A 284,432-nucleotide genomic window follows, 5' to 3' on the forward strand; every position below is an offset into this window, starting at 1 on the left:
CTCCATAACAGCTGAAGAGCTGTCTTCCATCCTCTTTTCTTTTACCAAATCTAGTACTGAACTTTGTTTTTGTTATTCCCAAATACAATTGTCTGGTCTGTGCATACGTTGATGTGGTTTTGGATTTCAAAGATACTTCATTTTTAGCATCTGCAGAATATCTGTTAACACCAGGGTGACATCCCAAAATATTGGACACGTCTGAATTCTTGTGTGTATAAATTTTTAATTGCTTTCCTCCTCTTCTCCTCCCCCTTGCCATGTAACCAGGTATTGCAGTTTTCTCCTCATGCATTTACTGCTGAGGTGCCAGGGACTTGTGCTCTCATATTCTGAGGATGGTAAAAGGACAAAGACTGACATGTCTTCAGATATGCTGGAGTGTGTGTCCTAGTAACTAATACTAAATGACAGCTCAGCTTTTCATATTTTCAGCAAAACATCTTGGAATGAGATTGATGGAAGGGATTGGAGCTGACAGAGAGCTAGGATTGTTTGGTATCAGGAGGAGGCCTGGGGAGTACTTATCAATCTGCGTAAATACCTGGTGGGAGAGAGAAAAGAGACTGAGCCAGGCTTTCTCTGGTGCTATCCAGTGACAGGACAAAGGGCACAAACTGAAATAAGGAAATTCTGTGTAAATACTGAAAAATCAAACAAACTTGTTTACAGTAAGAGAAATGCGACACTGGAATATGTTGCCTAGATGTGGGCTGTGAGTCCCCATCTTTTGACACCAGAGTGAGACGTGGTTCAGGGCAAACATCATCTGAGAAAGAGGCTCTAGAATAAAATGAAATACCCAACACTGGACGTTAGGAGAAGGCCTAATATATCTTTGGACAGTGTTCTTGTAAGGGGTCAAGTGTGAAAATTCTGAAAGTAGCATGGGACACAATAGTGTGGTGGTGCTGGGTTTCGTCCCACCACCCCTGAGAAAGCGCTGGGCAGCAGTGCTGTCCTTGTGCTCATAGTAGCTCCACCTCCTTTCCACCAGGCACCTGTAGAGCCTTTTTGTTGCTCTCCCAGTGCCTTTCTGAATGATGCAAATAAAGGCTAGCAGAAGTGAGCTCCAGTCAGAAGAAATCAAGGTGTTGCAGTGAGATGCGCTTCAGTGGCTTTGCAAAGCGAAAGCATTGCCTTAGCATCCTCTAGTCATTGTAGTTATCTCCCTCTTCTGCTTCGCTGTCATGCATTCTGTCCTTGGGCTTCTAAGGCTGTTCCAGGCTTTTTACTTGTTTTTCTGGGGATCGTAATGAAGCAGCAGGCAGAAGTGAAGGCTGAAGCAAAGCCTGTGCCCTGCACTGCACCCTTTGTGCCAGGCTGAGGGGCTAGAAGTGAGCACAGCACTCAGGGCAGCTGCAGACTGCTGACTGTGAAGTTTTAGGGTTTTGTTTGAAATCAAGGCTATAGATCCCTTGACTGGACAGGGTGGGATCAGTGATTTAGTTTTTTCTTCTGCTTACACCTGTACGAATCCACAGCTTTCCCAACATTATTTTCAGCCAGCTTTAAGGAGTGAGGAGAATCTTAGCATTTCATGCATCAAAGGGAGCCACACAATAAAATTGCCATCTCTTATCTTCCAGCCACTGGACAAGCAGCAAGCTTTGGTACGGCGAGAATCTGTTGTTAACATGCAAAACTTCAAAAGGCAGTATGCCAGAAGGCGGTGGAAGGTATGGCAAGCAGCTTCTCATCCTGCTTGTGTTGGGCTGATGGGTATCTGCAGGCAAGGCAAAGGTTATACATGTAAAATTGTAAGATGCCTTAGACAAATAAAATGTATTTTGATGTGTCTGTATTGGTGTTTTCATATTCTCATTCTTCCTTCTATTTACTTACAGCTTTCTTACAGCATTGTCTCCTTGTGCAACCACTTATCTCGTTCGCTGGTGAAAAAGGCCCTAATTCAGGATGAATGTTTGGTAGGTACATTCTTCAAAGGGGAAGAAAATGCAATTTTACTGTGGATTGAAATTTGCAAGACGTCAGTGGTTTGGGGTGGGAAACCAGGCATCCTTTGTATGCTGTTAAGGCTACTGTAAGTTGTGTTATGCTGAGAAAGGAGAAACAGTGACTGCAAACCTTATAGGTGCTAGCCATGTTTATTTTACATAAAGGCAGCATAGGGGCTGCACGTTATTTGGATATGACAGCAGTGACTGTCCTGTCCAACTGAGAAATGAGCAGGTGTGGAGAAAAGTCTGCACAGCCCTCATCACCAGCTGAGTGATGGGGGACCCTTCAGTGAGGATAACCTGCAGTGAAACTCTGCTGGTTTTAGTACATCTGCTTTTCTCTATAAATGATACTGATTATATCAGACTACTTAGCAGCATGGTATCTCATTTATTGACTGGAATAACATGGCCTTTTTATTTCAGAGAAACGGTGAAAGTGAAAGTGACAGTGAGGATCTACTGCAAAGAGAAGCTGCTCATCAGAGGAAAAGCAGCATATCCTAGTGTAATGAGAATCCCACAGGCAAGAAACAGAGGGAACTTTCATCCGTGCTGAAAAAAGCAGCTCTGACAGCAGCCCTTGCCTTACTGTCTGGATCCTTGGAATGATGCTTCTTACTTCTGAAATGACAACAGCAGCTGGATAATGTTATTAATTCTTCTGAGCATTTTAGAAAATTGATGATCCAGATTTCCAGGGAAGTGGAAAGGCTCTACTGGAGTGCTTTTATATTTTGAGCTTTTTGTTGATATTTCAGTCTTTCTGATATCAACTTTACTCAGGATGCGGGCTTTCTACTTGATGTACTTTTACTGCAGAATCATTCACGTTCCACACAGTGATTGAACCTGTGTGTATTATTTCAGTCAGGGAAATTGTTATCGAGTCTTAAAGAATTTTCTTATGATTTTTGTATTTGTCAATAGCGTCAATATTTGATAGCAGGTATGGCAGGTATTGATTGCTGTGGGCAGTACTCGCTCTGCTGTTGCTGTCGTTGAAGAGAGAACCATAGTGCCACTGCACTCCATAACTTTGCCTTCGCAACCTGGCAGTCAGCAGTTCTCCATTCCAATAAGAATTGTTCTGTAGCCACCACCTGGCTGATTGAAAGAGAACTAACACAGCTGCCATGGATAATGAGCACAGCCAAAAAAAACCCAGAAACTATTGGCTGGAGGTTGTTGTGCACCAAGTAAAACATTTTTACGAAGCGATGGTGGGATGCTTCACCAAAACAGGGCACTGAGAAAAGCCCTAAGGAATGGCCAAAATAGTCTTTATTAGACTTTTTTATTATTTTAATTTGTTAGCAAATTGGAGATTCATTAACACCTAGTTACATAGGTGTCGTTTACACATAACCCAAACTGTGTATGTTTGGGTTTTATTCAAAGGGTTTGTATTGAAAATTGTGAAGAAGCACTTTAATTTAGCTCCTTTGTGCTAGTAAGTTGCATCATTTTATCTATGTTAGTTTATATCAAAAATGCTAGTATTATTCAGTTGGTACAAAAAAATGCACTGATGAGGCTATTTTTTTGTTGGAATATACTAGTTGTTAAAAATTATTTACTTTACCTTTAATGTGTAAACTAAAAATTGCAAAACAAGCTTTCTAGAAAAAGCCATAGATTGATAGGGAAACCAATTTTGTTTTGTTTTATGGTGGTCACATCCAGGTTCAAGTTTTAGAGCTGAAGGTGGAAGCCAGTGTTGAAAACATGCATTAGGTTAATTTTGCCTGTCTTCCAGTTTTTTTAGGGAGAAGGAAAATTATGCTACTTGTATTTATATTTTTGTATATTTGCTTAGGTAGAGGCTGAAATGCAGTTGACAAGAAAGTACTTCTGTGAAAGGACGGAAATGTGCAAGAAGCATTGCAGAAGAGAGGAGGAAGGTAGGATCTGAGGGAAGAATAGTAATGTAAATAGAAGGAAGTAGAGAAGGGGCAAAAGCAGTGGGAAGGAAATAGGTAAAGGAGGAAGTGTGCAGGGAGTTGGTGTGCAGGGAGGTGTGAAGTGGGATTGAGAAGGTTGAAGAAGGGAAAGAGAAAGTAGGTAGAGGAATTTTGGTATTTTTGTTTGATTGGTATTTGTTTGTTTTCCTCATCTCCAATGAAGATGAGGTCATTTTGGTGAAAAAAGGGAGTGTTAGGTGTGTGCAGCTCCAGAATGTTTGGCTGTCTTTTTTTCCTTTTTTCCCCAGTAGTTTTGGTTGTTCTAATGATCCGTACCTCACTGTAGGCAGCTGGATGCTAGAAGTTTCAGATGGATCATCAGCCAGCCTGACATTTTTATGAACTCTATTTTAAATTGAGTGCTGTGGCAATTTAACACCAGTTGAAGACCAGCTCTATTGCTGCTACCATGTTTTTTCTTCCCTTTCTCTTACCAAATCTGAGTGGCTCTTTGCACCTCAGCTAATACTGAGTCTACCCTTTCCTGTTCCCAGGCCTGGAGGTGTGATGGTTTTTAGTGACTGTATTATCACTTTGTCAAACTGGGGTTATCTCAGTAGTCCTCTCCACCAACCCATACCCTAGTTTAAGCATTAAAAAAAGCATTAAACAAACAAGGAGTATCATAGGACATCAAGCTGTTGTATGTCTGTTGTTTTCTGTTTGTTTTCTTTTCCTTCCAAATTAATTCTCTTTGATCAACTTAGCTTTGAGACATTTTTCAGTGAAGCCAACACATTGCAGCATGACCTGGTTTGTTGGCAGCCACTCCTGTCCTGTTTCAGCATCAGCATGGCTGTGCAGAGTGCTGGCTTTGGATTATGCAGCAAAATTAACCGTGGGACAGTGTTCCTACCATTTTTTGTATATGTTTTCTTGCTTTCAACACACTTCTACAATGCTAAATGATGTTTTAAGTAGGCTAATGATTTTTTTTTTAAATTTAGGTCACTCGTTTGTTTCAGTGTTTTGGAAATCTGGTCTTGTATTCATTTCTGTGAAGCACTTGGTGATATGTTCTTGAAATTACTCTGAGCTGCCTGTATTGTTCGCAGAGCTTTCAGAGTTCCAGAACTCTTTATGCCTTCTGAAATCCTGGCCTGAATCCCTTTTTCTGTTGAGGTAACTGGACACGGATTGCCAGACATAAAATTCTTTTGCACTATGAACCAATATCACAGGGACTGGTTGAAACATCTGTTAGGCTTCCATGTAGTATGTTGCATTTTAGCAGACTGAGAAGAACAAGCTTCTACATCAGTGGAGCAGTTCCAACATTTAAACCTTGGTTTTCATAAATTACATGTGGTCTAGTTAAATGTTTTACATGCTCTCCCTGACGTTGTGTGATTTTGGAATGAAACAAGCTCTATACTTGTTGTTATATTTATACTTCACTTTTTTTGTGTTGTTTTTTTGTAATTGTGACAATTGTACTTGTTGTAATTTGAGCTTAACTTGTTTATATCATTCATTGTCCTGTCAGAATTGCGAACAAATTTTCATTATATTATTCACTTAGCTTTTGGTATATGTATTTAAAAAATAGGAGCAGAAAAGAAAAAATGTTCTTCAATGCATGCAAAGCACTGCAGTAAGGTGTTGCGAGGGAGCAGCAATGGGAAAGGCTGTTCTGGTGTCGGGAGGGAATCTTTCCCAAACAAAATGACAACATATTCAGTGAGGGGCTGCCCAGTTCACCTGCTGGCTTCCCCTCGCTGCACCACTGCATTCCTTGGGTTATGGAAAGCCAAATAAACTCAGAGCCAGAGGTCTTTTTCAGAATTCCCCGTGTTTCACAGCATTTTCAGGTTACAAATGGGAGACCGTGGGTTGCACGGCCCTGAGGGGATTGACCTGGCCAGGCCATGCCCTCACACCTGTTCCCCTCAGATGGAAGGGGCTCTCACAGGGGGTCCTGCCTGATTCGCATCAACAGCTGTTTGCATAAACATACTGCTCCTGTCACGTCATGGGCACGTGGCAGCAAGTACATCTCTGACAGCATTCTGTGGAGAGCACTGCTAAATGCTTGAGAACGCAGAGGGTTTTTTGTTTTCTGTCTCTCAGCTTTCCATGTGATCGTTGTGACTTGGCTGATGTTCTCTGTGTTTTTCATTTCAACACTCCTCTTTGCGTAAACCTCAGAATCTGTGCAAGGCAGCATCATACCCTGCAGCGAGGAGCTGAGCCTGACGGGGCTGAGGAGGTGAGTAGAGCCAGCTGGGGGTGGCTGTGGGGCTGATGAGGTGAGTAGAGCCAGCTGAGGATGGCCGAACCAGTGCTCATGGGATGGCTGCAGCTGTGCCCCAGGAGCCAGCTAGGCTAGGAGGCAGAGGCTGTGTCCATAAGCAGAGTTGTGAGGAGCTGGAGGGCCAAAGAGCTATGGAGGCTTCAGAAGGGTAAGGGTTTGTGGCTCTTGTGAGAATGAGCAGCTTTGGTGGGAAAAGGGGGGTTGGAGGAAGGGCCTGGGGGAGGCTGGATGGGATGGAGAGCGAGCTCTGGCTCTGAGATGAGATGGAGAAGTGGGAGAGCTGCCTGACTGGGTTTTTTCTCAGTGTGAGTTCTGGATTAGTTTGCTGTTAGTGCTGGTGATGAGGCTATCGCTGAGTGTTGGTTTTATATAGCAGTTTGTCACAGTGTGTGACTATCAGTCTCAGAGGTGTAACATTTTCCTGTCATATGTGGAACTGTGCTCAGTCACAGGGTGGGAAGCATCTAGTCAGGAAAATTAGATAATACTGTGTCATGTCAATAGTTCCAAACATGCTTCCTCACTTCCCACCCAGCAATAAGCTGCATAAACTACATTGGATGTTTTGTTAAAAATGACTGATTGAGGTATTCTCTAATGGTGTACATGTAAATTGTGATAATATGATAAATAATTGGGGGTGGAGGGAGGCTTGTAAGTAATCCTGGTGCTTTAAAAAAAGTTCTTGCTCTCTGTCTGCCAAAAATGTGTTGTAATGTATTGGTATGGAATCTGAATTTCATTAGATTGCTTCCAAACATGGGAAGGTCTTTCTAAGGTCTTTCTAAAGTCTAAGATATTTAGCTTAAAGCCTCTCATTCAGTTGACAAAGGATGGAAGATACTAAACTTAATTTAGACCCAGTTACACAATTCAAATGGCAGACAGCAACGTAAGGATGCAGTTTGGGTCATAGCACTAAGCCTGAGTCTGTCCTCAGTTCCTGACAGACCTTGTAAAGCTGCAGCAGGGAAAAGTGAGTTCTCCAATGTTTGCAACAAGTCCAGTCTTATTTTGAAGTGGGATTGACTCTAAGCTCTTGAAAATGAAACACCTGGAAAGGCACAGCGCAGGCAGATGTGTGGTTGTAGTGGTCTTTATCTGACTGAATTAATGCAGCTTGTCTGTGTGTCGTGTGATGCTGAAAGAGAGGTATCACACAAAAGGACATCTGATTTTTCTGGAGTTTAATTACATTTTAAACGGGACCGTGGTGAATGAAATGATTGATCAGTGAGCTGGGCAGGCCGTATGAACTGCCTTAGGTCTTTAGTTTATGCCCTATTACAATATTTGAAAAAACAATTTTTTTGTCTAAAGTATTCTGGCATTATTTACATTGAGATAAGAATAATAATTCTTGTGGAGCTATGAGCACTTTGGCTTTTGCCGTAGTTGATAAATACAGCTTTATTCAGACCACGGTGTGAACAACCTGCCTGCTCCTCCAGGAGGGGATGGGAGCTCTGTGCTGCACAGAGGTGTCACAGCCACGTGCTGTGAGGTTGAGCCAGGCCTGCCCTCCAGCTGCTGCTCTCTGGAGCGCTGGGTGCTTCTCTCTCTGCAGTTTCTTTTCCTGCTTCAGCTGATACCTGCATCACAGAACTGGTTTCCTGAGTCTCGATGGTTTCAAGCAATTGTGACCTTTTGTTTCTTTAAAAGCGGAAGCCGTTTGGCCTGTCTTGACAGGCACTCTAAACACATAAGCATTTTAAACTATAACACATAAACTGTTCTTGTGTGGCAGCCAGAGTCCTCATCTTTTCCAGTAGAAAGCCCCAGTCGTGGGATAGGAGATCAACACATGCTCTCTTTGGTCCAGGGAACCTGTACGTCCTGTTCACACCATACAAACACTACGCAGCGGTATCTGGAGGTATCTGCCTCAGTTTCCTCATCCTAAAGTACCTTCCTGTGGAGCCAGCCATGGGGTTAGGGCTTTTTCTAATGAGTGCTTGTGCAAGTGTGGCCAAGACCAGGGCCATGCTGCTAAAGGGTCTGTTCTTAGCACAGAGCTCTGTGGTTAAAGAGGAGGGTTTGTCTTTGTGCTGGAGAAGAGGAGAGAATGTCTGGGAGAGAAGGGAGTTTCCTTTCCTTCTTGCTTGCTGATTTTTGGTATGAAGAGTTAATGTAAAAGTGATCAGAGAGATTCAATGGCCAGCTGCTGCTGTGGTCACTGCACTTCAGTCTGAAGGAAAACGTCAGCTGTAATCTTTTAATCTGTACTTTCCCTCTCTGTCCGGTAGCTGCGACCTTCTACAAGTCGCAGAGAATTCAAAGGATGGGGGTGGTGGTCATTTGTCATCCTTCTAAGAGTCATCCAGGAGCAATGAGGAATTATGTAAACCCTTCTGTATTGTGATAAGAACGGTCTGGACACCCTGGACAAGGTGCTCAAAAGCAAGTGAGAAGTTTTTCCTTTTTTCTTTCTTCCTTCTTTCTTTGTGTGTGCGTTGTATGGAATCAGAAAGCACCTTCCAAAACAGGTGGCTGGTACTTGTTGGTGTCTCCTGGTTTAATCTAAAATGAGCTTAGTGAAGCTTTCCTGGAAAGCTGAGGGTACACAGGGCCCTAAATGACTGTGTATCAGTCTGATTCTGTTTCACTCCACTGCTCACGAGTAACACAGATGGTACCAGCTTGAGTAAATATGCCTCATATGGCTACACTTGCCATGCTTTGTGTTATACCTGCACTAAGATGATGTGATAGTGGATTATAAGGGGTACACGGATGCTTTCCCTATTGGGCTTTAGCATCTTAATTTAATAATGATAAAGCGGAGCAGTAGGTAGCAATTTTCATTTTGTTTTTCGGAAGTGGGGAGAGGCATAGTGTTAAGAAATTGAATAATAAATATCACCGAGAGGTAGCTTAAAATGTTTAAGGGTTGGGCTTTCTTTTGGCTTCATATATCACTGTTTATCTCCATATACCTTTTAGGACCGTGGCGTCCCAAATGACAGCAAATCTGCTTTGGTCATTTTCTTTTTTTTTTTCCTTATACCAAGCCCAGTCAAACTACATTGCCTACAGAGTACTTCACAGCTCTACTGATGGTGAGTGCTAGTCGTAATGTGCTTGGTAACTTGTCCTGAAATCGGTGTCAGTGAATAAATGGACAGTGAAGGTGTACACCACAATCAGAAGTTGATTGCTGTCTTTGTGCAAAATGAGAATAAGTGCTCCCAGGCTGGTATTCCCTCTTTGTCCTGATGGAGTTTTATAATCACAGAGACTTCATGTTTTTAAAGGACTACATAAAAATGAAGGCAATGGGAAGCTGGTCTGTTACAGATCACCAAGCAGAATAAAGGCAGTAGCCTCATTCGGCTTTATTACAAGGTTTTGTTATTAGAGTCTTCATATTTGTCCAATGCCGTGTGCGCATTTGCATACATTTGAATAATCTTCTCCTGAAAGAAGACACAGCTTAATGCTCTTCTGGCTTGTTTGTGTGCTTGTGGGGATATGACCAACAAAAGTGGTTTTAGTCTTTGTGTAATGTGCAATATTAGGAAAAGCCCTTTCTATGAATTGCTTCTGAAGTTCAAAGCCAATATCGAGAGGTGAGTTCCAGTTTTCTTGGCCTATCTGATCAAGAAGATTTTGTTTAGAATGTTTTTGAATTCTCCAAATAATTTGTTTTGCAATGGTCCCTAAGATAAGAAGCTTCTAATGTTCCAAGCTGCTCTTCTGCTTGGGAATCAGTGTGTGTATGTTGCTCACTCTGAAGGAAGAAAATCAGATTAGCAGCAATTAGTCTCATGCTGTGTATGCACACATTTTTTCTTACAGTGAATGCTAAATTACCTGTTTCTCAAGTGTGACACTGCACTGAAGCTCTGCATGGTCTGTGGGTGCCACATCTTTCAAACATGCTCTAATTCTTCAGGACATAGAGTAAAACTTCTCTGAAGAAATAGAAACTGTTTTGAAATGGAACAAGACAGATTTTCAGCATTCCCATGGGAAGCTTAGAATGAGATGAAGAGCCATTTTCCCATTTTATATCAATGTCAATGCTCGTTTAGTATCAACTTAAAACGTTTTACTTGTTAACCAAGAATAATTAAGAATATCTTGAAATGTTCTTTCCAACTTATTTCCCTGGCCTTCAATGCACTTGGTGTTTGTAGGAATGTTGTTTCACAGACTCCTCAGGGAAGCAGAGAACAAGAAATTATGGTGAATTTGTCCACACACACACACACACACACACACAAAGCTTAAATTTGGAAGGAAAAAAAATGAAATGGCAGAAGGTTAGCAAATGCTGTGTGCTCTCCAAATAAAAATGTTATTCAGCTGTTTTTTTTAATCAAGCTTGTATAATGTTTGGGTGCAATGGACTTACCCTGTACTTAATAGCACCGTACAACTGCAGTCAGCCAAAGGAAAGCTTCTGTCACTGTCATCATGTAAGTACATGAAGAAGTGGTGCTCTCTCCTCAGCTCTGTTTCTTTCTGATAACTGGTGGAACTGCTATGTGCCAGATTGAATTGGTTCATTATTTAAACTCTTACAAACGTCGTGTGACACAACATTTGCTTTTGCGTTTTGGTCAATAAAAATGTAAACAGGACTGTGATCTTAAGGGCAGTTGTTTCAGAGCATGCAACAATGACAAAATGTTAATGCTGATCTGCCCAGGTGCTAAAGATCAGCCGAATGTGGGTAGAAGTTAACAAAAACTTGCCTGGTCTCCCAGTGCCTTAGCTAGCTGCAGTATGGAGGAGTGTGCAACTCTGTCACGGCGTGCTATTTACAGTCCCATCCTGTGCCTGTAACCATGGCATCTGAGCACCTTGTAGGCACGGGCACGTTTTGTAACAGCATGAAATGTCCTCTAAGGATTAGCAAGAAACCTCAACTTTTAGCACCTAAGTTCTCGCTCATAAAGAGGAAAAGATTGCATTCATGCTTTTTTTCAAGTACAGCCTTCTATTCTTGCTATTGACCTGTAACTTCAGGAGGAGTTAACTAAATGAGGAGATCTGGAGCTGTGGACTTGGTGCTCTTTGGCTGTTCTGTTGGCTGGGCAGGCTGGCTGTCTTCCCATCTCATTAATTGCTTCTGGCATGGCAGAGCTGTGTGCTGCTGCTGCAGTGGGGTGCAGTGTTTTTCTTTTGCTTCCTGCCTTATATTGTCATTCAGTTGTGCTCCCGTGTCACGTTTGTATGAGAAGCTATTGGGATTATTTATGCTGTAAAAAACAAAAAAAAAGAAAACAACAACAACAAAAAAAAAACCTGTATGCAGAGAGGTTCAGAATTGATTGAAAAGCCTGACCTTGAGATCTCTGAAGTATATGATCCTGCATCTATTTCAGATGTTATTCTGAAAGACCCCTGGCTTGCGCTGCTCTGTTTCTCCATTTGGAATCCCCAGACATCGGTGCAAAGCCAGAAGATCCCTCCCTGGGTCCTGTTCCAAGGGCTGAGCCCCTGTCTGTGCTCTCCATCGCTGAAGGCTGAAGTCTGCCTCAGCTCGGGCAGCTGATGTGGGCTATGTGACTATGCAATAATACTTGTAGGTTGAAGCATGCATTACAGGGTGCTTCCTCTTTTCCCAGGTTGCCGTAACATCTATAGCTCAACTTCTGCTTTTGGATGGGCTTGGTGTGGGTGGTCACTGCCTCCTCTCAGACTGGTCCATGTTACAGTTCTGAGTGCTACATGTCTCCTTTTAGCCCTGTCCTATGAAATCCTGGGGGCAGGGTCACTGACAGAAGTGCTTCTTCAGGCCGCGATCTCATTCCAAACTGCAGCCTCCCCCGGTTAATGCTCTGAAGTTGCAGGCAGGTATTTCTGTGAGGCAGTAATCCTGCAATTTGTTTCTGCAGTGGCAGTGCTCCTGACATTGAGCAGCAGTAGCAATGTGAGAAGCAGAATTGTTGGTGAGAGCATTTTCAATTCGTGTCTCCCAGATTGTCTTCCTGCAAAACTGCTGCAACAAATGTGATTCTGAAGCACCTTCCTGTAGGGCTGGTTCCTAATTTTCACAGTAGCATGTCAGCTTCCTTGCGAGGAGGACACCCTGCAGTGAAGCATGCAGATTGCTTCAGCTTAGTTGGTTCATGACCACTGTGTCCTTTCGAAGCTGCAACCAAGATAAGTGCTTTTTTTTTTTTTTCTTAAAGTCATGAGCATTTAAAGTTATCCTTCCAGTGCCACGTGAGCAATGTTATTACATTTATATTGTTTTATTTAACTGCTATGTGAAGGGTGATGACTTGAATTCCTTCAGTTCTCAGGGTGTGTTTCTTAAGACAACTGTTTTCTAGTAAATGGGTATCAGTGCATTTCATGCATTTCCTCCTCAGTGACAGCCTGCAGTGCCAGCAGTGAGATGCCTCCTGTCATTGCCATGTCACCCTGCTTATACTTAGAGCACTGGCACTTGCTGGTACACTTTATTCCATTCTTTGGACTTTGACCCTATCACCTCTATTATATGCTGCGCAACCTCACTCTGAAATATGAATATTTTCCATCATTTGTGTTTCATTCCAGGCTGCATTATTATGTGCTGTAAGACAGACATCCCATCTTGTAGAAATGATTTGCTTCTTCCTTGGAGTCCATGTTTAACTCTGTCAGTACTTTTCAGTAGTCACTAAGGTAGCATGTGTTTCATCATGATCTTCCTTCTTTTCCTATACTGTGGCCTAACAGAACGGTTTCTCAGTGCTGCTAAGCTGTGCCTATTGAACCCTTCTCAAATTTTACAGTACGTTATGTCCTTTTTTTACTTACCTGTGTTGCATATTCATGAAAAAAAAAATTATCAATGCATTTTCCTAATGTTGACCATTGCATCCACATCTGGTGCTGCTGTATTTCCTCTTGCTGTATTTTTCTCTTACAGTGCTGGCACATCTATCCTGTTGTGTCCTTGGTGGTGTATTTGTTTTACTGGGAATCTGTTTGTCTTTACTAGTGACTATGAATGTTTGTACTTATTTTTGGAGCACGTCCACTATCCCCTAAATCCTAGTGTTCCTTCCCCTAGATCAAAGCTTATTGGGTCAACTTCTGTCTTTTTACTTTTCTTTTCCTACCTGCTTGGAATCCGTCCTTCTGTAGGCATTTGTGGCGGTGGGAAAAAGAAAGAACAAACAAGGTTGTACGTTCAATTCCAGCCGAGCTACCTGTTTATCCACTGTTCTTATAGCAATGTGATATTTTATAGTTAGCTACAAGTACTGGTCTGGATATATTTTTCTACCTACACAAAGTGTTTGTCTAATCCTGCATTTTGAATAAATATGCATTTGAAAGCAAGCAGGTGTATATCTGTGGGCCTCAGGTCAGTGGCTATAACTGTCTAACACTTGTTTTTGTGGCACTTCTGATTTCCAGCTGCTGAGCAGACAGTTGTCACACACTGTGTATGAGAGCAATAGTTTTTGCTTCTGGTGGCTGTGAACAGCCAAATTGAAGTCAGTGGAATTGCAAATACAGAATAAGCTAAATAAGATTTTCACAAGCTGACTAATATTCTTTCATATATGCTTTGATCTCAGCATCCCACCTCAGATCGCAGAGCAGGACTAGAGAAGATGGCTGGTATGCCGCATGTCTGGTTGTACAGCTCTGTGACAGCAGACTACGAACTTAAGGGGTTCTTCAGCTGGAAGAGATAAATGACCAAGTGAATTCTGACTTTCACTCAAAAAAATGCTCCTTTTGAAATGTTTCTCTTGGTGCTTCTTTCACCCTTTCAGTATTTCCTTTTTTTGGCACTGGCTGGTTATTTAAATGGTGGAGGACAAATACCATCAATCAGTACTCCACTGTTGTGTTGTCTTTGATTTATCTGCTTTGCACTAGGCATTTCTCAGTGATAATTTCCGTGATGGCTTATTTGCAATATGAACAGGGCTCTACCTTAAAAATGAAGGTGTATCTTTAATAAAACGAAGCAATTTGGAAGCTTTTATAAGGAGCACAAGCAAAACTACTGACTTGCAACATATCCTGAACAAATTAAATTGCACTGTCAGCTACTTCATTTGGAAGGAATAAAGGAAAAGATAACTTTGAGTATTATCCACGTTATTGAGCAGGTTGGCTGTAGCTGGAAGCCATAGATTCTCCCATGCTCTTTGCCTGAGTTATTTTTCTTTTTCCTCTTCTGTTGTCTGTAGTTGACAACACGAGTTATGAGAGACGTATGAGAAGCTAGGTCAAAATCAGCCTCTCCTGCTGCTAAACTGGGAGAGTTTTCATAATAATAAGTACTGTGCTGATTAGTTCTAACAACAACAACAACAACAACAACAAAAAACCTGCCCTATCTAATTATAGCACCAAAAGTTCTAAATTTGGGGTAGCTCATTAGGACAGGAGACAACATGCTATGGTCACTGATTAACAGTGAAGGATGTTAGACAGTATTATTTATCTTTCTGAAGAGCTCATTTGTATCTTGGGCAGTTGGTCAGCAATGGATCTTCTTTAAAACTCCAGGAGTTAATATGTCTCTAATAACATTCCCTTACTGAAGCTGGGAGAGTGCTACATAGTACAAAGTGGATTCTCAGGTATTTTGGGAAATCTGGTACTTCAGTAATGTTAAACTAAGCCAGCCCATGGGAATTACAGACTGTTCTTTGCTTGGCATTGAATAATTGAGAATTCATGTGGTTTGCCTAATATTCGTTTAAGCTGTTTTAGGAAAAGGGATATGAAAAACGAGTTAAAAAAAGCAAGGTATCCAGAGAACTAAAAGAGGAGAAGCTTTGGATGACTGTCTTTTTGGACTGGGAGCAGTGTGGTGTTGTGTGTGTGCCTCAAAGTAATGGTATTCAGCGCTCTCCAGTAGGTGGCAGAGATCACAACTCTTGTTGAGTTTGGTGCCAACAATTGTCTTGTGGTACGATTTCAGATTTGTTCTCGTGTTGGGATTTGGGGAATGTTTTTGTTATTTGTAATAACTTCTCTTAAGTCACTGATCAAAACTGCAGTTCCAGCCTGCTCCTAGTCTGAATATAAATGGGACAACGTCTGGTACTGATGTCATACCAATTTCCTTGAGGGGGAGGGCTTGAAAATACTGAACCATTCCTATAGGTTATACAGCTGAAGGGGAACTTTAGAATACTATTTTGAACTGTTGGAACGTTGTAGGAGCTGCTGCTTGAAGACTGGCATTTATTTCCTAGGGAAATATCACCTTACAAAATAGTATACTGAAAGTTCCTTCAACCTGTTCTCCTAGAAGAGTTCTGTTTTTCACTGAGTTCCTTGTATTTTAATTTTATTTCAAGTAATTTTACAGCACCTGTTTTTTTTTCATCTTTTTCCTTGTGGAATCTGTACATTCCTTCATTTTTATTATATTTTATAGCAACATTTAAAACCAAACATTGTACAAAATTAAGATCCTCTCCTACCTGTGTTCAGTTTACGTTGAATCAGACATTCCAGCACAGCTGCATTCTTCAGATGGAAGCTGTTGACCATCTCTACGCTGTTGCAGCTGTTGGTGAGATCTGGTGGAAGGGAACTGGCTCTGGAAATGAAACTGCCGTTGTGATTTTAAGATGCTGAATCCCATCGGTGCTGTCTCTGAGATTTCTCTCTGAGATGAAGCAGGGAAACTTGAGAGTGCATTGAAGCCTCCAGAAATAAGCAGCTTGTTTCTGTGAATTGACAGAAAAAGTGACACAAGAAATAGTTCCTGCTGGACTTTACATACTGTTCAGAAATGTGACTCTGAAACCTGCCTGGGAGCGAGTGAAGTGGGTAAGGTTGGAGGCAAGTGAGCCAGTGTGCACCTTGTCCATAAAATGGCACACAGGCATGTATGGCCAGGCATTCATGTGGGCTGTGTGGGAAGGCTGGGCCCACTGCCTGCCCAGTACTGTACTGGCTGTACTGGTGCAGTGCCTGTGGGTGGGCACTGCGTTGTGCTGCGCCTTGCCCCATTCAGTGATGGGATGGCACCTTCAGGAGCTGTGTCCCAGCCAGCAGCATCCAGCAGCTATTTAAGACTTTTAAGGAGCTAAACAACTCCTACTGTTTGGTGAGGGAAAGAAATAGGCAGTTTGAAGGAATTAAAAATAACACCAAGAAAAACCTGTTTGGTAATCAGCTGAATGCTGGTGGCAGGGAGGTGAGGAGGAGGATCGCATGGAACACAGCCAGCCGCGTGCCCCTTAGTGCATTTGGGCATGGGGATTAGTTGTACCAAACCCTTTCTGGCGAAGAAGCTAGAAAAGCTGAGAAAACGTCTCAGCCATCAAATAGAGTGCCTACAGGAATTTGGCACTGCATTTGTTGCTTTTTCTCCTCTTCCTCATTGCTACTTTCTGCTCTCTCATGGACTGGCAGGCCACCTCTCCTTTCCAGTGCTATGTTTCAGGAAGTGCTGTTCATCATTGCACGTACTGCAGTTCAGCAGCCCTAGCTAAGTGGACAGAATACATCTTTCAGTGCACGTACTCTTTTTTTTTCAAGGCATATCCACAGAAAATTGGCTTTTTCTGTCCCAAACTTATTGATATGTGCCATCTAAGTGTGCATTTGTTGTTCAACTGTAGCACACAGAAGACCAGAAATCCTTTATCTCATTTTTGAGGAGCAATAGACAGGTTCCCAGCTCAGTTCCAAACCTTTCTCAGCTGGATGATTGTTCAGTTAATTCTTTAGTTCACATGATCAAGACAAATTAGAAAGAGCTGCAAGTAGGTATGTAATTGATTTCAGAAGACCAAAGGGAGAGGTGTGTTGTTTTTTGTTGTGTGTGTTTTTTTTTGTTTTTTTTTTTTCCCTTCCATGCTTAAATAATCTAAGTGAACTACTCAGGTGAGCTCAGATTGGACATTTGGAAAAATTTCTTCTCTGAAAGAGTGGTCAGACACTGTAATGGGCTGCCTGGGGCAGTGCTGAAGTCACTGTCCCTGGAGGTGTTCAAGAAGTATTTGGATGTGGTACTAAGGGACATGGTTTAGTGGGGAAATGCTGGTGGGAGGATGATTGGGGTTGGTCCGAAAAATCTTGGAGGTCTTTTCCAACCTTGGTGATTCTATGCTGCTACGCTGTCCTCAGGTTGTACGTGATAAGGTTTGTGTTGATTTCAGATTGTTGCTTCTCTGATTCTGGTGCTTGGGTTCTTGGTGTTTTTAATTTCTGAGGGGCAGGGGGTACAGGAGTGCTGTAAGGAAATGCGGTTATCAAGAGAGCAGTGTGATGATGGAAAGAAGTGCCTCTTCATTAATGTAAATTGCATCAATCCTAGTCATTTAACAGCATACTTAGGTTATGATAGGCAAGGTTACCCGCACACCCACATTGGTCTCTTCCTGAGTTGGTAATTGGCTATTTATTAGGATTTTACCATAAAACTGTTTTGGCTCATCTGTTTTCTGGATGACAGCCATGGCAAGGAAGAAAATGTCTGCACGTTGCTCAGTGATTGAAGGTAAAGCCCAGGGCTTCACAGCACATACAAATTCAGGCACATGGGAAGCACCTCTGAGCTCTTGGGTTAAATCTGATACTGATTTATGGAAACAGGAGTTAATGCAGGCTCAGGAGTAGCCTTGGAAAAGTTTTCATCTTTCTGGGTCTCACTTTTTCGTTCCCTGAACTGAAGATACTGGCAGTGTTCCATGTGAAAGATTTCTCCTTACTGCTCCTTTTCAAGGTGACCTTTAAGTTTCCGTATCAGTTTCTGTGAGCAGGAACTTTATTTGCCCAGCAGCAGTGTTGATCTGGCAGTGGTAGCAGCCCAGGAAGTGCTGTGGAACAGAAACAAAAACTGTGCTTGAACTTCTTTACTATGAGAGTGGTGAGGTGCTGGAACAGCTGCCCAGAGAGGCTGTGGATGCCCCGTCCATCCCTGGAGGTGTTCAAGGCCAGGTTGGATGGGGCCCTGGGCAGCCTGGGCTGCTATGAAATGGGGAGGTTGGCAGCCCTGCATGTGGCAGGGGGTTGGAGATTCGTGGTCCTTGAGGTCCCTTCCAACCTTGGCCATTCTCTGATTCTGTGATTCTTCACCTATCCTTCTGGACTGACCAGTATAAGCAAGAATTTTCTGGTAAGAGTACAGGAGTGAGTACCATGCTGCAACATGGCCTATGCTAAATATACTGCGATAAGATCAATCTCTTTGCACCTTGCATTTTCCCCATCAGTGGGAAAGATGCTTCCTGCTGGAAAACATTTTGACATCTCAAAGTGAAGGTGGGGAGGGTATTGTTGTGGTGCTTCCTGGGGAAAGAAAAAGGAAAGCAAGAACAATGGAATGGAAGGAAATACGAGAACAAAGGGAAGAGAAAAGCTGCTTTTAGCCTTACACAGTGGCCATTGATTCCTGAAAGCAGAAGGATAATAATTCCTCATTGTGCAGCTTCCAGACAACAGTTAGAACAGAATATTTACTTTCTCTTAGAGACTGGAAGAATACAAATGAATTGAGAAGACTGACAGAAGCCAAAGGAGGGTCAGGAAATAATTTATTCTTTTTTATTCTAATTCCATAGAGACTAGGGAAGTAGCTTAGGCAAAGTGGAAAACAAATGGAGCATAAGTGAGGAAGGGACTTGGCTGTTAGAGTTCTGAAAATTGATGTACACGTATATAAATGAATTGCTTTTGTAGTTTGAGTTCAAAAAGGGATTTCTGGATTGAAAGATATAAATAGAGTAATATTTTGGGGAAATGCTTTTTTGAGGAATGACCTCCTAGTGAAAAATGAGATGCCATAATTTTTAATGCTGCTAACCAGTGTATTGGAGTGTTACGGATGTGTTACAGTAACTTCTGGGCCTTCATGTTCCATGTGGTGTGGTTACCTGGGTCTTGGCAAAATGGTGATGTTTGAACATTGCTACTTGTAGGGGCAGCTTTACTGCTCTTACGATGAGTTTTCAGCAATGAATAACAGCAATCACAAGTATAGGGAAATGCTTATTTTCCTGGGCTTAATGATAATATTTATTAAAAACAATGTTCTGATAAAATGTTCTTATAAAACTAAATGACCTCTTGCTGAAAGAAATAATCGCAGCACTTTGCATGAAAGAATTACGATGAAACATAAAAATGTGCATTTGTTGTTGTTGTTTTCGATGTCGAGGCCAGTTTCATGTGATGCAATTCTCTGTAAATATTAGCTTTATGAAATGCTGTGGCTATTCCTTTTCTGAACAGCAGTGAGTTTACTGTGCATTAAGTTAATGTGTACAGGCACACATCTCTTGCGTACTACAGCTGGCAATCTTCCCGTTATCCCCCCCAGTGTCCTGCCAAGGCTAACGAGCCTGTTTGCTTCAGTTGCTCCAGGGCCATGGTAGCTGGATAACCTCTCTGGGCTTTGAATGCAAAGGGACAGCTAGGCTCAGTCTACATCCACGTGACACCAGACTTTGGTGGTGACTTAGAGCTCGGGTTTGCATCTTTCCTGATTTCTATCTGGAGATGTCCTTGCTTTGCTCACTGTGTAGGGGAGACTACAGGGGGGAAAAAGAAAAGCAATTTTAAGTAGTACTGTTATCTTTCGTAACAGTATTGCTAAAGGGATATGAAGCTGAGGCACAGCTACGGTGTTGTGCAACAGTGGCTCTTAACAGTGGAGAACCAAATCTCGCTCCTAAGGCCTCAAAGATGTGAACTGATAAGAGTGCAGCTGGGGAGAGACAATCCTACCAGTGGTACTTTGACTCCTTCTGGTGTCTTTGTGCACAGGATTACGAGCACAAAGCATTTAAGGTACATTCTGGCTGTGCGCTGAATGCTGTCATCTTGAGCTTATTATTAAAACTTCAAATTAGTAATTTAAATGCATACACTCAAAGTGCTATGTATCCATGCATACATTAGCTTGGAATTAGGGCTGTGTGTGAATTTTAATATTGCTCAGTTGTTCAGATATAGTTGTTTTATTTTCCCTTTTACATCCTCATTCTTCATCTTCCAGTGCAAACTCCTGTTTCCTGTGTGTTTTTCCCATTTGTTCTCTGACTTGATCATTTTGGCCCAAGGCACAGAACAGTGTCTTCACAGAAACTGACTTTTTACAATGTGAAAAAGTTACCAGCCAAATAAAAAAGGAAGAGATGGTGATGGACAGATCGTAAACGTGAGTTACTTCAGAGTGGCTCCTACTCTGAATTTCAGTGTGTTGAGATCCCTAGGGGAACAAGGGAAGTGAGGCAGCCAGCTGCGTTCTCAGGCTCTGAGTAGTGCTGACAGTGTGGCAGTGATGGGTTTGTAGTGCAGCAAGGGCCAGCTGGCCGTGTGGATGTGGCTGTAGATTACTTTCTGATAAATAGCAGTTAGCATGGCTCTGCTTGGTAGTGCCATGAGGAAGAACTGACACTCCAAAATGTGAGTCAGAAAATGAAATTACTGAGTGACACAGATGCATATATATCAGTGCCTCCGCTCCTGGCATGCCTGCACAGGCAAGATGTTCTCATAACAGCTTCCTTCATATACCTTGGATGCACAGTAAAAGAGCAAGTGTTGTGATGAGTAACGTACAGAAGACATGGGTGTCTGGTATTTTCAGTTTAGCAGTCAGATTTTCCGTACGCTTCAGAGAGGGATGTAGGCTGGCTTCAGGTGTGTTTCTTAATGGTTCAACTGCTTCTTGCACACCTGAACAGTGGCTGACACCCTCCTTCCTTTGTCTTCCATCAGTAAACTTGACCCTCTAAAATATGTTTCTCTTTCTCTTGCCTCGTGTGAATTGTGAATTCATTGGACAAGACATGTCTTGTCTGCGAATGAGCCCTTACAGAGAAGTGATTGTGTCATGACCTTTCTTTATTGAGACGAGTATATAATAAGACTCTTTTCATGTATTTCTGAACAATGAGAGCAGCATTTATTCCAACAAATCCGGGTCCTGGTTTGGTTATGTAATTGCATAAGCAAATCACTGTGATTTCAGTAATGCTTTCAGCTGACAAAATTCTACCCACACGGACCGAATTGCAAGATGGGGTCACAAGCAGCAGTCTGGTATCTTCTATCTAATCAAGGAGCATATGTTCAGCCTCTTACACAGTTCAGGCGCTCTCCTTCCTTTCCCCTTTAAACCAGTCGCTTCAGTGCTACTGCTGAACAATCCAGTATCTGTTCTTCTAATTGTTGGCCCATTTCTATATAAAATGATTTCTGAGTCACATCCAAAAACATATAGACTCCTTTCATTGCCATGACAACAGCAAGACATGACAACGTTAGCAATGTCTGCTAGAAAAAAGTCAGTAAAAGCAAAACACAGTTAACGGAGAGATTTCAGATACAAATCTATTTTTATGCAACAATCCATAGTTCACCTTGTATTGTGAAGAAGTGGTTAAGAGCAAGCCCTGTATAAATAGTTTGCTGTAATGAGTCCTAGACATTGCATTACAAAAAATAAACAAAAACAAAAACCAGATGACAGTGTTCATAGCCATGGTGTCATGTCTGCATTGGGAGAGAAAATAAGGAATTAAATATGGCTGCTAAACAAAGGACAATTAGTTTTAGAAAAAATAATAGATGTGATAGTGTACATAGTTCTCTCACGATCATACTGTTCTCATTATTGTCTGTGAAGAAATTACATTTGATGGGATTACGAAATGATGCATTTAAGATTTATTTTAAAATAAATAATGTAATAATAGGAAATCACAGGTAGAAAAAACAGGTCTTGTGGGCCTGAGCACAAGAAGACGACCAAGCAAAGCTGGGAAAGAAGAAAGCCAGGAGACTTAGACTTGAGAGGCCTCCACTTATCTGAAGAGAGCTTCCATTTTATCAACTGTGGTAGAACAGCTTGTAGGAGCACTATGTACAGTTTCCTGTCCCTAGAAACCTGCGTGATCTTAAGGGTTTTCTCACAGTCTCCTTCTATTCTTTGAAGCCAAGATCAAACTTGTCTTGGAAATGGAAATTGAGCATGAATATCCTGTATTCAGGAGAACTAAATGTTGAATCCTAGAAATCCAAAGGTTTCAAAGACGTAATCTGCTTAATCTTGCTGAAAGGGAGAGGACAAATGTTGTTTCCCAGTGAGGAGCTGTGATTCCATTCTTCTTGGTCTCTATCTCAAGTTCTCCCATAAGGGAATCTTACCAGCTTTTCCCTTATTTTTTCCCTTCACATCTGAAGCTGCAGATGACTGCAGGGCTAATCTTCCTTCTGATGTGTCCTAAAGAGTTTCGGGAACCTTTTCAATTTCCTAAGGATACAAATGCTATATAATCTCAGTTGAGGTAGCAGATATCTAGTGGCAACCATAGGCAAAGCCAAGGAGAACATAGAGCTTGTTACCCTTATTTTATATCCTTATTTTTAGACTATGGGTCCTGTTGGCTTCAGCTGGGTTCTCAGGAATTTTGAAAATGCCTGCCTGCTTACTGCAGGATGAGGAGGCCTAATCAACCTCCTTGTATCATTTGCCATCCTGGGATTTCTGTGGGTCAGAGAAATCTGAGTGCCAGCTGGCTGGAAGTGCAGGCAGTATCTCAGGCGGTGTTTCAGTGGGTGGGTGCTAAAAGAGCCCTCCTGAATTCCCAGAGACACTGTGTAAGTCACTTCTAGATGCTGTTTGAGCCTTTTAAAATATTTTAATCATTTCACAGTGTCACTGTGCTTACTGCTGTTGCTTTTAAATTGGGTATTAAAACTTTTTGGCAGGTGGGGAGTGGGCAGTGAGGAAGTTGTATGCAGCCCTCCTTAAAGGTGAGGCAATGCTTACAATCCTAAAGAACATAACTTAAATCCAAGGTGGTACTTGATCAGCCTGCCCATCTGTTTCTCTCTCTAGCCATAGACTATAACATATTTGTGATTTTGTATATTCACCAGCCTGAGTTGCACAGAAAAATAAAGCTTAGAAGTCTGCAGAGGTTTGTAGACTTTTCAGCACATAGTCTGCATCACAGAACACTTCAAATGATGGCAGGATTTACCTGAGTAGGGGAAATGCACTGAAATTTTAAGACATGCTCAACTTGTTGAATGAGTGAGTCATGTGGAAAAAGAGGGAGCGTTTTTACCAAAATAGACAGATTTTCCTAGATAATGCTTCTAGCAGAGGAACATCATGAATTGTTGTCAAGTGTTATTTCTGAGTTTGAGCCAGCCTAGGAGGCCCCAGATGTGAAACCTCTTCACAGGTACATCATGTCTACTGTAGGTATTTCCAAGCTCTATACTGATGTATTTGAACAGAGTTCTGCTAGCGCTCAGCTCTTGGGAAACACCTGGACATGTGGGGAGAAAATGCCATTAAAAAGTCCAGATGTCCTTGTCAGTGTGAAGTGAAATATCAAATACCATCACTGAAGAATTCGGAATAAGAAAATGTTGACTGGAAATAAACCACATCTTTTAAAGCAGTGAAACATGCTAGTTTATTTTAGTTTGAATGATGGCGTTGCTTTCAATGTTATTTTAATAGTTGCTATCTAGTAAAACTAGCTTTATATGAAATTGCAGTGGTCCTTGGGACATAGCGCTCCAGAGGATGAAACCTTTATCAATGTTAAACTGGAAATCCTTCATTTTTGTTGCTCCTCTTACTCCTCCCCTCTTTATTTGGCAGCGTGCTTTCTAAACAACAATGATCACAACACAGCAAATAGTTTTTCAAGGCATTTTAGAGAAGTAGATACTTAGAATACTTTCAGAGTATTCCTACACACTTGAATACATTCCGAAATGATAGGAAGATCAATTTGGAACACGTTGCTGTTAATTTGCTCCCTTGGTTCTCTTGTGTTCTCAGCACTTCAGGTCCCAACCTGGAGACTGGCTGCATCATGCCTCCACTGTAACTTTGTAGATTCCAACAAGGCTGAGCCTGTAGAAAAACAGACACATTTGCATATAGCCAAATTTCAAGACAACAGTCCTAGGCTCTCAATATTGTGAGATGGTTGAAGAGTTCTGTTAGAACATAACAAATGAACAAAAAACCAACAAAAAGCTCATGACATATGCACGATTTGAAAATGTTTTACACGTCTGCAAACCTAAGAAGCAACCTGAGTTCTGTACAGCACTTGGCTTATGATAGAGCCTGCAAGCCATAAAAACCTGCAGTTAATGATAAGGTTTGTGTCCATGCTGTGGTTCGTGTAAGCATGTGGGCGTGGGGCATGTTAGCATGTTGAAGAGCGCTGCTTAGTGTCTGCTTTCCTTCCACTTCTGTTGTGCAGAATGGCAGGTCTGCGTAGGGGTAGCTGAAGGACATTGCTGAGTGTAATGTATTTTGATGTATCTGATGAACTTATTTCTCACAAAGCATCCGTATTTTAAGTGTTTAAAGCGTGTTTTAAAATGTTCTGAGTTTACCCTGCTTCTGGTGATGTTTGCTCGCAAAAGTGGGCTTATCAGTTTGAAAATGCTGATTCATAGCAGAGACTGGCTATGGTTTTAACAGAAGATTAGCCTGTACGCTCACAGCTATAAAACTTAAGAAACTGCAGACTTCCTGAACAAAAATAGATTTTTCTCTACCAATTGGAGTGATACTGCACAGATAAGTTGCTAACAGAGGTGTTTTTTTTTTTTTTTAGCTTGGGTGGTTCAGACTGTATTTCCAAAGCAAGACATTTGCTTGCAGCTTTCTGCTGCAAATAATTATGAATCCTTAAGAAGCTTTTAAGGGGGAACAGAATAGGGGAACAACAGTCCACGAGTGTAATGTGTCAGCACATGCCTAGGGAAGAAAACTCAACAGCAAGCACGTAGCAGTGTTTCCTCTAATAATCTCTGGCATTCGTGAGACTGCATTTCTGGGTTTCTGGTAGTCTGTGGTGGACTTCTTACTTTTCTTTTGATCTCACGTGAACTTCTGCGCAGCAGCGTCTTGTAGCAGTGTTTGAAAGCTTAATTATGTGAGTGAAGAAATGATTGCTCTCGCTTGTTTGGAGTTTGACACCTACTGACTCCAGTTCCACTTGAGGACCTCTGACTCTCCGACTGGAAGAGCCGGCACACGATTGTCTCCTAACCCATCTCTGAGCTCTTGCAAGCTCCCACGCTCTGCCTGCCTTAGGCTCCTGTGCCCACACAGATGAACTGCTCCTCGTACAGAAGTTTCTCCATCGCTTCTCTTACCAGCTTTTCACCCCGCAGTGACACACGCTCGGCACCCCGGCCGCCCCTCGGCGCTGCCCGCCGCGCCCTCAGTTTTTCCCGCTCGGGGTCGCGCCGTCAGCAGGTGCCGAGCGGGCGGCGGGGAGCGGCCCCGCGCGCCGGGGCGGGGAGCGGCCGGCGTCTCGCGAGAGCCGCGCGCGGGCCCCGCGAGATCTCGGCGCCGCCTTCCCTCTCCCCGCCCGCGTCATGTTTTCTCTTTGACGAGCCGCTGCCGCAGAAAGGACGCGGCTCCCCGCGGGGGCTCGTCGCACTCCCCCGCCCCGCGGAAGACCCGGACCGCGCTCTGCCGCCTCCTCGCCGCTGTCCGGTGAGCGTTCGGCCGCGGGGCGCCGGGGGCGGGCGGCCCTGAGGGAGCGCGGCGCGGGGGGAGGGGGCTTCTCTCTTCAGCGCCGCTCCGCACCGGAACGCGCCGCCTCGCGGGGTGCGGCCGGGGGCGGCCGTCGCCTCACCGAGCCCCGGAGCCGTCGCGGGGAGCTCGGGGGGATGGAGGAGCTCGGGGTATTGAGGAGGCCGCGGCTCCGAGGGCTGGGCGGGGATGGGCGGCAGGTGGGGCCGGGCGGGTGGCACCGCACCGCGATGGGGAGCGCTGGGGACCTCCGTACATAGTGGGAAGGGGCCGGCAGGGCTCTCGCGCCCCTTCGGACCGCTCCGGACGGACAAACGCGCCTTCTGCTTTCACCGAGCTCCGTCCGGCCCCGCCGGCGCGGTTGCGGCGCGGGCTGCGCTCCTCCCCGCGGAGTTACGGCCATCCGCGGCTGCGGAGCTGCCGAAATTCCGGAGCGGCCTTCGGAGAGCCGCGCGTGGCCGCAGCTGTGCCGCATCTCCTGAGCGCACCGCCGGTCCGTCCTCGCCCTGTGCCGTACGTGCTGGCTCCTATTGGCAGCGCTGAAAAATCGCTCGTGTCCGAGGGCTGACATATTTTGCAGCCTAACGCGGTGTGCTGACGATTTTGTTTTTAAAACTGAATGCTTTGATTCGCTTGCAGTTGTTGAGCTGTTTTCTATGCGGCGGCTCTCCGTGTTTGTCAGGGGCAAAACCCCTTTGTTCATCTTTCCTTTGCAGGGTATGTGCATTCGTTGCCTCGGTGAACGCATCTTTGTGTTGCTTCAGAGCTGTGTGTCGCATCTCTGCTGCTTGGTTTTTCATAGGCTTCTTCCTTTGCAGTAGCTGGGATTATTTGATGTATGTACACACGGTGTACTGATGTTGATCAAGTTGGTAGCCTAGCTAAGTGTTCTGTTACTTTATAACAAAACCCAAAGCTCTAAGTTTACACGTTCTGAATTAACGCTGCTCTTTGGAGGTGCCATAGAAACCACGTCTTTTTCATTGCTTAGGAATGTGGGACTGCAGAGGATGTGGATCTCAGGATTGAGTCTCACATAATTATGGGAAAAATACAGTAGGCATTTACTCTGGAAAGGTAGGCTGTAAACCTGGTCAAACTCTTAGTGCTTCCCAGTATCTGAAGAGGAATCTGTTGATTTAGTGTGGAAGATTAAAAGCTGTACAATGTTAGAATGCCATGGGACAGATGAAGGGCATGGCCAGTCTGTATTGTTACACACAGTAGTTGTCTTTCCTTTAGAATGAAGCATCAAGGCTCCTTCTCTCCAACTATAAACAAACCTGTGCCTGGTTGAGACTTCCCTCTCTGCTCATACATGATACGTTTAAACAAGAACGTATATCTTGTTCATTGCCTTAATATTAAGGGTTCCCATGTTTCTTTGCAGTTACTGAGAGGCCTGTCTAGTTGTTAATGAAGAATAATGAGGATATAAAGTCTTTTGGCTTACTTTTGGTGGACAGTTGGTTTCTTTAAATTTCGTTTAGTCCTTGGCTGAACAATAGCTTACTGGTGAAAGCTTTTCCTTCTCTTATTCCATAACTGAAATAAATGGATATAAGTTAATTAGGAAGGGCTTTTAAGTGGCCTTAAAAAGTCATTTCAGATGGGTAATTGGTTTTAAAAAAAAAATCAACAGTGCAGTCATGGCTTGCATGGTTTAAAGTGTCAGTGATAGCTGGAGTGGTGTTACAGATGGGATGAACTCTATGTGAAATTAGTCGTGATACACGAGGTGCTAAAATTAAAGGAATATACATTTGAGTACTTTTTTTACGGTTCACTTTCAGTATCCTTCTTTTTCTTGCAGTTTCTCATGTAGCTTTTATGAGATTGTGGGGTAGAAGAATGCTTTTATCCCTCTTTACTTAAAAGGGGTGGAGGTGTAAGGATCGTATGGATTTCCAGAAGAACTTGGTAGAGCACATTTGAGTTGTGATCACAGGTTGTTATGAAGCCATTATCCGCTCAATAAAACAGAAACAGACCTCATTCAGATACTGTAGTGATGCTCAGTCTTCTGTTTATTTGACTCGATATCTTCACAAATATATTTTGGTTACATACAGGGTGTATTTGTATCTTGCTGGTTTAACTTCCTGTTGCCGGAGTAATCATACAAACACAAGCAACACAGTGCTCAGCATTTGCTTTCTGGTGATTATTTCTCAGAAGGGCTCAAACCCCGATATTGCTGGCAGGTTTTGTTCTCTTCTGTCTTCACAGTGGTGACATTCATCATAAAATATTCAAATGCAGGAGGTGTTTTCTCCTTCAAAACAGCTAAACCTCATAAAATGAGACTCCTTTCCAAGGGCAGCTGAAGAAGCTGCAGATGCTTATTTTGCGGCACAGTAACTTCACGGTCACCCATGTAATTTCCAAGGAGAAAAAAGAGCCTGGAACCCAGGCTGTGGAATTTGCCAGCTAACAGCAAGTATAATTGTGGCCTGGGAACTGGCCAGGTATATTCCCTGGCCTTGACTGCCTGTTGAGATTGACCTGATGACATCAAGCTGATTGGGACTGCATTCGGGTGGCTAAAGCAATTGTGTTCTCTGCTGGGAGCTGGAATTAATTTGCTGCGTAGAGAACAGCCTGCAGTTAGAGTCTTCATTACTGGTGATAACTTACAATATATGTATATATATACATTTTCTCTTGCTTTCAGTGAGGTTTAACGTGGAGATGTTATCCTCAAACATTTCCCTACAAATGCACAAATTTATATAGCACAACTTTATTTTTGAGTACTAGTTGTGCTCTGAGTCAAGAAATGGAAATACTAATGCAAAGAATAACTTACTTGTTTGCATTTAAGTTCCAGTCTTGCTTTTGAGTACATTTTCTTGCTCTTTAATATTGAAGTAAATGGGTTCCATTGTACTTAGGTTGCTCTGAAAGCTGTGCCTTTTATTTATTTTCAGGGAAATATGGGAACTACAACAGATTCAAAGAGCTCGATAACACTACTAGATGATTTCAATTTAAAGTATTGCAGACAGTGTAGAACTGAAATAAATGTGTTTATGCTGTTTTGGTTTTTAATCTAAGTGATTAGATTGAGACTATTGATGGAAGGGCCGGAGCACCTCTCCTATGAAGAAGGCCAGCTCACTCAGCCTTTGTTTAGCTTGGAGAAGAGAAAGCTCTGGGGGGACCTCGTGGCTTTCCAGTCCTTGAAGGAAGCTTATATGCAGAAGGGAACTGACTTTTTGCATGGTCTGGTATTGGTAGGACGAAGGCTTGGAACTAAAAGAGGGAAAGTTCAGGTTAGATGTTAGTTTCCAATTTATTACTCAGAGGGTGGTGAGGCAGTGGCACAGGCTGCCCCGTCCCTGGAGGCATTCAAGTCCAGGTTAGATGGGGCCCTGCTCTGGTGGGTGTCAGCCCTATCTGTGACAAGGAGTTGGAGCTCAGGATCCAACCTGGATTTTTAAGGTCCCTTCCAATCTAAGCCATTTTATGATCGTACTTTGGCTGGGCACTAGAACAGGCTCTGTGGGGCAGTGGTCATTGCTGGAGTATAAGGAGCTTTTGGATAACACTCTCAGACATAAGGTTTGAATTTTGGATGGGCCTGTGGGGAGCCAAGAGTTGGACTTCATCATCTTTATGGGTTCCTTCCAACTCAGGGTATTCTGTGATCAGCCGTGCAGTTTTGTCAGTGATGAACAAGAGCCTGCATGTCACACTTAAACATCCGCGTCAGCAGAGATGACCCACTGTCAGCAACCACTGCTGAAAGGCATCACCCACGGTGTCACTTGCTCACATCCACTGTTTGGTCTCTGTAAGTACTCAGCACGTGTGGATGAATGTCAATGGATGCCATTTTTTCCCCATGGAGGAATTCAATTCCACCCCTTTGTTTCACCTGCTCTTCCATGTCAGACAGCATTTTGTCACAGTTCCCCTCTCACATGGCAACAAAATGGAGTAGAATGCTGGGCAGAAGGGTCAACCTTTACTGCCATACCACCAGTGTAACAAAATAGGAGGCATCACTTTTTGAGCAGTCCTCATATTACAAAATAGAATAACAAGATATAGTTCACTGTTTTCCACCAATAAAAATTAATCACAAACTTGATAAGGAGTTGATCAAATAATTCAGGTCGTAAGTAACCTGTGGGGATCATACAGTCTGCCTCTGTGCCTTAGATCAGGGACAAGTTATAAGGGGTCTGTAGAGGGTTTTCTCTATTCCTTGAATGCTTCCAAGGATGGGGCGTCCGCAGCTTTTGTGGGCAGCCTGTTACAGTGCCTCACCACCTTCTCAGAAAGGAATGTGTTCCTTGTGTCTAATCTAAACCTCTCTCTTTTACTTTACTCCTTGTTTTATTGCATACAGGCAATGGTGTTTTGCTCACACCAAAATTACTGTAATCTGGTGTACGAAAGAATACTCCTAAAATGGTCTTCTTGGCCAGTATATTTAGTCTGATTTCACTGTTAATGACAGGTAGGAGGTGAATGGGAATCTACACAGTCATGGGAGCAAAAGGAGAAAATGGTAAGCTAGAAAATGCTGACACTGCAGACAAATTACTACATAGGAATAGAGAAGTGAAACTAAACACGCAATAAATGCCCCGAGGTAGGGAAAAAAAAAAAAGGGAGAGATGGTAGATAATAGGAGATGGACAGTAGAACAAGGCAAAAAAAAAAACAACAAGTGTCTTACAAATCTGGAGCAGCAATACAGCAAGGACCTAAAGACCTAAATGAGAAAGAGCAAGTATGGGTAGTCATTGAAGCAAATTGTTCTTCACAGCATCCGCTGTCTTTCCTCCTTTCTTATGGTCACTTCATGCTCGAAAGTTGGAAACCAAATTACTGATATTGTAATTCAGGTTACTTCTGCAACAAACCTGTCCTATTCAAACAGTAAAGCAAAGGTGGCTCCATGATGTGTAACAGCTAAGCTGTGCTGAGGTTTTGGTGGTATTTTTTCAGCTTTAGTCTTTCCTCCTAGGAGATTTTCAGTTGTTCTAAGGCTAATTATTCCTTTACCGTCAGACTGCTATTGAAACCAATATAATCCTGTGCTTCTAGCTGGTCAGTCCAAATAACGTGTGTGAGACAAATGGAAAGAGGACAAACTTAAAGATAAGTGTATGAGAAATTAAAGCTATGTGCTTTTTTTCCCCCTCTTTATAAATAAAATCTAATCAACGGGGTCCTTGAATGTCTTACTAAATCCCTGGATGCTGTAAATGCACTAATGCAAAAGGGAGAGAAAAAAATGTTGTTAATATTTGGCAGAGATGCTTATAGAAATCAGTTTATTTCTTCAGAGACATAGCAGTATATTAAAACAAAAGCTGAGAAAGTAACAGAGAATCCATAGAATCATCAAAAGTGGTTAGTAAAAAAGAAGAGCTGAGAAGCAGACATCTCCATTCATGTCTAGAATACAGTGCAATGGTTTGAGGAAGAGAGGACTGGGAAAGTGCTGAAGACCACGGTGAGATGTTACAGCTGCCACTCTTCCAATTGTGGCTCTTCCAAGCAAAAGGAAGTTTTCATGTGAGTCAGCCTGCCAGACTGCTCCCAAGAAACTTGAGGTGAATTGTTTTTCCAGCTTCTGCCTACATCTCCTTCATAAAGAAGAATTTTCTGGTAAAGTGTTCTTACAACCTCTTAACCTAAAGCAAAAAGCAAATAATAGTTATTTTATTTCTTTTGCAGACCCTGAAAAGAGATGACAGTTGTATCACAGCATAACTGATACTCCTTGAGGAGAAATTTCCTAGGTAGTTCATTTTGCTGAAGTCTGACTCCAAGTCTGTGTGCCTTGCATGCTCTCCCCAAAAAACTGACGACCCCAAAACAATAATAATAACAACAACAGTAACAACAACAACATTTCAAAGTTACAAATGAAGATTTGTTTCTCCATAGGAACTATGGCTGGGCTGGATGGGGCTTTAGGCAGCTGGTCCAAACAGAGGTGTCCCTGCCTGCAGCAAACACTGGAACTAGATAATCTTTAAGGAGCCTTCCAACCCAAACCGTTCTGTGGTTCTGAAATACTGAGCAAATGACTAGGCATCACTGTGTTCTGTTAGCGTTAGCTTTAAGTGTCGCTGTTTGCCCTGGCCATGAGCAATGTGGAGGATATTCTAAATGTTGTGTTGTTTGTAGGTTTTACATCGTTGGCCTATGGGAAGACTTGGGTGAACTCTGTCCTTATGGTGTTTGTGAGGGATCTGCAGGTTGTTCATGAAGTGTCTCTGGCTGTTGTCTGCTTAATGGTATGTAAGAAAGTGCTGGTCCTGGAGCTGTGTAATGCCACTGATTCATGCTTCTGACTGTTTCAGTGGTTTGAGAGAATCCAGGTGTGGTGGTCCATCAAGTGAAACAGCTCTGAAACGCTCCTAGAGGGTAACTCAGCATCCCTGGTAATAGTGATAGTTGTAGTTATGGCCTGATAAGCAGAAGTCTTCAGAAGTTCCTGCAGCTGTCTGCAAACACCACCAGATGAAATTGGCCTGTGTTAATGTCACTGCTGCCCCCTGAATTGATGGATTGGGAAATATCTAATAGCTGTAGTGGTTTAGAATTCCAAAAAGCACATTGCATTATTGATGGTTTTTTGTCTAGGTTGTTTCAGAACTGGAAAAACTGGGAGCTTCAAGGGAAGGTCAGCACTCATTAGGATTTGTAAGAGTTGCGTTGATTTAGTTAAATTCATGCTGCTTTTTGAATGCAAGTGCACACATGTCTGGGAGTGATTCCTGCTTGAAGTTGTACGTTTAGTTAATTTCTTAAGGTAGGATTTTAATTAATTTTGTGTATATGTTTCTAAATAAACCTTGTAAGAAAAGGTATGTAAGTGTTGTTTGGAGCACTGCTATCTGCTGCTAAGTCAGATGGGATTAAAGCAATAAAATACAAATAATACTGTACGTAAATCACTCTGAAAGTAATGCCTCCTTTGTATTTCCATGGGACCGACAGCAGACACGAAGAATTGTTCGATACAGCAAATTCTCAGCTGCAGTACATCATTATGTCCATATGAACAGTCATGTAGGAATAGAGGAAGTAGGAGGAGGGAAGTTGGTGGCAGTGGTTAGAGGTATGCACTGCTTCTGCTGACACTACAGGGGAGAAATAACCACATTGTTTGATGTCTCATAGTCTTGATGGAATATTGAACTGATAATTAAAAAGACTTAGATAACGACTTGGGTTTTGTGGTAAGAATGTTATGTTTATTTCAGTTAATGGAATGGTTTATAGGGATTCTAAGTGCTCGTGCTACAAACTAATCTGCTCCAAGTTTGAAGGGATTCCACTTCTGCAGTGGAGTTGTATTGTCATCACAGTGAGGCAGGAAATAGAAGCATGTTGTATATATTTTTTTTCAGTCATATTTAGAAGAATTGATATGTTCCAGACCTGTAATCAGGTGTGTACACAGAACTTCTGCCTTCTCGATGTTATTTCTACAATAACATTGGAGAAGAGGTGTTTTTTAACAACACGTAAATCTCTTACCATTGAATAGTCCGTGTGCCAGGGAATGACCTGAGTTACTCTCCTGATGAGCTGGTAGAATTACCTGATTATTTTGATTGTGAAATCCTTCCTGAGCTTTGTGTAGAGCACACAACAGCTTGATTTTTCCAGGCCATCCGCAGGAATTATTTCTCACTGTTACAAACACAGGTTGCACTTCTCTTACCAGCATGGAAAATGGTGGTACGCCCTGGCTGCCATCTGTTTAAGTACTGAATGTTCTAATCCTTCTCAGAAACCACCCAGGTGTCACAGTGCTCAAAGGACCTGTAGCACAGTTTCCTCTAGGAGCTCTCACATTGAAAACAGGGAATGAAATTGTGAACTGGAGAAAGATTGAGTCAGTGAACACGTGCTGCAGAGCGCCATCCTTCAGATAGATACAGCTCTGCCTACCTGTTAAAGCTCTGCTTTTTTTTGTGCTCCGTTTAGAAATAACTTTCCCTGTCCACTGGGAAAGGCACTGTGTTGTTACAGCAAGGCAGTGAAGAGCTCAGGCATGTGGGTGTCATGGCCACTTCTTTGCACGTCCTTTAGTTTTGATATTTGCTGCTTTTGATTCAACTGCGCAGACTTCCAGCTTCTTGTCTTACAAGCTTTTGTAATTAGGCTCCCATAAAATTAAGTTAAATGTTGTCAGCATCTTACAGAGATTGCTGAAATTGCTAATTGCAGAAAGGGGAGCGAGCACTTCTGAAACTTGTGATCTTCAGGAGGTTTGAAACCTTCCAGGTACAGGTGGGCTTTCAAGAGCTTTGCGGACAATCAAGGCTCTCAGCTGCTTCTGAGTTGTTGTGAGAGTCCGAGCACTTCGTTTCTGCCAGAGTAACTGTGCTTTGTTCCTACTGCAGTCAGCCTGAGTTCACAACAGATAGTTGGTAATATTTGAGTGCATCGAATTCAGGCCGTGCTGGTATCTCCTGTGTGCCTGCTGCTGTCAGCGGCTTCAGAAGATGTCTTTTCTTTGTACTGAACGAAGATGCTGCATCTTAATTTCTACATACTAATTCTCAGACTGTGGTTGGTCGGGTGGCATTTAGTCTTTCCAGAATGTAGAGGCTTGTGGTTTGTAGTTAAATTTTTTTTCATTAGCCTTCTAATGCATCTTTTCCCTTCTCCACTCTATTTGCTATGGGGTATTATGACTTGCTCCTTCATAAACACTAAAATAATTTCCTAGTTGAGCTTATCTTGCAGTTGCTGGGGGGTAGGCTGTTGAAACTGGTTTTGATTGCTTTATACGTAATGCATTATTTATGCAGAAAATGAATAATAATACATTCTGCTTAGTAGACACTGCAAAAAGAAACCTAATTAGCTGAAGTAGAATTTGGATAGAATGTTGAATTTCTTTCTCCTGTTCAAAAGGTGCTCAAGTCCTTTTATGAGTGCTAAAATCATTTTCTCTGCAGCAGCACTGCACTAAGTTACTGTTGAATCATTGCTTCCCAGAAGATAGGAGTCTTGTATTTCTCTGGCTAACATGCCATGATTTTCCTGAGCAGAAGAATATGGTGTTTTGCACATCTTCAAGCAAGAAGCTTTTCTTTTTTGCATGCATTCATAATACTAGGAGTTTGTGATGGCGACCAGATCTTTAAACCTGCCTTCAGTTATATGTCTTACTGTGAGGTACTTGTGGAAATGAGGTTGACCTTACAAGCTTTAATGTTTCTGGTATTTTTGATTGGCCAAGAAAAATTTGCAGAAGCTCTTAAAATCTGATTGGAATTTTGAAGGAACTACAACAAAAATGTTTGGGCTCTGATTTGTGTTTGAATGCAGGCTTGCAGAAGTGCAGTCAGGTGTGCTTACTGGGACGTCTTACTACTAGGAAATGATAAGAGAAAGGTAATGGAGGGATAGACTTTGAGCTGTAGAAACCGTTGAAGCTTGTGACTGTGTAAGCTGAAGAACCATTCTGCAGGTTTGGAAATCTCTATGGGCTGTGACAAGTGGTATGTAAAGACAGTGTCCAACTGTATGCCCATGGCTCACCGTGTGCATTTGACTACGCTTCATGTAAGGGTAGTATTGCTCTTTATCCCTGTCTTATGGTGCCTGTTTGTTTGGTCCTTGCACACAGGGAGAGGAAGGCACTGAGCTGTGCGGTGATAATTGAGCGTGAAGCATACGCAGACATCAGTCACTGTGTTTGAAGATGTGGTTCCATTTCTGAGTTGGCTGTGTATAATTTCAGTTTTCCTTTTAGTGGTCTGGGCGGCAGTTTATACCTTCTTTTGGATATCTGTAGGCTTCTGTTGTGATGAAAATTCATGATAGAGTACCAGTAGCTACTTGCATTTGGCAGTGAGGTTGAAGCACTGTGTTGGAGATCATAATTGAAGAAGAAAATCAAAACCCCTGTAATTAATTGCTCCATGCATGTGGGTGGTTCCTATCCATTGGTAAGCTGAACGTGCTTGCCACAGAGTGGAAAAGCTGATGGGCTCTTTGCTTCTTACACCAGTCAGATCTTGCCTGCCACTTATTTATGCTCGTTTGTAAAACTTTATTTGAAAATGAAAAACAAAACACAGCAAAAACCCACCACACTTCTTGCTTCAGCTCTCATCTCTTCTTGCAGGAAATTGGTCATCTCCTTGGAGATGCCTAGAGCTCCTTACCTTCCTTTTCCTCCCTGAAAAAGGAGCTAAGTGTAATCACTTTGTGTTGCTTCTGTCCCATCTCCGCCTTTCCTTAGTTTAACACATTAATCTTTCTCTTGGAAACACAACACTTTCTTAGTAATCTTTTTAAGGGAGCTTCCTGCTGACTTGTATTAGCTAGGATGAACTTGCTCAGCTGTGTGGAGGCTGTTCTTTGAAGACAAATTCAAGTGTCCCCTATAATTTCTGAGTTGAAATGGAAAACTGAGACTGCAGAAATTCCTTTGGAGAAGTTGTGTATGTGCTCTGTCCGAGGGCCTTTCAGCTTTGCCCTTCAGCCCCACAGTGAATTAGTGTCATCCTCCCCACCCCATTTCTGTATTGAAATGAAGGGATATTTACTGGGTTGTTTTTGCAGATTCCCAAGTCCTTTGACTGTGTTGAAGTTGAGATTGTCTATTATTAAAGAGTTTTAGGTTTTCTTTGCCTTTAGTACGTAGTTCTTTGTATTTGTGGTTGATCAAAGCTGTCCCACTTACCTCAGAGTGAGAAGACGTAAGACCTGCTTGGTTTCCAGAAGCTGTAATAAAAACCTGAAAAAGAGATTTTTAGAGATCTGACAGTCCTTACAGCCAGCCAAATACTTTTATGAAAGCTTTTAATTATTTGTGGGTTTTTTTTCTCTCATTCTGGTAATTCAGGAGGTAGTGGTACTTTTGCTACAAAATTTACTCTTTCGTCTCATTTTAACTTTTTTTTTTGGTATGGCACTTTATGCAGACAAGTATTCAAAATCAGATTTGACATCCTATCCCCTGTAGTGTATTTCATTTGGTTGTTGACTTGGCATTTTGAAACAGTTACACTTTGGAAACACTTTGGAAAGAAAGAGGTGTTATACAGCATTTCCTTATGCTTCAGAAGAATATACATGGGACGCTTATAGAGTGCACTATAAATTCTGGAAAACAATACCAACAAAACCAAACATGTTTTTATGTCTGTAGTGAAATGCCTGTTGTGTTTGATCTGCTGGTGAATGTTCCCTCTGGGTACTGTTCATACCTCGGGGCGGTTGGTGGCATAGGGGTGTATATCTAAAATAAGCTGGGATTCATTGCAAAGTCGAGTTTCGCTTTCCGAGTGTTTAAATTGCCGCAGTGATGAGGAGAAGAAACAAACTGTATTTATGGCTTATCACTTTGCAGTGCATTTCCGTTCAGTTTATGCACATGTCCACATCTGGTGCCTTTTTGTCATTTCTTATTGCAGATGGAAGGATGGTCCTTTTTTCTTTAGGAAATGCGGTCTGTGCTCTTAGTGATAGGAAATGTATTCTTTATAGAAAGCAAATTTGTTGAAACTTTTGTTGTTCTTAATGATTGCCTGCAACAAGCCTTTCGCATTTTAACCTATGTGAATTATTAGTTAATTAGGGATGCTTAGATGAATGAACGCATCAGAGATGGCTGATTGCAGGCTGAATTAATTCCTGTGTAAGGAAAAGAGACCCTTCAGTGACGCTGGTATTTCCATTTCAGCTCTCTAGGTGGCTAACATGTCATTTTCTTTTCTCCCCAGAAATGCGATGCCTTTCTTTTATATTTTAGCTCAGAAGGGAAGACCTTAAGTTTATTAATTATTATTAGCACTTATTCTGTCTTGCTGTCAAACACGTGCAGGCTCATGGCTTTGTGCTTGTTTTTTTCCTAGATGGAGCACTGTCTAAAAGAGAAACTCAATTACCATGTTAGTAAACAGATTAACAAAAATATGTGAGAAAAGGAGAAATTACATTAATTATAAACTTTCATTCTCTGAGTTCTTGGTGGTGTGGAAATGTATGCCAGCCATTTAATTATAATTTCATAATATTCAAAGTTCCTATTAACTTGATTTAATTGGGTTTGAAATGCTGCCTTTTATCTTGCTTTTATGCTTACTAATTATTGCAAGTGGTCAAAGCTTCATCCTAAGTGTAAAATTTGAGTGGTAGTAGCATGTGGCAGTTCCTATATTTGGTTTTAGTTAATGCCTAGTTTATATAGAATCAAAGAATGGCTTAAGTTTAAAGGGACCTTAGAGATCATCTTCCAGTCCTTCTGGCAATCCAGTCCATCAGGTTGCCCAAAGCCCATCCACCTTGAACACCTCCAGGGCTGGGGCATCCACAGCTTCCTTGGGAGCCTGTGCCAGTTCCTCACCACCCTCTGAGTTTTGCTTTCTGATGATGACTAATCTGATTTTCATTGCTGATGACTAATCTGAATCTACCCTCTTTTGGTTTGAAGCTGTTATCCCTTGTTCTATCACTACAACTTCCCAGCTCTCCCGTAGGCCTCTGCAGGCACTGGCAGGCCACTCAGGTCCCCCAGAGCTTTCTCTTCTCCAGGCTGAACAGCCCCAGCTCCCTCAGCCTCTCATCTCAGGAGAAGTTCTCCAGCCCTCTCACATCCTCATGGCCCCTTTGTGCACCGTCCAACAATTCCATGTCCTCCTTGTGCTGGGGGGCTCAGTGCTCCAGGTTGGGGGTTTTACGAGATGTGATGGGGCAAGCTGTTCGTGTGGAAGATGTGAACATCAATATGTTGGTCAGTGATTTGAGAGGAGGTTAACTTTTTTTTCAGCTTGCTGAAAGGGGTATTTTCTATTTGAAATCTCTCTCAAACACACACACACAAAAAGCAATGTACTGAAATGCAGATGAGATGTTCTTGAGAATTGCTTGTTGCAATTCCAGATGTATCTTTTGGTCTCACCTAGAAGAAACACCCAGGAAGTTTTGGCAACTGTGAATTAAGAGCATTTTATGTGTTCCAGTGTTTGAATACCCAAATGAAGCTCTATGATGTAGAACTGTTTTTGTTTGTACTGCTGCTGATGAAAGACAAGTACTTCCTTTCTCCACTTCTTGCCTCGTATCTCTGACTTCTTTTGTGGCCAGGCAGCCGCTTGTTTGAAAAGCTGTCATCATCTTATTTAGGAGGTTGGTAGTACTGCATGCTGCCCTGCACTGTGGCATTGATGCCTCCCACACCGTTAGCTGCTCATGTAGTCATCAGTAGTAGAGCATTTGTGTGCCTGTTCACATGGTCTTTCAAAGACAGAAGTTTTCTTTTTGCCTGCACTAAGAAGCAGATATAAACCTTACATGTGTAGTCCCCGGGTGTGAGCTGGAGAAAATAAACCCTACCAATAAGCTGTGCCAGCCCTTGTTACTAACTACAGTGATATGTAATTACTGCACTTCCATGTCAGCTGCAAGAGAGAGAGCTTACATTCATATTCAGAGAGCATTTTCAGAATGCATCAAGTCAGTTCTCTGCTGTCAGTACCTCTGGCTATCTGTCACCTGTTATTTCCAAGATGAACCAAATACTGTTTTCAAGATGGACCAGCGTCTTTTGGAAGTTGCAGTAGGACAGCAGGTTACTACTACCAATAGCTAAAATTCCAGCTTCAGCCTTCATTTTCAGAGAAAATTCAGTACTCAGGAAAAAGAGCAGTATTTGCGCTTTTGAGTTATGTGAACACGTTTTGGAATTTCAGAATGAAGACTGGCTGCTAAACGTGATGCAAAGCAAATGTCGGAGTTGATTCAGGGAACTCCTTGCATAGCTAAGTTGCTCTGTAACGCATTGCACTAGGAGCATTACAGCTGTAGTAGGCACATCCTCTCACTAGATGGCAGAGGGTTTTCCCCCATCCACCTAAAACCTAGTTATAAATAAGGTATCAAGTAGGGTTCAGGCTGCCAAAGAGCGCAAATCTCTCCTTAATTCAGAATATTATGTTATTTTTTGTTGAAATTTCAACATGTTAGAGCTTAGGTGTAGTAAGTGCTGCTGTGATGCAAACCTTGTGTGTTTTCCATAGGGCAGCACTTGCACACTGTGCAAACACTGGTCTCTGCAGCAGCTTGTGCTTGGTACCAGTGGCATTTGGGTGTGGGTTTGGTTAACATCATACTTAGTTCATTTGTGATTGTTTCAAACCCATTTGCCTGTGGTCTCCCTTTGTAATATACTTAGCCATTCCCCTTCCTTTCTTCCCTATGCCGTATTTATAGACCAGGTTTCTCCTTGTTTTTGTAGGTTTGTTTTTTTCTTTTTAATTAGCTATGCTAAGAAACCAGAATCCTGCTCTTCTCTTCAGTTAGGTTCTATGCAAAGGTGGGCTAGAGGAATAATCTTGGTGTGTTCCAGTGTCAGCCTTTATTGCATTCAAGATCTCAGTGAGAGAAATGATTTCCATGAATTTCAATTAATTAGCATTTTTAAAAGTTGTGTAACAATGTTTCCCTTACCCGAACCTTGTCTAATCATTCTAGAATTGCTCATTAATTCTGCTCAGATGTGTATTTGATCTCTATCATGACTCATAATCCCTTTGTGAGTCACTTCATTCTTCCAGTTTTTGGGTCTCCCAGTGGTAGGTTCTCTACTTGCATAAGAAATTTTTATTTTATAATTATATAAGCTTTCATGTCTTGCTATTAAATTCCAAGCTTGCAATCTTATTTCTTCTCATTGGCATGCTTTTCTCTCTCATGTGTGCAGTGATAGAAGAGCCTTTGCACTTCATATTGTCGTTATTTTAACAACTCACTGATTAAAATATTGAGCTGTAGGTTTCAAGATAATGATGTCTGCTAAACATGACTAGTTGCTAACTGGATGATTTTTTTCCACCAAATTTTGTCTTTTCCACATTATTTGTTCAACATCATACAGTTTCTCAATAAATTTACACAACCTTAATGTTTAGGAGTAGCTTATTACAGTGTTGTTTGTCTAATGAATGCTATATGCCTTTATGAGCAATGTGTTTTAAGGGCTTACACTTTCACTTTGGATACCAGGGCTGTTTACTGTGGCTGAGCACTGGGAGGCTACAAGGTGATGTGCACACTGAGCTGCCCTCCTGCCTGTGCCAACACCTATGGCATGCCTTCCCCAGAGAAGGGCTGTGTTCAGAATATAACCTGCTTTTCCAACACAATGTGATCAAAGGGAGTTTTTGCCAAGTTTAGTTTGAAGGTTGATAAACTCAGATGAAATTTCAGTAAAGTCTGAAGTTCTGTAATTTGCTGAAGTGTATTTTTTCTATTTGATCATTTATTTTAGGATATGAATTTTATAACAGCGAACAAAAAAATGCAGACCCTTCTAACTAATTGTTAAGCTTGTGAATGGGTGGATACCAAAGCATTTGAGTTTCACATATGGGTTTTGTAACAAAAGTTTGGCCATTAATGTAGAACTCAGTTCCTCCTGTGTCACTCAAGGGATCAGGCAACATGAAAGACAACAGAGGTTTAACGACTGCTGCTAGCTAAAAAAAGCTTTGTGGCATGAAGCAGAGGATTGCATTTTAACCACAGGGTTTCCAGAAATCTTGTAGAAATTTCATTCAAATTTTTAATTGAGTTTGGAGCCACATGAGTGTATTATTTGTTTTGCTTTCTTTCCCATAAAATTGCCAGTAAAAAAAAAATCTCTTATATTCATTGATATCTTTGATTTGAAAGAATGACAAAAGCTGTCAAGTTGGTTTGGCAACAAGCTTGAGCTGCCCTGGTGAGGCAGTGTGCACTTCTGAGTTTTCCTTTTATCTGCATACTGTTAGTGATTCCTTTGTTAAAATCTGTAGTAAAAGTTTTGAATACTGTTGAAGTCATAGATGATGAAATGCTTTAATGTAAGAGAATACGTAATATTCAATAGAGTAAATTCATTTGGAATAGTAATGTATATTTGGCTCTGAAGATCTTATTCATGGAATGAATAGGAGTTACTCAGTGGCCCACCCTGACGTAACTTACGTGCACCTGCCCTGGTTTCCATTCAATATTTTGACATTGATTTTAAGATACCTACCTTAAGAAAGGAGAGAGAATGACTTGTGGCTGCAGGAGTTAATAAGCTTTGTAAGGTTGAATGTTTTGTTAATGGCCTAAATTAGTAGCCTTATTTATTGTCACATGAAGCTTTTCAGCGGTACTCTGTTCACTCGTGTACAGTTTGAAGTGATCTTGTGCACTTTTTTGAAGTTGTTATCTTTAGTTTTGCCATCTGAAAAGAGAAGATTCATTTTTTTTCAAGTAGTATTAAAGTGTACTTTCACTGAATGTAGCAGAATTAAATTTACTTTGTGTGAACTTTTATGCATATCAATTCAGATTATGTACATACACTCTGCAGTTCTTACAGCATGCTAAGGCAGTTGCACGTCCATGTACTTGTTTAAAATGAAGGTCAGAATTAATCTGCAAAATGTCTTTTTATACTACCCTTATGCTACTGGGATTGGATCTGAATGCCAGATTCGTGTACACTTATATGGGTAAAATGGTGGAACTTTGATAAAATTGGGAATTAAAGTTTTGCTGCTTGCTTTGCTGAAGAACTGATAGAGTTTGGTCTACTGTGAATAGTAAATTCAGTAGATACTATTGCGCATCTGCTTACTTGTTTTTTTTTCATCTTTAGGACTAATGGCAAAAGAATAAACCAACATGGCAGCTATGGTCCCACCCGTGAAGCTGAAATGGCTTGAACATCTGAACAGCTCTTGGATCACAGAAGACAGTGAATCTATTGCAACGAGGGAGGGAGTTTCTATCTTATATGCTAAGTTAGTTAGCAATAAAGAAGTAGTGCCATTGCCTCAGCAGGTTCTGTGCCTCAAAGGACCTCAGCTACCAGATTTTGAGCGGGAATCTCTAAGTAGCGATGAACAGGACCACTATTTGGATGCCCTTCTTAGCAGCCAGCTGGCACTGGCTAAGATGGTATGCTCAGACTCTCCGTTTGCTGGAGCGCTTCGAAAACGTCTCCTTGTATTGCAGCGAGTCTTCTATGCACTTTCTAATAAGTATCATGATAAGGGTAAGGTGAAGCAACAGCAGCATTCGCCGGAAAGCAGTTCTGGATCAACTGACGTGCATTCTGTCAGTGAACGTCCCAGGTCGAGTACGGATGCGCTCATAGAAATGGGCGTTCGGACTGGGTTAAGCTTGTTGTTTGCACTGCTGAGACAAAGTTGGATGATGCCAGCATCGGGCCCTGGCCTCAGTCTTTGCAATGATGTTATCCATACTGCAATAGAAGTCGTGAGTTCTTTACCACCTTTATCTTTAGCAAACGAAAGCAAGATTCCACCAATGGGGCTGGACTGTTTATCGCAAGTGACGACATTTCTTAAGGGAGTAACAATTCCAAACTCTGGGGCAGACACTTTAGGTCGTAGATTAGCTTCTGAATTGCTTCTTGGCTTGGCTGCCCAGCGAGGTTCCCTGCGATACCTTCTTGAGTGGATAGAAATGGCATTAAATGCTTCAGCTGTAGTGAACACCATGGAGAAAACCAAGTTGCTACAAAGTCCGGAAGGAATGATCAGCTTTGATTGCTTTATGAGTATATTAATGCAGATGCGACGATCTTTGGTAGGTATACCAGCTTTGAGTTTTCTATGTAGCAAATGTAGATGCATTCTTCACTTTAAATACAGTTGCTCAGCACTGAATACTATGTATGGTAGTTGTTAGCTTTAATGTGCAAAAAAAAAAAGTAACAACGCCCTAAGAAAATGGACTGAGTTGTTTGTAAGTAAGGCACACTGATAGCTTTGTCTTTTGAATGATTACTTCTGATCCTGAGCGAATGTTCTTTTTAAAACTTTGACATTATTGCCTAACATGCAGTCAGAAGCTGTAGTATGCTTCTGCCTTGTGTGCTCAGACTGTAACAAGGAAGGACTTTTTCTCCAAAACAGTGATTTCCTTCTCTCCCCTCAGATTTGTAGTGCTTAGTAATGAACATTAATCTAAAACATTTAAGATTTTAAAGAAGTGGGAAATTCAACTTTTAGAGTGCTGATGATGGAGAATGCGTAAGTTGTTATAAAATCAGGTGCTTTGCACAGATTATTGAAATCCAATTGGAAAGCAATACAAAAAAATTCTGGGCACACAGTAATGCAAGTTAGAAATAATACTTTTTTGTTTCACTTTATGTTCAGATTTGTGAGAAGGAGTGGAGCTATTTGTAGTTTTACTACTGCTGAATATTTTAATGAAAGACTTCTGTGAAATTCTAGATTGGACCAATTCCTTAAAGTACTTACTCCCATTAAAATTAAATATAATCTATTTTCTTCTCACGTTAGCCAGTAGCAGATTATCTCCTTATCTCCTTCCACAAGGTCTGTTATCACTAACGTTCTAAAGAAAGTAGATTTTCTGCTGTGTTAGGTAGGTTTCATTCTTTTGACTGAAGTGACATTCTTTTGACTGAAGAAAGACATTTAGCATCTGTACAGCAGCAGCGAAGGAGTCTTGTGTGCAGATCACAAACTCATTGCATGCTGTGTGCCTATGCCTACGTATGGCCTGTGTGCCTTCTGTGTGATGGAAAGAAGGGAGCGAGCTGCCAGATCAAATTATTTATTCAGTTCAGTATTTTCCCAGCCTAATGGATGGTAGCAGGATCTACATTGGATTAAATGTCCCGATGAACAACTTCAGCTGTTGTTTTTGTGTGGTTCTTTTTTCACTGGATATAAAGTTATAGACCAAAATGTAAAAAGAAGAGTAGTAATGATTAGTAATTTATGATTTAACTAGACAAACACGAATGAAATGTGTTTTAGAACAAATTGGTATCAGGATAAATTAACTGTAAACCCAGATATTTTTGCAAAAACAGCAAAAATAAGAATGTTTAGCTAATGTTGGCATATTTTTGTTTCCCTGGAATGCATGCAGATAACATAGGTACTCTAAGAACAAATCACTGCTGTATTTTGTATAGTTGCACCGTTGCTCTATGGAAATATTTTTCTCACAGTAATGTTTAAAAATTGCAGGGATCATCTGCTGATCGAAGTCAATGGAGAGAGCCAACTAGAACATCTGATGGCTTATGTTCTCTTTACGAGGCAGCTCTATGTTTATTTGAAGAGGTATGTCATGAAATGAAGCTTGAATTTAAGGAAATTATACATTACATCTGGCTGTTGTGTGCATGTGTATGGCACAGAATCTGCTGAGTTATCCTGGAATGGAAAAGGTGGGCAAGGAAAGGGTGAAAAGCAAGAATGCAGAGAAACAAAGTTATTTGAACGCATTAACAACGTATGGTGATAACTTGTGTTTTAGGCAGTGCCATAGTGAGAGGGAATTTAACTTGCATCAGTCATTACTGCTGTAGGAAAATAAATGAAAATACTGCTGTGTAATAGATCTCTTTTGAATAGGTTTGTCGCATGGCATCAGACTATTCAAGAACATGTGCCAGCCCTGACAGCATTCAAACGGGTGATGCTCCCATTGTTTCTGAAACCTGTGAAGTTTACGTTTGGGGTAGCAACAGCAGCCATCAACTGGTGGAAGGAACTCAGGAGAAAATACTGCAACCCAAGCTTGCTCCAAGTTTTTCCGATGCACAGACGGTGGGTGATATCTATAGCATTATATAATGTATATAATGAAGCTCAGCAGCTTCATAGTTGTAGTACAAAACTGGAAAACACTGCTTTATTGCCAAGTGTGCTGATGGTTGGAATGAGGGAATGATTCTCAGAACGAATTACACATCTCACTTTACTGAAGGTATTTCACTACTTTTATTGTTGCCTGGAAAAAGGATTTTTTTTTTTAATGTTACAAATGGATTGATACCACGTAACAAGAGTGACTGAATTATCTAGCTTCCAATGAAATGCATTTGTAGAGAGGAATTTGCTTGCCTGTAGGTTTTTTTTTTTTTTCTCATTGTTTAAAAGATACCTTAAATACTCAATTGTCTTTTCAACTGGTGTTTTTCACATCAAGTGTGTCTAGTTTAAAAGTCCAAACAGGGCTAGCTGCTGGCACAGAAGCCTTAATTAGCTTTCTGAAAATCAATATGCAGTATGCTCTTTCTGCTCTCAGTAACAGATTCTGCAGTTGCAGCTTAGCACTTCTAGTGATGCGTGACACAGGATAGTTTGCTTTTCTGTTGCTTTGTTGACTTAGCAGTGTTGACTTAAGTAAAAGCATTTTGGGGGATCTCTAGACAATTTAGGTATGTTTTCTGAAATTGTTTTCATGGACTTTACTTGCACAGTTTTATGCCAGTTAAATGCAGGACCAGGCATCATAAAGCAAACTTGTGCATTTAAAAAAGCTGCTTAAACAGAACACTGATACACAGAAGGGAAATGACTTACTTTTGTCTTTTTAATCTTAAGAAAATATACCTTCAAAACTGTCAAATACCATTCATGACTTCGAAAGATCTGAAAGCAGCCTGAGTTCTATAGTCTGTAAAAGAGATGCAATTAAACAAGATGACTTAATGACTATTTTACATCCTTTACGTAAAGAAAAGGATTTCCTTATAAAATATTTTCAGTTATTTTGATTTTATTGCTTGCTGAACTCCACAAATTCTTCTTGTTTTTTTTACGTTGCTCTACAGGAAAGAGATATAGAAAGAAAAATGACATCCTGTTTGAGAATACATACTTTTTGACCTACAGATGAATGGTTTATTTTATCTGAATGCTGTTTTATCCTTTCTGTTTATAGATTGAAGCTGGACAGTATTGCACTTTTGTAATTTCTACGGATGGCTCTGTCAGAGCCTGTGGTAAAGGCAGCTATGGGAGACTAGGGCTGGGTGATTCCAATAACCAGTCCACTTTGAAAAAACTGACTTTTGAGCCTCATAGATCCATTAAAAAAGTGTCATCTTCAAAAGGATCTGATGGGCACACTCTAGCGTTCACAACGGAAGGGGAAGTCTTCAGCTGGGGTGATGGTGACTATGGAAAACTGGGACACGGAAACAGTTCAACTCAGAAATATCCCAAACTTATTCAAGGCCCACTGCAAGGAAAGGTATGACTTTGATAGAAGCACGCCTCTTTTTGGTCTGCTCGGTTAAGATATCGTGTAATATTTGAAATATGTAAGATCTTAGGATTCTGTGTTTTATTTAAGTTTTCTTTGAAGTCGTATCTGTTTCAGCAAAGCACTGAAATGTGTTGATTGCCTTTGTGCACGTGATTACCAACAGTGCCACTGTTGAAAACTTTCTCACATTCTTAAATCTTGTGTGCGTGTTTGTGCTGAACTGCAGCGACATTCCAGAAGAACAGTTTTTGGTAGCTGTAGCATCATGACAATCTCATATGCAAATTTTTAGTGGTTTCAGTTGTGTTGTCCTGCAAGGCCTTCATTTGCCTTTCTGTCCATGTTTTGGCCAATGTTTTTAACATCTGCTTTTGCTTCTCTCTGCTGCTGTTGTGGTTATGTTAAATTTGCTTGAAAAATAAGTCATGACTACTTTATAGACAATCTTGTCTGTATTGTTTTCTGCTTATAAAGTGCTAAGTGATAAAGCTAGTGAAGATAAATTTAAATGTGTACTTGCTCTACATAAGTGAAGAGGCAGAGGTACACTTATTCCTTCCTAGAATAGACTTGCTTAAGCTTTCAAAATTCTTATACAAATTGTATGAAAACATTTTTTTTTGTACATAACGTAGGTTGTTGTATGTGTGTCAGCTGGATACAGACATAGTGCTGCTGTTACAGAAGATGGAGAGCTGTATACATGGGGAGAAGGAGACTTTGGGAGATTAGGTAATTCTAAAATACCATGAAGTGCTTTTGGGAGAATTCCTGCATCTAGTAATGATACTATACGTGTGTTTCCCCTTTTTTCTTATTATCCCATCTAAATACACTTGTAAATAGACATGTGAGCGTGTGTGTACATAGGCAAAAATCAACGCAGATAATTTCATAAGTCTTCTGTTATTCTTTTTCCAGGAAAAGTTGCCTTTCATTTATAAGACTGTACATCACAGTTGTTGCCCCTTAAGTGTGTAGAGTAGACATGTAAAATAAACCAGAATTCTAGATGGACGTAGCCTAGTGATAGTAGAATGGTTTTTTGGACAGTGTTGAATAACTGGTAGAAGATATCAAGTCTTCAATTATAATGTGATGCCAATAAGGAAAACTGACATTCTGTTTAATGAAATGACTTTGTCATTTTATCTTAATACACTTAACTTTATCATTTCAGTTAAATTTAACTTCTTAATATCTCTAATTTATTTTTTTTCAAGTTCGCTTTTGTCTATTTCATTATCTTTGCTATGCAGCTTGCATGGCTGGTATGAAACCACCCTTCTCAAACAGGTTGTTTTAAACCAGATGATTTTGCTCAGAAAATTGCTTTCAAGGGGAGTTTTAGATCCTTTCTGTTCTCTTTGGTTTGAATGTCATGATCTCCTATTGGAGAGGTAAAAGCAAGTAGCTGTGTTGGGGACAAAAGATGGAGGGGATGTTGTTTTACAGTGTAGTCTGTCACAGATTTTCAGGGGAAACAGAAGAAGTTCTGAGCCTTTCCCTGCTTTTAGGAAAAGGACATTAGGTTAGAGGGGAAAAAGTCTCACTGAGTTTTAGCTTAATGTGCTTTTTTACATTCTTAATGTAGTTTGAATTATGCAGTGATGGGTTCCAGTGCACAGCTAAGAAGTACCATTCAGTAAAGTCATAGAAACCTGTTCACATTCTATCTCTTAGGGATACCATGCAGTATCTCTTAAAGTAGGTGGTGCTGTAGTATATTAGGCTTTTGCAGAAAAGATGATCTAAGGCTATCCACTGATTTCATTTGTGCAGTGTATATGCAGAAGAAAGAATCTGCCATCATTTTAGATTCCTTATTCTGTTCAGGCCACTTGCTGCCAGTGTTAGGAAGTATAACTACCCAATCACTAATGTTACACTAGTTATTCTAGTATAGAATATACTAGTATATTCTAGTATAACTAGGCAGTTATACTAGTAATTCTTTTTATTTTTTCAAAGTAGGTAGAAAGTAGTTCTGTTATTAGTGGTATTATAAAAGTGAAAAGGTATTATAAAAACGGTATTATAAAAGTGAAATGTTTGTTAACCTAACTGCAGATCTCTTTCCAAAAAGTGGGCAAAAATTGTCTTCTGTGATGACTACAGTTTACATGGCTTTTGCAAAACTTTGCTGGGATTACAGACCAGAATAGGAATTTTCACAAAAAGAAAGTGATTTTTTCTGCTTTCTTCAGGTCACGGTGACAGCAACAGCCGCAACATTCCGACTTTAGTGAAAGATATTAGCAATGTAGGAGAGGTTTCCTGTGGCAGTTCACACACGATAGCTCTGTCCAAAGATGGCAGAACAGTATGGTCATTTGGAGGAGGAGATAATGGTAGGTATAAGTACACCATAATAAATACTTATTTCCTAAAGTCTGCCATTATTGTATTTGAAAGAGAACACATTTTATGAAAACTGTTATATGTGTTAATTTTAAAAATGTACCCTGACGTTTTGGAAATCTGAAAGTAATTTTTTTTTGGTACTTCCAGTTGTCACCATTTATATATTGAAAATATTTTCCACCTGTAATTTTTCCTTTTTTTAGGCAAACTTGGTCACGGTGATACAAATAGAGTATATAAACCTAAAGTTATAGAAGCCTTGCAAGGAATGTTTATTCGAAAAGTTTGTGCTGGGAGCCAGTCTTCACTTGCCTTAACATCAACAGGACAGGTTGGTGCAAATAGATTTCACTCAAACAATGGCACTTGGTATTTCACAAGACAGATTGGGTTTATTTCAGCATTTGTTATTTTGGCTGTTTAGAAAACATACAGCTAGTTCACGAATGCTGGTGTACGGCTGTACAGCTCCTGATGTGAGTCTGGCTAAAAGTACTGAGATTCTAAGAGGCTAGAGTTATTCAGAATGTTCTGCAGAGTCAAGCAAAAGTACACATTCCAAGAGTCTTTGTTAGCCACAGCAAGTAATTATTTTAGATCAAGAAATGTAACTGGTACAAGACCAAGTGAGATTCAGGAAACAAAAAGCAGTGAAATGATTTTAATTTTTAATGCATTAACCACCTGAGGTAATGAAATAATGTAATAGTATCTTAAAATGTGTATTTAAAAATACACGTTAACTGTTTCATTTCTAATCCATAAAATTACAAGAGAGTCTGGAAATAAATGTTAGGTAGTAAATGGGGTCCTGCAGTGGTATAATGTATATGCATGTAATACAGTAAACCTTTCTACACTTCTAACCTAGCTGAACTCCCACTTCACCATGATTCAAAGAGAATGTGTTTTTGAAGTATGGATCAAGAATGCTCAAGTTTATTGTGGTAGTTTCTCCTCTTGCGACAGCCTTCCCAGCTGATCTGCTCTCTAGCCAGAAATCTGATTGGAGACAATAAATGTAGATTACATTAAATGTATGTAAGCGATGAAAGTACTCTGCATGGTTCTTTTGAAAACATGATTTCAGTCATTGTGGAAGTGGTTATCCAGTACATTGCTGATGATGGCCAATAATGCAGATTTGACACTGATATTTTGTGGTTTGTTTGCTCTAGGTTTATGCATGGGGCTGTGGTGCATGCCTTGGCTGTGGCTCTTCTGAGGCGACTGCTCTCAGACCCAAACTTATTGAGGAACTGGCTGCTACAAGAATAGTTGATATTTCAATTGGTGACAGTCACTGTTTGGCACTTTCTCATGGTAAAATAAATTAAGCATGAAGATATGTAATCTTCCCTTTTGATCAGAAGCAGTTGTATCTCAGATTCTGTTTTCTGCTCTATTTGCAATTGCAGATAATGAAGTTTATGCTTGGGGTAACAATTCAATGGGACAGTGTGGTCAGGGAAACTCTACTGGTCCCATTACCAAACCGAAGAAAGTCAGTGGGTTAGATGGAGTTTCAATTCAACAAATTTCAGCAGGAACCTCTCATAGTCTTGCCTGGACAGCTCTTCCAAGAGACAGGTAATGGTGATACTTGAGGACAGATATATATTTATTTAAAAATATAATACCCTTTGGGATGCATTTAATATTTTCCTGAGGGCACTAATGCATTTAAAGTGTTCTGCTTGTAATATTTTGGACTGAAGAATCTCTTCAAATTCTATCCTTCTCTTTCCTTTTGTTCTTTCCAAACTGTTGTAGTACAAAAGTAATAGCTTAGCAGCACCAATAATATGGATATTAGTACATTTAAATTTTGTTATCTGCTATTAGACAAAAATAAGACCTGTTTACTGAAAACCATCAAGTTAGGCAGTGAGGATTCAGTATTTCTTTGTTTTGTGCTTCTGACTGCATGTTCTGTGCTTTATGTAGTTTCTTTCAGCTAACAAGGCAACAAAGAGTAAGAGTTTGGGAAATACATAAATTCATATAAATCATTAGACATAAATTTAACCTTCATAGTAACTTCCTAAGTGGTTACATGTCAAGATGAACTGAAAAGAGGTGCCTGAATAAATGGTTTAGTAATTAATGTGCAGTACCTGAAATAATACTTTACTGCAAAGGCCTGATCAAGTGATTACAGTGAACTGATAAACCTCAGACTTATATACGGACTAACAGAGAGGAATAGAAAAACTCTTTTAGTATTTGGAAGATAATCCAGAGTTTCAAGATGTCCTGTTTTAATGGGAACTGTTGTTGAAAAGTCAGTTGAGGAAAATAGTGAGCCTCAAATAGTACCAAGTGGAGCTACTAACTTGTTTGAATTCTCTCTGTATTTCATTAAAACCTCTTCATAATCTAGAGTTCGTACTAAAGCAGTTTTGTGAGAATGTATCAGCTTTTGCACTAATTTGATGGTTTTATGCTCATGATGCTGTAAATGTTTATGTTTACAAATGAAAAATGTTTGATTTTTTTTAAATGTCTACAGAAAAAAAAGAACATATGTTACCTGCTAGAATCAAGAAGTTGCTCATGTTGGTTTATTTTAAGAAAAGAACCGAAGTCATTAAGATCAGGCACTCACTTCAATCTGCTTAAATTGGAATATTGGAAGATTTTTACTAATTATTTTGATGTTTGATTTCAGGCAAGTTGTGGCATGGCACAGACCCTACTGCGTAGACCTTGAAGAAAGTACCTTTTCACATCTTCGTTCTTTTCTTGAACACTATTGTGACAAAATTAACAGTGAAATTCCCCCTCTTCCTTTTCCTTCATCAAGGTATATATAACACTTGCACATTATAAGCTTTTGTAGCTTTTTAATCAGAAGTATTAGAATATTTTTCTGCAAGCATTTTTAGTATGTGAGGTTGGGCTGTTTCTTCCTACTTGGAGCTCGAGGTACCTCAAGAGACGTAGGAGTCATGCAGAATGTTTAAAAGACCTTTTTAAAGGTCACGTGTGGCTTCTTGGTAGTGTTATTTAGAGAAATGTTATTGTTTTCCATCTGAATGAACAAAATGCTGAAGGTTGGTTCCATTTTTTTTCAGGAACAAATTTGTCAGTTTCAGCAGTTTGCTTCAGTTATGCAGACAGCGGTTATTATTGGGCAGTTTGAGATGTTTCATCATCACCACAACATGGGTTTGATAGATATTCAGGTTTTGAAACTGGAAGCTGCTTGTCACAAACGTGATCTTAGTAGCAAGGCGGTGTCGCTTTGGAAGGTTTGAAACAAATACACAAGAAATGCGTTCTTGCTTTTGGATTTCCACAAATTCCTCTCTTCTGGAAAGTGAGACAAACTAGGTGTAACAAACTAAGCCCATCTTGGTAGTACCATGTTGACTAAAACAATCTCTTTACAAATCATCAGTAGTCATTGTTACAGCTTTCCCGATTTGAAGCTTTTACACAAGAAGTGATGTTTTAGTTGCAGTACTCTAAAATACAAAAGCATGAATGCTTCCTCACAGACACCTGCAAACAGCACTGCAAGTATCAAAGATTCATAAGAAATCTTTCTCCTTTCCACAAAATAAGAAAATTCAAAAGTTTTCAAGAAGGATGATTAGAAATTAATATCCTGACTTTCTGTTTTTAATCTGATTGTTTCATTTCTAAATGTAAAGAGAGATTACATTTATTAGTTCCTGAACAGTTTCTGTTCTTTCTTTATGTGAGGAATATATTTGTCTGTCTGTTGGTCTGTACATGTATTTTGGAAAGATTTTGCCTTTCAGTTCTAGTGATTCCTTTCTAAGTGGAATGCCCTTGGAACCATTGTGAGCCAAGACACTGTTGTATTCTGTTGTTGCCTTTTGTTGTTTGTTTGTTTGTTTGTTTGGCAGATAAGCAGTGGGCTTTCAGATGAATTTATGTGAAGTTCTAGTTATAATTTATTTACCTTTCTGATCTGCAAAATACAATCAGTGCAAATCTTAGTGCACAAGTCAGTGAGGATGAATAAGGCTAACAACAGAAAACATGAATACTGCTGTATTTCTTACAGGGAGCATCACAGTTTCCTTAAATTGTGCCTGAAGCTGCTGTCAAATCACCTTGCTCTTGCACTGGCTGGAGGTGTAGCTACCAGTATTCTTGGCCGGCAGGCGGGTCCTCTTCGGAATTTGTTGTTTAGACTGATGGATTCCTCTGTCCCTGATGAAATTCAAGAAGTAAGTATTACTTTGTTCACAGAAACAAAAAAAAATCTACTTTTTACTTTATATTTTTTTCTTTAAGTGTGTTATTAGAAATTTCTCTAACTGTGTAAACATGACACTCTGATGAATACAGTTCTATTCATTACAGTTGGGAAATGAATCACTATCACTGTATTATAATCTGAAAAGCAGTGGAGAATGTTTACTTAAGAATTTCTGCTCGCTGTTTTTTTTTTCCTGCTAACGTTTTAGTTATTATTGCTTGTAATAATAAGCCTTAAACTTTCAGATTATGGGATAATTAACATGAGGAACGAATATAGATAGTGGAAATTGATTGTAATTACAGATACTTGGTCATTACAGAATCAGACTCTAGTTTCTCTGTAAATTTTTGCCAGCTTTGAAGAAGTGATGCTGTGTAGTTTAGTAGTGTACAAAAGTAACTAACTGTTTTGGTGGCCCCAGTAAAGAAATAGCTTATATCCTTGGCTTGAATTTGTGGTTAAAAAATACTGTGTGAAACTGAATTGTTAGAACAGAGCACTTAACTCGTAGCAAGGTGGAAAACCACTGAATAGAGCTGTGAAAATTGTTTTACATACATGAGAACTGTGAATTTCAGATATGAAGCCAACTGTTCAATTTTCATAGAATCATGGAATCACCAAGGTTGGAAAAGACCTCCAGGATCATCCATTCCAACTGTTCACCTACCACCAATATTCCTCCACTAAACCATGTCCAGTTAAACTGTGCACAGCATCTAAATGCTTCTTGAGCACCTCCAGGAATGGTGACTCCACTGCCTCCCTGGGCAGCCTGTGCCAGCACCTGACCATTCTGTTGGAGAATAAATTTTTTCCTATTGTTTAAACTGAATCTCCCTGATGCAACTTGAAGCCATTCTGTCTAGTCCTGTCACTAGTTATTCAGGAGAAGAGGCCAACCCCCACCTACCACTACCTCCTTTCAGAGAGTTGTAGAGAGCAATAACATCTCCTCTGAGTCTCCTCCTGACTAAATAATTTCAGTTCCCTCAGCTGCTCCTTGTAAGGCTTGTGCTCCAGACCCCTCACGGCTTCATTGCACCAAAACTGAATGCAGCACTCGAGGTTTCATTGATACTGAAACTATTATCAATGAGAAAGATTTGCCTATTCATACTGCTTTTAAAAGGAGATGAACTTGTGTAGCAGTGGACTTTAATTTTATGTTCAGAGAAAGTTTACTATGGAGAACTGAAAATTGTTAATCTTTAGATTGATTAAACTAAATCATCTTCCCTTACAATGGCACTCTAAGAAAATGGCAAAGCATGAAGATCTTAAAATTTGACAATGTGTTGGACTAATTTAATACCTTCAGTGTATTGCGTACATCCTGGAATAAAAGATGAATTTGCTACTTTGTATTAGAAACCTCATGTCAAATAAAATTAAGTGTATGTTCTGGATGTATTATGTGTGTCATGTACTGTGTGAATTTTTTTAAAGCTGCAGTCACATTGATTGTTTTTTCCCTATCCAAGAAGTATTTTCTGCTGCTTGACTTTTAGGTCGTAATTGAGACTCTCTCAGTAGGAGCAACAATGCTGCTTCCTCCATTGCGTGAAAGAATGGAATTGCTACACTCTCTTCTACCCCAGGGTCCTGATAGATGGGAAAGCTTGTCAAAAGGACAGGTATGGTCAAGGGAATAATATGCTGCATTTTGAAAGCAGTACTGTATGTTCATTTGCTGAAACAGCAGGGGATTTTGAACAATAAAGCTAGCACATTATTGGTGGAATGCATTGAAAAGCCCAACTTTAACTCTGTAGCCTGGCCAAGTGAGATTCTAGATCGTGGAAACAGAAAATTAACTGTTTTTTAGGAAATATAATGGTTGTCCTACATGGATTTCATTCTACTTTGCAAAGATTAGTGGGTTGTAACTTTTTCCCTTTTTCTCTTTTGATGAATGTGAAGACAAGGAATTTTCACAGATCAGGAGACTTGCCAAGTACCTTCCAAGTGGAAGGAAAGAAGGAGCATCTGTTCTTGTTCTTTATGGCAGTAGGAGCTGAAGCTTCTGCAGTAGTTTCAAGTTAAAAAATAAGAGTACCTGTTATTCAGTTCTGTAGATAACATCTATTTTATTGTGGAATAGACTGATTAACACTGATACTGAAACTGTGAAGAGGAATCTTCTGATTCTAATTTTCTGAAGATTTCTGATTTGTACTGGTGCAAACTAAAAGCCCCAAAGAAGTAGAACAGGTTAGGTTTTTCAGGATGTTGTGAGGTTTTTTTCAGCGATAGTAGGGAACACTACTGAAATGAAAGGTCATTACTCTGTATCTGCCACCACTTTTGGTCTAATCTATACTTGTCATGCTTTTTGTCCCTAGAATTAGAATAATAGATAAAAAAGAGAAAAAAAAAAGACCGTATGACATGCATAATTCTAACTAAGTAAAGAATGTGTTGGTCTGGTGTATTATTTCACTCTGTCAGTCTCAGGTTTTTACTGGGTGTAGTTATCTAATTCAAAGTTTTGATCTATTCTCTAGTATTGAAGACATGCAGGAAAAAAATGCGTTTGGATTTTGTTGGTAAAATCTTCCAGATTAACAATTTTACCTTAAGACACAAAAATAGTGTTGTAACTCTAATGCCTTTTTATTATTTCATCATTTTGACGTCATGAACAGAAAGTTTACTGTTTCTGAACTCTTCTTTCTTTCTTTTTTTTTTCCCCAGAGAATGCAATTGGATATTATTTTGACAAGCTTGCAAGATCACACCCATGTAGCTTCTTTACTTGGCTACAGCTCGCCATCTGATACCACAGAAACTTCCTCATTATGCATCAGCTATGGAAATCTCTCTGATCAAACATACAGTGTCCAGAGCAGTCATCCAGATACTCATTTAGCTGAAATCTTAATGAAGACTCTTCTAAGAAATTTGGGGTTTTATACAGTATGTATAGGCTTTGTAGTTACTTTTTGTTACAGTGGCAATGAATTTTGAATATTTTGAATGTTTAGAAATTCCAGAAAATGGTATTCCTTTGCTTTATCTAAAGCAGCAGTGCCATATATCTCTCTCTGGAGGTGGACTAAAATCAATTCACTACTTCTAACATTATCAGTGTAATGATCTTGTAATGGTGTTTTTTCTTTAACTTGGCTTGCATAAGTATAGTTGATTTCCTATCAGAGTGAAGTACTTACTCCTATTCCTTTTGGCTGCAAATCTTTTTGGAAGATACGGTATAGCACATCAATATATAGGTAGATTGCTTTATGGAACCCTTTTATGTCTGTATAATACCAGCAGAGAAAGAAGCTAGGAATGTGAGTCTGTTTGCTTAATTTGACACTGAGCAATCTGCCTTCCAGTAGTTCATCAAGTAGAGGTCAGCCATCTTATTGTAGTATGTCAAATACATTATTGTTCTTAGCTGTGGAGTAGTGTTGGCTGATGAACAGTTAAGGGGAGCATAAGTGCAATTGATGACTCTTGCACCTTTTTATTCAACTAGCCAGTTAAATATAAAGGAGAAAAGAAATCAGAGCTCTTTACTTCTCCAGCATACTGTCCCTGTCTGCTGAGGGTTAGGGTTGGTAATTTTTAGTTCTGTTCTGTGGACATTCGACAGTAATCTATATCTAGGTGCTTTCAAATTTCTCCTTGAAACTGACTCCATTTTTACTGTAGAATTTGCAAGGAGGTCAAGCAGCTTTCTACCTTCTGCCATCCTAGGTGATGCTAGGAAGGTTTCTGATCTAAAACATTTAGGTATCTTAAGAAATATTACTTATTTCAACATGGTGTGATTTGGGGGTGAGGAGTGAGTTATTTTATCCAGTTTTCCTTGAGTTAAACTAATAATAGCGCTTGAGAATTGAAAGAAAAAAAAATCTGGAAGAGAGTGAGGTTTTTTTGTGTTGTTCTTTTTTTCTTTCTCTTTTGTCTAAATAGGATCAAGCCTTTGGAGAACTGGAGAAAAACAGTGATAAATTTTTGCTGGGTGCGTCATCATCAGAAAACAGCCAACCCGCTCATCTTCATGAGCTTTTATGTTCACTGCAGAAACAGTTGCTGGCTTTTTGCCACATCAACAGTGTTAGTGAAGTATGTATCCTTATTTGTATTTTAAATGGGGAAAAATTGCCTCAATATGCATGAGTATCAGAATGTTAAAAATCGCTATGCAATTTTTACTTTTTAATAAAAATTTTCTAAGTATTTGAAAAAGAACTGATAGAAATAATGAACTCTTTAAATATTTGTATATTATTATGATATTTTATGGTTATTTCCTTCTAGAATTCCAGCAGTGTGGCACTGCTTCATAAACACCTTCAGCTTCTGTTGCCTCATGCTACAGATATCTATTCCCGTTCTGCAACGCTGCTTAAGGAAAGTTCTTGGAATGGCAGTGTTGGGGAAAAACTGAGAGGTAAATATTCATGAAAAAAATGAGTAATGGCAGGATTGGCAGCTTAGGACAGTTCTTGTTATTTTAGAACAATAAAAATCCTTATTTTCCTCACACCTGCGCAGTATAAACATCCCAAGTCTCTTCAAAGAAAGAGGTTAGTTGTCTTACCCAAGCATAGCATCAAGTTCATGTTTTTGTCAGGACATTTTGCACATAGGAAAACTAAAAGAAAAAAATATATAAAAATTGTCTCTCTATAGTATTATTTCAGTAATATTTGGTTTAGATTACTGTTTTTTAGCATTCAGTTTTTTTATTGCTGAAAAGTGCAGGAGAAAATATGGAATATATTTATGGTTATTAAATAAACCCTCCAATTCAAAATGTAGTTTTAAAACATACTGAGACAGCTGAGATGTTTCTGTGCCATTCTTTGTGACTTGTTTTACTGTGCCTATAATACAATTCAATTCCAGATTCTAATTACTGGTTGTTTTTTTTTTTCTCTGTAGATGTGATTTATGTCTCTGCAGCTGGTAGTATGCTGTCTCAGATTGTCAACTCTTTATTGTTACTGCCTGTGTCAGTGGCTCGCCCTTTGTTGAGTTATCTGCTAGATCTGTTGCCACCTCTGGATCGTCTTAATAGACTCTTACCTGCTGCAGCACTTCTAGAAGATCAAGAGTTACAGTGGCCACTTCATGGTAAGAGTAATAACATGCTTTTAATATGAAAGATAAAGACTAGAGTATCCTGGGTTGGTGGGAAGGCATTTCTGTTCTTTGTTGACCAGCTGGAGACCTGTAAGGCAGATGAATGCCTCCTTAGCTTGTCCTCAGGGCTGCATTTGGCAGAGGCTGCCCTGTTTCTTCTGGCTCTGAGCTGTGAGTGGCAGCAGATGGGAAGCAGCATGGCCTTGTCCTGCTGCCTGTTGTCCCCATGATTCATCCTGCAGCCCAAGCAGATGTCAGGCCTGCTGGGAGCTGAGCAGTGCCACAGGGTGCTGTACTTCATCTTATCCAAGTAAAACTGTGGTGCAGAATTTATAATCCTGCCTCAAACCAGGTCACGTGCCTCTGGTAACCTGATGCCCACAGCCATACCAAGTGCTTTAAAATATGATCTTAGTGGTCTTTTCCAATCTTATTGATTCTATGAGATGTGGAAATACAACACCTAGAGATATGGCTTAGTGGGCATGGTGGGGATGGGTCTGTGGCTGGAGTCAGTGAACTTAGAGGTCTTTTCCAACCTTAATGATTCTATGGTAACTCTGTGATATCGCTTTTCATAGTGGAAGACTTAATTTCTATTAAAAACTGCTTTTTTAAGTGTAGTGTCTTATTGCATCTCATTTTTAAATTCTGAAGTTATTAACATCCCTTGCTGTGAAATATTTTGAGCTGTGGGCAGACCTCTTTGCTGTGCAGCCTGGAATGTAAGCTGATGACGTTGGGAACGCAAGAGCAATATAGGACATATATATATATATATATATATATATATATATATATAACTGAAAATACTAAATTTGTAATAATGAAAGTACTTTTCTTTACTTGTAAATGGAAAAATATTGTCAAGATCTATTTCCTCTCTAGTCCAAATTTTACTTTGCTTTCCATTGTGCAGTGTAAGTTAACTTAAAATTATTGATTTTGGGAGACCATCTTTTTATGCAGGCATATAGTGGTGGGATAAGGGAGAACAGTTTTAAACTAAAAGAGGGGATATTTAGAATAGGCATTGGGATTAATTTTTTTTATTAAGCAGGTGGTAATACAGTGGTATAGGCTGCCCAGAGAAGCTGTGGGTGCCCCATCCCTTGAGGCGTTTGAGGCCAGGTTGGGTGGAGCCTTGGGCAGCCTGATCTGGCAGGGGCTTGGAACTGGATAAGCTCTAAAGCCCCTTCCAACCCAAGCTATCCTATGATTCTATGAGTATAAAGATTCTGCTAACTGCCTGAAGGCGTGCTGCCAGATCCTTCTGATACAACTTCATTATAAATTAAGCATATTAACAGTCTCTACAAAGAGGTATTTACCTGTCCATTTTTCACTGTATACTCTTCCTTCATCCACAGTTTTTCTTTTACTGGGTTCTGTTATCTTTCGAGATTACATTAGGTTGAAATCTTACCAACAGTCACTGTGTTTTACTCGACAAGTGCATGTATAATGTGTAATAGAAGTGGATTTCAGCTTACTGAGTTATGTGGTGGGTGCAGGACATGGAGTTAGTACCTCTCTGTGCCCTTCCCTTGTCCTGGTTTCAGCTGAGACAGTGCTAGTAGCACACTGATGGTTTGGTTGTTGCTGAGTCGTGCATGTGTGCCTGGGGCTGCTTGGCAGGGAAGAGCCACCACCATGATGTGTTGTGAGGGCAGACTGCGTTATTAGCTGTCTCAGGCTGCATGTGGTCCATGTTGAACGTGCCTAATGAGCGTGGGCTACTGTGACATGGATGGTTATGGCTTTTGCTGCTGATCAATTTGAAATGTGAAGTGATCAATGTGTCCTAGCTGCTTTTTTTTTAGTTTACAATTGTTGACAAAAAGGGCAAATCAACTGTTATTAAGTGGGAAATGTTACGAGACCTGCAGTTAATTTTACTAATGTTGGAATTGGCTTTAACATCTGGGCAACAGTGACTGATTTGGTGATTCATTGCTTTTAGGTGGACCTGAATTAATTGATCCTGCTGGAGTGTCCTTACCACAGCCTGCTCAGTCTTGGGTATGGCTTGTAGATCTAGAGAGAACTGTAGCTTTACTTATTGGGCGGTGTCTTGGTGGCATGCTTCAAGGACCTCCAGTGTCCCCTGAGGAGCAAGACACAGCCTATTGGTTGAAAACTCCACTTTTCAGCAATGGAGTTGAAATGGATATTCCTCATCTAGGTAAGCTATTAAATACAGAAAACTAACTGTCACTGTGAATATTTGTGTTCTGTTTTGAAATTTCTTGGTCACATTTGTACAAGTCTCTGTACATAGAGTTTCTATTTCAGCTCTTTTGTCTGTTTAGCTTAATACCAGAAGTTGGAAAATGGCTATTTAAGTGTTTGCTACAAAGAGTATTGGAAATCCATAGAGAGAGAATTAGAATATTCATACAGTTTCTCAGTGAAAGAAGTAATGCAAACTTCACTAAGTTAATTTAAATTTGTTTTATTTTTAGATGTTCGGCATTTAACAGAGAAATCAGGGGCTCCATTGTTTCATATACAATTCATTCTTCACATTCTTCATTAAAAATATTATGTTAAATTGTATTCTACTTCGAAAGTGGAGTCTTTATTAGTTGAAAACATGATTAGAAACAAATTCTTCTCATTTACTAGAAGCATTGAAAGCATTCAGCACTATTGTTTCTAGTCATCCCTTCCAAGCGTGCATAGTCATCCCAACCAAGTGTGTTAGAGGTGGTTGTACATCAGAGAGAAGTAATGATGCAGGATTATGATATTGAAGCAGAGGATAATGCTTCTAAATTTTCATGAACTTGATATAAATTGTAACAAAATCACTCTATTCCTAATCTAGAGAGAATTTATAGCCAGACAGTGAGGTATGTTGGTTTATTTATTTATTGTGGAATAGAGTGGAGAGTGAAATATGTTTATCTGCCATTCAAGAGAGATGCATGTAATCCTCAAAATTTATGGAGTTTAATCTTTAAGTGTTTCCCTTCTGTTAGACAAATGCATGAGCTCCTTGTTAGAAGTGGCCTTATCTGGAAATGAGGAACAGAAGCCTTTTGATTATAAGCTGAGACCTGAGATTACTGTCTATGTTGATTTGGCCTTGGGTTGTACAAAAGAGCCAGCAAGGAGCCTGTGGATCAGTATGCAAGACTATGCTGTTAGTAAAGGTAAGATGTGGGAATGTGTATGTTAGTTAAATATATATTGCATGTTTCAGCTATGTTCCTACTGAAGTCTTGTGTTTTCTTTGGCAACAACTTTTAATTCGGCAACACAATTAGTATATTTTATTGTCCTGTTCCATTGTTTTCCTTAATTTTGACACTGATTCCAGTATTTGCAAGCATGTAGTTCAGTGTTCTTCTCCCCTCCAAAGTATGAGAAAAGGAGACTCTTGTTTCCTTATTGAGATGTTTGTATTTCTGTTTTCATAGTAGAGTGGGGTGAAATTTGCAGTTATTAAGAAAAACAGTAATAATGGGGAGGAGGGAGGTGGAGAAAGGCAAAGTAACTTGGAAAATATGCTAAGAGTGGGATGAAAAAATAAGTCTTTCAAGTCATAATAAGTTTTTCAAGTCCTTGAGAGGCTGGCATTACAGTGTCAGTGGTTCTTCATCCTTATTGCCTGTAGTCTTCGTCCCTGCTCGATCTTGCTAGGCCTCCTTTGAATAAAACCACAGAACACTGCTGTTGTACTGAAATTCTGAGAGACCCAGAGATTATTTTCTGTACCTCTGGCCAAAGTAGGGCCAGGTCAAGAAGGCAGCAAGTTGTATTATTTGTCTGTTGAGAGCAGTAGAGATCATTCTGTTTTGGACTCCATGGAATTAGGAATTCCAGTTTAAAAAAAAAAAGAATGCTGGTTGTCTAGTTGAAAAAATCTGAGCTGAATGGGCTGACTGATGTTATTTTGGTTATGGAGTAGAGTGTTCTGGAAGTTGGTGTGGTCCTGCTTGGTTTACAATGTAAGATGACTGAGAGTTGTGCGTTAACAGCATAGCATCAAATGCAATGTCATGGAACTCAGGGGAGCAGATATGTTAAAATTCATATTTTCACAGACAGATCTTTGTGATTTCTAAAGCAACTTTCAAGGATTCATAAATAATATTTAATAAGAAAAATACTATTATGAAAGTACATGTATGGAAGTGAGGGAAATAATTTTATTTCTGCCTCGAGTGTAGATGGAGCTTTGAGGATGTTATCTTGGGAGTTCATTTATTTTATAGTGGAATGGCATTATTTTCATAATGGTCCTTCTTAAAAGTGGAGGAAAATCATTTTGAAATGAAAATGTAAGTTTCTGGAATTATTCAGGGAACCTTAATTTTGAGACCTCAAAATATCTCTTGTTGATACTAGCAGTGAAGCATGTGCTTAACCTCTGTTAAACTGCTGGTTCTCATAATGGAGATACGGCTGTTTCATTGTAAGGGAGTCTGCAAAATAATTTTTGAATCTGGATTCAACAACATGAAAGAGTGCAGAAGGCCTCAAATATGACAGAAAAATTCCATGTAACTCAGTGGCTGGATAAAGGAAAGAGCTCCAGTTGTATATCCTTGCTGAAAGAGATTACAGCCTAACTCAGCTCTTTGAGTTTCTGTTTATCCTGTTTGTGTGCCCTCCTTGGCTCATTATTAGACACAAATATCCTGAGCAGGCCAAAACATATTTGTCTCTGAAGCAGCAGTGAATTATTGACTTATTTCTTTAATGTTGAATGTGCTTAAGAACTGGAAGATTTAAAAGGATGAAGATTTTTATATGATGTCATGAAGAATGATTTTTGTTGGAAACAGTAGCTGGTTTTGATGAGTCCTTTCTATTTTCAGATTGGGATACTGCAACTTTAACTAATGAATCACTCCTGGATACTGTGTCCAGATTTGTTCTTGCCGCTCTTCTGAAACATACAAGTCTACTCGGTCAAGCCTGTGGTGAGAGCAGGCAAGTAACTCAAAACTGTCTTTAAAAGCTCAATTCTAATTTCTAAAAGAAAATTTGTAAGATTTTTTTTTGGGGGGGGGGGAAATCTCTTCTACAGATATCAGCCTGGCAAAGCCTTGGCAGAAGTATACCGTTGTGTTTATAAAGTTCGGAGTCGCCTGCTAGCCTGCAAGAACATGGAACTTATTCAGACTAGATCATCATCAAGAGACAGATGGGTAAGACTGGAAATATTTTTGAGTTCTTAAAGTTTAATGGCATGCTAAGGGAATACTGTGTAATACCTTAGTAACAGATGAATTCAGTATATAGCAAGATATTCAAATGTTAGTTTCATTTGTTACACGTCTTTTTATTCTGCCTTGTTGAAAAAAGTTCAGGATTCAAATGCAAATGTGCAACACATAATTAGTATTAATCTGCAGCAGATTTGCTGTTAAGTCACTAGAAGAAAATGATTTGCATTATCTGAAGAGGGCACAGCTTGAAGCCTGGTTTTATCAGTGTATGTAGCAATAGTATGCTGTACCTCAGAGTTGTACAAGAGATGTAGATTTACAGAATTGTACTTGGATGTAGATTTAGATTGATTAGCTTTGTTAGCCACAATGGAGTTTGGTTGCCATTCCAGAACCAACGAATTCAACGACTTTTCGATCTCTGTCCCTTTCTTCCCCTTCCCTACTGAATTTTAGTAATTCAGTAACGTTCAGTTAATGAATGTGAATAGGTGCTATTTTTTCTGCATAGAGGAATCCAATTCAGCAGCTTTGCTTCATCTCTACTTCCATGTCAGATGTCATTTTGTCAGACTGCCCCTGTGCTGCCATTTGTTGCATGGGAACAAATATAACGGAATAATGGCAGGAAGGTTCAACCTCTGCTGCCTGTTATACCAGCACTATCTGCTCTGATGTTGTGGGCCAACATAAAAAGATAGGAGGCTACTTTTGGAGTAGCCTTTGTATATAGAATGGTTGTCGGGGTTTTAAAACTTTATTAATGTACTTCATATGCTGAAGTATCAAAGTGCGACAGTTGTGTCCAAGTAAGCCTTCTGAGGAGACATTTCTCTGAAAATAATTTGAGTAAAACTTAAGGAAATTTGAATTTCCCAACCTAGGTATTTAAAGCTTTGAATGCAAACAGCTGTCTGTGTTTTATCTCATATGGTATCACAAATATCTTTTAGATGGAAAAAAATTCTTAAATGCTTATGTCTTTTTACCTTCAGCTTTTATTTTGGAGAGAATTTTTTCATTGTAGATTTCTATTTTTTTATCAAGATGCTGGATAACCAAGAATCAGCTGATGTGGATACTCAAGAGCATTCTTTTACTCGTACAATTGATGAAGAAGCAGAAATGGAGGAGCAGGCAGAACGGGACAGAGAAGAAGGACACATAGAACAAGAAGATGAAGAAGAGGAAAGAGAACATGAAGTTATGACAGCTGGTAGTAAGTACTTGTGGGGGTCTGTAGTGTAAAGTGTAAACTAACTTTGGAAAGTTAGTTTGTTTTTCTCTCAAAAGTAGAGTGGGAGAAAGATTGAAAAGGTTGTGTTAGATTTTTCTGTATTAACATTGTTAGAATTTTTTATAAGACTTTATAAAGTGCTTTTGTTGGGTCAGAAAATTCTTTTAATACAAGGGACTGTGAATGCTGAGCAAACAGATGGCCCTTATTCATCTGACATCCGTGTTAACACTTGTATAAACTGCATACAACAGTAATAGACTTCATAATGTTTTCTCTGAATTTCTGTTCAACCAATCTCTGTGTTTGTATTAGTATGTATGGAATTTATTATATATAAAACTTGTATATAAAACTTAGAAAACAAAATTGACTTTGAATATTTTCCATAAATATGTACTTTATTTTCTTTTCCAACTACTGTTTCTCTCGTTACTGCTAGAAAGTTTTGGGGACATCTTCATTATACTAGAACAAAAAAGCTAATGAAAGGGTAGAACAGTTTTCAGTTTTGAATTGCAGATATGCTGTTCTCTGAAATACAGTTTTGCAGATGCATTACTTTATATATGTGCTAAAAGGCTAGCATGAAACAGTCTCTCTGATGCTGTCCTCTTAACAGTTGGGTTGCAGTAAGACAGTGAAATAGTGTTTAGTGTTCTGTCAAATTATGGTGTCCCTTCCTTTTAAACTTAGCGCTGTGTAAATACTTCATCTGTTTCTGTGATATCCTTTATGACTTTGTATTACTGTATTATTTTACCGCTGGGAAAAATATTTGTTGTTCTTTGTAATGTAACATTTTTTAGCTTGATCTGTTGGTAAATATTTTGTTCTATGTAACTTTGCATAGAAGTTAAGACCTTCTTTTTGTGTTGCATGTTACAGAAATATTTCAATGTTTCCTATCAGCCCGTGAAGTAGCTCGCAGTCGGGATCGAGATAGGATGAACACTGGGACAGGGACTAGGCTTGATGATCAACCTCCTCAGTCCCAGCAGGAAAGAAGAATCAGCACTGATCTGACAGAAGGCCAAGATGTGTATACTGCTGCATGCAACTCTGTAATCCACAGATCTGCCTTGTTGATCCTGGGAGTGAGCCCTGTTATTGAGGATTTCCAGAAGCGAAGGGAGGATGGGCAGTTACAGCACCCTCCCTCTTCTGCTCCTGAGGGGATTGGACTAATGACAAGGTGAGATCTGGTAACTGCTTACATAGTTAACTGTTCTGTCTTTACATGCAATGGAATAATACCAGTTTTCTTCTGTGGGTTCTTAGAAATTTTTTAAAAACATTTTTGTCCAGAGCAATGCTTACAGTGCTGGCTTGGAATTTTTTTTGAGGTCAATGATATTTTCTCAGTTTTGTTAGTCCACACTGATGAATCTCTAATGAGAGCCTTTTCTGCATGGACCATATTTCTTTTTCAAGGTTGAGCTTACCAATGAATAGTAACAGAGTCCAGGTCATCCACTGTACAGATAACTTGACGTAGTTGGAAAAGTTCATTATTTTTCCTAAAAATAATTGGTGTTTATATTTTTATTACCATACTTGTATTTTCATTATGTGTAAACAGTCACTTGTACTGTAGCATCCACGATCATTGTAGAATATGTTTAAAAGCAAAAAAGAATCAGTGTATCATGAAAAAATTGACATTTGTGCTTAATTTCAGACGTTTTGTAGCATCTTGGCACATGCAAGACTGTGTAGTTATGCATGGGAGTGTAACAAAGGCAGATAGCACATGAAATTGTAAAAATGTATGGTGCAATGAGCATAAACACTATGTGATTTTTGTAACCCAAGATAGTCTTGATAACACAAGTTTTTCTAAACATGATCCGTATAAATTTTTATTTCAATCTGTGTGTGTGTGTTAGAATGTAGCCCAGGAATTGATAAATTTGCATACAGTCCTTGGTAGCTGATGCTGGTACTGAGCCTCTGAGCCTGCTTAAACTTCTGATGGGCAGAAACTCTGTTGCTGTGACATTTTCCTCACTTAAATTTAAAATGAAGATAATGATGGGAAACTTAGAGGGAGATTATGTCTATTCAGTACTCTTTTATTCGCTCTGCCTCTGGAATTCTAGTCCTTAAAGCAAGAGTGTGTGACTCTATCATTGTCAAAGTTAATCCTCTTTAATTGTAGTCTTCTGATGTTGCGTGATAGTCTTCTCTGAAATAAAACCGTGGTACTTGCTGAATTTGCTTATCAACTCTTATTATTGGCTAGTAAAAGTGTTTACTTTGTGTTGTGTTTGTACATCTGATGCAGGAGTGAAAGTCTTACTGCAGAGAGTCGCTCAATCCATGCAAACTCAAACTATAGACTGATGAAGTCACGAAGCGAATCAGATTTATCTCAGCCAGAATCAGATGAGGAAGGCTATTCACTGGTAAGTAAGCTAGTATTATGTGCCTTGGACATCATCAGTTTATTTTCTATGTAGGTGGTATATCTTGTGCATTTGTCACTTGTTCAGGCTTGTGTTTCAGTATAGGGATCTTTGCTAATAACCACCACTGTTAAGAGAAAATAGTGGTGGTAAAACAGGAATTGAAATTGTTACAGTTCTGTTAATTTTTTAAATTTTTGTGAGGGAATGTTGTATTTTAAACACTTGAATATTATGCACCACTTATTTCCACTTAAAGAAATGAGCTTTTTATTAATTTTCTACTCTAGAGTGGAAGACGAAACGTTGATTTGGATTTAGCATCATCACACAGAAAAAGGGGTAAGTTTTATCAATGCTCATTTACATAACGAATATTGATCAGAATAAATATGTTAATGTGTCTTAAGTGAAAATGTGTAGTCGGAGTACATTAATGACAATCAGGAAGTTTAAAATTTTAAATGACATTGTAATTATCTTGTATTTGTTGTACTAACATTGATTAATCATGCATTGCAAGAATAGTGGACACGAGATACTTCTCAAATTACAATTAATGTAAAGTAAAACATGCAGTCTTTTTCTCACCTCTGTTTCTACAAAACAAATGTAAGCATTGTTACTTAAGGTTGAAGTTTTCACCACCAAGTTATTATGGGTTCCTACTGCATCCGGTTCCTAAGGGGAGTATCCCAAGTCCAAGTATGTCGTGTTGAGTAAGCAGGAAGAAGATCATAGAATTTCCAAGGACAAACCTCTTTCATTCTCAAGATTCATAATATATTCTGAGGCCCTTTATGTCTGAGAACTGGCTACCGATCACTTTTAACCCTGCAAACACTGCCAGGAGCTGTGGATACCCATGTTGTTAACAGCTTTTAAAGTCTAGTTCCGAAAGCGCTGTCCTGCCCTCTTGATGTTATTGACACCCATTTAATGTCAACCAACATACTATTTTCAGGAAAATTTCCTCTTCCTGTCTGTTGAAGTAGGTAAGCCATAAAAAGCAGTTGGAGGATGAAACAACTATTAGTTGAAATGCTGGAGAATTATTCAAATTGATGGGAATCACTGATTACTTTTGCAGATTCAGTTGTATCATGTCTCAAATGCTCAGTCCCTCCAGGTCAGTTTTCCTCCAGAAGCAAATCAATTGCGTACTCAACAGAGAATGCATAATTGCTATCTGTCAACTCTGATACCCTTGTGTTATTAGAATAAGTGGTGATTTTAGCCAGTTACTAATGATGGATTAGATTTTCACCTCTCAGAAAAGCAATGTGTGAATGCAGATCTTTTTCTGTCCTACCCCTCGTACTTTTCCCCAATTTAATCAGCAATACTCTGGGAGTATTCAGTCCATGCACCATGTGTAGAGTTTTTGTAAGTAGTTCTTGTTTTGCAATGGGCAAGAAAGTAACTTCCTCTGAGGTGGGTTGACTTATTTTAGGACTTCTCTTTATTGAAATCAGCAAATAACCAGCCAAAATTCAGATCACATCTCCTTAAAAATCGGATCTCACTATTGGTGATAGTTTTATTTTTATGGTATAAAAGCTGTTCCTAATCATAAATTGAAATATAGAATGCCAGTAGTAGGAAAAATTGCTCTTAAGTTATTCCTGTGGTCTTGCAGCTCAACCTTGGAGGAGAGCATTGTCTTTTAATTCGTCATCTTTGCCACTTTGTACACTCTTTAATCTAGTTGCTTTCTCCATTTATTGTGTCTGCTCAGAAGTAAGACAGTGGTATTCCTACTTTTTGGGTATCCTGCTCCTTGCTATTATTACTTGATTCTGAATTACTAAACTTTCCGTTCTTGTAGAACCAAAAAACATTGTTTTCAAAACTCTTTCCACATGGGATGATGAAATAACGAAGATTTTCCCCTGATATGTGTACCCACTGGGTTTTATTTTTGTCCTTGCTTTTTTCCTTCAACTTTTTCAGTTCTGCAGATCCAGAGAGTATGCCTCAAAATATTGTATTTTGTATTTGTATTTAATGCACTAAATAAAGATAGTTACTGCATTCAATACTTAGAAATAAAGAATGCATATTTATCAGTGCGATCACAGACATTTTTCATGTCCTCTGGTCTTCATGTAAATCTTAATTCAGTGAATGCCATTGTGCCTGTTTGTACTTCAGTATTTTATTAACACAATTGAGTAACTCTGGAAAAAAAAACAGCAACTTAAATTACACTCAAATTAACTTGATATAAAATAGTGCACTTGTATTGAGTTTTGAAATTCAGGGGTCTGTTTGAGTAGGAGGAGTAAATACTCTCATGTATGTATGTAACTGTACTAAAGGGAGTGGTGTTTTTCCCTGGAAAGGGAAAGATGGTTGAAAATTTAGAAAGTCTATTACTTAGATAATGCTAATTCAGAAGAAAAATAGATGTGTACTTTTTTTTTCCTTAAACTTTGCTGTGTGATGTATTGAGGTATTGGTTGAGATGAACGGGATCATTTAAGTCTAAAGTCAGTGTAATATGAGGAAGAGATATTATGAATATGTTGTCTTCTGTTTCAAATGTCTGCTTTTGTCTTCTGATTCTTGTGTGGTGTGTAGTGTATTTACTCCTTTTTGGCCAGTTGAGCCCCAGAAAAAAGAAGAGCTTCAAGCAAGTACCTGATGGCATGTTTATTTTTTTCCTCTATGGCTTCCCTACATGTTTTATGTTTTATGGAGTGTGTATTGCAGCTGTGCCACATTCATGTAGAAAACTCATTTTTATAAGCTGGCTTTCAAGGACAAGTAAACTTGTTTTGTTTTCTTTTTACTGTAACCTTTAAGATTTCTCTTACATGCAATTCTATTCCCGTGATTGTAGAGGCTTATACAAGTCCTAAGCTGCAGTCAGTTCTGTGTGATGGATGTTGCACAGAATCTAGCTGAGATACTATACAAACATACTTCAAATCTTCTGTTGATACTTAACATCTTCAAAAAAAAAAAAAAAAAAAAAAACAGTGTAAATTTTAGATTTCTTCTAATTGTTAAATATTTTGAGGTATAAGCATATACTTTGACTTCTGAATTGTAACTGAAATTACAAAGATTCAGGCAGTTTCAGTTGTTTTGCTTTTAGTCTCTGACTCATAATCCTTGGATATCTCTCCAATTTGAAGCAGTTTAGAATTGTTTTACATTTAAATGTTGTTACCTTTGATACTAAAATGATTTACTAAGACCTTTATTTTTTCAAATATGAGATAGTTTAATTGTCTATTAATATATAAGTGGTGATCTTATTTTAGAAATTCTTTTAATATCAAAGCTAAATTTTCTTCTGATGTTCAGCTGATATGTGAGACCATATCTCCCAGAGTTTGATTTAAGGCACTGGAATTGCTTTTTATTTTGTTACACATCCTTTGATTCTCTTCTGTGCTTCAAAGTGGCATGACACAGTGCAGGACAGGTAGAGGACAGAGGAGCTAATGTTATTCTGGAATGCTTTAACCTCTACTGCTGTGGAAAGACTGCAGAGCTTAAGGAGTCTTTTGAAGTAGTTGTTGATATATATGCAACATTTATATATGTGGTAGTAATCAGGCTTGTGCTTACTGTAGGAAATCTCAGGTTTCAGTTCAATCTCAGCCTCTTCCTGGGCCTTGTTCACATGTCATATGCTAGGAAACTCTTAGATGAAAACTGTACTTCAGTGCCCATTTATGCTGTCCTTTATATCTCGTGTTCTCTTTAGCATGTAAATTAGTATTTAATGGACAGCTTTAAAACAAGTACAGGAGTGAGTATTAAAATTAGGGTAAGATGATATTTGTCTTTACTTGTGTTTCTTAATGTAGTGACCAGGTATAAAATTGAGTAAGAGAGTTTTCTTAAAATTCTCTGATATTAAACATGACAAAACAGGCAGTTCTTTGGAGGCCAGGTAATATTACTGTGTTGCGTAAACCAGCAGAAACTAGGAGATTGAATTTCACTTTGAAAAGTAATGTTTAAAACAAACGTTTTATTATCTGTGTATTATTGTTTGTTTTATGTATTATCTATGTATTACTGTATGTTTTGCACATATTTTTGCAAAATACTCCATTAGGTCAAATTTTCTAAGTACTGTGTTGGTTCTTTCTGAGGCCATTGCAGTTTGCTTAGTAGCAGGTATGGAATGCTGTATAAATGCACATGGACGCTATTTCCAGAAAAGGTAATGGGATGTAGAAAGGTTTTTATAATTTCTAGACCTGGCAGTTAATTTTTTTTTGCCAACTAATAGGAGGTTAGCTCCCTGATTTACAAAGGGAAAGCAGACTTCCACACTATTTTGTATTTGTAATTTGTTGTGGGAAGGTGATGTTCAGGTGCAGAAAAATGGCCTTTTGCCTTGCCTCGTGAAAAATGATGGAGAGTGGTTGGTAACATTATCCTAAGTTCAGAAAGCTGTGTGTCTGTATTCATAGTTCCTGTGAGCAGCTGCTCTTAGAGCTACTGCAGGTAAAAATTGTTTAGTAGGAGGTCCTGACACGAGTATCCAGCTGTTAACATTGGAACTCATCCTAACTGAGGAAAGTGGGCTTTCAAAAGCTAAGTTTCGTGAATTTGTGTGACTTTTTCCTGAAAATGGAGGTTTAGGAATGTTCAAACCTTGTACCTCGCAGACAGATTTTTAAAAGTGTCTAATGTAGGTTTGTGTGAGTACTGTGAATGAATTGTCTTTCTCCAAGCAATATCTGAAATACACAGGAGTCATTAATATTGCAAAACCGTGTGTAGATCATTTAAGGTAAATTTCATACTGAATGTTCAAAGTCAGTTTAGATTCACTTTGGTTTACATATCGGTCTCAAGACATTCCTATCTGTGCAGAGGGAAAGTTTTTTTCATCAGAGACTGATCTCTTGTAATACACAGCTCCAACTCAGCTAACAGTGTTTACAGAAGTAATAAAATACCAATATATATGTTGATATAAGTAAGAAACATACATATATTATTTTTAAACTGATATGTACAGTTAATTACCAGTGAAAGTATTGGCATTGCATTCATTTGTGGCAGAGAAGCAGTCTAGCAAAATGCTTTTGGAGGTGAGATCATATATGTAATGATAAGTAAGTTCCAGTGCTGCAGGTAACCGATGGTCATTTAGAGGAGTATATTAATTAGTGAAGGTAAAGTTTTCGATAGTGTAATGACATGCTGATGTAATTCAAAAGCTTAAAACATTAATTTGTGAAATTGTCAGATGAATAAGATGGAGTTTTAATACATGCTGTAGACGGTAATTTGATGTACACACTTATCAAAGAACCAGAAAAAAAAATTAAATGTTCTCCATGAATTTTCCTTGGTTTACTTGCCCTTCTGCACTCAGGAATTCTGCAGATATTTCATTCAGTAAATAACATTTGTGCTTTTTCAAAACTATAGAACATATGACTTGATTAAAACAAAGAATAAAGATGTTTTTCTTTTACAGTTAGACCTTAAATATACAGACTGCACTATTTCTTTTGTAGCAGATCTTTTCTTTACTATTTTCTCATCTAGCTGCAAAGCGTTTTTTTTTTCCAGTGTTCGAGCTTTAACTTGAGCAGTTCAAGTGGCTTCTGTCTTTTTGTTCTCTCACTTGGCAATTTGTTGCAATACTGCTTGCCATAATTAAAAGAAATACAGCCTTTCCTCTTGGGCAGTTGCTGTAAATTTAAATCAAATGTTTTGCTCTAAGTTGCTTAATGCATGGTATGATTAATCATGGATATTCATTTTCCACCTGTATGAATAGCAGCAGTTCAGTCTTTAGCTACTGTCATAACGTGTTGGCTAGTAAATTGGAATTTATGAGGTTTTATTATGTGTATGTTTAGGAGCAATACACAGTCAAATGGAACCTTTAACTGACTCATGGGCTCGACTGAAGCACAGCAGAGATTGGTTGTACACATCCTCCTACTCATTCGTTGAGTCTGATTTTGATCTCTCAAGATCTCTTGGAGTTCATACTTTGATTGAAAATGTTGTCAGCTTTGTAAGTGGAGATGTAGGAAACTCTCCAGGATTTAAGGAACCAGAGGAAAGTATGTCCACCAGTCCGCAGGCATCAATAATTGCAATGGAGCAGCAGCAGTTGAGGGCTGAGGTAAGTTTCAATTTAAAATCTTCTCTTATTCATCATATATTTGAAATTTATGGATTTTTAAAAACATTTTCCAAATTCTGTCTTAGAGTTTTTTTCCTGTTTTTCTTCTAAAATGTCTTAACTGGATCTGGGAACTTTGTTTTAAGCTCTAAAATGGGAAGTAAAGGATCCACTTAAACATTTCTTTGCATATTGTTCTTTAAATTTCAGACTTGAATTTCAGAGGAGCAGGGAGGTTATCCTATATGTGCATGCAGCATTGATATGGTTAGAACTTATAGTGTAGCTTTGAAATTAAACTATGTAACTGCATGTAAACTGCTTCCCTTATACGAAGCTTTCTATGTAGCTTATTTGTGCTGACTAGATTAGGCCAATTGCTTGATTACTCAGAAATTAAAAGGGATGCTGACAAGGAGAATTTTTCTTGAAAATGTAAAAATGTACTTCTTTGTTGTGATTTGTCAGAAACATGGGTACTATCAGAAAGTGTCCATTGGAAAACAGCTGCATCATTCACTCTTACTCATGGCTGATGATGATCTGATTTCTAAGGGTGCTTACTGTTTAATTTCATCTTTTGATTGTGTTTACTTCTAGCTTCGTCTGGAAGCTCTTCATCAAATCTTAGTGCTTCTGTCAGGGATGGAGGAAAAAGGCAGTGTGGCATTAATGGGAAGTCATCAGGGGCCAGGATTTCAGTCGTCTTCATTGCTAACTTCTGTTAGATTACAGTTTCTTGCTGGATGCTTTGGTTTGGGCACTGTAGGACATGCAGGTGCCAAAGGAGAGAGTGTAAGACTGCATCACTACCAGGTATGTATTTTAATTGTTGTGTTTTTTTTGTTTCAGTAACTGGATGATAAAAGTGTTACCAGTACTTAAAGCATTTTTTGTTTGAGCCAGGATGGTATCAGAGCAGCTAAGAGAAGTATTCAGATTGAAATTCAGGTGGCCGTGCACAAAATTTACCAGCAATTGTCTGCTACCTTGGAAAGAGCTCTGCAAGCTAATAAGCATCACATAGGTAAGTGAAAGCAAGATTTGTAAAATGTGTCCTCTGATACGTGGTACAACGTATTCTAAGTGTAACAAAGCATACATTGATATTAGCAGCCAGAATTCACAGATAAAGAATCAGACTAATAACTTCTCTGAAGAGAGAGAGTATTTTTAACCTTTTTCTGTCTTAACTTTCTTCAAGTGTCAGCCCTTCTTGTTTTAAGGCTTTTAAGTACTGTAAGCCTTCCAATTCCTTTGAGCTACACATTAATGTTTCCATTTCTTTGTCATTTCAAGTGATTTTTTAGGCTTTCCAGACATCAGTTTTCAGAAGTGATTAAGAATCTCCAAACCTTTATTCTTCATTCAGTTGTGATTTTTTTTTTAAACTTACACTCAAAGAACAGGGTATAATGCATGATTTTGAAATCCCCCTCTCCTGTCCTTTACCAAGATATTCCCGTGTGCTTCTGTCCTCAAGGGATAACTGGAATTCTGCAACTCTTTGTGCCTTTGTGCTTGTATTGAATGAGATCTTCAGTACAGAAAAGAGTTGCATAGTTTGCTTTGTTGATAAAGCCTAATGGGCGTATGTACGTGAATTATTTCATTGGCATCACTTACAGTTAAATGCAACTGAAATAAATTCCTTGAGAATCAGCTTGAAGTACAAGCAGCAAATTGAGTATTTCACATGCTTATCCTTACCTTAGAGAGAAGAGGCTGATCTCTTTTGAGATTTTGTATCAGAAACTTTACATCACAAGCTAGATCTATAGGATGTTTTTCTTTGGACACCCTTGACATAGAGTGCACTGAATGAAAGAGGCTGTGCTGGTACACAGTGAAGTCTACCTCAAAGCGTGCGTTAACAGCAGCTCTTCACTCAGAAATTTAATTTGTTACATTTTCTTAAAACTAATCTACTATTGTTTGTCTTAGTATTCTTTCTGTAAACAGATTGCTAATTAAAAACTATATTTTAATCTTAGAAGCACAGCAGCGTCTTCTGTTGGTAACAGTCTTTGCTCTAAGCGTGCACTATCAGCCCGTTGATGTCTCCTTGGCTATTTCTACTGGCTTGCTAAACGTGCTATCACAGTTGTGTGGCACAGACACCATGTTAGGACAACCATTACAGTTGCTGCCCAAAACTGGTATTTCCCAGCTCAGCACAGCTTTGAAAGTAGCCAGCACAAGACTACTTCAGATCCTTGCTATCACCACGGGGTAAGTATTAATTGCTCCTTTACTCTCAGAAAATGTAATTTTCTGGCTTTTCACCACCTTTTAGGAATAACTGTTTTTATTTTTTTTCTTTAGAGCATTAAGTATTGTTCGAAAGCATGTAAGTGAAGGAAAAAAAGTATAGTTACATTATTCATATGAAAGATGCACATAAGACTGATAAATATTTTTGAATTGTGGGTGAGACGTTTGAATCAAAATGCTTGGAACTTTATGGTCTCTAAGTATTGCCTTGCAGTATTCCCCCTTTTTGAAGTTTGATTTTATGTCTGGGGCTGTTAAGTTAATATGAAGAAGCTTTACGTAATATTCATTTGTGTAAAAGCAATGCCAATAATAATGTGGTAGGAGTTCTTCAGAGCTGTACATAATGCTTCTACTCAGAGCACAAGGCAGTTTTCTGGTGAGTACTGGTCTCTGCTAGACAAGGGAACAACATCCAAAAATCTGCCAACACTTAAATATTTGCAGTTTAACTCTGTAAAGGAAAAAAAAAACCGCAGGTGAGAAAGTATTGCCTGTTTAGATTAGGAGTATTATTTAGTACAGGATATATGCACCTTCAGTGTTCATACAAAGCAGCACACTTTTCTGCTAATTCTGTTATGTAAGAAAAGAGACAAAATGCCTTCATGTTTGGAAATTTCAGGGGACTACACTTAATGAACTGTTGCTTTTTTTCCCCTGGAAATACTGGAAAAATACTCTTTGACTATAAAGAATGGACAATTTTTAAGTGTCTTAAAAGTGAGGCTAAAAATGTGAGAGTAATCTGTCGAACTTGTGGAGGATGAAGCAAAGTAACCTGCTGCAATGAAATGGATTAGAATTAGCTCTGTGTTAGCCCCTGTGTTCACTTGTGCTGAGTTTATAGTTGTCTTTGTTATAGTTCTTTTCATCAGCTCTCAAATATTCTTTGTTTCTACTTTATTGTGTGTTTATAGAACCTATGCTGACAAACTGAGCCCAAAGGTGGTCCAGTCATTGCTGGATTTATTATGCAGTCAGCTAAAAAACTTGTTATCACAAGCTGGGGTGATGCTTATGGCTTCATTTGGAGAAGAGGAAGTTGAGGAGCATGAAACAGATTCAAAAAAGGCAGATTCAAATGGGGAGAATGAAAAGAGAGACTTCAGAGGTAATTATCTTGCATAATTTCTGTTACAGTTTCGAAGCACTAAGTGCTGAAGCCCTCACTCTGCTGTACTGTACTGTACTATTGTTGGGCCATTCTTAACTCTGTAGATTAGGTTAAAATATAATCAAGTAATTTTATGCTCACATTAGATTTATCAATCCATTTAAAGGTAGGATTAAGTAGAGAATAAGAATTACTCCATTCAGTCTGTAATTAGAAGAGGAACACTTTTTCTCTGAAAATGAGTTGATTGCTGGTATTATTTTTCAAAGTGTGGTCAAAGAAATTCCCTTCTCTGAGTTTTGAACTGCAAATAAACGTAGTGTAATTCACACAGTTGTTGCATCTGCTCTGTACTGTGCAGAGCGTTGTATTCAAAGGCCTGCTAGAAGAGATGTTCTGAAACCTAAAAGTCCTCACATGGTTTACAATCCCTTAAAAAACATTTTTCATTTCTGTGGAAATACTGTGATATACTCGAAGAAATTTTTAGGTGTATCTTTGCTGCTGGTTGTGGTTACAGCCTTCTTTCCTTCTCAGTAATTGGATGGCTGGTGAATTCCTAAGATAATTAATCGTCATAATTAGTTCATTAACAAGTTATCTTATAAGGCCTTCTGTTTTGAAGACATGTGAAGATAGCAGCTCCTTTAAAATGAATTGAGGCATGAGGGAGTGTAGTGTTTTGCATCAGAATCTCAGAAAATGAAAAACATTTCATTATTGCATTTTGTTAGCAATAGCTGCTTTATGTACTGCTATGCTCATAAATAAAAATGCAATAACTGATCATTATATTTTTACTTCTGGATCTGTTTGTTGCCAATAACAAGCACTGCTAATATTTTAGCAGCTCAAGTTTCTGATAGATGTCAGATGATTACTTTTATGTTAAAATTGCATGGCTTTATATTAAATACATAGAGCTTGCAAATACTGAGGTGTTGTTCTATAACCCCACACTTTTGGTAAGATATATAACAATTTATTGTACAATTGTTTATAAATCTTAGTTTTCCAAAGCACTCATTTTCCATTGCTACACAAATATCACATGGTGCACTGTTTTTTTTCCCAAATGCCTGTTATTCCATATAGTGTAGCCTAGCAATATTAGCTGTCTAAACTGTCCAATCCTTTCTGGATGCCTTACTCTCAAAAACTGATAACATCACAAAACTCAGCTACAGATGTCTGTTTTAATATTTTTTTCAACTTTGGTTTTAGTAGTATGTTATTTGCAGATACTGTTTAAGAATGGATGTAAATGAAAATTTTTATTTAACTTTATAGCTGCCCTCCGAAAGCAGCATGCAGCAGAGCTGCACTTGGGAGACTTCCTTGTTTTCTTGCGTAGAGTCGTCTCTTCAAAAGCAATTCAGTCAAAAATGGCATCTCCAAAGTGGACTGAAGTACTTCTTAACATTGCTTCTCAGAAGTGTTGCTCAGGTAAGAGTTTTTCAAAATGTGATAATGGTTATACTTGCAGTTCCTGAAATCAAGTCCTATTTGATCATATATTACACACTGATTTTAGCTCTTCAACCTCAGTAGATGTACGCATGTCATACTTAGGAAAATTGTGCATTTAATCATGGTATAGAATGATAGAATGACCTGGATTGAAAAGGACCATAATGATCATCTAATTTCAACCCCCCTGCTATGTGCAGGGTTGCCATTGGAGGCATGTAAGTCAAATGGTAGGTGCGTGTCTGATGCAGAAGTCACTTGTAGATTATTAACATACTCTTCCATCTTCAGGAGTTCCCTTGGTTGGAAATTTGAGGACTAGACTTCTTGCACTTCATGTACTAGAAGCTGTATTACCTGCTTGTGAATCTGGCGTTGAAGATGATCAGATGGCTCAGGTCTTTTTTTTTTTTTGCTATAACTTTTTTCACTTGTTTCTTCAGAAAGTCTCATTAGAGTTGTAAATGCTTCATAGATTTGCTCAGAATCCAAATCAGATGAGGCTCATTTTAGATACTCGCTTATCTAGGAGCTCTACCTATTTTTTACATTTATACTTAGGAAGCAAAATAAAATGCTATTTGTTGACCTCATCTTGGATTTAGGATGATCTGAATTATTTTCTGATATGCCAGGTTGTTGAACGATTATTCTCGCTTCTGTCTGACTGCATGTGGGAGGCTCCTATAGCTCAAGCTAAGCATGCAATTCAAATAAAGGAGAAAGAACAAGAAATGAAGCTGCAGGTAATTATGGTTTGCTTCCTCTTCTGTTTGAGTGCAGCTAAGTTGCATTTATTACAGACGTTTTGTCCTGTTTCTGATAGAAGCAAGGGGAGTCTGAAGATGAAGATGAAAATCTTCCCATACAGGAAGTGTCCTTCGACCCTGAGAAAGCGCAGTGCTGCATAGTGGAGAACGGGCAGATTCTAACTCATGGAAGTGGGGGTAAAGGATATGGATTGGCATCAACTGGAGTCACTTCAGGATGTTACCAGTGGAAGGTACGTTGAATGAAAGTGTATTTCTTTTCTTACCTTGTTATAGAAATATACTGTAATTCAGAAATAGTAGCTAACTATGACTTTTAGGTTATGATAGCATCTTTGCATAAATTACATTTTCAATCCAAAGGGAAGAATTTGTGGCTGGTCTTGAGCACTCTACTGTTCAAAGTAAATTTTCAGCTGATGTTTCAGTACACAGGTTGGAGGCATTGATTACATGCTGAGTGTTTGTAGAAGTGCTGGTACATGTTCCTGAGATCCGTAGTTAAAAATGGATGTGGTAGTCTTGAAATAGTTACTTTCTGAACTATGTAGATTTTGATTTTTTTCCTTTGGAGAAATATTTGAGAAAATGTTTTTTCTATTTCAGAAAGCCTTTAATTACATCATCTGAATGGTTTATTCAGAAATACAAATAAATATGCAGTTGTAGTCAGTATTGTCTTTAAACATAAGGCTTCTAATTCTTTCTTACTTGAATCTACATAAATCTCTTGTTGTGAACGTGAAGAGTAAAGCTTGTTTATTTCAGTAATATGTTTATTGCTTACGTGCCAGCTTCTGTGTTTCCTGAGTCAGAAAAAAAATCTTGTATTTGTTTTTCAGATAGTTCTTTCCATTACTATCAGGTCAAATTTAAATGACTTATTAATGACTACTCCTATACACCAAGACATCCTTTTAGAAATAGAATGTGATTTTAGCTGATTAATTTTATTTATTTTTTATTAAATGCTTGTCAGTAACATGGTTATAAGTACTAATGAATATGTATAAGGCAAGTTCTCATTGCTTTGTTCTGTTACAGTGTGTATTCTGACTTTTTTTTATCTGCCTTTTAGTTCTACATTGTGAAGGAGAATCGAGGCAATGAAGGCACATGTGTTGGTGTTTCTCGCTGGCCAGTACACGATTTCAACCATCGCACTACCTCAGATATGTGGCTGTATAGAGCCTACAGTGGTAACCTTTATCACAATGGAGAGCAGACTTTGACTCTGTCCAGCTTTACCCAAGGAGATTTCATCACATGCGTGTTAGATATGGAAGCAAGAACTATTTCCTTTGGTAAAAATGGAGAGGTATTTGTTTCTTTCTGATTGTATTTGGTTTGGTTTTTGACTGTTGCTTTTTTTTAATAGTAATTTGGCATAAATATATAGAGCTATTTTATATAAAGCTAAGTATAATGGTTAAGATAAGAATATAACTTTGTCATGTTTTCGCTGGTTAAGGTGTTCTAAGTTTCTGGTTTTTATTTTGTTAATTTGTTATACCTAGGAGCCAAAACTAGCTTTTGAAGATGTGGATGCAGCAGAGTTATATCCTTGTGTTATGTTCTATAGCAGTAATCCAGGAGAAAAGGTAACATAAATGTTCATCTGCATTGGTCCCAACTCTGTGCTTTCCCTAGTCTGTGTCAATGGATGTAGAATGGATTTTTTGGGGAATGGGGATTGATGGCAGTGGACAAGTACTGAGAATGTCAGTGTTGATTCATTGTGTTTTAAGACACGAACAACATTACATTATTTCCACACTATCTAGACTTTTCCTACATGTGCAATCTACCATAAAAATAGATCTACACATAAAATCACAATCCATAGAAACTACAGATAATACAGTGTTAGGAATTCCAGATATTCTGAGATGTGTGTTCTGTATGGGAAAGCTCTAACTGTTGGAATTTTGGTATCTTTGAATTTATAGGAATGCAGTGATAAGATTGGAATTCCTAGAATACCTCACCAAAAAAAAAAAAGATAATGCTATTCGTTTTTTCTATTCATCAGGAGTCTCTTGTTTTAAAATAAGCTCCTGTGTAGATTAAAAAGATAACTGCTCTCTTTAAACACTTAGGTGAAAATCTGTGATATGCAGATGCGTGGTACACCGAGAGACTTGCTACCTGGTGACCCCATCTGTAGTCCTGTTGCTGCAGTGCTGGCAGAAGCCACCATCCAACTCATTCGTATCCTTCATCGCACTGACCGTTGGACACACTGCATCAATAAAAAAATGATGGAAAGGCTGAATAAAATCAAAACATGTCTTAAAGAAGCAGGTCAAAAGCTGAAGAAAAGTCGCTCAATTCAAAGTCGAGAAGAGAATGAGGTGAGAGAGGAGAAAGAAAATAAGGAGGAGGAGAAGGGCAAGCATAACAGACATGGTCTGACAGACCTTTCAGAATTGCAGCTGAAGATGCTGTGTGTGGAAGTGTGGCCTGTTTTGGCAGTAATTGGTGGAGTTGATGCTGGACTTAGAGTTGGAGGTCGATGTGTACACAAGCAAACTGGACGTCATGCCACTTTACTTGGAGTAGTGAAGGAAGGCAGTACATCTGCTAAGGTCCAATGGGATGAAGCAGAGATTACTATCAGGTACAGTATGCTCATTTCTTACACTTTTCAAAATCTAATGGTGTTCTGTGTTTAATAATCTTCAAAAGTAACGTACATCTTACATTGGAGTCATGTTGACCAGTTGTTTTAAGCTTAAACTTTAAAATAATGCAGCCAAAATTGCATTTTCAGAATAAACAAATATGGGTTACATTTCAACATTATCTAGTAATAAAATGCTTGGTATGTCAAATGTATTTTAATAGCTTACAATTGATTGGCATCACTAGAATTTAGACAAACTTAGACAAAACTAAGAGTTTTGGGCTCAAGTTTTCGGAGTTGGAATGGGACCAGCCTGCCAGTTTTCCCAAATTCGTAATTAACATTGCTTCTTTTTAAATGTGGATTGCTCTCTTAATTTCCTGTAGCCTCTGGCATAAGGTTTTTACTTGGGGAAATTGCTCACTTTTGTTGTAAATGGTGAATCTGATTCTGAATAGAATCGTGGTTTGATTTATCGGAGTTAAGAACAGATCTCTTCATTGCGTTGGTGTTTTGTCCTTCGGGGAGCACAAGTTGCTCTGTGGGGCTTATGGATGAGGCAAAGTCATGAAATGGGAAGGTTCTCTTCTTTTAATGGTGGGTGGATGGGGCTACTCAAATCAGTGCTGCCTTGAAGCAGCATTTATTCATTTTTGACCTGTCTTAGAAAGCTAAAGGAATGCCCTGTATTTGATGTTGACTCACTGGAGCTGTTGTGCACAGGATCTTCAGATCTTGGAGAGAAAGCTGGAAGGAGATGATTCTTTTTCCACCTTTCTTGCAGTTTCACGTTCAAAGGGAGGGCACTTGGAAGGAAGCTGTGAAATGAAGCTAGAGCCTTCTGTAGGCTCAGTGGTGTTCTTGTAGGAATTGTTTGTGGCTTTCGAGTAGAAAGATTTGCTTCACTAAAATCCTAGTATTCTTCAGGCTGCAGTTAAACTTTTATCTTGTGGAGAAATTGAGTAGTAATAATTTATTTTGCTATCAGTTAAAATTACATTTTGAAACAGCTGAGGTCAGATCACCTCTTGAAACTTTTGTAACATTATGCCTATTTTGTTGTTATGCAAAAGCTGTTGTTGCTTTAATTAAATATGCCGAAGTGCAGTCAATTACTGAATTAAATTCCTGATATAAATTCTTTTAAGTATGCCCTTTTGGCGTATGACCTTAAAGTAGTGTGATCTTAAAGTGATTTCAAATCCTATTTAAGTGAAGTGGTGCAGTTCTTGACGGTAGACAATGGTAATTTGTAGAATTAAGTTCAGAATGTACTTCTGTAATTAGAATCCGAATAAAACTCATTTTCAATCTTAGAGTAGAATTTTACCTTATGAAAGGGGGAGACATTTTGGAGGGGTAATGAAAGGAAGATTTAAAAATCCTCTGTCTACTGGATGCATAGGAAAATGTAATGGAAAATAGAAGACGTAGGGAAAATACAGGCTAATGAATTTTTATCCTGCTTATGGTGAAAAGTAGTCAAGTGTAATTCCTAAATGTAACAAAGGTATCACTGAATATGGCTTATCTAAGTAGTCATCCATTATCTGTCTGTTGGGCTTCCTGACCTATGTTTAGAAAGTCCCTGTTCTCTCTAGGGGGTCTGTCTTGACATAAACAGCGACAGAATTGTCACAAGCTATCAGCTGTGTGCTCCTTCCAATAATTTGTACAGCAACGTGCAATCAGTGTGCAATCAGTCAAAACTTCTACTTAATGCTTAAGAAAAAAATCAGTTTTTTATATCCAACCTTTTATTCCTGTTCACAAGTTCAGCTTATATGTGAGAATAAAACTTGACGTAGGGTAAATTATCTTAGAAGTCTGTTTTATATTTTGAAATAATACAGAAGGATGCTCTGTCAGCACTAATTGATAGCTTCTGTGATGCTTCTGGATTTTAATGGTTGTTGTTGAAAACCTGTGCATTTTGTTGCCTTTGCTCTGATATCATATCTCCCCATTTTCTGATCATAACCTCATTTTCCCCCGTTTACATTTAATTTTTAGAATTGGTTCATTTATTTCATTAAACGTATTTTACATCTTACTTTGCCGACATTATTTCCTGTACTTTCCTCCTGTCTCTCCCTCACTTGCTTTTTCCTGTGTCATTCTGATCTTTATTAAAGCTTCCCAACTTTTTGGTCGCCTAGTGATACTCCACTGTATAATCTGGAGCCCTGTGAGCCACTGCCTTTTGATGTTGCAAGATTTCGTGGGCTGACAGCTACTGTGTTGCTGGACCTTACCTATCTGACTGGCATCCATGAAGACATGGGAAAACAAAGCACCAAGAGACATGAGAAAAAACACAGACATGAATCTGAAGACAAAGGTGAAATGGAGCAGAAAATGGAGGGTGATGCTGGAGCAGATACACGATCAGCACTGAGTGCCGATGATAACAAAGGACATAGCACTGCAAGCTCTAAATCAGAAAATGAAATCGCTTCCTTTTCCCTAGAACCATCAACATTAGGGATGGAATCCCAACACCAGCCTGCTGAAGGAAGAAAAAAGAATCATGAACATTCACCAAGAAATCATGATATAGTTCAGTCAGAAATCAGAGCCGTACAGCTGTCTTATCTTTATCTTGGTGCTATGAAGTCACTTAGTGTTCTTCTTAGTTGTAGTAAATATGCTGAACTACTGTTAATACCAAAAGTCCTGGCAGAAAATGGTCACAACTCAGACTGTGCCAGTTCTCCAGTTGTTCACGAAGATGTGGAGATGCGTGCTGCCCTGCAGTTCCTGATGCGACACATGGTGAAGCGAGCAGTCATGCGCTCACCTATTAAAAGAGCCTTAGGACTGGCGGATTTGGAGCGAGCACAAGCCATGATCTACAAGTTAGTGGTTCATGGATTGCTGGAGGATCAGTTTGGTGGCAGACTTAAACCAGGTACCTTTTCAAAATTATTCAAGTATAGTGCTAACCTATTGTGTACTTGTATTTCAGTGGTTAGAAACAGTAATGATACAAATGACATAGTCTTGTAATTTTATAGGGGCTATGCTTTGGAGAAATTTTACAGAGTCTTTTTAATTGCTTTTTAGATACAGCACTGATTGAGGTTTTTTTGCCTTTCTCCAGTCCCTTATTTTAATAAAAAGTAAATACAAATCAATAAATCAGCAATGTAGCCTCTTCCTAATTTTTCTTTATGCTTTTGAAAAATGAGCAGCTCTGTATGTATTTGTTGGAAGAATTCGTTTATCACACAAGGACTGCAAAGGTCACTGTTGTAAAAGAATGATTGTATACAGTCACGTTAACAGATGATGTTGAGAGTTCTTTCACTTTGTTTCTCTTCATGAGAATTTGTGAATCAGTTTTGGGTTTTGGTTGTTTATTTTCCTGAGATATTTGGCACTGAACTAGCAGAACTTGAAGAGAGAACACGTATCATTCCTGTTTGTCTTAAAAAAAGATCTATATTACAGGTTAAGTCTTTGGGGAAATGATTTAAATCAGTTTAAAAAGAAAATATCTGCAGTGTTTTTTAATACCTAACTGTCTAAAGTATTTTTTTTTAATTCTCTAAGATATTAAAGATAATCCCTGTGCTGTTTGCTTCTTTACTATCTTAGGTATTTCTTAAACATAAACTAAAAAACCCTTCAAAAATCTATTACTTAAGCCAGTAAGTTAAAAACAGCTTTGTAATTGATCAGCCCTTTTGCCTAACATAATAATCCTAAATGTTACAACAGTAATTATCATAAGGTCTAACCAAGTAAATGGTTTCTCTGAAGATTATAAAGTTTTACTTACTCTTCACCTTGTTATCAGTATGACAACCAGAGACCAGTCTGTTAACTTAAGTCCATGAGTAATTGGCAAAGGTATCTGTGTTGTTAGAGTTTCTGCATACCTCTTTATTAGGGGAGAGATTCTTTATTATTTTTTTTTAAAGTTTAACCACAAGTACTGTTTTACTGTGTTAAGTTTCATTAATGTTCCTGCACTGTCTGTTTTCTGCTGCAGAAGTAGACCAGCAAGTGGAAGAAGGTGATCAGTCTCAGCAAGCCCAAACACCAGTTACAACCAGCCCTTCTGCTTCCAGCACAACCTCCTTCATGAGCAGCTCTCTGGAGGATACTACTACTGCTACTACTCCAGTAACAGATACTGAAACTGTTCCTGCTTCTGAATCTCCTGGTGTTATGCCTCTCAGTCTTCTTAGGTAAAACATTTTCTTACTTACATATCATGTACATCTTTGGCTCTGTGAGGTTTTGGAAACATTAACGGCTGTTAGGAGCTGCCTCCACAAAATACAAAGTTAAATTTGTTACTTTGAGGACATGCATTTCTAAAACTAGAAAGCTGCTAAGCTTTTTATATAAACTATATATATGTATGTATAGCATCTAAGTTCTTTTGAGCAGGAGGAAATACGTTTCTTCAGTTCTCATTTTTATTTGATACAGTTTAAAATACAAGTCAGTGACATTTCTGCATTTTAATTAATAGGTAAATAGTTGATGTTCAGACTAGAATAGATCTTAGTTTGCAAGCAACTCTACAGACCTGTTTGTTTCATCCTACCCTCGCATACTGAAGTGAAGCTAAATTAATTTGCGGAGGTTATTTGAGATGTGGAGGAAAATCTGCTTAATGCTGACTATAGTCCTCCGTTTATTGCTTTTGTCGACATGTCTGACCTCTGTTCTGAGAGGTTTTGCAGATGCAGTTTGACGAAAGCCAGAACAAAGTCTTATCACCAGGATAGCAAAAGTAAAATACCTTACAAGGAATGATTAGTCAGGCTGTGTTCAGTATGTAATGTAGAAATGGGGAAGTGAGTTTACTTCTCCTCAGACTGCCCTTGGTCTGTGAGGTATTTTTAGGTGCATGTCTAGGAATTTAACTGTCCAGGCAAAAAAAAATTGGAATGAGTTATTCCTACAGAGTTCTTCTCCTACTCCCCTAAATATATGTAGTATTACTCCTTACCCTTGCAAAATTCAGGTACTGTAAGGTGCACTTGGCAAGTTGTGGTCTAATTTGATGTATTTCTTACGTCAGATCTTTTTCAGGGTTGCTCTTTTTCATATAAATATATACTTTTTTTTAAAGGCAAATGTTCTCCAGTTATCCTACTACAACTGTGCTTCCAGCACGACGTGCTCAGACTCCTCCGATATCTTCGTTACCAACTTCTCCTTCAGATGAAGTTGGGAGGAGACAAAGCTTGACTTCTCCTGATTCCCAGTCTGCAAGGCCTACGAATCGTACAGGTATACTTGTCAATACACACAGAAATATGGACAGCTGTAATCTCACACAAGTTCTGTATAGCTTTTTAAGACCTTTTTGAGACTCCCTGGAATTGTAAAGGTAATGGGAGGCATCTCTTCACAGGTAGGACTGTGCTACTGCTTGCACTTTGCTTCTTAAAACAGCAATCTGTTCCATTCCAGTGTGCATACAGAATGGGGTAACAAGGGAATTGAGCAAATTGTTGAGTGAGAATCCCAGACTGCTGAAGATCTGTCATGTGATCCAAAGCATATGTGTATGTTTTATGAGGGCTGCTCTGAAAGTAATGCCTTCTATTTTATTATGTTTGTCCATGACATCAGAGGTGGAAGTTGGTGCTATGGCAGTAGAGGTTAAACCTTTCCACCAGTATTCCACTTCATTTTGTTGTGATGCAGTCTGACATACTAGAGACTGACTTGGAAGTGGGTATGAAGCAAAGGTGTGGAATTGAATTTCTCCAGGCAGAAAAAAATTGTCCCCTGATGACAGTTCATCAACACTTGCTAAACCTTTATGGAGACTGAACAGTGGGTGTGAGCACAGTGAGGCAGTGCGTGGTGCATTTCAGCAGTGGTGACAGTGGCATGAAAGAAAACCGTGTTCCAGATAGCCATGCAAATTTTATTGTGCTCTTTGTCTTAAGTTTCCGTGGAAATAAATAGGAATAATTACTTTCAGAGTAACCTACATATATTTAAATGAATACAGTAGACTAAGTTAAAGTATATTCTTCAAATTTCTTACTTGGTGCTGAGAAACAGTCTATCCTCTTATTCTTGCTCTTACATCCATGCTTTAGTTTGTCTCTTTCTGCTGTTTCACTTGTAGCAACTTGTCTGCTCCATCTTCCTCTCTCATTTTTTGATGAGGTGACTTGCTTCTGGATCATTATGCAGTGTTTACAGCAGAGTTTGTCAGTATATTTAGTGTCTTTGTTGATCAGAGGAGATTATGTTTTCAGTGAAACTTTTTGAGTAGTAATTAGTATTTTTAGAGACTCTCGAGTCACTTTGGGCAGAAGTAATACCCATAGCCTGCAGAGAGATTTTTTGATATAATAGCTGTATATATATAATCTGCAGAGATTTTTGGATATATGCCAGCATCTTAGACCCAGAGAGAGATCTTTACTTAAGAGGAATCGGTATTAATGTGACCACAAAATATTTTGGAATCTTGATGGCAAGGGTAACTTTCATCTTGACTACCTATATATAAATCAAATAGATAATTTGATAGAATTTGAAACAGAAACAAACTCCTTAGGAATACTTCAAAAGAAATTGTTGCTTAAATATTATGAGTGTCCTATTTGAACAGACATAATATAAATGGGACTAAATAGAATAAATGCTGTCTGAGTTCATTGTATCTTGCCTTCTGTTGAAAAGTAACAGCAAGGGAAGTTGTTAAGGCAATTGCTCCCTTATCTGAAGCTAACAAATCTTTGCCAAATCAGAATGAGATTTGCTGAAGTGGAAAAACTAAAGAAAGATCTTTTTTTTTCTGTCTTCTAAGCTTTGTCTGATCCAAGCAGCCGACTTTCAACATCTCCTCCTCCTCCTGCCATTGCTGTTCCATTGTTAGAAATGGGATTCTCCCTCAGGCAGATTGCAAAAGCCATGGAAGCCACAGGTAATCAATAGCAATATCAATTTAAACTGAAAAAATAGATCAGTGTTACATGGGAAAAAATTGTGTTTCATACTTTAGTTTTGCGGTTCTGTAAGTATTTGGGAGAAAAAATGGATTTTTTTTTACCATCACTGGTGTAATATAATTAATATATATATGCTGTATATATTATATGTGCAGTATAATACAGTTTTAAATAGTGACTTCAATGCTTTCAGGTGCCAGAGGAGAAGCAAATGCGCAAAACATCACAGTGCTTGCTATGTGGATGATAGAGCACCCTGGAAATGAAGATGATGAAGAACCCCAGCCAGATGTGACTGCAGATGCACGACATGGGGCGATAGTCTCTGGCAGTGGTGGAAAATCTGGTGATCATTGTTATTTGCAGTCACCAGGTGATATCCCTTCAGCTGATGCCGCTGAAATGGAAGAAGGCTTTAGTGAAAGGTAAAAGTGCAGTTTTCCTCTAATACCTTATAATCTCTTGCTGGAATGGAAAGTTACTGATGAGAAACACTGTAATGCATTTCTGCAAAGATACAATTAAATTACTCTGCACTCTGTGTTTACTTTGCTGTACTGTATATGCACACAACTGGAGAAGAATGTAATTGAGTGTCCTTCCTTCAAAAAAAGAGCGAACAAAAAAAATGAAAACGGAGAGACTGCATTTTTACCAGTGAGATAAGTAGTAATAAAGCAGAAATTCGTTGGAGAGTGTTTTTTTGTTTGATAGTTTGTGTTTTTTATTTCAGTATGTTCATGAACACCTACCTTCCTACATTTTTTCTTTTAAAGAAATTTTTGTCTTGTCCAGAGAATTGAACTGAGATTTACATTCTCAGCCATATTCGTAACTTTAGATCTAAACAACGTATTAATCTAGTAAGAAAGATTTTACTTTATATTTTAATCCTAAAAGTAGTTATGTTAAGTGATAATTGCTGCAGATCATACCAGCTTTTTGCTAACCAGGGGGGTGAGAACTGCAGTGTGTATTTTGAGAATGCTTCTGTTCGGCTTCCTTGATCCTAATGAGGAATTCATTTGTAGGTTTTCTTAATTAATTGTCTTGGGTAAAATGCAATTTCACAGAGAACTTACAGATTTCAAGTGGCAAAAATAGATGATTAAGTGTTACTTGTTGAGGGAATTATTGATGCAGGGACAGAAGTGTTGATTTTATTTCTTTAACAAAGAAAGTTTAAATCTGTTTTTTATTTACCTGTTGATTACAAAATCCTTGTAGCCCTGATAATATGGATCATGTGGATAATGCTGCTTCTGCAAGTGGACCTCCTTCTAGAAGTCGGTCATCTGTAACAAGAAGACACAAATTTGATTTAGCTGCCCGAACACTGCTAGCACGTGCTGGTAGGTGTTCTGAAAGACTTCCAGATTTTTGTTTGTCCAGTAGATGAAGAGGATGGGTGTTGGTACCTAGCATGAAAGTTACACAAGTCTCCTTTGCAGATGTATATCATTGTGTCTTTAGATTAAGTGTTTTACGTGGTGAGAGAAAATTGTGATTATCTGAATTTAAAAACAAGGAAAAATGTAGCTGAAAGTGGATTTATGCCTATTACATGCAAAATAAAAGTACTGTTTTCTTTTTCACTCGAGCGGGATTATACCGCTCTGTACAGGCCCACAGAAATCAGAGTCGAAGAGAAGGGATATCTTTGCAGCAAGATCCAGGGGCTCTTTATGACTTCAACTTGGATGAGGAGTTGGAAATTGACCTTGACGATGAAGCAATGGAAGCTATGTTTGGTCAAGACCTGGCTAGTGATAATGATATTCTGGGAATGTGGATCCCGGAGGTATTGGATTGGCCTACCTGGGTGTGTGTGACTGCAGCGGGGGCTGCTTTAACTTACTGCTCTTTGCATGTTTGCATTTCTTAATTTAAAGTAACGTGCGTAAGTTTATATCTCAATTTGAAATAACTTACTAAAAGCCAGCAATGCTAAAATCTTGTGTTCTGTAGCTTCACTTTTAGCTTAAGAATAATGCTTTCTTGTGTTTCTTACTCTATGCTTCCTGTACATAGTTTTCCTACCCTCTTCCCTGAAAGGTGACAACAGAACTAGTGTGTTTGTTTTGATGATTGTACTTAAAAAGCAAGTTAGGCCACATTGTCTGGCAGTGAAATTGTTTTACTTAATAATAATAAAATTAGCAATAATAAATCTCATTTGTAGCAACATAATTTGCACCTAAATCAGTTTTGTCCTCTTGATTTCATCATGTCATGTATATGTCAGCATCTGAAAAGGATTTATACACTGTCCTCATTCAGTTGTTGTATAGCTTAGTCAAAGTACTTTTGGGATGGAAGAGAAATATATTAACAATAGGTTGTTAATCTTTGGATTATCCATCTCAAGATGATGACCAGCCTACAAGACTAAACTTTCATCTCCTAATTGTAACAGTACTTGATTCTGATATGGAAGCAAGATGCAGTATGCATGTGTAATCTTCAGAGACTTTGCTTCACTGGAGCATCTTGATGAAAGCACTTAGGACACAGGAGTAGTTCTAGAAGAACAAACTATAAATTCAGATAGAATCGTGGAATGTATTGACACAGCTTATTGTTTTGCACAGTAAATGTAAGGGCTGATTGTCTGCAAACAATGGATTCTTTTTTCCTTAATAATCTAGTCTCGTGCATGTTCTGAGAAGAACAGGATAATTTAAACACAGTGTTAAATGTAAACCAGCAACGTTGTGTGTGAGAAATGCTAGTCAGGATTTTTTTTAGTCAAATCTGAAATGAAATAGGAAAATTTTAAATTTATGTCCCAGTGTTTTTCCTCTTCTGAGATGATCTGGTTGTCTGTTTCTGCCTTGTCCTGTGCAAGGTTACCACACACATTCTACTTTGTGTAGTAGAAATGGGCAGAAACATCCATTTAACAATATTGGCATATTTTTAATATCGAGTATGAAGATGTTTTTCCCTGTAAGTAACGTGAGAATCTTATTACGCAGCATGTTTGTGAATCTGAAGACAGAGAAGAAGTAGTGGTTTGTGAACTGTGTGAATCAAGTGTTGTCAGCTTCAATCAACACATGAAAAGAAACCATCCAGGCTGCGGGCGCAGTGCCAACCGTCAGGGCTATCGCAGCAATGGCTCCTATGTGGATGGATGGTTTGGTGGTGAATGTGGAAGTGGAAATCCTTACTATTTATTGTGTGGTGTCTGCAGAGAGAAGTACTTAGCCCTGAAGAGTAAATCCAAAACATCAACTTCAGAAAGGTACAGAAATAAAAGAGTGGAACACTGTATTGAAGGAAAAAAAGAACTTGGAAGTATCAACTAGTCCATGAATTCTAAGAAATTGAATGAAGAAATACAAATTTGTGGTAGAACTAATGTCTTTATTTAACTGAGGCTTGAAATCTTTGTTTGTCTTCATTAATCTTTTTAATGGAAAAAGGAATTATTTCTTGGAATCTTGCTTCCTGTTGCAGATCTTGAAATACTTTTTTTCTGAATATGCCATTACTTTTATGTACCTTTTCCACATTCATACTGCAAAATACATTATTAATTTCTCTTGCTATTTCCAGAACTCATGTATGTATTTACACAGCAGTAAAGTAACCTTAGAGTAATCCAGGTTTAAAATTGGTATGCGTGTATATAAATGATAGAAGCCACTTAATTGGGGTTTTTTTCATTCTTTTTTTTTCTTATAGGTACAAAGGCCAGGCTCCTGATTTAATAGGTAAACAAGACAGTGTCTATGAAGGTAGGTTTTCAAGTTTTTGAAGATACTGAATACTTCTGAAGTGCTTTTCTTTCTCCATAAATGCAAATAAACGTGTAATGAAACTCTACTTGAAGATACCTTCAGACTGGATTTCGTGCTTTCATTGTTGCTTTTAAGTTCAGATGGAAATAAATCAGTGACGTTTTTTCCCTTGTATTTCATTTGCTGTCCTCTAATTAATTTTGGTGAATGAGCTGTTGTAGTTTAAACTACATTCAGTCTACATGAAGTCTAATATTCAAATACATTTCTTCAGCTGCCTTTTTAGGAGAGGTTAATTAGCATAAGTTACCCTCTGGAAATTTTGGCCTTAGGCTTACACTTCTATCTTCTTATTAGCTGAGAGTGTCTCAATAATGTCCTTCACACCTGAACAAATTATTTCTAATGACTGGAGAAAATCTTTCTCAGGTGATCCTTTGAATCTGGGCCTTTTTGTAGCTTATACAATCACAGTCATATGAGTTGCCACACGTGTAGATTTAAATGTGAGTGTTCCCAAATTTAAGGGCACGTTTTTGGTTTTTTTCCAGCAGATAAAAGCTATTGAGATTGTACACTATGGAGAGTGAGTTAGAGAGGGAAAAAGAAGTAAATCTAAATTGATGTCTGTGTAAATGTCTGGGAAGTGAATGGAGTAATGGAGTACATAATTTAATTACAATTATGGGATGGGGGGTGCAAACTGAGGTATGGGAAGGAAAAACAAAGGCCTGGATAGTACAATAATGACCTAAGAACTTGCACATACTTTTTGATAAATGTGAACATGAGAAGCCTCCAGTATCTATCTTTACTGTTCAGTCCTTTAGAATATGTATCTGCTGTTGTGATTTAAAGCGTTACTGTATGTTCACACTTCCTAATGTATTTCAGGTTGTAGAGTTGTCTTTCTGTTAGATACAGGGACCTCTTGTTTCTGTGTTTTAAAAAACAGCTAAATTGATGCCTCAGAGAATCTTCTATAAAATTTGTGTGACAGAAAAAAAAGACCAGATTTAATGAAGAGGGGCAAAAGGGGGTTTTGTTTTTGTAGTTCACTTAATGTTGCTATTGGCACAACATGAAGATGGGAGTCAAGGCTACTAAGCTGCAGACTTCAATTCATATTTTATTCCTCATATTGATATTTTAAAAAATTAATTAACATTATTTACTACTTTCAGATTATAAAGTTACATTTAATTGTATTTTTCCAATTCTAGAAGACTGGGATATGTTAGATGTAGATGAGGATGAAAAGCTGACAGGAGAAGAGGAGTTTGAATTACTGGCTGGACCTCTTGGGTTAAATGATCGACGTATTGTACCTGAACCTGTGCAGTTTCCTGACAGTGACCCTCTAGGTGCATCAGTTGCAATGGTGACAGCCACCAACAGTATGGAAGAAACACTGATGCAAATAGGTAAATTTGATACGAATTTAATTCACAGAGCACGTACATCCCCTCTGGTGTGATTTTATAGGATTGTTGCAGAAATATTTTTATGATCTTTCCTGCTTTCCTGTCTCATAAGGAAACTAATACAGATTCTTAATTTTCCTTCTTTTTTAAAAGTCAGTGAGTTATGCATGGCATTTTTGTTAGCAGATGTGAAGCTTTGGTTTACTAACGAAACTGTGACCAAAGTTTTACAGTGAATGGTAGTAGCATGTTTGTTTCACAACTCATTCATTGATTCATTGATTTAATTGGTGATTTACTGATCATCATACTGAAATGCAGGATATGTATTTAACTTTGTAGATCCCTTTAAATGGGCAAGGGAAGCAGAGGAATTAGCATTAACATCAGTACTGTCAAATTGCTACCTATCAAGTTTTGAAAAAAAGAAATAATAAAACTATGTAGAGTTTTAGGAGTGTATTTTCTGCTCAGTCATCACCAATTTGTATATTTTTGTCATGCTGAAAACTGAAACCTTTTTTAAAAAACCTATGCCAGATTTGCTTCTGTGCTTATTACCGAATGATGTTTTTTTGCTCCTTAAACACTAACACAAATTGTTATTTCCAAGGTTGTCATGGCTCTATAGAAAAAAGCTCTTCTGGCAGGATAACGTTAGGAGAACAAGCAGCTGCCCTAGTAAATCCACACGACCGTGTTATGGCCTTAAGAAGAGTGACAGCTGCTGCACAAGTCCTTCTTGCAAGAACTATGGTTATGAGAGCACTCTCACTTTTGTCTGTCAGGTTTGTGGCATTCTTAGCAAAACTATTTTTCATTTGAATCTAGTTATGTAGTAATGTTTGGCGTAGATGCACTTTTGTGATTAATTTGGGAAAGTGATGCTCCTTTTATGTACTGAATTCATGTTATTAAGAGAGAAACTTTCATTGATTTTGTTCCTTCAAACCCTATCTTCAAACTTTTTGAAAGATACTTCTATGTCTCACATTGAGAGCAGACTCCAGTAACATCGGCCACTCAAAACATAATGATTCTGTATCTGCCAGTTGGCTTTTGTTCAAGACAAGTACTAGAAATAAAAGGTAAACATTGTAGGAAAGAAGACATAGTGCAGGATTTGATGCTATATGAGGATGTGAAGTCACAGAAATCTGATGTCTGTTACCATAGCGTAATTCTAAACATGAATTATCCATATAACATTGTTTATGAGCTAAACTTAAGTTTTTTTCTTACGACAAGACTATAAAAGACATATATTTTTTTTAATCTTCACCCTTAACTTAAAAGGAGTGAAAGGGCGCTACAGCTTTGTTTCTGCCTCTTCCCTTTTCCCCTGGATGATAATACTGTCCAGCTAACCAAGCAGGCAGTGTTCACTAGTGTTTTGGGAATAGTTTGGTCCAAATACAATTTTACTTATAATTACGCTAAAAAAACCAAGAGCATTTCTGTTCATTTTTGACAGTGGTTCCAGTTGTAGCCTGGCAGCTGGTCTTGAATCCTTGGGATTAACAGACATAAGAACTTTGGTTCGTTTAATGTGTCTCGCTGCAGCAGGGAGAGCAGGGCTCTCCACGAGTCCATGCACTGTGTCAAGTTCAACAGAGCGATCTAGAGGAATCCACAGCAAAACAAGCAAGCCTATATCATGTCTTGCCTACCTGAGCACAGCAGTGGGCTGTTTGGCATCAAACACTCCTAGTGCTGCTAAACTTCTGGTGCAATTGTGTACGCAGGTATGGTATGTATATTGAACTACTTCTACATGAGATTAAGCATTCCCTTTTGTTCTTATTTATAAGTTGTGCTTTTTTGTTCTAAACTGTGAGATTGCCCTCTCCGACTCTAACTGAGTCAGTTGTGGAATAGAGATTCTTTGTGATGATACACAGCTGTGGAAATGCTGTGGTGTTTCATGCACATGAAGGCACTTACATGTAATCAGAATAATTACTTATTTTGTTATTTGGAGTTTGAAATATAATCATGCATTAATACAAGTTTTTGGATGGAATAATGAACTTGATTACACGTTACTGCATCCTACACTCAGGTGCAAAAAATTCATAAAAAGTTCTCCTAGAAGCTCCTTAGTTTTTGCTGGTATTTGTGGTTACTTGAGACTGTCTGTCTGTTGATTGATTGATCCCTGGATCTGAATGTCTGGTTCCACTAAGACCAGGCATTCAATCCCCAGGTCAGAAGAATTAAATTCCATGTTGCACATGGAACTGGGGGCTGAGAATTTCTACCAAAATGTTTTCAAACTTTATACTATGATTTCTTTCCAAATATAATCATTTTTAAAGATTTTTTTTTTAGTTATTTATTTTATTTTACTGTTTATTTTCAGAATTTGATTTCTGCAGCAACCGGTGTAAACTTGACAACAGTTGATGATCCAATTCAACGGAAATTTTTGCCAAGCTTTTTAAGAGGAATCGCTGAAGAAAACAAACTTGTAACTTCTCCAAACTTTGTGGTTACTCAGGCGCTTGTAGCTCTGCTGGCAGACAAAGGGGCCAAACTGAGGCCAAATTATGATAAGGCAGAATTTGAAAAGAAAGGTATGATAAGGCTTTTATTTATACTAATCCCTTAATTGTTAAATCTTCGATCTCTCATTTCTGTTTAAGGAAAGATGCTAGAATAATCTATACATAGATTTGCTCACAAAAATAGTTTATGTTGTGTTATAGTTTAGGGCACAAATTACTTAGAAAGATTGATTTATTACGTAACTAAATTCTCTATCACTTTAAAAGAAATCTAAACATTTGTGTGTATTGAAAGCTGTACAGGTGTGGTGTTCAGCCCCAGTTGTGCCACATACTGACATTAAGGGGAATAATTAATAATTAAGGGGAATAGTTGATTCCTGATACCTGAATACTTTTCTGTCTCTGGTGCACAAAATGTTGTTACCTCTGCTGTTGAGAGGTCAGGGAACCAAAAAGCAAGTTCTGAAAAGCCTGAAACACCAGGCTGTTTCTTTGTTCAGGGGAGGGAAGGACATCCTTAGAGCAGCTTACCTCAGAGGATCCATTTTGCAGTTTAGACAGTGCTTGCTCTTAGAATGACCATTTTCCATGTGGTGAGAATAAGAATATTCATAATTCTCTTGTTATGGTGTTCTGGGTATTTTTGTGAAATTTTAAAGGGGGCTGTATTTTCTTGGTATCAGAACAGGTTTTCCTAATAGTTAATATAATTGCAACATTCTTATAAAATGCTTGTTAATCTTTTTCTTCTTTTTTTTCTGGAAATTATGGCTAATGCTGTGTTCATTTATGTACTTCTGTTTGGTACTCATCTAGGCATCATCTCATTGTTTTGTTTAAGCAGGTTTAATTGCCCATTTGTATGCCCATCCTTCCTATGATCCTTCTGCTGTAGGCCCTCTGGAGCTGGCTAACGCACTAGCAGCCTGCTGCCTTTCTTCAAGGTTATCTTCACAACATAGGCAGTGGGCTGCTCAGCAGTTGGTGCGAACTCTTGCAGCTCATGATCGTGATAATCAAACTATTCCTCAGACCCTCGCTGATATGGGGGGAGACTTACGAAAATGTTCCTTCATAAAACTGGAAGCTCATCAGAAACAGGTGATTTCCCCCAAAATTACGTGAATTTTAATGCTCTTCTTTCTTTTGTTTTGAATTGAGAAGAAAAAAAATTAAAATGATTGTTTTATAAATATACTGACTGAGATATTTCCCACAAAATGTAATGTTTTCGTGATGAACTACATTATTGCTTGAAGGTATCTCCAATATAGAATAGTGCATACTTTCTTTGAAGCTTCTATTACAAGAGGCAAGAAACTGTCCTCACAGTGCACTACATCAGTAGAATCAGCTTTTCTTGGGCTAGATAGTAGAATCATAGAATCATAGAATTGCTCAGGTTGGAAAAGGCCTCAAAGATCATGAAGTCCAACCACAACCGAACCATGCTGCCCTGACTCTAACAACCCTCCACTCGATCGTGTCCCTGAGCACCACTCCACGTGGTTCTTAAACACATCCAGGGATGGTGACTTAACCACCTCCCCTGCCTGGGGAAGCCTATTCCAATACTTAACAATCTTTTCTGTAAAGAAGTTTTCCTGATATCCAATCTAAACATCCCCTGGCGCAACTTGAGTCCATCTTAATTTAGATCTTAACTTGCAGTAGTTTTTCTGCTATAGTAGTTAACATCTTATTCTGGTACTCTGTGCAATAGCAGCCCCATGGAGCATGGGTCAAGTGCAACGTCCTCATAAAATATACTTACACTTTACGATATTGTAGATGTGGAAGGGTGTATTGTGTTTTTCATCAACGCAGGATGCTCTGTTCTGGTGGCTTAAGTTTGCATTGTTATTAGTGAACAAAGTTACCAAAGCTTTAGGTTTAAACTCCGTTTTTGCCATGATCTCTTTAACATTTGTAGGTCATGACATGTGTTTGGTGCAATAAAAAGGGACTTTTGGCGACTAGCGGAAATGATGGCACCATAAGGGTGTGGAACGTTACCAAGAAGCAGTACTCACTGCAACAGACATGTGTGCTCAACAAATTGTAAGTCAATTCTTTATAACTGTGAGGTATTTAATTTACGTTGTAATTGTGCAAGGTAATGAGAAGAGCCAATCCTGCAGTATCTTCTGCACAGGCATTCTTTCATCTTTCTTTTTTCCTAGGATTGTTTCTGTGTTTATGGCAGGCAATTTAAGATAAAACTGAAAGCAGAACTTGAATATCATGCTGATCAGAGTCATCTCAGAGATAAGGAGATCATGTTAAAACTGTTTAAAATATTCTTAATCATTCATTATGAGGGGAAATTATTAAAATATTACTCTAAGGGACTATGATATACGAGAGGAATAAAAAGATGAAATATTCCTTCGGAGGGTTCCTGTGAACAGTTTAAATCTATAACATGATAATTGTTAATGTAGTGGTTCCAATGAAGTGTGGGGAGAAAAAAAAAAGAATTTGTGACTTCTGGGCTTCAGGAGCTTAGAGTTCCTGCTGCTCTTTCATGAAATTGTCTGGGAAGGACTTTTCTATCATTTGGATGTGTCCAAAAAAGAAGGAAGAAAAAGATTAAAATCTGATTCCTCAGTACAGATTATGTGAGTTAACTCAGAAGAGTAAAGAAGCAATAATGAACCAGAAGGCAGATAGATGGTGATTTCTTAGCAGTTCTTAAGTTTTGTTTGATGCTACTCATTTTATAATTTGTAGTTGTTTTAAATAGAATGTAGGACTGTGAGCAGGGAAGAATACATTTATTGTGTAAATCTGAAATGATGGCAGAAAGACTTTGGATTTTAGTTTAAATATTTCATGAATTCTCTCTTTCCCTGTCTGCCTAAAGAAAGTGCCCTTTTTAATTGTATTACTCTGTACTGTTGCAGAGAGGGCGATTCTGAAGAAAGTCTGGGGTCACCCAGTGACCTTAGTTTGTCTCTTATCTGTTGGAGCATCAGTGGCAAGTATCTGGCTGGAGCTACAGAAAAGATGGTGAACATATGGCAAGTCAATGGTATGCACTGACTACCTGTGAACATTTTACAGTAGAATGTATTTGTAAATAAAACTGCTAAGTTACTGAATATTTGTTAACCTAAGTGTTTGTGTGTGCTCTCCAGTTTAGTATCTGCCATTTTCCATAATACCTTGTCAATCTATTTAATTAATTAAGGCATTAACCACAAATCGATGCATGTCTTAAAGTTAAATGGATAAACTGAGTACCATGTACAAATTCTTGATGTCACTGATGTGTTTAGGTTTGAGACTTGATCACTTCTGGTGATTTTTGTTTGCAAATATGGTATTCTCCCATAGTCCACAAGACTTACCTTCTTCAAAAGGCATGGAGAGTGCCAAAACTACTGAAACAATGCAGGGATGGCTGATGACAGTGTTCAATGAGAAGGAAAACCTTTTGAGAGTAGAATGTGTGAGGTTGGTTTGTTTAGTTGAACAAAAGATCTGGGAGGAGTTAAGATTGTAAATTGAAGATTATAAATTGTTACATTAGGAAAGTAAACACTAGGAGAAACCTGTGGAGCAAAAGCAGCTATGCGAGCAAGTGGATATTATTGATACAGGAAGAAATGGAAATAAATAGGCCATAAATAACTGCAAGAAAGATTCTGGTATTAAAATGCTTGTGATATCAAATGATTTCTAAGGAAGAATGACAACTGGGAAGGAAATACTTTTAAGATGTGTTAGAGAAACTGCATTGTGATAAGGAGGACTGATCTTGATCCAGAAGGGCCTTCATTCATTGATTCAGTTTGCAAGAGTCTGTAAATGTATTCTCTAACATCCTTCCTGTCATTTGTGCTGTTTTTAACTAATCCACCATAATTTTAAAACTCTGGGAAAATTGTTAGTCACTTGGTCACTTGTAATCTGTGAAACATCTTTCTGTTGTTTTGTACTTACGAAAATCAGTGGTTAAACTGTCCGTGTTAACAGACAATTCACAAGAAAAATGTAAGTGATCTGAGTACTGAGGAATTTAGCTTTCTCCTTTAATAAAACTGTTTATCTTGGATGAACACTGAGATTTATTGTCTATGTTTTGTGTAGGTTAGTGGTCCATTGCTTCACTGTCTCATCACTTAAGCGAATTTGTCATATATTCTAGCTCTAGACTATAGACTCTTCTCATGTTTTCTCATGGAAGGTATTTCTGTTGTATTATTTTCTTTATGAAGATGAAAAAATTTTAAATACTTAAATTCAATGCTTTAAATAATTAAAAATAATTTTGAAATATTTTTGGGCTTTCCCAGGAGGAAAAGGATTATTAGATCTTCAGCCTCACTGGGTATCTGCACTTGCTTGGCCAGAAGAAGGGCCAGCTGCAGCATGGAAAGGAGAATTATTGTTAATTGGTCGTATGGATGGGTCTCTTGGACTTATTGAAGTTGTGGATATTTCAACCATGCACCGGATAGAACTGGAACACTGCTACAGAAAGGATGGTAGGTGACTGCATCAGTATTTAAGTAGAGATTAAAATTAGTGGTGCCTTAGTTAAATTTTGAGATTCCTGCATAAAAAAGACAAAACGATATATGTAGGTTACTCTGAAAGTAATGCCTTCTATTTATTTCCATGGAAACTACAATAGATATAGAAAATACTGTAAGGCTATTTAAAGGAGCAAATTTTCAGCATCAAAACATTCTTTTTCAACATATTTTTAACCTGGTCACCACCATTAGCTGTGCATTTTCACCAGCAGTGGAAAAGAGGTTATAATATTTGCATTAATTTTGCTTTAAATTGCCACGTTGGCTGTATGACTTAAAAGAATTAAAGACACAGATTTTTTGCAGTGTCTCCTTTGTCTATAGATGGTTTGTAGGCAATATCATCTGAATTCCATAATTACAGCCATTTTTATTTATAGTTCTGGTCACAGAGGACATCAAATAGCACATCTTGGGTAGCATTTTGTGGTTTTCCACAAAGAATGTGGCTTCTTCTAGAAATGTGCCATTTTTTGGGCAGAATCAATGGAGGCAATACGTACTAACAAAGGCTGACGTTGCTTTCAGTGGTTTTCTTGGAAGCAGCCCAGCGCAGTTCTTTTCCCCGTGTCAAGAATGTATATATCCAAGTATTTTAATGAAGGAGAATGATAAAAAAAAATTACAAAATGATCTCAACTTCTGTGATCGCATTCTCTTTTGTCTTTATATACAAATTGAAGAAAATATTCAGACAAAAAAAAGTCAAGTAACTTGAGGGGGAAGTTATGCATTTAATGTTTTATGCAGTCGCACTGTCAAAAACTTCTGTCAGGACTGATGCTCAGTTTGGGTTAATTAAGCTTTGTGTTGTCTGTCACAGTTTCTGTCACATGCCTGGCCTGGTTCAGCGAAGATAAACCATTTGCAGTTGGCTATTCAGATGGGAAATTGCTAATAGGAACAAAGGAACCACTTGAAAAAGGAGAAATCATTCTAGTTGATGCACACAAGGTAGAGTTAGTCGTTTAAAAATGTATCTGTAATTTCGGCTGGAAAGGATCTGCTTAAGCTATTTTGTGTATTCGAAAGCTATTTATAAAGTCAAGAGCAGATTATTTATTTCTGGTACATTGAACACAATTGAGTTCAGAGGAACAATCTACCAAATTTAAATTAAAAAAAGGAGTAAGAATTATAATCCTTTTGCTATTAGAGATTGCAAAATGTTTTTAGATTCAGCATTGTATTAAAGGTGTATTTGGTTTTAAAAAGGCTTGATTTGTAACAGCACTCATAACACTTCAGTTTTGTCTTTCACATGTTTTTGTAGAGCTTAAAGTATCATGCAAAGCAAAAACTTTTTTCTGACAATGCAGCCACAAAGGTTTTGATCCTTTGCTTCAGTGTCTGTAATGAAAAGTCACTACTGATTGGACTAATAAGTTGTTAGGCTAAGAAGAGAATTCCCAAAGTAGAAGTTAAATAAAAGCATCTTGAGTGCTTCCATGAATTGGTCTTGGTATTTGAAGCATGGCAGTCACAGAAGTGGGTCTGCTGTGGTAATAAAACTATACTTCAGAATTCCTCTGTGGCCTGTTCTTTCTGATGTCAGTTAGCCTCATCTGGCACTTTTCCTAATATGCCTGTGAAGCCAGTACCATTAAGTTAATTCTGCAATTACTCAATATAAAAAAAAAAAAAATAGGATGTACTGAATTCGTGTTTGCAAGTCATTCTCTCTAGTTGTTAAAATTTATTTGAGAATAAAATGCTCTGCTTTACCAATAGTTAAACATTGCAGTAGCTCTGGTTTTCTCTGTTCCTACTGTGTTACTTCATACCAACTCTTATCTTTTTTTTAATTAATAGGATACAATCGTTAGTATGAAGTGGGATCCAACTGGTAAAATTCTCCTGACATGTGCCAAAGAAGAAATTGTGAAACTCTGGGCATACATGGGAGGGTCTTGGAGACGTCTGCATTCACTGCCCCATCCAGCTTTTGTGAATGGCATTGCTTGGTGTGGTCTTCCAGGGAAAGGTCCCAAGTTACAGCTATTGCTAGCTACGTATGTCATGTTTTTGTTTGTTTTGGCTTTATTGTATTTTTTTTTCTTGGTCATTAATGTCAAGAGTAAAGTTTTGTGTTTTTTCAAATAACATTTGCTCAGTAAACCAGTTTTCATGAGAACTCTGAGGCACCAGAGTGAAAATGAAAAGCATGGCTCTTGTCATGTTGCCAGCTGTTCTCTCTGTGCTGTAAGACTTGTGCATGATAGACCTGTGCTTGAACTTTTTCTGCATATACTTTTTGTAGTATGAGACTGTGATGTTAGGGAAAGTTGAAAAGGTGTGGGGTGAGGAGTGGGAGGATAGAGAGTGGAACAGAAGGAATGCTTTTAACCATTGATTACATGCCTTTGCACTTTAGATGTATAGATAGATATAGTTTCATAGGAAGGTAGTGATATCTGATCATTCTAGGACATTCTGTTTATATTTTGTATTTAGCTTTACTTTGTTTTTCTGATTTACCCTGACTTCTTTTAGAGGGTGCCACAATGGTTTGGTGTGTGTCTGGGCTGTTCCTCAGGACATAGCAGTCACGCTGCAGACCAGCTCAGCATACTCAGAAGGATGGTGGGACCAAGAAACAAGTGCCCAGGTAGGAGTAGATGTCGTGTTTAAGAAATTCTCTTTGCTTGTTCTGAAGTTAGGGAGGAGGTAATGTAAACAAGTTACTCAAATCTCAGATTTCCTGACAGAAGATATTTGCTAAAAAGAAGTGTTTATGTTGCATTTGTATGTGTGTAGATATTTTCAGAACAGAAGCTGAAAAGTCACTGGTTGAAATGAATTTTACTTCACTAAATATTATATACTGAACTGCTTCTATTTTTCCTAAGTTGATAAATTTATAATAAAATTCAGTAAGAGTTTAAAATTGTTTCTATATAAAATTAACTCAACATTAGTTTTCCATGTGTTACATCAGCTTGCAGTGTAGTTTTTAGTGTTGGTGGCATTTTGTATGTGGAGAAACAGTGATAATGTGACAAGAATAATTTTGGAGTTTTTAAATTATCATATTGAAATTACTGTATCTCTACAAATATTCAGTATTTCTTACAGAATATAGAAGCTAATTTTTTTTCTGTATCAAGTTCAGTGTTCCATAATTACAACATAATTTTCAGGATGGATACAGAAAAACAGTTGAAGCCAAGTGTGTATTTCAACTGCGAGGACATATTACCCCTGTTCGGACTGTTGCCTTCAGTCCTGATGGGCTGGCATTAGTGTCTGGTGGACTTGGTGGTCTCATGAATATTTGGTCTTTACGGGTAAGGTCATCATAGAGGTAACATACTTTTTTAGTATAACTGTCTCCAGTGGTTGAGGCATCAGACTTTTCGTTTTTTTTTTCTGGGGTGTTACAAATATGAAAGAAATGTTATGTAAAATAATGATGAAATCTGATACACAATAAACATAAATTTAAATTAAACTTAACTGTTAAGTATTTTGTAGGTTATGGTTCTATTATTTATTCATTTTTAGTCTTATTATTAGGCTTTGCAGAAGTAGCCATTCTTGCTTTAGAGATGGGAACAACATTGCTTTACTACAAGAACTTTCTCCAGGAGCCATACGTTGTCTCTTATTTAATAATTCTGAATCATTTCTTATATTATCTCTTTAGTATGGTGGAAATGCTAGATAGATTTTGGCTTTTAGCATTGGCATTTCAGTTTTTAAGACATTATTGAACAGCTTGGAGAATATCATCCCTTAGGAATGTGCTTTGTATGTATTTAAATAGAAAAGTAGCTGTGTTTGCACAGTGACGCAGATCTCTTCTTTCCTTAGGATGGTTCAGTGCTGCAGAGTGTTGTGATAGGTTCTGGAGCTATTCAGACTGCTGTGTGGATACCCGAAGTCGGTGTGGCTGCGTGCTGTAACAGATCAAAGGTGACGCTGTGTGTTAAAGTAATTCTACAATTGTTCGTGTAATTAAGAATTATCTTATTAAAAGAAAGTTCCCTTTGTCTTTTTTTGGGGGGAATGGGAAGAACTATGCAGACAGGGCCTCTCTATTTATTGGCTTTGTTATGTAAGCGTACTTGTTTACAAAGCAGCTTGAATAACCGAACCTCCTCAACTGTTATATTTTCAAGATACGTTATTTTGACTTTCAACTACCGCTTGAGCCTAAACAGATTTTTTTTAATTTTTATTTTTTAAATGTCTCACGTTGAATTTTGGGTGGTCGAGGGGAGAATCCTTCTGAATTTGTGGTTGCAAAGGACTCTACACACTGGTTACATCAGCATTTCTGTTTACTGGCAGCAACTGTAAATGGCCACAAAAACAGGATAAAGACTTCTTATTTACACAGCACGAGGAATTTCTTTTCTCCCAACAAATAAGATACCACAGTAACATAATTTAATCTAGACCAGCCTCAACATCAGAATTTTTTTAAGGAGTAGCAAAATTTATTTCAGTGTTTACTTTAAGTACTGCTCGTATCTGAACAGAAGTTTCAAAGGTGGCAATATAGCTATATATGCAAGCCTGCATGAGTCCCTGACTTCCTCAAGTGATTAAGAAACAACAGCTGGTTGTTCCAGAAGACAACTTCTTTTGTGAATAATGATGAACTTGGCACAAGTTATGGCTCCTGTTAGTAGAGCTGTTCTAGATTTGGTTCTAAGTATTTGAAATTCTTTGAAAGTCTTCCCTGAATTCCACCGTGGTGTTGGAGATGATATTACAAGACAAACATTTAACTATGTTTATGCTGTTCACAAAAATTAACTCTGCTTGTTAATATCTGTTTTCATTCTTCCTTGGAATGATAATCATTATGCTGCCTTGCGAAGGTGAAAGTAACGTATGAAGAAGTAACAATGTGGAGTGAGCTACTCCATAGTGTTCTTCAGCAGACTGTTAATCAACAGAGACAATACAAATATTTTCTGTCCACTTTGGAAACTAAGATAATTGATAGTAAATCAGTGGAGCTGAATGACCTTATTTTATGAATTTTTGATTTTTAACATGTCTTGTGTCTGCTGTTAAACAGGATGTGTTGGTAGTGAACTGTACATCAGAATGGATATCTTCCAATCACATCCTTGCAACGTGTAGAACTGCACTGAAACAGCAAGGAGTTTTAGGATTAAATATGGCTCCTTGCATGCGAGCTTTCTTGGAACGTTTGCCAATAATGCTTCAGGAGCAGTATGCGTATGAAAAGGTAAGAGCTTGTGAGAGCACTTAAAATTCCTGTCTCTTGGGATCACTGTTGTGGTGATCTGGTTTCAGTCTTTCAGAACTGAGATTCCCCCCTCAAAATTTCCTACATCTTATCTGTATATATCTTTCAATATTTTCCAAACTAGCAATCTCTTAGTTTGAAAATATTCAAAATTTTAGAAAAGCTTTAAGTATGGAAGAAAGTATTTGTCTGTAGGAATAGCTTTATAGAAATCCTACTTCCAGATTGCTGAATTCATGTTCCTAACTGTGCATGTGTGATTTCTCTTTCCCCTTCCCCTCACCTTTAGCCCCATGTTGTTTGTGGAGACCAGCTTGTTCACAGTCCTTACATGCAATGCTTGGCATCACTTGCTGTGGGCCTCCACCTAGATCAGCTGTTGTGCAATCCCCCAGTACCACCTCATCACCAGAACTGCCTCCCTGATCCTTCAACCTGGAGTCCCACGGAATGGGCCTGGCTAGAATGTTTCTCAACCACCATAAAAGCCGCTGAAGCCTTGGCAAAGGGAGCACAGTTCCCAGAATCCTTTACTGTTCCAGACCTGGAGCCTGTTCCAGAGGATGAACTTACTCTCCTAATGGTGAAATATGCTATATTCATAATGTTATAGAGTGGCTTGGGTTGGGAGGGTCCATAAAGATCATCTGGTTCCAACCCCCTGCCATGGGCTGGGTTGCCACAAACTAAATCAAGCTGTCAGGCTGAAGTAACTTTTTGGCATGTTCCTACATCAAATTATTTAGTAATGTTAATGGTCTTCATGACTTTTTATTTTGGCTGACATATCATAATATTGGATTGGTAAATTATTATCAGCAATCTTACATCTTCAGAGAACATGTGGTTCAAAAAGCTTTAAAAAAGATTATTTCATCATGAATTTTATTTAATTTTATTTACATTTTGACTGTGAACCATGAGTAACAGTGTCATTTGTAGGCATAGTAAAGAACTAGGCTTTGTCTGTTCACTCTTATCTTTGTATTTTTGTAGAGTGCTTTGAATGTCCATGTTGTTCATAGTTAATAAGGGAACGAGTATGACATAGCAGCAAAATAATGTGCATCTCTTGAACTGAATGTGGTAACTGTGCTTTTTGTTACATAGGATAACAGTAAATGGATCAATGGTATGGATGAACAGATAATGTCCTGGGCAACGTCAAGGCCAGAGGTTAGTAAAACGCAAATTTATTTATTTTATTTATTTTGCTTTTGCAAGTACTCTTTCTCTAAAGCATTCTTTTCCTGCTGCACCATAGGATTGGCACTTAGGAGGTAAATGTGATGTGTATCTGTGGGGAGCAGGAAGACATGGACAATTAGCAGAAGCTGGTAGAAATGTCATGGTACCAGTGGCAGCACCTTCGTTCTCTCAGGCTCAACAGGTGATCACCTAAAGAGAGTCACGTGTTTGTATTGTTATTGATTTATCCCATGCATTGTTTGTCAGAATCTCTCTCTGAAAATGTCTTCTGTTTATTGTTTGAATTTACTATTAAGTGTGCTCAAAACATGCATTTTCTACCATAATTAATAATTCATTTTGTTTTCTGAGATAAAATTGACATTCAGGATAGAAACATCAAGACTGAGTAAATCTCAGGTAGGAGTGTGTTATATTTTCTCTCACTAGAAGAAGGTTTGCTGAAACCAGTAGCAAGTTTCAGTGAAGAAATGTGTGTTATGATATAATTAGGTAATAAAAGTCCATTAAACATATTGTAAGTGATGTTTTATGTTAATAGGGCTGTCATGAAGGTATTTGCAGTGACTAAAGATGTAGAATCGAGCTAGAATCACAAAAGGAAAGCAATGGTTGAAAAAATAAGATGATACATTGTAATTGTAATGCAGATTGCTGCATCTAAAACAACAAACAAACAAACAAAAAACCATAAAAACTCCTCTGTATTTTTCTTGACCAGGTTGTTTGTGGTCAGAATTGTACTTTTGTCATTCAAGCTAATGGCACAGTTTTGGCTTGTGGAGAAGGAAGCTATGGACGGCTGGGACAAGGAAATTCAGATGATCTTCATGTGTTAACAGTCATTTCAGCATTGCAAGGTGAATCTGTTTTGAAAAGATTAAATTGATTGATAGTGAACATCATTTTGATAGTTAATGTAACTATTTGTGTTGATGCTATTTTCACAGGTTGACATTAAAATATTGTAATTGTTAATTGAAAATTGAACAAACAAACTAGATGTTTATGTCTCCTTATTATGTAATTAGTAACATCTTAATATTCCATAATTTCAAGAGTGCTGTGGGGAAAAAAATTTGCTTAAGATAGGGATATTGCATTTCAAAACTAATGGCGGGTCAGAAGCATAGGTTGTGTGTGAGAAGGTGCAGAGTTTCTTCAAAGTAATAATACAAGGGAATTGCTACAATAAGATAAGTATATTCCTGGTTGATGCCTTTCCCCAGACTTAATTTGCTACCCCTTGGGGCACTTGGATATATAAGCATGATAAGAGTTCATTTTTATTTACTGCAAACATTGCTTTCTCTATTCTTTTTAACAGGCTTTGTTGTAACTCAGCTGGTGACCTCTTGTGGATCTGATGGACATTCCATGGCTTTGACTGAAAGTGGGGAAGTCTTCAGCTGGGGAGATGGAGATTATGGCAAACTTGGACATGGGAACAGCGACAGACAGCGCAGGCCTAGACAGATAGAGGCTCTGCAAGGAGAAGAAGTGGTGCAGGTTCCATAGCATATTTTCTCCTTTTACAAACTGTAAATACAGTAACTTAGTTCTTAGGAATACTGGCTTTAGGTAAATGGTACAGTTAGTGATAGAGATGTTCCAGAACTACTGTCAGTCTTGCCAATTTGAATTCGTGTACTGAATGAAAACGAAAAAATTTTGACTTCTTGCTGAGCATTATGAAGCAAGTTGGTAATTCCCAGTTGAAAATAGTTAATATCACAAGGTTCATTGGTGCTGTGATATACTCACCACATATTGCTTGAGAAGTCTGAAAATTTGAAAGAGCCTGTGAAAAAAGGATGATCTAAAGACTGTCAAAATGTAGACACAATTCAGAACTTTATACCTTGATCTTTGTCAGATAACAGTGTTCTTTAAAATGAGTTGCCCTGTTTTCCTTCTCTTTACTAAGTGTGCTTAGCAGCACAAAAAAAGAGATACCAGGCTTTGGCTAAATGTTTCAGCATTCTTTCATGCCATTTATTAGAATTTGTGCTTAGCAAGCAACCTGCTTCCAGAAGACAGTATTTGGTTTTAACAGAAAAGAAAAAATAATCAAAAATGCCTGAAGGCCTGTATCCACACAAGTGTGCACCTGTCCTTCTCTTAACATTACTGTGAGGATAAAGCAAAAGTAGGTTGTTAAAATAATTTGTGCTGTAGTACCTGTGCTTTATGACTTTATAATGTGAATAAGTTTTGTAAGATGAAGAAGTTACTGCATAGTTCAGTGTGTAATAGTTTACTCCTCAAAAAACAAGACGCCTGTAAAAATCATATTTGTTTTACTTCCAGATGTCATGTGGCTTCAAACACTCAGCTGTGGTGACAGCAGATGGCAAACTTTTTACATTTGGAAATGGTGATTATGGTCGATTAGGGCTTGGAAATACTTCCAATAAGAAACTTCCGGAAAGAGTGACAGCGCTGGAGGGTTACCAGATTGGACAGGCATGGTTTATCTAAAACTGTCAATGTATCTTCATTTAAAGCTAATATTGTCAATGTATTTCAGCGTTCTGTTTTTATGTTTGGGATTGAGTTTTGATTGTGATAGCAGAATTTGAAAAAATGTTGGGTTTTTTAATATCTTTCCAGACTTTTGAGCCTCTCTGCAAAACTGCTTTTTTTCTTTAACATTGTAACATGTTTGTATTTAATTATGAAGTATGAATTCATGATGCATTTTATTTTCCTAGGCAGTGAGGATGCTTAGCATGAAGCTATTCTTTGGTTCTAGGAGAGGGAGCGGAAGCAAATTTCTAAAAACAACAAGCAAGCAAAAAAACCAGCCTGTTGTCTTCCAAATGCTGTAATAGAATTTTGAATGTCCTTAAAGGGATCTTTTTTTTTTTTTTAAAACGCTGTTTTTCTTTTCTTGAAGGTATTTGGGTTGTTCAAGTCAGTACTGGCAAAAACTGTGATAATAACATATTTCTTTGAACCAGGTGGCCTGTGGACTCAATCATACTGTAGCTGTGTCAATGGATGGTTCAATGGTTTGGGCTTTTGGAGATGGAGATTATGGTAAACTTGGTTTGGGAAATTCCACTGCAAAATCCTCACCACAGGTTAGAATTCAAAGGGAAAAATATTCTCTGCATAAATTTTCACTGTTGCTAAACATATTACACCGCATTCAGCGTGCAGTTTTCAGAATTAAAATTATTAATTCTATATGCTATACTGTTCTAATAAAATCTACCATAAAGAATTCTGATAGTATGTTATACTAAGCATGACATTTTAAAGAATTTCAAGTACATAATACTTAACCCTACGTCAGAGATAATACAAATAGGGAAAACTGTAGGGTTAGCTCAAAGGAGAGAGGTTCTTAATTTTGCTGTTTGTGGGTAAGCTTGTTTACATACTCGTCCACTTCCTCTCGTGCCACCTCTCACCAATCCCCAATAAATAAAAGGTATTTTGAATCCTTGTGCATAGAATAAGAAAACAGCGTCTCAGGTTTTTTTATTCATTCACAGGCCTTAATTAGAGTAATGCTACAAAATATGTATTACGTTGAGGTAATTATAAAAATTCTTTTTGGAAACAGAAGTTACAGATGAAATCCATGTTTATTTTCTGCTTATATCTTCATAATGCCATAGCTCTTTGTCTTCTCATTTACCCTTCTAGAAAGTGGATATTCTCTGTGGAATTGGCATAAAAAAAGTTGCCTGTGGAACACAATTTTCTGTTGCACTGACAAAAGATGGTCATGTATATACTTTTGGACAAGGTAGGATAATCTAACATTTGGACCTTTGTACCTTATACGTTTTTGTACACTGAAAATGAAAAATGAAAGTGAAGGACATTAACACATTTATAAGAGTAATCTTGGAATTTCAACAGTGCTGTGTTAATGTAGACACAGATCTAATTTCAGGCCTGTATGTAGTTTGATCTCACTATAGCCTCACAATTTAGTTTTTGAAGGGTGTTTCATTTAATTTTTGACAGGTGTTTCCATAAAATTTCATTGAATTTCATATGTCTAGAACCATTGGGTTCTTTGAACGCTTGCTTTTCCTAATAGAGTCTATATCTGCCCAATTTGTTAAGAGTCTGGGCAGGCAAATTGCCAGCATCGCTGAGTTAAACACATTTTCTCTTTTTGAGTCAATTAATTCAAGTGTGTTATAAAATTACGTGATGACTCATTTTAATAAATTTTGATTTTGTTTCACTTTTAAAGTGCAAATAACTTCAGCAGTATCCATAAGCACAGGCAGTGCTTTGTAGGAAATGTACACTAGATTTCTGCATAATAAATTGCACTGATGTCCCAGTTCTAAGAGTATTCAGAGTTGCTTTTTGTCCCTGCCCAACTTCTGCCTGCAAGTAAAATTAACTTTTGATGATCTTTACATATTCCTTGCAATTTCAGATCGCCTTATTGGTTTGCCAGAAGGTCGAGCTCGAAATCACAACAGACCCCAACAAGTCCCAGTACTGTCAGGAGTCTTCATAGAAGACATAGCTGTAGGAGCAGAGCATACACTAGCTTTATCATCCACAGGCGATGTATACGCTTGGGGTAGCAACTCTGAAGGGCAGGTATGTCCCTGTTTGTTTCTAACCATGTTATTACTGTATAGATGTGGTTGGAATATGTATCTGGTGGAAAGTCAAGCTTTCATTTTTGTTCTTTTCCTTCCTCTCAGCTACAATAACATTTCAGGTTTTCTCCACAATTTTCTTCTTCATTTCCCGTGCACCTGCATGGCAGCAGGTGGGGAAAGCACTGACATCATTCTATCTGAATGCTTGCTTGTCGAAATGGTTTTTGAAAGAAACTTCACTGATTCATGACCTACCATAACTGGTTTTGAATACTAAAAAAAAAATAAAATTATGATGGTTGGCAATCAGATTCTTTTCATAAAGAAAAGATTTAATTTTATATGAAATCATTTTTACAAGTCAAAAGAAAATAGTAAATATTAAATACTCTCTTTGCTTTGGGACACTGATTTTTATCACTGCCCTTAAACGTCCATTCTCTTCCCACACCCAGTGTATAACTCACATTTTTTGGAAGGATTTCAGATGTTAAGTTTTGTATGCTGCAAGTATAAGACCGAGCCTCTTGATGTTTTGACTCTCGGTGTTTCAAGAATGTTGGGCAAAGTTAGTGCTGTGGCATTTCAGGGATGAGTTTTTGAATGGTTTTTGAGCAAGTTATTTAGAATAATTTCTAAAAGGAATGTTTGTCTGTTTTTACAATCATGCTTTTGTTCTGTTTTGGAAGAGAAAAACTTAGTGTAAAAAAGAAAAGTAGAGGAACTTGATTCTGAAAGCCTATTTTGTATACTTTCCATTGCAGTGTAAAAAATTTGGTGTTGTTGTAGAAACAATTTTGTATGCTCTTGAAGTACAAAGTTACCACTTTTACAGTACAAAATTCAAAACTACTGGGAAAAAATCAGAAGAGTTTCAGTAAAATTTCATGCTGATCGTTTTTTCCAACACTTGCAGGAATGTACTTGCTAGAGCAAAAGTGGTATTCAAATTGCACGGGAGAGGTATGAGCTGTGTTGACTGCATGAGAAGGATTGTGCAATAGATGACTTAGCAGCATAGCTTTATTTCTCAGTGTACAAAAGATTGTGTAAAAAATCTCTAGCTATTCTCAGGCCTCTTTGCCACCTAGATTTGCTACTGCCATTGAGCGTGGCTGTAATATTCTATCCAAAATAAAAGGTAATTGCAAGCATAACTAAAGATCTATGAGGCGAATGTTTTTAAGCCAGTATATGGTGTAGACATTTTTGCCATTTGTTCTGAATCTTTCCTTGAGAGTTTTCTAGAAGCTTTATCACACTTGTTGATTCTTATTTGTGTCTTACAACTGTTACAATTTGTCAGCTTGGACTTGGCCATACTAACCATGTCAGAGAACCAACCCTAATAACAGTCCTGCAAGGAAAGAATATTCGGCAAATTTCAGCAGGACGTTGCCACAGTGCTGCCTGGACAGCACCCCCGGTTCCACCCAGAGCTCCAGGTAAATAGCTGGGATGGTTTGTATGGTCATTTGAGTTAGTCTTTGTGTTTCATGAGGGATGAGTGTAACAGGAGCTGTGGAATGTTGGGCACAAATTGGTTTTGGTTTATATCCACCCACCCAGGTTTTCAAACTACCTTAGTCTCTCAGTTTTACAGTCCTTTATGAAATGATGTTTTCTCTCTCGTGTGGCAGGTGTATCAGTGCCTTTACAGCTTGGCTTGCCTGATGCCATTCCACCACAGTATGGGGCACTGAAAGAAGTGAGCATTCATACAGTAAGAGCAAGGCTCAGACTGCTGTACCATTTCTCTGACCTCATGTACTCTTCATGGAGATTACTTAACCTCAGTCCCAATAATCAGGTAAAACTCCATTTAAAATATATATATTAGTCCTGTTGTGTTGTACCATACCACTAGCAAGTTTTTCACCAGGCCTCAGTAGTAGAGTCTGTAAGTTTTTTGGTTTTTTTTGTTATAAAAAATAAATTAAATATACAATTTTGGATTAAGCCAGGCTTTGTCAAAGTACCATTATATATTTTCAGTTATGTTAATATTAACATGCCAGTAGTTTTCAAAAAGTTGCTGTCCTCAAAGCTGTAAAAAAGAAGTGCCTACCTTCTTTGTGAAATATTGAAGTGCTAGTGAGTAATCACGAAGGTTTTATTCTACATAAGTGAACTAATGACCTTTATTAATATGCTTATTTTCATACTGCTTTATTGCAGAACAGTACATCTCATTATAATGCTGGAACATGGGGAATAGTTCAAGGACAGCTAAGACCCTTGCTAGCACCACGAGTGTACACGCTCCCTATGGTACGCTCTATAGGGAAGACCATGGTTCAGGGAAAAAACTATGGTCCTCAGATTACTGTAAAAAGAATATCAACCAGGTCAGTATTGTTTTCACAGGCAATGTTTTTGATACCAAGCAAATACTGATCTTCATACGTTTTCCATAACCTGTTGCATATCAAACTCTGTATGTCTTCATTATGAACAAATGACTTCAGTAACGTATTCACTTTTTTGAGTTACATTGTATGGCTGTGTCTTCTTTTCTTCAAAAGGGGTCGGAAATGCAAACCCATTTTTGTACAGATTGCAAGGCAAGTGGTAAAGCTGAACGCATCAGACCTTCGCCTGCCTTCTCGTGCCTGGAAAGTGAAACTGGTTGGAGAAGGAGCTGATGATGCAGGGGGAGTGTTTGATGACACTATTACAGAAATGTGTCAGGTAGGCAAAATCTATCAGTTTGAAATGCCTGGTAGAGTTGTTTGTTTTGTCTGATTTTGTTTGTCAGTTTTCCTTTATGCAACATAGCAATTTCTTCTTGTTCTTCAGTCCTGAGCCACAGTACTAGAACTGGCTCCGAGGGGAATGCCTCTGAGGGGGGAAAAAAAACCCTTCAGATTGTAGCAAGGAGATGGAAAAAAACCACAGTACAACTTAGTGTTAAGTAAATCCCCTTGAAGTTCTGCAATAGCCCCTACATGTTACAGGAGCATTTTGCAGGCACCCTTTTTTCCCCGGCCAATATTTTCACTAAGATTCCATCCATTCAGTTCTGTCCTCTGACAGATGTTTCATAAGATCGTGTATGTTTTCACATACGTGAAAATAAATGTCACTTCTCAGGTTCAGTTCAGAATTTATGCACTTTTACCTTCACTTGAGCCCAGATATTTCTGCTGTTGACAGCTTGCTGTTGTCTTTTCGAATTCATGATTTATGTTTCTTTCCTAAGCAGTTTGCATTAAATATGAGAAAGGGCTAATGAAAGTTCAGAACATAACTAATGAAAACATTTGTTTCATCTCTAGTTCTTGCAAAAAAGTACCAACAGGGTGTAGAGTTTAGGGCTTCTGATCATTTCCAGAACAAGCATCAGCAATGCATCACAGCGTAGTCACAGTAAAACAGCCATTATAGTCTGATGTAAAGGCAGGTCTTTAAATAAACATGATTTTATGAATAAAAATCACCCCGTTTTGTTTCTTTCCCTTAAGCATTACACAGGAATATTTAAGTAGTTATCATCACTGTAGTACAATATTCTGTCTTGTAATGTATTATATAATGTCACAATATTCCAGTTGTTCCCATGTAAGAATGTTTTTTTGTTGTTGTTACTGTTTTTTAAGGAACTTGAAACTGGAGTAGTAGACCTGCTTATTCCTTCCCCAAATGCCACAGCTGAAGTAGGCTACAATAGGGATAGGTAAGTTATCTAGAACTTCTTTTTACTTCATGTGTCAGTAGGTGAAAATTAACTTCTGTTTACTATTTTATTTATTTATTTTACCAAATGATGAGACTTCATGATTGCCCCTAGTATATTCTTTCCTCCAAGTTGCGATGCTGCTTCGACATGAAGGGGAGGGCATGTTTGTAACACAAACTTTCTGGCTTGCAGAATTGAGCATAGCATCAGGAATGTTGCAGTGTGTCGTAGCGATCACCCGTTGCTGATAATTGTGTTGGCAGTTACTGTGCAGTGCTTAGAAATACTTGATCTTTTGCTTCTAATGGAGCAGCATAGAAATTATACTGTAGCCTTCAATGTCTTTTCTTTCAGGTTTCTCTTTAACCCCTCAGCATGTTTAGATGAGCATCTGATGCAGTTTAAATTTTTGGGCATTCTCATGGGTGTAGCTATTCGTACAAAAAAGCCATTAGATCTTCATTTGGCTCCAATGGTCTGGAAGCAACTTTGTTGTATCCCACTCATCTTGGAGGATTTGGAGGAGGTAGATCTGCTCTATGTGCAGACCCTCAACAGCATTCTTCACATTGAAGACAGTGGGATTACTGAAGAAAATTTCCATGAGGTAAGTTATGAAAGTGATCGCTTTTAGCAGATTGACCTTAACACTTCTGTTTGTTTTATTGGGCTAACAGGGACTTAATGTGCATTTGGAATTGTTTGTGATCTGAGCATAATCTGGGTGACTGATAGTAAAATACTAAACACAGATCACTCCAGTGACTTAAGCTGAACAAAGCTTTTCTGTTTTGTGTGACAGATGATTCCTTTAGATTCTTTTGTTGGCCAGAGTGCTGATGGCAAAATGGTTCCCATAATCCCTGGAGGGAACAGCATCCCACTTACCTTTTCAAACAGGAAAGAATATGTGGAGAGGGCAATTGAGTACAGACTTCATGAAATGGACCGTCAGGTAAGAATCATGTCGTGACCCTCTCCACTGTTAATGTGAACAGCATTTTTTATTTATTTATTTTTTTATTTATGTAAGTTTGTTTTTATGTAAGCTTGGTTTTCTGCATCTCGGATGGGTCCCCGAGGATTGTTTTTCCCCTGCAAACTTTTCTATTTTGTTTGCTTGTTTTAGGCCAGGCCTACTTTCCTTAGCAAATGCATGTTTGACAAAAGAAATAAGTGCTATTCTTTCACTAGGTTAGTGCCATTGCAACTGTCATGCCCTCTTGGGAAACTCCACACAACTATACTTACTGTGCAGTATTATTAGGTGTCACAGCAACATAGTCCAGCTGAAGTAAACAGGATGAACAAACATTGGTTTTTAAAACTGTTTCTATTTTCATAGTTCTGTGTATTTTGTCAGTTGTGTAGTGAAGCCCATAAAAGCACGAAATATGCTAATTACTTGTGAGGAAAATTATTTTCCTTTTACTCCATGTATAGATATATGCAGGGTATTGCTACCTGCATTAGGAAGATAACTCTCTAAACAAGGTTAACCAAATCATGTCTTCTAGAAAAAAAAAACCAACTTTGTTCCAGCTCAGATGTATGATATCTGCACCACTTTTTGGTTTCACTGTTATTTGTGCTGGTAACTTGCACTTTAAGTTCTTCTATATTGTGTCATTTGCAGTTACTATTAAAAATAATTTCAGTTTTGTACCTTTAATATTCTCCAGAATTTTGAGAGAGGATGTAGTAGACCTTACAGGGGATGCATATGTATTTGGCAGATGTTCTCTCCTTTTACCCTGTTCCTCAGCAGATAAGTTGCCACTGCATTTGTTTGGAAGTTACAGTATGTGACAGAGGTAAGACAATTGCATTCCCAGTGTTTCTTCTGTTTTGGGCAATAGGTGGCTGCTGTAAGAGAAGGCATGTCTTGGATTGTTCCCGTTCCCTTGTTGTCTCTTCTGACTGCTAAGCAGTTGGAGCAAATGGTCTGTGGAATGCCAGAAATATCAGTTGAAGTTCTGAAGAAAGTTGTGCGATACAGAGAAGTTGATGAGCAGCATCAGCTCGTGCAGTGGTTCTGGCATACCCTGGAAGAATTTTCCAATGAGGAGAGAGTCCTTTTCATGAGGTTTGTGTCAGGAAGATCTCGATTACCAGCCAACACAGCTGATATCTCTCAGCGATTCCAAATAATGAAGGTTGATAGGGTAAGATGCTGTTCTTTTTATTCTTTTTTTTTTAACATTATCTGTATTTATTATTCCTATTTAGCTTAATCTGTCCATTGGCAATAGGAGCCAGGTTTCCATAATTGTACATTTACAGAGAAAACGTGGAGTAGGGTATTCTCTGAGGTATTAAAACCAAGGATCTTAATAGTGGAGGAGCTGGAACACTGCATGAATTGGGTATGAATTCATATGGTGCATTTACTGTAATTCTGTGATTGGAGGTCAAGACAAGCTCTTGCATGAGGAAACCAAACCTCTTCTGTTGTAACTCGTACACGGTCATTTTCTGTTGCATTTCCTTTTTTCATTTGATAATTTTTACACCCATAAGTTTGTCATATGACCGTTAACAAACTCTGAAGCCTGAGTTTTATAGTATGTATCCTTGAAGTGCATCGTGTACAGGATGCCTACGTTTTGCATTGTGTCATTGTTTTGGGCAGTGAAAGCACGTTCTCTAACTGTAAGAATCAAATATTTGGGCAAAGATAACAGTGGTTGGACTGTCATCTTTGGTTAGGTGTCTTTCACGTCACCTCATGTTAAGGCATGGTACAGTACATAAATTTGAATGTTGTTTGTTATCTTCCAGTGGGTTGCTAAATATTGCGATCAAGAGTTCCAATAGTTGTGTTTCCTTACCGAGCTGAGTAAGTCAGAGCAGTTGATATAACAGTAGTTTGTCACAGCATTCAGGAGACAGGAGATGTAAACGAGATGCTAGTCTGCTTCTTAAGAGAAATATTGAGGTAAACTGAGAAAATGCTGGACGATAGAGGCAGGGAAGATGGAAGCAATGAAATATGGATATGCTGCATTTTCTACTTATTCACAAACTTACCGGTGTCCCACCTTTTATCCATTTCCACAGCCTTACGACAGCTTGCCTACCTCACAGACTTGTTTCTTTCAACTGAGGCTCCCACCTTACTCCAGTCAACTAATCATGGCAGAGCGTTTGCGCTATGCAATCAATAATTGCAGGTCTATAGATATGGACAATTATATGCTCTCACGGAATGTGGACAATGCAGAGGGCTCAGACACAGATTATTAACATTCTGTGAACAAAATCATCTTCCTTTTACTGAAAATAGTGCCCTAAGTCCAATTTGTTGTTGACATAATTTTATGGTAACCATAGATGTTTTAGGAGCATAAAAGCAGATGTTAATAAACAGTGGCCACATTTTAGTTACTCTAAATGTAACAAAAAATTAGATGTTTTTATTTTTTTGTGATTGTAAAAAAGAAAAAAAAGAAAAAAAAAGTATGATCAATAATTTTTTTTCTCCTTTTTTTGGTCACTTTTGATAAGTTTGCATGGAGACATTTGGGTGCATTTTTGTTGGGAATAGTACATTTGTAAGCCCTCCCAGTGGACATGAAGGGTTGTACATTGTGTATAATTGTTCATTAGCAAGGGCAGTTTTACATGAATATTCACATATTTATTTTGTTCTAATTTGAATTGCCTGTGCAGGGTTCCTTATGCAGAGAAAAATAAAGCAAATTCGAGAATTGGTTGCTTGGATGCATTTGTGAATTGTGTATTGGTTTATTTAGTCTTCGTACTTCGTTTTGTCTCAGGAAATGATAGTATTACCATGTTTAGTCAGGCTGTGATGTTTGGAACACCCTGAAATGTTTATCTTCTACTGTCTGATGGGTAGGACTGTGCCCTGCGTTCTTCATGTCTTTGAGGTTCAGGTGTATCACTGTTTATGCCATGTACTTCAATACAAGTTAAAGTTGTACGTGATTCCTTCTTGACTTTCATTTGGACACTTTTCCAGAGTATTCCTTGTTGACAGTAATAATACACAGCCGCTGTGACTCAGAAACAGAGTGCCAATAAATGAAGGTGGCAGGATAGTGGTTGAAGCTGTGGATTTTATATACATTCCAAGTATCTGCCTTTGATGTTAGTAAACCACATGTGTTTGGTATCTCCTGCAGCTGTAATTGTGTTATAATCAGCAGTATTCAGTAACATTCGTACTTGGCTAGGGAAGTAATGTACTATTACAAAGAAACTTTTATTTGCATCTTAGGGAAGTGCTGTGGAAGATGATCCTCTTTGGTCTCCATACCACAACCACAATTTGTGCCCAGCTGCAAATGCTGTTTGTGCTCAGGAACACGTCGTCACCGGGCTGAAGAGAAGGGTGTGCTTCTCTGCTGCCCTGGCCTGATTTCCCCTCCTTCTCACTGGAATCCCTTGATAAGGGTGTTGTGGGGCCTCATGGTGGGGGAGGAAATTCATTAACCTCAACTCCCCTGGTACACGACTGGTCTGAGTCTGGAGAAGACAACAGACATTCCTATTGCTTGCGATTGCTGTAGGTTAGCAGGGATTATCAGGGAAACTTCCCAGTTGTCCAAGACTAACTGGTGTGTTGGTGCCAGCTGATGGTGCTCAAAGGGCTGAGTAAAGAATTGTAAAGAATTTCAGCTCCAGGTTGTATCTGGTGAAGTTGTTTCTTGCTGTTGGCTCGTGAAGAAGGCAAAAGGTTCTTCAGCAACAAGCAAGAACCAGGCTGTAGCGTGAAACAGCCAGACAGGCCCTTTAACAGTGCTGGGAGACGGAGGGCCAGGGCTCTGAGGTCAGGCAGGTGTAGTTTCCTGCTGCTTCATGTTTCAAATCAGGCAGATTTCTGCATCTCATCACTGTGTTGTGGAGGGATATATTCACATCTTGGATTAAATTCCAGGTGTTGTACATGTATATTTACATGTATATGCACTACAGAAAGGACTGTATTACTGTGTACTGAACCTCCTTTATGCCATTAATCCTTCATCATTTTGCCCGTGTGTTCAGTCAGATACAGAAGGTAATAGAACTGTACCTGAGAATTCAGTTTTGCACAGACTGTGTGTTTTGGCTCTTGAATAATGAGAGTATTTTTGGAGACAATTTGCAATTAAGTAAAAGGGGATGCTGATGTTTGTAAATACAGATGTTCATTAAACAGTTGAGTGCAATTCCTTTTTAAACTACTCTTGTCCTTTGCATATTCTATCTTAGCATGATTCAAACTAACTGCTTATTTTTATTTTATCCAACTGTTTGTTTTCACTGTCATGGCATTGTGCACACATTCCTTTCAATCTGCTGTTTGGCTTTTTTTCAGTTGCTTAGACATCAAAGTCAGACTGGAATTGTGTTCACTCTTATTGCATTGTGCTTCTCAGACGTAATTGCATTTGAAGGTAAAGAATGCTCTGGCTCAGTTCTGCTGTCCACTGGAGACAATCTGAGAAAATCATGTCAGTTTGAGAGTATTTTACATATGCAAACACGTTTGTATAGAAAAAGTAAATATTACCAGTGTGTATCTGCATTCTTGTAGTTTAAGTCATCTATAACTATATATAGGCATACACACATACACATACAATAAAAAATGCATGCAGCTCAGTCTTGTAACTTGCTAATGACAGAGTTGCTGCAGCAGGGTAGGCTGTGAGCTGTCTCAAAGCATCATCATTTCCCTTCTGCTTTTTTGCACTGGATGAAATGCGTTTGTAGCAGTGATAAGAAACGCATATCGCAGGTAGGAACAGGTGTGTGACAGTGTGTTTGTTCAGTTCCTTTGCAGATCAGCGCAGTATGGAACACAATATGCTTAAAGCATTAAATGCTAAATGTAAATAGAGGTGGCTCAGCCACCTGCCCTGCAGTGCAGCAGTACAGGTGTCTGTCGTGCTTAGAGGGGACTGATAAGAGCAGAATGTGATACTGAGCAGTAACGTTCTTCAGAGAAAAGGTGAACAAATGATTGGTTCAGGTCTGCAAATTTGATTTATATCTGTGATGTAACCCTTTTTTTTGACTTGGTGATGAAGTTCATGATTGCTGGTAAGTGAAGTTTTACTGTGTTTGACGACTTAGTTTAATTTCTTTTTGTACCTTACTGCCAAAATAATCTGTGTTGTCATAATGAAAATTTGAAGGGTCTTCCAGTTGTTGCTTTTCTCCAATTCACATTTTTAGACTTGACTGATTAAGTGCTGCATTATGTGACACAAACACGATTTTTCCACTTTCAAGGAACAGCAAAAGCAGAGGCGTTCTTCCTTTAAAAGGTGTGAAAACTCATGCCTTTTTCCAGTGAAGCTTTTACAAAACATTCAGCCATTTATTTGGACTTAAACCAGAGCGCAGATTACCTACAGGTAGTTGAAGTAGCGCCACACTGGAGGTAAGTGGAAATCAACCATCCTTATGACTTAAAGCAGAGCCATTTTTCTGGCCAATTTTTCAACCACCAACTTTTTTTCCGGCTTACTGTCTGGAATCATGTTAGCACTTCTCTCTGCTCTCAGTGTTACTGAGGGACGTTTTTCCTGAACTCTCTGCAGCCCGCTCTGTGTTATGTTCCGGCAGAAATCCACGTGCAGCGTTTGCAGTGATCCCCCATAGAGGATTGCTGCTTCCAGCGTCCGGTCAGTGATCCGCGCGCAGTTTTCCAGTTTGAGTGTCCTGAGACTTGGGCAGTTCTTGAGGAGAAGCAAAAGGCAATCATCTGTAACATGGCCGCATCCTGAGAGGGTCAGAGATAGCAGGTTGGGACATCTGAAACATAATTGTGAAGGTGAGGGGAGAATAAATGACATACAGAACTTGGAGAAGCCACTGTCTTGAAAAATAAATATTGAAGTTGAAAAAATATTTCCTCTTCCACCAGGGAGGGTAAGAAAGCATGATTAGGGAGGGACACAAATAGGCCTGAAAGCTCAGCTTTTCCTATCACGGCACTCTTATTTACCTTCCTTTGCTTTTTCTGTTGCTGTCAGCATCTGTAGCTCAGTTGGCAGAATGGAGAAGGGTAAGTGGATGTGTACATAAGCTGATGAAGACCCCGTAGAGATCATGGGTTCGGGTCAGAATTGATTTGTGGGCAAGTCAGTGAAGCTTTGTAGACATTCTGAGCGTAGGCAAGTAAGACACTTCCACTCTCATGATTTTATAGGGCTTTGCATGTGCTCTGCAACTCTTTGGTTTTACTGAGTGGGTGCCAGCATCTCCCTTAGTGGGGTTTGTTGATGTTTGGTACCCACACAATTCATTCAAATAATTGAAACTGGTAATAACTCTGTTAAATGTCGCAGAAAATTGAAAAAAGCTTTAAAAAAAAAAATAAAATTGTGTATGCTGTTTGTGTAGACCTGAGAAAGTGCTGGGAAGTCCTATTTCAAGTCAGTATGTTTATGATGTATGCTGCCTGTGCAGGCGGGTTCCTCGCTGCTACACTAACCAGGCATGTTTGCAAGAGCCTTATGCATCAACCCCCCCCAGTCTTTCTGTACATTGTTTGCTTTCTTGCTTACAGCTTTCTCTGAGCAGCACCAGGACTTCTTTAGGCTCTGTTGTTGGGGGAGAAGGTGATTACAGTAACATTAATGTTGATCTTGAGAGACATCAGTGCAAGACTGCCAGCCTACCTGTGCCTGCAGCAACAGGGAGCACTTCTGTCTGAAAATTTGTGCTCAAAGGTTGTACTGGGTTTAAGGTGTGGTGTACAGCAGTGGGGACAAACAAGGGACTCTCTGTTCTTTACCACAGCTGGACAGCCATAACTGCAGCATATTCTTTTTTACCTTAAAAAAGCAGTACACCCTTTTCCACTCAGATGCTGCTTTTACCCCCCAGATGCTGCTTGATTTCTCCTTTAGAGCAGAGGTAATAGTGAGATCATGCCAGCCACATTCTCTTCTTTTTGTGTATGCTTGTGAACAGTTAGAAAAATGTGTGCAAAAGTTAAGGAAGGATCTGACAAACCCATCTTGCACAGTTTCATCAACAGAACTGAAGTACTCGTACTTCAGAGAGCAACGTTAAATATTAATTTAATATTTCTTCTCTTGGTGCAGAGTGCTAGGAATTCTGTTGCAATGCTTTAGGAGGGTTGCTTCACAGACTTGGGGAGGCTAACATGGATGAGGTGCATCACTTAATATAACTGTCATTTTTAGGAGTGGAGATTTAACTTAAGGACATTAATGTGTTTAGAGGTGGCTGCTGAACTTGGATGGAATCCTTGCTTTGCATTTTGTACAGCAAATAATCTTTATACATTCTGTAGAGAAGGAAGACACTTCAGTGTTAAACTGTCTGCAGAGCAGTGGTCTGCTGCCCTTCCTGAATTCTTATTTGTGATGGTAAAAAATGGAAAAAAAGGTTAAGTGTGGCATCTTGGTGGATATGCCAGTGCCCAGAACGAGGGAATGGTTATTCCCATGCCCATCCTTCCTAGGGACAGATGTCTTTCCTAATGGTCTGTGGCTCATTGATCAGAAGTGTTTATCATCTGTTGTCATAGTTACTTAGGAATTTTTCTACTGAAAATTTGCATTCTATCCTGATCCCATATTTTAATCTTTTTTGCCCTGTTGCTGGTTCTCACTGGCACCCTGCATTCTGTCACTGTCCCAGTTTGTTGGTGGTTTTAAAGTGTTACTTCCAAACAGAGCTTTCTGTTTGGCACGTTTCGGCACTAAGCTGGGGGCTGGCTGCAGCACAGAGGTGTGCTGTTCCAGCTCTGATCTGGCCAGTGCCAGCCTTGCTGTTACTGAAATGCACTGGGATTGGTTCCGACTTACATTTGCTCCTCCTAATGCAGGTTAGCACTTTTTTTCTTAGAGCTGCTCTGTGGCACTGAAGCTGTTAGAAGAAGCAATGTGGTCTGAGAGTTATTTTTCCATAGTGGCACTTTTCTTCTACTGCAGCTTATAAAACCCACAGACACACAGACGTGGTTAAACTCCAGTAGTAAAGAAATACTGTTTAGTAATGCGCTTGTTTTTATACTTTCACAATGTGAAACCATGCCTTTCCCTCAGGAGTTCCCCCTGGTCAATCCTCTACATTGACCAAATAGTTGAGTTAAGCAGCTGTTTACTAAACAGTATTGCACTTTCCTGTATTAATTAAGCATTCTTCCAATAAAAGGGAAAAAATATAGGCTTAAGGAAAGTCGATGAGAAAATGCACTATTCCCAGTATAAAATCAACAGTAAAACTGCACAATCCACGCACTCACTCTCTGCCCCATTTCAGTCAGGTAGGTGGTATGGAGTTGAGTCAACCCTTCTAAATGTTGTAGTTTCAAAGCAGCTAACTTTTACAGTAATGCAGAATAAATTCCACACCCAAAGCACATACCTGTTGCCAACTTCTAGTAAAAAATCAGTGACAGTGTTCTCATGCCTGCTACAGAAGTCTTTCTGGAAATTGTTTTTCATCCAGTCCTCAATGTTACACACCTTGACTCTCTCTGAATACCAGCAGATGGACAAGTATTTTAAAGCAGGTCCCAGGAGAAAGTTACGCTTCTGTAGTTCCACTGGAGAATTAAAGTTCAGTAAAGACCAAAGCACAGGATCTTGAAACACTTCTAGCAATTTATGACATGTTTTTGCTAAACTTTTCCTGCTGTTTTTGTCCAGAAAGGAAAAGAGATGCAGGAGGCATTCCCGATTCAGCTGGGTTATGTGCATAGCCCTTGCAGCGTGCTCAGGAGCTGACAGTCTGCTGGCATTGGAATGATGGCAGTGCTGGAAGGCGTTGGGAACACCAGAATGCTGTTGCTCATATATGGTTGTGGAATGGTGTTTATTTTTGGCCAACAACTGGTGCAGAAGTTAAGAATGGAGAAAGGATAAGGGCAATGCGTGTTGAAACTGTTGTTCCTTCAAGGGAATGGAATGGGCATGTAGAAAACAGCAGGGGTTGACTTTCACAGAATGCTTCCTTATAAGGGATCTTTTTATTTTATTTATTTTTAGGCAAGGCTGTTACTTAGCAAAGAGCTGGCGCTGTGTTAATGAATGGGAAGGGGCAGACGGTAGTCCTGATGTGAGGGGTTGCTCTGCTGGCCTCTCGTGTTCCAAACTTAGCTTTTACAGCATATGGTAACTTTATTCCTTTTCATTCATTACTCTAAGGCTGCACTTTTGCCTCCTGTTCAATGACTAGCACACCAGAATTCAAGAGGCTCATTCAAAAAATTCCAGTAACAGCTGGGGGGGGGTTGGGGGGTTAGAATTAAAAGCAGTAATGACCAGCCCTGTGCCTTTCTGTGTTTGTGAAGAAAAAAGTGTGATGGATTATATCCATCTGTCCAGTGATATTGTTAACTCCTTTGTAAGTGTGCAGAGCAAAACAGCCCCTGAAGGATTTTTTTTTGTTCATGCATCTTTTTTGTACCTGGGAAATTTTATGTACGTATACATTTTAATTGCATTTGTCTCAGTATGAGAGGGTTAAATGGAACTGAAGTTCAACTTCTACTTTTTGGTCCGAAATGTCAGTTTGTAACTAAACTCTGACAAAAGAAGAGAAAAATCTATTTGCAGTCTGCAGCAGTTCTGTTACTTCTGATCATGGCATGAGTAATGCATACTCCTTGGCCACAGGGGCTCGAAGAAAACAACTAGTGGGCTCAGTGCAGTTCTTTCAAGTTAGTAATTTTCTTCTGTAAATGCTAAGTTGTGCTTACTGACTGCCTTTTTGGTTTCATATCCTTTGTCATTAAGCATTTTCCTTCAAGTTAGAAGGGTAGTCCTGCTTCCTTCCCATGCCCAGAAACTGGCTATGGCCAGTAGCATCAGGACTTTATCAAGCTATAGACAAGAGTAGATGATGTCACGTACCAGGTAAGTCAGTCACTGGAGAATTGCAGCTTACATGACACGATGCTGGGAATTGGTCTGTGTTCTCATACTAGCTTTTCAAACTCAGTCTCTTCCTACCTTGTTTTTAGAACTTACTTTCACTTTTGAAAAGGATAAAACAGTTGAGGCTACTCCAGAGTTGTAATTAACAAAAGAATATTATTTTAAGGAAAAACACAAGCAAACAAGCAAACTCTAATTATGAAGTTACCATTGCTGGGGGTGGTCTTCTGAAGCACACAGAGGACACACTGTGGTCTGACCAATTATGACAGCTGTTGTGTGACAAGACCTGGTACAGCTGGGTCCTCTTTGGGTTTAAAGGTTCTGGTTCTGATAGAGGTATTAAACAGTGAGAGCACTGAAATGTTCTTAACTGTTTTTCTCTGAAGTTAAAATACTTTGAGCAAGGGTGGCAAACTGATGAACACTAATGAGACTCTGAAAGCCTGCAGAAGGACAAGAGAAGTTTCACTGCCTAAGGAAAAAGAGACACTTTAATGGCACGTTTTCCATAAACACTGTGTGAGTAAGATGTAATTCACATTCATCCTGGAAATGCTCCAATAACACACAAGATGAGCACAGTCAGCGATCCCCACTGAAAATTACACACAATTTTAATGGTAAACAATTACAACTATGGCACTACAGTACTTGAGGATATCCTAAAGCACATCGGAATCAGTTTTCAAGGTGCCGATTACCTCATCAGTAAGACACAGACACATCAGCAATGAAACACGGGGGAGGCTGTTGAACACCAACTGTTATGCTTTCCACTGCTTTAGCAAAATCCTTGTAAATGGTCTTCAGCTTCTGAAACACATCCATTGCTCCCCACAAGCTTCAAACTCTCATCTCACACAGCTGTTCACACCTGGAAAAATCCCTTCTGCCTACGCAACGAGAAAGAGCTTCGTCAATGCTGTAGCATTTTGCATAATGCCACACTCACTTAAATGCTCAATATGCAACACACCGGAGCAGAAGTGTTCTGAGAGCTGGGCATTCTGCAGTTCTGTTTGACATAAATCACATCTCCAGTTGTGTACATGGCTAAACAGTGACTAACAAAAAAGGGTAACCCTCAATCAGACAAATTTTGATGAAAAATATGGAAGTCTCTGAACTGCAGAGAGCAGTTGCTGCTTGCAGAGCAGTCACAAGCAAGACAAATTCTTGCCTGTTAGCATGTACTATGATCAGCAGTTAAGTAGAAACATTTGGCTTGAATGAAATGAGATATCCCTCCCCTCCCACAAGCTAGTAGATAAATATAGGCTATACAAGTAAGGTTAAAAATGTAATACTAGGCCAGGTGCAGTATAGGTTACTGGTTCAGTGCTTACTTTTTTTTTTTTTTTTTTTCTTCTGACACCACACTGAATAGAATACAGTGGATAAGCAAAGTTCTCCACCAGGAAGAGAAATACTTGTGTTGCCACAACAAACTGTTCATGCTGTCCATCTGGTTTTGCAGTGGGAGAAAGTTAAATTAGGAAAGGGTTTATATGTATTTGTTCCAGGAAAGCATATGGCTAAGTCCGTACACCACGTGCTGCAAGAAACAAGGCTGATGTGATTGCACTGCGTTCCCATGGCCACATCTGACACGGACCATGCTGGATACCGTCGCCCAAGACCTTAACGTTACAGAGAAAGTGTTACTGAAAGTAAATGCTTAAGTGAGAAATTGGTCTGACCCCAAAAATTAACAGAAATAAGAAGCTGCTTAAAACAAGTACGTGAATGGCGATGAAGATTACAAGTTCTTACAATTACAGAAAGGCACATTTACATCACTAGTTTGCATACACCTGACTCCTGCCCATTAAACTGTTTCTGGCCCACAGCTAGTTGTGCAGTTTAAGGTTTGTATTCCCTGCACTGAAACTCCAGAAAACAATGCAAGCCAAGCAGCAAGCAGACATGGATGGAACTGACTTAATGCCCCAGCTGGGAGCAGCAGGGCTGCCCTCTGGGGTTTAAATGCTGTAAAAAATATTTCACATCCCACACAACAGTGAAGTCTGTCACGTCTTCTGTGTGAAACTGAGAAAGGGGAGCTAACAAACTATCTGCAGTTTAAACAATTAAGAGTTCTATTTACTGCTCAACTTGAGGATATATAGAATCTATTGTGAATATCTGTATGTATATATAGACTCCCATAATGTAATATATATAGATATGGGAGTCTGTATATATAGACTATTAATGGCAGTCTATATATACCATATATATATATATATATATATATATATATACACTTCCATTAATGTACCAGATAATCACGATAGATTTCAAAGAACGTTCAGTTCACATATTCACACCATGAGCAAAATGGAACATTTTCCACAGCTTTTATATTAAGTCAGTCAATCTCTCCTGGTTTAAGAAGAAAAAACCATAAGACTGACATTTTAAAAGGAACTCACCTGACCGTAATTTCTGTTCGTATTTCTACCAGGTAACCCACAGCAAGGAAGCAGGAGCTTACCCATCTGCACTAGGTTGAGCTACATAGTACAATTTGCAGGGATTTGGTCTTTTTGGAAGCATTAAATGAAAAGAGTACTCACATGTTAAACTTCAGTTCTTGGGTGTTTTCAGGCTAGTATATTCTACTGATAGCATGCTCTACGTGAAGTAAAAAGCTATTCTTACCACCAAGCTTTTCAGACTGCAGGAACGTCCGGTTAGTGGCTGGGCAGTAGGTAGATAGCTGGAAAGGGTGGGGCGCAAGGAAAGCACTGAAATGAAGCATTTGTCAGATTTTGGGTGTTTTCAGAATTCCTGGGTTTTGCAACATTTTCTCCTGACCACCTTTTTAAAATCTCACTAACAGCAATTATCTGACTTCCACTATGTGGAGGAGGAGTAGAGCTGAAAACTCTGAACAGCTGTCTTTCTCCACTGCATAGTCAGGTCTTACAAATTGCATCAATCCCACCATCTGTGTAAACCTTCAGACTGAAAATGGAAAGATCCCACACCAGGCTAACAGATAAATACTGCAGCTTACCGGAATCTGCTCCAGTCAACAAGCAGTTCTGCATTACCCTTCAGGCTGTTTTCCCTTTAGTTCGTATTTGAAGTGATAAATTTCACATCAAGCATCTCAAACTCCATCCGCTTCCTTTTCAAGTGAACTACAGGCACTGAAGCAGACAGAATATGCTCAGGCCTAAGGCTGTTCTCACAACCCCACACTTAGGGGCTGTGCTCCCAGCTCCCAGATGGAAAGAGAGCTGGGGTCCCACTGCCAGGAATTCTCTGAGTTTTAAAGCAAAGAAGTGTTCATGATCAAACTTTAGGATTACAGTCTAGGAAAGAGGCAACTTTTAACAATTCAAGTCTGATTAGAAAAAAATAATAAAATTAACCAAGACAATTTAGATGCATATATTTTAAGGTAATTTTTAAAGACGTTTTGGGGGTGGGAAAAGCATATGTGAAGAATACTTGAATTATTCTGCAGTATAGATACAATTAAACCAACTGTTTATTTACAACAATTCATGAAATTCAGCAGCCTGAATACACACCAATATAGCAGCTATAGCAGCAATTACCTGGTCTATAATGATGCTGCATTCACCTCTTCTGCAGACAAAGAATGATTGGTCAGAGGTCACGGCTTACTTTCTTGCACAAGGTAAAACATTATGTGCAAGCAATTCCTTGATCTATATAACAGCTGTGAGAGCAACATAGTTATACTGCTCTGTGTGATTAGCACATTTGTCTTGCTTGTGAGGAGAACAGAAAGCTTCTCTGATGTAAATGTGCCTTTAGAAAGTGAGAACTGGAAACATTAATATAAAAAAAGTCAAATAACTAGGTATTTCATGAAACTATATATATATATAAAAATTGAGTTATCACAACTAAAGCAGCAAATCAAAATCTGCTGAGGTTTTCTGGTATAACTAAAAAAAAGTTAGTTTGTGTCCAAGTTCAGTAAGTCAAATGCTACCACTGACATGACAAAACTAAAACCCACAAGAGGAAATTGAAAAGTGCACAATGAAATTAATAGTCTTGGATCAAGTATTTATGGAAAAATGGAAATGTTTTGTCCCGTGGACTTGATAAGTGAGAATTAAAAGGAGGTATTAAAGTTTATCTGATCCAGATTTGGCTTGCCGTTCCACATAGAAGAGGATGTAGGCCTTGGCCTTTACCACAGTCTCCTCGTCGGTCAGAGTTACAGTACTGTCGTTGAAATGGAACCAACGACCTTCGTGAGCTGCGTACGCAGTGTAATGTCCAGATCCAACGCTGTCAGCATGGCAGGGAGAAGACAGAAAGGACAATCAGAAAGAGACTGACCATTTGCTGCTAGGCAGTAACGGACTAAGAGACTTCCAGGAACTGACAGCTCTCTACAGCAGACGGTATGACTCTTCCCTTCTTCACTGTGGAGCTCTAAGTTCTCTGATTAAGGTTTCACGCTGAGTTAAATTTGGGTTTTTAAATATCAACTTCCTAGCATGCCACTGTTTTCGTGCAAGCAAGGCTTCTTGCAACACAGAACTTCCACATTTGCCTATAGGGAAGTCAAGCATTAGCTATGAAGATTGTACTGTGCTTTGTTTTTACAGAACATTTGCCCATTGAGGTCTAAAGAAACACCTAAATTTAATCAAGAGCACCCGCAGCAAAACAAATACTAGGCTACTAAAAAAAGTCCTTCAAGAGCAGTTTAAACAGACCCAAGCTTTGGAGCCACGTCTTGGATCTAAGAGAGCTACACCCTCTCAATTTCCATCCCCTGCCACTCAAGACAAGGCCTGCTCTCACTTCTGTGCTGCTGCAACACATTAATGGTTCCAACCACCTCATTCTGTCCTAGCCATGGCTGGCTCTCCCTTAATGCCTGTAGTTTTCCCTTGACCTCAAAGCACCAGTCAGATGCACCGTGGTGCTACGAAGGCTGCCTTTAGGAGTCTTGTCTCTTAGATAGTAAACCCTCTGTTTCAAGCAGAAAGAGTGGTTCTGCAGACAAAATTTTGTTTAGTATCTTTGAATTAAATTTGGATATCAACAAGGATTTGATTAATATGACAGTTTCCTTAGAAAGGACTTTAGAAGGGGTTTTTTTAAACCTCTTCACGGCCTGAAGTGATTTCTTAGAACTACAGCTTCTTCCCTGGACAGACAGCTGTTTTGTCACTACTGCAGTTATTCTCAACAGTTCCATCCAGGGTTGGGAAACAGGAAAAAAAAACAAAAACCAAAAAACCCCCACCAAACTTAAACAACCCATACCCAGCAATTTCACTTCAAAATACAAATAGTACTCAGCTTTGTGACACGTCTATTAGCATTCACTTTGAGGTTTCACTCCTGTAGGAGAAACGACTGTGCCACTACTACATGTGTTTCAAACACACACACTGTGGCATAAACACATATGTGCATTGCAAACTGAAGAGAAAAACATCTTTGCCTTATACTAAGAATGTTAAAATGAAGCACAAACGGCTGGAAGGACCCTTTATTCAGCGTTAGTTTTCATGCTTTTCATTCTTTCACTTTAGTGATTACCCCTAGAGACTGCCAAGGGGAATTCACGGGAATAACTACATCATAAACGTATCCATCTGATGTTATTTCAGCCCAGTTCCACAGAAGCTTGTAAATTACTGCATGTTTCCACCAGTGACATATACAGACATTCACCAGGAGAAGAAAAGCCTTAAATAAGCTGGCATGTAATTCAGTGAGGAGATCTCTGCCCTGAAGCAGGCTTACTCCATGTACTCACCCTGAGCCATGATGCACAACAACAGCTGCAAGGTCATAGAGACAGCTTTCTGGGCCACTGTTTTCAGGCTGCAGTTAAAAAGACAAAACTCTTCAGATCTCAGCGATACCTGCTGTAATTTGTAACAAAGACATATGTGATGTAAAGAATTTCTCTAGGAGGTTGCCATGGGAGTCTCCATACCTCTAACAGGTAACATTTCATGTCTAGGCCTCGTAAGGGAAACTCAACGTATGTATCAACTTTGTTTCTTAGATATGCTGTCCAGTGAAATCGTTTCAAGTGTAAGCATAGCACCTAAGGGATTAATAAAATAAAACAAGCATTAGAGGAACTGGCTGAATTTGCTTCTGCCTATCTGGAAGGCTCAGGTGTTGGTCCAGGAACAGCTGAGCAGCCGTTTCTTTGACAAACTGCCATGCTCTTACTTTTCGTGTTTATACAAACCTTTGGTAGTTTCTGAATCCAGAATTTTTTGGTGGACTTCTGTTTCTTTTTGCATTTATGACACATATACAGCTCTGTCTCATCAAGTTCTTCCAGGTCTGTAAAACTGCGAAGACAATCTGGAAACAAAAACAACACACGCAAATCTAAATCAAGATTATAGCAAATGATCTTTGTAACATAAAATGCAGCAAACTCAGCAGCATAAAGGTGCTCCTGCATTGCAGTCTTGTTAATCTACAGGTTGTGCTCCAAAAATCTGCAGCTGGCACACACCAGTGAGTTCTGACATGCAATGTTCCTTGCTCCTTTCAACAAAGACAGCTATAAGCAGTTCCAGAGGAAAAAAACGACTCCTTCAAACGAGATTCCTTCCACCGCTCAGCACAATGGTTTATTTCATTGTAATTCCATTACGTTCCAGTAACAAATGTTCAACTTATAGAAGTGATCTGGTTTTAAGTAAAGGATGAGCAGAGGAAAAAAAAGAAAAAAAAAATGTTTTTTTCACGTAGTGTTTTGCAATTTCCATCAGGTAGATTTATGAATGCATCAAAATTAACATCCTTTAAAACAAGATCAATCGCAGCAACTCTGCCAAGCTTTACAGGACTGTGTTCACGCTGTTTAAAAAGCAGAGACTCACAAGAGTCAATCTCACTCTGCATGAGGGGCACGCTCACAGAACGTGCTGTAAGCACAGTGCCTCAGCAGTACAGCTGTTACAGATTGGCGTACACAAATGTGGGCTGGAAAAACTGGACGAGATAGAAAGCACTGACCATGAAGAAAGCAGTGCCGTATTTTCCTGGGTATTTAGCTGACCTGCACATCTCAAACCAAAGCACATCTCCGCCCCAGTTTATTAAAGCAGCACTTCAATACGTAGTGATGGGTGAGGCATACGTGGAAAATTGTTTCTGCACCTTTTTCTACTGCAGCATCTGATAAAATCAGACGGCACATGCCACCAAGTCATAACCAGGTGAGTGTACACTCCAGTTCTTGTTAATGAGCTCGTTATCCAGGCACCCTTACCTCGTAGTGTGCACATTGGTCCATTTTCTTGATTTTTAGTACGTTTATTTCTGAACTGACTTGGAATATCTAGCGAAAGATCTGGGAAAACAAGCATAAAGAAAAAGCTTTAGGGTGGAATAAAACAGTGCTTAATCATTCCACACTAAACCTGTGGTCCAGGCATATGACACCTAAATGAATCAAATTTCAGATTTGCTTTCCTACCTTGTAGCACCCACTCTATGTATTTATTTATTTATTTTTAAGACAAGAGGCATCTTACCTAGGAATGGGTCAAATTTTCTAGATTCTGTTCCACATATTAAGCAGTTGACTTCATTTTGAAGAATGCCTCCAAAAATGGCTGTGACAACAGTGGAGGCTCCATTTCTAGGCAAATCAGAACATAGAAGAAAAGTTAGAAATCTGGTCTGGTCTTCATTTGTAACACCTCATACAACTAGTTTATCACTCGTTGCTGCTACACAGAGAAGTTTAGTCCACAAAGAGATACTGTTCATTCACAGGGCTTTCACCCATCCCAGAAGTGCCTACTGCAGGTATTTAGCTGTTGCAGTCCTTCACCACGCGCCAACAGAAAATACGAACTGAACTGCATATTCTTTACATAGATGCTGGGTATTTTAGTGCTGAAGTACTGGCTGAGTCCCTTTTTATCACACAGAGGTGCAGAGTTGGCAGTGCAGAGTCTGGCTGGAGACCTGTAACCAGTGGTGCCCCCCAGGGGTCTGTGCTGGGTCCGGTCTTGTTCAACATCTTCATCAATGACCTTGATGAGGGGATGGTGGCCACCCTCAGCAAGTTTGCTGATGATACGAAGTTGGGAGGATTGGCTGACACGCCTGAAGGCTGTGTTGCCATTCAGCAAGACCTGGATAGGCTGGAGAGCTGGGCAAAGAAAAACGGATGAGGTTTAACAAAAGCAAGTGTAGAGTCTTGCATCTGGGGAGGAATAATTCCATGCACCGGTACAGGTTGGGGGATGAGCTGCTGGAGGGGAGCTCTGCAGAGAGGGACCTGGGTGTCCTGGTGGACGACAGGTTGGCCATGAGCCAGCAGTGTGCCCTTGTGGCCAAGAGGACCAATGGCATCCTGGGGTGCATTAGAAAGAGCATGGCCAGCAGGTCAAAGGAGGTGATCCTCGCTCTCTACTCTGCCCTGGTGAGGCCTCATCTGGAGTACTGCGTCCAGTTCTGGGCTCCCCAGTACAAAAAAGACAGGGATCTCTTGGAAAGAGTCCAGCGGAGGGCCACGAAGATGGTGAAGGGCCTGGAGCATCTCCCCTATGAGGAAAGGCTGAGTGAACTGGGTCTGTTATCTAAGGTATCTAAGGTGTGGGGGGCAGAATGGTGAGGCCGGGCTCTTTTCAGTGGTGAGTGGAGACAGGACAAGGGGAAACAGCTGGAAACTGCAGCATAGGAAGTTCCGCACCAATGTGCGCAAGAACTTCTTTACAGTGAGGTGACGGAGCACTGGAACAGGCTGCCCAGGGAGGTGGTGGAGTCTCCTTCTCTGGAGATGTTCAAGACCTGCCTGGATGCCTACCTGTGCGACCTACTGTAGGGAACCTGCTTTGGCAGGGGGTTGGACTCGATGAGCTCTGGAGGTCCCTTCCAACCCCTACAGTTCTGTGATTCTCACAAGGTGCCCTGTGACTAAGGCTGTTTCCAAACAAAAATTCTTCCCTCACAGGTAGGTCAACCATTTTGTTTTGAAACTTCACCCTTCTTTGCTGCAAGTAATTTGGACTCCTTTAAATCAAGTTCTACATTTCTCCCATTTTGCTACCAAAGACAGCTTACATTGCATTAAGATATGCTAAGCAATATCTACCAGCATCATCATCCTCTACACTTCCATTAGGCTAAGTCTCTTACTGAATCTTTTCTGCAGATTAGGTAATGACTTCGTAGCCCAATGAGAACAAACCATTTTATTACACAGCTCTGCAATAACTTGCTAGTTTGTGCTTGTAGTTCTGACACTGCAAGCTTGCAAAAACCCATGTTCTGTATCAGTGCTCCACCTATAACTTAACAAGCAGAGCTGATATTAACTGTAAAGCAGAAGGAAATGGCTGCCCAAATAAAGGGACACTCAAAAAGAGAGTATTCACAGCATCCTCACACTGAAACCATTTAAGCACATATGACCTCAGTGTGCCTTTGACAAAAGGCAGTTCACTGCTACTGTATTCCACCTCTCCATGCTCACAGCAGAATTACTGTACACATCTCAAAGTTAAGTTCTCTCCCAAGGTCAGATACATTTATGCACACTGAAAACAAAACTGGTTTATTTTCCAAGCATTCTTTAATTCTAAGAGCAATTTTAGACACTTGTTTTTTGGGGAAACAGTAGAGCTGTCTACTATGTACTATATACTACCCAGTGTAGTCATCACTACAGAAAGGGAAAATTCACTCAACTTCTGATCAGAGAATCCAAGGACCAAACTGACCTGACCTTACTTCCTGAAGCAAATTAAAATGCTTTCTCCCCGTGATAGCTTTAATCTGAGAAAAAGCACACCCAGCAAAATTCAGGAAGAGCAGTATTTTAAGAGAGGTGTGTGGCCCTGCACAAAGCAAGAGGGTTGAAGCTAGATGATCACTGTGCTCCTTTTCAACCCAGGCCATTCTGTGATTCTATGAATAAGCAGATGAGTGCCTGTTTCAGGATGCACAACAACAACACAAAAATCAACAGTGGCAGGAAAACAACAACAAAAAAAACCCAGCAGCTTTAAGTGTGCGTCAGGTGAATAAACAAAATACAGAGACCATCTGCAGGGAAACTGCCTCAAGTCCAATAGAAGCTGCTCTACTTTCTCCCTAATCTACAAGGTCCACTGACAATTTAAGCATTCAGCTACTTGGCAGCCTTTTTGCCTGTGTATTTTTCAAGCCATCTATCACTCCAAAAGAAGATAATTCCATATGCATACAGAATAGGAACTACACAGATTTTTTTTCTTCTGAAGTGTGTTTACAACTTACTCTGTATGCTCACAGCCAGGAAAAGAGTGCTCATCTGAGGGCCATACTTCCTTTTGAAAGGAAGAAGATCCTGTAGGACCATAGTCCATGTCCCTGCAGCTTTGTAACTGCGACGTTACACATTTGCTAAGGACAGCTCGAACAAGGAAACGTGCACTTAAACTTTCAGATCCGCCACCCAGACCTACACAAAGGCACTAAGGTATTGAAGAAATAATTAGAAAACATTTCTTACATGCAACATTTGCTGCTCGCAGACAGGCTAGAATTTTCTTGCAAAATTACTGAACGTGAAACACCATTAAAGCCACCCTGGAGTTCCAGGTGTAGATGGTCCAAAAGGTAACGCATGAACTCGTGGGCATCCTGTTGCTGGTAACCCCTTGAGCAAAAACAAAAACAACATCATCACCAAAGGTTTGGGCTGTATTACTTTGAGACAGAGCACATCACTCAGAACAACATACATTTGTTTAGCAATACTGAGCAGGATTTAAAGAGCCGTGTGTATTTTGAACCGAAGCCCTCAGAAAGATACACTGATGTGCAAACAAACCACAACCTCTGTTCCCTCACAGCCCCATCACTGTGCAGCTATCTCCATGAGGAACTTCTATGGTAAGTTTTATAATGGAAGAGCTGCTGCAGAACTGTTACAACTCAGATATCTGGATTCAGCCAGCACTCTGCTCATCTCAACTCTGGACCCAGTTATGGTCAGCATTCTGAAGTCTCAAAACCGGTGCTGTTCAAGGACATCACCAAACGTATGGGTGCCATGTCAGAATGACCACATGCTCTTCATTTGGTACAAAGCCATGTGATGCTTTGGCAGATCCAGTTGCTTGCTTGCCTGCTTGTTCCCCTCCCCACTGATACAAGGAATTTATTCTCAGCGTTTGGTTTCCCACATGCATCTCTCACTGACAATGCAAACTTTGAAATCGTTAAGAAAAAAGCATATTTAATACAGGTATCTCCTGCTTACTGAACAGCTGTTTATGATGATTTTTCATCTGAAGATTACATGTATGGGATCTACTTTGCTTCAGATACCTTCCCAACAGCAACTTCCTCCTCAAAGAACTCCTAACACAGTGCATTTGATCTCCAACAGGTATGACTAAATAACCTTTGGAATCATTCCATGCTGTTGGCTGTGATCCTGATGCACGGGTTTTACGCTGGCACACAAATAAGTTATTTATAGATGAAAGATTCTCTGCATTTGATAAAAAGCTCAAATCTAAATGCGGATCTTGAAAAGACTGTGAGGATATGGATGAACGCTCTTCAGCTGAAATGCAGAGTTTCTCTGACAGCTTGTGTAACATCCCTGATCAGACTGTAATATCCCTGATCTGACTGTAATATCAGAAGCCCACTGCTGACATCCCTTTTCCTACTGATAGCAAGATATGAAGAGAGACATTTACTAGGAGAACAGAGCACTCTATTTATACAGCAGTAAGACTACAAAACACACATCTTGCAACTCAGCATGAAGCTGCAGGCTATTTTGGCACGCAGCAGAATCAAAGCAGCACAACGTCAAGGAGCAGGACTTTGGCAGCAGAGCTGGAGCTTAGAGACACTCTGGCTGTGCTTGTCATATACAAGTCTTAAAAACCATAAGCAATATTCTCTACACAGATTACATGTGAGATGAGACAGAGAACCATCACGAGCCCAAGCAACCCTTTTTTTGTTCAACTTCCTGTAACAAAGTCAGTAACCTTCTGAAAGAAAAGCAGCACTTGCAGTCCTGGAAGCAGGCACACGCCTTCAACAACTGACATATCTTTAAGCTTAAAAAAAATTAAACCAAGTTTCCAAGTATGTTTTCTCTCCCTGCCCCCATCACTTCATAAGCACAGCCAGAGCAGCCATTCTGCTGTTGGTAAGCTATTGGTTCCAGCCACCTTTCCTGAGCATCTGTCCAGCTCCTCCGCTCTATCTGGTGAGCAGCACACAATGCACACCAGGAACACCATCACCTTTTACAAGGTACGGTCAAGCACTGAACAAGCTTTCTCACTGGACCACGTGGGAGCAGGGATTTGCTGACCAGCTGACACTGCTCTCCAAGTGATTCCTCACCAGTTAATCATGCACATGTTCCCAGTTAAGCGGGAATAAGGGGAAAATAATTTTAAAACCCTAAAACAATATAAAAGCACTTTTAAAAACTCTGATAGAATCCACAGTGCTGAAAATTTGCTTGAGGAACTCCAATTGTTTCTTGCTTAGCCTATCGGGAATTACAGTGAAGACTGTAGTTGGAAAAAATGATCAAAGACATCACAGATGGAGGTTTTGGTCACTGCATGAAACCACTGGTATTAAACTTCCTTGATTCTCTTAAGCCAACTGAAACAGACTCGGCAGTGTGAAGAACAGAATAAGACAGCTTTCGTTATTTGGGTTACTCGTGTATGCTCACAGCATCTTTTCAGCACTGCTAGAGGCGTAACAGATAACAGCATCTTTACTACCTGAGAACATGGAGCAACTTACCTTCATCACAATATATCCTAACAGGTTTCAGTGCTCCTTTGAAAGAGGTTCAGGGGCCAGGACAGGGAGACCTTGGAGAGGAATGATACTTCAATTTACTGGAGTAACCATTGTCTTTCTTTTTTTGTCAGTATGGGCACAAAATGGCTGGTTTTATTACAGTCCTCATTTCACGTCCAACTAATGATGATAACTGTGCTTTCAGAGAATCAAGGAAGTTTTACCCAGTACATTTGCATGTAGACCTGCACATTTTTAATCTGACTTCATCAGTTTATTATTGGAGCAAGCTTGGAATATGACTGTGACCTAAAGGCACTTTTGCTTCTTTGCCACGAGGCACAAAGTATCTTTACAAGCACTTTACAAAGTGTTTCAGCATTTGAGATCTCTGCCATCTCCATCAGTGTCACATGCAGCACATGATCAAAGCGTGGGGAAAAAAAGATCTACTGACAAACACAAAAGCAAACCTAAGTAAAGATTTTTTTCCAGGAGTATTAATGGGCACACAGGAAGTCTGCATTCTCCATCTCCCACATTCAGCAGGTTTGAGATCAGGACACCAGCAATACAAGATTACAATAAAAAATAATAAGTTACAAAACTTACCTAAAATTTGGCATAATTTTCCAAACAACATAAAATAAGGACTCTGGACTAAATGCAGTTTGGCTTCCTTGCCATAGAGCACAAAGTGTCTTTCTGAATTCTTCCACCAATGAACTGGAAAGAAAGTAAAAGCTGGTGATGAATATGGGCTTGCACTGTAACTCCTGAAGGTTTACTAGCTCAGTGGTACAAGTATCAGATGTTATCTTGGTTAAAACTGTAATGACTGAGTACATTCCAGTACTTGAAAGAGTTTGCCCAAAATCCTACCCATAACATCAGAGGTGGACAGGTTAGGAAAATTATATTTCAGATACTGGAAATCTATGTACCCTTCACCATTGTGTTGTAAAGTCTACTAACATGGTCACTTCAATGCTTGCTGAAACAAGTTACAGGCTCTGAATGGCACAACCAAGTGGCAGTATTTAACTAGCACTTCCTCACCTTACCTTAGCACTTCCTGATGTATTTGACTGCCTCTCCCTGCAGGACAAGGCTGACACGTGCCCACTGCAAGCAGCAGTTCCTTTTTCTTGTGCAGCCAACTATTTGTCTACGACACTGATCCTATAGGGATCATTTTCTGTGATTCTCTAACACTGAAAGTGTATAGCAGCTCTACAAGTTCAGCATTTGCCATTTTCATTAAAGTTCAGTGACAACAAAGATGACTTTGCTTACACATTGTTATCTCCCTGGCTCCTGGTATGGTAAGTTCTCCTGCCTGCTGTCTTCCCATTCCTCAGCTCCACAGCAGGCAATTCTTTGAAGTAACAGCAAAACTGCTGAATATTACTGGGGAAGAAAAAAAAAAAAAGGAAAAATGAATGAAATCCTTAAAGGACAGAGAGTAAAGGGAAGATGTAATCCTGGAGTCTGTTATTTGAAATCCATGAACGGAACTTCACCTAGAGATGATAAATGATGGCAACAGGAACAGGTTGTTTTTTTAAACATTTTCTTCCACAATACTAGAAATACTGTAACAAATACTTATCTTCTGTAAATGAGTGACTGAATCCGTAAATACCACCATCATCCCAACTACCTGAAACAACTACATTTTGGCTCTGCTTTGACAAACAGGTACTGTGATAGAGTTATCAAAAGCACTCCCTAACAAAAACAAGCTGCAGCTGCTAAGGAAGTTAACAGTGTCATCTTCTACCTACTGATTCTATGCTCTGCTACAGAAGTCCCAGTAATGGACCTGTGCTTTGTCTCTGGCAAGCTCAGCCCTGACTGACAGCGAGGAAGTACCTGAGCGACTGCAGGATGGCATTCATGAAACACGTGTTCCCCAGGTTCCGAAGGCCTGTGGCACAGAGGGCAGTGGTGCTTCCCTGGAAGTGAGGATGCTTAGGTTAAAGATGCATACATCCCTGCTCACCCACTTTCTCCCAACAGAGCTGTTACTGTGACACCAACACAAATTTTAACAATCATTAATCTACTCGATTTGAAAAACATGGTTTCAAAGCCGAAGCAACCCTGGCAGTACATTTTCAATGTCACTAAACCCAAAGACTCTGCAAAGCAGCAACTGACTGCTTTGCTTCTGCCATCCCTCCCCTCTTATTTCCATTCATAATCAGAGCTTCTTCGCTTCCCACTCAGACAATTATTTCTCGTAGCTGAAGACAGCCATTACTTCAGCTGCACTGGAATTCACTGCTGTGCTGCAGGCCCAAGGGCTCAGGAGGCAGCATTCTGCTCTACGCTCCCTCTGGTGAAAACAAGGCAGTCACATAGAGCCGAGTCACTCTCTCTTCTTTCCCCCTCCCTGAAATCTGTGAGAAATTATGTGGATTAGAAGATCCCTCAACTCTAACCACCACAAACAGGCATTTGGTTTGGAGCGTTCTTTGACTGGAAAATACTGTGCAGCTTTTCAGACAGAGCTGGACTGTGTTCTCCTGGGTACTGCTCAACAGACATGAAGTCAAACCATCAGGAAGGTGGAACGTGAGAGGGAGCACAGTCTTCAGCATATTTCACAGCTGCTTTGGAAAGCAAATTTCATCAGTTGTTTCTTAGAAGTTTTAAAAGCTCTCTACTTTTTCTTAAAAACTACTCTCTCATCCCCCTTTAGACAAAGGCTTGCCTCTCTGTCTTCTTTCTGCGCTCTAAAAGGAACAAAATTAAATGCCCTGTCTGCTCAAAATAAAGTGAAATGAAAATAAAACCTTCCTTGTAGCTGTTTTAATCTCTTGAGTACTACCTGTTTTCCACCTCGCTGATCTTAAGGAACAAAGAGAAGCTCAAAGTGTAGGCCAGCAGAAGCACAGCAGAGTATCAAATGTTATTTACTGAGAAGAGGCTCTTTCCTCAGTGTGGTCAGGAGATGAGGAAGACAGAATAAACCAGGGAGGAGCTGGTAGCTGGCTAAGTACTTTAAATCTAGCCCAACTATAAACCTCAAAAGGTTTAGCAAAACTGTGTATTAGCTCCGTTATACCTACATTTACTTTTAGTAACTTGCTGTTCAGAGATGAGTTTTCCAATAGTTTTCTTTTCCTGTGTCTGTCTGATGTAAAGGCTGAACTGTTGGGAAGCAAATAAAACATGTTAGTATAAAACAAAATCTTGCAGGAAACGGACAACAGATAATCATCCCAATGTCTTAACAGTTACCACATCTGCCATCAGTTGTCATTAAGACAGCAAAGAGCTTCCTGATCACCACATGTGCATTTCATAGTCTGAAAACAGAATGCATAGAGTACAGATGCACATCCTATTTTCAACACCCAGGTCTGAGTTAACTGTGTTAGGCTATGCATAGTGCAGTGCATGCCCTGAGACATCCCTTGTTACGTGCCACCTCTGATCTGAAATAGCCTTCATCTTCTCCCACGACCAACGGAGTGCTTAATAGAGAGTTTTCCATAAAATACTTCTGCAAGAGTCATCCTGAACTCTGAGAAAGCCAGGACGAAGTGAAGTACCAAAGACCAGAAGCACCTGAAGTGCAGTCAGTAATGTATTGTGCTTCTCTGATGTGTAAATACACCAGGGTGCAACACCTGGGTAAGACTCATACAATGCCACAACAAGAACAACAGGTTTCTCTTTTCCACAGCACCAGAAATCAGGGACCCTGGATTCTTCCACTCAGGACTTCTCTCTAACAGAACGTTCCAGCTTTTAGGCTTTGCTCTATTTCCATTTTGTTTTTGAATTGAAAAGCCCTCCAAACATCCAGAAGCTGTCATTAGACATGATGGAATCCTCCACCACAACATCTGCCTGCCTCTGGACGAGCAGCATCTCCCAGGTGTGCTCTCACTGTGCCCACACAGCCCTACATCTCACCACATTAACGCTACTTATGAAGTCCCCAACACGCTGAGGAAGGACACAGACACTCTCTGGATCGCAGCGACTTCTCAGAGGAGTGCTGTTGGAACTCTGGGGCATTTCAATACATTGGGAAGCACTGTATGCACATGCGTTTCCACTTAGGATTAGGGAAGATTTGCAAGCAAACTAAGAAAAAAAATATTTGCTATCTAGCATAGGCCACAGCATCTGCATCACAGAGATTATAGTATTTACTTTTCTATGGCAGAGAGCCAGAAAAAGTCACAGGAAATGCATGTTTCTTCTGTACGGTTTAAGTTCATAAACTTTTCTTTGTCTTTCTGCTTGGAAACCAAACTATGCAAATAACACGAAAACTACTTCCACCAACATTTCAGTTTCAGTTTCTTTGCTTCAGAAACTTTTTTTTCTGCTTTTGATGAAACTGTGATTCTGTTCTGGAAATCCTGTCCTATTTCTAAGGAACAACATAGGGATTATTGACATGGGAGAAAGAAAACTAATGAATTTCTAAATTCCTGCACATGCAGCCTCTAAAGGCACAGCATATAAGAAACAAGATGTACATGATCAGCCAAACCTCTTCCATTCTGCTCCTCAGTGATGAAAAGGCATTTTTAGATACACACAGTATCACTCATATCGCAACCAAAACACATGTACTAAATATGCATAGAGAACAGAAATCCCATTTAAATTCTGTCAGCCTACCCAAACCATAGGTAGTAAACACACCACTTACTTTTCCAAGTTCTGTAGGTGCTCTCTGACCTTCTGCACCAGCCCCAGCTTGGTATCATTCACTACAAAGTCATCACAGCGATAACTGCAAGAAGATTTATCAGAAGAAGGAACATATTTATACATACAAGCTTCAAGTAAAAATACCAAATCAATGTTAATCCAATTTCAGTGAAGTACTCCAGAGCAGTCAAGCTGGAAGCACTGCAGCAATTCAGTGAAAATTACGAGGAGAGGGGAACACAACAGCAACAAACTGAGCCTGGTTCCCTCTGACCAGTGCCTTACAGCAAGAGATGGTCCAGGCAACATTTCATTACTTGTTATTTATTTCTAGCTACTTCTTTATCAGAAAGCAGAAGCATTACCTATCACTCAACTTAGTACACTGTTTGAGTTAAGCAAAAACTCAAACTTGCCACGTCACTGAAAGCAGCAGTAGGCAACCCATGGAAGATTTATGGAAAGAGGAACTGATGTCAGTAAATAGAATATGAAGTTTCTAAATCAACGTGTAGCAGAAATCCATTTATTTGAAGACTGTAAAACTACCATTAAAACCTCGTGGGTTTGCCATCAAGAGCTGCTGAACCGATGCGCAGTGCTGGAGATTCTGCCACGGAAAAAAGAGCAGGGAAGATGAATGAAGAGACATCGTGATCCTTCCAGCTCACACCAGAGGGCCGTGGCAACTCACACCTTGTGTACAGCCACAAACACCACTCCTTTTCTCACCGTTTTTGTGCGTGCAGAAGCACAAACACAAAGAGAGCTGTGAGACGCTTCCAAGGCAGGAGTGCAAAAATAACTGAGCTACAACAACAAACAAGCAAAAGCTGATCCCCACTGCCTCCAGGTGAGCGCAAGGAGGAAAAGCAAAATGGTCTCTCAGCAGAAACAAGGTTGAAAAGAACCAAGCCACAGATATTTACAACAAATGCCTTTCTGTCGCTTACTGAGGATCCCAAATCATGCATAAAGAAATAAAACTTAAAAAACAAACAAACAAAAAAAAAAAACAACCAAACCACCAAAACAAAAAGCCAACTGCTTCCCTCTGGTGGAGATGCTCCTAGTAATATGGGCTGTTTACGCTGCTTACTTGAGAGCTCACAGCCCAGCATTACAACACCTAGCTCTGCAACAACAGGGTGTCAGCAGCTCCAGACCTGCTGTCTGTACCACACACCACCATCACAAAAATTAAACACAAAAGCTTTAAGGAAAAATACCACAGCAGTGTTAAAAGTAGTAACAGTTCCTATGTAAACTATGGTTCAGTAAAGGATGACAGCAATCAGCAAGTTCTGTGATCTTCTACAAAGATTTCACATTTCCATGGAATGCCATGGACTCTCTTATCCATAGCTAGCTCTTCTAACCATTTTTTGAAGGCAAGAAGATGAATGTATACAGGGGCTGTACAAAAAGGCTGTACAAAAAAGGTGGGGAAGGGAAGACAAGACTCCTTAAAACTAAGGAACAAAAGCTGAAGCAGCATGGAACAGCCCAGGAAGTGGAGACAGCATTTAAGAGCATCTCACAGGGCCAGCCAACAAGCAGCTCACCAACAAGACAACCCATATTGAGGCATGAGAAACAGGAAGGCAAGAAAAGACTTCACACCACATGCACCGGCTCACATGAGAGCAACCTGCATAAAAGAAAGAGCAGAGAGATCCAGTGTGCTCCTCAGCCTTGCACAAAGGCTGCTCAGCTCTGGGGCCCTGGTAGCCCTGTGGCATCCAATGCAGCTCTCACTGGGCATCCTTAATAGCACAGCTCTCACTGCTCCCCTCCTTGTTTGGCACCGACTCCACTGTGAAACACATTCCCATCATCAGCTGGAGCAGATCCACGCTTTGTAAACTAATGAAGCTATCTCGACTATCAGGCACAACTGGAATTTACAACATTCTTTGCTGTGCAAACCTGTGATGTAGTACAAAGGCAACAGTACTGCCAATGTTAATTCAAACACTGAACTCATCAAGGGATTGCAGAGTTGGGAAAGTAATGCCCTTCCCATGGCAAGGAGCCTGCAAAGCAGCACCCAGGATGTCTGGTTTCTTCAAGGGCTCTTTCATCCGCAAACAGAAACTTCATACAACTCTCAGAACTTCCAAACAGCGAACAGAGCAGCCGTAACTCTTAGATCTTAAGTAAGGAATCCACAGAAGAGCTATTGCTAGAGATGGGTTTTTGAAAGCTCGACACAGTTTTGGAGGGAAAGAAGTTTGTGAATGTATTCATTTCCCAGGCACATTTTAATTAGTCCTGTTCACTTCTGTCAACCATTTATGTTCGTGCACAGGGACTGAAAGCAGAAAAGTTCACTGCAAGTCTAAGCTACCTTATTGCTGCAACTAGAAGAGCTGATTTCACATCTGCACACCTGGACTTCCACTCTGAAATGCAATTACAGGGGACTGTCCTGGTTTTGGTGAGAATCAGATACAAAATTCAATAAACCACATTAGCTCCAGCAGTCACAGTATTTCATCTCCTTGGACTGAAAGGGATGGCTGCAACAAACCCTGCACTGCGCTCTCGTGACTGCTAAAGAGAAGGATGGGATGAAATTAAATGCCTTCTCATTCTAAGAGCCTCCACAGACATACCGCCACCACCCAGCTAAGGAACACAGCTACTGAGAATCCACAGGATGAAAGCAGAACAAGAGTTTTCCACACAGCTCAACAAAACTCCACAACTGAGAAGTAGAAGCGCTGCAGAAGAGCCTCTCAGTCATCTTTATAGAAGGAAAATTTAATTAAGTCTTAGGATTGCATTTTCCTGACTTTCAAATTACTGAGGTTGCCCACACTGCTTTGCATAGAATATTGATTTTAAATAAAAGTTCCCTTGGAAGCAACATAATTGCATAAACATCCCAATATCTCACAGCTTCACATCTACACTGAAGAAGCTGGAAACAACATTTTAAAATTCCATCTCCAATAGCTGGTTATGGCTGGAGCTCACCCAACCATTTCCTTCAGTGGCAAGCACTGGTTGACAGCAAGTCTTACAGAACTGCCCAAAACACAGGGGCAGGCGTCGGTCCAAATGTTCTGTGCTGCATCTTCTTACATCTAAGCTCATTTCCATGGGGGTGGGGGGAGGAATACACACACACACATACGTGTTCGTGTATGTATAAGCATACATAGGTATACACACACACATGTATATATACACAAGAGTGCAATACCAAATCCAGGTATTTGTTTTCTGACAACCAAAAACCCCAAAATATTCTAACGAAAGCAAAGATATGCTGCTTCTGAAACTCGCTCAGCTTCACGTTGGCACAGCAGACTTGTAATCTGTCAGGGAATTATATGCAAGAGGAAGTCCCCACGGCAAAGCTCTCTGCAATTAGTTCCAGTTCAGCCACTGATGACTCAGCCTTCTGCTTTGATTACAGCAGAAGACAAATCACATGCTGAACTGCTCCTTCTGCCTTCTATTACAAATATGCTGTGAAACACCAGTGAGCTTCCAAACAGAGTGCCCACCCTTCCTCACAAACACATTCTGTTCCAATAACACGCCACTGTCCTCAGTTTGAGCGCCATTCTTTGCAGTGCAAAATACCTAGGTTTGAGATGAGGTCAGCAGGGAGCTGTGCTGTGTACACACACAAAGCCTCTGCGAGTTCTGGCAGAGCAGGCATACACTGTTTGTCAGTGGAGATATGATCAAGATCTCCAATATCCCACCAGAATTCCTACATACGTTATTACTTTTGACGTGGTTTAAAAAAAAAAAAATCACAGCTCAGAATTCAGTTGTTAACAACGTTAATTGGGAAACTGGGATTAGCTTCCCACAGCTGTTCCAATGCTGGTAATACATGTGCGTGTTACTACTTGGAAATACATGTTTTCACACAGGAATGGGCAAAACTGGTGGTCACTGATGTAAAATGCAGGAAAAAGCAAAGTCCCCATACATCATAAAGCCACCCCCATTTTACTTCCCTCTGAGTTTAACAACTCTACAGCTCCTGTCACTGCTACACGCACTGCCCAAGTCATTTCTGAATTGCTCCAAGCAGAATTTCCTCAGGCAGAACACTTTAACTGTGGTTTTACTTGCAAGCAATAAAAACATTTGTTATAGAATTGTTCTTCATAAAATGGACACGCAAACTTCAGCTGATAGATTTTTCCCCCATAAAGTACACAAAGATTTTCTGAACAAAACAGTACCCACCCGTGGAGCTCTGCATGCAAGTAATTTTACAGCACAGTGCCACTGATCTCCCTAAGGTCTGCACTATTTATGTCCTGCACACAGCAGCCTAGGCCATGCTTCTGTCAACAGAACCACTTCCATGACTCTGCTATTTAATCTTGTCAGAGAACTTGATGCTGCCTCCAAGCAGGATCCATCCCTCTCCCAAACTCACACACAGCTCATACCAACTCACCATCCGAAAGAGGCCTTTTTTTTTCCCCAAAGTGAAGGAAAAAAAGCATATTGGAAACAAACAAACGTGCATTTACACATCTCACATTCACATCTCTTAGGCAGAATGTATGGCATGTTACTGAACTTCCTGGCATTACAAATAAAGGATCCACGAACGGCTCATCCATTAGGTGAAAGGAGTAAAGTTACTGAACAGCAGCAATAAAAAGGCAGGTTCTAAACAAACCCAAACCACACATGTATGTGTATGTAACACACACATAATCCGCATGGTTATATTTACATCCAAAAGTTTGAACTAAGCCACTGAAGCACAGGAGTGCAGCCACAGCCAGTGCTACACAAGACATGCAAAAGCAGACGGTTATCTCATAACTGCTTTAAAGCAGTCAGGTCTGGAAATCAAGAGATGAAGTACATAATGATGTATATAACGCTCCACAAGAGTTTAAAGTTTACAGCTTCCCGTATGTAAAAGGTTGTCAAATTACTGCGTTGAAACTCTTACCAGTATGTACTGTAGCTACTGCAATCCATACACACAGTATGCTGAACTTTTTCTTGTTTTTCTGTTTTCTTATGATTGGTCATAGGAATCTGTGCATCTTCATAATGCTTTTTGGCGTGGCCATTCACATATCTAAAATACAGGGAGAAAAAAAAAAGCGAGGCTTTGTAAACAATTATTTCACCAACATTTGGTGAACAAAGCAGAACAAAAATAACAAAATCCACCAGAACACATCACAACCTAACACACACGCAGTATCATAAAGCATTAAAACAGGCAATTCACCTACACAAAAACATCAGTCAACTTGATTTTTTTTAACCTGTTTACTCTCCCACTTTGTCCAAATCAGTTTTTCCACTCTCTTAGCAGCCACACACAGGCATCTCTGTACCTCTGCACCCAGGGCCAGCACGTGGGCCCTCACCAGGCCCATGCACCTCCACAACCAAGGAGAGCACTGTTCCTGTTTTCCACACTCATAATGTGGTTAGCTCTACATATTATTTTCCCATCTATTTTTCTTGGAGGTCTCCTTTGTTTTCCCACCCAGCACTCATTTCTTTTGCGATTACTTTAGCAGCATGGGTCACACAGTGAGAAAAGAATCTGAAGTCCTACAGCTCTTTTGATGGCACAGCGAGCATTCTCAAATCCAACTTGTGAGATACCTCCCCAGAAAGTCAAGCATCTTCAATTAATAAAAGTCATTACAAATGCAAGAGTCCTAAACATCAGCTGACAAGTAATTAACTCTTAGAAGTGCATGGCCAGACCAGAGGTGACTTCCACACCCCACACACTTCTTGCTTAATGCCAACTGCCAGGAGTTCTGCCCATCCCCACATGAAGGTTTTTCTGGTCTGGATTTGTACTCTCATGCAGGTACAAACAGTCCTGCTAATGCACTGTGCTAGTGGAGCCATGTGGCCAGGGACACTGCTGTGCTGGCAGAAACCAGAGCAGACAGCCGTGCTTGCAGGAGGTGGCTTTTTGGCTGACAGTGCAAATGACAGGTCTATGAAGCCACACTTCCACCAGAAATGTTCTGGTGTTGTAATTGGTTGGTAACGTTCCCAGTGGGACCTGGAGGATGTGTTTCAACCTCACCAAGTTTATTGACAGCATCCCAGAACAAAAGCTCACACATCAGACACTAAATGGTAACATTGCCTACAGACTCAATATTTTATTCATCAGGAACATTTTTAGAGAAGCAGTTTTTTGACAGTTACCCTGACATACAAACAATAGCACTGACTGTCTCGTTCCCACAGAAATTCTTTCTGTGCTCCAGCGGATGCAAAATCAGTAGGTATGCCCTGAAGGAACCTGCAGAAGCCCGTACATGGCAGGATAACTGCTCTGTTCCAGAATTATACTGCTACATTTATGGTACTTTCTGCCTAAGCTGTGCCCAACTTGGATTTGAGGGTTTCCATCTTGAATGGAACCTGACGACTGCCCACAGCATTAGCTGCTCTCCAGACACCTTCGTGGAATAATAGCTTGACATGGCAGGACCTCCAAGAGCACAAGTCCCAGTGCCCAGCTGCAGGCAGGTTGCTAACCACGCACCCAGGGACTGAGCTGACCGATCACATCCAGCACTCAGGTCCCTTTTGGGCAGTAATTGCACTGGGTACATTCTCCAGACTCTTAGAAGGTAGCAAAGAAGCATGTTGTTGTAAGTACACAGCATCCAACAAAGCCATGCAAGGCTTCCTTCAGGGAACAAAGGCATTTGGGAACCTCTTGAACGAACTGCCTCGGCCAAGCAAGCAAGCAGAGGTCTGGCTGAATAACTTCCACACCAACACTTGATACCCACCTTCCACAATGGACACTGGAGCACGTCAGACAGACCCACGGGCTTTTATTTGACCGGCACACTACAAAAGACAGAAAAAGAAAAGTGTCAAGGTTCTGCTGTTACACTTACATAATCCACCTGGAGAGTAGTTACACAGAGCAGCAATCTGCTCATCAGCCCACACCGCAACAGCAGCACTGCTGCTAAGGCCCTCAGCCTTCTCTTTGGCCTGTTACAGCCCAATGAAGTTCTACATTTGTTGTTTGCATTCCATCTGTGTGAGGTCTACTTCATTTCTGTGTTGCATTTCAAAATATCAGAAGCCCAAGTTGTAAAAACACTGGGAATACTTAAAGCATTTATTTTCATTTGTAATAAGGCAGCTCACTCAGCACAGAAAAAGCATAAAAGCAGAGTTCTTCACTTCTGTTTCACAAAGCCTGTTACACAAGAAGCCGTTTCCACACATGAGAAAGCCTGGCCATGTGCTCAGCAGCACACAGATGAAGTACCGTGTCACACATGAAGATACATGCCATTCCTGCAATAATTATGCCCGTGCTGCATGCTGGTAAAGGCCTTATCCAGAAGGATTTTGGCCTCTCAGTCATGCACACATTGCTGAATGCTTCAAAAGCAGCGCAGGGCTGTGCTCTGCAAATAAGACATGAGAAAACCACCTTACTGATAACCTGAGTTTTTAGCTATGTCTTCTAAGTCTAGAAAAGTGAAATTAACTTTGAAATGTTTAAGCAAAAGGTCTGGGTAAGAAGCGGGAGATACTAAAAACTGATGGAACACCATCCCAGGGTGGAGACACACAAACTGCACACCCCAACTCACCCCAACCCAGAACAGATGTCTCTAGTGTTCATGTTAACAGCAAAACAACCACAGAAACTCATCTGTGCAGGCAGAACGCAGAGAAACAACAAGGGAGATCAGCAGCCCACCAGACAGGTACAAACATCTGTGTAGGCCATTAACACAGTGTTTACAGACATATCACTGCACTTTTAAATACCCAGGTAATGTGATGGAGAAGGAAAAACAAGAGGTGCACTTGTGTAAGGACAAAAAGCAGCAATAAAAAGATAGCTTTGATTTTCCCAAAAATACAAGAGCATAAAATACCACCTAATTTTTCTACACATGAAAAGTAACTGCCAGTCAAGGGCAGTGGAGGGAGAGAAGAACAGGGTCAGTTTTGAATCAGAAGAGCAGTCAGTCACTACCTTAGGTATTTAAATGAGCTGGTATACTTTTCCATCATTCAATTTTGCCTTTTTTAGTTAAAACCAGATATTTAAAAAAAAAGAACAAAAAAAACACGCTAACACTGCTTCCTGGAGAATTACTTTCTAGTCTGTACTTATTATGACAAATACTTGTATTTTAATTCGTGGGCCCAATCCATGGAATAAAGATTGTATTATGAGGAAAAAAGCACAATCATTTCTGCATGCTGTGAAACAGCTGTGCTTCCCCATCAGTGCCCCTTGCGCAGTGCTTTCAGCCCTTCTGTGAAGGCTGGAAGTTCCTTCAATTGCTGCAATTACTGTACTTGGGAAATCCATTTGCTCACACTGTCTCTGCTGTTGCTGGATTTTCAACAGTGAATTCTCCCATTTCTCAAGCTGATGGCTCCCAAACTGTGATGGCAGTCTTGCTGTGGATGGCACAGCGCCAGGCAGAGCAGTTCTGCCCTATTCTTCAGGTGTAAGAGGAAGAAGTTTGTCAAAATAGAAAAAGTTGATTAAGAAAATCCAAATTTTACTCTGACAAACAAGAGAAAACAAAGGGGAAATCGTGGCCATTGTAAGAACAAAACATGCAAAATGGACCACTGGTCTGACTTGATACTACTTCATTTCCCCGAATTACAGAAACTGAAAGGTAAAACATTAACCAGAAGGAAACAAAGACAAAAGCATTCCCGTACTTAAACAAAGATATGGTATCAAATAGTTGCTTAAGTGCTGCATGAAAAAACAACCAATTACAAATCCACTTCCATCACCCTACATTTGCTCTGCCAGAAGCATGAAGCACTCGTCCCTGGATGAAAATTCTGGCAGAGATCTCCCACCTGTTCACTAGCATCCCTGCTGTCCCTATGTCGTCACCTGTAGTTGGGATGGGCTCTCAATCTGGAAGCCCAGGAACCAGGATGCAAACTATTCATTTCCTCTACATACCAGACTACTGCAGTGTCACATTCAGGTGCTGTAAGCACTGTGTGCCTAGGGAGTGCTGAGCTACACTGAGAGGGCTCCTCTTGCAGCACTCACACAGAGTGCATGCTCCACACTAGGCCTGCAAACAAACCCACAAACTGCACGCTGCCAAATAATATTGTTTTCTACTCTTTACATCAGAAAGCAGGGGAAAAAATGGCTCACTTGTTTGCTTCAGCTTTCAGGAGGAACTTTGCTCCAATTGCATCACATTAGAAGTGCGTAGTTTATCTTCTGTGCAAACATCTCCTCCCACAAAGAGCTCAAATAACATGGAAGTGACTCCCACGAAGATGAAACACAGCAGTATTGCATCTCTGACCTACAGCTGCTCTGTTCCATGGGGATTTTTGTTCCGAGTTGTGTAACTCCTTTTTGAAGGTTTCTGAGACCGCATTCTGCATTTCTGATGCTGGCTCAGACACCTGCCCTCCCAGCCTGACTTTCTAGGTACTCTTCAGACTCTGAAGCCGTTACTGTCCATTACTTGCTGTTAAGAAAGTAAGTTAGGCAGAAATTAGCCTTAATCATTAGCTAGGGCTCCAAAAAGGCAGGTACAACAGAACACACAGCAAGAAGACAAGAACTGCTCTGAGCTGCTTATAACCTGAATTAGGTTTTATCTGTAAAGAAAGCATGGGTTATTCCTTTCAAACATAGTGCTAACATGAAGGCACGTGGCTTCAGTGTGCAAACTCCTTCTCCATTCAGAGCACACTGCACCGCCCTGGAACATCACCCTTCAAACAGACCTCTAGTGCTAATTACAACAAGGAGGAGGGGTGCACTTCACTAGCAGCCTCCAATTTGGAAGAGTTTTGTCCAACACAAACCTTAACAACACAAAAACTCATCTGTGCTTGTTACCTTTATTTAGTACCATACGAGGGGCACACCAGCGGCTTTCTAAAGTGGAACCACCGTGACCACGTGCAATGGTTCTCAGCTGCCCCACTGAGCTGTGCTTTAAGAACAGCCCGAGCTGTAAGGCAAAGAAGGCTCTGACACGCCAAGAGAGAAAGGAGAACAAACCTGCAATGCCACCGGGTTGTTCAAAACAGGGCACTGTTTGCCACTGCACTTTAATACTGGGTCATTCAGAAGGGCAAAAACTCTTCCTCGTGTAACAAGAAATGCAAATATCATCTTTTACAGAATGATCCAAACAAAACATGAATGCCTCTCTGCCATACAGCCCACAGAGCCCTGTGCAGATGAAGAGCATCGATCCATCCCGAGAGAGGGCACAATCAATCACCACTACATACAGACACGTGTCTCACACAGCTGCTCCTCCCTGTCCCTTCAGCTTTCACTTCCCGTGAAGCACCCTGACAAACAACGTTCACCAAGTTGCATCAAGCAGAACGGCTGTGACACAGCCAACACAGCTGGCACTCACACAGGCCCCCACCCATCTTACCCTCACATGACCCAAATGTTACTCCCGAGCCCTGGCCGCTTTTCTTCCTTGCAGAAAACAGACTCCGAGCACAGCCCTATGATGCAAGAAGGCTCCTGGCAAACCCTCTACTCCTGCAGAACAGAGCTGCAGTTTTCTGATGTGGGAAAGCTGCAAGTACGCAGAAATGTACAAACAACCTAGGAAGAGCTAACAGTGCTGTTTAATAGCATGCTGCACCATTTAGAAGCTGGCAAAAGGAGGAACAGGATGAGCAGGAGGCAGGCACGAAGCAGTTTTGAAGCAGTTTCTGCAGGGCAATGTCCCTGCGGCAGAGCTGATCTGCCATAGCCAGAGCAAAACTGACCCAACGCAACCGCTGAAGCACACCTGTACCCCAGCTTTAATACAGTCCTTATTATATCGCTATGGAAAAGGTCACTTTTAAAACATCAGCACCATCAAAGCAGTATTCTGGTCCTCAAGAGCACAAATGGAAATGAGAGTAGAGTCATTAAGCTATTTCCAACACTGCATCCTTTACAAAAATGGCCTGGACTTTGCACTCCAAAGGAGTGGTACCGACACGAACATCTTCCTGCTATAACCAGGCGGTTAAATTACACTGGCATAATGGCCTGCACAGAGACAGCTTCAGCCTCAATGGCCTTCCTCCAGTTCTGCATTTGTTGACATAATAGCTCAGCTATACTGATAAAAGCTGGACTGGAAAAGGGCACTGTTCCCGCAGCCAGTATCTGCACCAGCAGCAATATTTACATAGCTGTGGTTGCCCTGGCATACTGGTATCACGCTATGCAAACTGTCCCAGAAACAAGCACTTGGTCACACACACACACGCCTGCTATACATACGCAGCGTGTTGCTGTGTGTCTGTGCAGACATACATGTGCATCAGCTCCCAAAGATTTATGTGACAGTGCTTTTCAGCATTCTGGAGAATTCAGACTTACTCTTCCTTTCCCATACTTATAAACCGTTCTTCCTAACAACCCCTCCCTGCCCCAATTACCATTTTGCACCAAGGCATCATTATTCAGTCTTGCTCCAAAAAGATGCTGACCGATACTGCAAAAAGAGCTGGGCGGTTCCTATGAACACACCTAGCAGCCCAGGCACGCGTGTCACCTCACCTGCAGACAAGGGTAAGATATCCTAAAACTCAGCCCTCCACACACAGCTTTCAGGGAGACTTGCCAAAGCAGCTCTGAATTAACTGCCTAGAATTTCCCCAATGCAATATATAATATAGAGTATCAGGTATCTGAGAGAGGGAACTGTGAGAACCGGTATTCTAAGAACAACTGCTCCAGTCATCAGCCCATGAGAAACACCAAGGAGACAGCGTGCCAGCTGATGCTCTCACTTGGGCTGGCACCGCAAAAAGGCTCTGCCCACCCCTTGGTCTGCAGCTCTGCAATGCCCTCTGGATGCAGACAGAGTGGGTAAAACATATGAGGAGCGTGATTTGCTGTGCACAATCTCCCTTCGTGCACAAGATGTGAATGCTTCAGGTTTAACAAGCTCACCTCCTACCCGTAAGCACTGCAGCAACCCTGCCACTTCCTCCTGCTGCACACAGCGCTCCGTATGAGTGAGCAGTAAGCAGTTACTTCACAGCTCTAATCCTGCTGCAGCCTCTGTGGCAAGGAGCGCACGTGTTCTACGCTCCAGATGGAACATCCAAACACTATGACTGAGACTGGAATTGAGGGTGTTCCACTTAAAATGCACATTAGAGCCATGTGCACTCTTGCTCTGCGACCTGTGAGCTCTGTAAGCCACAGCTCATGCAACAGAACAGCTTCTAGGGGCACAAAGCAGAAGCCCTGCTCATCACAGCACATCAGTCAAGACCGCAGCTGACCTGGGTATGAGCACCACCAGGCTCTTTGGCACTGACACAAGCCATGTATCAGCTGAAGCAAAGAAGCCTTCAAAACTACCCAAACACCAAGTTAAGCAACCATGGTGGCTGTTTTTGTGGGGGGCTGGGGAGGGCCAAACTGTACAGATCTGAAGGTACCTGTTCCACATACAAGGAACTGTAAGCTAGCCACTTCCAGATGAGCAACTGAGTAATGAAATCCAAGTGACTGAAACAGGAAAACGCTACAGGAGTATTTTTCAACCTCTGAGTAGATTAATGTTGCCTTCTAGACAGAAAAAGCAGGAAAAAAAAGAACATGCCAGGCTTTGAATACAAGTGATGTGTACTACTCCTCAGTTACAGGCCAGACATTTTACTGCTTAGGTTTTAAAGAGTATTCCTACTTGTTTTCAAACCTAACTTCACATGAAGCTCTTCTTTCTATCCTACCTCTAGCACCATTACGAGAAGTTCAGAAATAGACTGAATTCATTCAAAACTACTGATATTAGAAAAATACATTTCCTGCTTAAAAATCTTTCAGATGAAGTTCACTTGACGTGACACTATTGGCTGTTTTAAGAAAAACCGCATTCTATTGAAAATGAAATCAAACAGAAGGGAGATCATTTTTAATTAGATTATTTAAATGCTGCTTCTAAGTCAGCCAGCACCCAGAAGCCACAGGAAAATTTAAGAAAATATTAAATGTAATTACATTAAATCAAACTAAGAGAATTTAGAAGGAAGCAAGGTTCCTGGCAGGCACTGCTGACAATCCAGGAATGCTAACCATTCTTTCAGCACTGCATACCCTTGTAAAGAGACATGCAAGGAAGTCCTGATCGTGTCAAGTCTTAGCCTACCTGAAATCACATCCAAAAGTACCAGAATTCAAGAGACTCTAAAGATGATAAAAAGATGCTGCCCTTACCTTCAAGCTATGGAAAAATAAGCAAATGTTTCTTCTGTTGCAATCTTTCAGCCAAAACCAGAAAGACTGAGTATTTAGTGAGAAAACAAATAAGTCATCTTGTGATAGCCTGAACTCATGGAATCAACTGCTGTTTGTGCTCATGCATAACAATAAATGCAGCATTTCTTCCCCTCCTCAGTGAACAAAAGCGTTGCTCAGTCCCAAGTAAGACATTTCACAGATGGTTACAGTGGACCACTCTGCTACAGTGGTAAAACACTTCTCATTGGAACATACTAAACAAGCAGTGGATTAGAACATAACAACGTGGGTAGGTAAAGCATTTTTCATAGAACAAGCAGGACAAGCAGGTCACTGAAGAGTTCACCACGCTTCTAACACCGAGCAATGTCTGTTAGAGTGCAACATGATTAGCTCCAGCTGCATTTCATTCACCTCCCACATCCATTACCCTCAACCATGAGGGCTACAGTTCAGCATTTTCACTGCGCTATTAGAATTCCACACTGAAAATCTTGCACTTTGGTAACCGCGTGCTTTTTGTTTGCCTGTAAACTCAGTGCTGGAGAAGCAGATGGGTGGGAAAGGCAAACTTTCTGCATTCAATCCGTGCAAACAGACACACCAGTTCCGAGGAAGTGGTTAAACAAGCTCAAGGAGAAAGGCTTCAGATCACAAACAGAATCGAGACACAGAGCGTGCTGTGCTTCCTCTGCTAGGGCGAAGGAAAGGTCACTTAACACTACTGATCAGACCCAATTATTCAGTCTGTAAAGCAAAAGTACATGTCTAGCAGCTTTTAATGCACAGACTACTTTGTTAATTAGTATTCACATTGAAATACACACACACATACACACTTACATGTATGAAAATTGAACACTAGCCTTCACAGGAAAACAGATATTGTTCTGTATTACAGCAGTAACATGCAAAAAAAAAGTGATCCAATCTTTATGTTAGAGCAAGACAGAAATGAATTACACTAACAGTCACTCACAGACAGCTGCCAGTAAAAGCACAGCAAAGCCAGAAGTATAATGTAATTTTCAAACCCTTAAGGAAAAGAATCTTCTTGAATCAGTCAGCAATCAATCTCGGGCCAAACGAGTCAAGCTGGGAGCAGGAGGGAACAAGGGGAAACAGCAAGAAGGCCTCTTGCTTTCCTTAGCTAATCCAGTTATGAATTTACTCATTTGTAGCACTTGCATTCAATTCCTATTTCCCTCATACTATGCAAAAGGCTCATTTCTAACTCATATCTTAGGGGGGCAAAATGCCCAGTGGGCAGAATATTATGGAAACTTTACAAACCAAACACAGGCAAACAAGTCCAAAAGGGCCATGGCAGTTGTGAGAGTACGCACTCGTATTCTGACATGGACTCACTGCACTCAGACTGCATTCTAAGAGGTACATACAACTCGCCTTAAAAGACAACTAAATCAATACCTGCCCATTTGGTTCTGATGAGGACCCACTCCCAAGCCCAGCACCTTTCTGCTCCCAAGCAAAACAGCTGTCTGGTGCAACACTGCGAGGGGGAAAAAGCCCAATGTTGGGAAGAATTATCTTATTTGGGCAGGCTGCCTGCGGTTAGTGGGACTGGATTCAAGTGGGTAATCAGATCTGTCAAAGGAATTTCAGAGCTACATTTTCAAGATCCAAAACCAAACAAATATTCCAAAGGAGGAAAAAAAAGAAAAAAAAAAAAAAAGCATTGCATTGGCATACCAGTAGAGGTTGCTGAATGTGAAGCACATTTACCATGCCAGCTACGCTTCAAGAAGCCCTCTTAGTATCAAGGAAATGGAGGGCAGAAGTTTACACGGTCCCAATAACAAGGATACCATAAAGCAGTATTTGACCTGATATTATTCAGATTCACTCCACAAAAACAACTGTTTGCTCTGATAATCCCAAAACACCTATCAGAAAAGCCTCAGCTATTTCTCTGAATTTCTGAAGCAGCTGCGCTTTCTAACCTCCATGGACTGCTATCATTCTGCATGGCCTTCAAACACTCTTCAGCTACCTGAAAGACATTTATAACCAACAAAACAGAAAGCGATGCAGGAACAGCTTACTAAGAGCAGCACAGACCAAGTGAGAAATGGCTCAAAGCTTTATTTCCCTCCAAACGTTGTCTGAAACTTTCACTACAAACCTCAGGCACAGATGCAACAACAAAAAATTCACTATTCTATTGGCCTCAGCACCCTGCAGCCCTATGCCTGACTATCAGAAAAATGGAGCAACAATAAAGCTCTGGGTCAGTTCTTGTTTTGTTTTGTTTTCTATTTGCTTTTTGCATTTCTAATTTTCTTTTTTTTTTTTTTTAAACCATTTGCACATCTTGAAGGGATTAGGAGAGGCAGGTGAACGTTACTGTCCTGATTACACTTAAAGCAGCTGTGGTGAGATCTGAACTAATCTGTAGCTAAGGCAAGAGCATGCCAGGCTCAATGCAGTCTATCTTGCCTCTCTATCCCACTTCCAGAGCGTCCTGTCTCCTTACCGTGATGGTGCACTTGGAAGAGTTAATTTGGAATCCTCATGAGTAAAATCTGTCCCTCAAAATTTAGCATCAAGATCCTCATGAAGATTAGAATGAGTTTCTAAACAAAGGCAATGGATTAGATGTTTGCATACTGCCTTCCTCTGGAGCAGTTTCTTTCATCAGCTAACATTCAAGTTTTGATTGGGTTTTTATTGAGTAGAATAAAAGAAACTTTACAAAAGAAAGCCTAGAAAACGAGAAGCGTCATCAATTCACATTGTTGGGGTTTGTTTTCTTTTACTCAAATGTTCTTTTAAAAATGCCAAGTATCTGAAATCAAACACTCCTCTTTTCATACTGCAGAGGAAAACAAGGTCCAGCCTATGAGACTGAAACCAAGACTCTGACCTCACCTCAACAAACAGAAATCTTCCTAAAAAACCTGTCCCAAAGCACTGCGTTCTGTCATACAGATTATGATAGCTATTGTCCCATACATAAGCAACAGATTCAAATGGGAAAAAAAAATGTTCACAGTTTTAATGAAAACAAGACTGAGTCTAAAACAATACAAGCCAAAGCTAATAAGCTTTACTTGAAAACAGCCAGGGAATGAGCTTAAGGAGATACAACAGCCTATGAAGTCTGAAAAATAACTGAGAAGCATTCCTGCACTGCATTAATCCAAAGAAATGGATGAACAACTATTCAACCTCAGAACATGACTGAATAAAAGAGGTTAAAAAAAAAATACTAATCAAATGTGGTCTTTATCAGGTCAAACTCATTTTCCAGACATAGGAAAGACGAGAGATCACCTTCATACATGGACCATTACGTCCACAAGCTTACCCTGAGTCTGCATGCTGCTGACTGGTCATAGGAACAAAGTTCTCCCTACCCCTTCCTCGTTCAGCAAGCTCTCTTTCTTCCCATCTTCTGCTAAGAATGGAAGAAGAAACAAAGATCTCGAGTAACAAAAAGGAAAAAGACAAAAAACTCACAGAGATGGTGAAGAAGCACTAACAAGAACTGGGATGGAAAGAGAACCAGTGATGGCTAAAGTCTGCACACCTGGGCTTTTGTGGTGCTTTTCTTTATGGCCCTGATAACAACAGCCCCACAGCCTGGCAGAACACTCCAGCAACCCCCAACACAGTGTAACTCATTTAGCTGAAGACATCCTCCAAAGACCACAACAGCGGTGGGCTCTCCTACTCAGTCCAAAACATTTGCATTCACACAAATCAAGTGACATCTGGGGTAATTCTGATCTTTTTTAAAAAAAAAAAAAAAGAAAAAAACAAAAAAAAACACATTTTGAAAATTACCTTAAAAAAAGAAAAATGTTACAATTCAGCATGCAGAACTCTATGACAATCAATCTGCTCCCTTGTATGTGCTCTTTTCCATAGTTTTTCTAGTCCCAGCGTCATTTGAAATGCCACAACATATGTTTCTGACCTACTGCAAAATTACAGCTCTCATTCAACAGAAATTAGAATGCAAGAAACAGATGTCAGGCAAGGACCTATTGCTGTAGCAGGAAATACCACTCTGCAGCCAGAACTGCTCTTCGATAGCTAACAAAATTACACTACTGAAAAGAAAAAAAAAAAAAATTCTGAAACACAAGTCTTAAATGCGCTCCATAAGTGCAATTCTCCTGTAAAACTCATTCACTGGATCTCAGTCTCAGCAGACACAATTCTATCCATCTATCACAGTTCTTCTAAAGAAATAACTCCACATCAACCAACCGATGCGTTCAACTCAGCCATGCAGAAAGAATCATAGAATCATAGAATCATAGAATGGCCTGGGTTGGAAGGGACCTCAAGGATCATGAATCTCCAACCCCCCTCCATATTTATTACTAGACCAGGCTGCCGAGGGCTCCATCCAACCTGGCCTTGAACACCTCTAGGGACAACTTCTCAGGGCAGCCTGTTCCAGCACCTCACCACTCTCACCACTTCCCTCTGACAGTTAAATCTTCCCTCCCTCAACTTAAAACCATTTCCCCTTGTCCTGCTGTTATCTACCCTTTCAAAGAGTTGATTCCCCTCCTGTTTGTAGGCTCCCTTTAGGTACTCAAAGGCCGCAATGAGATCACCCTGCAGCCTCCTTTCCTCCAGGCTGAACAAGCCCAGCTCCCTCAGCCTATCTCCGTAGGGGAGGTGCTCCAGTCCCCTGATCATCTTTGCAGCCCTCCTCTGGACCCTCTTTAAGCTTCAGAAAGGTTCCCCAACACCCGCAGCGATACCACCCCATACCCCACAGCACCCACTGACAGAAGTTGACAAAATCCTTCAGACTTGCACAAATGCACTTAAAAGACTGCAGTCTTGCTGAGGTGAGGCACAGCTCCCCGCGGTTTCACGAGCCTATCAGAAGTTGTTGGGCAACACCACATCCGAGCTGTTCCACAGTGTTTCTCATAGCTGCATGATCTGCACAGCAGCACCGAAGGTGTGGCACATCACACCAACGGTGATGCTCCACAGCATTCTTGCCAATGCCTCCAGCTACTCTGCTTCCAACTTCAGTGTTAGTCTCAGAAATGGAGGTGCGTGGAATCAGCAGGCATCTGCACGCAGTATGTCACTGCACTAATTTAAAGCAATTTTCAGTTTCTTTAGTCCACACATGAATTTTGTCTCCTCTTAAATGCTCAATTACAGCAGCTGCAACAGCAGCCTTACCTCTGGATCTTCAAAAATGTGTCCTGTGCTCTTTTGACAGCCCTAAAGCTCCCAGAGCAAATGCACACTGCTTTTCTGTATTGCTGTGCAGAGCACCCATGACAGGACTGAATACTGAGGAAAACAGGCTTTCCTTCACAGAAGTGCTTAAAACTCCAACTACACACTGGTAACAGCAGCTCTTCAAAAGAGCACAGACCATTGCTCTTTAACCTGGAACAGAAAGATTCATAGTTGACCAGCACACCTGCCATCAGTGCCTGCCATTGCTGCTTCCTCAGAGCCTCCTTAACAATGCTGCAGGTAGCTTCTCGGGGAACTGACTTAGGCCAAACGAGTAATTCAGGCTGGTGTACATGCTTCTCAATTCCCTAACCTTGGTAAAGCTGGCTTCCAAATACCAGCCTCCAATGCAGCACCATTCCACAGCACAGTCAGAAGCCTCCACAAGATTCAGAAGTGCATTCCTAATTACCCTGTGCAGTACTGCTGCCATCGAGAGCATTCACAGAATAGAGGAAGAGGTGAATCACAAACGTCTGTCACTCACTCTGTGTGACAATTCCAGGCCCTCAAATCGCAGTCAAGATAGTGACAAAAATAGCCACTGTTGGTCTGAAGTGTGAACGCACTCTCCCACCCATGGGCACTGCCTTGCTATCAGTGACCAGCCAGCCATGCTTCCTGCATCGCTATCTTCACCCGCACTCCTTTTCTGGAAAGGTCAGCAGTACTCAGCAGAGGACGGGCCGCGAGGTCTGAGTCATTCTGAGACAACGCGCAAGGTGTCGGATGCTGTATAATTACACTTTGCACAAAATTACCTTTAAACGCTTTTCTGCAGCTGAAGCAACAACATCAACAAAGAGAATCGAGTCCACAGGACCTTGGAAAACAGCTTCAAAGGCAATGGGAAATGCATTACATTTTTACAAGATGTTTATGTCACTTTATTTAATTGTACATTACCAAGCTGCAGTGAGTAAGAAGTTGCATTTACTGTGGACAGACAGAAACCAGTATCACGTATCTCTCAAAACTAATCTCCCTGAAACAAGCACAGACAAGAAACAGAGAGCTTAACTCTATACTTTTAGGAAGCAAACCTAACAACATACACCAGCAGCTGTAGCTCAGAAGGAATGCACTGCATTTTACCAGATGAATAAGAACACAAAAGTCATTTCTGAAAATAATTATTTTTGATTAAGCTGACACGAGCCTGCTGTTTGCCCATTACAGTGTTTGAGATTCAGCATACCGACATTCTTTCTTACCTAGTAGTTCTCTATACAAGCTCTGTGCGACTCCTCAATGTGATGGACTTTATTAAAAGCACAGTGACGGGAGGCACTCCTTGAGGCACAGCATCATTACAGATCTGCTTGTTCCCCATGAGCCCAGCTCCCTCCTCCTGCCCCCAGACACTGGCAAATCGCCGCATGCTCAGCAACCCCCTTCTGGGCAAACACCTCCGACTGACAGAGAAAACGCTGTTCTGACTGCTGACCTTTTTCCACTTGGGAACATGCCCAGCAGGACCCTGTACCTGCAAACTGGCCTATTTTTAAAGCTGAGAAGCTCTATGAATAGCCGAGGATATGTTTTTAGTTAATCTACTTGAAGCTCTCCGCAGGGTGGTTCCCTACTGCCACGTGCTTCTGGATGACACCTTTGCTCACCCAACAGCCTGCAGACAACAGTTACTGAGTTAGGTGTCTCGCAAAGAACTTTTTAATAAAGAAACACAACAACAACAACAACAAAAACAAGTTTTCCTGCACTCCTTCTTTTCTTCAAACCACTCACGGGGATTATTCCCCTACAAAGCATCCTCCCCCGTAACCACAGCACTGCAGTGACGGCGCTGGTTCTGCCACAGGAAGCAGCAGCACCACACCTCGGCTCCAGGAAGCTGCCACCGCGGGAGAGAACTCGGGCAGCACACTTCCCACACTACAGCACAGATTCTGCTAGACAAAGGACAGCCACCTTTCCTTAAAAACGGGAACAACCTTAAAACACAGCCAACACGTCCCTCCATCTGTCATTTCCACCCGCAAGGCTCTGCGTGCTGCCACGCACACAGCAGTGCGGTGCTGCTGCTGGGAGCAGACCCAGCCGCGACCACGCATGCCGGGCTGCTCGCGCTTTAGCGCCGAGAAGAACTGCCCCCGCTGCGGCTGGGACGGACAGAAACGCACCAAAATCAGAGCCACCACCGCAGGCTGTCAGTGCAGCCGTCCGTCCAAAGGCTGCATTTCTAACACCGGGACGCGGAAACTTCGCAGGCAAAGCCCTCCAACAACAGCACCGCGCGACCGGTGCGAGGGCGGTTTTGCGCGTTATGGAAGCGGCGAACAAAGAGCCCCGCGGGGAGCTCCGCACGGCTCGCAGCGAGCCCCGCTTCGGCCGCTCCTCGGCTGTCGGGGGGACCCGCGCCCCAGCACCTCGGCATGCCGCTTTCAGTTGCGCTCCGTAAAGCGCTTCCAAACGCATCTACTTAAAAAAAAAAAAAACAAGAAGTAATCTGGGGTAGCCGAAAGCCGCACCGGCAGCACGCACCGCGCCGAGGCACGCAGCTCCCGGGGCGAACAAAAGCTCTGCGATCCCGCATTCCTCCGCGCCCGCGGGAGCGGGGGGGCGCGGGCCGAAGGGGCCGCGGGCACGGCGCGCACACAAAGTCCGCCGAGGGCCGAGGCTGCGCTCCGCCCCGCACAAAGCCGGGCCCGGCCCGGGAGCGCAGCCGCCGAGCCCTCGCCCTCCGCCCGCCGGGACACGCGGCAGCCGCTCGGCCGCGTGGACGGGATCTCCCCCGGCCCGCCGCCTCCTTCCCACCTCCCGCGGGGAGGGCCCTGAGCCGCACCTCCCGCCGAGGGTCCCGCGCTTCGGGGGGGTCGGGGTGTGCGCGGGGCGGCGGCCGCGGGGAACAAAGGAGCGGCGGTGCCCGGGAGAGGCTCTCGGCCGCCGCCCCCCGCCGCGCTCGGGCCGGGCCGCCTCGGGCCGGGAGCGGCGTTAGGCCGCGCGGAGCACTCACCGCTGCAGCACCAGGAGGAGGGCGAGCCCTGCGGGAACTTGGCCGAGTCGGGCGCGATGCAGACGCTGGAGCCGAGGTGCGGGCACTCCATGGCGGCGGGGCGCGGCGGGCGGCTCCTCGCGGCTTTACGACGGCGGCGGCGCCCCGCGCACAACAGCCATCTTAAGGCCGGGCCCGCGATCCGCGCGCCGGGCTTTGCGGGCAGCCGCCTCCCGTCCGCTCCCTCGGACCGGACCGCCCCCCGCCGGGCTTTGCGAGCAGCCGCCCCACGTGCCGGCTGGGCGGTGCTGACGCGCGGCACTGGGGCCGGCCGGGCCGCTCCGCCCCGCGCCTGTGCTGCGTTGGGCTGTGCGGGAGCGGTGCGTGGGGAGCACCGGCACTCGGCGCCCCGTGTCAGATGCAGCACAGATCCACCGCCGCAACGCCCCAGGAACAGGGGAGCTTTTTAATCCCTTAATCTGCTTCATTACCGTGACTCCTGCGCGGTGATATCGCACCTTTTCTCTGCCCCAACCAATGTGAAATACATAGGATCGGTCTCACAACCCCGCTGCAATACGACTGTTGCTGCACGTACTGGTTTGTTGGCTACGATATTTTACGTGTTTTATACCGCACGTGCAAATGTGGACTTCATGGGAGCTCGTTCTCAGGGGGCTTCGCCACCAGCAGGAAGCACCTCCGGCTGTAACAGTCTGCCAGCGAACATCACCCTGTTAGCACAGAACACGAGCCTCGTAGGAACCTTTCAGACAAAGGTGAAAATGCACGATCCGTGGCAGCAAAGCTAATGAGCACAGGGGACCATGAAGAAAAATACCCTGTAAAATGCCAAGAGTTACATGGGCAATGTACCGCTTTCTACGAGACTTCCTCTTTTCATTCCGGAAGGCAGCAAACTTCTCACAGAAAAAAACAAACGTGGCTTTGCTTTAAGAGGTTCTGACTATTAGCTGTACTGCGTGACTGTTCAGCCTGCAGTACTATGCAGGAAGAAAAGCGTCCCTTCTCCCCTGCTGTGGAATTATTAAGATCTCCACAACAAAGGAACAAAAGGAGCCCGGAGTTGCAGGAAGGTCAGTAAGGGCCACTTAAGGGCCCTGAGCAGCGCTTCCTGCAGCGGCAGACACTTACGCTTTGACTTCCCTAAATACGGAGGTGTCAACTCACCAACACAGCCCCTCCTCTTCCACTCTTAGGAGCCATAGCCATAGGGACTGTGGCACTTTGCTCCTCTGCGTGGTAATGGCAGAGTTTATTCTTCCTTTCATTTGCTGTCTGACAGTGTGATCTTGCCCAAATATTTGCCCGTTTCTTGATTTTAATTGCCACGTTTGTTCCAAATGTGGTAGCCCACATCCATCCCATGTAGGGGGAAAACTGGAATAGAAGCCCCAGGTATTATTTTCAGTTTGTTCATTCAGTAAGGTTCATTGAGGAAAAAGAAAACACATTTAATTTGGAACTGGAGCCCCATCTCTTTCTCCCATCCTTCCTCAGCTCAGTCCAGTTTAGATGATAGCTAAGATAACTCCTGAAGTGCCTTCAGTTATTGCACTCATAACGGGTGCAAATCACTGCATAACAGGGACCTCTGAGTCAGCATTTTAAGTTAGAAGTTTCCATTTAATATAGTACGTCATCAGCTCTACTGCAAGAGAGAGATTCCATACGGTGTCCTCATGTCAGATATATGTAATCATCCATCTGTGCTATAGGCTCCATCTAGGTTTAGAATTTGGCCCTAAAATGGTATCCTGCATACACACCTACAATTTACTGTGGGTAGTTTTGCCTGGGGGGTTCTTTAATTCTGCTGTATTTCTCAGGGATAAAACTTTGGTCTTAAATATTTGAAAATATTAACCTGTGTGTGTACTATGATTTGAACTGAAGATACAAAAGCAGAAGTTAATGCGTGATCTTGGCTTCCTTCAAAATCACTGGGTGGACATCATTCAGGGGACCAAGTGAAGCAGTTGTTGCCTCGAATGACTTCCTTGTTTGCTGTAGGAATTGGAGTGAGTGGATGGAATGGAGAAGGAAGACACTGGAGGAGTGGAATGGATGCTATCCTGAGGAACTAGAATCTGTCTTCACCAGAAAATTCTTGAGTGATGCAGGGGAAGGTATTTAAACCAAAATTTTAATTGTCTGCTTAAGTTAAAGGTCGAATCTCCTTCCTGACTGCAGCTGAGGAAAAGAGGCCAGCTTTGTCCAGAACACAAATGTTGGAGTCCTCCTATCTCTCCCAGCTAAAATTTCTGAATTAAATACATAAAGATAGAGATAATATCCTCTCCCACAGCATGCTTCTTCTTTTCTAAGTGGTGAACTCAGCACATGTAGAAAGACATTGGCACACGTACCAAGTTTAAAAGGTTGTTAGCAGACCTTCTGTTCTGAGCACATAAAGCAATAAACACTCTGAGAACACCAAATGCCTCTCCAGACCTAGCAAAGGCATGTGAGATTGCACTTCCACCTCTGTGTATCGCACCCAAAGAGCAGACAGTTCTCTGCGTTCCCAGCAGTGTACAGGTGCAACGCTCAGTTACAGTGGTGATAGCAATGTGGACAGTACAGAAACCTGCAAGGAAGTGAATTATTTATTCTGTGGATGCAACTCCGAGGCAGACAGCTGGCCTGAAAAAATCAATAGAAACCATCAGGATGTGGCTAAGTAATAACACCGGGTCTCGGCTTAATAAAACCCTTACCAGAGGCTGGTCTGGCACTCAGAGAGATACATACCATCTGTGCAATGAGCAGCAGCTCAGCTGCATCATCTGTAAGCTGCAGCACATTGAACACCACAAACACCTTTCTGGCTGCAGGCTGTGTCATTAGCAAATCTATTTCCATTTCCTGCACGTGTTCTGAAAACAAAGGTCACACACTTTTCCAGCACACCACAAGTTTCTCCCTCTGCACAGTCAGTAAGGATTTCTCCCCACAAGGCGAGGCGCCCCAGGTAAGGCAGACCGCCAAGGCCACGCAAAGCCCCGAGCGAGCGCGGAGCGGAAACGAGAACTCGAGGCGGGATGGGGCGCGTCCGCCGCCAGGGGGCGCCGTAGCACAGAGCACTGCGGCGCGCTGCGGAGGGAGCGTCCCCTCCTGCACTGCGCCCCGCCTCAGTGCTGAGGAGCTCGCTCTTGCGCGGGGCCGCGTCCGCTATAGAGCTGCTCCAAAATTGTCTCCAGTTTACAACGCAGCGTTAAAAATGCTGAGTGTCAATGCAGAAAGTGAGAAGACTGTGGCAACTTCATCCCCCACATGAGAAGGGAATCCTAATGGCTCTAGTTCGTTTATTCTGAGCGCTGTAGCTGTAGAAAAGAGTGGTAGTGGAAGGCAAAGAGAGCAGTGCAATAAACGTGCAAGGAGCTGTAGTACCTTTACCAGAATTCCTTTTTCTTTTTTTTCCCTCGCTAACTTTACATTTTTCCACATAACTCTGGGGGCATCCTATTAGCAAAGGAATGCTTTAACTGTGAGCCAATCTTTGCCCGTACTGTCATGGCTTGGTCACACTGCAAGGTATGAATACAGGTGAATGTGATTATCCTCTGTGGTATGATTATTCTCCACGAAAGACGTAAAAAATAAAGAATATAAATGAACTGAACGGCTTGAAAATTCTCCACATTGCTCCTTAACATGTTATTTGTACAGAAGGGGGCTTATTTTTACTCATGCTTTAAACAAATTGCTGAAAGTTCTCTTCTGTCTGGCAGCTTTCAATGCTGGCTTCATCAATTGCCTTCCAGAGTCTGTTCAATAATGCAAGTGCACTCAGCAGTATTTCATGTCACTGGCCTTTAGGCTCCCCAGCTTTAACTGTAATCATTAGGTAAATTTTATATTGTTTCCAAATGCATTCTTGAGAATATTGCCCCAACTCTGTACTCATCTTAAGCTGCTTTTAAGATCATCAGGCTTTATTTCATTGTATCTTAAACAACAGTGAACACTTTCTTGTGAGTTACCTTTCAGATTTTAAAAAATACGACTCAGTTTACACAGTGCATCAGAGCACAGCTAAGTCAGAGTTCTCCCACGTGCCTTTTGGAAAGACAGCCCAGCCTTACCTATCTGACAGGAAAATGTGACAGCTTGGACCAGCCCATCCATCTGATTAAAGAGGGAATACTGTCTAAAAGCACTCAATTCCAGAACCTCCACGTCATTGGTACTGTTTATCATGTTACATGAGGCAAAGCCATAGAAGTTCCTATGCAACAAGCACCAAGTATGTAGATGAGATGCACGTTTTGTATTTCACCACTAAAATTAGTTTGTTAACAAATACAAAGAGAATAGATGATAATCCAGCCACAGAAATTTGAAGAATTTATCTGATGATCATGGCAGGATTGGAGAGGGAATTTGGAGATGGTATAAAATTATACTACTTTAGATAAGTCTTGGGAAGTGTAAAGTCCCATTGTCCATGAAAACAACTTTTATAGAAAGTATTGTAATGGTAGTGTTTGCCTTAATATCTGAAGTCCCGTTCCAAACACTTACAAAAGCTCTGATGAGAGTCTCAGGATGAACTAGTCGAACTGATGACTTTTTTTCACCACTCTCATTGGCTATTTCCATGTAGAGTATTCCTACAGTGAAAATATTGTGTCTGTGAACTGTAACTGAGCACACACCGTATTACCTATCCTTTTACATTAAACAAGCTTGCTGACAGTCAAATTATTCCACAGGCTCTTTTTGCTTCTTTGCTTGTTGTAAGCTACAGGAGCATTGCATCTCTTCTCTGTTGCACTTCATTCTAGTTTTGTTTGAAGACTTTTGCTGCCCACTATTCCTTGTACTGTACTGCTCATTTACTGGATTTTAGTTCTACTCTATTGGCCACAAAGCAATGTAAATATTAACAAAAAAGGTTATGCTCCAATAACTTGGAGCACTTAGATTCTAAAGCATTTTGCCTGCAAAGCCAAGTGTTTGTGGGAAAAACTTGCCATCGTACACAGAGAGTACACACACATCACCAACAGCTGGGCTGAATGAGACTTGTGTTACTCCAAATGACAGCATTTTATTCTCTTTGGGATGAAGTTAGACCAGAGAAGTGGAAATTTAATTCCATGTCACTAGGAAAGTATAATTTTGTCATCATGCTATTCTTCGGGCTCGATTGTTCACAATGTTGAGCAGCAATCTGAATTGAAAAAGGAGATCATTGTTTAGATTTCCTTTCCTCACTACCTTCACGTGATGCCTCCTAATTCAAGGACTGAACAAGGCGTTCTGACACTTTTCTGTTCCAGGTGGAGTTTGAAACTAGGATGGTAATATATGGTGGGAGGGAGATATCCAGCTTGTTCTGAAATAAGAAACACAGAGATCTCCTATCATCAGTATTAGATCACAGAATCACAGAATCAGCCTGATTTACTCACTGTAGCAAAATGTGAATGTGCCAATGGCTCTTCAGTTCTGCAGCCAGAGAGCATCCATGAACTGCTGACACAGGTAGCTCTGAACTTTGAAGAAGAGAAATGCAGCTGAGTTATAGAGCAGATCTGGAGACAAAACTATCACAGATCTTTTTACCTATTAGACTTCCTTTTCTGGGATCTTGACTTGCTTCATACTAAACAAGCTTAAGACCCAAATATATTTTGAATTATTTGAATTCATGGCATTTTGCAGGAGGATTGGGAACTTAGTTTGGGGTTTGACACAAATCACATTCAAGAAAACTGTGAGAACTTTTATATAATTTTAAATTTGCAGTGTCTATTATTTCTTTCACTCACAGCCCTGTATAATTAGATTCAATATAGTTAAGGCAGTTATTTAAGAATAGCTCCTATGCTATGTTACTTAACCTCTACCTGCCAGAACCTAGAATATTCCAAGACTGATTTCTGCAATGCCTATGTGGTCAAGAATTTACAATGCACCATGAAAAAAAGGTTTCCTGGCACTTCCTCAGGAAGTGCTTAGTAACTCACTCATGCTCACATAATGCAGCCGTCCTCAATTCACTATGACTGTACCGTGTTCATGTGCATCTGTGTCTGAAAGAAACTAAGGTGACACATAACTGCAGTAAAACCTTTCATTACTATGATTTCCTTTTGTTAAAAGTCTGCTTTCATAGCAGTGACCAGAATAGATGTTCCATGCAATAGAACGACCTGCTGCTTCTTGTAGTCCCTTGTTTCCCCACCTCTAGTCACAAGAAGATAGTTAAGCAGTATCTGCGTAACTACATTTTGATGTATTGACAGGCATGTCTATCCCTAACAACATCAATCCATATTCTTTTAAACAAATTCCCATGTTTCAAATACACAAGCAATATAATCAGGACAAAAGTAGGTGTCCGTCTATCACTACTGCACGTTAGCACAGTTCTGTAAAGCAGCAAAGAGCTGGAAAAAGTGAGGCAGGGATCTCATCATAGTGATCCTTGTAGTAAATTGTTACTTTTTCAGTAGAAAATCATTTTTAATTTTTCATCATTTCCTAAAAATTATGAAGTCTCAGCAGTTCAAGACTTCACTGCTGTACTGTCCCTATCCTTAGCATGGTACTTGAGGTAGGTAAAGGCCTGCATTTGGAGCAGAATGCCAGGCCTGCTTTTAGACCATGATGAGACTTTACTTTCGTAAACATGACTGAGTATCCATGTTCAAGAAATGTTTAAATGTGTGTGGTATGTAGTGTAGTTTTTAAAATAAGTCCTTAGTCAGGACAACCAGTTCTCCTCTGTCATACTTCATGCCACTTCAAGCCATCCCAAGGGAGAACGGCTGGTTCCACATCTTCAGGTACTTAAAATCAGAGCTCTGAAGTACAGTATAACTAAGACATGTTGCCAAATGGCTAAATGTAGCAGCTGTAGTAAATCAAAAGGCTGATGTAAATAACCACAGCATTTAGGTTCTCTTAAGCATGGCAGGTAATCATCAATTTTGCGCACAGATTCAGCGCTTAAGCTTTACATCACTGCTAATCAGTACTTCACAGTAGGTACTGCACAAAGGTAAAGCTTCTCATTACATTGTTCCCTAAGGTAACACAGGTCAACAAGCCCAGCTTCTCATTACAGCTTCTCATCTGCACAAGCTGCACTCCTAGGATATCCATTTTCCTAGGATAAAAGGCTGGGATGGAGCCACTCCAGCCATGAAGACAGAAAGGGAAGAAAAAAGACCCAAACCAGCAGCTTCAGTTGCTGCGCTGCTGATCAGACTCCAAACTGACTCCAAATCCATGTGATGTACCATCATCTAGAAAGACTTGAGCAGATGATGTGCTCCTCATGCATTGCCTGTCAGTCATTTTCATTCCCAGCAGTACCTCTGTAAGTAAATAGCATGCAGCAGTCTGTAAGTAAATAGCATGCAGCAGTCTGCAGTTCTGTAATGTGTGTAATGTGGCTGGAATGCTCACAGCTTGCAGCACTGGGTTATGCTAATCCTCCCACAGCAGGTAAGGTACTATTTGCTATGATAATGTGTTTGCTGCTATGTATGAAATAGTGCATTGCAGCTTTGGACACAAGAGTGCTGCAGCAAACAAGCCAGTGGGAGAACCCCAACAGCTCCGTGTGTGAGGGGGTGCATGAAAAATCTGCTTGTGGAGAGGCTTCAAATCTGCAGCTGCACCACTGGTGCATGGGATTCGATGACCCTCCCCAAGGGACTAAGGACCCAAAGATGTGGATTCCTCACGTTGCTGGAGGGCAGTTTATATGGTTAACAATTCTGGAACACATTATTAAAATATAAGCAGAGTAAGCTTCATTTAAATACAGCCACACCCTCATGCAAAGAACTGGCCCTCATTCCATTCTCCCACCACCTGGCATGCCCTGGCCTCTGCAGCCATTATTAAGAGATTTGCATTTCTGGGAAACTGCAACACTGACTTCTTTCACATCACTCTGTCTTTTAAAGTCCACATATGACTGGCAAAGTGTTTACCAGCAAGAAAACCAAGAAAGCTTTTTAAGTCTCCAAAGTTAATAAAGTACAGCTTGGAGCTTTGAGTTTCTGCACCAGTAAAGATGATTCCACAAGCCCAATGGGAGGAGATGGCTATTTTAATCATCCTGTAGTTGCTTAAGGATAGGTTCCCTTCTTGATTTAGAATGCTCTCAACTCAAAACACTAAGCCATAAATACATTTGGAGCTGAGGCTGAAGAAGAGTTAATATTCATCTTGTTTTATTTTAAAATACACCTTTAGACCTCTTGATGTGTAGCAGGCATCAGTGAGTCACTCGAGACAGTTTAAAGATATTTTGGAAAAAGCTGCAAAGTAATTTTTGGGGTTTGTTTTTCTTTTTTTCTTTTTTTTTTTTTTTTCCAGTCACAAGCAGACTTGGCATAGTCACTTGTTTTTGTTTGTAACAGGACAGCTAGAGAGCTGCATAGACATTAATGAGCATATCACACCCCTCAGCTACACAGACACCCCAGGAGAAATTAAAGGACCTGTAGTCTGACTCCACCAGCCATCTGGTGATGGCCAATCTAGAGAAGTGGTGACAAAGGGCCGTAGCACTCATCCTCTGTGCACAGAGGATGTGCACAGCAGCACATCAGCTACATGTTTAGACCAAAGAGCACAACTGTACCGCTGGAAGAAGGAAACAGCAGCAAGGCCATTTTTCCAACTCTCTTCCAGTTCATCCTGCCTTATGAATCTGACTGGTGCAAGGTGCAAAGCATCTACAGATGATTATTGAGATATTGAGGCACAAATAAAGCAAAGAGAAGTCAGTCATTCAGTCAGAAACTGAAATCCAGCATGCAGACTCCTGTCCCCTGGTCCAGCTCCCTCCCTTCTTCCTCTCTGCTGGCAGAGTAACCAGGCAAGGCCAGAGCTGATTCTGTACATCCAAATGCCTCTGTCTTCCCTACAGCAGGACATCTGTCTGGCTACTCCTTCAGTGTCTCACATTTAATTTGATCTTGAGCCAACACCACAACCGTGTCTGGTGAATGGAGTAAACAGAGCACAAGCACTGCTGGTGAGGCCAACAACAAAATGATTCTGCTGTTATGAGGGGTATTTCTGGCAGAATCCCGGAGCGAGGAGAATGCTATGTTCCATCTTTAGCAGAATGCCTCACTTTGCTGTGCTCTGCTTCTTGCCTTGTTTGTGTGAGTCTTTTTTTAACCAGAACCCTGGGCTTCCAGTGTGTGCAGACAGGACAAATATAGTGACTCTCAAGTACATACCTATTATTTAGCTGTTATATAAAGCCCACCTGAGAGTGCCATAAATTCACATTCTAGGTCTGCTGGAAACTTCTGCTGGAAATTTGTTCTGATCTGTTGCCACCTTGTGGGGATCATTTCTTATTCCCCCCACACAAGCAAATCCTCAGCGTGTTTTTAAATGAGTACAGAGAACCCCTGTTAGTCACAACAGTGACCACAACTTTACTAGGTAACCTTTCATAATGTAGGATACCATTTGTGCTTTTCATGTGGTGGCAGAGGTCCTTCTCCTGACAGGTGACAAGGAACTTTGTCAGAGCCTATTTTAGACACCCATTTGTGTTGCATGTCATTCACGAAGTCACACTTCTCCTCTGTTCCCCCATTCAGTGACTTAGGTCCTCACAGCTCCACTTGAGTGATGGGGAAAAATCTGAGTCCTTGTAAATGGAACCTGGGGCAGCCTGACAAATCAAAGACTGTCATGAGAAACTGGGAAGGATTTTTCTCCAGGGAATCGATGTCATTACTCAGATAAATTGAACAGACGAAGACAGTTAACATTTAATGCATCACCTCTATCAACTTTACAAGCCCATTTTTTAAGCTTCAGAACAAAAATCACAAAGAAATATTCTCAGTGTTATATCTAATCATTACTGCTTAGTCAGCACCACAGTACAGCATCTCAGATGCAGTGTTTTGCCCCTAATCCCAAAACACTGGCATTGCAGATGCCTCTGCTTTACAGGGGGCTCTGCAAATTCATGCATCTTCACTCATCGGGCTGGAAAAGGAGAAGAAAGGTACAGTGGGGTGAGCTCCACTGCTTTCTGCCCCTAGCCACAAGGTAAAGATGAGCTTTTTTTTTCCAAAAGGTAAACTAAAGGGTAATGCCCAGCCTCTCACCCCCCTCAGAATTTTCATCTTATTTTCTGGAAATTCTGCAATTTGGTATTCCATTACAGCATTCTGCAGAGGGAGAAAGTGAGAGCATGGAGAATGCATGGCTGCAGGAAATGGGAAGAAGGAAGGTGGGCACATGGCACCCCAGTCCTTCAGTTTCTGTGATTCAGTAAGTGGCACTGTAACAACTAGCACAAGCTCATTAAAGGAGTTTCTCCCGGGATTACTGGCTGAGAAGCAGGGAAGGCTGCTGTGCATCTCACTGATTCTACAGCCATGTCTTGAAAGCCCAGGATATTCACCAGGGTGGCTGCCTTGTCAGGGCTGGCTGCAGTTGGTTTAAGCCGACTAAAGAAAAGGACCACGGAAAGAGATCTGCTGGTTCTGGTTGACAGTGTGCCCTGGCAGCCAGAAGGGCCAGCTGTACCCTGGGGTGCATCAGGCACAGCACTGCTAGCCACCAGCAGAAGTATGGTTTGAAATTTTTTGGGTAGTCCTGCATGGAGCCAGCAGTCAGACTCAGTGATCCTTGCAGGTCCCTTCCAGCTCAGGATATTCTGTGATTCTATGATTAATTATAAGACATCTCTTGTAGATACTTAATAGGTCTTTTTCTCAGAAACTGAATTTAAGGCCTTGAAATTAACTGACAGTATATTTGGACTTTTGACTCACATACATGCCAAGATTAGACAGCTTTCTAGCTGGTTATAGCTATGGCACTGTAAATACAACATTCAGTCTGTTTCTTTTAAGGGTGCTGCTTTAACTGTTCTAAGCATCACAGTTTAGTCTACTGTTTAAATACAAACTGAGTGTTCCCAACAGCTGGGACCTGAGACCAAGCTATTTAACAGTGACGTTTTACTGTAATAATTCAACTGAATTCAACCCAGCAATTCATGAGAAATGAAAATGTTCTCTGAACAAACCAATATATGCACTCAGAGAGAGTTTTAGTATGGGGGCTGACATGATCTTAACTGAAACCTGACTTAATGGAAGACAGGCTCTAAATCTGAACCCCTAAAAGTGCATTCCTGAGTGATGGCATTCCTGTTCTGTTTCATGGTGAGGAAATGAAAAGTCTTAGAATGTGGATGAAGATTTCAAGCTATGAGGAAACAATCTTTAATAAAATGTAGCCAGGCAATAAAAAAGGGCAAAAAAAAAAAAAAAAAAAAAGGCCAACGTATAGTGAAACTTTGCCACTTGAGAGAGAGCAGTTTTCTAAAGCTGTGACATGAATCTGGACAGTAAAGAACTCTGCTGTGACTCACCAGAAGGTTAAATTTCTATGGTCTTTCCTCTCTACTGAACTGTTCTTTTTTGCCAGTTAGGAGCTTTCAGACTGGTCTACTGTCTGAACTTCAAATTGCTGCCAACTCAAGAGCCCTACTCTGTCTTGCTAGATCTGTTTCAACCAATTGCTATATATAACAGAGTGTGTTTCCAGAGTGGATACCACAAGGAATAGCAGCATTTGCTGTGCTGAAGTGGAAGACTAACGAAGACTGAAAAATAGGCAGACAGGACAAGTGGTAAATTGCTCCTGTGACAGCTGTGACTGCATCTGAGGAGAAATGGACATAACACAGCGTAAAGAATCACATGCAAAGCAGTAAAATGTGGCCTGCTGTTAAACCTGGTAACCTAAACCTTATTCTCTCAGTTGTGCAAACTCCAGAACGCCACTATACATGCAAGAAAAAGCTTGGGATAGAGAGTTAAAATATATTTTCTGTGACATCTTTTCTCTCAACATGAGCCAGCAGTGTGCCCAGATGGCCAAGAAGGCCAATGGCATCCTGGCTTGTATCAGGAATGGTGCAACCAACAGGATGGGTCTGTCCCTCTGTACATTGGTGAGGCTGCCCTTCACCAGTGTCCAGTGTTCGTCCCTGCTGTGTTCAGTTTTGGGTCCCTCACTTTAAGAAAGACATTGAGGCCTTGAAGAGTGTTGAGAGAAGGGCAACAAAGTAGGTGAAGGGTATGGAACACATCTTATGAGGTGCAGCTGAGGGGCCTGGGATTGTTTAGCCTGTAGAAGAGGAAGCTCAGGGGGGACCTTACAGCTCTCTACAACTCCCTGAAAGGAGGTTGTGACGAGGTGGGGGATGGCCTCTTCTCCTGGGTAACAGTGATAGGATCAGAGAGAACAGCCTTAAGTTGTGCCAGGGCAGGTTCAGATTGGATATTAGGAAGGATTTGTTCTCAGAAAGAGTGGTGAAGTATTGGAATACGGTGTCCAGGGAGGTGGTGGAGTCATCATTCCTGGAGGTGCTTAAGGAAAGAGTAGATGTGGTACTCAGGGACGCGGTTTAGTGGGGATGGTTGAACTAGATGATCTTAGAGGTCTTTTCCAACCCTAATGATTCTATGATCTGGCTTCTGTTGCAATGCAAGTCAATAGTAATAGTCTTGTTCTGAGCACTGAAAACAGCTTGTGAGAATGGAAATCACCATTTGTGATAAATACAGCATGATATAAACCACCAGTAGGTGCTACTCCAGGTCATAAGCTGAAGAAGTGACTAGCCTACATTTTTATGTATTACACCAACACAGCTATATAGGGCTTGATCCAGTAATACCCTCTTCTCAGCCTTTATTCCTGGTTTGCAACTTTTTTTTACACCAGAACAATCCCTCTTTGGCCAGTTTCACCAGCCCTTAGCACAGCCCTAAGATACTGTAGCCCAGTGAGTCATCCCAAATCCCCACTTTGGGTCTGTGTATCTATTCCATCTGGTCTCTGAGTAGAGGAATGCAAAAGGAAGCACTCTAACCCTATAGTTAGCCAGTAATTCATTCTTTTCATGCAGCATAACGAAAGAATAATCAGATGAGACAGTGGATGGTACAAATGAACCACTGAAAAGCGCAACTTTTCATTCCCTGTGCAGTGAATTCAAGAAGTAAATTGAACTAAGATTTAGTACTTTCCAGCAGGGTTCACTTTATGAAATATGTCCTTTGAAACGCAAAGTCATCAATTGCTACTGACACAGACAGTCTCAGTAGTTCATCTTTATTCCTCCACAAGTTTGTGTTTGCATGCCTCATCAAAATCACCATTATGTTTAGTTAACATAATGAAAACTAAGTGAGTGGCTAACACCCAGGAAAAATGTCAGACTGCCCTGGAAACTGGAATAAAGAGAGCGCAACCTAGTAGGCAGCGCTGGTGATTGTGCTGTCTGAACACCTCTGGAGTGGGAAAGATCTTTCTGAGAGGAGTCTGGGAGAGAAACTGATCACAAAAGGGAGATGAACCTTGCTTGCAGCAATTTTAGGAGTTCATCAGAGCAATGTATCTATTGCATATACTTGTGATATTTTCCTTTATTTGGCTTTTGGTTCATCCTACTATCCCGCTCCCACCACTCCCTGTTTCTTTTCTGCTTTGTCCTTTTAACTATGTTGTCAGCTTTTCTATAGCAGGTCCTGGACCTTTACTGTCAGCTGCACTCCAGGAGGAAAACTAAGGCAATCATGAACATTCTGGTTTGCAGGATTATCCTCTGAGACTGTTCAAGTGTTTGCACAAGTCAGTTCTACAGTGTATCAGAGCCCCGGGAAGGAACACAGTGCCTGCTTAGCTTTTTTCCTTCTGAATGAGGTGATTAAAGATACTGTTTAATGTTGGTTGCTGCTTTGCTGATATAAACTCTTGTCCACTCCAAACTTGTAGAAGCCACCCTGCATTCTGCAGAGGAAGGCTGGTCATCAGAGCAGTAACAGGTTGATTGCTCATGTCCACATTCACATTAAATCTAGCAGCTTAGTGGGGAAAGATTTCATTGATAACTGTGTCAGTCTATGCCCTAATGCAATCTAGGAGGTCAAGTTTAGCAAAGGGAATAAATCAGAGTATCAGAACAGAAAAAAGGTTGGGAAAAATCGATTTGAATCTCTGCAAGCAGCCATGCAGTAGCTCTTGATGTTCTCATATTAAATCATGAAGTGCTGCTCTGCCCAGTTCGACAGTTCCCAGCACATTTAGCAAATACTTCAACACATGCAAAACCCCTTGAATTCGACTTCACAGGGCTAGTCTGCCATAGCAGATATTTATCCCATGAGTATATTCTGGGGAGAGCAGATGGAAAATAAATAATACATAGGGAATTTCAGAGAGGTAGAATATAGAGGGTTTTGTAGGCTAGTGGTTTGTCACCGGAGGACAAATGCAGGACTCAAAATGAATTCCTGGGCCTTCCACTGAAATTCCTTTTTGCTCCCACTGGAATGCTTCTGGGCTTCATTTTTAAGTATGAGTGATGCTGAACTGCACGTATATCCAAGTATACGCCTTCTCATGAGCCCCACCAATCCATGACAGCCCTGTCCTGTCACCACCTCGGATCGATGCTGAGATGAAAGCCAACTGCCAGAGACCTAACATTTCATTAAGATAGAATCAAACGGCAAACCCTGTCTGACTGCTGGAGAAAACAGTGTCAGCTGTTTCGGAGAAGTGTTGGAGTTTGTTTGTCGGGGCTCTGGGGGGAGGGTTGTATTTTGCAAGCAAAGCACTTTCTATCCACCAGCTCTGCCCAGAATTCCTCCGGAGGATGTAAAGCCAAATGACAGCAGCACCTGGGCCAGGAGAGGTGTGAAATGGGAAGATGTAAAAAAGTACTTCAGCACAGTAAATTTTTTAAGAATACGAGCAGAAAAGAGAAAGGAGGAGATAGTTTGGAGGCATATTTTGGCAGATAGCTCAGTTCAAACCCTCCTACACAAAAGGTCATTTTGTAGACGAGGTCATCTTCAACTGTTACTGATAACAGCCTTAGTGGTTCATCCATTATGGGAAGGATTGTGACAAAATAATTTCTTGTACAGCAACCCCAGCAGACTCATTGTGCCCCTCTATACAAACATGGTAGACAGAATGCATTCCTCTCTTTTGGGCAACGGCAATTAATTAAAGATACGTGTTAAAAACATTTTTACTCACACCCTCTCTCTCTAAACTGTATCTAACTGAACTAAATCAAACAGAATAAGATATTACAATTAAGTTTTACAAAATATTATGAAATATGAGCGAGGAACTGTATTCAAAGGCAGATACTTTCTAAAAGCCATTCATTACTTGCTGCTGCTCTCTGCAGCCTGGATAGGATCGGATGATAGATAAATAGCACCAATATGCCAGAACTGTGCTTTACAGCACATCCCTACCTAGGATCTAGATAGAAGTGAGCTATGCTGCAGTCAACTTTCATTTACCTTTATCAGCTTCATGCATTATGTTAGGAAAAATATAAGACTAATAACACGAAAAAATTAAACAGCATTTGATAAATAAAGATGCTCAAAAGTAATATGTGCTACAAGGTTGTTACTAAGACATAGTAAGTAGTTAATAACAGTTATCAATAATAATGTACATAACTGGAACAACTGATAGTCTTTCCAATCCCACCTCCCTCTCCTCAGCTATCCATGAAGTATTCAGTTTAAGAGTTTACTCCTCAATCACCTTCAGAAGAGGACATCATCTACACTCTGTGCTCCTCTCTACCCCTTCCCACACGTCCTGAACATAGCCTCTGCATCTGGGGCAGTTGCTTCCTGAATGTTCATTCCTCTCTGCTTCTTGTATTCTCTCAGTTCCAAGAGCTTTCAGCTTAAAGAAAAATTCTTCCAGACAAGATGGGCATTTTTTTCTGGGCAGTGTCCATGGTCCCTCAGAAGTATGAACAGTGCCCCACACAGCCTCACTTCTCTCCCCTCCCCTGGCTTCCCCTCCCTCCAGTTCTCACAGTGGCCCTTTATGCTAAAATCACACTAATCCAAAAATGGGAGTTTAGGGAGCCGCTCTGAAATAGGCTAGAAAAACTCTGCTGTGGTCTGGTTCACAAAAGCAAAGGACACATTCTATAAGCTCTCTCTGCTACATAATTTCTTAAGTTCCACACCTTAATTTGCTTTATAAGTACTCCAGTCGATCCCCTCAGAAGTTCTGTAAAATTGTGGTGATCAAGGAAAGGATCAGCTTTCTGAGGGTGCTGTGACCTGGAGGCAGGTCTGATTACATCACTTGTTTTGGGATGAGTCCGAGGAACTTTATAAAAAGCAGACCTGAAAGGAGGGAGAGAGACAAGGAAACAGAAGAGCAATAATTCATTAGCAGAAGGTCTGCACGCGTGCCATTTGCAGTTTGCCAGACACCTACAAGGGAGTTTCTTCAGAGTACAGAGAAACGTGTGAACTGCTGGTATATTGCAAGTCTTTCCTTGAGATGTCAGTCAAGAGCTGCAATAGAGCCACGGTCACTACTGTGCTCGTGTTCTTCCTAAAGATACAACTCTCAGTACCAGCGTCACTGAATGGTAAAGTCTTTTGGCTATTTTATTGTTGCTCTTATTGCTGGGTAGCTCATGTATAGAGAAAACTAACACTGCTCTTAGTTGTTTTGTCTGTTTGTTTTAACTAATATTTCAGTAGCATGCTCAACACTGTGTATTGTTGCAATCTGCGATTGTTTGGAATCAGTGTCCTTATTTCAAGTTCTCAAAATAGACATTCTGATTTAGAAAGAAAACAGAAATCTGTGCTCTGGTGTAGTTCACATTACAGAGCACTTGTGTGCTCAGCATGCCTTGCTTTGTGAGACTGGCCTTCTTCGGTGTTAGTAACACCTTTCTTTGGAACCATAACATCTTTCCCTCTGCTCTTTTTATTTTTAAACCAAACAAAAAGAATGTAAGCCCTGTGAAGCGCCCCATTTCCCCTGTAATAAACCTCACTGCCTTATATTTACATGGGACCTGTTTCAGGAGATCAGCACTCCTCACTTTCTTTTTAGGAGTTAATTTTCATCCATTCAAGCTTATTATAATCCACATAGCATGATTATAGGATACGGGGGAGAATCATAGTATAGAGTAATGTGAGAGCATGAATATTCATGGAAGGAAAAACCCGAAGGTTTGCACGTAATCCAGAGCAGTCTGCTTCTTGTGCAGCCCCACCAGGATGAGTATTTTGCCAGGTTTTCAGCATGAGCTCCACAGGGTGGAATTCCAAACTTTTCAGCTCAGCCTGTTATTTCAGGCATATTTCCTCTGAAAAAATTGCTAAATGGCAGAATGTCCCACCTGAAAAGCATAGGCTTTTAGAGCTCAGTGCTCTGCAGAACGACAACATTGAAGGCCTGGAAGTGAAAAGATGTATTGAAAAGGTATGTCTGACAATGCATCCTGCAGGGAAATCTGGAGAACTCCTAGCTTGGAAAGAGACAGCTGATGCCAACAAATGGTATGAGCTACAGCACCTGCCTGTTTTTGACATCTTCCCAAGTCAGAGACCCAAATAAGATGCAGATTGTCACAACTTTCCCCTCCCAATTTACCAGTTCAGAAGTGTTACTGGAAACATGCTTATTCCCTGGATATTGACAAAAAACCTAGATACACTTTAGGCTCTAGGAAACTCCTCTGGCATATGCAGGCATGAAGCTGTGTTATTCATCAGCACTCACTGCAGGACAAGCACAGAGGCAGGAAAGCCCTCACTGGGGCTACTGGTAGTACCCTTCTAGGTGTGAATCAGACTTCTGTCCAAATTCAGGAGACTGTGTAACAGTCTGCTTCATTCTAATTTCATTATCAAGCAGAGTAAACGTAACACCAATCTTGCTCGCAATATCAGGATGACAGTAAATCAGTTCTGTAGCTCTGACGTTCTTTCAGACAAAATCAAGAAGATTCTGCCATCTGTTGTCTGCTCATCTCCCTCGTAACCCTAGCTATAATTGTGCTTATCAGTAAAGGCACAAGGGTAGTGAATCACAGAGCATCAAAGATGCTCACAGGCTAAGGAAAATTTCACTTGGTAAAAGACTTAAAGTTTTTATTTATTTTTATTTGAAATAAAAGCCCAAATTGCTGAAAATCTTTGAAATTTCTTGTCTTAAGGTTGTTCTATATTATAAATATACATGCATGTATTTACGGTTTTGATACCTCATGCATATATTAACATGAAGTAGGAGCAGGTGTGGAGATCAGCTATTTCAGTTAAGCCAATGCTTCTTCAAACACTGCTCAAATGAGGATGTGGGGATTTCTAAAGCACGTTGACAGTTGGTGACTATCTGTATGCAAGTGGTACCTACAGAGCGTGCTGACCACAGGACACAAGCAGCCCCAAAAACCTCAGTGAGGGACAATCCCAGCAAACAGGAGGGGAGGAGAGTATCAGGTTTCTCATGTAGCAATTGAAGACAGTGCACGTACTCTCCTGCAGAAGGAACCTGGGGAATCCAGCCAGGGTGATTACACACATCTCGTTTTGAAAACTCCACTATAACAGAGCAAGGCTCACTGGTCCTGATGTGCTGGAACCACAGAGCTTAGTGTTTCCAGCATGTATCAATATGTAAAAGCAAAGAGCAGCTGTTTTGCACATCCCCACAAATTAATCCCAAACATTTCACACAACAGTTTTTGGCTAAGAGCTGTGAGTACACTGCAGAGTACAAAAAACAAAGACGTGAATCAGGTTCTGAGCAAATGCGTGCACCTAAGGATAAATACCTGCTGCACACATGCATACACAAGCACATGGAGTGTTTGCAGGACTCGTCACCCAGAACTGCCTCCTAAGCCTGATAACCACAATTGCACAGGTCTGCCAGGACAAGTGCCAGTAATTACACAGCAAGTTGAATGACTCTAAGTAGACTGGGGAAAAAAAAAAAGAAAAAAAAAAAAGAGTATTTAAATAAAGGCATTTCAAAAGGCATGCAAAGGCACTGTTCCACATTCTGTTCCTTAAGCAACAGATGAACATTGATTATTTTAGCACCCACTCAACCCCCTGGGATTTTCTGAGTTATGTTGGTTCCTTTATCACATCCTCTTTTTCCAAAGCCTGTGTATTTTCTGTATGGTTCAGCTGGCAAATCCCAGAGAGCCTATGCAGAAAGGACTGCCTCTCATTTCTCATGGCAGCAATAGGCAGTCCCCTGATGCATTTCAAAGAGCTCAGTTAGGCATGGGGATTTTGATGACAAATTCATCCTGCCTACACTCCTTATTTGTCTCACCAGAAGAAATCGGGGATGCCTACATACAGTCTGTGGCTATTAAAAAAAAAAAGGGAGAGAGAGAGAAGAAAAAAGTTTGGCCCCAGAATTTAAGCAACCACAAGAAAGTCCTAGGCAAAATCTCTGAATAACCCTAGTCGTAATGTGGTTGGGAAGGGCTCATAGCCTTTGAAAACTTCTTTGTTTTGCTCAACATCTGGACCTAGAAAGTCAGATGAAAGTGAGTTTCAGTACATGGATTCAAGGGGCGATTTCTTTCTTTAATTCACAGTGTAAGCTCAATTTCAAAGATTCACACTAATATTTTGTTTGTTTTTAAACAGGGTCAAAATGGTCCTATATTGGTAAGTACTAATTTGTGCATTAATTAACTAGAGACTAGAATTAACTAGAAATCTTATTTTAAGTGAACAAATCCTCTGGCCAGAATTTCCCCATTCAGAGCTGTGTTTCACACACCACATGCTCACAGAGAAGCAGCCTGTACTGAGAATTTCAGCAAAAAATGCTTCTTCATAAACCCATGGAGCAGCCAATAACTCCTGGAATCTCTGTGATTTAACTTGCTGCTGACAACTGCTCGCTTTGCCTGCGCTCCAGATCACCACAATGTGTGAGAGAAAATTGCCAGCTGACATGTCTTTAGGTATTACCGTAACCATCAGCATATGTATACAGATCTCATATTCTCCTTTAGCAAAAATTGCTCAACATACTTTGAATAAAAGAAGCTTGGGTTTTCACCTTGCCAGCAGGAAGCAGATGAGCCTAACTGTGCTGGTTAGTAAGGAAAACAACGCTTCTTTTACTACCAGCAAAGGAGAAGTTCTGCCCTTCTTCCCAGGGCATGTTCAAATTAGTTACTTCTGCAGGAATTTGGGGGAATTTTGGTACCAGTGTATTATTCAGACTGTGTTCCTGATACAGTACACAGCCTCATGCCTTCCAGCTAAGTGCTTTGACACTGCAATCCTGTTTCTAACGTAGCTATTTTTTCCTTAAACTGCTGTTTTTTTTTAATCTATTTAGAAAACGTATACCAGCAACTTCAAAAAAATCAAAATAGCAATTGAAATGCACAGAAAGTTTCTTTTCCAGAAAAAAGGAATGTTGATCTGCACAGAGAAGAATGGCAATTGGAAGGACTGCAGTCAAAGCCAGAAATTATCCACCGTAATCTCCTACTGAGTCGTTATGGCAGCCTTCACCTTCCTTAAAGTTTTTAACTTTACCCCTGTAAAAGCTTGCAATGCTCCCCAGTAAAATCAAGTCAGCAGTAAAACAAAGGAAGTCAGGCCACTGTAGTCAGTGCAGGCTGATCTCAAGATTGAGGGTCAAGGTACAAGGTTGAGGGTGGAGGAGAAATTCAGGTGCCAATGGATAGAACTGGAGATCTGTGCTTCACTTTGGATTCTGCAATTCCTCTAACTTCCCACTGCACACACACACAAAAGATCTACACGTACAGGCTGTGTGAAGGTAGACTGAGTTCAGACTGCGCTCTGAGCAAAATGGAAACCATGTGGTCATGTTGCTGTGGCACGTAGCCTGGACTCTCAGCCTTCACTATTGACTCAGCCCTGGGCCAACTGCAGCTGTACAGCTTCCAGCTGGCTGAAAACAGGGGCAGAGTGCTCTGCGTGACTGCAAAATACCACAGACATTCCCTGTGCTACTGACCCAGTGCATTTTACTACTTAATTGACTACAGATTAAGAGAACTTGGACCTTCTGTGAGAACCTCGAGCAACATGAATATACACTGATCATCAGAGCAAAAGACTGTTGGTAACACGGGCGCCTCGTAGACCCACTTTCTTCTTCTGTTGGTCAGCCAATGTGCAAGTCCCACAAGCACTGTCATCCTTTAAGGGCCATCTGCTGTAACATCCTAGTGAGATGATAAAGTCACAAGTGCTATTTTGGGCTTGGAAAAGAAAAAAAAATCAAGGAACTAAATCTATTTACTTTAAGAGAAGCAAGAAACAGCATCCTCTGTGAGTACTTCCAGATGAACACAAGCATGCTCACAGCAGGCTCTTCAGTTTCCAAGCAAAAGACTTAAAGCAGCTGCTATCTAAATGAAGTCAAATCTAGACAAATTCATTGTGACAAGCAAGCTTCCACGGAGAGCAACTATCCATTGGGCAAGAATGAAGTATCTCTTATCTGCAACAGTTAAAGAAATACTTTTTTCTTTTTTTTCCCCTCAAAATATAGCCTCTTTAAAGTTATAATTGATCCAAGGAGGTCCAATGGCCTGGGTTACCAGATCAGTCTGTGTGACCCCAAGAGATCTTCCTGCTTTAGAAAGAATCAATGAATCTTCAAGTATTAGAGAGAAACGAAAGTTACAAGCACTTCTTCTGGTATTTAAACCCAAAAAGTCCCAGCTTAGAGCTTGTGAACAGCTGCTTGCTATTAATACGTAATTAAATAGACCAACAATGTCTTGATGTTATCTATTCTTTGTAGAGACTGCCTAGGGCAAAAGGCTGTGAGGAAAAAATTCTGCAAGAGTCTGATCAAGTTATTACAGGTCAAATTACCATAACACCTCTGCAAATTAGCTTTTTACTGTGATGTAGGTAACATTGCGAGATGGAGCGCAATGGTTTGTATGATAAGGAGAGGTTTACAGGGATCTGGCTTTCTGTTTGATGGAAAATATGGAAGCTTTCCTCTGTCAACATGAAGTCACTTCCGTCAGAAATTCTCTTCAGAATGCAGGAATAGCCACATTAACATGCACACGCCTGTAAGTTTTATAGGGAAAAGTAATTCACATCAGTAAATATTGCTGGCATAGATACAGTTTCACTGGTGCGTGAGGACTTCAAGGAGACACAACACCACCATTAGAGGATCAGAAGCACTGCGTTTGGCTGCGGTGCTGTTACCATAGGCCTAATCCACTGAGCTGCCCCCAGCAGGGTGAGATAAAACGGCCGCCAAGGCTGTCCAAAATCAAGGGATGGTGAACAGTCTCTAGGTGAGATCTCTGCTGGCACTGCCTCCGCCAGCAAATGCATCTTACTATGATAATAAGGCCCTTTTCAATTAAGTGGCATCCTGGAAACAAGAATTGAGAAAAGCTGAATTAAAAAAAAGTCTTCAAAATTCAGCAAAGGGTGAAACTTCTGAACATTCCAACTTCTGAATGATAGTTGAATCAGTCTGGGGGAGGGAAAGGCATGTGCTACCTGGACAGAGTTAAGGCTGACCAATGTCAATTTTGTCACTTTATGTAGGTCCTGATGGAGAGAACACCTGGCCGAAGAAATATCCATTTTGTGGAGGAGTATTTCAATCACCAATAGATTTTCACAAAGATATTCTCCAATATGATTCTAATCTCTCACCTTTAGAATTCATAGGCTATAATGTGTCTTCCACTGACCAGTTCACACTGACTAATAATGGGCACTCAGGTAAGGGAGCTCAATGACAGCAAACAATTATGTAGGAAAGTTGCTGGAGTTTGTAATCTTGTATTTTATGGGCAAATTACTTTGATTATCATTTGAAGTTAAGCTATGATGCCTCTTCATCAGCATATGCATATCTAGAGAACACAGTAGGGAAACTTGGGATTGTACAAAGCACAGATGGATTTGCTGCAAGCAGAACTGAAAAACTGTGGTTTTCTTCAATAAATAATAGGCATGTCAAAAACAATTTCTTGCCTTTGAAAGCTTTTCTTCCTACTTTGGCTGAAGTGCTCTGAAACAGACTTGGTGATTATATTAGAAAGAGAGAAATTGATAAAATATGAGTGCAGTTATCTCTGATATTCTAATCAAAGCAGCTCAGTTGAGTTACATGGAGGGAAAAGAACAAAGGAGCACTATTCTGTTCCTTTGACTTAAGGTAGAAACCTCCTGTAGCGCAGGATAAGACAAATAGATAAAAGAACAGAAAAATAATTAGAAACAGCTTACAAACATGCTCTGCCTGGCTGTATTAAAAGCATCAGCACACAAAGTAAAAAGCAGACAGGATGCAGTCACATAAAGATCTGCAATATCTACCGTATCAACACTACGTGCAGTGACAGTTAAGTTTGTCCCATCATTTTTTCCCTTCATGAGACACTTGAGGACATGTAAATATAAGGACACGTATAAGGCACTTCTTGTATCCTACAAGCATCAAAAGAACCTCTGCAGCCTTTGCCTCTGCTCTTCTCTGGCATGCTCTGTTAAAATGTGCTCGCAATGCACTTCTCATTTTTTCCTCATGCTTTCAGTGAGGTAAAGCTGCTGTGTACAGCATCACAAACACATTCTTCAGGTAAAGACCAATCGTTGGTTCAATGGAAAATCAACTCTTTGTTAGAGTGATCATTACAGCATCTGCTGTTATCTTCTCTCATGGCTAGAGAAGAAATCAGTAGGGTACTTAGAAGTGACTGATGTGACAGTCCTACACACAGCTAAGGCACTTCACTGCCAGTTAAGCCAGATGCAATTACCTACTTCAGCTAGACAGAACAGCAGACCTCAAGAAATGCTTTTTAGCTAACAGAAAATGTTTGCAGCTGCTCCTTCATGAGTTTTGAGCCTTGCTTTCCCAGCAAATCTGGGACAAGTCAGAAACAAATTATATTCTCACTAGAAGCCAGTTCAAAGCAGATGATATTTTCTTTATACAAATCATTGTTCAATGAAGTACCCAATTTCTCAGTAATCAGTGACAATAGAGAACATCTCAATTCCCTTTCTACTGTAATTTATACACAAAATATAAACTAGCCTGTTCTCCATGCTGAGCAGCATTAGCAAATATACAAAAAAACTCATTCCATCATGCTGAAAGAGGAAATACTAACACTTTAGGTCAAGAGGTATCTTGCTGCTTGACAGCAGCACTCTGGGTTTGACTGAGGAAGGGGGAGGGAGGGAGAGATCAGTAGTTTACTTGGTGCTGTCACAGGCTGCTTAGAGAGGATTAACAGACAGAGGAGTTCAATATAACAAGATTTCAAAAATACCATGAAATATTAATTTATTAAGACATTTTAAGCATTACAAGGGGAACTGGAGAAGGCACATGAGCCTAAGTTTTCCTTCAATACTTTGATAACTTTCTCTTTAATAAAGCTGAGATAATTTTGCATTCTTCAAGGAGGACAGAGCAATAATTAGCAACAATTCCCACATTCAGTTCATTTAGTTAAAGAAAGCAGAAAAAGGAATATTCTAAATTCTTCTGAATTGCTTAGGAAGAGTTAATGACAAACAAGTGTTTAGCTCCTATCGACAGACTGGGATGGATTCCAAGTTAAAAATGTAGCTATTCTGCCTTGTTCTTTCCCTGTGTATTATGTTTAGCTGTCGTAGTTTTATTTGCCCCCTCCTTGAAAGCTGTGGTATCATTTGCCCCCACCTGCCTTCGGTCTGCTTACAGTGAAAATGCATCTGTCACCCACCATGCACATCAGAAACCTCCCTTTTGAATACACTGCATCTCAACTTCACCTGCACTGGGGAAACAGAAACAAGTCGGAAGGCTCAGAGCACACAGTCAGCGGGAAGCACTTTGCAGCAGAGGTAAGACATGCTCAAATCAATGAGCGAGATAAAGGAGGCCGGACACAGTCTCAAATGGGATCTTTACTTTGGTGTATGACTGAAAAGGCTGCAAGGTTCTAATCCGAGTATTTATGATCTGAGTGTATAATTAAAATATGCTTTTGAACCACAAACAGGGTGGGCTCCAAAGTACTACAAGTCAGGGAGTTATATTCTAAACTCAGGGCTGGCACTGGGCCTCTTAAGTAACTCCAAGCAGATTGCTTGGTTTCTCTGTAACCTTTTAGCTGCACAAGACTGCTTGGCTGGGTTTGAACAATGTCTTCAAATGCTCTTCTTCTATCTTTATTCACACTTTTTGCTCCATTGAAGAACTACTTATTATCTTTCCCAATCCTGAATTATGGATTTGGGAATAGATTTTGGAATGCAGTACCAATTGGATATTTGCTGCAAAACAATCAAATGAAATACTGTTTTTTTCAGAATCATTTACCAATGCTAGTATTACAAACAAGATGCCTTGAAGAGGAAACAATCATTCTTCTTGCTCCCCAGGCACGTAGACAGGAGGGATACCAGCCAGAGAGAAGCTGGGAAGGGGTATTTCAAACCTTTTGCTTTTCTCCAGAAAGGATCTCACCACTATGCCCAAAAAGCACTGAAGAATGCTGTTCTACTGCTGTTAGCCTGAGATGGCTGCACTCATCTTTTTCAGTTGCTAAATAAAAACATTACCATGCCCACAGCATTATCATGAAAACATATCTCCTTCTCTGTAGGTGCATATTGTACATTATAACTCTGAGAAATATCCAGATATAACAGCAGCAATGGACAAAGCAAATGGACTGGCAGTTTTGGCTATTCTTCTTGAGGTAGGACACAAGACTGGGGGTGCAGTTTGTTTTCTTGTTTTTGTTTTTAACATTCTTTCAATAATTAAGTCATTAGTGAGCTTTAAAGTAACATTTACGTAAACAGGTACCAAGTAAATTCAGTGCTTTTTTTAGATGACAGGACAAGTTTCCTTATTCCCCTCTGAGGCCACACATATAGGCAATTAAAGGTAATCATGATGCTACAAAACAATTCTGACAAGCTTGTATATATATATATATAAATCTATATTTTCTTGAGAATTAAAAGTCTTAATTAATAGAATAAGCTTAACTATCAAGACAATTTTTAATTTTCTGCAGCATAAAAAACCCTTCACTCAAAGTCTACTTCTACACTTCACTGAAAAAGTGACGATGTCCACAGACCAACCTCTAGTTCATCCCACCTCACTTCCTAGTTCTGAGAATTTGTCAATAACTGTGTTACATTTCAGTTCATTTGGAAGCTGCAGCTGTGAAAAACTTCAGAGTACTGTATATTATGCAGAGGATTATGATTTTTTTCCCCCAGATAATGATGTATAAAATCCAATAAGGGAATGTTGTTAAGTCTGGTGATTAGGTCTTTGAAAACCTTTCAGGAAACCGGTGGCTTTTACAGTTCAGCTAAGGACAAGAGTTTAACATGTCTGCTGTCAGAGGAGTTGCTAAGCACCCAAGAATTCATAAGACACTGATTATTAAACCAAAAAGCTGTTGGTAGCAGTTAAAACACATGGTCTTGCTAGTTGAGTTACTGCTCCTGCCAGTGGCCCTGCATTACCCAACAGCTCATTCTTCATCTTCGTGGTCTATGAGGAGCAGTAGACTGAGGAACATCTGTGGGTGGAAAGATGTGGCTTGGACCAGAAAGCAGCAGATGAGCTGGGCAGCATGTCAGTTGAGAACTTCTGTCTATTGATGTTCTCAGAGGAAATGGCTGCTCCTCCTTTGTGCTGCAGGCCGAACAGGCAGAGCAACTCAGTCTTTCAAGTGTGTGCAAAAGGACTAAGCTGCAGTTAAGACCTGAGTGTAACAAAGCACCTTTAACAGCCACAGACAGACTAAGAGTTTTATTGGGACTGGTATGTAATATTTCAGTTGCAAAGAGTAATTCTATTTAAATCTGGACAGCATACTCAGTTTCCTTAGGGCAGAGTTCATCAAATACTGCTTGCTGCTGTGTGCAAAAGCACAAGGACCTACACAGTTGTTAACAGTCTGTTCATTACAGATTGGACCCTTCAACCCATCGTATGAAAAGATCTTCAGGCACTTCCGGAATGTGAAATATAAGGGTGAGTGACTGTTCTGAAGTATCAGACAGGTACCAGATAGGTACCCTGTGACAGGCTGAACCAGCTGCAGAAACAGTCCTGCAATCCCAGGCAAAGCAGTCATAAAATGAGACACTTTGAATATTCAGTGCATTACTCTGGAGAGTGTATAGCAAGATACACACAGCCATGGGAGCCTTATTTCCTGCACCAGCTGTTGTTTGGTTAATATGGCTACAGGTTATTGTACAAAATTCTGATTTGGTATCTATGACAAGATCTGTATATAGGAAATGCAGACTTTGGGGTTTCCTATGTCAAACCGGGATCATCTCCACTTAAAAATATTTTTCTTTTCCTAGAGATCAGACGAAGCACCCTGCTTACTGCAGAGCAGAATCACAGCACTAGTATACCATGCACACGGTAATGATGCAGCATTTAACACTGTTAAATCCTCTGTTTTAGATCAGATGGTCCATGTCCCTGGTTTCAACGTTCAGGAATTGCTTCCTGACAGACCAGCTGAGTATTATCGCTATGAAGGATCCCTGACAACTCCTCCTTGCTACCCCAGCGTTCTCTGGACAGTCTTCCGGCACCCCGTTAAAATTTCACAAGAGCAGGCAAGTTTAAATACAACACGAGTTGTCCTGATTGATGTTTGTTAAGGAGCAGTAAATGGATTCTGGATTTGTTCTCCTGGATTTATCTTACTTTCTTATTGAACTGGAAAGTGACTGTTGCTAAAATCTTTCAGGTGGGATGCACGTCACAGAACTGACTTCAATCAATACCCTATTCACTGTAGAGTTAACCCATCTGCAGTTGACCAAACTGATGGGCAGCCAATTGAATAGCAATTGGTATAGCAACAGCTTGAAGAATCACATTGAAGTGAGATTCATTTCTTTTTACCATGTGCTTGCTCCCTGCTGAGAGTCTTTCCACAAGTCACTGCCAGATCGTTTTTGCCAAGGCTTCATGTCTGAACTCCAAACTCTAAGTTCCCCTGTGCTCTGATCATGACTATCTTAGACATGATAGATTGAGTAGATGTCACTGTTTCTAAAAAGCTTGTGATGTATAATTCGTCAAGCCTGAATCCCCAGACTTTTCTCTAACTTAAGGCTTTTGCTCTCATCTAAGCTTTGTTCTCACCTAGCTTTTGTTTTCAAGTGGACACTGACAAATTACATAAGCTTGTAATCACTATCTACCAATTCATCTAATTATAAACACAAGGAAAAAATGTTACTAAAAATGTTATTACCACCTTTAATATGAGATTTAATTCCCATGTTCTCCCTGTGGTGAGAGTCAATTATTAATTTCATCCACTGTACCAGATTGTTTTACCAAAGCACGAGTTCTTTGGTGAGCTCCTTCATGAAATAGCACTGCTTAGGAGTTAGTCTGTGCTGCAAAGGACCACCACATTTCCTCCCATCCAATTTTCCTGTCAGTTAATTACTAACCAGCCTTTATTTTTTTGGTATATAAAACACACATACAGGTAGGGGTTCCAGAGATGTCACCACTGTTTACACATTACTCTCTATTTGGGCTCACAGGCCATGTAAGACTTCCAAGCATTATTTCATGTACCCCTTTCTGTTTGACTATGCCTGTACGTTCCAACAGACACCGTCAGTGATACACCAGCATCGTCTTTTCTGCTTCTGGAAGCTGAACAGTGTGCTTTCCTTTATAGCTGCTGGCACTGGAAACAGCCATGTACTGCACAGAGAGTGATGACCCAGAACCCCTGGAAATGGTCAATAACTTCCGAAACGTTCAGGAGTTTCGTGAAAGACTTGTTTTTATCTCCTTCCGTGAAGGTAAGCTGTACAAACAATTCTATGCAAAGAAATTGCACACAGTCATTTGGGTAAGCTGGAAGCATGGATGTGGCAGTCCTGTTGCACTGTACCAGCACAGAAGTATCGGAGGCCCACTCTCCTACAGATAGCTTTCTTTTTGTTGTTGTTTTTTTTTCCCCTTCTGCATGGGTAACTATGTAAGAGTGATGGCATTCAAAGAGTGTATACAAAGTTCTGTCTCACAGCAGCTATCAGACAAGCCACACCAAGCAACCCTTCTGACCCCAATCAAAGGGAAGGAGATGAAGAGAGGTGGACTGTTCGGCCTCCTCCTGTTTAGCAGAGCTATCTGCTGTCACTCCAGACACTAAATAGCTCCCTACAGCTGAATGCTTTCAGCCAGCTTAACTGAGCTGGCCTTCTCTCCTCAGTTACATCTCTGGTTCCCAGTAATATCAGGCCTACTTTTGTGCAGACAACAAGTTGAGAAGGAATCACAGCTTTGCATTTCAGGGAGACTGTTCTGGGGTAATTAAAGAGAATTGGAAAAGGTCCTCAAGAGAAACTCAAATTTGATAAGTAAAAATAACTTGTAACACTGTATATTGTATGATCCAGTAACATAACAGAAGCCCATGACATCCTTCTGCTGTCACATGCAGGGTATGAAGCATGCCCTGCAACTAACTGGCTCTGGACAGGCCTACTCATAGCATGATTACCTCTGATACACAAAGCAGAGCAAATTGCAGTACGTGATGCAAACAAACACGACAGGAATCTCAAAAATAACTGACTTCTGTTTTTTTGCACTTCTCTAGGACTGAATGTCCCAAAACTGCTAGAGCTTTAATTACCAAAGTCTGGGGAGAGAGGGAAACCAAGTAAGCTTGGACAATAAGGAACTTAACTTAAATCCATGCACACTTCACTGAAGACATGTTTAAGCAGAAATACTTTAATAACAGGAGTTCTGGAATGAGCAGCTACCATGTGCTAAAACTCAGAATTGTAGGTAATCCAACTGCCACTTTTTCTCTCCTCTCAATTCATGAAAGTAAGCAAGCATATGTTGCTGGTTTGCTAACATGATTCACAACAGTCAGGGATGAGAAATGCTGTTTTCCATCTAGGACTTAAGCTGAATTTTCTGCACCTGTCTACTCTCTCTCTGTAAATCACGCTCAATTCTTAAAGTAATGAGTTACAATCTGTGATCTCAGTAACTCAATACAAAATCAGACAGCATGGTTTTAATCTGGGGATCTAAACACTTCACAGAAATGGGATAAGCATTATTATGTCCATCTAGAGGATCAAATTTGACATTTTTGAAATTGCTGCTGTGAACCAGTGCCAAAGCCAAAAACAATATTTGGCTCTTCCTCTACTAAGCTCCACTGTTTGCTTCCCATGCAGAGGTGACACCTGCTATAAAAGCATTTTCAGTTTTTCCTTAACGTTGGCATAACTTGCTAGGGCTGAGTTGTATGGGTTATTGCCCACCCCATTGATCTCACCCAAGAACTGGTCTCTATGGCTACAGAAGGCATTTCTCAGTGCTAATTTAATAGAAACCCCATTCAGTTTAAGTACACTTAATTACAGAGGCTCATTGGCCACCAGTGAACCACAGCAAAAGTGTTCTACCCACTGCAAGAGAGGCATTCATAGTCCCCTGTAATCTCACATTCCACCTAATCCAGCCATAAAAGCTCCCTCACAGGTGCAGTCCCTTAACTTAAAAAGGAAAAAAAAAAAACCTTTCCCCCAAAGCACAGCTGAGGTGCACCTGGCTGCTGGTTGCCAGAGGTACCAGAGGCAGGAACAGAGCACTCTTGTTGAAAAGGGAAGGAGAGGCCATTCACTGAAACATGGCTTGGGACAACTACAGAAATCTGTGAAAGAAGTTCTGTTGTGCACACTCCAGGCCTCAACCTAAAAGCATTCCTTCGGAGCAACGTTTCTGCCTTTGCAGTGTCAAGTCTGAGGGCTGCTTATCTTCATCAGAGTTGCCCATGCCACACAATGGAGCCACTGAACTGTGCTTTGTGTCCCAAATTCAAATTACTGAAGTATTAGATCATCCAAGTTTGGATGCCAATGACTAAAATCTAAACTCATGCTCACCATGAATAAGCACTAAAGTTCAAAACGCCTCAAATCCTAGAGGATCACTCACCAAAACTCAAACATGCTTAAAATGTATTTTGCCTGTTAGGAACCTGTTCCAATAAAATCAGCTCCACACACACAGCTGAGATTTATTACAGCAATCACAGAATTGCAGGGGTTGGAAGGAACCTCTAGAGACTCAAACCTTGCAGTGCTCACAAATTAAACAGGAACAGGTGTGTAGTGTTGTTAAAAAGCTTTCTATCTGAATTCCCTAAGATATCCTCATCAAACAGAAATCTAAAATACAAAGTTTGAGTTTTCCCTACCTCTCCCCTTTAAACTACAAGCTTTTGTTCTGTAATTTTCTATTTGGTGTTACATTTTTCTGCCCATGTGATGTACTTTCACTGTAGCAAAACTTGCCTTTACTTAGAGACAATTTCATAAAACAAAAAATAGTATGTGAATGAAATATGAAAATGTGAATAATACTCACCTTCATGGTCTTTGGGTCAGCCAAAAGAGCAAAAATACTTCTACTGTAAAAATTACATCTTTATCAAAAGCGAGATTATAGCGATAGTGCTTAACATCTCAATACAAACATGAGATCATTCAGTTGTTCACACTGCAATCTGGATTTCATTCTTACCTTTTTAGGTGCCTTTAATCAATGTTATCAAAGACAAAGCACATCACTCTTCAGCTGCTCACATTCAATAGTGTCCTGCCATGAAAAAACAACAGGCATCAAATCTAACATCCTTTGTTTCCTGAGTTTAGCTCTTCATTTTTGCTGATGCCGATACGTTGCAGCATCAAATCACAGAATCACATCATGATTTGGAATGGAAGGGACCTTAAAGATTACCGAGTTCCAACCCCCTTCTGTGGGCCTGTTGCCACCCACAGATCAGGCCTGCCCACGGCTCCTTTCAGCCCAGCCTTGAATGCCTCCACAATGGGACACGCACAGCTTCCCTGGGCAGCCTGTGCCCAGGAAGCCAAACACATCTGCTGTGCCTTTGGCTGCATGTTGGCGTTGTGACTGCAGCAGGCATCTGATTTGACATCCTGACTATGGACTCAGCTGTGGGATTGGGACTTTCTGATACACACCTGTGCAAACTTATCCCTTCCACGACTGCAAAAGTGATACAAGTGGCAGTGGGTACAACATGGCAGGAAAGTTGCAGATATGGGAAGAAAGCGTTATGACAGATTAGCGATCAGCATTTTCCTCCCAGGTAAATGAATTCAAGTGCTTTGTATGATTCCCCTTTTCTTCTAGGTGTTCTTGTTTCTGTTGTGATAGCCTGCATTATGGGAGTTCTCATCTTCCTTCTAGTAGCTTGTTGCCTATGCAGGAGGAAAAGGTAAGATGTTCTGCTGTCATAGCACAGGAAAGCAAGTCAAACCAACTTTTTTTTCTCTAATACAGAGAAATGCTTCTGTGTCTGAAAACCAGGATGATTTTTAAAGTGGTAACATTTGATCTTTAAGGTACATTAATTCCTCCCTTGAGACTTTTAACCACAGTAGATGTTATTTCTTCAGTATCATACACTTCAAAGTAGTTCTGTTTCATCGCCAGTAAAAAATGTTTATGTGGCTAAGAAGGATCTACCGAAGGGATTTGCTTCCACTGGAGGAATGGTTGATTTCTGTGATAAATAGCACCACAGTTCATTGTACTGACAGTGCCATAGTTAACTACTGTAGCAATGCTTGTCAGAGATACAAAGACAAGAAATAGGAAAAAATATGTGAGAAGGCAAAAACACGTCAGTTTAGCTATTCCCACAAACAGTTATGAAATGAGAGTCCCTTTCCAAACTAAACAGGACACATACATGGGTTAGACAACAAACATGCAGCTTTTCCGCCACTCCAATTGCCTTTTTTCATGCAAGAACAAGAAGTGAAACAAGAGAGAATAATTTTAGCGACAGTCTCTCCCAAAGGTCACACTATCTAAGGGGAAAAAATCTGCACTGACAAGAGGCCATTTAGGGAAAAAAGGCCAAATTCTGGGAAAAAAGGCTGACGTGACAAACTTGTCTACAGCCTGCTCGTATCACAGAACCACAGAATGGCCAGGGATGGAAGGGACCTCAAGGATCACGAAGCTCCAACCCCCTGCCACACGCAGGGCCACCAACCTCCCCATTTAATACCAGCCCAGGCTGCCCAGGGCCCCATCCAACCTGGCCTTGAACACCTCCAGGGATGGACGGGGCATCCACAGCCTCTCTGGGCAGCTGTTCCAGCACCTCACCCTTCTCTCTGTAAAGAACTTCCCCCCGACATCCAATCTAAATCTCCCCTCCCTCAACTTAAAACCATTTCCCCTCGTCCTGCAATAACTTTGTGATTGGCATTGACTTTAGCACACAGGATGTACTCTCCTGAAACCTATGTAACGATGAGATACTCTGGCATTTGCACCAGTTCAGAGAAAAATAACTTCATGCTTGAGTAATGGCACTTTTAAAATAACTAATAGTGCTTTTCCTTTGTTGCAATTACAAATATTTAATGTAATTGTCCTGTTTCAGCTGCAAAAAAGAAGAGAACCGAGAGGTCACCTACACACAAGGCAGGCACCAGAAGGAAGAAGCTATTTCCAAACTATGATGCTGTGCTCTGTCTCAGATGCCCCGCTTCTTTCATAGCACTGACTGATTCTGCACTAGTGGAACATGATGCGTTCTCTTGTGGAGTGGATTCCCTTGCTCTTGGCTAACGATAAGCTCAGAGTATTCTACAAATGTACCAGCCCAAACTTCTACTGGAGCCTTTGTTCTCCTTTTCCAGGGAGATCTGATCAGTGAACATGGCTGAGGGCTAAATTCCTTCCCATAGTTACTTCATGCTGGCTGCTTACTGAGTCTGGGTCTTTTAACTGATTCTATAGTTAATTCTAAACTCCAGTTTTATGGTTTGTTTAGCAAAGACTTTCCCACAAGTATTCAAACTTGAAGACACTGAGCAAGGTATGTGACTCTTTACTGCTAGATCAGTGTTTTGGTCTTTGGGCAATTTAGGAAAAGCACATGAACACAAACAAGATATTTAAAAGGGCATTTATATCCTTTATATCCTGCTCTTATTTGTGGCATGTATAAGAATGATGTGAGAGATCCTGCCATTGCTGCTGCTTTTTAGCATGCTACTTCCTATTTAATCATGAAATCTTGACTGATTTTGGAGTACATACAACAAATCCAATTATATTGTAGATCGTTTTGCTGATTTGGTTTTCTGAATTTAGTAATTTAATTATTAGAAGGTAATTAAAATTATCTCCTCAAATTTCATAAGATAAGGACTCCCAAGTCTCACTGTGCGTTTTTGAAAGTGAGAAATATGCTTCTGCTGAAGGTGATGGCAAATTGCATCGAGTGCAGAAGAACAAGGTTTATCCAGCCTAGCAGCAGGTGCTTACAGAACACCTCCTGAATTTGACATGTGAAGAACCTCAGCCCACACAACCAAGAAATATATGCTCACTGTAAGGAAAAGTTGCACGTGAGCAGCTACTATCAGCCTAATGTCAGCTTCTAACTGCTTGGTTCCAGCTGGCAGACAAAGCCCAGGACTTTTCTACTAAAAGCTGCCAACACGAGGATCATAACATCTTACTGTTACATTTCATCCACTACGAACAGTGTAGTGCTATGGCACACCTTGCACAACTAAGCTCATTCCAAAAGTTGCTCCGGCCGCATTAGGTTAGAAGAAGTTCTATATGGATCGTATCTCACGTGTGTAAATCAGATCTGAAGGATTTACTTCAGGCAAGCAAATTTGCATTGCTAAAAAAAGCTCATTAAATATAAGAGCTTAAAACAACAACAACAACAACAACAAAGCTTCTTAACTGCAGCTAAGGCACTGGTAGAAAATAGTGCTCTTTTACTATTACGAAGCTTTCTGGGTTCAAGTAAAATAGCATTTTGATTAATTTTATAGCAAGATCAATGAGTTAAATCTCATTTAACAGTTAGCCTTCAACTTTAAATCCATTGTTCATTGCTAAACATGCAAGCTTCACATTTAAGCATTTATCACTGCAGAAAGCTGCAACACAGATGTGTGGTATCCATGAGGTATCAGCTGTGTACTTCTAACAACCACTTTGCACAAGTGGAGTTATAAACAAAGACTGATTCTTTTCCCCCTAAATTCAACAAGGCACAAGTTGTTCTCTCTGTGTAGACAGACAACATTATATTGGACATTATCTGGGATGCTGGTGGGCTAAAAGGAAGTCACTCTGCAGCAGGAGCAGCAAGTCCCCACGAGGACCAGGATAACAGCACATGGCACCGTGCCACCTTCATTGTGAGGATGCAAGAAAACCTGCCAAGAAATTATAAAAATAATTAAACTCAGCAGCAGGAAGGTAAGCAACCAGACTTCTTCACACGAGATGGCTGGCATTGAACTGCTGGGGACAGTGAAGTGAAAGGCACATCGTTCCAATGGAAACAGCTTTTCCAATGTCCCAGAGTCCCATAGCACGCAGCCCCTCAGAGTGCATCAATCAGACAACGCAGCGCTCCTCCCTCGCTGGGCAATACTGACAGGATCTTTTCTGCCCCGGCTGCTCAGGAATCTTGTGCAGCCTCAACCATTCACCCGATTCTGTGGAAACTGACCAGTAGATTTCAAAGACACCAAGGCAAGCTGAGAGTAATACGTTCAGTAATGCATAATCTGCAAACGTCAAGGCAACAGACAAGATAATGCTTTTCTCCTGTGCTTTGCAAAAATATCACATGCAGTGAGAGAGCCTTGGCGACACAAACCCTCCTGTGCTTTGCAAGAAGCAAAGGGGAAATGCCATTTCTTCCACAAGCTCCATGACAGCACAAGCCCTCCTCCCAGCAGGGCTGAGTGATGGATGTGGTAATGTCTGGTACGTGCAGCAGGAACCTGGGAACAGCAGGGGTTTCACCAGGATTATTCCAGGGACACAGGCTTTCAAAAAGCCACTGTGAGATCCCATTATTAACCTGCAAGGACTATCCTAATGTCACTTTTTCTTCATTTTTCCTTGGTTTGTCTTCTGCTTTAAAACAAGACCATCATTTATGTTCATTACTAGAAAATGTAAACTGGAGAGCACTCTATCCTGCAGACTTCTTTAAACGGGGCCATATTTATACGATCCAAATTTCAAAAGATGTCACATAGACTCATTAAACAATGTGAATTGCCCACCCTTTGATGGAGCCCAGCAGAAGCCAAGAGAAGGCTCTGCAGCACAGCCCATCCCTCCATGCTCAGCTCTAGGGCTTGGGGAAGAACCACAGCCTGCCATGGGGCCCATCAGCCTACAGGCATCAAGCACCAGGCTCTGCTTTCCACTTATTGAACGTGAGTGGCCATTACAGGGCTGGCTCCTAACAGGTAAGCACAAATTAACAAGCAGCTGGTGGCATGAAAGCCTTGGGGCACCGAGCAGCTCCCAGAGCAGCTACCTGCATGGTGGCTGCAGAGCACTTAATGTAAAGCCTTTCTCACCTTCCCAGAGGCTCACGGTCTGCATGTGTTCCAACCCAGAGCCATAGCTGACTTACTGTGCAGCTTTATTCATGATTTTTTCTGAAGCCTATGAAATTGTTCTATTCTTAACCTGTCTCTCCTTGGCTGCCCCTTGAGAAGCAAGAAAACACTTTCCACCACGCTAAGGCAGCTACACCTGTGCAACACAGTTCATAACTACAGAACTTGGGAAGCCTGCACACTTTCTCTGAAGCACTAGCTTTCTTTGAGCGAAATACGTATATATACTGCACAGTCTCAGAAAAACAGTCTCAAAAAGGAGCCCACAAGTCCAATCCTTTTGCTTCTCAAAACATCCGTAAGAACTGTTACAAGGAGCGATTTGCAAATCGAGAGGAGAAACAGCACCACCCAGTGACCGCAGAGCGCAACAGGAAAGCTGCTGCCTCCTCTACTTCCTCACGAAGCCGTGCCCTGGAGCTTGGAAACAATAGCAAAAGGAAATGTAAAAATAAACACGAATGCCGGGATGCTTACTGCGGAACAAGGAATTGAAAGCCAAGCGCTATTACTCGGACATCGTTTTTCTACCAAACTATGCACAGTCTTTGTCACATGAACACATTTTTGGAGGCACGTACAGCATCATTATCAGAAAGTGATTTCTGAAATCTTTATTTGTAAATACATGGAGATACGATTCATTAAACACTGCCAGCTGTTTCAACCATCACAGAGACACACCAGAAATCCACAGGCTCCCATGTGGGGCAAACAAGCATCTTTTACATTCCCACTTCATAAGACATTAAAAAATACAGTTATATAGGGCTGTAAGGTATATCCAACTCCACAAAGCCTGCCATTACATGTGTAATGTTTAAGCAAATTAAAAAAACCTTTTTTGATTAACTTGAACATTTGTTAAATGGCTCCATATAGCTTAACATAGTACAGCCGTGCAGCAGAGACAAGCATGGTTTTTCCCTGGCTTACACTCATCAAGTCTCTACTGGCTTTTCTGTAATAAGTAATTAAAATTAATTCAGTAAGATAGATTAGACCCAAATCACACTAGTCTTAGGCTTTTTAATTATTTCGTATGCAACAAGGAAGCCTCTCAACAGCGCAGGATACATTTTCCGTGACTTTGTGGCAAACAATTGATTTTAGACATGTCCTACAGTTCTCAGTGAGCGTCACAGCAGCAAAAACAGCCAGCCACAGCCCAGGGATGAGCAGGAAGGACATGCTGACTCTGCTACACAGCGATGACCAGAGCTTTCAAGCAATGGGTGTTTTTCAGTAACTAAATTCCAATTCCAACCTCAGGGATGAAGTTTCTCTTCAAAACAAGTGACACTGGTGACAACATCCTTGCACTTCAAGATCGGGACGGCTGGGCTGCCCTCAGGGCTGCACAAAGCAGAAGGCAGCAGAGACAGCAGCCAAAATACACCAAAGGGAGGAAAAACGGGGACAGAGAGCCCCGGCACAACCATCAACTCCTCCTGCATCACCCACAGGTGTTTAACATTGCTACCAGGGATCTAATTAAGGATCCCTGGGATGCAAATACGCCGGTTAGGGAGTGAATACCACAAAAGAAGTGTATTCTAAATAAAAGTATGTTTCCCATGACAATTAAAAAAAAGATCGGGGCTTTTTCCCCCCCCCCCCCCACTTACACATTAGTAATAATTCTTGATTCCACCTCTGATGTGTGAGGGCGGTTCACACCAGCGCAATGACGCAACTGATGGCCGCACAGCGATCGCTGCAGCGCTGTGAGAACACACAACAAACAGACCGGCTCCCAAACGCCCCTTCCAACGGCTTCCTACCGTCGCCGCGATGCTCGGGAACGCCTTCCAGGCACCGAAAGCGACAGAGCCGCCCCGTACGATGTGCGGGAGCCCGGCGGGGCCGCCCGGGGCGGAGCAGCGGGACGTGACGGAACGGCCTCGCGCCTGAGGGGCTCCGCGCCGGGGCGCGCGGCTGCGGAGCGCCCTACGCTGAGCTGAGGCCGCCTCGAGCTCGCGCCACCGCTTCACCGCACAGCGCCGAGCGAGGCGGTGTGGAACGAGCTGCCGCCATCGCGTATGGAGCGCGCCCCCTGCTGGCGCCACGGCCCGCTGTGAGCAGAGAGCGGGGCGGCGCGCGGGCCGCCCTGGAGCGGTCAGTCATAAAGTGGTGGGGGGCGGAGGCGACCGTAACGCTCCCAGCCCCGCCACGGACTGCCTGCCCCCAGCACGGCGCCTCGGGCATCCCAGCGGTGCGGCACGCCGTGCCTTCGGGCAGCAGAGCCATTTTGCACTTTGCAAAACACACCTAACCACGCGACTGTGGGAAACTACTTACAAACGGTTTAAGACACGTGCTTGCCTCTTCCTTGTATTTTATTTGTGCAAAGTATCAATGCGGGTTTTACAATCGTCACGCAGCAGGTGAAGCGGCCCAAAAGCATTCGGTTGCATTGGTGCATTTTTGATGTGAAAAGCACGGCCAGAGCTTGCTCAGGCTTCTTTGGATAACACCATCCTCCATCTAGAACACACCAGAACTAGTTAGCTGCTGTGGTGCCTGGATGGAAAAAGAGAAAAAAAAAAGGAAAGAATAACCCCAAGGATTTGAAAACAATACTGAAGATAAACGTTCAACTTTCCCTTTAAAAAAGAAATGTATTAACATAAGCACAAGTACAGCATAGATGATTCACTGGCTAAACACTCTTAAGAGATGAGCACAGTGCCAGCAGTCCAACCAAAGTCTGCACACAAAGAAGTGCTGGGCACTGCCACCAATGAGGAAGGCAGCGGTGCAGCAGTGCTCAGCCCACCTCCGTCACAATGCCGGGTGTCCCCAGCAGCACAACCTGCTCCGTGCTGCTCCACAAAGGCATCCCACCGCACTGGGGGATCAGGGACCCCATGGCAGCTTTCCCAGGGAATCAAAACCCATTCTGGAACAAGTTCAACTGTCACTAACACCACTCAGGGCTTCTCCTGAGACCACCGCCTCACTGAGGCCCTGCGGCTGCAGCTGTGCCACAGGCACTCTTGTGCAGTACTGCCAGAAGTCACTGCTGCAGCAAGGCACTCCTGTCACCTCCTCACAGAAGATGCTTAATAAGTAAGAGTGAAGAGTTCAACAATCACTGAATACTGACAGAATTTGCATTCACTTTGAAGACAACACAATAATGATAGAATGACCAAGCTTTGGAAAGACCTCCAGGATCATCCAGTCCAACCATCTACCGACCACCCATATTCCCTCACTCAACCATGTCCATTTAAATGTTCCTTGAACACCCCCGGGGTTGATGACTCCAGCACCTCCCTGAGCAGCCCATTCCAGTGCCTAAGCACTCTTTCAGACAATAAATTTTTCCTAACGTCCAACCCGAACCTCCCCTTTCTAAGGAACTGTAAAAGGAATTTTAAGATCTGACATTACATTGATGACCTAGACACAGTCCAAGAAGTCTGAAAGAGCCACCAGTCAACTAAGTTGGAAAGCATTATTCACAAAAAAGGCAGTTTACCAGACCATAAAACCAGGTTCTACACAAGTACCAATAACTTGCGCCGGATCTGTAAGCGTGTGAGAGCTACTTTTGTAGTAACTCCTGGTTCACAGTCAAAAGACAGAGCCAGAACTGTAATAAACCACCAGTTTCACGCAGCGTTAAGCATACCTGCTATTTCCTTTTAATAAATGGAGAATGCTAACTTAAAATGCTGTTGGGGTGTGCAGATGTATGCCACTCGTTTCTGTTTAAACTAAAAGGTTCTCAGAAGTAATTTTAGTACTGCTAATTATCTGTACCCAATTCAGATGAAGACAACTGAAAGATAAGGTTAAACAGTTGGTCCTAAAGGAGCAAACTTGTCTGCCAGAAGCAGCCTGAGTACAGAAAGCAAATGCCAAAATAACAACAGGCGTTAACAAGAAGCTAACTGCAGCTTGCTCTTGTGGGACGTAAAAAGACCCAAAACACTATTTCAGCTAAATGCAGTTTACCACAGGAACACGTAAAAAGCATAAATTTTAGAAGCTACTTGTCATCCATGGTGAAGTACTCTTCCTGTAAATTCACTGGGTTGCCCAACCGGGTGTCTCAACCATTCATCTGCTTTGGTCTTGAACAGACACAGCTGCTCCTTCCTTCTCTAATATCAAACCAATCATGACTTGCAAACCACATGACTTTAAAGTCAAAAGCTATTGATAATACAATAGCAATCAAATACTTCTGTCAAATCCCTCCACACGCAGCGGTGAATAAGGCTCAACAAGCAATACCTAACATATTGATGATATTTATGTCTCAGGTTATGTAGGAGTGGTAAGACCATACCCTTCACACACACACAAACTAATAACAATCAAAAAGAAAATAGTCAGTTATCCCCAACTTAACAAGTGACTAAATAACTCTTACTCAAACTGGAGACTGTCTCTTACGTTATCTTTACTTCCCAAGTACCTTCTGAGCAGCACCTGTACCTTTCCATGATGCACTGACAAAACACTTCCTTATAAAACCTACAGTCACTGGAATAATATACTTAATTTCTACAAAAAGCAATCTCTCCAGGAATAAAGGACATTTCAGACATGTCTGAAAACCAAACAAGTTTAGGTGCAAACAAAACCATACAAGAATACCTGTGGTTTATCACTGAAGTTACAGCTTTACATGGGCAAGTCAGCTGAACTACTACCCACAACAGACATCGAAAACACAGTGGAAATGCCAACCTTCTAACAACTATGTGGAATATTTCATACAAAATACTCCAAATTCTTTCATTACGTAACTTTTATTTGAGACATATTATTGTAAAAAAGTTCACATGGAATAACAAAACCATTAGAATTTAAAGTGGGTTTTTTTGGGAGGGGATTTTTTTTGTCTATACACATCAATACACAATGATTAGGCTTACAGGTTAATCACATGACAAGATCACTTTATCTGCAGGAGCTTTTCACATTACACCTTTGATCAGAGATAAAAATGTGCTTAAACACACACAGTAGAACACTTCTATTTCAAAATTAAGCAATTTCTCAAGGACTATACTCTCTAGTCTGAATTTAGTAGCTACATTGCATTAAAATAACTGTAATTGAAGTTTTATTTGCAAAAACATCTGTAAGGCCATAGGAATGCACTAGAATACTTAAATTCTTCAGAAACAAGAAAAATCAGTGGAAATCCTGCTTTTGTGGAAGAGAGAAATACAAGTTTTATTTATAAGAATTTATAAGCAGTTCAGTGAATGGAGAAGAAAAAGGCCTATTTATCATCACCTACAGACCAATCCTTAACAAGTTTAACGTTGCAAAATCTCAGTTACATTAACAGATAGCAAAATAACAGGGCATTTCCACAAATAACACTTATGCACTTTTACATATCATTCATGTACTTCAAATCAGTATCCATTCACAATATTTTAATGCAATATGTATATTCAAGAATCCTTTTTTCACTTGTGAAAATGACTATGCCTTTTAAATGACTTCAGCGGACCAGAAAGGGGAATGTACTTACAGTGGAAATAGTTTATGTAAAAAAGGGCACAAAGGAAAGCAAAAAAGAAAAACCACAACTACAGGTCTGAAAATTCAACCAGTATCTTTAAGTCTGTCCTCCAAATAGAAAAGTTAGCTATGTTTCGAGTGGTTTAAGCTTTAATAATACTACAACTTCCAGTAAGACAGTAAGTAAATCAAATATTCTAGATACACTCAACAAAAACAACTTGTGCATGTTTTGCTGAGCACGGACTGGAAGCTAAAACTGCAACGCACTGAGACCACATTCCTTTTTAAATCACTTAGAAAAGTATTGGTCAAGATGCAGTACACAGACACAGGGCAGAGAAATATTTCAAAAAACCTCAACAGCACAAACAGTGGTTTTATTCCATTAAAATCCACCAGAAACATCTGCTTCTCCTAAAAGCTTAATGGCAACCTCTGGAGCAAAACAGAAATACATTTGCTGCTTAATGAATAACTCTATGACTTTCATACTAATGAACATGAGAATACTAACTAGTTGGCTGAGGTATAGTTGAGTCCTTCAAAATTCAGGTTATATAGATTTGAGCAAAGTAGCGACAGAGACTGCACAGAACAATCATACTGGTATTAGAAAAGCCTGTAGTACCCAGCATCTGATGCCTAGGCAGAACACGTCATTTATCGTCACCCACTTGTCTAAAGCAAAACATAGCTAAGAAGTTCCCAGTAAAACATACAGCTGATTTGCACACGAAGATACAGCACGGCTTCCTATGTCTGACAAGGCAGACCGTAGACAGAAAGGTCTATACTGACCAGAAGTTAGCACACTGACAAAGTGCAGCCACTCAGCCATTTAATACTGCTGGAGAACAGGGGTGGGGGCAAAACAGAGAGAAATCTGCATTTTACCTTATCCATAAGACCACATGAAATTAGAATTCTTCAGTTTCAGCAGGGGACAACAAAATTGCACTAAATTCTTCTACAAATAGAAAAAGATGAACTTTACATGAACATTAAGCAAAGTGAAATATTTACTGCATCATTTTATCATGCATAAAGTGAATTTCCTATGGTCTTACCTCACATTTATGTACAGTTTAGCACAGCTAAATGTAAGAAAATAGCGCGTGTCTCCCCCCGCCCCCCCCCCAAATACAGAGCAGATACCCCAATTCACTGCTGCTTCAAGAAGCACTTCATAGACTCTCCTACTTACAGGCTCTTTCAAAGGGAAGTTCATGGAGACTACTATTGAATGTACACTTAACCACACAGCGAAGACAGGAAAAACAACACAAAGCATTCTGTAAACGGTGCCAAACACAGAACATGTCAGTTTTGGTTTGCAGACAACCCCTGAGATAAAAATCAAAGTATTACGACACCAAGTAAGTCGGAGGTAAATTACTGAAAATCAACAACATTCATAATTGGTGTCACAACACTTTCTGTACAGAAGCACTTTTTTTTTTTAATTTCCGAAAGAAGAAAAAGAAAAAACATACAGAAAACATAACTGCTTCAGCCTGTCCAAGAACAACATCAAGGGTAGACAACCGAGCAGTTAGGGATGCTTTGACTTTCCACTAAACCTTTGTTGCCATTACGATTTTTAAGTGCAGCAACAGAAGATTATGAGATTCACCACCTAATTACAGTAACTATTTCTATTAAGCTACAAGTGGGGACAGGTTGATAACACTTCAGTCTTTATAGAACCAGCTACTACTGTTAGATCTTTTCAAATCAAAGGTCCTTTTGCATCTAATGCTATTGGTCTGTTCACTTTCAAAGTATTTACAACAGATCCAAGATGACAAATTCAGTACCGGACACCACGAATGAAGCAGTTATCTGCAGTAACAACCAATTCACTGTTTGCAACTTGACAACATTGTGAAGCAAAAGCAAGCAAGTCAGAGGCATTACTTTGACAATGACAGAATGCACCTATCCCCTAATAACAAACATGCTGGACACAAACTTGTAGTTAAAGCTTACAATGGTCCAAGTTTGGCACATCAACAGAACTAGAGCACCTATTTTACTTGCTCATCCAGGAAAAATTTTAGTAGACAATAAAAAAAGTAGTAGGAACACAGACTATGTTATACAATGCTCAGTTGAGTAAAAAAGGCAACTAAGTTTCAACTCTGCTTCTAACAGTCTAGGTCACTGTACCAGTTTTTAATGAAAAAAAAAGTTGTACTGCTTGAGCAGACCAACGAGGCTTTCATACATTCATCATTAACTGCATAACCAATATTACGTTCCAGCCCGAGTGTGACCCTTTATGCAGTGCCAGAGCTTGATGAACTTCAGCAACCAGACAGGAAGCTAACTTTTGGACACCTTTTTAACACGGGCTGATGCTTACAGACATTAACAGACCATCTTTATCATTAAAATAGAAATCAAAGTCACCGTTAGAGCAGTCATTCTGAGCAAGTGAATCCACAGAGTGGTTACTCAAAACTCATGCATTCAGATTCCACAAGCCACTTAAGTGAGAGCAACGAGGCCAATCTGTGATGATCTCAACTCCACAGTGTATTTCCTCATAAAAACAAAGAAAAGGTGCAGAGAGTTTGAGCTAACAAATGGGAGTTAAGTGAGGAAAGACACAGCGTTTATTAAAATTACCAAAAGGTGCATCTGTGAAATCAGACAGTGACTGGCAATTCAGAACACAACTTTTCTATATCTGGTAAAGAAAGAAAAGCAACATACTACATTCAGAATAAAAGCCATTGCTTCTGCATGAACAGATTTGTGCATCTATGAGACAGAACTCATACAAGTTGTTAAATGTCAATTGTTAGAGTAATTCTCATCACTATGGTGTCAACACCCACAATGCAGTCACGGCCATAAGTACACAGCAAAGAAAATAATGGAAGTGACTTCATCTGTCCTCCGGCTGTTCTGCTTTAAAATAAATTTGTTTAAAAAAAGAAAGGAAAAATCTGCACAAATCTGTTAAGAATCTTACTTACAAGTGAAACTGTGCAAATACGAATGTAAGATTGTGCTGTAACAGGCAGTAAGAGGCTAATTGGATGTGCAAAGTTAAAAGAAACATAGCAGCTTTGCAACAGGCAATAAAACAGAAAGTAAAAAAGGAAAACAAGTTAACTCTTGCATTTGTGTCTCCACTTCATAGCTTCCATATTTGAGAAAGAGGAGCCTGACAGAACAATAGGCTTAGTGAGCAAAATCCACTTGATATTTTGTGTATCGCAGTCTACGTTCAATGGAGCTCTCAGCAGCAGCTTGGTGGTATTATTTCTGAGGCTTTGTGACCCTGTGCTTTCAAAGAAGCAGAAAAGGTTCTAAGTGTGCTGCAGTCTATTGTTAAAAGTTCATCAAAGTAGCGTGCATCGAAAGAAGCTGCTCTTCTTAGATCGATTTTCTGTTATTTTTACCGGCCCACCTGCCCCCGATGAACTGCTGTCATTCTGAAAAAGAAAAGATCATCAACGTCATGAAATGCAACATCAATTAAAACCGATTGTAGCTTTACTGATTTCCCCACTACATCTCCCTCTTGCAAAATGGTAACTGGAGGAATGGTCTGTTACAGCCTGAGCTTCTCAGTTATCCAGGCTCTGTTAATCACTTCGTAGAGCTGCTTATCTTTAAAAGAAACATTTGTCCAAGGGTCCAAATCTCAAGTATTAGCTCAGGGGGTGACTACAAAATTTGACATTCAATGAAGTAAGGATCACAGTGCCACAAGGACAAAGAACACACCAGTTTCAGGCTGCTCAGTGGTAACGTTCACAGAAAATAAAGAACAATTTCATGCCAATGTGTATTTGTGTTCAAGTGACTGCTTTGAAACAGAGAAGATGCATACACTTAAGATCAGCTTGAGTTCTAGCATCTGTGCTAGTTTACAGCATAACTGTGAAATCCACTGCTCCTTTAACAGAAAACAAACTGCTTTTGCTTAATGGAATTTGCATCACTGAATCCTTGTTCACTGGTAATGGCAGTTATTGCATTAGTGAATTTGTATATCTAAGTGACTGCAAATCAGCCTAAGAAATTAACAATCAAATATGGCACCTACTGAATCTTGCTCTCTTCTGTGACAGGTAAATTAGGTAAATATAGTCTGCTATTACCCTTCAGAGTAAATGAACAACTAACTGTAAGAGCAACAATGCTTTCCAAATACAGAGCAATGAGCAACTAAGAACTGCCTCACTATATCAAAGCTGCATGTTATCTTATGACTTAAGAAAGAATTAAGGATTATGATTATGTCACAGAAAGACTGGTTGAAAAGGTCACTGATCAGATCATCTGCTCCTGCCCCTCACTCGAGGCAGCACTGTGACTAACATTTGATCAGGCCACCTACAGATTTGCCTACGTGAATTTTGGAAACTTTCAAAAACAGACCCATAGCCCTATTCAGAACCTATTCCAGAGCTACAAAACCCTCATGATGATTTCCACCTCCCCCAGTGCCCAAGATAAAGCTCCCAAGCACCAGTTTGTGGTCACTGTTATATCAGCTGGCACCAGCACGGAAAGTCACGACAACCTTTGTAAAATGCTCCTCAGATAGCTGCAGACGGCCTTCCCTTCAATATGCTAAGAAAGCCCAGGTCATTAAATCTTTCCTATGGATCTTGTGCTCTTAAGCTCCCTACTGGATGAACTGTCCTAGCAGCTCTGTGCTGGATGCTCACTTGATTCCCTAGGATGTTAGCTGGAGAACAACATGCTAAGAAATAGAGTGTGTGTTTCAGGAGCAGCTCTGCAGCGCAGTTTCTCCTAGCATCGCTGAGCTCAATGCTCTTCCCCACTCCCCGTTTTCCCCCTACCTGTTCACTCAAATTTGATATAGAACCCACTGCAATCACTAGAAACTTTTGGACAGGGCTACTACTAGCAAGCCAGTTATTTTGACAGTAATTTCAGTGTATCTACTTTGTATGCCACTGGAAATACAAACCATTTTTCTGTTGAGCTTTGTCATAATGTCCCGTGCAAGTGTGAAAAAAGCCTGGTGAAAAATAAGATAAGAGGAATCAGTCAACAGAGACATTCAAAGATGTATTAGGAGTAGTCAGACATGCAAACATTCTGTAGGCTACACAGCACTTTGAGCTGCAAGGCACAGTGCACAAAAGCTGCTTATTTAACACTGCAATGAGCATTCTTTCAAAGAAAAAAAATAGTTTTAGTTTCTATCCTTCTCAATTTTGAAGCACGCAAACAGCTTTCCCAACTGCCTACTTCTTGGACAAAAAGCATCTGTTGAATAGAAGGCTACATACATTAACTGGCTTTTTTTTTTTTTTTTTTTGGTCAAACTGTACTGCACATTGCAACTGGAAATGTACAGAAAGTTTTGAGGCTGGTACACCTGGCAATTCACATCAAAATTGGCTTTCTTTCTGTCTTCCAAATCTCTCACTCCTGGGGCTGCCTATAGCCCTTCTTCCTGCTTACAACATTCCTTAACAAAAAATAAATCACTCTGGCCACTCTGGCAACCTCAGCATCCCAGACTTGAGCATACAAAGGAGCAGAGAAAGTTCTGCAGCAGAAACATGCTGCAATTCTCCTAAATCGAGAAAAAGTAAGATTTCAGAGTACCTGGACATACCAACGCTCTAAATACATTCCAGATTGAAGAAACTGTAAACCTTTACTCTCTCACTGTGTTCTGAATACATCCAAGGACAAAAGCACTTAATGCAAACAAGTCATTGCCAATAAAATAAACTAACTTGTGATCACAACAGTATTACAAGTGTGCAATTCCCCACCAGTTTCACCTTCTGGTGGAAATGAAACTAAGTGGTTAATTGCTGAGTGTCTACACCGACTGCATCTATTTATTCTTTCTTCACAATTCACGTAACAATTTTTAGAAGTACTCATAGTCAAGTAGTTTGGCTACTAAATTAAACTAATTTAATAGCCTAGAAGAGCTAAAATGAAGTTGCAGGGCATGCCATGAAACGTAAGTCTACCTTCCAAATGGAAATGGAAAGGTATGTACCTTGTATTAGGAGACTGTTGCTATCCACCATCAGTATCAGTTGCTAATACTCACACTTCTACTGACTGCCAGAAGAATCATTATGATTCTGAAAATCAGGTCCAGCACTCTTCCCAATGCAGCACAATGCCTCCAATCTGAATGAATAAATCTCAACGTATCTGCCTTCTGATATCATACTATTTTCTTGCTCACGTTTTTCATGAAGTTAACATCCTCACACAACACTCCCTGAGACGATAATAGTGATTCATGGTAAAATAGATTTGACTTGAGCTACTCTACCTTCCCAGTTTATTTCCTAATGCTCTCGCAAATATGGAGCTGGTGTTTTTAGCACGGCATTTGTTTGCAAGAAAACAGACTGCACACCTATAGATTGAGTAGTATTAGCTTTCTTCCTCCTCTAACATCAGTTTATGACAGTCTATGCTGATGTTCCGTGTTTACAACAAAAACTTCAGTCTCATCTTCATAGCATGCTTAGTAGTAACCTGAAGACTCTTTGGCACAGCAGCACGTTGTTCTGAAAATAAAGAATCTCAAAAGCAATTTCCTCCACAGAGCTTGGTTTAAAATTCTACCTATTTCCGGTCCAAGAGCACTTGCAATTGGAATTTAAAGCAACTGTTACAATAACAGCACTCTGTTAACAATCCACTTAAAAATAATGCCAGACATTACCAGAAAACAAGAAGCTCTAGGTTTTACAACAGCTTTCTAAATAGGACAAGATTGGTAAGCCAGGAACCAGGTGTGACTTCATGTCCTAGATCAGGTCAGTCAGCCCATTAGTTACCGATCATGCAACATGCCTCCACAGGAATATTCACAACACACACCTAAGCATAAACACTGATCTCTTACCTCTTCCACATTTATGCTGGATTTTGCACTTGTCTCCAAAAATTTGATTCCGTAATCAATTGCTAACTGAAAGAGACATCAAAATTTTTCAGCTGTTCCGAAGTTCCTTTGCAAATGAGTATTTCACATAAGTTCACAATACAACAGGTGGTACAGACGGCAGCAGGCTTTGCAAACAAATGAAGCTTTATTTCTACTTTTCTTTTAATAAAGCATTAAAGTTACCAGGCAAACAGAAAAATGTTAAACCAGGCCGCATCTCCACGTAAATTCAAACCCCTCAAAAAGATTAACTGCTCACAAAGGACTGAAGTTTTAAGACCCAAAACCACTGAATTAAAATCTTCACTGCTATGTGCATGTTGAACAGATAAGTACCTAAAACCATCCTCTAAGTTGTGTTACTAACCATTATACTATTTCAGCTGGATACATGGTGGTGTTTATTGCATAGTACTCTTACATTCTAGTACAGAATAGCATTCTATTCCATAGCATTCTGTTCTTACTGAACTAGTTAGTCTCATCCTATACCTAGGAGAAGGGCCAGTAACCACCACACTGAGCTGACTAAATTACATACATAGCTTTTTATTGAGACTTACAAGACTTCATGCTACAGCAAAGCTGAGCATTCTTTAGATTCTTCCCCTCACATCAAGGATAACTTTAAATTTATTCAAACTCAAACGCAGACTTTTAAAAACAAGCCAAACTTATAACATCTTACATCAAAAACTTCTAAAACAAGAGGTGTGAGATGTGCCCTCTCTCATGTGCCTAAAAGCAAGTATCTTACAGCCAGAATACTAAGAAAAGCTGGCTTCTGAATAAAGTCAGCATAAGCTTACCTTCTCCCCCTTTTCTTTGGAGACTTGTCTCTTTTCATTCATGTCACATTTGTTACCCAGGATCATTCGCTCTACATCTGAAGAGGCATGCTGAAGGGAGCAAAAGATGTCACCTCTCAGAAACAAAGAGCACCGTGATTTCAAAGAACTCCTTGTGTCAAACCCAGCCACAAATGGGCATCATCTTTTCTAAAACATAACTAATGGCAAGGCATTACTGAGAAAGGTAATGACTTTTGGAACAGGCAATCTAATATTGAAATAATGAAACAGCTTTGAATAAAGATTCCTACATTCAATCTACTTATAATAACAAATTATGTGTAACAATACAATGGGATTGAGGTACCATTACATACTACATTTCCATTTTTAAAATAGATTATTAATAAATGATTAAGTAAATAATTATAAAAAGAGAAGTTCAGTGAGAACACATTTCTAGCCCAGTCAATATTGGATCAAATTGATCACTAATACAATAAACTTGCTTATTTAAAGAATAATACTAAAGAAAAGCCTATGGATTTATTTTTTAGGGGGAAGGGTGGTGGTACACAACATATATACAAAAAAACCACCAAAAAACAAAGAACAAGAAAACAGATTCTGTTACCTAACTACAGCTTCAATAAAGATAAGCACTATCCTCTAACTTCATAATTATCTCACTCTAATTGACAGCATGTCCTGTTAAATAATTCACAGTGGTTAAGCTTTCTTTCTGCTAGACCAAATGAAAAGGATAAAAATCTTTAATTCTACAAACACAAAAGCAACTGGAATTAGACAGATCTGTCATCATCTCAGTGCAAAGAAGAAGCGAGATCTCAAGGTGTATAGCCTTTCCACACACAAACCCAAAAGCAAGAGAGCAGCACAAGTCATAGCAAGATCAGTTTTGAAACACTTCACTATTACTTATTAAACCTTGGTTTTCAACCATTCACACCTACAGGAAGGAGACAACATTCTTCACACTGGTAATCAGTTCTGTTCAGTGCATAGTCTAACTTGGTCATAAACACGTTGGCTGCTGTCGTGAAGGTAAGTTATTATCTTACCATTATTCTTCCCTGTGAAATCTTAAGGTAGAATGATTAAGTAGTATTTTCCAAAGCCTCCTTTTACAAAGCACCTACCTCTTCAATGTTTCTTATCCAGTTTTTTATGTTGTCAAAAGACTTTTCATTTGTTATGTCATACACCAGCATAATTCCCTAAACAAAATTAAGAAAATCTAGTTAGATGAGCTAATAATATTGGTTGACCCCTGATGTTTGCCATTCAATTGTACTTACAAGAAATTTAACATAGGACTTACAAACAATAATAATTTTCAAAGCACTATGCATTTGCTTACCCAAAAATATTACTATTTAACATCTCATGGCACTATTAGATTTAGAAACACACTACATAGAAACACACTGCTAATAGGAAGCTTTGAATTACTAGCTTGTAGTCAGGAATAATTCACAATCCCTACTACAACAGCAACCAGGATTGTTGATGTCAAGTTCAGAAGCAGCCTCTCTAGGCAGAATGATAAACCTGTGTGACCTGTGAGTCTGCAGATTCTTTCAAGAAAGATCACCTCAGGTGTTCCCACAAAAGCTTCAGCTCTTTCAGGCAGTTATGCATGTGAACTAACACAGGCTCTCAACAAGCTGCAGAGCCTGTGAAACCATACAACAGCTGCATTGAGGACAGCCTGCCAGGCTTATCTCCATTTCTCATTGTGTACCCAATCACTCTACATAAGACAAAGCAGCCCTGGACTGGGAAGTGGAAGAAGACCACATCACTGCCAAACTATTTTTAAGTGCAAAAATGCTCAACCAGAGCCACAAGCAACATCTTTGCCATTTGTGTTCCTTGACAGTGGAGTTACCTGAACCCACAGCCAGCCTATGGACAGATCCATTCATGGAAGGTGCTAGGAACACATTGTAGCAGCACAGCTAACCAGCAGCAAGTTTAAATTAAGAATGACTGGACCTACAGTACCTTAAATCATGGATCTAGGGTACCTCAAATCATGGCATTAAGAGCCATTATACATAGTTGTAACAAGAACCATGAAGACAGCTATTTGACTTCAAGTCATTCTTAATGGAGGCAAAAAACCCATTCATGTTACAGGTGATTGTATTTCTAGTGCAGATTCTGTGTTCTCATCTGACGGTAATGAAAAACAGAAGAGAACAATCAACTCAGTAATAGAGATTATTGGAATTAAAGTCATTTACTACTCATTCTTCAAATATTTCAAATGTACAAAAGGGTTCATTGCATTATTAAGCCATCTAATTCAAGCTTGGCAACTTAGCTTCTTTCTGCAATCCACACAAACGCTAACTATATTAAAAAAAAGACTCTGAGTTTTACCACAAAAAAACAACAACAACTATGACTAGACAATGTATCAGCAAGTAACAAAAAAATAAACAGAACAAGAAAAACACTTCATTCCCCAGGGCACAAGTGACAACTACCCAGTTCTCCAGCAGGAGACTTACACGATGCAATTTAAGAACAGCACAACAGTTACACTAGCTGCACATAAACTTCATGAAGGGCACTCACCATGGCTCCTCTGTAGTAAGCTGTTGTGATGGTGCGGAACCTCTCCTGGCCTGCTGTATCCCTAAAATCCAAAGAAAACCGATATTTCATTGAGATATGCTTTTTTCCTCATGCTTTTCTGTACTTAGAGCTCTTTTTAAAACTGAATAACAATGTTTTGATATTCATTAATTATGGAAAATACCACCTAGAAGCAACATGCCTGTGTTTCTTCAGCCCTCAACATCATCTTCACTTCCAAGCTGTACAATCACAGAACCATAGAATCTTTTGAGTTGGAAGTGACCTTTAAAGGTCATCTAGCCCAACTCCCTGCCATGAACAGGGACATCCAGAGCAAGATCAGGTTGCTCAGAGCCTGACCCAGCCTGACCTTGCATATCTTCAGAGATGGGGAATCCACCCAACCTGTGCCAGTGCCTCACCGCCCTCAGCGTAAAAGGCTTCTTCCTTATGTCCCATTCAGATCTCCCCTCTTTAATTTGCAACAGTTTTCCCTTGTCCTGTCACAATCCTGCTCAATGATAATTCAGAACTCACTGAAAAGTTACTTCGGAGTACTTACCATATCTGCAGTTTGATTTTCTTCCCATCTAATTCTATGGTTCTGATCTTAAAGTCAATTCCTGCCAGAGAAACATTAATTTTGTGGTAAATGAAAAGGAAGCACTCCATTTCCTTTGTACAACTTGTTAAATACAAACTTAAAAAAAATAATTATTATTCTAAACAACATCTCCAAACAGACCAGTGCTTTCACCAGACTATTTCAGCTTTAGTGTTCACTATAACATAGCTTAAACCACGACTGCTCAGGTCCCACAGGGGGCCGCCTGATCCTTCAATCCCACACACCTTCCTTCCCTCCCCTGGTTCATCCAGTGTGAAGTTGGCAACCTGTTTGTCCTTCACTAGATCTCACACAATTGCTTATAGTTAGTCACAGGCTGTAAAAGATGCTTTTTTGGTCCCCTCTTCTTTTTTCTCATTTTCTCATTTCTCACCTGAAATTTAAATGACAATTATCAAGAGTGTCTTCAGCAGGGAAGCGCTGTCTCCAGCTTTATTAATTTAACCATAGCTTAAACAGGAAGCACTGGAAATAAGCCACGAGATTATTACGTTCATACACTACAAAGTGACACAATGAAATACAGACATTCATTAAGTTCTTGACTTTCTTTCCTCTCACGTGCAATATTAATACTTTAATATACTGAAAACACTGAGTTTCAGCTGCTTAATATTGGTGTGCGACATGCTTAGAACACATCAGCAGAAACACACATCATACCAGCACTTCTACCACTGCACAAAATTAACTGCATTGATTTAAAATGCTGAGATTATTGCTACAATCCTAATTTCCCAAGACTCACAAATGGATTTACAAACGGATCTTTTCATTAACCTACATTCCACCAAAGCTAAGAACGTGCCTGCTCAAAAAACAAACCAAACCAACCCCACAAACCCTTCTTGTAGGCGAGGGAAGTTTGGAAGGTGTTACCATTGTTTCTATCATCTGTCAATAGAATTTTGTATCTACCTTGCCATAAAGATTTTCCCTCTAACCAGGTCCAACATGTGCTGACATCACGCTTCACTGTTTGTATCTGAGAATGAATCATCTTCGCTCTTTATTTTCTCCCCAAAAGTTACAGAAGCACAGTTTACTTTTTCAGTAGAGGGGATCGTATTGTGGACAACACTAAGTCAAAGCAATTTTAAAAGCTTTTTGTGTGCCTAGGCCTGAAATCTAACTGTCAGGATTACAGTTTGGAGGCTACCATGGCTAAAGATAATTCTGTGCTCACCGTAAACTACCAAAGCTAAAACACAGCAGGAGGAGACTCCAGCAGAGATGGCATCCTGAGCGCGAGCCTGCACTGCAGGTAGGAGCCCTGTGCTGACTGCTTTCCTGCAGTTACTCATTTCCCTTACAGTACCAGGATTTCCAAAACAAGACGTGCACAAAAAACAGCTTCTCAGAAATCAAACTTTCTAGTAGGAACTTCCCCAAAATTCACCTTGAATAAAGACGAAGCTAAAAGAAAAGCAAAAGGGGAAATCCATAAACATCTGCCACAAGACAACCAAGTTTAACAAACGCGACTGCGACTTTCAAGAAGCTGCAAACTGCAAACTGGCGCTGCTTTTGTTCTTTTGCTTCAGCAACAGGAAGCGGCGAGCTGCAAACGTTCGGGGCAGGAGCCCGGTGAGATGTGCTACCACTTCCCCTGAGCACAGCCTGTAGCTGCCTGAGCACTGCTCTGCTTACCGAGCTGCATTCGTGGCACTTCAACACCTGAACCACCACGGCATTTCAAAAGTCATTACTGGCAGAATTTCCTACCTTGGTGAATTCTTCGTTTGCACATAATTAGGCAGTGGGATATAAAAACTTGAAGAGATTAAAAGAGCCATTCACGAATCCAGAAGTTTGATTGCAAAAGATCAAAAACTTGCAGCTCTAAAATGCAATGTGCAACACTCTCCTGTCCAGAAGGGAGGAAGAGCCCTGCAGCACTGGGATGCCCATCTGAAATTACGTTCTAGATGTTTTTAAGGAGATACAGACCTAGATTTATTTTTATAACACAAGGGCAAACAGGATAATTACTTGTAATGGCCAAAGCAGAGCCAGAACATGGCAAAGTCTGGGAGCAGGACTTCTACCTAGTGAATCTGCAGGTACTAGACAGGAGTAGAAAACTGTCTATTAAAGGAATTGCAGACTTGCAGTTTGCATGGATGAAGTCTGTGCTGAGAACTGTGTTTGTTAGGACTATAACTGTTCATACTTCCACTGTAGGATGGGGGTAAGTGGAGCAGAGGGTTTACTGCTTTCAGATCCTTGCCAACTATAGGTCAGGGGTGCATCCTCTCATCTCATGTTACTAAGGATGATGATATTTTCTTACACAGCTTCCACGAAAACTGACAACAACTCATTCACAATGATTGAAATGTGTGCACTCAAAAAGTCAGTGTGCCTCACAGGTTTGGATGCACACACACACCAGCCTTGCCTAAGCTCCCTGTGACTGAGACCAGAAGTCACATCCATCCCACACACCGGGCTCTCTGCCAACATGACTCCACTCTTTCCTATGCCCCCACGTACACTCTCCTTATTTCAAACACCAGGGCAGATTTTACCCATGGTTAAGCTACAGTGCAGTTGTTCAGTCCTGTTGTCACACAACATCACAGATTCAGAGGTTCCTTCTCCATGTTCAGTATCAGTATTTTTCTGCTATCAACATGTATGATGCAATTCTTGCAAGAACTGAACAACCACTTGAGCAGCAAGGCTGAAATGGTTCCTTTTGCTACTGTGGGTTCTGGAGCAGCAGCTCAGCCTCAAGGCACTCCAGTTCTCTCCTCAGCTGAGACCCTCACCAGTCAGAGCTGGGATGTCTGTTTTTCAGTGCTAGGCCTGCACCACAACACTTCCCTGCAACACACCTCTGCTTGGACATACAGGTTTTGTCTTGTGCTCCAACACAAGCAAACCTAAATAGAGGATTCTGGCTGGAGCCAGTACATCAGTACAGCAGCTCCAGCTGCAGGGAAAGGCTTCTCCACTCTTTACTGTGCTCACAACCAAAGGCCATGGAAGGGTCATGTTCTTCAATCATACAAATGGTTAAAAAACTCCAAATCCTTAGTATTTCTCTGTATTCCTCTCTCTCCTTAGTATTTCTCTGTATGACTGTTATCCAGTATATTAATTTCACTCTTCATGTAGCTCAACAGCAGTTTGCAGCAGCTGGACCTCACCAGTGAGAAAGCTGTGGATCAGTTGGCAGTTCTGGTTGACCTCAACACAAGTTAATTTAATAGGCTTCCTATTTCACTAAGTCCATAGAGTGCGTGCAATTACAACAACAAGCTTATCTTGGGTGTATTTGTAGTAAGACATCAACCATGAAATTTAAACCTCTCAGGATGCAAATTAAGTGTCAGACTCTGACTGCATATAGTTGCTGCGTATCTACAGCTGGACAGTATTTCTTCAACTCTAGCCAAGCAATATGCAATTTATGTTAAAAAAAAAAAAAAAGATGAGTCCTCAATGTCCTAGTATTTTAAATGGTTTAGGTTTTGTTTTTAATACATAAGCCAAAGGAATTTTTAGAAAAAAGGCAATTAAACATCCCGAATTAGCAAAGCAGCAGTGAAAAACATGAATACCTGGCTTGCTTGCTCAAGTCTCATTTTTACACCCGTCTGTCAAAGAACACAGAAGACGCATCACACCATCAGATCTCATTTATCGCACTGAAGACTATTCTGCTTGAACTGCACATAACTAAAACCCCAAGCTCTTAAGCAAGAACTCCCCACTCATCTAAATCTTACCTTATTCTCCTGAAGCAAGAGTGGAAGAAGCAAAATTTTTAAAGGGAAAGAAGGTTTTTTCCAATGGCTGTGGCACCAATGGCTGTGGCACCAATGGCTGTGGCACTTATCACCAACGGACACCGATCGCAATCAAAGTGAGTTCATCACAAGGCAGGAAAGGAGGCAAGGTACAAACCCTCCTTATCCTTCTTGAGCAACACAGCAACAGAATGACTGGAATCTACACAGCAACTTTCAAGCTGAGCTTGCTCCAACTACACTGCACTGCTCCCTCCTATCACACTGTACTGATTTGTGGAGTTGTGGGAGTCGGTTCTTTTTGCTTCCAATGAGTAGAACTGCATACAAAGACAATTTTGCAATTTAATGGCAAGATGCAACATGCAGCTCTTCCAGACAGACAAAAGGAAAGGAAACTTTTTCCTGCAGTTGCTCAGAGTAAGGCTGAACTAAAAACCACTTCAAAATGAGCACGATGACTTGAAACCTACCAATAGAAAGAGGAAATGAGAAGAGGCAGATGGCTGAAAATCAACACACTTTACGTTCAGCTTGTTGAATACTTCAGGCTTCTGGTTCTTGTGAACAAACAGCAATTAAGTCACAAATATCCAAAGTAGGAAGCTGTAGGAAATAGCTACCAGCAGGATGGCTGTTCCCAGCAGTAGGATTCATAGGTTTGGGATCAAACGAGTTATTTTCTTTAGTTTTTTTGTTTGTTGTTCATTCCTCCCAAGCCCCTGAGACTCTTTATGGTGCTCCATCATTTATCTACTGCTGTAGATTCAACCAGTACACTGATGCCTCAGAAAGCTGGTTTCACATTCCATCTTTCTTGAGGCATTTCCAGTAGACCTAGGAAACGACCGAGGAAGAAACAAGATCAGACTATGAAGAGCAGGGCGGGGAACACTTGCAACATAGCAGCGTCATAGAGCATAATGCTGAAGAACAAAGTCTAGTCACTTTGAACTTGAACTTCTGGCTTTAGTCCCTAACAACATCTGCACTGCATTTTCAGATGATCTCAGCAATTTCTATCACTTTGTTAATTCAAGATGCAGTTGTTTTTTATTGCCATCACTGAAAATACAGATTAACATCAGGCACTGCACCAGGGTGAAGGTCAATATGTTTTTGAGAAGTTGTAAGATTAATTTATTTTAAAATTACACAGAAGCATAACCAGTTTTATTCATTCTTTTACAACTTAGAGAGAACAAAACTGTACTCAGTCCCTTCTGGGCAGCCTGTGAGAACACAGAAAGTGCATCCAAACTATGGGCAGTGCAGGCTGCGTTGGGTTAGCTGGCCTTTCATCAGCTTATCCCTCACCCCTGCAAACAACATCACACAGTTTTCCTATGCAAAGATAACAGAGTAGTGTCTTGCACCTTTAAAAATATTAATAGACTAAAGATCATAAAGGAAACTTTAACCACTACACTGATAAGCAAATACAAGTGGCACAAGGAGGCAAGGCAATGAAGAACGTAGGTGCCACACACATATAGCACACAGTGGTTTCCTGCTCTCCAGCACTTAAAACTTATTACCAAGATGCAATCAATCTCTGTAAAATTCAGCAAACTGCAGCTTCCTCCAGCACAGGCCTCCTCGGCTGCACCACAGCTCCCAACCAGCTTCCTTTAAGACAAATTACTTGTTAATAAAAAAAAGCAACAGGACATTCAGAATAAAACTGGCAATTAACAGAATCAGACCTGGTACACCCTGGGACAGCTCAGCAGCCCATGGTGTGCACTGACTGTCACAGTGAGAAGGAAGCCCGGTGGCCCACAGCCAGCGCTGGAGCAGAGCTCCTATGGGCTAAGCTGCCACTGTGGCTTTGGTGTGAATGCTGAAAGGTCTGCAGGTCAGCTTCTCACAATTCTGAATTTTCAGAGTGCTTTGAATCGCGTGATTTTAAACACCAAAAAACCCTCGGTCCAGCTTTACGGAACATTCAGTAACAGCAGTAATGAATTTCCTTCTACTGCTCCGAGTATAATTACAAACCTCCACAACTTCACAGGGCTGGGTCTGTGGAGGTGTATCAAACCTAGCCCCCATCTGTTACTCATGCAATGGAAAATAAACCACACTTGGTGGTAACTCGGTTTTATTTAAAATGACACAGATTGAAGCTGCCTTACCATACAGACAGCAAATTTTGTTTATTTTAAGGATTATTTATAGACTGGCTAAGGGGAATTCACTAACTGAGCTGCTCTGAGAACATATTTCTTTCCAGTCAACACGCAACTGGGAGCAGCAAATATTTAAACCCTCCCCACAAGACTTGATCTGCGACCACAGCCTTACAGGCAGCCGAAGCTACGGCAGGTGCTGCCATCCAGTAGTGGTGACTGAGCACTTCCCTGTGTGGGTCAGGTCAGTTTTCATTTGAGTGAATTCCATAATTCAGCCTATCATCATCTGATGGCATACCTTAGAGAAAAGGTTGGCACAGCCACAGCTCACCTATGAGCAGGAGCCCACAGATTCCATGGGGCCAACCAGGAAATGAAAGCCCTGAGCTCACAGGACCAAAAGGCAGCTGGCAGGTAGCTCCCAGGTATGCCTGCACAGACCTCACCAATGCTATCACCCGAGCAGCGGCTGTGCAGGTAGATGCAGAAAACATAAGTCCTCTTGAACCAAGGCTACTCTGAACTAATTATCTATCAGCAAGAAGTGCTTGTTTCATCCAAAAATTGGTATCTTAAGCATCAAAGAGACTGGAAAAAAAACTTATTGAAGAAAATCTTACATGATCAATGCTAGCCTTGCCACTGTGATTTAGAGGTCACTGCTCATTACTGATGTGCTGTTTCAGTTGCGATGGTGAGAACAGCCAGGAAAGATGAGGTCTGCTTTGGTTCACTAACTTCAGGTCCAGGTGGAACTACATGACTGTGCAGTCGGGAACTGAGATGCTATTCCTTGTTCAAAAAAGCCTCCTGAAGTTGAAGGGCTCCCAATCAGTCTGAACATCTGTTCTGACCTCGTTACTCAGAAGGAAGAAATAACGACTGCTGGGACCATACTGCTGCATACTTACAATTAAAGGAGCTGCCAGGAGAAAAACTACCATGCAGTGTTGCAGAATTCAGGATGTAAAGAAGCAAGTCATTATCACTTAAGAAACCCTTACAGTGCACAAACCGTGCCCTGTGCACCTCCCATCCCTGCAGCACACAGCACAGTGCTCACACAGACCCTGCCAGCTGCAGGCCTGAGACATATGAGCTGATGAGAACAGTCAATCTGTACAGCTTCATACTGCTGTAACCAATACCCATCCTGCCCAGCACCCCCTTGAGAGACTGAGGGTTATGGAGATGCAATCAGAGACCAGAGGAGAGATGAACTGGATAATGGTAGGCAGTCAGTATAAATTACAAATCAGTGCTATACAGTAAAAAGCAATTTGGGAAGGTGAGCAATACCCCAGGAATAGCCCGCTCGTGAATTAAATGGATAATACTTCACAGAGCAGAAACTTGCCCCACTCTCCAGGTCTCTAAGGTCTCCAGGACAAAAAATACATCTCACGTGGGAATTATCAGCAACACAAAGAGAAAAACAGAGGGAGAAGTGGGGGAAGCATTCAGTTCACAGCTTTGTTACCGATGCTCTGGCCGAAAAGACCTTGGTTATGTGCAAAGATGAAAGTGTCTCATTCAGTAAGAAATACATTCCTTGAGACTGACTATCCAGTAAAGGAATTTTACTCAAAGTCTGAAATACGGCCATGTTTTAGAAGAGAGCACATGAAGTTCCTAACAAAGCAACGCACAGCAAGGCAAAAGGCTAAGCAGAAAGTTTAAAGTTACAGAACTTATTTTTGAAGATGGCTCTCTTAACAGATTTTGAAACATCTTTCTGAAAAGAGGCTTTTTTAAACTCATGTTTTCATGTGGGAGTAAGTGCACGGGGATTTTTCTGCTAGGGAAGTGAAGGACATGGGGGAAGAAGGGCTGCTTTATTTAACTGCCTATATGAATAAGAAAATAAGCCTTATTTGAAAGACTCTTACTACCTAAACCATCAAGCAAAACCACATAACTTACTAATCAGGGCCATGCTCATTTTTTTCATGTTTGCTTTTCATTTATTCAAGGTTCTGTTAATGGCCACTTCACCTTCTTTTCCTATATTGGATGTTCACAGTACTTCTGCTAAGCCAGAAAAGTTTTCCAGCCAGTGGTTACTGTGACTTTCTGCTTTCTTCCACCCTTGCCTGGACACAGATGCCTTCGTCTTTCATCCCATCAGACGTCTCAGCATACAGACAACAAACTGTGTCAGTAAAGAAGAGCTCTTTCTCTCTGGCAGATGAAAGAAAGGAAGATTTTGCACAGTGAGCACAGCAGCTGGTGGCAGTGTATGTACTCCCAGGCTGGCGGTCAGCTTGATTTCACCCATTTTCTGAGTTCAAGCTGCATTTCCCAAGAAGCAAGACTTGGTGCCCAGCCCCAGTGCTCTACCTGCTCTGCATGTTCTTACACACTGCCATCCATACACGAGAACACAACCAACGTTCTCCATCAGTTTTATTCTGTGGTGCCCAAAGCAGGTTTGTAGAATAGAACAAAACTAGGATAAATCATCTTAAACTTGCTCAACTGCTTGTTCTCCCTGAGCAGAAGTCCTCTACGACACGCACGACTTCGGCTGCCTTTAATGAGGTGTCACAGCCTCATTTCGGAGGAAAGCTCGCTGTAAACCACAAGATTAAACTGACACCAGTTACAACTGTTGGTGAAAAGCTTTAGAGGTACAAAGCAAACACGCAGCTGGAACAGGAAGTTGCTAACTTGAGTTCCAACTCGCATGCAACTCAACGCCTCTGGAGCAACCCTGCTTGTACTAAAGCTTTAAGCAGCGCGAGCACATGCAAGTTATTCAGTTTGTTCACATTAGGAAAGGAACAGATTCATTGTACTGATCTACGGTCACTTTGATGGGGTATTCAAGCTACCACAATGTAGTAAGATCAACAATGGTATCAGTGGAAATCAGGTATCTGTTAGCAATTAAATCCTAGCACGTGAAATAAAGCTTCATGATAAATACTGCATGTACTCTTCATCACCTATTATGAATTCCAGTTAAATTTGGGAAGAAGTCAGGACAAGACATCCTTCTAAAAGGATGCCCTAATGCAGATGCACTAAAAAAAATCCCAAAGAAAAGCTCTGAGCCCTCAGCACTTCCCTCAAAGCCTGCACCAACCAAAAGACATAAGTTCCCTACACTCGTTCAATGCTGGTCTGTATTCTTAACTCCACGTTCAAACCACGCCACAAAGCAGCTCTGAGCTGCCCTGCTGCCACTCAAATAACCAGATAACACATAACCAAGAGACAGCTCCATCTGCCAATTAAGTAGAGGCATAAAACACTTCAGACATCTGTCACACTGCTTCACAGTAACACGAAGCAAGAAAGCTGAAGAAGTGTTTTTAATAAAAACCAAGCCATTCCATTTGTATTGGCGCTCTGCAGAATATGAAAGAGTGGCACAATCTCATCAGCAGATGAAAACCAAAGTCTAAGCTGACTTGTTAGCAGCTATCAGATGTGCAGTCAGAAGAGACGCTAACTGGAATGTTTTTAACCTAAGCTGTCTCCAACTGCAGTGCTTCTGATTATCAGGGAAACATCTCGCAGATCACCATCACTGTACTCTGCAAACCAAACCATGCTTCCAGATTCAGATTTGCCTCCAAACTGCTGCCTGCCTGCACTCCACTGCAGGCTCTGACCTCCTCACACAGTCCCAAGCACTGCAAGACTTGCACACACAGTTCCATCTACACTGCAGCACCACCCGAGTCACTGACACTAGTCTCACTCCACAATCTCCCTTACAATTCCCTAATTATAACTACCATTAATGAGGTACCACCTACAGCTCCTCCCTGACTTCTCTTTGATGATCTATCATGTTTTCTTCTGCACTCACACCATCTGAAGAAGCCCAGGAAAATGAATGAGAACCAAATGAATGAGAACAGCGGGTACCAAAGAGGGGGAGGAAGGCAATCATCACCACAAGAATAATCATAATAATCCAGCACCGCCCTCTTTGTCTATTAAACATTATCTGCAGGGGAGAGCAGAAATATTCAAAGAGGCACAGTTTGACTTGAGCACACTAAAACAATTTCCACTGCATGTTACAGAGATTTCATTGCAAAAGGGAAGTTGATAATTCTGCTTGTTCAGAGGATTTCCATCGAAGTGTTATAAGGTCAGCACACACGTGCTCAGCTGCTGGAGCCCTGTCCTATTTTGCAAGATGAAGGCCATGGAAAAGTCACTTCTGTAAAACCAACAAGTCAGTGCGCTGAGAGTTGAAACATCTCCTGCAGGCAACTTCCTGCCAAATGCTGATATCATCTTGGATTAACGAGTAAGCACAGCGTCTTGTTTCAGTCAGCAACCCCTTGTACAAAGTCAGAAAAGCTATCAGCTAAGAGATACGACTTCACTCCCAGCGAAAACAGCTTAAACAAGTTGAAAGAGACGCAAAGAATAGACCTTATTATTTGGAATGATAAACCCAATCCAGTTTTACCAGCCAGCACTCCTTAAACAGCAAGTTGGGATACGCAGAGACTTCTAAATTAACGCTCCTTCTTCGCATGCACCACACTGAAAATACTAACAAAATTCATGCCAGATACTCCAAGATAAAGTTTTGCTTTAGGTGGTGTTCAAGTACGAAAAATAGCTGACAACTGCTCTTTATTTTCCATGCAGAACTGTGCGAAAGCAGAAGTTTCCACTCAGGAAGCAAACTAAATAACATAGCCTTACATAACATGTTTCCAGGGGAGAAGGTTTCATCCCATGTTAACGAGATGCTGATCCTCACAGGGAGCACAGCACCCTTACGACTTGTCAATTCTTTTAGAGGGTTTCCAAACAGAGCTCCAAAGCCCTGTGCGAAAATACGCAAAGCTGCTGACCACAGGCAAAGCCCCAGCAGCGTGGAGCAACACAAAGCATCACCTGAGAAAGAGACCAGTGGTTCACTTCTCATACTGATGGCACAATCCAATAACCAGTTCAGTTACCCCAAGACAAGGAGACAATCTCGAGCCATGAGGCACTTCAAAAACAAAAAGGACCAATATATTACAGTAAATACAGGTGCGCTGCACTCATATCCTACTCCTCATGCAACGATTGGCCACAGGGCACAGGCTGGAAGCCCCTACTGTCTGAAACCACACAGCCTTCATTACACCACTAACAATCCTGAGTAGCAAAGTCAAGGGGACCATCTGCAAATCTCCAAGCAATGTACCAGCATTCAGCCTGAAAGGCTTGCTTTGCATGACTGCAGAAGAGAAGAGAATCGGCAAAACATGCTGTTCAGAACAACACAAGCATGCCAAGCAAAAACAGAGTAACTACAGTTCATCCCTGTAACAAACACTGAGCCTAAGTTATTCAAATATTCCAAGTAAAACAGCATTTCCATTTTTCTCAGTGAAAGAAGTTTCCGTTGCTCTTGTAACTGAAGCTAGTAAACAACAATAAGAACAAATACATTTCAAAGACATTTGGTGCTTAGATGTTTTGCAGGCCCTTCCATCATAGCACTGCTTCGTACAATACAAGACAGAAGACAACCACAAGTTGAACACCACACAGTTGAGAGAAGCCTCTGACTGCCCACCTCTCACAGACAGCGCTGAGGTGGAAGGCAGATCCAAAACACCTCACGCATGTGCTGCCTTCTCAGACCTCCAAAGTTAAAGGAACTCCGGCCCTGCCAGGAGCAACATGGGTCAGGAAAGGAAGGAGGGCACATCTGAGAGCACGCAATACAGTGCGTACTCATCAAAATCATTGTGAGCTGAACGTATATCTCACAGGAACCCCCATCCACTTTTTGGAGAAGCTACAAACCCCACAGCCTGCTGGCTTCCATCACAGTGAGAAGCAGTGTACTTAGTTCTGAACGCTGATCTGGGGACCTCAGAGTTTCAACCAGCAGGAGCATCACCTCTCCGCAGCTCCCTCCACACCACAGCAGCCTGTGCTGTATCCACCAACGAATAAACTCAGAACCGTTACAGATTTCCCTGAAGCACATCAGATGTTATCAGCCGTGACGCTAAAACCGAGTGGCTCTGATCAGCCAGCACGAACTCACTGCCCCCCTTCTGGATAAAGAAAAAGCACCTATGAGAACACACAGATTAGATCTACGTGACTGAACCAGAAGTGATACAGGCTACCCATGAGGAATACAGAAGGAGAAAAAAAAAAAAAGAATACTTCTATTTAAGCATGCAAGCACTTTGTATGAACAGTTTCTCTATTTTCTGCATTGCCAACTCTCCTCCTGGGAAGTGCTTTGCTAAAAAACAACAGGACAGCAAACAGTACGAACAGGAAAATGCAACTGAAATGAAATGACATTTACCACCTGTGGAACCAAAAGTACATCTCAATTTCCAACTTTCGTAAATTATTGCTAATAACAGGACCCTCGTAAAAGAAAACACTCAGGAAGAAGAGAACAGACCCTACATAACTAAGTTAGGAAACAAAGAATCATACCTGCAATCCTTGAGACATTGAGGTGAATCAGGGAGACAGAAAAAGAACCACGCCAAAAAGCAAAGCAGCTGAAGAGCCACCAAGATGCATGGAGGACACCATTTATGTCAGCCATTTCTTCCCATGTATGAGAAGTATGACACTGCTGTAGGCTTTTTTGGAATCCTGCACAGTACTTAATAAGGTTTAAGACTTCACATCTACCACACAGAGCCAAGTGCCTTTCCAGGTAAGCTGCTGCTCAATCTCTGCTAGCTGCAGTTATGGAACAGGGCTGAACAGGGCTGCAAAGACCAGGCAGGGAGAAACAAGAAGCCACGTGTTGCTTCAGCTCCGTGCCTCCATTTCCTTACCGCAAGAAGAGTTCACTCCTTATCTCAGTGTTACTCTTCAGTTGCAGCAGCATCGCAGTGCTGAACACTCACACACTCTGCTGCAGTTCACCTCTTCCTTCCCAGAAGAGGAAGCTCGGTTTTAATCCCAAAAGCAATCCCAGCTATGAGCAGGTCAGCACAACTCTTGAGCTTCATCTGAGATCGCAATGCAGCATTATCTCCGAGAGGAACTTTAAAATTCTTCTTACGATCGTTTGAGCAAGAAGTCCTTTAAGAACGGCAGCGCCTGACACCTCACCAAAGCAGATCGGCCGAGCTTCAGATTTTGGCAGGGAGCTGCCTCTGCACGCTCCGGCATTCGGGGCCTTCGTCCACGTTCTGGAAACTCGCACACAAGCCCCAAACGCTCCGCAGCGACACAACAGCTCACAGCCCGCTCGGTCCGCGATCCGTTACCGCGGCGCCGCGTTCTGTTCCCGGGCCGCGCTTCCCACGGACCGCAACCTCCCCCTCCCCCCCCGCCCCAGCCGGGGCCGGAACGATGCGCCCGAGCCCTGGGCCAACTGTTGATGCGGCCGCGGCCCGCGCACAGAGCGGCGGGGCGGAGAGCGGCGGGGCGCGGCCGCCCCTCACGGCCGGGGGAGCCGCGCGGCGCCGGGCACGGAGCGGCGGGCAGAGCGGGGCGGGGCAGGGCAGGGCCGGGCCGGGCCCCGGGGCGGTGGTTCCTCAGCGCGGAGCCCCTCCGGCCCTAACGGCCCCAAGGCTGCCGCTCAGGCCCTGCCCCGGCGGCCCCTCGCGCCCCTCCCTCCTCGCCTCCCGCCCGCGGGGCCCCGAGGAGCCGCTCGGCCCCTTACCGATGGTGGAGATGAAGGTGGTGTTGAAGGCGTCCTCGCTGAAGCGGAAGAGCAGGCAGGTCTTGCCCACGCCCGAGTCCCCGATCAGCAGCAGCTTAAACAGATAGTCGTACGTCTTCGCCATCTTCGCTCGGGCGCCGCAGCCGGAGGGGGCGGCCGAGGCGGCGCGAGGAGACGGAACGCGGCCCCGCCTCTCCGCCGCGCCCAGCCCGGCGGGCACTGCGCGCGCATCGCGGGGCGGCGCCGCGGGGGCCGATGGGAGCTGCAGTCCGCGGCGCCGTGCTACGCGGGACCGCGGTGTCGGTGCGCGTGAACGAGCTGTGATCTGCTCCACTCCGCGGCGTTTCCCTCTGGCAGCTCCCACGCCGTGCGAGGCAGCCTCGTGACGTGCTGACTGTGAGGTTTCTCGCAGAGGTGTCACAGGGCGCTATAAAAACGAGTAATGCTGCTGCAAACACTTCGAAACGACACGAGGAGCTATTGGTTTAATTTAATTTAACAATTACTGTCTCTAGGCAAGCTACAAACAGAAAAACCTAACGCTACAAATCGTAGTGCCAGTGCTGAAACACGCAGCTAATGGCGGCAACTGTGTCAAAAAATAGCATGTTGTAGCTGAGGGTTGGCTCTATCCAACAGAGTTACTGTGCTCTCCGTAGCTGTTGTCGCTTCCAGGGCAATAAATAGGAAGCATTACTTTCAGAGCGACCCACGCCCATGCTGAGAACTAGTTTTGAACACCAACAGTGCCACCCGTGGTTAGCATCCCTGGCCTTGACATGGCCCAGCTGGCTGAACCAAGGCAGCAGAACAAGACTGGGGGGTAGAAACCATTAGTTAGTTTCTTCCCATAGAGCTGAGCCAGTTCAAGATGGAATTTGCCAATCCGGCTGTTTGGCTCCGTCATGTAGAGCCTGAGTTGGGACTGGGCCATTTACACGTTGAGATGGGCCGTGACAATGCCTAATACAAGATTTAAGTGATAATGGCAGCCTGGAACTGAGGCAATCAAACCCAACCATCAGTTAATTCAGACTAACATGAATCATCAGATTATAGAAAACTGCAAATGAAACACCAACCTCTGAAACATTTCCATAGATCTCTATTTTCAGAGACAGGAGTTGCTCATGAGCACAGTAATAAGGGCTATACTGAGGATTACTACGTCATATTTCGGCAACGAAGAGAGTGATTTTGGGGTTAATATTCACTCCTGAGTTTGGTGGAACAAATAGGTTTCCATGTGTCTCTGGAGCAGTATGTTTGTGATTGCCATCTGTTACCCAAGAGTAGTTTTATAGGAAAATAATGCAAATTACTCCTCTCTTTAATTACACTGGTGCCTTGCAAAATCGTGTTCTGTTGTGATGTGGAAAACTGCCAGTATGCCACATTCAAAGGGTGGAAGGTTATTTAACCATGAACTTTAACATTACATTAAATATACATATAAAAATACATATAAAATGAAAGCTATTTTTTAAATTTTCTAAGGCACTCAAAAAGACATACAGTGTTACAGTATGTTGGTAGAACTTTGGGAGGTCCTATCAAACCAACCCACTGTCCATGAAGATGTTTTGAAACCAGTCTTGGTTTGATCACTGAACTGCAAAGGACAACATTTGTTTTTTATGATGCATTGTAGTCAAATAGATCAACTGTAAGTGATTTTTTTTTTCTATTTTATCCTGGCATAGGAGAACCACTATGAGCAACACTGAACAGCCACAAAATAGCTGACGTTATAGTTTACCTTTTGTCACTGTGTAAAAGCACACAGCACCAAACAGTGTTGACAAAATGTTGGCCATGACACCAATGATGTTATGTGCAGATTCCAAACAAAACAAAGCTTTGAAACCTTTCAAAAAGCCCACATAACAGCTGTGATTTGGTGAATACCTCTGCTGAAACTCAGCAGTTTCAGCTCATCCAGGTAAGGCAGAATTCCATTAGTCGCTGAGGTGTGTGTACAGTGCATCTGGTAAAGCATTCAGTTTAAGAAATGCACCGGTATGAATAACAAAATGCAATTAATCCCTCTATTCATATGAAAGAAATACAACAATCTTTACACAATTAAAAAATATAAAGGAAAATACTTGACTAGTTTACCACCAGGAACATTGTTGGGACAGTAATGGATGACAGCCTTGCTCCTTCATTCCCACTCTGATTTTACTTTCTCACAATAGATAACTTTCAAAAATCTTTTTTCCCCTCTGTTTGAAGATAAGACCAGCTAAATGCAAATAGAACTGTGTGAAAATCTTCTGATCAAGCTCTTCTGTTCAGTGTGTACCAAACCAGGAAATTCCAAGTCTTAATTGTTTTGAGAGATAGTTTCTAAAAACAATAGAGTGAAACACTGGTAGAACCAAGATCCTGGTATTTTTGGCACTACTTGGAATCTACAGGTCCAAGCCCTACAGAAGATAAGAGGCAGTCTTTCCCAGAATGCCATGCAACCGAAAATTATTAACGTGAACTTTGTTCCTCAGCTTTGGGACACCTGATAGCAAATAAGTCCATATTCTTGAGACATGTCTTTAACAGCTGTGGTTTTGGCAGATGCTTCTGCCGTTTGCAACTATTTGACGACCAACATGTGACGCTCCTTTAAACAAAGTCACTCATTCCCCAGCTACAGTAAATAGATCTCTCCTTGCAGATAGACACTTCTATGCTCATCTGATACGCTGATATGCTCTGCTTTTAAGAGGTAGTTTTAATGAGATCAGTGCATAGATTTGTTTTGGTCTTCATGAAGAACAGTGCTCTGCTTTATGCTAGCAATCTAATCGTTCAAATTTTCCACTTGTATATGTTGCAGAACTTCCTATAACGGGCTAAATTAAGTCATTACTTAAGGTAGGTTATAACGGGCCAAATTAAGTCATTACTTAAGGTAGGTATAGGTCAGTTCCAGAAAGGGAAAGCATTGCATGATTCTAATCTGTAAACTCTGCCAGTTTTAAGGTTTGACATTCTCAAAAATGAAATGCAAGTTGTGTTTACTGAAGGCTGTGAAGGGCAGGTCACCCTGCTGGGCCTGAGTCTGTGTCTCTGCAGGCTGTAACCCTGCAGTACAAACCCACCCAAAGCAGACTGCATTTCTCTCCTGCAACCCAAATGCAGTGCTGCATTTCTGTTTTCCAAACCTTACACTTCCAAAAAGAACCCACCCTTTTTGTCACAAGATCAAAGGTGATGCATGGTCACTGAGTCATTCAGCAGGTTGCTAAGCCACATGCAGCTGTGAAAAGGAAATGAATCTCCAAGCACAATCAAAATAGAGAACCAGACGGATGTGCCCTGAACACATCCTGTTTTCAGATCACCATCCTGTGTGTCCCTCCTGCTACAGAAACTAATGTTTCATGTAACCCGTGAATGTGAAGCCTTCTCCCAGCAGCACAGCTTCTTGCAGGACAGAGCCTGAAAAGGGAGAGGTGAGAGAGGGAGGAGGTGAGAGAGGACAGCACTTTTATGTTGTGCTGGTGGTGTTCAATATACAAAGTTATTTTCTTAACCAAAGAAAACCATAAATCTCTCTCAGACTCTGAAGCGATCAGCCCAGTTTCTCTCTTCTGGCTGATAAACCACGTTCGTTTCAAGAAGGCTGGGAGGCAGGAGAAGCCTCATGGCCATCAGCTGGCTGTGCAGTGCTGGTAATGGAGTGAGTCACAGTGCTGCAGATCGAAGTCCCCATGATACAGCAAGAAATTTTTGCGAAATATGCGTGTCGTCAGCACACAGAGCGTAACGAGATGCACTAATGAAGTATCTGCCTCACAGGGCGATGGCTGCGATGGGGAAGAGGAAAGCTAACAGAACGGCCCGAAGCCTGGGTCTGCAACACGGAGTAACAGCAGGCTGGGGCGGGGAAGGAGGCGTTTGGGAACCGGTGTGCAGCCGCAGCTCCGGAGAGACCGTGGCAGCTTTGATGTACAGCTCTGAAAGCTGCAGTAAACGCTCAGAACAACTTCTACTAAGCGCGTCAGCCCTCTGCCCAGGGACGTAGCGGCAGACTGTCGGGAAGGCCTTTCGTAGCAGCCATTTCCGCCGCTCAGCGCCCCGCCCCGCCCCGCCCCCCGCACCATCGAGCCGAGTCCTCCGAGCGCCCCGAGCAGCGATCCGCGGGAGGCCCCGCAGCCATGCCCGTGAGTTGCGTGGGGCTGCGGGGGGGGGGGGGGGGAGGGCGCGGAGGGGTCGGGGGGCGCTTGTGTAACTGACGGTTCCGTCCTACCCAGCTGGCCAGGGACCTGCTGCACCCCTCCCTGGAGGAGGAGAGGAGGAAGCACAAGAAGAAGCGTTTGGTGCAGAGCCCCAACTCCTACTTCATGGACGTCAAGTGCCCAGGTAACGGCCCGCGGGTCGCTCGACGGGCGCGGGATGAGCTGCCTCGCGTGCTGCTGGGGCGGGGCGCCGGCCGTGCGGACACCGCAGCGACGGACGGACGCGGTCCTGCGCCGCCCGTGCGGGTCGGGCTGCTGTCCCAGGTGCTGCCTATGCCTGCTTGTCACACACCTCGCTTTTGGCTCACGAGTATCATCTAACTGCCTTCACCCTTATCGGCTCCAGCAGCGCGTGTTCTGACAGGAGGATACCACAGAAATCAGCAAATGCTGCCACGTGTCTCCCAGACACTACTGCAGCATAAGGAAGCTGTAACACTGAGAAAACAGGAGAAAATGTGTCGACTCACAGTAGCAATATCCTGACCAGAAGTAAGGAATTGATGCTGCACTCAGTTTTCTTGTTATCTTGGTAGTTTAGATCTCTAAGAAGCTCTCAGACATCATTTTCCATCTAAAAAGTGAGGTAAAATCATTAAAACTATTGGAAAATGCAGTGTTGGCTTAAAAAAAAACAAAAACAAAAATCACTAAACCACACAAATGGAAGTTCTCTTGGGAGAGGGAGGTGGTTGCCCCCCTCTACTCGGCTCTTGTGAGGCCCTGTCTGCTATACTGCACCCAGGCTTCCAGCACAAGAAAAATGTGGAACTCTCGGAACGAGTCCAGATGAGGGCCACTCAGATGATCAGAGGGCTGGAGCATCTCTCCTATGAGGAGAGGTTGAGGGAACTGGGCTTGTTTAGTTTGGGGAAGCTCCAGGGAGACCTCATTGTGGCCTTCTGATACTTGAAGGGAGTGTATAAACAGGAGGAGGAGACTGTTTATGAGAGTGGATAGTGATAGGACAAGGGGAAATGGTTTTAAACTGAGACAGGGGAGGTTTAGGTTGGATATAAGGAGGAAGTTTTTCACACAGAGGGTGGTGAGGCACTGGAACAGGTTGCCCAAGGAGGCTGTGGATGCCCCATCCCTGCAGGCATTCAAGGCCAGGCTGGATGTGGCTCTGGGCAGCCTGGGCAGCTGGTTGGTGACCTGCACACAGCAGGGGGTTGGAACTGGATGAGCACTGTGGTCCTTTTCAACCCAGGCCATTCTGTGATTATGTGATTGTGAGGGAGCTTCCTGAGCACCTTTCTCAAAATTCATTCTATTTTATCCTCTCCAGGCCACATGTTCTGAAAATGGTGGCTGTGCTCATCATTCTGTTTGTCTGTATTCTGTATCCACCTCAAGATTAAATATGTTCCAAATTATCCCTCTCATTCCTCCTAAACAGTTAAAAGTACTTTACAAGGAGAGTACCAAAGGGTGTGAAAATCCTCTTGTCTAAGACTTGTATGAAGTTGATTTTATATTTTCTTCGAGCTGTAGAATTTAGAAGTTTCAAAGTGTTCCTGATGCCCCTTCCTGAATCTGGACTGCAGTGAAGCTGTTCTGTGCCAGCCTCGTGGTGTCAGTGTGGTGCTAGCACTGGACAATACAGCTATGCCGTATGTGTACTAATGATTAACAGAAAGCAAACAGCCTTGAACAGCAGTGCTTATGTTCACAGCTGCCAGGCTTCATCATCAGCAATGTTCTCCCCCAACAAATAACCAGTTCTCTATCTAAGGCTGGTCTAGAACAAAGGTAAAGTGCCCGGCTCCTGCTTCTTGCAGGATCCATACTGCAGGTACATGAGGGCTTGTCAGCCAACAGAATCTGTTAATGATTTTCATGGGAGAGGCATACTAGTTTCAGTTAGCTAATGTGCTTGCTATGCATGCTAGTAAAAGCATGTGAGGACTTCATGCTCAGTTTTATTTGGTATGCTTTGTAATGTAATACTCATCTAGTCTTGAACAAGTGTACTCAGGGTATCTGGTTCAATTACACATACAATTAAAAACACACTAGAAATACTCAGTAGAAAACTTAACATTGCTGTTTTGCAGGATGCTACAAGATCACCACCGTGTTCAGCCATGCTCAGACAGTGGTTCTGTGTGTAGGCTGCTCAACTATTCTGTGTCAGCCTACTGGGGGAAAAGCAAGGCTCACAGAAGGTAAGGAGAAACGTTTAAGCAATCTGAATATCACACTTAAAACTGCACATCTGTGGACTTACGGCCTGCAGCTCTCTTAGCTTTGATTTTTGAAAACTACTACAGGAAAGCTTATTCTTCATATTGCTGAGCATTAGCTGATTAAAAAAAAACAACAAAAACTTGCAAGCTGGGGCCTATTTACAATGTTTTATGCAATGTTTTGTTTGTTTTATAATGACTAAGTAGGTAGGCCAGGGAGTTCAGAGCTAGATTTTGATCAGAAACAATTTTAGATTCAGTGACTTGTAACTTCCTTTAGCCTAACTGATACGGGATATTCAATTCTGAACTAACTTTAGAGGGTTTGGCAAGCCTAGAGTAATGCCATGCCACTGCTAGTCAGTGCTGGCTTGGTTGTTCATTTTTAAACAGCGCTGTAAGGCAATTCCTGATTCACATTACGTAGTCAAAATGCTTGTATAAAGTGTAAAAGAACAAATAACCTGCTAATACACACACATATATATAGGTAACTGCTATAGCACGGTATCTTGCAATGTAACCCAGTGTCCAAGATCTATGAAAAACACTGGAAACAGATGAAGGTTTAAAGTACTTTAAAAAATGAATGCAGATTTCATTCACCTTACAATTAAAGGATGAAAGGTAATTATATATGCAAATTGTACATAGTAGTACTTGTACCACATACTGCTATATAGTTGATAGGAAGACAGAATACCTGAAATAAGGCTGTTGAGCAGTTGGAAATGTGTAAGAACTCCTAGCAGCTGTTTCACTTTAGGGTTTGTACCACTAGAGAATAGAACAACAGACTGAAACTTTAAAGGCATCTGGAAAACCAAATACAAAAAAAAACAACAGTACACCCAAGGCTTACAGTGAGATGAATTCTGACTGGGTTAGAGTAGACTCAAAGTTAGTTAGCTCTTGTGGTACGAAAAGCTCAATATATTTACTATGCAAGCTTCCAACTTGAGTTGGATGAGCAGTTTTTCAAGATAATCTAGCAATGTAATGCTGCTTGTATTTGTGATTTCTTTACAGGCTGTTCATTTAGAAGAAAGCAACACTGAACAGTCTCTTCAACATACAGCAGTGGATCTGTGTTCCTGAAAGCCTTACCTGTTAAAAAAAATGCTTGATGTAACAATGTAATTATGACTGACTTTGTGAAAATGACACACTACTGGTGACTGATCAGCTGGAATCTTTTTCAATAAATGATTTGAAGTGCATTTTTTTTCCCTGTAAGTCGCAGACAGTTGAGCTCTATTTTTACAGCTTTAAACAGTGTTTTGTAATTGGGTGGTGTCATTTAATATAAAAATCTGAACCTTGGACTCGCTGCATCCTTCTTTCTGTTAATCATCAGCAGGGTAAACCATATGGTGACAGTCGGCACTAAGAACACATTTTTTATAACTGAATGCTGTGGCTGCTTCAATGGCCAGGGTTACAAAAGGTAGACAGGTTTAAAAAGGACATGCAGCTCAGCTGTTTCAACATGGCTTTGGTCCCCTTACTCTGTGGTAATAGTTATTTCTCAGATGCAGAATTACTCACACGTGTTCAGATGTTGTTCTGGAATGCCTGGTTTTCCCTCTCTCTAATCTGGTCTACAACCTGCACTCCACATTCTATACTGAGATTCCTATGCAAAAAAAAAAAAAAGAAGTATTTAAATCATTTTGCAAAATACTGAAAGCACTGAGCGTAGTGTAAGTATGTGGCATACAAGCCACAGTGCATATTTTCAGTATTAAGTATTGAAATTTAATCATTACCCTTTTGCAATGAGGAAACCGGTTTTTAATTAGCTGTTAAAAGCCATCCCCTCTTAAAGGGTTGCTAAAAAACTGAGATTTATTTTTAATACCATGATACACCCTTCAAACATGCCATCTTACACCTTGCTTTAATACTACTTAAAATTTTAAGTTACATGTCAGCATCATCTGTTTTAAAATATCACCTGTCTTGGTGAGCTCATTATCGTTAGGAATTTATTTGTTTCATTTTCATGATTAAAAAAACTCTATATGTTTCTAGTTAATTAGGAAAAAACCTGATATTGTAATTCAGTGCATTTGCAAGCTGTTTTATTTCACTTAATAGAGAACACTGATAATTACCAGGTGTGAGAAGCAGGTGTTTGATACAGAAACAGGTGCACCAATTTAGCATGCATACCTTCAAGAACAGAACAGGTTCATGTTTGTGCCATACTGTTTGCACAGGACAAGTTAAGAACGTGTCAGTCACCTCAGTTGCAATTAGTTGACCAGTTTTCTATACTTAATGCCAATGCATCAAGTAAGTGGCATCATGCTAAAGACGACAGCAATACTGTGACTTGGCCATTTGTGCTGTCAGACTGATGCTTAGTCTCCCCCATTTCTGCTCTCCTCCTACCTCTACCCAACACAGAAAAAGGTAAGATTTGTGATTAAGTGCCATATCAGAGAAACTCAGTGACACGTTTTGCTACATGTGATGGAAGACTTCTTAACATTTTCACATTTTACATAGCTGTACACATTACAGTAGACCTTTGAAGTTATAGGATGTAAAAACTATGTGGTCTCTGCATACAAAAGGCTGGTGGCTAATCAATCCACGAGGGGAGTGGGATACCGTCATGAATATCTTAGTGTTAAAAGTATCTTAAGACACTTCATTATTCACTTTCTTACATACTTCAAACACCTGTACGTCCAAAGGAATTCATTCCAGCGTGTTGGTGGTAACCAGTGGTAGAACCCAACAGAACGGCAAGTAGCTGCAACAAGGGAGGGTCAGGTTGGAGGTTCTTCAGTCAGGCACTGAACAGGCTGCCAAGGGCAGTGGTCATGGCATCCACCTTGCCAGAGTTCAGGACGTGACTGGATAACACTCTTATGGACTCTTATGGACTGATTTTTGGGTGGTCCTGTGTGGAGCCAGGAGTTGGACTCAGTGATCCTTACGGTCCCTTCCAACTCAGGATATTCTATGATTACTGTTTGGTCACACGTAGACAAGCACAATACAAGACCTACCCCTTCTGCATGCTCACTTTGTATCTAAACTCTCTCGCAATGGTCAGCTAGTGAAACTTGTCTCTGAAATACACAAAATGGTTTTCAAGAATGTTAAATGCCATTCACAAAATAAATGCATCATAATCCTGAAGTAGCAGTGTTACTTTTTAGGGTTTCCATATGTAAAACATTTTGTTCTGTCAACTTCTGTTCGCATATTCTCCAACATGAAAGCAATGCAGAACTACTTACCTACTCTTGCTCCCTATGGAAAATTGCCAATGATTCTGCTGCTGCAGGCTTAGCCAGCTAGCAGGTGTTCAAGACTGCAAAAAGCAATGTTGGCATTGTAGATGTTCATCTCCAGTACCTCTGTCCTGAATTGTCGAACAACATTAAAGACCTCAGTGAGTGCAGGTGAATATACTGCCTCACCAAATGAGCTTGTTCCATCATTCATGAATATGGAAGTAAATTTTTTGTGGGCCAGAAAAGCTAAGCAAACAGTTTGTAAGCTTTTACTGTTTTCACACAGTAACATTTCATTGTGCTGTTTTAGCACAGGAACAATTACTTATAATTATGAAGAGTCCCAAAGCAGCCCCCTACCGCCAGTGCAGGTAAAGCAATGACACCTCAAAGTAATAAATTTCTTCATTCGTCAGTCTTAGACAAAAAATATTCACAGGCATAATGGTAACACAGCTGACAACATGGCACTGCATCACATGGCAGATAGCAGTGTGAAGTTAATACTAAAAACTCTAGCTTGGGAAAGATGAAGGTAAGGCGACCTTCTTTCAACTGTTACTCAAAACATTTTGCTCCTTAAATTCAGAGGCAGAACTGCTAAACAGTGCAGGGTTTCAAGCATTATAACTCCTGTGGGATGGTTTGTTTCATCTCAACCTGGAAATACTGTCTGATGTAACCACAGGGAAGTGGAGTCTTGGAGATTGCAGAGATCGTGCACAGCATGATGGAATACATCAAATAAACATAATCAGCTGGTACTGTATTTCTATTGAAAGCATGAAGATTAGATACTGCTTATTTGGAAGTCTGCCAGAATTTCTTGTTCAGTCTTGTGCAAAAGTAATGCCTTGAGGTAGATGTCCAAAATAGAAACAAGGATGGTTTGGGGAAGACAAACAGAAAAACCCTCAAAGTGCATCACATTTCGACTACTGGCTTTGAGAATGGGCTTGAAATTTTACTGAGTTATTTTAGTTCCTAATTCATGAACAAAAGAAAAATCTACATTCCAGAATACAGTGCCATTTCCAGCTGTTGGCTACAACTGCTGCTACCAGCTACGTGCGTCATCCAGCAGTAAGGCTGCCTGATAGCTCACTGTGCTGTGCTACTCAGGTACATGTGAAACAACACCTTTATTTCCACACTACAGTAATGCCACATTTTATGTCTAACAAAGAATGGCGTTGAATATCTAAATAAAATTATTTTACACACATGACTCTATGGCCTTTCTTTTCCAATTCTTGGCAATACACAACTCTGACAAAAATGCACTTGATGGAAATCTTCCCAGAGGTAGCTTTGTTTTTTGCTTTTTAATCAAATTAAAAAACAAGTTGTATGTAAAAACACACATTTTGTCAACAGTAAAGTCATTCTGATTTTACTGTTTTCAAAGATCGGAACTGAGAATAAAGAATCAGGTCTTTTAAAAGCTTAGCACTGAAGGCAGATAATCTGCTGTTGTACTCAATAGGAGAAAGCAACGCTCTGTTTGTTCGGCCGCTGTTGTTTTATTTTTTGAATGTTGGTCAAATAACTGGATGAGGAAAAAGGCCTCACTGCTGAAATGATAACTTACACAGTTAACACGGGGAGTCAAATTTGCTTGTTACATTCTTCTTTCCTGTAAGGAGCTTCCCTGAGAGATGAATTCCAGTACACTTAAACGTGGCACCACTAACAGAATTTCAGTGAAGTGTTGATGCTTTTTCCTCACCTGTCCTTTGGGACCTCAGGGCCCAATTTGATCTCCGTTTCCATTTGTTTTTCATGTTCACTTACTCAACTTATTTCAACTTCACTTATTCATCTCTCTTTTTTTAACCTATATTTTGTGCCCGTTTTTCTTTATCAAATTCCCTTGCAATCTTTAAGGCAGTGCTGTTGAGGGAAACAGATTGCATATTACAGATAATGCTAACAATTACTCCCCTAGGTGGTGCCACTTCTGCAGTATCTTCAGCATGAGAGTCCAACTCTTCAGGAAGGATCAGGAGAACGCTGCTTGCACCCACTGCACCACCCGTATGAGATGCGTAGTGTCTCTGCCGCCTGCAAAAGCCACACTGTTGTTTTTTCTCTACTACAGCCCAAGCCATTGCATATTTACCATCCCTGTCCCATGATACTTCAGTTTTTGGCACTGGGGTCCACATCATTGCAACCGTGTCTGGTTTCAGGTACCCAGGCAGAAGCTTGCCATTGTTGCTTCTAAATTGTCCAGCTTGGTAACTGTACAACAAGGCATTTCCAAATTTCAGAAGGTCTCCTACTGATGACAGGAAGCCTCCACCAGCCCACTTGTAAGAGTTGTCCACATACGGTGCGTTTACCAGTCGTCCCTTTTTGTTGTAAACGTAACACCTAGAATTCAAGAACATTCAACTTGTCATCTCAGATACTTCCCTCAACTACCTTAACAGGGCAATCTGAGCATGTGTGAAATTGTTCTCATGAAAATGTTGTCTCGTTCAAAATATTTTTTCCTTAAATGTTTTTGTTTGTTTGTTTGTTTTTGAGAAAAATCAACACAAAAATTCATCCAGCACAGGACTTCTCTCAAATCCCTGTACTAGATTTCAAAAGTGTTTCAAGAAAGAGGAATCCTGCTGCTACCCTGCTGTTATCTGAGACCCAGCTGAAATTTCACCAAAGCCTCACAGACTCCATCTGTGATTAATTTCTCCCCCTGCTCCATTACGGTTACTACATACAACTCAATATTCTGAAACTAACAAAGCAAGCAGGAAAGAGAGTCTTGCAAAACCTGTCATTAAAATACAAAATTAAAACTACCAAGTGGAATTGCAGAATAAAGAGCACAACAGCAGCACAGACAGAGTTACACTTTTGCAATGGTACACTCCTGAATGGGTGCATTTCACACAGCAGATGAAAAGCACTGTTGCATACCTATACATTCTGATGAATTTCAAGCATAGTAAATCCACGGACTGCCTGTGGAAATGAATCACATAAAAAAGAAGGGAAGGGGAGGGGAGAGGGAGAGGGAGAGAAAAAGCAGCAAGCCTACTTTAGGCAGTACATGCTTCTATCCTCTATCTGGTCAACATGTACACTGGAAAACATCCAGGGAACTTCTGAAAAAGCTAGTACTGAAAACTGAGGCTGAAGCAAAGAAAGATAAATGGTCCAAGACGACTATCAGCTCTGCTGGTAACTTGCATATCTCAGTGTCCCTACACTCATTTGTTGTCACAATATAACTCATTATGAAGATGCTGAATACTTTACTCGCAGCTCTAAAAAAAATTTTGGAAATGTAAGGTTTTAAGCCTTTTTTTTTCTTAGTGAAATGCAGCAAAAGCAAACCATTAAAAAAACCACGACTTCTCAGTATTTTTCAGTCTGAGACATCAAGCTGGCTGCATGAGGAGGCAAAAACCATCACATGATGATCCCAGTGTTCCTTAAATAAGCCATAAAAAGACCATGAAACAGCACCTGTCCTAATTCTTTTACCCCTGCCATATTTTGGTTTATAGACTTGTTTATACACTTGCATCTCAAAAGGAACTTCACTACAGCAGCCTGATAATTTACAAGACCACTAGAATCCAGATCTACAAATAGCTGGAGAACCTCTGAATATTTGCAAGTGAAATAACTACACAAAACAACTTAGAATACAGCAGAAAAGCTACCCTTGAAAGATCTCCAATGCTACTGTTGTTAGCAACAACACCATGTAACAACATGTTTAATACACACTCACACAAGTACTATAAAACCTGGATCCAGCACATTCATAGCCATTTCCACTCTTTTACAGCACTTTGAAACCCACGCTTTTAAGAAAGTTGAAACCCATTGTTCTGAGGCTTGCCATCATCTGCTGTTGTGATTCAGTTGAATTTTTCTCCTGCACAGCAACTTAAAATGTGAATCAACAAATCAACCTTAGAGCTCATCCAGGTGGCTCAGTAAAATAAGGGCAGAGATAAGAAACTCAGCCCTTATTGCTCTGTTTTTCCCGATTTACATGTACCTGCTTAGCTGTAACCAACCTAAATGCAAACTCCTCAGTCACCCCCACCACGTCCACCCCCACGAGCACTATTATAATTGCTAATCTTATTTCTAGCTCTGTAATTTCACATTTATAGAACAAATAGTGCGGTGTTGACACAAAGTCACAGGATAACATGGCCCACTTCATTTAAAAGCATGACCAAAAAAGAACAGTGCACACTCTTAATTCAGTTGGCTCAAAGGCGAAAAGTGCAGCAAACACCACAGAAGCAGCAGAGTAAAACCTCATTCTTTCTTACCTTGCTCTGTTATATATCATTGCTTCGTTGTCATCCAGCACAGTTGACAGCATATCCAAGTCACGGAACATTTTTAGCATGTACTCTGTAAATTTCTGCCCCGAAACTCTCTCCACAACAGCACTTAGGAGAGTAAAGCCATATGTTGAATACAAGAACTGGCTACCTTAAAGAAACAAAGAGCACAGGGGGTTGAAGTCAGCTGCATGACGCTTAAATGGGAAGCTTATGGGACAACATTTAAGTAATCACGTGTGGAAACCAAAATGCATGCAGCAATGCAATGTTCTCACTCCAATTTTAACACCATGTCACAGGATTATGGCAATGGGTCCTAGGAATTGATGTGAGGCAGCAGACAGGCACTTGCAGGTAGCTCTGAGAATGGCTGTAACACATTTCTGGGACTCTGTGTAACCTGATTGGTTTGAGCATTACAAATACTGGCACTTGAAGACAACTGCATGACTGGACAGTTTGTGCAGGTCAGCCCAAATATTTCTCCATCAAGCTTTCAGTGGAGTACAGGAAGAAAGTAACACAACAGAACAAAAACAGAACGCACAAATATTATTTATGGGATGCTAATGAATATAAAGCTGTGCTGAATACAAAGCAATTTGAAACAACAACAAAAATCACCAGAAAAGTCTGCCTTGGTCAAAAGTAGCAGTAACTCACCTGGCTTGAAGAACAAAGGATCATTTTTGAATATCTTCAGCGATTCAATCACGCTCTCAAATTTTTCCTTCAAATAATACTCCTCATGTTCAAACTCCTTGTCTCTCCTGCCAGGTTTTGAATTTCGGCTTTTTACTTCACCTTCGTGTTCCTTCTTTGGCTTGTCAGAGTCAGTCTTTTCAATGCCTTTGCCATCTTTCTCTTTCTGTTCTTTATCTTGGCCGGATTTTGTCAGTTTAAGTGCTCTGTTTGCCTTTTCCTTTTCTTCCTTTACTTTTGCAATATCTTTTTCATAGTGACGAATCCCACTCAAGTGCGAGACTAACAACCTTGTGGTAATAGTGACCTAGGTAGAAAAGGACAACAGGAGCTCTCTTTGTTAAAAATAAAATGCACGTTGATTCACCAGAAAGTAAAACCCAACATGAAGACAGAGATGGAAGACCTTCTAAACTCCATGTACCAAAAGGAGTTAAACTACATCAATAAATGCACATTACACACTCTAAAACTGAAGATCCACACTTCCAACACTGCTTTTTGAAGCATCAAACATCAGCACTTGTCTGAACGGCTTCTGGCACGTTACAGGACAGAGCACAAAACAGCTGTACATACACACCTGTGCAATGGCAGGAACAAAACAACCACGTACCTTTTCACCTTCATAGACTTTTTCTGGAAATTCAGGGACGTATTTCTGCACTGGAGCATCTAAGTCCAGCTTCCCCTCTTCCCACAGTTTGGCAACAGCCATCATGGTGAGACACTTGCTGATACTGGCAATTCTCATGATGGTCTCTGGCTTACACATCACACGATTCTCTACGTCGGCGTAACCCAAACCTGTAAAGAAGTAAAAACACAGTGGGAGATATTTCACACAGAGACATGCTGAACTTTTTGCTGGATTTTTCTGGATTTATTGGTTCCCCGAAACTTTTTTCTTCTAGCTGAATTGAGACATGAAGCAGTGGATTGTGTTTCTGTTTCACTTAAGCGAATAACACTTTAATTTAGTAGGACAGGTTAATTAAGCCCCCTGGTATTATCCAACATCAACCCAAATTAATGATTAAGAACACAAGAAAACCCTTTAATTAAGACTGAAGATTAAACCAAAACTTAGGTTCCTACGGTCAAATATTCACTGTAAAAAACAAAATCGAATCTAGATCGTAAAATAACTGTCCAATGGTCCTCAATGCTCTATTATTACTCCAAATTAATGTTTAAAATACTGAAGGGTCATATTTTACCAGTACAGAAGTTAAGAAAGGACATTACTCAACTCATAACAATCACCTACATTGTAAAGCTTCACCAGACAGTTCTGTTACAGTTTCATGATCTCCTGGCATGACTTTAATTAAAGGAAAGTGTAAGAATCTCAGCACCAGTGTTTTCCTATGTAAAAACACATCAGTCTGGCAACACTAACTGGAATTAAGGCAGTATTACCAGACACTCCAACCAGCCTTCAATTTCAGATGGGCTTGAAGAAGCTGAAGGTGATGCTTCAGCATTAATGCTATAAAGTGCAGCAATTTTCAGTACGAGCGCTTCTGTGACACCTGAAAGCAGTCAGGCTATGCAACACTGTACTGTAATAGTAAATGACTCAGAAACAAAACTCAGCAAAGAACAAGAAGTAAATGACAACAGTTGCCCAAGACCATTTCTTTTTTGTACACAGAGTTACACTCTGGTGTTTTCATCGCACATGTGAACACAGATGCTGTACTCCTAAGGAAAACACCTGTCAAATCTCAAACTGCTCTCATCATTTCAGCAAGAAAGCAAAAGGAGGGAGGAGGAAACACTTCTCACATCCCTGCTGCCTTACTCAAGGCAGTGCTGACCTCGGTATCCATGCATGGCACCACACGGAAAGCTCTAGCAGGGCTGATGCTCCCACTTGTGACCGTCCTGCTATGGGGTCTGGCAGCCAGGGTGACAAACCACCACCCAACACAGGTTCCCACATGCACCTCCCTGCAGGTCAAGGGACTCTGCACAAATCTTATACAGACCTCTGCTTTCCTCGTTAGATATGCTGAGACCAGGTAAAACTGTCAGATTATGACACTGAGTCAAAAGATTCTGCTACTCAGCTCTGCCACAATGGAAGAGAAACAGCTTCGTGCTGTTACATTACGATTAATGCATTCCAACACCGCCACAATAAAACGCACGAGAGCTGCCTCTCCGGATTCCTGAGAGGCAAAGGGGGTTGGCCTGGAAGCACCGCGCTGCTCCCCAGCACTGCCTGCAGCCGCGTCCCGAGGCACAAACCGGCACGACGCCCGCACCGACCTTCGGACCACACCTCCCTTCCATCCACAGAAACTCCGACCAGGATACCCGGGATGCCCGCTTCGTCCTGAAAAATAAATTAGACAACACAAAGGAGAATCTTTACAGTCCGGCAACAGCTTTTCCCGAGCTCCGACGTGCAGAGCAGCGCTCCGAGGACACACAGCCCGGCAACTCTGAGAAACACCGGGACTACGCGGTGAAAGTACGCGCTTGTAATTCAACGCAGTCAGCGATCGGGAGCACAAGGAAAAAACAAAAAGCAGGTAGCTCGGCACCTTGATCCGCCGCAGCAGGTCCCGGCTCCTCTCGATGGCCGCTCCGAATCCCCGACGTGCCGCCGCCGCCTCCTCCTCCTTCTCCGGCCCGCCGCCCGCCTCGCTGCCCGCCGCCGCCTTCACGCCCAGCGCCAGTCCCAGCGCCAGCCCCCAGCCCCAGCGCTGCCCGCCGCCGCCGCCGCTCTCCCCTCGCCGGGCCGCCGCCAGCCCGACCGCCGCCACCCGCCGCACAGCCCGCGCCAGCCCAGACATGGCCGCCCCGCCGCCCCGCCCGCCAGGCGGCTCCAAGCCGCTGCCGAGCGCTCGAACCGAGCCCCGAACGCGTCGAGCGGGAATGGCGGCCCGGGGCTGGGACAGGCGGCGCAGTTCCTTACGAGCGTTTCATTCCCCGGTGACAGTTTTAGAGTCACGTTTCACAGAGTCACAGAATGGCCAGGGTTGGAAGGGACCTCAAGGATCACGAAGCTCCAACCCCCTGCCACACGCAGGGCCACCAACCTCCCCATTTAATACCAGCCCAGGCTGCCCAGGGCCCCATCCAACCTGGCCTTGAACACCTCCAGGGATGGACGGGGCATCCACAGCCTCTCTGGGCAGCAGTTCCAGCACCTCACCACTCTCATAGTACAGAACCTTCCCCTGACATCCAACCTAAATCTTACCTCCCTCAACTTAAAACCGTTTCCCCTTGTCCTGCAGCTATCAGCCCTTTCAAAGAGTTGATTCCCCTCCTGTTTGAAGGTTCCCTTCAGGTACTGAAAGGCTGCAATGAGGTCACCCTGCAGCCTTCTTTTCTCCAGACTGAACAAGCCCAACTCCCTCAGCGAGTCTTCATAGGGGAGGTGCTCCATTCCCCTGATCATCTTTGTGGCTCTTCTCTGGACCCTCTCCAACAGCTCCCTGTCTTTCTTGTACTGGGCGCTCCAGACCTGGACACAAGAGCAGAGTAGAGGGGGACAATCACCTCCCTGTCCCAGTTTCAATTCCAGCTCTTTGTTCATCTGCACTTCCACGTCAGAGTGCTCCTTGGCTGCCGTCTGTCTCACAGCAGCAAAACGTTGGTGGGAAGGCTCAGCCTCTGCTGCTGTACCACCAACATCCGCCTCTGATGTCATGGGCCAACAGAATAAAATAGGAGGCATTACTTTTGGAGCATAATTCTGTATCTTATCGTATCTGTATCCTGCTGTCAGTGGCCCCACTGCTGTGAGGCAGGGATGTGAGAACAAGGTGGGCAGTAGCTTTCACACTGTTGTGCAGTGCTGCAGCTCACCACTAATGCTACATGCTCATTCTGCTGTTGGTGGCCAGCAGAATCTGCAGGGTGCTTGTAAATCATGAGGATTCATTAATATTTCCTAAACCGCAGCTCCTTGGAAAGAATAATCTAGAGGCACTCTGAAATCAACCTCACGAATTCTGTCAATCTTCCTCCATTGCTGCAAACACCCCTGCAATCTCAGCAGTGTCTATCAGACGTTATTACGGCTGCTCCTGCTGCCCTGTCCACACTTTGATCTCAGTCTTTTCTCTGTAATGATCTCATTTGCTTTTCAGTTCACTGTGCAAAAGTTCTGAGGTGACATGCTCCTCCATTTAACACTTCCACTTCAGTTGAAAAGGGGTAAGGTTTTTAACACAAAACCAGGTAAGTTTCAAAGGATAGGAAACATGTGATGGTTGCTTGTACTCCTCTGACAGCAGGTGTGCTGCTTCTGAAATCATGAGAACAGTTCTGCCCTCCATCCTACTGAATAGCACGGGCCCAAGCAGAAGCTTGCAGGCTGAGTTGGAGGGAAGGGGCTCTCAGAACTTTGGGAAGCGGCAGTGAAAGGAGAGAAGTTTAACTTTCTCCTTTGTTCTCTTCCTTTGGATTGATTTTGAACCAATTACACGTTCCATTAATCTCTGGGTTTGTAAGTTTTGTAAATATTTTTAAAAAACTAACTTCTAGAATGAAAAATGTTGGATGTAATGGAAAATAACAGGAAAAAGCTGACACTATCGAAAGTAATTTCTCTGTCAGATAAAATGAAGAAAAATAGGAAAGCAAGAATTAAAAACCCCATTATCTATATATACAAGGACACAAGGGAAACTGATGCTGAAGAATACAGAGCAAAGGGCTGATGGCTCCCTTGGTCACACTTGCTGTTTCTGTTCTCAGTAAAAACAAATGATTTTTGAATTTGAAAACATGACAAACACGAGGAATATTGGGTATAGACAGAAATCAAACTCTGATGTCTTTTTTTTCAGAAGCCTTTTCATTTACTTGAGAACCAAGAGATAGGATTCTCTCCCTCTGGTCCGCTGCGTTCACACAGCAGGTGGCAGTAAGAAACTTCTTCATTTTAACCAGTCAGCAAACAGAATCCATTGCAGTTGGATCTCTGTTGTCACAGTGTTACTGAACCGAGCTGTGACCACAGCCTCCTCGGCCTGATCTGTTAACCACTCACTTGTGGTCACTACAGCAGTTCTCAGGATATTATTATTTGTTTATCAAATGACATAACATCAGATTATAGCACACACATTGTTACATCAGCAGTGGTAGGGCTGTTACACGCAGCCAAAAAAAGACATTGCTTTTCCAAAATGTATGTAAATGTGTTACTTACAGTTTTAAGTTAATGTTTAAGTCCTCCCTGATTCTTTTGTTGTTGGTAGTGGTTCTTTTTTTTATTTTTGTTTTCTCTAACTAAGCTTGTAAGTAGGTGAATGAATTCTCCAACAACTTAGCCCACAAACATCAATCAGGAACCAATCTGGAAACATGCAAGATGTCTGCAGCAGGAGAAAAAGTTGCATTAAAAACACTGGATTTTCAGACACGTGTTTATCTTCAGCTCCACTTGAGCTGTGATTCAGGTATTTGTTAATCCTAACTTCTTGAGGAATTCAGTTAAGCACTGCTCAGCAGCACGGCTCCTGCTGTGCCATACCTAAGTCCCCATCACAAAGCAGAGGAGTGGTAGTGGATCCCAAGCCCAGCAGGGAGCCAGGAGGGGCCTGGTGCTGCTTTCACACAGCATCTCATACCTGGATGCGTGCAGCACAACAGGACAGTCAGCATTTGTCTGTCTTACACACATCGTATGAAAAATGTAGCTCTCCCTAACTTGATTAATTTTCCCGTGAGCTGAGGATGGTCACTTGGGAAACAGTTAATTTCTGTAAGACAGAAAGTGAAAGCTTTGTAGTGCCACGTCGCTACTTCCTTTGTTTTATGAAAATTCCATCAGTCTGACAGAGTTCCTAGAAACAACAGGATGGGAGCCTGGGAAACATTTTGTGCATCGTGGAAAGGAATGCTGAACAGACCATGCTGGAGCCAACAGACCCTCCAGAGGGCACACACACTGCTTTTTCTTCTTTGCAGAAACATCAGTTTTGAAATGCTGGCTTCTCAGGGGTGATTTCCTCATACGTGTAATTCAGGGCCTGCTTGAGCCTCTTGGGACTCAAAGGAAAAATAATTGTCACCAGCTGAAAATCGGTAACTAAGGAACGTTTGGGAAAAACATCAGTGTAAAAAAAGAACAACAAAAAATAAACACCACAGCTAAACCACCACCAACTAAAAGAAAAAAAACCCACAAGAAACCACACAGAATTACTTCCTGTTTTTCTTAAGTTCTTCTCCAGAGAGAACTAAACAATTGCATCCCTGAGAATGGCTCCATATTCACCACTAAAATTCAGCTGCTGTGCATAAAACGTAGCCCTCTACAGCTTCTCTCCCTGCTCTGTGGGGGGAGGTACCATACAGCTCGGGAAAAGCCATCTTGTGTAACCACAGAGCACCCCACAGCACCACTGCCTCCCCTTACTCTTCCTGGTGTATCTTTTCAAACCAGAGCAGGCTGCTACAAAACAAAGTAACAGTACAGAGGGGATGAAAAACACACAAAAGATTGAGCACGTTAACCATAAGGCATCATTCTGATCTCATATGTCCAAAGCTGCAATTTATAATGTACATGCCCTTCAGACAACTTTTTGGCTTGTTGAGGAGCTCCTCACAAATGAGTGATAAGCACCTTTCTCTACTCCTCTCCCCAGAACACAAATCTCAATAAAATGAACAAGCCCCAGACATCTGAGCAGCAAGAAAAGCAGCAGTGAGAACCAAGACTGGCTGATGTACAGGAGACAGATGGACCCTTCTGCCATGCTTGTGTGCCACAGCTGAGCAGCACCTCTGCAGCGTATTATGCCTACCTACAAGTGAGAGCAGCAACAGGCATATTTGCATTGACAGAAAGAGCAACAGGAGGAAAATACATGTTCCCAGATCTAACGTAACGAATTGTGACGAACATCCCGGTGTGAAGAACAGGGTCCTTACTTGCAATTACTATCTTGATCTGTTCTTCTGGATGAAAGACCAGATCAGATCTCTCTCAGCATCTGATATTCTGGCAATTTTTCCAAACCCTCTCTGAAGCTCCAGCATGTTTTTTTTTGTTGTTGTTTTTTGTCTGATACCTACTGCCATGAGCAAATGAGGTATAATGCTGGTTGCTAGCCCTTGCTCCACACCTTTGCTGTTCTGACCATCCACTTTAGTGTGGTTTCACTTACCTGTGCTGCAATTACAACTTTATTCTGCTCTGCAGATATCTCTGGGACCACTAACAACACTCTTTGTGAGAACTGTGCACAGATAACTCAAATTGCACAGGCTGGTCAAAAACAGGAAAAAGCCTCTTATCAAATTAGTAACATCTCAGATATCTGGGTGGAGGCATTTGGCACTGGGCTCACATATTCCTACGGGAGCGTGTCCGTGCACACCATACAGACTCCATTCCTTTGTTTCATATCCTTGTTCCCAAGTTGAGGCATGTTTCAGAAGAGCCTCTCTGTAGAGGTGTAAGTGCACAATTACTGGATGCTACACAGATCAGGCAGAGGGGATTTTACTCTGCCCTTTCTTTACATGCAAGATCACAGTAAATCACATTAAACCAATTTACACAGCCTCGTCCTGCATTTTGCACTGCAAAAACTAAAGTAGGCATTTTGTACCTTTGCAGGCAGACCTATGAAAAATAGCTAAGAGCATTTTAGAAACTTCACTGCTGGGGGAACAGAACTATCTGAGGTGACAGATTTCTGAGTTTTTCCCTCCTGCCACTTGGAACAACCAATCATCTGCTTGAGCTGGAAACATTATTTCTTTGACCTTGAACCAAACCAGAACATGCCATCAGCACAGAATAGTTTCATTGGTTACCATGTATATGCACCTTCTGATGTATAATAGTGGATGTCATGTACACATACACACCCAAGTTGCAGTTGTACTTCAAAGTGTGATTAACAATACTAAAAAACCCAACCCCATGAAATGAAAACCAGGTTTACTACCTGCACGCTCACATTTATGTCTGCCATTCAGTTTGAATTCCTTTTTATCCGATTGCCTCAAGTAATAACAATCTTGTAGTGGGAAGATTATCAAGGCACCCATGAAGGCTTCAAAAGAGAATCGAGCTCAAGGTGTGCAAAGGCTGAAAGGAAAGCTGCGCTCCACTTAAGTGATGACAACATTTCTTCCAAGTGGTGTAATAAAAGCTAACAAGCTCCTACATGACTTGGCACCTGTCAAATTTAAACAACAGGTGTGAGCAAAATGCATTTCATATATAGACAGGTGGTGTTCTTGTAAATTCTCAAACAGGAAAATAGAACAAACTAAGGAAAATTCCCACTCTCGAAAATAAACGAATAACCAAAGCAAAGTAAGAAAGTAACACACTTTTTACTGTTCACCCTAAAATAGGGAGTGTAATTTCTTCACTGTTGCCTTAAAGGCAAAACAGACCAAAGGAAAAGAGCATCTGGGAAAACAGATGTTAGAGCTTTCTGCTTTTACTGTATTTTAAATAGGGATTCTGAAATCTCCAGCCTTTAATCCAGCATGCAGGTGTTCTGCTGAGATCAACACGAACTGCTGCATGCTCTTCACCTTTGAACATCAATCTTTTTCTTTAGAAACTGAAATCCAGCATTACAATTGAGGCTGGGGACAGCTGTTTATTTTTTTAAACCCACATACCAAACATAACAGCAGCTAAAGACCCAGCAGCTTTGACTCAAGAGAGAACTTCTTATTTTGTATTGACTTCATAAAGTTCAATGCTAAAGCACTGAGCCTGCTCTGATGGGACAGCCTGACTAAGATTTAGTCAAACTGGCAGATCTTGGCTGTGTGCACACTACAAATAGCCACAGTTCTATATGCTCCTATCCAGTTCAGTAAAATGAACTGCTAAGAAACAACTTAGCTGAAATTGCAGAAATCCCTGTATTAACTACCTGCACTTACTATAAACTTGGGATTTTATAGACTGTTTCTTAATTCAATCAATCAAAATTGCAAATAACAAGTAATTGACAAGAATAATGGATTCACAATCCTTCCAAGCAGACCTTTTGCTAGCTGCAGTGTTGCTAATGCCTGCAGCTGATACACTGAAATGGAAGCAGAGGGGGAATTTGGCAGCTTAATTACTCCAAATAGCAGCGTTTGCTCCTCCTCCTCCTGAGGCACAGGCTAACGTGTTTCCTATTGTTGTACACTGACAATAACAATCCCAGCACACAGCACCTCCCATGGATGAGCAACCAGTTTGGGTCCCTTAGGCTTCCTCTTGTGCCTACAAACCCACCCAGTGCTAATCTCCAGGAAATGCCCTGCACTCAGACACGACTGTGTGTGCAGCTAATAAAAGCACACACAGATTTGCTTTTAAAACTTTGTTAAACACTGAAAAGCAGCAATTAAGGGCAGTGCAGCTTTATTTGTGGTTTAGTTTCTTTTTTTCCTTTTTGAAGGTACCATGATTTCCTTGCTAAAGTAACTGATAATAAAGTCTCAGCCTTAAAAAACTTACAACTTCAATTTTTTTTTTTTAGCTTCTTAGTTAGCTAATTACTTACTCCCAACAATATTGAGTGAAGTTTACCAACTTAATTGACTCTGGGCAGTGTGCACCATACATTTTACAGTCAGATTTCTCCCTCAGGAGCTAAAGCTCTGACAGGCTCTGCAGGCCACTGTTTCAACCTCATTTCTTAAAGAAAAGGGCTTAAATGTCACTCTTAACTCTGCTTCTCTTCACATCGAACAACATTTAAACTTGCTGAATAGTTTTGGCCATAGAGAACTCCAGAAAGAAAACTATTTCTGCAAGGTCCAAGTTTTGTGAATGTAGGGAGCCAGTAAGATAGAAGGAGCAAACCATGAGCATCCTGGTACGAGGAAAGGCAGATAGATCACCTTACACATTCCTAGATAGCAGAGAAATGCCATAAGGGCAGCAAAAGACAACACAAATGCCTCAGCATCTGGAAAAACCTTCACTGCATGTTGAAAGTCAACCACAAGACAGGAAACTGCGAAGAGACAGGTTCTGCCAGTTCCATGCCCTCAGTACTGCTCACTTCACTGAAAGAAGGCAGCTCACAAACCTACCCAGATCACAGCATGACTGCACAACAACGCTGTTTCAGCCTGCTAAATGTGTTCCTTCATGGAAGAAAAGAGAAGAGTAACACTCCAAATCGAGATTCTTACCATGGGGAACCCTGAATGAGGCATAGTTTTACCATTTAATGTATTTTATAGTTAGCATTTCTGACAAAAAAGCTGCAAGAGCAAGAAATTCCCATTTGTTTGTAACAGAGTTAAATCAAAGGCCAACTTGTTTATTTTACAGGCCAGTACTTTCCAGCTTCACAAGTTGGGTGTGATTAGGCACTGCAGGCAAAGAATCTGCAATGTCTAGAGGCTTATGATATATGCCAGAAACAGATTTTCATGCTCCAGCAAATACATAAATATATACATATACAGACACACACATTAAGTCTGTTGGCAATCAGTCAGCCAAAAACACCACTTGGGGTGTTTCACTCTTCACCGCTCCCCTCAGCTTCCCCTGGAGCCAGAAAGCTTTTATTTGCCTACTACAAAGCTTTATGGCATTAGCTGCAGCAGTATGTTTTGGGGAAATCTATTCTAAAAAGAGATTCATTTTTTTCACATTATTTCTTATCTCCTTATATGCACACACGTGCCCTTCTAGCGGGAGGTGATCACACTAAGAGACACTAAACCCACAGCTTTCTCCTTAGTGTTACATAGAACAAGAGATGAATTCACACTTTCCAAACCACAGCGCAGTTTGTGTTCTCCAAGAAAACAAAAAAATTAAAGCAGTGAACAAATGGTCTGAACTCAGGCACATCATGTAGGACCCAAGCACAGATCCTGGGATCATAAACACAATTCAGTGCAGCAGGCAGCGCATTTAATCATACAAGACTCATAGCCAGGAGCCAGGAACTCCTCTGATCAGCTCCCAGAGCAGCCTCAGGCCCAGCCCTGCAAACTACTACCTACTTAGCACAGCATTTCCTGCTGCAAACAGCCCTACTGACTCCAGCAGTGCCACTCAAAGCTGGGGGCTTGAGCTCTCAGAGCCCAATTATCCATCATTTTATCCTTGCGCTGAGAAACAAGAATGAGATTAGTATAACTTACTGCTGCAAATCTGTTATCTGGAGATTTAGACTGTCAGGCTCCAAGAGAAGCTTAAGGCACTACCAGAGCTTTTTAACGCTTATTTTGCCTCCTAAAGGCACTTACACGGAATGTGAAGCCACACATCTCCTTTCCATTCAGGTTGATTTTGCAGCAGCCAATGAATCATGCAGTGGCTTGCAACGCTGCAAACTCCTGCCTTTCATTCCAAAATAAAAAACAAACAAAACAAACAAAAAAACCCCCAAACCTTCCTCCTCCCCCACCAAAACCCACCTCCCTATGACTCCCCTTTAACCTGACACCACCATGTACTACTTTACCCTTTCACTGCTACGCAAGCTGCTGAGTCACTTCATTTCAGTTGCTTGCTAAGGCAATCCTCGGATGATCTGGAGGGCTATCTATCTATATCAAGCTCCTCACTGCTACAAGGATGCACAGCATCAGCTTTCAGTGATGTACTAAAGAAAAAAAAAGGGATGAAAATTATTATGAAAGACATGCAATGCTTTTACTGAAAGCAGTTTTAGTGAATAATGGATTTTTGAAATGTTTGTCTTCCCTTGAGCGATGGTCATCGCCTGCACCCGTCTGGAAACACAATTGAGTGATGGGGATAGATACTCATAGTATGGCCCCTCTGAGCAGCTGCTGATCCATGCAAGTCCAAAACACAGCATTTCACTGCATTTTTTATACATTAGCTTAATAGCAAACGAGAGACTGGAAACCAATGTGGTAACAGTGTACCCCAGTGAGCCAGTGCCAATATACACGTTTTACACAGCAATGCAGACACAAGCATGATGAAAAATCACAGGAGAGTAAAATTTAAAAAATGTCCTAAAATGTGCATTTTATTCCATATCATTATACAATGTTTACATACAGGTATACTTTTAAAACTGCTCAAAAGAAAGTGTGAAAAATAAAGTGAGGCGAATATCGATTTGTAAGTTCCACCCCCTCCCCAAGCTCCACACAAATAAAATACATTTTAAACAATCTCTTCCAAATTTGTGTTTTCTCCTGAATTTATTGAATCTTTCATTTCAACATGAAAAATACAATTGAGGGAATACTCAAGCTGAAATGTTGACCTACACTTATGTAATGAGCTGCAAGTTTACAATTTAAAACCTTCATAAGCCTTTGTTTTACTATGTTGACTACATATTCTTTGTGCTACTGAAATAGAAGGCACAAAGTCCAAATCCTCACAGATCAGTAAAATGCTGATAAAAATAAGTTACTGTGCTCAACAAATCCTGACTCGTCAGGTATCAAATAAAAGCCCCTGGTAGAGCTTTTTGATCCAAATAGCACCCTTTGTACTGGATCTTTTTTGAAGATGCATCATTCTTGTTAAAAATTGTGGTTGGCACTTGAGGTGGGACTCTATCTGACACAGCCAGGATTCTCCCAGAGACTAAGCATTCCAATCACTGAACTCTCTACAAAGTGTAGGTAACATTTTGTTGGGAAATGGCACATTTAAACCATAATGAAATAGCTTAACCCGCATACAGCTTGCCCTTTTTGGTGTTTCCCTGACCCCTGCCTGATAATTGAGCTGACGTTCTTGTGACTGTGGTGAAACTAAAATAAAGACATGTTTATGGGGCTTCACGGCAAGCAGGTGTAAAAATAATAACAATGTGGTTGCTGCTAAGAAGGTTTTCACATGTTGTTTAACTCCAGTAAAGTTTGATCCAGCATCTGATGCATATTAAGGTTTTCTTCTTTGGCATGCGCCACTTTCTCTGTTGTGGGATCAGAAAATCAAAACATGAATAGCAGTTCTTCAGAGGCACTGATTCTCAGAACATGAAGGCATGCAGTGATCATTTCTAATTAAAGGCTCAGAAGGTGAGAAATATGCATGACCATAAATACTGATACCCTCAGAGAATACATCTAGAAAGAATTTCAAATTAAGAAAACAAACAGCAAGCAATACAGCTCTAGAACTGTTTGCAGGCACATCTGTTAAGAAAATGCACTGCGAACAGATGAGATTCTTGTATGTTCTGGAAGCTCTTTGATGCAAGAATGCAGGACAAGGAATGGAGGTGGGGTTTTGTTTGTTTGTTTTTAGGTTTTTGCTTTGTTTTTAAGTAGGGCAAGAAGAAAATAATTAGGTTCTTTGGAGACCCATACTTTAAATTCAGTGTAATTCAGAACTTCGAAAGAACAAACAAGAAATTAAAACCAATCTTCCTCTGGTCAAGTGATTTTTAATAAATGTAATTCTTCTACAGCTTAAAAAAATAAAAGAAGTTAGTAGCTTTATGTTGCATGCACATTTTTATAGGACTATCATTCGACACACTTACATGATACAATAAATAAGCACAATGCTATAGAACTGCATCCTACCAGAATCCAGTAACAGTGACTTCACACTAATGCAGGCATATCTTTAAACAACTGACCAGGTATTTTCAGGTGGAGCTTGCACTCCTAGCATGTTTTTTTGGCGTTTTTTTCTTTCTTTTTTTCTTTTTTCCCCTCTTTTGGTCAATGGCTTTTGTTTTTGCCCAATCCATAGTAATCCAAAATTAATGCACTGAAGTGTCCAGATAGCAAAACAGCTGTAACTAAATTTTGTGTTGTTTTTGGAATAGGAATCCTGAACACTTTGCTCTCACCCGCTTTCCAGTAAAGCTCTCAGGGACAATTCCAACACCAACAAAAAGGTGGGTCTCTGCACAAGAAAGGCTCTTTTTTTTTTTTTGAATACTGCTCCTAGAGTCCTCTGAGTGTTTACTGAAGTGGAAAGAAGTTGTTACTGCCCAGCCACATGAAGAGCAAACTGCCCCTCTAACTTAGGTGTGCATACAGATAAACAAAAGCCTCATCAGAAGGAACAGTGTATTTTTCCAAAACAAAATTAGAATTTAATCCAGTAATATACCATGTAATCAACGGCCTGAAAAGTCAGTTTCTATGTTTCTTGCTCATTTCTACATTTACTGATTCATTCTCGAGGAACTTTTGGAAGAAGCAGTTTTAAGATAACAATAGTCACACTACAGTTTAATCCTCATTCAATGCCAGCTTTAGTTCATTAGTTAGGCGACTGTTTTGCTCAAGTTGCTGGTAGAGTTGGTCTGTACAGGCAGCAAGCAGGTTAGAAGGAAAAAAGAGGCAGAATGAAGACAGATTAGACAGAGAAAACAGATAAGTTAATAAAGAAACTGGTCACACCACAGACAGATCAGTAACAGAAACATTTTACCTTTGCTTCTAGAATCCTAGTAATTAAATAGCCACCCCAAGGAATGGCTATTGCAGCTGGCAATGGACTGGCTACCTCTTCTCTACAGAGAACAGCTGTGCAACAAGCAAGTGTGAACAGAAGAGCTACAGCTACATTCCTGGAAGAACGATGTCCTCCTTTAATCTCTACAAACAATGCATGGCAGATTGGTTTTATGAGTGCCAATTTTCTTTGTGAATAATTCAAGATGTGGTGGAACCTCATCTGACAGCTGGTAGAAAGGAACCGTGTCATAACCAATCTAACTAATGGCAGGAGAGATGCTGATAGCATGAACTGCCCTTAGGTTTCATTCTCGTTATACTTCTACTGTGGAATTTAACAACTGAAATGTTACTTCTAGTAGTGAAACATACGGTTATTACTGGTATAAACACACTTCAGTATCTTTAAACTGTCAAGTGGTACCTCATGAAAAAATCAACACCAAAACACTTGGTGAAAATGAACAGGATGGTTCACTTTTATAGACAGAAAGAACACCCACAGTAATGAATGTTGTGACAGTGAATTTTAGTTAGCATTCTGCAGAATGAAAGCAAGCTTTGTGAGAAGTTTTGACTATTTTTCCTCAAACTGTCTGTATCAGTCTCAACAGTTTAGATTCAAACTGCACTTCTAGCTTCTTGATCCTAGATTACTCTGCTACAGGAAATGACTGATTCTTTTCCACAGGCTTCCTAGCAGCTTTCACAACAATCCTCTTCCCCACAGAAGAGGGAAGAGGCTCTCTGCAGAGCCTGCCTGCACCGAGTGACAACAGCTCTCTTCTCCCCCCAGCCAGCTCAGTGGGAGCAGGGCACAGTTCACATTCCTATTCTTGGACACCTGGATTTCTGTTTCTCTTACGAGGATAACATTAGACACTAAGACATACATGTAAGAAAAGCAGAGACCTCATAAATAACTTAAACTTCATTTTGTTTGGCACAATGTATTTAGTTGTTATTTAAACATGACAACAGAATTTCAATAAAGAACTTGATGCTTACCTTCATCACAGAGAATTACTCTCTTGATGTGAGGCAGAGACTTCCAATATTTCTCAACACCCAAAATGAGACTAAAAGTTTCAAGTGTGGGAAGCATTTTCTGAGTGGACTGTAAGCTCCTGACTACTCACACACCTTTGGCCAGGTCACAACTACCTTACTTGGAGGAAGAGCCAAAGGTCTCTGCACGGAGCCACCTCAGATAGAGCGGGGTGTTTGACAACTGGCATCGATCCCCTGGAGCTCAGCCTCAGCAGAACTACCCCTGCACACCACTCAGTCCAGGCAAATGAAGTGCCGGAGCCAACCCTGCACTTGTGTCAACAAGACTCACACGCACTACTTGCTACAGTAATGCACAGCTCAGGTCCAATGGTGGCAGGCTGCTGAAATACGCTACACTGAAAAACCAGAACAGTCAGCATCAGCAGATGGGCCAGCCATGAATTGTGCGTGCAGCTATCTGGATAAATGCACTGTATTGCCTGTTTCTAATACTCTGTCCAGCAATCCATCACTGCTACCATGAAGACAGCTGATTGTGTACATTTGGTGGGATGATTTAAATTAAGTATGAAGAACAATCATAAACTTTCCACCTTTTTTATCATTACTAGGCTTCTACTCTGGATTTTACTTTATTACTTCTTAAGAAATGAGTATTGAAAGGAGTTGAGGAAAAAAACCACCGTGGACACAGTAAAACAAACTACAGAATCAGAGGCTGGGCTTGCTGGAGTGTAACATACACTGGCTGAGCTGATAAGTGATGAGTGATCAAATGTCTGAGCTTTCAAATCTGGAATCAGTGTTTGACACTGCAGCAGATCCTTCTAATTATTACATTAATCGTGAAAAGTTTCCTACTCCGATTCTGAAACATTTTTCATAAATGAGAAGCCTAAGCTCGTAAATCTAAGCTAAGCACAAGAGTGGAAAGCTACAGAAGTCTCTGCTCAACCTTAGATCACACCCTGCCACTCAAGAGAAACATAATGAAAAAAAAAGCAAGCAAGCAAAATCTTTGCAGAGGAATCCAGGTGTGAAAGAGGGGAACACTTCTTTTTGCACAACATTCTGAAGCTTTTGATATTGCCCCTTTAAATCCTTGATTGAACTTACTGAACAAATACATTTACATAAAAGCAGAAAGTCTGAATCATCAAGCTAGGAGAAGATGTAAAGAGAAAAGTCAAGGGCTTAAGTGCTCGCTCAGACATGCTCCCACGACCAAGTGACCCCAAGGCAGCAGTGGCTCTGCAGATATTGGCCCAACAATAACAACTGAAAAAATTCCCACTATATTTGCCATTTTAACTGCATCATAGTTTGAGAAAGGGAGAGAGCACAACGGGTCAGCATCAACCCCAAATACCAAGAATGGGCATTCTCACTGCTAGCACTGCCTCTGCACTGTCAACATTAAGGCAAAAGCATTTGTGGGGAAAAAAAAGAAAAGTGAAACACGAACAAAAATGAAATCTGATGGCAAAAAAACAAAAAAAAAAACCCAGACAACTTTTTATTTTTTTATTAATAACTAAAATAGCTATTTGAATAAATAAAAGGCAAGGGGATAGCCAAAGGAATACAGCTGGGATGTTTATTTTACATTTAGAGATGTAGAGTTTCTGTACAATAGAGCACAAAGAGCATATTCTGAAACAGGTGCTAGAAAGATAGAGCCAAGTAAGCTAGAAGACAGGACAGTGAACCATGAAACATCCAAAAGCTTGGAAAGATGTTTTATCCAACCCGATGAAGATGTCTTTGGAGAAGTGAAGCAAAGAAAATTATCTGCACAAAAGAAAAAGCGAGATAAGGTAGGAAATAAAAAAAGTGCAGTAAGAAGTCCAAAAAAAAGCAATAACAGCACAGCAGAATCCAGCATGCCAGGATAACTACTAGCAAAATGCCACACCATGCTGGGATTGGAATGCTATAGCAATTTCCTCATGTACCAGAGGAGGACTACATTTTAAAGCCTGTTTTCCATCAGCAAATATCCCAAATGAAAAACAAAACAAAACAACAAAACCACCAAAAACAAGTTGTAACCTCTGTTACAAAGGAGGGGAAAAAAAAAACCCATTTCTTCAAAAAGCTATTGAGCAAATGCAGATGTGTTGGTACATAGAAAGTTGAAGAGTGGGAGGGGAGTAATGAAGAAATGTAGGGACTAGAAAGGGAAAAAAAGGAAAAAATAGTTAAAGTATGGATGCATGCAAAACACATTTTTTAGCTCTGAGCAAAGCTGCAGTAATGCTGAAAGTGCCAGCTTCCAAAAGAAACACTGGAACTGAACGGCACACCTCACAGGCATTTGAGAAAGCCACATTTCTTCTCTCCCAAGCCAGTTGCATGGGGTTCATGCAAACGAAAGGGATGAGCATGGGAAGGGCATGGGAAGGGGGATTTAGCATAGCCGACCTCTGTTCAGAGTTCTATGTCAATGTGGGAAAAGACGGTATGTATCAAACACCACGTGGATTACTCACACTCCTTACAAATGATCACTTTCTGGCTTTTTTCCCCACCCCAAACCCTCTCTCTCTCCTAGCTAAAGCTGGTATTACCACACCTCTGGGATTTACTAATGAATTACTACTGCCCTCCACAAGATACATACGAACAACCAGCACTACACTTGTCACCTTTCCGGGTCTAAATCACAAGATGTCTTTACCTTCCACACTTGTAATTTAGTGGTAGCAGTAGAAAATTCAACTGCAGTGGAATTCCATTCAAGCAGTTCAGGAAATTTAAGAACAATGCAATCTATTACTAACAGAGCTAATTCTAAGTCCCTCTGAAACTTTTGTAAAGCTTTGGCAGAATAAAACAGTGAAGGCAAAAGAACACCCTGTGAATGCAGCAAGTGTTGAGATAATAACTACTGGCAAATTCAAAATGATGGTAAAAAATACTTGAACAGAGGTCAACTAGAAGGATAAAGGCAGAGCTACAAACAAATGGCAACCACAGGATATAAGGATCACTGATGCACACTGATAAAACACACATGAGCTCATCGATTAGCTTACCAAATCACCATGAGTATTTACCAGGCTTGACACGGCACACCCACACTCAGCCACAGTAAATAAATGGTTCATGGTATTCTGTACATCTAATCTCACTAAGGTAATGCATCTCCTACTATGAGGAAGTATAATCTCACAAAGCCAGAACCACGCAATCAATGAGGGCAGGGAAGCAGGCACAGGCGCAAGCTGGAAAGACATTTACATGGAAGTCATATCGTTGAGAGCATGGTCCAGCTCCTCGCTGATGGCTTTGTACTTCAGTTTCTGAGCATAAAGCTCATCTAACAGTCCCCAAGGGAAGGTAGAGGTGCACAAGGAAATGGGAGTGTGGTCATGGGATGGAATGAGAGGGCAGCGGTGTGGGATACCATCCAAAAGCAGCAGGGAAGGGTAGGAACACACAGAAAGAAGTGTTGATGCAGACAGAACAACAACAAAAAAAAACAAAATACAAAATTAGGGAAGAATAAAAAAACAACAGCAAATAGTTTTCTGTGATAAGTTCATTAACAGCACTGCCAGTGGGACAACCTGTGATTTAGGTAAAACAAAGCATAGAAGGGAAGGAAAATCTGCATCCTTGTCCTGGAGATTTGTTTTAACGCTCATTAGAAAGGCACACAGGAACTGCAAAAGTCAGTACTGTGGACAGGAGAGCTGAAAACAGGGCTCAAGATGCTAACTGTTTTAAGTGCTTGGCTTTCTTCTCTGCTTCCTGTAACAGTGACCATACATTTTCCACCTGCTACCTAGCTATTCTTCGTACTCTTTATGTGTATGCCTGCCATGCCAAGTAATCAAACTACATAAAATCCTAGACTTGATAGAACACACTGAAGTAGTAATTACCAAACTGCTGAATTATTTTCTCTGGAAGGAGAAAGCACATTCAGCTGCAGTTCTGAAAGATCTGTCCAAACTTTAAAACAAACTCCATGGACGTAAATAAGGTGTCCTTTTCAAGATGTATACAATCTATTAGCTTTACTGAAAACCAGTAACTGTTGTTCTGCCCTGCCCTTATCAGAACAATAAATTAAGTCAGCTTGCTACATTTTAACTATTAGAAAACTAACACAGTTCTTTACCAGCTTTTTAGTAACATGACACTATTTATCTCATAATTTACCCTATGTATTTATATACTTCCAAGCAGAAGCATGTAAAGCAAAAAAATGAAGAGTCTGGAAAACACCAGAGAAAAAGGAACAGGCAAGAGCAAAACATTTCACCAGAAACATTTAAGTTATCAACGCGTTTGAATGGGAAATCATTTTACCTTTTTACTTTTTAAGTAGACCCATTTATGTAATCCGGACAATTTAGGTGAGTAGCAGTTGGGTAGTGAATAAAGCCAGGAGAATAAAAGACCTGTCTCTCTTTAGTAAGCGCAGAAAACAAAGATCCATACCTTCTAGATCATCAATGCTCTTCTCCAGCTTGGTTACTGACCTCTCAGCAAATTCAGCACGGGTCTCAGCCTGAAGTCAAGATCAATACAAACAATTGTAGGAAATACACACATGCTAGTTACAAATAGAGGAGCAGCAATTCAAAGGAAGAAAAAAAAAGAACGATGAGAGGAAGTAGATTTAAAATAAAACATTAAGGTGACGCTCCTTTTTTTGAGATATCCAGTAATTAACTGTCCCCAAAGGGATATGTTCATCCTTAAAGAATTCAAGTGTTTTTTATATTAAAAGAATTGTACTGGAAGATCTGTTGTACATAACAGCTCTAATTTTACCTCCTTCAGTTTGTCAGTTAGAACTTTAATCTCCTCTTCATATTTGTCTTCTTTCTGTGAGTACTGTAATTAGAAAGAAAACCACTGCTATTAGATCAGGTACTCTACATACATAAAAACACCACTCTTCTGATGGATCAACTGTATAAAAGGGAGTAATGTGGGCCTAACTAGATTAATTCCACTGCGACTGCACACAACTTATTACAAAAGCAGAATTTCCCTGAAGTTGTATTCTGGCACTACGCAGTGGAAAATGAGCAGAATTTAGCATTACAGTTTTGAAGAGGAATAGTATTTGGAGGAATTAAATGTTAGCACACAAGTGCCATATTATATAATTAATATTTAACTCTGGGCTACTTAACGGAAGATGTATTCAAACAATACCAATTTATGTGGAACCAGAAGGAATGCATATTTGACTGGAAGTCCAAATGCTACTAACAAATGGCCTTGCTGAAATGCTGAAAAGCGATCAGCATATCAAACAACAAAACAAACCAAAAAGCCTATCCAGGGGGCAGCATAAGGAACACGTTCTCATGTAAGTCTCTAGCCTACCTTCTCAGCCTGAGCCTCCAGCGACTTCAGGTTGTTGGTCACAGTTTTCAACTCCTCTTCAAGCTCAGAACATTTGCTGTTATTTCGGAAGGAAGGCAGGAAAGGGGTGGATGGAAGATTCAGTCAAGCAAAAGAAACAGAAGGAAAAAAAAGGGGGAAAAGATAGAGAAAAATGAAACAACTACAGAGCAAAAGAACGGCCTTAAAAGCAGCTGAATCCATCACAGACTGAAAGCGACTGTTTACGATGCCAAATTCCATTTTAAGTGTGCATTTCAACAATGGCCAGACGTAAGTTCTTTACAGTCCTTGGCTTACACAGAAATATTTACAAAGCTTTCACAAATACGACAGTTCAGCTTCTTTTTGGCTGCACAGGAGACCAGTTTTAAAGGTAAAAAAATGAATTAACAAAAAAGAGACCAAAGAAAACAACCAAAGCAAGATGCAAGGGAGTAGAGAGCACAGTGAGGATTTATTTGCTACCGAGTGAGCTAACTGGCTATGGAAGCTGAAAGACTCGGGTTGCAGTTAAACCTAAAAACTGTTTATTAGTATCAGTACCTTATCCTCTGCAGCCATTAATGCTTTCAAGGTTTGATCCATTATTCTTAACTGTTCTTCCAGCTGTCGGACTTGGCTGTTAGTGAACACATGAAATGCACAAAAGCCATTCACAAAATCAGTGTGCAGGTACAGCATGCAGTGACAAAACACGCGCACACATACAAACACATTTACTTCAGTGCTGACCATTTATTTCAACCATTGAAGAGCAAACACAGCCTTGAGCTGAACACACAGTGTACTGCCAATGTTTCCATGCTGTTACAGTTTCTGTCTTGTAGCACCTCACAGGCACCTGAGGGACAATTGCACACTTACCTTTCTGATAGTTCAGCACGTTCCTCAGCCCGCTCCAGGTCACCCTCAATGATCACAAGCTTACGAGCCACCTACAGGCACAGGCAAACAACAATCATGGATTTCATTTTACTGCAGCCAACACCATCTGACCCTAGAATCCAAAGTGCAGGTAAAGTGCTTTAGGCTGCTCCCCGTGCCCCAAAACTGACCTCTTCATACTTGCGGTCGGCCTCTTCAGCAATGTGCTTAGCCTCTTTAAGCTGGATCTCTTGGATTTCCATCTTCTCTTCATCCTTCTGGGCTCTGTTTTCAATGACCTTCATTCCTCTGAAAGACACAAAAAAAACCCAACCCTACAAGTTCAGAGCTTGCAAGTTGATCTTCAGTTCTACCACTGACTGGAGTGTGTCTTTCAGGCAGATGTATTACAATGAATGAAGCACATCAGACACTTGATTCTTCACACCCACGATCTAATCCTGTGTATTTACACCTCAGAAGTTTAAAGGAAAAGCAGCATGACTTACAAAGAAAGAAAAGTTCATTTGTTTTAATTCTAATTCAACTCTGCCCAGAAACTCAACCACTCAACTATCCTTTTTTCTTTTAAATTCCATGAAAACTGTTCTTATAGAAAGAAAAATAAATGGTCTTGCTTCTAAAGACTCAATCATATGACTGAAGAAACCTGTTTTTCTAACATTCATCGTGAGATAGCACACTCCAACTCCTGCAGGACTGACAGATATTATGTTTATGAGGAAACAAATTCCCATGAGTTTTCTCATCTCAGAGTCCTAAAGCACTGACCTAAAGCTCTCTGCGCTCTGAGCATGCAAAATTTAAACTCCTCCATGATAAGAAGTACAGTGAATTGCCCCCTCCTTCCACACAGATTTGACTCATTCTCTTCACATTGTCAGCAAGGTAGAAACAGATATGCAGAATACTTTGGATTCTTACCCAATATAAAGTACAATGAAAGTTACATAAAATATTATTTGCATTAGTAGAAGACATCTTTTAAATCCAACAAATCTTGAGTTCCTAAATGTGCCTGGAAATTCCAGACTAAACCTAATGGAATTTATGTGATCTCTCTCCTTTGTTTACCTTCAAGCACAGATCTTAACAGGAGGAGAACCAAAGCTTCTCTTAGCACTGGTTCTCCACGTAACATTTTCTAACCACAGTACAATTAAGAATCACTCAACAGCATGAGTACACATCAACTCTGTCAGTTGTCATTCAAATACAGAGGCCTGGACTGGGTCCAACGATTTTCCCAGGAAGCAGTATGATATAACAAAAGCTCTAGCCCACTCTATCTTATCTTTACAACTGAGACACAAACAACTATTTAAGTCTGTGTGTGCATTCTGGACATCCCTCTAGACAAGCTGCGACTGAAGACTGTGTGACTGAAGTCCAAAGGCAGAGTGGATGATATATGCAGAGGGACAAAGGAGTGGTTTAATTTATTTCCCTAACCCACACCCTAGCAATTACCACTTTCGTCATACAGACAATCCAGCTAATCACTTTCAGGAGTAACCCCACCCACCTTTCACTCTCATCTGCAGCCTTCTCAGCCTCTTCCAGCTTCTGCAGGGCAGTAGCCAAGCGCTCCTGAGCCCGATCCAACTCTTCCTCAACCAGTTGGATGCGTCTGTTCAGGGAAGCTACTTCACTCTCAGCCTAAGCACAGAAGAACAGAAGTTAGATCATAACAAGGCACGCATGACCCTCTGCAGAGGATTACCCCATGTACCCAGCAGTGCTATTTAATGGCACTTCAGCGGCTTCTGTTTTCATTCACTAAAAAGGCCATAGACAGAGATGTGCATGTCTTTACGATGCTTCTTTTCTATTAAACTTATTAAGAAACGTGCAACTTATGCACAATCCTTCTAGTCCTGCTCTCTAGCACAGTTCCCTAAATGTTATCTTATTAGCAGACACAAACCAATTACATCCTTTCTTCCTTCCTAGGAAATCAGCAGAAACAATCACAACCCTTACGTATTACCTCAAATCCATTACTTTTGCCATGTTTAGATAATAAAGACTTACAATGTTACCTCGAGTTCCATAAAAAGAGCTCAAAGTAGGAGTGCAAAAACATACTTAGATCAGCATCTGCAATGAGACAGCTCGTTCAGGGACAGCCTAAGAGCATTTAGGCACCTGAACACTCACAAATGTGAGTTTTGTTTATAGGCAAGATACTCAGTAGCTAACAGGGTACCAGCAGAAGTTACATCTTGGAAGGGTCCTGTAGCAACAGCTGTTTAAAACATTTCATCCCCCTCCCTGCTGCCACCCTCAGAATTTCCCCAAATCCATCTTTCCTGCACAACATATCTGCTTATTCTTTCATGCAATAACACTCACAACATGTCTACCTCTTATTATAAGTCTTTACTTCTAACATTTTCAAACCTACAGTTCTTAAGTTGCAGAATACCAGCCTTTCCCTAATTATTCTGTTATTAAAAGTTATTTCTTTCTGAAGAAAGAACAAAAGCCATAAGTTAACTATTAATCTAAATAGTTAATGCTTCCAAGAATAATAGTTACTTTGAATTAGTACTGAAAATGATCTCGCTATATGTGAGGATGTGCAAATCTGGATTTCCAGCAGGGGGGGGGGAATTAAAAAACAACAAAAAACAAGGAAATCTATCCCACAAAAGTATCAGTTTGATGCTTTTCTTTTCTAAAATGTTTAAGAAACTGTTGATATTTGCTTGTTTTACTACTGCTGAGGTATTCGGATACAGCTTGCTACTACCAGAATTCTGTTGTGCCCAACACCAGTAAGAACAACTTAGGCACTACAAAAGCAAAACAACCTCAGAGAGCAGTAACGCTGCTACTGGAGTTGCTATCAATAACACCAACATCTGGGAAGCAAATATATGTATCTGAACATTATTGGGTTCTGGGAGTGAGCACACTGAGCCAGGAGTGGAGGAGACTACATTCCTTCATATCAGCCCCCAAATTAAATCTTCACCTAGCTGTGTAATCAAGCAATGGCATTCCAAACCTGCAGGTTTCAGGCTTTGAACAGTAAGAATTTGAACCTTCAGAGAAACAAAGCAGCAGGGGTGGTGGTGGAAATCTATGTCCTTTCATTAACGTTACCCTTGGGAAATCTGTAATAGCATGAGTTAATTATTATCATGTCAAGACTTCTCATCACGATAAGCACACAGAATATGCTTAGAAACACTGGGTGACTAAAGTTCGAGTTTTTACTTCCTGCTCCACCACCAGTAATGTGCTGTGGGTTTCACCAACCAACCTTATATGGCCCCACTCACCCTTCCGCGGAGCAGGACTTCTTCCTTATATGGCAAGGAAGGAAAGAACCCCAGTGACATTAGGGGCACTCCCACAGCAAATATAACCTCCTGCATTTTTGACACAGCACTCAGACACCACATATTTTTACAATGAGCGATGACATGGGTATGTTACAATTCCCTGTTAATTACTACTGCTGTAAGAAAGACTGTTTTCCAGCTAATCATACAGTTGAAGAAGGAAGGCTGGTGAGACACAACCACAGTGACTTTTTGTAAAGGCAACGGCTGCTGCTCGCAGACCCCATACTTCACTGATCTGGTTTAACAACCACAAGTTGTGAACTGTGATATGCTTTGGCTGCAGTTTCAGCTTTTGCATTGTTTGCATATCTGTACCTTGCGCAGGAAGAAATAAAATTAAAAAAACCAGCAACAGCACTAGCCAGTCACATGCCATACACGTACAGCACTGCACTAAGGGAAGGGTCACATCTCAGCTTGCTCGCTCCATGTTCTCACAGCCTCTCTCAGTCATGCAGAAATACAGCTGTGACAATAAAAAAAAACTGGCAGTAGCAAAGAAGCACAGGTCTGTATGTGTCCATGAGTTCATTTTTCTGCATTCGTTCACTGAAGTGCTGATCCTCTCCAAACAAAAACTTCGTGCCGCACAAACATACTGTGCAGAATTCCATACAGTCCACGTAAACCTGCTGCAGGCAACAGACTGACACTACCCTTAAGGATGCTAAGCCTCACCGCACAGCCAGGCTCTCATGGTAAGACTTCAGAGGCAAGTGGGAATCCAGCCTTCTGCACCCAAAGGTGTCATCAGCACTTCCCATGGCAGGGACACAGCAGCTAACCTAGTTTAGCACTACGTATGTTGCTGAAGGCGTTCTTCACTCACAGAAAGTAGTTTATAAAACAAATCCAGCTTTCTTTAAGACAGAAACCCTTACAAGTTAACCACGAAATCACATAACTGTAGGGGTCAGAAGGAACTTCTGTGGATCTCCCCATCCAACTCTCTGCCAAAGCAGGTTCTCTACAGTAGGCTGCACGGGAAAACATCCAGGTAGGTTTTGAATGTCCCCAGAGATGACTCCCCCACCTCTCTGGGCTGTTCCAGTGATCTGTCATCCTCACAGTAAAGACGTTTTTCCTCATGTTCATAAGGAACTTTCTGTATTGCAGTTTATGCCCACTGCCTCATCCTGTTGCTGGGCACCACCAAAGAGCCCAGCCCCATCCACCCAACAGACACTGCTGAGTACTGATCAGGTCTCTCCTCATCCTTTTCTCCATGCTGAACAGCCCCAGGTCTCTCAGCCTTTCCTCATAACGCAGATGCTCCAAGCCCCCATCATCCTTGTGGCCCTCCACCTGTGGGGACCCACTTTCCAGATCTGCCCCACGATGTGATGCGATGCCTTGCAATGTGATCTCTCACTCAAACAACATTACAAGGCTACGTGCACTGCCTTGTGGGTCTGCTTCACAGCTGCACGGGTCAGGAGTCACACACGGTGCTCCTCTGCTCGAGCAGCTCTGAACACTCACCAACACCAGACACTGCTTTTTTAAGCTCGCTGCCCAGAACCCGAATTACAAATGAGTTATTTGGCATGAATTTCCCTCAAACTCCGAGGATACGGTCACAAAGAGCACTCTACATTTCATAGAAAGAAACAACACAACTCCAGCCGCCACCATTCCCCAAGGTCAGCGCTATCGGCTTCGTGCAGCATCGGGCACCCACAGCCGCATCCACACCGATCTGCGCTGCCTACACCTGCCCTGCCCAAAGCTGCGCACACCGCTGCCCCGCAGCCCGGCCGGGCCCTCAGGCTGAGCTGAGCTGAGCTGCGGCCGCCGTGCCGTGGCCGCCGCCCGCAGGTACCGCCGCGCCGGGGAGCGGCTGCCCGCGGCCCTGAGACGCCCGGGGCCCTACCTCCTCCCGCAGGGCCCGCTCCTGGTCCACCTCCCGCTGCAGCCTGCCCGCCCGCTCCTCCGCGGCGTCCGCCTGCTCCTGCAGGCTGCGGATCTTCCTCCGCACGGCCTCGAGCGAGCTCATCGCCGCCATGCCCTCGCCGTCCGATCGGCTCCGACCCGCTCCGCGCCTCGCCGCCGGCCTGCACCGCCTCCCTCCCTCCGCCCCGGCCCCGGAAGTCCTCCGCGCCGCGCCGCGCACCGGGGCGGGGCCGGCGACACCGAGCCGGAGGGGAGCGGCGCAGGGAGGCGGCGGGGCAGCGCGCCGGTCCGCGCCGGGGTGGGGCGGGCGCCGGGCGAGGCCGGGCCGGCGGGGAGAGGCTCGGCGGCGGGGCCGGGCAGCCAGGTGGGCGCGGGGGCTGTAGCGCCCTCTGGCGGCCGCCCCGCTCCCCGCCGTAGCCCCGCGTCGCACCGGCCGAGCGGCGTAAAGCGATGCCGAGCGGCCGGCCGGCCTCCGTCCTTCGCCCGAACGGGCTCCCGGGACGTGGGGAGCGGGGCTGAACACGGGGCGGAAGGAGGTGCCCCACGCTGCCGAGGTGAGTCGGGAGGTGCTGCTCCCTCATCTCGTGCGAGGTTGCTCCACCTCGGCAGCGGCGCTCCCTGCCCTGCTCTGCCCTTTTCCTGGGGCTCGGAACTATCCGAACGAGTCGTGCAAACGCTGGGTCACAGCAGTGCCCCAAGACACTCCACGTGGCCCAAAAGCACGGCATCCTGACATTCCACGCACACCAGTAAGTACAGCCTTCTCTCCAGCCAGGCTCTCTGCCCCAGGGTGACTGCGCCCAACACCCGTCCCAACGAGCTCCCAAACGCTGCTCTCCAGCAAAGGGAAACGGCGCTGGGATTGGTCAGGGGCATCGTGCTTTTCAGGCAGGGAATCTGGTAGCACTGCTCTCGCCTTCATCCCCGGCGATTCCCAAATAGTCTGCATACTTTTCCTTATAAGGAATATCTCCCCTGGATCTGTATGCGGTTCCTTTGAACGAGTCCAATAAGGGCCCTGCTAGGAAGTGCCTCTCCTCAGTGCGGCCTCGCTCAGAAGACAGACATCTGATCCACATTACACACAGAACCCCTCTCATCCCTATGTGCACTTATTACTGAGGTCTCTCTCAAAACTACACAACTTAATTGCTTTGCTTTATGGTTTGCTCTTTCAAAAAGTAAAATAAGATAAAAGCGTGTTGTCTTTGATGCCAAGTTGGCTTTAGCAACGTTTCCCTCTCTAAAAGTATCCTTCCTCCACTTTGCTCTGTGACAACTCCTTAGCTTTGAGGCTGATTCTGAAAGCTGCGCTATAGGAAAAGGATGGTCATGGCTTTGGAAGCGCTGTGGTTTCACCAGGTCCTGTAATTCAGACCCGAGATGTATTTGGAGAGAACTGGGTTGGACTGTAGGAGCCACACCGCAGGCAGAGCCCACACTGCTCTGGGCCTTATCTGCAGGAACAGGAAACTCGCATCGCTCCATGCGTGTAATGCATTAATTAGATGCATGTCAGGAGCGGACAGGTGGGTGGGTTGAGGCCTGGGAGGGACACAGGCTCTTGCACTATTACCATATAAAGTGCTGAGCTATATATATCCTCCAGCCTGCTCCCAAGATCCCTGTCCTCCAAACTGCAAACCTAGCAAGTATCATCTTCCAATTTCCTCTCACGCAGGACTGAACTTTTCTTTGAGATGTGAAATCATCTTCGATTTTTCCAAGAATAAAAACTAGGAGCAGGGACTTTATCTGTGGGATGAGTGAATGAGCCCAACTAGTTTCTAGCAGCAGCACTAATGCATGTATGCCTACAACTCTCCTGCAGAAACAACCAGCAGCCCTTATTCTGCATCTGTGGGACGTACAGGATGTCCCAGCTGTCCCTCCCAGGCCTAGTTGCTGTCAGCTCTCTGATTCAGTCTCATCGACTATCACAGCACTACTGTTCCTACCCAAGCTACTTTTTCCATCATCTCAATTGACAATCCACAGCAAATGGAACAACAGCAAGTACACACAAAAAGCACGTGTTGAGTGAGCAGAAACCCAATCAATGCCTCGGACAATGTGCAAATCTCATGCAAGGAGGCAGTGCTGTGTCTCCCACCTCCCTGCCCAGGAGGTGCCCAGGAGGAGCCTGAGCCCAGCATGGCCACAGAGCGCTGCCTGGTGGGAGTCCTGGCTGTCCTGTGCAGTGGAGGTGTGTGTTCCTTGTATGAAGGGGGTGGTGGAAGGGACAGGGGTAACTTACATCTGTGGCCTTTTTGTCAGCCAGTTCCAACTTTTCCTGTGCATCTTTAAGGGACTCGGAGTATTTGTCCAGCTCATCCTCAGTGCCCTTCAGCTTCTTTTGCAGAGCCACCAGCTCGTCCTCCAGCTGTGACACGGGCGGAAGGTGGTGGAGAGGGGAGGGCAGGCAGGAAAAGGTGCAGCAGGCAATGTGATCGTGCAAAGGGACAAGTGCGAGTGCAGAAGAGACAGAAAAGGACAGACAGACAGACAGACAGAGAGAGAAAGAAGGAGAGACAGTTAGATTCTCTGTTGCTACGGTAAGGGCACGATACCTTGGCAGCATTCTCCTCTGCGGAGAGGAGGCTGTCCTCAGACTTGTGCAGCTCTTCCAGCACTTGGTCTCTCGAATCCTCCGTCACACGCAATTGCTTTTCCAATTGCACAATGTCATCCTCTAACTAGGTGCACAAGAGGAAATACAATGCACAGATACATTTCTCCCTGGGCTCTGAAAAGGGGGAAGGTCATCTTTAAATCTCTCTCCTTGCCTCTGGCCTTTTCTGGGATCTCCAAGAAACTCACAACAACCATGCCTCCAACCCCCAAACTAACAAAACCCCACGTGTGCTGGGGTGGATCAGGGGGGAGGCTTGGAGCAGGCCAGGAAAATGGGACACATATCTGGAAAGAGGGGGAGCAGCTAGAACCGGACAAGTCTGCTGGATAGCGCTGGGGGAGGGGGGCACAAACTCAGCTTTAAGTCCTTTGCCAAATCATAGCGCGTCTATCCAGAGCTAACAGCTGCTCCAGGCAGTGTCCCCCAGCCATGCCCCTGTGACAAAGGCACGGAGGCCACGCAGCTGTCCCAGGACCCCTCCCCAGCAGGATGGAGCAGTGGTCTCCTGCCCGGCCCAGGGAGCCTCCAGCCACGTTCTTTAGGGGAGTTTCAGTACTTCAGTCGGTTCTTCGGGCAATGGAGGGGGAGGTGGGGAAGGATACAATAAGGTACGTTAAAAAAAGGTTAGAGAAAGCGATCGCCTGGAAAGGCATGTGCCCCGGCACCAGTAACACCCGGTCTCTCGGTGCAGACCTGCTTGCTCCTCTCCTCCGCTGCCTTCTTGTCTGCTTCGGCTTGCTCGGCTCTGTCCAAGGCATTCTCCTTGTCCAGTTTCAGCATCTGCATCTTTTTCTTGATGGCATCCATGGCGGCGGTGGGTTAAGGCGCGTCCCGCGCGAACTACAGCCGAAATCAGAGCAGGGAAAGCGGCGGGAGAGCCCCGATACGAATCCGAGCCGCGGCCCCGGGGAGCGCTGGGGCCAACGAGTGCGGGACGGGCGCCGGCGGAGTGCGGGCGGCGGGCGGGGAGCGCCTCACTGATATGGCCTTTCCCAGGGGGCTGACTGCATTCCTCAGGACATCCAATACTTTTTTGGAAAGGGCTTTTTTTTTTTCTTCTTTTTTTCCCCTCCCTCCTCCATTTGTCCCTACCCCTTTCCCTCGCTTCGCTCGCCCTCGGCTTTTTTCGGCGGCTCGGCTCTCCCATTCGCTGCCGCCCGCCTTTTGACCGTGGATATGCCTATATATGGGATGTGACGGGCGAGGTAAGGCGGGGGAGAGGTTCGTTCCTAGTTCTAAGCGGGCAAGACGGGGCATTTCGCTGCTACTCCTAGGACGAAAAAATAAATAAAAAAAGGGGGAAGGGCAGAGACTCGGGGCGGGGAACGGGAGCAGAGAGCCGTGCGGGCCGCTCAGGGCGGTTGTGATGCCAGGGTGGCTGGCAGCAGGACCGTGCCGGAGCCGCCCCCACCCGTGGAAATGGTTGTTTAAAAGCAGAAGGGGCGCGGGGCAACAACGGGTCACGGGCAAGCGCGCTCCGCGTCCTTCACCGGGCCTCGGGGCACGGGAGGACAGGCCGGCGGGCGGAGAGCTGCCGGCAGCCCGGGCACCAGGACCGCCGCGGTAATGCCAGCCCGGCACAAAGGCACGGCACGGCTCTCTGAGGCCGCAAGAGCTTCCCGGGCCGACCACGCTTCTCTACTGGACCGCAGTCGGGTTAAAGGGAGGGGAGCGGGGGCTCAGCTGCCCCCGGAGCCGCGAGGTGCGGAGCCCGGGGAGAGTCGGCACACGGACCGGCTGCTGCCGTGCCTCGCACCCTCCGCCTGCGACGCCAGCGAGAAACTGAGGCAGCGAAGAAAGACGAGCAATCTGGAGAACAATTAACAAACCACGTAATTAAGTAGAAACCGATTTTCGCTTGTGGCTGATGTCTGTCTCCTTAGCACGCCGAGCAAGATGCAACACGCTCCGCCGGCACCACGCACGCTCCTTTACACAGCGCAGGAAGCACACGGACGTGCACGAGCCCCGAGGATTTGGTTGCACAAAGAGAAAATTAAGCAGCCTCTTTGTCTGAGCTCACGACTTGCACCAGAAAATTCCTCCCTGGTGCCGTCATCGGCTCTGCTGAGCCGATGTCACCGCGGCAGGAGGGCTTGTGGCTTGCTGGACTTGCAGGGCAAATAGGGGCAGCGGTCGGCAAAGCTGGCCGTGGGGCGGCTCCTGCACAGCCCACGGAGTTACAGCGCAGAGCTCCGGCTCCGTGCGACCAGATAGCAAAGCCCTCTGGGTTGTGAGCACAGGTCATCTTCCTCTGCCCCCGAGAACGGCCTGCGGCACTGACCCACACAGCGTTCACGCGAGCTTACAGCCCGTCTCCAGGACGTGTGTGATGTTAATGCCGCTGGCAGAAGAGAAGCTTTCCTATTCCCACTCCTAAGATGGTTTCTTACTGTATTCCCTAAAAAACAGACTCCTCAGAGTAATAGTAAAGTAACAGTAATGATGTAAAAATAGCAAGATCTTTCTGGAGGTTGAAATTCCCACTTTTCTGCACAATCCTTATTCATTAGTCCTTACTGGTTTAAAAAAAAATACTGGTTAAACCTGCCTACATACAAACAGCAGCACACAGGCTGTAAGTGTAAAGAGTAAAAAAGAGTAAATGTAAGAGCAAAAATGCCAAAGTACTGACAAAGCCTGCAGACTTATTTGCAGCAAATGCTTAAGCATAGTTTTGCTCTTGTCGCTTATCTTGCTGTTACTGTATGGCTGGTTGCAACACAAGGGCCTTTTTAAGTGCTTTGAATATTTAAAAGGCATTTAGTTACATACTAAATTAGATACATACTAAATTAGTTACAATACAATCAACAACTTGATTGTATTGTTAAATACATCAATGTTTTGTCCGGAGTTGAGGAGAACTTACTCCACCGCCACAAAAAAATCCCTTTAGAAGTGCATTGTGGCTGGGAATCCAGTGAGGCAGCCCTTTGCCTTTGGGTAAGCACATGTTGTGAAATTAAACAAACAGTGTCCTGTCTGGCTCATTTGGGAGTGGTGCTGATAGGCTCTTAAAGAATTCCTGTGCAGAGCTATTTTTCTACAAGAATGTTAACGATGACATGGGAACCTCTGGGATACATGAGAAAATATGATATGGGGAAGAGGAAAGAAGATAGAAAATGATATGGCCTGGAAGATGCCACCACCACAACAGCAGAACCAAATCCTGAGGCCCCATATGCATGAAAATGTCCAAAAATAGGCTTGGTTTAAGTCTAAGACAACTCTGCATCCACAGGGCTAAATTGGCTGACGTTTTTGTTGTTGTTTTTCTGTGGTAGAGAATGCAAAAAGTATAGATATATGTAAGCGTGCCTGCTTTACCTTAATTAACAATTTGAATTGCTTGGAAATTTCCAGCTGGCAAAAAAAGATAGGTTTGGAAATCAAGTAGCTTGTATAGTCACTCCCTTTTTAATTGGGACGTGAAGAAAGACTGTATACAAATTAATTTCGTACACTGAAAAAAGAAGGCAGCACAAACCTTGTGTCTCTGACAAAACATTACTTCCCCCACGGCCACCCCACCACTGCTGGAGCTGGCTCATCTCTTGTTGACAAGTGGTGCACAAACACCCCAGCAGCAGTTTTACTCAGTTCTGCACCTCCTACACTGGTTTTGAGTTCTGTTTTTTAAATCAGGCTCTTCTGAACACCAAGGCAGCCAACACAAAGAACTGGCAAAACATATACGTAAGCCATATAGGCATACATCCATATACATACACTATATGTAAGTAAGTGATGTGGCACTTCAGGCTTCCCAACAATATTTTGTTTTCCAGGATGAGGCCAGAATCTGCTTCTATCACGATGTTCCTGCCATGCCATAGATGTCTTGACACAGGCAGAATTTGCCTTGAGAAGAATCTGCTTTTCTGTCCACAGTTGGACCAGCTGAAGGCATTTCTCAACAGAGATGCTGATGGTGTACGGATGGCAGGTGGACTCACTTGGAAAGATCCTTCAAACAGACTCTTTCTAAAAAATTGGAGTTGCCTCTTTTTTTCTTTTTCCTTTTCTTTTTTTTTTTTTTTTTTGGAATATGCAGGAAGTGACACCTGACTTCATGCTGCAACTGGTCCTTCCAGTTCTGTGAAAACATGACTCTTAAAAGATGATGAAGGATTCGAATTAGGTCAGTCAGAATGAACCCAAAAGACTACACGTGTCAGGAGAGTGTTCCCCCAGAGGGAGACAAATGTAAATAAAGTACAAACATTTTGAAAAAGTTTCCGAGCCCTTTGCAGCCTTTCTAAAAATGGAAGGTTTATTTTGGATGAAGGGAGAAAGAGGACTTGGCTTATCAGTAAAAAATGGGAAATAGGAAACATCTGTATTTACCTGGAAAATAAATTAAAAAATGGTGCTCGATCAATAAGTAGGTTTTACTACCACAAGTAGTATATATTTAATCCTGTAAGGATCTCAAAGAACTTTGCAGTTCTTTGCACAAAGGGAGCTGAGGGACAATATTCCTACAAGTGTAGAAATGGCAAAACTTCCCTTGGAGAAACTGGTCATATATACTTAGCCATGAGGCAACAGAAAGGCTTAAAATAGAATGGAGGAATCCTGCTGGTCAGTGCTCTGCAGCTCCCAGTGGGCAGCAAAGGGGTACAGAAATACCCCTGAACATGCCACTCACACTTGAGAAATGACGCTGTATCCTTCTGAAGGCTCTCCTTAGTATTTCTGAGGTAACTGTGAAGAGCGCTGCGGCTTTGGAAAGTAAAGAACCGGGAGATGATCAGTTGGAAAATAAATCTCTGAATTCTTCTAAAATCCTTTTGATACTCTTCCCATTCAGAACTAACGTGTTTCTGTTCCGTCTGTCACTCAGCGAGGCAACTCCATGAAATCTGTGAACTCCTTAAGGGTAAAAGTATTTATAGCACGGCCCTCTGCACCTGCCCTGATCTGTAATGCAAGGGTCTATTCAGATGCCACTGCAAATGCTAAGGAGCTCATGACCTAACTCATGACCTAAGGGTCCTAAAATATCTCTGAGGTCTTTTTCTGCACAGCTCCTTTCACTCTAATTCCCTTTCAGCTGAGCAAATTTGAGTCTCCCAGTATTTTGCACTGTTTTTTATTTTGAATTGGGAAGTTTGCTTTAACTGATAGCTACCAAAACTACCTTAATTTTCTGGAAGTAATAAACAAGAATCAAGTAACACAGACAAAAACAAACACAACAACAAAACAAGGAAACAAAGAACCAAAAAAACCAACCACTTTTGTTAAGATGTTTTCCCACTCCCTTCTTTTTAGAGGTTCAGATAGTTTTAGGCTAGATAAAGAAAAGCAGTTTCTTTCAAACTGCTTCTACTTACACATTGCTGTGCTTGTGCTCCGCTCCGTTAAGTCTCTACGGAAGTCACTTAATTGAGTTCAATTACATTCATCTGGTTCTTAACAAAAATAGTCTTGCAAAAAACATCCTATCCGTTTCAATTTAAAGCACGCTAGTGTGGAAGAGAAAAGAATGCTAAGGAGGAAGGTCACAGTAAAGAGCAAGTCGTATGTTATGGGGGGAGGAATTGTATCTGGCTGTGCCAAAATGCTCAGCCGAAAAGAAGTGTGGATCAGCAGATCCAAAAGGAAGTAATTTGCTCCTGGTGAAAGGGCCCACTCATAACTTTGTGTGGACACAGACATGGCACTAAATACAGTGGATTTCCTTCTGAATTGCACTGTATCAAATGATATCAGACTCAATTCTGCTGAATGCAAGGTGAGAAAAAAGTTGTTGAAATATCCACTGTCCTGGACAGTGCCTTCAATAAATGTAACTCCATCCCTGTTAAGCAGCCCATCTGCCAGAGCTCTGAGCTATATATAGATAAATACACCATTGCTGTAGCATCTACTGCCACATCTATGTGATTACAGAATCATAGAATTACTCAGGTTGGAAGGGACCTCAAGGATCATTATAAGTTGTACCGGAGTATAGCTTTGCAGTTTTGTTGGAGATTCTCTTCTGGCAGAACAGTTACCCTACAGATCCTTAAAAGATTTGTGTTCCCGACCTGCAGGAACATATGATAATAGTAAATAGTGGAGGAGAGCAGGAATGGAAGAAATAGCCAAGACACCCAATGATTTTTCTGACATCCACCCTTTGATACCAATAGTACAAAAGGACATATTACAGCCACAGCAGGGCCGACAGCTACTTCCCTTGTCTTGGCCACAACTGAGAACACTAGAAGACTTTTAAGAATTTCCTCAAATCAGATATCTAAGTTCATAGCAGGTGCAAGCATGACAAGAAAAAGCAGCTCTTCTAAGTGTATCGGCAGAAGCTTCTAGGCTGTACATGTGAATGCTCATCTTCAGCCATGTTGCTTGTTGCTTTTTGTTTTATGGAGGCTCTCAAACTGTCATACAACAACAATCAGATGGAACGTAGACAGCATGAAGGAAAATACATCCACATTCATGCAGCCCAAATTCCAGCTACCTGCCCATGACTGACAACCTTGGAAGGTAGAAAGGAGTTTTCAGAGATTCTGAGCCAAGCGGAAATACTGGCATAGGTTTCCCATCTGGCTCTGGGAATCTGATATCACAGCACTTGATCATCAACATTTACTCAATTTCGATTGGATTGGATGTATCATTCAAGAAAATAAGTCATTAAATTGCCAAAATGCATTATATGAGCCCAAAAGGTAAAAAAGATTACTTCTGAAAGACAGTAAACTTCCTGATTTGAACTGAATATTCACCTTTCTGGTGGTAAGAGCCTGAGAACCAAATAAGTACACCTTTAAATAACGTTATTCTTTTTTTGCCAACAGCTGGCCTACCAGCTCTGCCCCAAGTTTTTCATTGCTCTACAAGACTACACACATAGGAGAAAAAAAAAGATCAAAAGCATTTGCAGTCTAATATTCCCAATTCCAGGATGTTTTTAGAGCAAATATAAGCAAATTGCTTACTTGAGCCTTCAGCTCCCTGTAGGCACTTGGCAGAGCCAGTGAAAGTAAAGGTAGTGATGTTGTGACATGGTCTCCTGCCCACTTTCCAGATGGCAATCAGCTAATTTTAACAGCAATGCTCAGCCAAACCTAGTAGGGACCAGCTGGTATTGAGGCTATTTACCTAGTTTCTCATCCCTGTTGTCATTCTGTTCCTTCATGCATTTAAAGACTTAATTTAAAAATTTCTACTGTAATGTAGAGGTTTCTTTTTTCCTTTTTCTTTCTTTTTCTTTTTTTTTTTTTTAAATAAAGAGAGGAAAGACTGTGAAGAAAGATGCATTCAGCATTATTTTATAAGCAATCATTCATCATGTTGCAGTAGAAATAGTGTTTTATCCTCTTCACTTTAGGCCTTGTGTTTGAACAGCCTGAAACCTGCTGACACAGCAAAGGAGCTGTGAAATTGTTTAGTCTCAGTTCAGGTAATTGTGTGCAGCTCAGGTACCAGTGCACCTCTGTCCTTCCAACACATATCTGTGTGTATCCCACAATCCCAGCTTGTTCTTTCCCGTCCTCCCTGAGAGCAAATATGCATTTCATATCACTCAGATCTTTGATCTGGCGACTTGACGTGTTATTATTTAAACATGACAGATGATATTCAGTAATAATAAACATAGAAAAGTCAGTCCACTGGAAAAACAAATACATATTAATCTGACCTCTCATTAGTTCCTTATCCTTTTTATCTCTGAAACCTTTCACTAATTCCTGGCAGTTAATGCTCTTCTGGTTAAAGCACTTGATGTCCTCATTAGTCTTCATGCTGCTTTTTTCTAAGGAAAGCTGTTTGGGCAGAACTCATGGGTCCGTATAATTTACATTTACAGATTTGCCTCCCTCCACGAAATGAAAAAAATGGACTAAAGTCACTTTCTTGGAATTATTTCTGATTTGATGTTGAATGTTTCCCCAAACTCAGAGGACATACTTTAATGCCACAGTGTAAGACTAAAATTATCAGATCTAAAGGGAAATTGTGAAATAAGTTGTTGAATTCCACCAAGAATAATCTATTTCTTTAGAAAAAAACTATCTTTCCATGACTTAATTAAAGTCAGCTTACACACCACGATGCCAAAGTGAAGAACTTTTCATTTGCTTGGGAAAGCTATATGAGAATGCTGGGTACAAGACTGCCATAGAAATGCTGTAACAGCAGAGATCAGCATCTGCAGGCCCTTTGTAAAAGTACTGTAATAGTTCAGTACATCACAACACGCTTGTTTCAGCATTCAGACAACAGTTTCAAGCATTAAGATCACTGCAGGTTGTTTGGACTTACAGCTTCTTTTCATTATGAAGGTAATATGGGCCTTACATTTCAAATTTACAGATCAATTTTAGGGAGCATTGTTTTGAAATATGTCTAAGACCTCGTGGTGTTCTTTGATTGCCATACTTCTCTCAGCTGATCACTGGTGCTGTAACAACGCCTATCAAAACAACAGCAGCTTACAGGTGCCAACAATAAAAATGTTTGAAGAGGTAATCCTCTGCACGTCAACATGCTTAACATCCATTTCAACCATCCCATGGCCTGTATGAATTGTTAATCAAGTAGAATTG

The 284,432-nt window shown here is 41.2% G+C and overlaps 8 protein-coding genes and 2 long non-coding RNA genes across 39 annotated transcripts; 5 read left to right on the forward strand and 5 right to left on the reverse strand.

Moving 5' to 3' along the window:
* Positions 1-25,518: 25,518 nt before the first annotated feature.
* HERC1 (HECT and RLD domain containing E3 ubiquitin protein ligase family member 1) lies at positions 25,519-119,410 on the forward strand. 8 transcript variants are annotated; one of them, XM_042876219.1, is made up of 78 exons: positions 25,519-25,605; positions 42,278-43,233; positions 44,655-44,750; positions 45,045-45,239; positions 46,360-46,671; positions 47,322-47,418; positions 48,894-49,037; positions 49,254-49,381; positions 50,229-50,373; positions 50,469-50,640; positions 51,722-51,856; positions 53,090-53,255; positions 54,802-54,927; positions 55,988-56,209; positions 57,215-57,367; positions 57,563-57,695; positions 58,190-58,381; positions 60,354-60,575; positions 61,375-61,548; positions 63,220-63,334; positions 63,432-63,552; positions 64,621-64,792; positions 65,699-66,005; positions 67,098-67,218; positions 67,509-67,560; positions 73,065-73,336; positions 73,937-74,152; positions 74,243-74,363; positions 75,331-75,568; positions 76,531-76,724; positions 78,018-78,173; positions 78,489-78,595; positions 78,833-78,943; positions 79,024-79,200; positions 80,046-80,285; positions 80,485-80,568; positions 81,067-81,587; positions 83,729-84,504; positions 85,591-85,789; positions 86,686-86,846; positions 88,390-88,506; positions 88,725-88,956; positions 89,759-89,883; positions 90,133-90,353; positions 91,510-91,778; positions 92,222-92,274; positions 93,501-93,701; positions 94,315-94,489; positions 95,176-95,446; positions 96,064-96,277; positions 97,056-97,312; positions 98,145-98,272; positions 99,118-99,245; positions 100,513-100,704; positions 101,579-101,709; positions 102,568-102,767; positions 103,249-103,366; positions 103,896-104,042; positions 104,569-104,670; positions 105,788-105,961; positions 106,272-106,565; positions 107,093-107,158; positions 107,247-107,372; positions 107,913-108,051; positions 108,519-108,700; positions 109,502-109,657; positions 110,155-110,277; positions 110,849-110,951; positions 111,603-111,772; positions 113,084-113,222; positions 113,418-113,587; positions 113,956-114,125; positions 114,303-114,468; positions 115,377-115,453; positions 115,811-116,063; positions 116,259-116,411; positions 117,316-117,621; positions 118,517-119,410. In XM_042876219.1, exons 2-78 carry the CDS (start codon positions 42,304-42,306, stop codon positions 118,700-118,702), a joined length of 14,637 nt encoding a protein of 4,878 aa, XP_042732153.1. In that variant the 5' UTR covers positions 25,519-25,605; positions 42,278-42,303; the 3' UTR covers positions 118,703-119,410. The 8 variants fall into 8 exon arrangements, with proteins under 8 accessions (XP_042732153.1, XP_042732154.1, XP_042732159.1 ...); XM_042876220.1 differs by having other exon boundaries at positions 103,249-103,363; XM_042876225.1 differs by having other exon boundaries at positions 97,107-97,312.
* On the reverse strand, positions 116,771-125,483 carry FBXL22 (F-box and leucine rich repeat protein 22). The gene is made up of 2 exons (XM_042876234.1): positions 124,817-125,483; positions 116,771-122,227 (listed from the first exon to the last, which is right to left on the reverse strand). The coding sequence occupies exons 1-2, from the start codon at positions 125,149-125,151 to the stop codon at positions 121,882-121,884; spliced, it is 681 nt and encodes a 226-aa protein (XP_042732168.1). The 5' UTR covers positions 125,152-125,483; the 3' UTR covers positions 116,771-121,881.
* Positions 125,484-129,719: 4,236 nt separating this feature from the next.
* Positions 129,720-165,378, reverse strand: USP3 (ubiquitin specific peptidase 3). 6 transcript variants are annotated; one of them, XM_042876228.1, is made up of 15 exons: positions 165,261-165,378; positions 150,570-150,630; positions 148,736-148,867; positions 143,789-143,872; positions 142,185-142,266; positions 140,983-141,065; positions 140,404-140,517; positions 139,720-139,833; positions 136,826-136,972; positions 133,854-133,960; positions 133,589-133,669; positions 132,551-132,669; positions 132,287-132,400; positions 132,104-132,171; positions 129,720-130,614 (listed from the first exon to the last, which is right to left on the reverse strand). In XM_042876228.1, the coding sequence occupies exons 1-15, from the start codon at positions 165,349-165,351 to the stop codon at positions 130,449-130,451; spliced, it is 1,563 nt and encodes a 520-aa protein (XP_042732162.1). In that variant the 5' UTR covers positions 165,352-165,378; the 3' UTR covers positions 129,720-130,448. The 6 variants fall into 6 exon arrangements, with proteins under 6 accessions (XP_042732162.1, XP_042732163.1, XP_042732161.1 ...); XM_042876229.1 differs by lacking the exon at positions 165,261-165,378 and adding an exon at positions 164,789-164,863; XM_042876227.1 differs by lacking the exon at positions 165,261-165,378 and adding an exon at positions 164,428-164,737.
* A 204-nt stretch (positions 165,379-165,582) lies between these two features.
* Positions 165,583-168,822, forward strand: LOC122182717. Its single transcript, XR_006179944.1, has 2 exons — positions 165,583-166,336; positions 167,274-168,822. It is a non-coding gene; the product is annotated as an uncharacterized LOC122182717 (long non-coding RNA).
* Positions 168,823-181,625: 12,803 nt separating this feature from the next.
* On the forward strand, positions 181,626-198,860 carry CA12 (carbonic anhydrase 12). The gene is made up of 10 exons (XM_042876233.1): positions 181,626-181,716; positions 184,760-184,780; positions 187,688-187,867; positions 189,846-189,988; positions 190,753-190,848; positions 192,086-192,149; positions 192,597-192,754; positions 193,843-193,969; positions 197,361-197,445; positions 198,628-198,860. The coding sequence occupies exons 1-10, from the start codon at positions 181,626-181,628 to the stop codon at positions 198,704-198,706; spliced, it is 1,044 nt and encodes a 347-aa protein (XP_042732167.1). The 3' UTR covers positions 198,707-198,860.
* Positions 198,861-203,964: 5,104 nt separating this feature from the next.
* RAB8B (RAB8B, member RAS oncogene family) lies at positions 203,965-231,791 on the reverse strand. 3 transcript variants are annotated; one of them, XM_042875982.1, is made up of 10 exons: positions 231,611-231,791; positions 218,028-218,088; positions 217,463-217,523; positions 216,016-216,093; positions 214,874-214,963; positions 214,023-214,088; positions 212,100-212,150; positions 210,564-210,588; positions 208,037-208,109; positions 203,965-204,166 (listed from the first exon to the last, which is right to left on the reverse strand). In XM_042875982.1, the coding sequence occupies exons 1-9, from the start codon at positions 231,732-231,734 to the stop codon at positions 208,060-208,062; spliced, it is 606 nt and encodes a 201-aa protein (XP_042731916.1). In that variant the 5' UTR covers positions 231,735-231,791; the 3' UTR covers positions 203,965-204,166; positions 208,037-208,059. The 3 variants fall into 3 exon arrangements, with proteins under 3 accessions (XP_042731916.1, XP_042731917.1, XP_042731915.1); XM_042875983.1 differs by lacking the exon at positions 208,037-208,109; XM_042875981.1 differs by lacking the exons at positions 203,965-204,166; positions 208,037-208,109 and having other exon boundaries at positions 209,738-210,588.
* Positions 231,792-235,678: 3,887 nt separating this feature from the next.
* On the forward strand, positions 235,679-239,263 carry RPS27L (ribosomal protein S27 like). The gene is made up of 4 exons (XM_042875900.1): positions 235,679-235,779; positions 235,870-235,978; positions 237,912-238,022; positions 239,073-239,263. The coding sequence occupies exons 1-4, from the start codon at positions 235,774-235,776 to the stop codon at positions 239,099-239,101; spliced, it is 255 nt and encodes an 84-aa protein (XP_042731834.1). The 5' UTR covers positions 235,679-235,773; the 3' UTR covers positions 239,102-239,263.
* Positions 239,264-242,800: 3,537 nt separating this feature from the next.
* On the reverse strand, positions 242,801-249,128 carry LACTB (lactamase beta). Its single transcript, XM_042875899.1, has 6 exons — positions 248,877-249,128; positions 248,599-248,665; positions 246,938-247,128; positions 246,283-246,628; positions 245,602-245,767; positions 242,801-243,673 (listed from the first exon to the last, which is right to left on the reverse strand). Exons 1-6 carry the CDS (start codon positions 249,126-249,128, stop codon positions 243,130-243,132), a joined length of 1,566 nt encoding a protein of 521 aa, XP_042731833.1. The 3' UTR covers positions 242,801-243,129.
* Positions 249,129-258,269: 9,141 nt separating this feature from the next.
* On the reverse strand, positions 258,270-276,826 carry TPM1 (tropomyosin 1). Of its 16 annotated transcripts, none has more exons than XM_042876189.1 (10): positions 276,556-276,825; positions 275,798-275,923; positions 275,485-275,610; positions 269,504-269,637; positions 268,149-268,266; positions 267,958-268,028; positions 267,073-267,148; positions 266,509-266,571; positions 266,173-266,242; positions 258,270-259,202 (listed from the first exon to the last, which is right to left on the reverse strand). In XM_042876189.1, exons 1-10 carry the CDS (start codon positions 276,667-276,669, stop codon positions 259,120-259,122), a joined length of 981 nt encoding a protein of 326 aa, XP_042732123.1. In that variant the 5' UTR covers positions 276,670-276,825; the 3' UTR covers positions 258,270-259,119. The 16 variants fall into 16 exon arrangements, 10 of the variants coding, with proteins under 10 accessions (XP_042732123.1, XP_042732120.1, XP_042732116.1 ...); XR_006179919.1 differs by lacking the exons at positions 258,270-259,202; positions 275,798-275,923 and adding exons at positions 263,304-263,511; positions 264,780-265,042; XR_006179916.1 differs by lacking the exons at positions 258,270-259,202; positions 275,798-275,923 and adding exons at positions 263,304-263,511; positions 264,759-265,042.
* Positions 276,827-277,399: 573 nt separating this feature from the next.
* LOC122182693 lies at positions 277,400-280,102 on the forward strand. Its single transcript, XR_006179922.1, has 2 exons — positions 277,400-278,808; positions 279,657-280,102. It is a non-coding gene; the product is annotated as an uncharacterized LOC122182693 (long non-coding RNA).
* The last annotated feature ends 4,330 nt before the right edge of the window (positions 280,103-284,432 follow it).

Source organism: Lagopus leucura, unplaced genomic scaffold (genome assembly GCF_019238085.1).
Source record: "Lagopus leucura isolate 7727_CA_CO unplaced genomic scaffold, USGS_WTPT01 Super-Scaffold_100015, whole genome shotgun sequence".
Classification (NCBI taxonomy): domain Eukaryota; kingdom Metazoa; phylum Chordata; class Aves; order Galliformes; family Phasianidae; genus Lagopus; species Lagopus leucura.

Coding starts and splice junctions, on each gene's coding strand:
- HERC1 (XM_042876219.1), top strand. CDS start 42,304: ATGGCAGCTATGGTCCCACCCGTGAAGCTGAAATGGCTTGAACATCTG. Junction 88,957..89,758: donor GAAGAAGGCTTTAGTGAAAG/GTAAAAGTGCAG, acceptor AAATCCTTGTAG/CCCTGATAATATGGATCATG. Junction 113,588..113,955: donor ACCTCAGTCCCAATAATCAG/GTAAAACTCCAT, acceptor GCTTTATTGCAG/AACAGTACATCTCATTATAA.
- TPM1 (XM_042876189.1), bottom strand. CDS start 276,669: ATGGATGCCATCAAGAAAAAGATGCAGATGCTGAAACTGGACAAGGAG. Junction 275,924..276,555: donor CGGAGGAGAGGAGCAAGCAG/GTCTGCACCGAG, acceptor TTGTGCACCTAG/TTAGAGGATGACATTGTGCA. Junction 275,611..275,797: donor CAGAGGAGAATGCTGCCAAG/GTATCGTGCCCT, acceptor CCCGTGTCACAG/CTGGAGGACGAGCTGGTGGC.
- RPS27L (XM_042875900.1), top strand. Junction 235,979..237,911: donor CATGGACGTCAAGTGCCCAG/GTAACGGCCCGC, acceptor GCTGTTTTGCAG/GATGCTACAAGATCACCACC. Junction 238,023..239,072: donor AAAAGCAAGGCTCACAGAAG/GTAAGGAGAAAC, acceptor ATTTCTTTACAG/GCTGTTCATTTAGAAGAAAG.
- USP3 (XM_042876227.1), bottom strand. CDS start 164,722: ATGCGTTTGGAAGCGCTTTACGGAGCGCAACTGAAAGCGGCATGCCGA. Junction 136,973..139,719: donor AAAATTATGCCAAATTTTAG/GTAAGTTTTGTA, acceptor TTTTTGCTCAAG/GGGTTACCAGCAACAGGATG. Junction 133,961..136,825: donor GCGAGCAGCAAATGTTGCAT/GTAAGAAATGTT, acceptor TGATTTGCCTAG/AAATGGAGCCTCCACTGTTG.
- CA12 (XM_042876233.1), top strand. CDS start 181,626: ATGTCAGTCAAGAGCTGCAATAGAGCCACGGTCACTACTGTGCTCGTG. Junction 190,849..192,085: donor TTTTGGCTATTCTTCTTGAG/GTAGGACACAAG, acceptor TGTTCATTACAG/ATTGGACCCTTCAACCCATC. Junction 192,150..192,596: donor CCGGAATGTGAAATATAAGG/GTGAGTGACTGT, acceptor CCTCTGTTTTAG/ATCAGATGGTCCATGTCCCT.
- FBXL22 (XM_042876234.1), bottom strand. CDS start 125,151: ATGCACATAACCCAGCTGAATCGGGAATGCCTCCTGCATCTCTTTTCC. Junction 122,228..124,816: donor TTACTAGAAGTTGGCAACAG/GTATGTGCTTTG, acceptor ATTATGTTTCAG/ATGTCCCAACCTGCTATCTC.
- LACTB (XM_042875899.1), bottom strand. CDS start 249,128: ATGTCTGGGCTGGCGCGGGCTGTGCGGCGGGTGGCGGCGGTCGGGCTG. Junction 247,129..248,598: donor AAGGGAGGTGTGGTCCGAAG/GTCGGTGCGGGC, acceptor ACTTCTTTACAG/GTTTGGGTTACGCCGACGTA. Junction 245,768..246,282: donor TCCTTTGTTCTTCAAGCCAG/GTGAGTTACTGC, acceptor TGTTTCTTTAAG/GTAGCCAGTTCTTGTATTCA.
- RAB8B (XM_042875981.1), bottom strand. CDS start 231,734: ATGGCGAAGACGTACGACTATCTGTTTAAGCTGCTGCTGATCGGGGAC. Junction 218,089..231,610: donor CACCTTCATCTCCACCATCG/GTAAGGGGCCGA, acceptor TTTCTCTGGCAG/GAATTGACTTTAAGATCAGA. Junction 214,089..214,873: donor CCAAAGAAAAGGGGGAGAAG/GTAAGCTTATGC, acceptor TGTCTCTTTCAG/TTAGCAATTGATTACGGAAT.